The sequence below is a fragment of the Callorhinchus milii genome, unplaced genomic scaffold, assembly GCF_018977255.1.
Source record: "Callorhinchus milii isolate IMCB2004 unplaced genomic scaffold, IMCB_Cmil_1.0 Scaffold11, whole genome shotgun sequence".
Classification (NCBI taxonomy): domain Eukaryota; kingdom Metazoa; phylum Chordata; class Chondrichthyes; order Chimaeriformes; family Callorhinchidae; genus Callorhinchus; species Callorhinchus milii.
The window spans coordinates 13680798-13969155 of record NW_024704752.1 but is presented as its reverse complement, the minus strand read 5'-3'; the positions used below and the strand labels follow the sequence as shown (position 1 = coordinate 13969155).

Here is a 288358-nt window from a genome sequence, read left to right as displayed (position 1 = left end):
GAACCTCTGACAGTAATATTGTTTCTTTAATTATGTGTGTGTTTGCTGTTATACGAATAATTCTCTGTTCCCGAGACTCATTACCATCTGAATCTCATTGTAAAACAGAGATGGTTTATAATCCATTGGTTACTCATTGGCAAAGCCCTACGATTTGCGTTTTATTATGCATGGATGAAGATCCTGTGATGACTTACATTGTTCAACAAGACTTTTTTTGCTTCTGCAGGGAACATTTCTCCAACCACTGGCAGGCTCCCAGCTCCTAATTATCACAATTCAAATTCATTAAATAAGCCAGGGAAAATTAATTTCTACTTTAACACACCAGTGTTAAAAATAAATCAGTACGTTCTAAGTGAGGTATAGATTCTTATTGTAACCTGGTTGCTTGCATTGGGCCCTCACTCCCATATTGAACTACTTCCACTAACTCACAGTTTGGTTAGTGCCATTCTTCTTCGTGGCTAATACTTTGAGCTAACTCTAAAAAATGAGCTTGATTGGTAGCGCTCTTGTGCTTGGATCAGGAGGTGATGGGTTCACGTCTTGAGCTCATAGTCCAGGCTGATACTCTGGATAGCGCAATACTCAGGCAATGCTACATTGATGGAGGTGCTGTCGTCTTTGGATGAGATGTTAAACTAAGATGTCTGCCTGTTCAGGTGAACGTTAAATAGTTTTTTTATACCATGGAACTGTATCCCTACATGAAAAGTTGGCTTTATGAGAGAAAGGATTTTGGAAAAGAAATGTAAACACTGATGATTTTCTTTTGCTTGCCCTATAAATATATGAATTTAATTAAGATCACAGTGAAATAAGTAGTACATTTCTTGTCATTTAGGATGAAATGATATTGTTAAAATTATTAGTTCACAGACTCTACTTTAACATTGGAATGGGATTTCTGCACCTTGAGATTTGAAAATAAACAGATTGAAATGATTTCATTAAAGTTCCATAAAGAAGGTCGCACAACGGCATAAAAATGATGTGCAAATGCATCACGTTTTATATTCACAGCATTCCTGCTACCAGCCCCTATGGGGAACCATTTGTGTTCTCTCAATTCAAAAGGTTCTGAAATGCTTTATACTTCACAAATAAAATGTACAGGGAAATAACAGTCTGAATCGCACATAGCTTTAACCGGTGGTAAATCAGCATCTCCATAACTGTTTCATCAAAAATGGAAGGACTTTTGACACCACATGCAAAATATATTTTAAAGATTTGGAAGTTTCTTTAAGGTATAAAAATGAAGCTTTTCTTCTTCCCACCCCCCCATCCTTTGAATTCCTTATTACTGCTCTGTTGGCTTATCTCCCGGGAATACTCTGAGATAATGCAAAGGTGCTTCAGTGCTAATGACTGTGACAAATCCTCAAACGGCTTGCTCTGTGAAATGTGTCAGATTACAGCTGTGTGGGGCTTGTCAAAGCAAATATAGGTCGTCAGTCAATAGTTTACAAATACAATTAAAACACTCAGTCGTTTATAAAATTGTGAATCATAAATACAGGTAGTAAGTTGTTGGCCTGCTTTGCGATGGGCACAGCATAAAGTCAACGTTATCAAGACTGCTGCAATTGCTGCAGAGCACAATAACCTATGAAAAAACTGGGCTTTGAGATGCTACAATCCTAAAAGGCGCTTTATCAAATGCAAAGATTATTTTTACAATTGAGAATTGTAAAACACATTGTGTCGATATATCTTAAGAATTGATCCTAATCCATTTAGCGTTCAAAGTTGCCATCATTCATTCATGATCTTTATATAACTATTGGAACACAAGTGTTTAGAACTAAACCTCTCTCTTCGTTAGCAGATATTCATTCTCAGATTTTGCTTCTAGTCGACTCTTCGAATGAGCTTTGGATATATTCATCCATCATTCATCCATATATTCATCCACTATTCAGTTCACGAAATCACAACTTTCTTGTCCAAATTACAAATCAGGGCAGATTCAATTTAATAGGACTTTCAACATAACTATATATTCAGAACTAATGTCGTAATTAGCAGATAGAGAGAGTACTCGAAAGGCAAAAAATACATTGAGATATGTGAAAGGCTCATGCCTGTAAAAAGTAGTAGGATGTGAAACTTCATCCAGTAGACATCAATCATCCTGCTCTTTAGGGAGAGCCCCAAATCAGACTAGGATTGCAGTGCTCATTTCTCTTGCAGCTCAGTGTCACAAACCACATTTACACCACAGTGACAAATTCAATTTGGAGCTTATTATCTAAATTGGGTTTGCTAAACAAGTACTCACAATTTAGACTGGGGCTGGGGAGCCTGTTATAGCTCATCGATTGTTGCTGCAGACCTGGCAGGAGCATCACTTTTGTCTTTCTTATACCTACGTGACATCAATCTACAAAACAATAGCTGGACCAGAGAACAATACTCCACAAACATCTTGTTCTGTGGCTCTACATTCCTGCAATATACAAAGCAGATTCAAGTTCTAGGGAATGAGACATCACCTAATAAAATAATAAGACTCACTCTCTCTTCCCCCTTCTCTATCTTCCTCTATCTATCTGTCTATCTAACCAAAAACATTCCTCCCTGATCAGCTGAAGAAAATTGTTAGCTGCAGGATCAGGATCACTGATAATGATCCTGCTCAAATCATTGAAGGTAGTGAATATATTTCTGCGGAGCTAATCTTCAGGCTGTTAGGCAAAGTTAAGCAATGTTTTCCTTGGGAGCTGAGATACCCGTCATGCAAATGTAAATTTAAAATTACATTTTAAATGATTCATGAGATTTCAGGATATACTTTGTGGTGTTGGAGGATATTTAACAATTAGCACCCAAGCAGAACAGTGACATTGGTAAAGATAACATAAGAAAGATTGTGGTCCATTTGGGGAACTCATTAAAATAATGAATTGGTCAACGATTCACTGGAGGGCATCACACTACTATTGATGACCTGTAATTCCTGAAGTACTTATAGGAAGTGATCCCAGTGTAAAAGGTTGTTTCTCTGAGGATTGTTATGAGTACTCCAAGCTCCATCAAGTTTATTATCCAGCCAAGTCTCTAATAATGAAATATATGATTTGAATGGAATTGGGTAGAGATTGTTGTACAGTGCTGTACTCATAAGAAAAATGAATGATAAAATAATATTGCAAAACATAATTTTGCATTGGGTAACAATTACAGATATCCTTAGTCATCTTATAGTTTCTGTTTTTACGTGCAGTGCAGTTGGCAATTAATGAAAAAGTGAGAATTGGCAAATAATGAAAAACATGAATTCCCAACATTTGCAAGAATTCCCAAGATCCCATCTTGTTTCGGAATAGCAATTTGCTGTGGTGAGAATCAATGATCCTGTTAACCAGTACTCAAACAGCCGAATGATATTTTCCTGAACCACCGTTGTAGGAAATGAGCCCACATGCTGTATCCATCACTGTTTGTGTCAGCAATACCCTAACAACTACTATTCAGTAAATTGGTAAATTTAACAAAATACAGCAAGTCGCTGTTAGTGGAGACCTAGAGCAACACTTAGTTGTCAGACAACTTCACTCTCTTGCTGTTCTCGGCTTATTTTATTCCACTTCAAGGCTGGTTCTGTGCAAGCCTCGGAAATAAATGGACTTGTACGTAATATGTAAGGCTGTTGCTTTGCATAAGTGAAGCGATCACTGCCTCAAGCATCAGTATCAGGCTTTGGAGACCAGAACAACCCCGAATATGACTGTAGGAGCACAAACCGCCACCAAATGTCAAATTCATTCATTTGCAGCAGCCAAAAATTGTGTCAGTTTAAGCTGGATTCCAGCTCAGAATTGGAGCAAAATCCAATTCACATCTACATGTGTGGTGCTGATAATGTGTTTGCTTTGAAGAGATAACTTCAAAGGCTCGACTATGCAAACTCACTGCTTGTCAGCCTCCCCAACTCCTCCCTCCACAGGCTGCAGATCATCCAGAACACTGCAGCCCATGTCCTCTCCCGGACTAGGCTCCGCGACCCTATCACCCCATCCTTGCCCAATTCCACTGGCTTCCCATCACACAGAGGATACAGTTCAAGATCCTGGTCCTCACCTTCAAAGCCCTCCACAGTGTTGCTCCTCCCTAACTCTGCGACCTTCTAACCCCCTACCACCCTGTTCACTTCCTCCGCGAAGCGGGCTCCAGCCTGCTCGACGTCCCCTGCATTGCTCGCCCACTATCGGTGGGCAGGCCTTCCGCCACTCTGCACCCACCCTCTCTGGAACTCCATCCCATAGTCCCTCCGTCTCGCCCCTTCCCTCGCCACCTTCAAGACCCACCTCAAGACCCTCCTCTTGGACCGTGCTTTCGATCTCCCTGCTTCCCCCCCATCCTCCCCCTTCCCCATCCCAACCCTCAACTCGGGTCCGTAACTCTGTCTGTTCAGCGCCTTGGGATGCTCCTGAGGTAAAAGTCACTACACAAATGTAATTTTGTTGTTGTTGCTCTGAACAGATAACTCGTCCACTTTCATCAAGCATTTAGTCAGCGAGCCTCACTCGGTTAATTCGCATACAGGAAACCTGTATCATGGTGAAATTTTGCTGTGACAAAATATAGATTAAAAAAAGCGCTGGTTAATTGTTCAAAATTAAATCTGCAGTCTTGTACTTAGATCAAGATCTGTATCCCTGAAATGTAACTCCTCAACTTCATAATGCTTTCTTTGCTTGCTGTGTCAAACTTCTGTTGGACTTCTGTCACATTTCTGTGAGGAATCAGTAGAGGGGAACACAGGTGTCCTGATCCCCAAAGCAATTCCCCCCAGAATAAAATTGTTCATTCGGTTCATGGCTGTTTGTGGGACATTGTTGTGCGCAATTGGACTGCAGAGTTTGCCTCAAAAAATACACAAGCACTTTGCAAGAAATCCTGTGAAGAGCATTGAGACACCCTTCTGACGTGAAAGGTGCTATACCAAATACAAGGATTATTATTGTGCTTCAGCTTTCTTCAAGTGGGAATTTTGCCAATCTCCACATATTGCAGGCTTTGAAGCAGGAGTGAACTCCAGCTGCCCTAAGCCGGCTGTCAGAGCAGAACATATTCTATGCCCCATCGGTGTTTGTAGATCAAATATTGACATCTCTAATGGGTCGAATATAAAAAATATATATTTTGTTTTTTATTATAGTGCTAATATGAACACTCTGTGCCATTTAAACTGCTCTGCCACATCACGTTATGAACTGCAACTCAACTAGAAGCAATGCCTTGACCTTGACCCCTGGATTGATGGTGAGGTCATAAACAAACTTGCATCCAAAGAGGCTGAAATAACAGAAAACTCCACAAACGATGGGAATACATGGAAGTAGATATTGGTTTGTCGGTTAACTGTCAATGTCAGCTCCTGCCTTTCTACTTAAATGATGAAGAATTTATAGTAACAACAACTTGCATTTATACAGGGTGAATCAAAAGTTCTTACTCATATCATACACAGGTCTGAGACGTTCAAACTGCATGCCATGTAGCCATTTACACATATTAACTCGGTGACAAGGAACTCGTGGATTTGTGGGTGTGAATCCACATTTTAACGATCTGAGACATCGCACTTAGATACACCAAATTCAGCAAGCTGCCAGAATATTTTTGCTTCCAAAGACTGAGTCCAAGAAAATTGTCAACACAATATTGTAAAGGGGAGATTTGCACTACAACACGGGAAGATCAAACTGTAACAAGGTGTAAGGTAAATACAATGCAATCTTGCACCACATTCTTCACATGTAAATCAGTATAGTCCCATCCCAGCTAAAACTGGATAGCTGGCCTTTGGTAATAAATTATATGTGGAAAGGCATTTCAATTTTGCTATATTCAGCCTCTTCCATTAAACTAAATTCAGGGGTTACATTGCAATCGAGTGGTGGGAGGAAGAGGGAGGGAAATCATGCTGTCAATCAAAGTAACAGTCGAGTTACACAACACGTATGAACTTAATACAATACACATTTTATTTCACGGATGAAAGACAAAGTAAAGAGTCTACTGAAGCCATATCCAACAATTGGATGAGGATGCCATCAGAATACAAAGCAATTCCACAATTCAGAAAGCAAAAATCTGAATGCATTTTTAGCCCAAATCAAAAGGTCTCAAGATGTAAAACAAAATTATCAGATGGAGAATATACACTAGGCTTTTAATATCCCTGCCATTTTAGTTCAGACCTGCAAAGAAATTTCCCTACCATGCTCTCCTGTGAGACACGGGGACCATATTATTTTGCAGTTAATGAATAATAATATTCAATCCAGACCATTCAATCAATGACATTGTCACCAGTCCTTTTGAAGGAATAGTGAATGGTTGCCGGATAAGCTTGTTACTACTTCTCACAAACATGCAAATGAAAGTAGATTTGCTATGGTGGACAAGATTCAATTGAGGCTTGTGAACAATCAAAAGCTGATTGGAATATTACCCAAACTGCTGGAAACGCCATAATGAGGTCAAACAGAATCTGACACTGGAAAACAGGAGACTGCAGCAAGCCGTGTAGAAACTTAATGTGGCAGAAACGCATAAATAATGAAGAAAATTAAAAATAGAGTAAGGGAAGTAAGCTGTGTCATGGTATCCCATTTGCCAGCCTGACCAGAGGAAGTGCTGTAATCAAAAGCCTGAGGCTGCAGCAGGCAATTTTAACTACATTCCTATTTCATTGATGCAGTCTCCAAAAGCACTGAACACAAGGGTTGCGTCTGAGCTGAGGGACCGAACCTGCTTAGGTTATGGAGACACATTTACCCTGTTTGATTAGTCTTTAAAGTGAAAGTTAATGTGTTAGAAACGCCAAATAATTTTATATTCTACAAGGTATACAGTTAATGAAATAGGCCAATTCTCCCAGATTTCCAGAATCACCCTCCAGACTTCATATTACAAATCTACAGATCAGAGGTTAGTTTTCAGTTGATATTTAATGTACATCATCAGTGAATATTCCCATAATTTTGTAGAGTTTGAATTTCTTCTAAAGTCAATCAGAAACTAACTTTGCCCAGCACCAGACAAAATCCTCACATTTTCTTCCCATTTATAACAAATGTTTCACAACTTCAAGTTTATAAAGAACAATAAATACTGATACAAGTCAATTCCTGCATTATAACACTTTTATCTTCTTTCCAGCTAAGAAAATAACTTGTTGCATTGTATTTGTCTGCAGGAATGCCCTTTAAGCATGAAACTTGGCAGAATTTGCCATGAACACCCATCTTAATGGGATTTCTAAGGTCAGGGTTCATTAGACTGCACCACACACACTAATCTCCTGTAATTTTCAACCTTGGCGGTGTCCTGGTTTATCCACCTTGGCCTTCACCCAAGCTTTTCAGGGGAAAAAAATTGTTCCTTAATTCAGGAATGGAGAGCAGAGGGATTTGTAAAAATGGAAATTAAACTCTGAAGCTAAGAGAAATAGAAAATAAGGAAATTAATGTCAAAACATGTAAAGAAAACAAACAGAAACAGCAGGAAGCAGAAATAAGAGTGGAGCTTAGAGAAGCAATGTCAGGAGAAAGCAATACCTTATAAATCTTGGAATAATTGTCTCTGCATGTTGATGAATGAAAACACACTTATGAAAATATTATCAATGTTTCTGTACTTTACCTTTACCTTTGTATATTCACTCCTATTTACTTACTCAAAGATATGCAGAGAATGTGTGCACGCGAAAAGGTTAATCATGATCCGATAGCCTGTTGGGGAGGTTACATGTGTCATCAATTAAAAAAAAGCATCCTACATAAACTAGTTCTGCTCCCTGAGTTAGAGACGATAAGATCAATCACAAGGCTTCTTTGAAGGGCTTATGCTTTAGTTGGGACTGAATTTTTTTGCCCCAAAATTTTAAAACTGAATTTATTGAGGTCCAAAGAAGCAGGTAGTTGTTAGTTGAAGGAATCCAGACTGAAATCACAAGAAAGGTTCAGATGAAGAAGGCCCTACGTCCCATTTGATCTCATCTTTTTGCAGAATACCCACCTAGTAACAGTGCCAAACTTTTTTTTATAAACAAATACAGTATCCCGACCTCAGCCACCTTTTTGCTTGGTGTTTAGGCCTTGTGTGTGTAGTTTTAATCCAAGCTTCCTGTCAGCGTAAATAAGTCCAGAAGTATTCCCCTTAAATTATTAATCTTCGTGCTACTCTGGTTTTCAGAATACCAAATTTTTAGGTATACACAGGATTTTCTGATAGACATGTCTAAACATTGTGATTGTTATTCCTTAACCACACAACAATCACTTCAAGATGTTTCTGAGCAGCCATGGGTAAAACGATGGCACAACCACTGCACAGCAACACCGATTCTTTCTTTTAGTCCAATCACTATTTTAGTTTTAATTCAATGCTCAGCATCTACCACCGCTGATCAAATATACCTCAGTAGGCGAGGGCCTGAAAACTCTACAATAATGTTGACTCAAATGACAGGCAAAAAAGTAAACTTTAGTTATGTTCACTTTCACTTCGTGGGGTTTTGAGGGCGTGAGTTGGGTTGGACAGAACGAAAATGATGCACTGAATTATCGACGATTTGTGCCATGCTCTTGAAAGCGGTCGTGAACATTCCTTCATGTCATGCGATTACAAAGACTCCGCAATGCAAATGAGTCATAGCATCTCGGTGTTCGTCCGACTGAGGTTGCCCGTTTCGGCCCCCATTAAGCGTAAATAAATGAACCAAAGAATACAACGCCAGGAGACAGGCAATAGTGGGATTTGGACGTAGAATGCATGGAAAATTAACTGTGACGGGGGCGTTGGGATTACTTTGGCTTTTGCACGGCCAACAAATTACATTTTACAGTGAACACAATTACATAGCTGGTGGTTCCTTAATAATGTATGAAAGGCTGTCTGCATCACTGCCACCAGACCAGCCAGGCAGCCATCTGCTCCCATTCAGACTTGATTCATCAGCTCCTTCTTTTGCCCCTAGATACAGATCCCAGAACTGTTGTTGACTTTTGATAGAACAAAGTCGCTCATTTATCTCTGTCCTTTTGGGCTCCCCTGGAATCGCATCAAGGTTTGTGGATTCAATTGTAACCTGTATTTTTATTATTATTACAAATGATGCTTCTTGCTGCCTTTGAAATCTATCTTCCTCTGGGAACTGCTCAACCACCCACCAATATTAGATATAGATCTCGGTTGCATGTCTGAGAAGTAGAAGAATGGAACTGCTGGATTATGTATTATGTTTGCAATGATTTTTTTGAACCTGCGGGCTTTTTCTAAATTCCATTTGCTCACAAATAACATTAGTATAATGATAACTCCTCGCCCTCCAGAAGAAACACCTTACAGTCTATTTACATGTGTTTTTCTTTCCTGAGTAATTACTCAGACCCTTGCGCACAAATATTCCATTCTGTGGATTAGAGCTAAATGGCAGTAAAGCCGATAGCGGGTTGATCACAGCACAAAATTGCCTGTATTTACCTGGAGCCCTCAATGCATGATTTAACTGCAATGTTTCAGCTACAGTGACTTATGTGCTAATTACCCTCATTGAAAACAAAGCAGTTATTCCAATGCCACAAGTGCATGGTTGCAGTCAACCATAGTTATTTGCCACTCAGGTAGAGCTTTTGATTATAAGATGTATGTTACTCAGGGTTTGACGCATTCATTAACCACATTGGAGCATTCAGCAGGTCTCGGGAAAAAGTTCATTTCAACCATGTGATTTGTACTTACAGCATTTATAATACTGATGGTTCATTGTACATGAACCAGAATAAAAGGAACCAAACAGTTGTTTTAGCTGTGATGATTAGCAAAATAAATGTCTTATAAAGCCAGATTTTGTTTTTATCTTGAATTTGGATAGAGTCCATGAGATTATTCATTGTTCATTAAGATTCAAGGAACACAATAAGACCAGTCAAACAGAGATGCATGTCATTGTGACAGAAACATCAACAACATTATTCCAAGTGCCTGCTCCATCTGTGCATCATTTAAACCACATCTGCAACACATAGAACTTAACTATTTAAGGATTGATAGCATTTGTGTGTCAAATGTTTGAAAACAACTATTTACTAAAGAGTATCAATAAAAAAACGACTTAATGTCTATTTGATTCAACTTTCTGGGTTCTTAATATAGTAAGAAGGAACAAGAGAAGGCAGTATGTGGGAGTCAAAATCTAATTCTATAATATTTCTACACATTGGCAGAACTTCTTCAAAATGAATATCTATTGTGGTACAAAGGAGCATAATGGTTAAATCTTTTGACATTGTTAAAGGCCACAACATTGGAGCTTTCATAGCGGTGACAGGTGTTATCTCTATTGTATCTATTCACTATTCCACAGAAGCTGATATTGGCAATGCAATTACAGTATACACAATTTCCATCCAATTTTAAAAGTACATATACAAACTTCAAAACCAAAGTTAATTAAATATTAATTCAATTAAAAAGTTTCTGATTCAGGCTTTTGTTGTGCAAGCAACAGTTAAAATCATTTTGGAATTGGAAAACTATCTTTCAGAAATGCTAATTTTATTTCTACTAAATTATGTAACCTAGCGATAGCAAGACTTGTGTATTTATTAGTAAATTCTACACCCCTGCTTTTAGATATTTTTTCCAATTTGCTTATACTTTGATATACATCAATATTTCCACGATATGCAAAGTCAAATATATCATCATTGAGTGATACCATTTAAATAGCCAGAGACACATATTCCCAGTTGTGTGAGTCTTCTAGAGACAGCTCATTTATGGTCTTATTGCTTATCAGCCTTTCAGCAGCATAAACCTACACAGGTCAAAATTTGTAGCAAAGTCGACTCTTACACAGCGGAGTCTATTACTCTCCATGTGCAAACCATGTTTAAATACATATGCGGTGTACACCACGTGTAAACCATGTGTACAGAAGGAATTATGGTTAACCTTGAAGCAAGCTTGATCCATGTAAACGTTTCTCTCTCCCCCACCCCCAACACAGACACACACATACACTGGTTAGAATTACCAGATTCTGAAGAAGCACAAGAGCTTAACTTAATTTTGAAAGCAAAATCCATTGGAACACCCCTGCTGCAATAAGAAGAGAAAACTATCAGAGGAACGAGTTCTGATCTGAAATGTGATTAACTATGGATATTAGGAGAAGACCGACCGCATGACTTTTAATTGGGCTTCATACCATGCAATTCTCCTGCAGAGACATTGCAATATTCCATTTGACTAAACATCTCATCTCCAGTAGTTGGATGTGGTGAACAGGGAAGGATGGGGTGAAAAATGTGATGGGTGACATGATAATTATCATTGGTGCCTGAAATTTTCTGAAACTAATGACTGTCCACGGGAGAATGAAACTAATTTTCACACTTGGTACAAGGAAAATGCTTATAATGTAGCTCGGAAAGCTTGGCTCGGTGTGATTAATTTACTATCCAGTGTGTGCTTTTAGTGTGTGCATTATGACAACCAAATACAAATGAAATCTGCAAAGAATATGCCAGAGAGCACAGTGATATCCAAGGAATTATCTCTGAAGGTAAGGGATAACTAATTATCTACTTTAAATTTCACTTGCAGGTGAAACCATAATCTCTATCCTCAATGAATGTTCGCTCTCTATAAATAATTCAGTATTCTGATTAAACTCTGAAACTCCGAAAATAAATCTGTAAGACCAGGATTATACGCTTCCCGTAAAACAAAGGACATTAGGGTTCCCAAGGTAACACAGAACAATGAACAGAGCTCAGCTCATTAATTACATTACATTTAAGATTAATTTGAGTACAGTTCCTATATTGGAACTTATGTAAAGGCAGATCCCAGTCCCATTTCTCATGGTGACCAAGAACGGACCCAAATTAAGCCAATCTTGGTGGGGGAGAGAGGGTTTGACCTACCTGCAAATCTAGAACTACCCCTATTTCAGTAGTAATTAACTAATAGTTCATTTCATCATAGACAACATGGTGACGTTATTTTGGAAACAAAAATAATACGGCGTATTTTGCATCTGATCTGAGTATCACAAAATACTTGAAGTTGACATTAAATGTAAAAGTGAGAGAAGGATTTTATCGCCAGCACCAGCTTCCGTCATCTAATCAAGATCAAAATGAACTTAATATTTAAATGAAAAATGTCAATTGAATGACCTTCTGCAAACAAATTCTCCAAATCTATATAAATGCATTTCAACTAAAACAAAATAGCAAAATCAGTATCAGAGATTGACAGACATTCTATGTTTGTTGTTGTTTAGAATTCAGCTCAATATTGAGAAATTCAGTGAAGTCATAATTGTTCAGTGGAAGAGTTTAGTAGGAGGAAAACCTGTCCTACTTTATCTGGTCCAATCCTTCCAGATGAAGGTTTATTTAATAGATCAGGCAATCTTCAATTCTTATACTTATAACCGATCATCACCTGCCTCTCTCTTACTAAATCCTGCCATCAACAAAAGGTGAACATAGGCCAACATTTTGATGAAATTAAGAGGGCACTTCACAGTGTGTTTCCTGTTATCTCTAATTGTACATGAAGGCTTCGGTTTCATTTGCAATCAGAAGCATTTTTAGCATGATTTTGTCCACACAGAAACAGGACGTGCTTACATTAAAATCTGCACCTAACAAAGGTACTTAAATCGAGAAAACATGCATATCTGAGAATCAAACAAAAAAAGATTAAAAGACGTGTTTTCTTTTAGACACTTAAGACTGCTGAGTAAATTTGCTTTTCTTACATGGGATCTAATATATTACTGCAATCCCCATTTGTTTAAGTAAGGTTTGTGCTACAGTCATATGAATAATCAATACATCGATGTGGGCTGTGTATTTTGTTGAGTGGTAAAAATGAACATAAAGCCAGTTTGTTGATTTCTTCCAAGTTGTTTTAACAGTCAGCAGAGTGCCAGCAATTGCACTATACCTGAGGTGAAAATACTGTTGGTGTCAGTTTTAATGGCATCCAAGCACCCAATGAAGATTTAATCATGTAACATTTGTGTTGTTAAATACCATTTGGATCCTATTGACTGTGGTAAGTGTGACAAAGTCTGCAAATCCAACTGTGGAACAAGTTGTGTGTTTTTTNAATCAATGGAACAAGGCCATTTGAGAGAATGCTGAAACCTCAGTAGAACAAATAAAGGACATTATTGCCAATGAAATTTGTTTTGCAACAAAAATGTAAAATCAACTGTTATTCATTTGCCGCGAGTTGAAAGATAAAGTTAATATTTACGCATCATTTTTCTGTTATGCATTTTCCTTGCAATCATTTTGGTTTTTAACATGAACAATATAGGGTTTGATATTCCTTTACTGGTTAATATCGAAAAATTTAAAGGACATTAAACCTTATATTATGATATTTCACACACATTTAAATAACTTGACAAGGTTCCTTGATAAAGTCCCTGGTTGTATTGGTAAGTTGAATATCTTTTGCCTAGGTTTAATTCTTGAAATTGAAGATGTTTCTATCAGAGGTGAGGTACAATATAATTTATTTACAGTTCAGAACCAAGTGGTCTCTAAATAATGGGCTGATTTTCCCTTTAGTGCAATCATTCAAACTGACATGGCAAAAGCCACAGTTTTGATTGTTTCTCTTCTACTTCAGGTTGTGGATTGTCTGTGTCTGGGGAGCACCAGTGCTAAATGCAGGGTTTTTTTTNCTCTCCCATCTCACCCCATCAAAATGGAACAATTCAAAGCAGTACTACTGGCGCTGATAGACAATAAGTTAAGCAATTCAAACGAGTAAATATATTTATGTGCTGAATTTTAAATGGATCAAAAAAATCTGTCAATTAGCACAAACTTGCCAGGGACAGTAATCGCAGGATAAATTCCTTAGACAATATTTTGTTACATTCTGCCAGTTTGTTGCATGCACTTGAATAAGTCAAGTGATAGGTGCATTTACGAGTAACAGGAACAAATGTTACAGCTATTTTATCATTGTTTTCAGGTTGTGTGGATTAGAGGTTGTATATATATTATCGATCCACAAACGACAGGGAATTAAATAATTTCCTTGATCCATTCATGGGGAACACTGGTAGTTGCATTACGTATTACACCATAAATCATACACCAGCTGATTACTCTGGTTCCTACAATAACTTACTTTGATTTCATTATTCTTCCACAGGAATATCGAAATGGACCAAAGTCTTCAAGCATAACTGATGACTGATATTGTGACTTGAAGCCTGGCTGGTGAGAACTTTTAAATCCATAATCTTCTGCCAATAAAATATAGTCAGATACATTAATCACTGCACCCACAGTGTAACTGGAAGAAGCTTAAGCATGTTGAGGAAAATACAATACAACAAGAGCGCCTTTCATGTCGGGAGGATGGCCCAAAGCGCTGAACAGTCAGGGATTAGGACGTGAGCTGGGGGTGGGGGTTGGAATCAGGGAGTGTGGAGGGCAGAGAGGGTAGGAAGGTGGCCGAAGGCACGGTCAAAGAGGAGAGTCTTGAGGCGGGTGGGCCTTGAAGGAGGCAAGGGAGGGAGTGAGGCAAAGGGAGCATGAAACATGGGTCCAGAGGGTAGGGGCGGAGAGGCTGAAGGCCCGATGGTGGGCCGGAGGGAGAAGGTCAGGTGAGCTGAAGGACCTTCTTCATCTGAACTAATCTGGTGAATATCATATGGGGACATGATGGTCTTCAGCAGAGATCCAATCAAAAAGTATTTTAATTAAAAATATGTTCCACTGTCTCAACATCCTGATATTTGCTTTGCTCACCTTCAGTGAGTACTATCTTACATGCAGGGTATTGAAGCTCTCTGTCGATTCCTGGGAAGGAGGGATAAATCTATTGTTAGACTGCATGATACATCAATTGTATTTTTGCACACACAGCTGATGTCTTAAATCCACTGTCAGCAACTGTCTACTTCTTTATTTGTGCAGTCAACTCTGTCTGACATGTGGCAACTACTTAAGAATGAAGGGCATTGCAAGGAAAACAATAGCTTGCACATACATATTTTAAACAAATAGCTCTGAACTGCTGCGTGGTTTTGTATGAGCTCTTTTATGTACGTATTGTCCTGAAACCAACTTGTGAGGATATGCATTTCCACTCATTTTTTATATAATTTATCCTATAAAAAACGAAAGATACTGGCCACAAATTCTTAAGGACACGTCATGCTCTGGCAGCGTGCCATGCATTCCCCTTAGAGCCGACATGAATTAATAATGATATGAACAATTCCTTTCTTTCCACACAGCCAGTGAACTGAAGCCGTTTCTTAAAAGACAAGGTTGTCGCTGTTACCATTGGAACACTTCACAGGCAATTGCTGTCGAGGTTATCGGCAACTTAGAAACAAGCAAAGCAGATAAGCTGAGGTCAAACAGATACTGTAATTCAATGGTAAATTAATTAGAAATGCATTCATTTTACCTCCTATTGCATGCTCAACACCGTGACATGAATTTAGTTACAATAAGAATCCTTGCATTTGATATAGCGCTTTTCACGTCTTCTAGACGTCTCAAAGCACTTCACAGAATAGACTGTAAAGTGAATTGACTGTATATTTGTGGGCGAAATGCAGCAGCCAATTGCGCACGGCAGTGTCCCACAAACATTCGTGGATTGAAAATAACCAATTTATTATTGTTTTTTTTTTGAGGGATTATTAACAGGCTTGTGGAGTAAGGAAACTTGCCCAAGATTTCCCCCCAGTCTGGAATTGAACCCAGGCATCTCACTTGCAAGGCGAGTGCTCTATCTACTGAGCTACAGGACGCCACGTGTATGAAAGGACATGCAACATTCTCTTTACCCAAAATATTTGCTATTCCCATGATGGCCTGGGCAAGCCTAATTTTCTTTCACAAAGTTTGGCATAGATCATTCAAAACCTGATGAAAGTGTGCAATCAGGACGCTGTCCGGTGTGAAGGGCCCTATATAAATGCCAGTTTTTGTTGATAAAATCATACAGGCAATACAGGTCTTCCTTCCTTCCAGAGCACATTCCTTCCAGAGCACATTGTCAATGTTGCTTTACTCAGCTAAATAACATGAAGATATTTTTAGTCAATAAGGTGTGTATGTGTGTGGGAGGGCTGGGGGGGGAAGAGGACATGGTTTGACCAACTTGAGTTGCTGAATTCCTGATATTAGCTTTGCTGCTACAGGGAGTCACCAAGCAGGAGTCAGGCACCGATCTAATACTTTCCTGAACTAGGTAAGCAGACTGTGTCCCTCCAGGGAGATTGTGTGCATTCCATTCCAGACACAGGGAAATTTCCAAGCATTGGTGGCATACACACGCGGAACTCTCAGTCTGCTTTGGGTACCTATAAGCATGGTGATGGGTTTCTGCATGTGCCAGACTCCTGACTGAACAAAAAAAATCAGGCACCAATTTACCGATTGTAAAATATCTTTAGGCGCATCAAGCACAGGTTGCTGAATGAAGAGCCGAACTGGGAGAAAGTCAGTTGCTCAGCATTCTAGATACAGAATGTATGTCCTGGCAGCAACAGGGAATGAGGAAAGTAATAGGAAAATGTAATCTTCCTTTTAAACTGAAATTCACAATCTGTGCCTTTTTTTCCCCCGCAAAGTATGCATTCAATTTCAGGTGAGACTCACAAGTGAAGGGACAGAAAATAGAACAGCTTCCTGGATGAGAGAGTCTTCAACTCGTTGTCATAAAGCAACCAATCAACCTGAACTGATTACCTGTTGTGACCAAACTTGAACTCGGTCCTTTTTTCCATTTCCACCATTCTGTCAGCAACATTGACTCAGCCCAGAGGATTCCCTGCTGAAGTGATTTTAATAACACACAAAGCATTTTATTTTAATTTCCCAGTTTCCTTGGATTGTATCAATGGCAAAGAATATTGTCTCCTGAATTCTTTCAATTGATTGTTCCCCTCCCACCACCCCCCCACACACACCACCCCGATTGTTTCGTACTGATCCTTCAGTTCCTCAGATATCACAACAGAAATCTATTAACTGGCTGCCATTCACCCATCATGTCCTTCTTCATTAAGATCAGCATATTGAGACCATTGACTGATTGATTTTGCATTTATGCTGCAATTGGCAAATAGATCACTGAATGCTTCTTCTGATTTTAGTGCGCTGCTTAACGTGGATTTGTCTTTCTTTTGCCAGACCATCTTCGGTCGCCATCAGCATCACCTATTGATTTAGTCTGGATGAGACCATATGATGCCCAGCCATCAAACACTCAAAGAAGCACATTTTTATCTAATCAGTACATCTTTCACAATATTTTACAAAATTTAGCAATGATAACTTGGGCACATGGACAGGAGTACATTTAACTCCTTGTTTGTCAGTAGGAAAGCACGCTGTTGATATAGCTGCAGAACACAAATAATCTAATCTGTGATATTTCTTAAGAAAGTTGCTAAAGAAGGAACCCAAGTTGTGGAAATGGAGATTCCTTCCGGGAACCATAAGTAAATCACATCGACCCACAGGAACTCCGCTCCAACAGGATTTATTTCTGGAGCTGAGCACTGCAGATCAATGGGATATTTACTTAATGGGATTCTTCAATATGGAATTGAGTTAAGAATTAACCTGTGTTAGATTGCATTGCACTGGTAATATTTTATACTTGTGCATCACTAGGTCAATGCTTTCTCATATATAATATATATGGATGCTGCAGCTATGGTCAGGCTTTCCCACTTACTGGGTTCACAGTAACTATGCATAAGAGTTGATATTGAGACATACACAAGCAACACAGTTCAGGGAGCAAGAGAATTGACAGCTTTTACCCAATATCTACTGTAGATTAGGCTAGTAATATAACACCATCCAGGGCATTGACTGAATAAGAGCAGCTGGAAATGAAAACCGTAGGAGATTGTTGTCAGTTCATATCACCTTAATGTAAACTGAAGGCATTCTCTAGCGCTGTAAGTATATTCAACATGAACTTTGTTACGTAACCCTCTTGCCTCATCAAAAAGCTTCAGCTAATGTGAATAGTTTTTTTTCCCTGAGTGATTAAAACAACTCCTGGGGATGTAAATTATCTTGAGATGACGGGGAAAAAAACTCTAATTCTCTCAAATCTTACATTCCATACAGAGCAGCAGAAAGTAAGTTTAGGTTTTAGATCTAAAACCAGTGATATGTATAGCCTGGTGCAGAAAAAGCAATCGCAGGAATCATTTTTGAAAAGTGTCTTGTTGCTCAGATAAAGTGGTGGTGAATAGTAATGAATAATTGATGCTGAATATCTATTATGGAGATGTTATATGCTGCTCATGGAATCTGAAGCACAGAATCTGTAAATAGACTGACATCCCAGTCGGAAATGTATTTTCTTGTCAGTCTATCAGAAGAGCAGTCCTTTAAATCTGGGAAAACAGTAAACAGGAATTTTTGACTGGTGCTCATTTTGCTTTCATTGATCTTAGAATAAGCTGTAATGTTTTCATAGCTACGATAACTTGGTTATCACTTATTCATTAATACCTCACTCAAGTTGCTGGAAGAGACAATTGAAAGGTGGTAAAGTGGTGCTTTCGACTCTTGCAATGTGATGTTTTTGTCACCACGAAGAATAGTATTAATTGTCTCATCAAATCATACACAGATGTTTCAACTGTTTCAACTATTTAATTCTGTAAGGCCTTTAACATATGTAATCTTCATCTATCATTTATATTAAATTAAGTCAACCGTAATAGAAACCGTGTACATTTATCAGGGAAAGAGATAAAGGCTTCTGTGTCACAGGTATTCTCTTAATTCTTTGCTCATAGCCACCAAGCTATCTTTGTTTGGCCAGTTTAAATCAGAATATGACTTATTTAATCATTGGAGTAGAGATCTGGTTGGTTCTTCCAGAGCCTCCTGAATAAAACCCGGGATCCTACTTTGTGTTAACATTTGACTCCATCACCCAACTTCAGCTTCTAGCCAATTCTTAATTGAATACCAGCTCTATGCATGACACCTCTCCTGCAGTATTCTGTTCAGCCATTCAATAAGTCAGTTCCCTGAAGAGCCTGAGCTTGCTCTACAGTTGTCTCTACTTTGGCATAGGCATGCGCCTACTGTGCTTTGCAGCACAAGCTTGACCTCCATTGTGCTTGTTGTTTTCATGTCATGTTAACAAGATCTTCCTGTAGATGAATCTTCCTGGCTTGCCAACATGATGCAGATGAGCTTCCCAGGAGACATTCATGAACTCTCTCTGTACTTTGAACCAAACTATCCTTTAATGACTTGCACATATAAAGGCGAGTGCGTTTCCTAGCCTAACGTTAAAGCATTGGCCAAAGCTCTATATTACCACACATTGTTCTGTGTGACAGCACAACTCCAGTCTGTGCTTTTCTTCTTACTTTATGTCTTATTATATTCAGTGAGGCATGATTGTGTGCAGCTATGCTGGAGTCCAATTATTTGAAAGACCTGAATTTCTCCAGATTAGTCTGTGCTAAATTGGTTTGGACAAAGTGTTACATAAGCATGGATTTTGTCTGATCTCCGTGCAGAAGATCTGGCTGACTTGATGTACTTCAGTCAATAGGTCCTAACATTCTTCCTCTATTGCAAACACAATTTCATCGGTAAATCTCAAGTTTGTCAGCAGCCGACTATTGATGTTAATCCCACTTAGGTACTTGCCGTTGCTTTGCACATAATGCATTTTAGGAACAAATTGAAAAGATTGTCTGATAGGAGACAACCCTGCCACACACCAACTGATGTTCTGAACCAATCTGTTAGTGCACCATTGATCTTCACTGCACTCTCTGCTCAATTATTGATAGTCTGGATGATGTTGATAAGCTTCACTGGAGCATTAAACAGTGCTGAAAGATATTAAAGAGACTTTTCTCCCAGAGTTAGTCAAATGCTTTTTATGTCAATGAGAAAACATGATATTCTTTGTTATGAATTTGTCAGCTATCAACCATAACGGGAACATCTTTTCAACAGTGCTTACAAACTGATATAAAATCATCCAGTTCTCCTACTTGGGAATCCATTCGTAGGTTAAGTTGATTGCAAATCTAATAGAGTTCCCTCCTTACTTAAATTCTTGATCATTGTCCTGCATTCCTCTTGTTTCACAGGGACAACAGATGTAACAATCTTAGTCCATGCTGCAAGAAAACATTTGACTAATATTATGCATCATGTTACTAGGTGTTTCAGCTTGTATATCTTATGAACTCACCACTGAGATAATCTGCACCTAGCATTTTATAGAATTTGAGCTTGACAATTGCTGGTTTCATTTCATCTTTAATTATGTCTGGTTATGTGGTAGCAGTCTGGTTGTATCCATAAATCATTAAGAGCAGATTTTCACCTCCAATTCATGGTTACACAACTCCTTACGATATTCTTGGCTGACAGTGAGCAAGTATGCCTTAAGTGGCAAGTTGCTTGCCGTTCTTGCCCTTTACAGTTGCCATTCACTTGGGTGGCTCCGTGTGTCATATAGGTTGCTGGAGTTGCATTACAAAGATTCAAACGTATTGATGCCTGTTGTATCTTTGCGTTACTTGATTCTGGGATTGATCCATCAGTTTCTTGTGGGCACAGTGTTAATTAAGGCTGTATCTTTTGGAGGCCCTTGCAACTTTTCTGTTTCTTTTGAACCCAAATATAAAAAAGATCGAGGTGAGTATGAGTATAAAGGCCATTACGTTAATTTTGAATATTACTTTGTGCCTTTATCACCCTATTTAGTAGATTATTTCAAAGATTTGTCATTCAAGACTTTTTTTTAGTATCTGTTCTAAACATTTTTTGGTCCTACTTTCTGCATCAATGCCATGTTGCTACTATTCAACCTGTAGCACAACACCATACCATCTTACAATATATGGTCTGATCTGACCTGATCAATGCGGGGGACAGTGTACAATGTATATGATTGGACTGCCTAACTCTACAATTTGCAAGTGTCATTGGTTTCGTCATTGAGGTTCTTTAACATCCCCAGCAACTTGGTCAGTTGTGAAGTCTGGGTTCAAATACTAGTTGATAACAATGATAATATTCCTTGCATTTGATACAATGTCTTGTCACATCATTGAGAAGTCTCAAAGCGTTTCACAGAATTTACTGTAAAATGAATTCAGTGTACATTTTGTGGGTGAAATGAAAATGATGATGCACTCAGCCCTCCACACACAGAACCCAGACACTAGGCCAGTTATGTAAGGCTCAAAACCTGATCTGCTCTCATACTGTCACATGACAAACATACAATACTTTACTTAGGAGAGCTCAATGCTTTCACTTGGTGCAGAAAGTCAATAAAGACTTCACTTCTGGGCACAGTCATCTTGCCAGCTGCAAAACACTGTTCAACAAGAATTGCTAAATGCAACATATTTTGTTTATCCAAAAATTCTCCAGTGTTCTTTGTTGTTGATTAATTATTATATTTGCTCCAAACATGGAAAATGGGTACTATATCTTAAAAGCTATGAAACAAATTCATGGCTAAAATGGTTAATATGGAGTGCATAGACAGGTCCAGTCTCACTCAGTTATAGCAGAAAGCAACATCCTGCTTTAAAATATACAGGATCCGAATATTTGACAATTAAGTGGTCATTTCTGGGCCCTGTTTGTCACTGGGATAAAACTCTGGCTATCATCAGTTGATGGAGCTTAATGTTATTGCCACACAATTTAATAGCATTATTTCCAGCTGAAACTAGTAGTTGCAGGTCAAAAGGTTGGGCATGAAAGCAAGGTGGCTGGTACCAGATCTGCCTAGATATTTGTACAATACACCCATGGAGCCAACAATCAATTGTAACATGTTGTTTAACATCTATATTTTCTCAGTGGGAAAGAGGGAGGGCAGGGTGATGGAAGTCACCGGAGATATAATTGGAACAATTAGTTTTTCAGGTTGCAGACAGGCTGTCTCTCTCCGACTCCCATCTCTCTATTTCTTCCAGACTATTGAATGTTCAGTGGAAAAAAATGTAATCTTCAGTAATGGAAGGGATAGCACTGTAATTACACACTGAATTGATCTGTTTTCTTCAACAACATCTTCAAATGACGCAAGCATGGACACCGACCGGGATAATGGAATAATCGGAAGGATTTCAAAATATAAAGTAATATTAGCTATAACACTGGATTAAAACAAAAGCTTCAGATGTGAACTGGCATCTGGATTCAGTCAAGGAAAGAAAAGGCAATGCATAATTTTTCTCTCACCACCTTTCAAGGAAAATACCAGCACCGAGTTGTTGTTGATTTCACTAACAGTGCATTGGGTTTACATCAGTACCCAGAGTGATTCTGGTCAGTTTACGCCAGTCAATCTAATCCAATCTCAGAGGCATGAAGGACAAATGAAAGTGCAGTGATCTGTAGAACAAATCGTTGTTTTTTGGAACCTGAAAAAACACAGATTAGGACAGACTGGAATGTCAGATACTGTTGTGATTCCTATAAAATAAAGCTCAAGGACATGAGGTGTGGAATACACCATTATAATAACAAGGGTGTGGAAATGAACAGAGCCCCTTCACTCTGTAAAAGTAATCGAGCATTGATTCACTTCAGCACAAATTATTCTTATTCGTTTCTAAGACGCACTCTATAATTCAGGTCTAGAATTCAACCACATATGGCTGTCAAGAGAATGGATGGTGTGGGCAAACTTGGAGTTAAATTCTGCCCAGACTAATGGGATGAAAATGGTAGCTGTAAGAGTTGGCACACGAGTTTTGCAACTTTTATTCCAGCTCCTGTGAGCACAAACCCACAATATAAAACTGTCCACTAATTAAGATTGATTTGCTAACCTCAATGCATGATTTCTAGTGTGGGAAATAGAAACGTCACACGATGAATTCTTCATCAGCAGGACTGTACCTGAACTTAAAAGTGCCTCATTCTGGTTTAACTATGATTATGATTAACACAGAGATGGGGGTCTCTCATGCGCAAAGCTGTACAGCGCTCTAGTCAACTCGCATGGTGAGGACTATGTACAATTCTAGCAGTCACAAAACAAAAGTTACCCAAACTCTAAACTTCTTATGCAACACTAACATCAAAGAAAATAATTTCATTAAAGACATACAATAATTGGATTACTTTCCCTTGGCAATCTCCTCCAACCTTCTTCTGCTTGAGTTAATCCTCTAAATAATAATAATAATCCTTGCATTTGATATAGCGCTTTTCACGTCTTCTAGACATCTCAAAGCGCTTCACAGAATATGCTGTAAAGTGAATTGACCGTATACTTGTGGGCGAAATGCGGCAGCCAATTACACACAGAAGTGTCCCACAAACAGTCGTGGATTTAAATTGCCAATTTATTATTTTATTTTCTTGTTTTTTGGAGGGATTATTATTAGGCGTGTGGAGTAAGGAAACTTGCCCAAGGTTTTGTCCTGTCTGGAATTGAACCCAGGTGTCTCGTTTGCAAGGCGAGTGCTCTAACCACTAAGCTACAGGACTCCAAAATACATTTAAACACTCCCTCCTGTGGAGTTTCATACTTTCTTGAACAGATGACTATGGATTTTTCAGATCAGCCTCTCAAGATTGTGTTATAAAATACATTTGTACAGTTGAACTGCAACAAACAAGAAAGCACAAAATGCGGCAATTGTACAATTTTACAATCAAATCCAATAAATGTCACTGACTGGAGATAGACAAGTGTACCCAATCTCCATGAAAAATTGTTCATAGTTAAAGTGCATAAGTTGAAATGGCACTGACCTGAACACCCACTAAAACAAAGCATTTTAATGCAGGTTTCACTGTCTTTCTGCTAAACTGACTGAACAGAGATGGCCTCCAGAATTACATGACCTGTAATCGCAACATGACTAATGACTACCTACAAAAATCCCATTAGTATAATAGATTTATAGGGAACTAAAATGCCCACACCATGGTGTTTTCAATGTTAGGAACATGTGGCAAAGCAATTGAAAACGAACTAAATGCTGGGCTTGTGTAGCCCAGAACACTAGAGTCCAAGTCTCTGGAGGTTATGCAGAGGGTCTGCAATACAAAACAGTACCAAGATCAGTTCTGGTCACTGGATAACAGCATTGGAGAGTGCCGTGAAATGCAACAAGGCTGATTCGTGGAATTAAAGGGGTTCAGCTGCAAGGAGGGACTAAAGAATCAAGTTAGGCAATATTCTCCACTTGTGGATAAATTATTAACTTTTGGCAGCAAGTGTATAGTATTCTCCAGTTATTGATAAATTTGATGTTGTTTGCCATTGTGAATTTCTAACAGGAAACTGCATTTTAATCTCTTAAATATTCTTGCTGTTCAGCTTTGCCAATAACTTTTTTTNGCACGACAGATGGACTTACAAGATCCAGCTGGAAGCAACTGAAACATGGACAGATGCCTTAGAGGATTTTTTCTACTGGGGTGCAAAAGGGCAAGTCAAAGATATCTCGTAGCTACTGCTTGCTTGAATAACCTGAGATAATCTAAGATCAGCAAGTGATGATTAACTTGAAATTTGAAGGAATAGAGAAAGACAGCGGAACAATTGTCCAATTAGTTAAAATTGTCACGTTAGCATTTCAAGGAGATAGCAACATTTTTGATTACATTTCCCCGCTTGGTAATGAAACCAGCGTAAACAATATATCGACACCATTGGTTCATCATCACATTTCTGGCCATTCGGCAACACTAAACCCAAAGGCATGTGTAAATTCAGTTTAGGGAGATTAAGCTACTTGGGGTTTTAATGGCACAAGTCAAGAAGCAGTAGTATTGACTCAGACAATGGAAGTGCAAACACCCCAAAATGCAGCATTATAACAGCACAAATACCTGTCCCATGTAAGTGCTTTTAGGTGAGTAGACCCGCAATCCAGGACTTGTTTTCAATTAACTTTTGAAAGAGCAAATTGACAATCTGAAGTTTCAAACTAACACTGAAGGCCAGTCAGTTCTCCAGCTGGAACCAAAAGAAATCATTTATAACTTTCTGAGCGAGTACAAACCAGTGCAAAGCACAGAAGTGGAGACTGTAAATATATAGGAACAGATTGCAATCAGCACGCCATCTTCATCTTGTGCTAGATAGCTCACTCCATTTCAACAGTTACCTTGAAATTGGTATTTAACATACTCCTGCAGGAACAGCTGTTTGAATTGCTCACTATATGTGATTTATCTTTCCGGAGTTGCATAATATTTGCACCCCATGAAAGATTAACATAACACATCCCTTTGGTAAAAAGTCAGTAATTTATTATAAATTAGCTTGGCTGACTCTTATTTGCTCACAGCAATCAGTGGCACACTTATGTAAACCATTCAATTCAATCATTTTTTTTGACTCGAGCCTTTTCTCTGCAAAACTAAGCAACAATTTCCAGCATGAAGCTGCACACAAGCTACACAGTTGAATTACAAGGCAGCTGGGTCATAACATGCAGACTCTAATCCCCCTACATTCAGCTATTACTGAAACTATTAAATTCAAATTATGCACAGGGCTATTGATCACTCTGCTGAATGATGCAGTATTACCATTTTCTGCTCATAAGAATTCCTCTCGAGTAGAATCTTACCTTCAACTTTACTCTCTCACACTCAGAACTCATGTGAAACACGACCTACATTACATTTTAGCTCAATTTAAACAGGTGATGTAGATCTAGAATCAGTAAATTAAACCTCATCATTACAAGCCAGAGAGACTGACAAATTAGTTTCTTTTTATTCTTTCAAGAATTATGATGATCTAAAGACTTACGAGAAAGACACAAACATCAGGAAAATTGCTACAATGACATGATTGTAATAACAATTAATAATCAAAAAAGTTCTATTGTAACTCAAAGTACATCACAGATAAAACCAGTGACAAAAATGTACAGTAGATCAATCATCATCTCGAATTTCAGGAAATAAAAACTTTAATTGAAAACATTTATTAGATACTGTATAAATATTTATTGGGTCCTGTTTGGCGAATTGGTATATTACAGTTCTAGGCGTCTGCTTGGTGATTTCACAATCATAATTGAGCCATCCAAAAGAACTTCCTTTACTGGGAACAATGAGTGAAAGCCATCGATTAAGCGAAACAAGGGCAATTGGTTCCTGATGCCCAACTGTTGTTGTTATTGTCTCCATTAGTGTTCCTCAACAACACAAAAGATAATTCCTCTCCAGCCCTAGATATAACCATGAAGCTGATACCAAAAGATGCTGGATGCTCATTTGAATTACCCCATGAATATTTATTCGGGAATAAAACAAGGACAACCGTTGCAACTAATTTAATGAGTGGTTTCCAAACCTCAAAGCGCACAAATAATACGTATTTGGAGTAAAAATTCCATTCAGCTTTACGCTCATCCCCTTCTGTGATGTAGGCCTTTAATTGGATATATCCCAATATAGTTGCACACAGCACTGGATAGAATTTTTGGCCAAATGCTGGAATCAGAATGCAGTGAAACTAGTTACTGTTATTCAGTTTCACTTTCTATCATTGTCCCTCATTAACTTTTCTTGCTATTGCTTTGGCTAGATGTCAATAAAATATCATTACATTGATCTGAGGCATAAAATCATTTCAAACGTTCTACTACATTTATCGAACCATTTTCAGAAAATTGTATTAGACACAGATACATAGTGGGGAACACAGAAGATGTGTCAGGGCAAGTAATAGTGCATGAATAAACTCTGAGTTAACATGGCTGAATGGATAACCAGCGTCATTGGCAGCTTCTTGGGTGGGTGGGGGGGAAGAGGGGAGAGAGATATTTCATACATCTAATTCCCGGCCTTGCTGTACCTTTGCTTCTTTCTTTCCCATTCTTATTGCAACATCCAAGAACCAGGGACACAAATTATATTCCATGATTCCATGATCTGACTTGTGTGAAATACTTGTGAATATAATTTGTCAGCATAGATGTAAATTATATCCCATTCTTTCAAAAACAGTTTAAAACAAAGCTCCATGCTGTAATCACACTTGAAATAAGATTCCAAAGCAAATACAATAATGTTTTTTTTAATGAAAACCATGTTGTTGAAATGGCTCCAGATCAGACCCAGGAAAGGCATTTTCCACATAGCGTTTTGTTTCCATTTATGAAATACTTCAAGTAATAAATGGCATATCCTTAATGTAGGTAAAATGGGATATATGGGTTGTCATAGAAGCAGAGAAGACATGAATGGAGCTATATTAACCCACATTGTTAAATAACTAAAGATTATTGATGATATACATTCTCCAGGATTGTGGTGAGAGAGGAATGCCCAACATTTACATTCGATTTCTTAATGGATCTGGCATCCACAGTCGACAATTTATAAAGGGAATGCTTCCCACAGCCGAGATAGGAATCCAGATCATAAGGAAGTGAACCTCTATCCTGCCACAACCCAAGTGAGGTCCATTAATAATAATAATCCTTGCATTTGATATAGCGCTTTTCACATCTTCTAGACGTCTCAAAGCGCTTCACAGAATATACTGTAAAGTGAATTGACAGTGTATTTGTGTGGTGCTCTAATGAAATGTGCCCATACACTGGTACGTGTGACAAGTAACAATTAGGCTGGAAGTATTGTTTGCACTGATGCAGCTGTGTACATATCCCCACATTAAGAAAGTGTTTCCATTCTATAAACATACAGGTGGTCTGAGATCAAGATAATCATCTTGAATACCTGACAACTTCCCTAGCAGCTGATTTTCTGGGGTTATTCTGAACTAAGAGTAACTTAACCAAAAAAAGCACGTTTGGTAAGACATTCATTTACAGTTCATTGTATCTGGGATCTGTCCCTGTTGTTTTTAAATGAACAGCAATATTTATTTATTCCACAGTAACAAAAGGTTGCTGTCAGAAATCAAATCTCCATGGTGCCATTACCAAATCTTGAACTTGTGCAATATTGAATCTCACACAGCTCACACGCTGTCCAACACTGCACATCTAGCACAATCATTTCGAAACATTTCACAAAATTTTCCACAAAATAAAGTAGAAAACTTTATCAGGTGCAGCAAGTCACAAAATAATTCTAAGGGAGATCTTGCCTGTTGTGGGCTCTGCTGAATGACAACACTTGATGATTTACTGTTGATGTGTCAAAAGAGCAACAAAGACAGATGGATAGTGGAGTCAGATGACCAGTAGGGTTATAAAGGAACAAAATCATCTAGTCATCTGGGACGCTCTAATGCAATCATCCATAATCACTTGTCATAATGGTCAATGGGCTTGACTGTCACACGCAGTGGATTGTGATGGATAAGGAGCCTTGCTGTACGAATGGAAAATCTTATTTTTGGCTGTATTTCTTGAGGGGACAAGTACAAGCCATTAGCAAATGTCAGCTGAAAAACCTCAGAGACCGGCCACAGTGGAGAGGTGAAAAGAGAGGGCAAGGGGCAAAAGGGTTCCGATACTTTTAGACATAATCCTAAGAGGGTTTGAATTTCAGAATGTGACTTAAAATGCTGACGTGTTTGTCTTTCAAATTTCAATCAACTTTAAAAAAGACAATGAATTTTAACAAGGAATTTAGATTTTCCCAGTTACAGAATACATGGAATATTTTTAATTCAGGCACTATTTTTGATATTGGTGCACGCAATTATGACCACCATCAATTCTGGTAGCTTGAGGTGCCTGACTGGAATCACCCAGGCCACGTGGATGTCCCATTAATGCAGATATAGATGCACAACATCCTTTGTCCCAACGGTTACTCCCCACTACATTAACTCTCAATGTTTGCAGCAGCTAAAGGGGAAAAAAAGAGCTTTATTCCCGTTGTTAATTTCATCCATGCCCCATGTGCCACTAAACGTACCCACGTTTCTTTCATATACCAAGTAGGAATGGTTTACTGTAACAAGAAATGGCTCAGCTGATTGACTGCATGAATTACATGCATTTTGAGGAATATTACTATTGACGTGTGTGCCAATTATCTCGGTTGTAGCCAAGGCTCATTTGTCTTCATACATTCAGGCAGATTATGTGGGAAGGAGAGCTGATTGGTTGTAGGGATGTCTGTGTGATTGCATCAGTGTTTTCAATACTTAATGTCATTGTCTGTTTGACAGAAGAAGGAACCCATCGTCAGACTCCAATGCCGCTCCTTGAATCCTAGCAGAGAAAAAAGCACACCAACTGTTGAAATAATTACAGCACACTCATCTAAGATCACCGACATCCATTTCTATTCCACAGCTTAGATGTTACAGCGAGTGAGCCACAATGCAGCTTGAAGGCAGTTTCTCAACACTTTGGTGCTGTGCATTTTGTACAAGGTGAAACTATAGGGGATTACTGAATGCTAGACAGAGGGTAAATATGACCAGCATATTTTGGAGGCAAATGATGTGGGAAACACAGAAACTGGAATAAGCCATTTGGTTACACCGTGGCAGTTCTTGCGGATACAGAAAAGAAAATGGTTGGTGAGGTACAGTGGTTCATGCACATTTCACTGCATGAACCACAGTGATTCAGAAACCTGTTCTACAAATGGAATACAAATGAAGGACACATCAAGTCTCAGGATGGGACTGCTTCTGGATTGAAAAGCCTGCCTCACTCATGTGTGGAAACTTTGGGTAATTCCACTCCCACCCCCTGCCGCACACTCACAAGTCTTTATATCTTGTAAAAATGTAATGTTGCTGTATGAATTAGGACATTTCACAGCTAACTCCTGAGAATAATGATCAGGAGGCAGCTCCAGAATTTGAATCTAAAAACTTGTCAAAAAATGCTGCGAGAAGGAAAATTGGTGTCAGAAAATCAAATTACATTTTACTTTGCATTGCAAACTGAACCTCAAAATGTCTCATCATTTCGATTGACCTTTTGATGAACATTTATCAACATTTGTAAAAACCCCAGCTTGGTTGTTTATATTTTAAGAATGTCATTTAAACATGACTGAAAACATAGCTGACATTCAAACTTTAGAGAGATTTTCAGGTTGTGATAAAATCTAAAAGATAAATTTGTGTGCAGTATATACTTGATTTAAAAAAGTTGATTATAAGTCCAGGAATAATGAACAAACCCATGAGTAACTCTTAGTATTACTGGTTCTGGAAATACTGTACTTTGTACCAATATTCCATTTGAGTAGATGTGAGAAAAACATCACTTAAAGTGCATTTCTCTTAAAATGTGATAACCATTGATGATGAGGAAAGGGTTAAGTTTCGTATTTCTGAATTTCATCAATAGGCTAGGTATGCTGTGCACGTAAATCTGCAATTATAAAAGTGAAGGAGTTGCAAGTACCTCTGTACTATTTACCCAGTTGAGGTACTTCTGTTCAAACATTTAAGGTGACAGCTGACAGTGGATGACAATTGGTCAATAACCTTGCAAATAAGCAAGGACATTTGGCCAGATTCATTTCCAGTAAGGTAATAACACATGTAATGAAAGAAGCAGATCTTTCAATCCTTTACACTACATTGCTGTCCTACAGCATAAAGCACAACCACTTTCCTGAACACCAGTGTTGCAACGCATGCTTCCCAACAGCAATTTCATGACAAAACTAGCACTTACTCCCCCTATGGGTCAGCGTGTAAGAAAATTGCCTGGTGTGGTACTGATCCAGACAGTTCAGGCTCAATTTCTGTTTTGTGCTCAGATCAGTGCCTCTGATCTCAGTTGGTGCAGAGGTGGAAGCATTATAATTGGTTTCCAAACCCATGGATAAGTCGAGGAAAAAAAAATCTGCAGGTTCCTACTGATGGATTAGTGACGTCCTGTTGGAAAGTGTGGAGATTAGGATCAGGCTCGGGCTGACCTTCATGATACCTTGATAACATTCAATTTCTAAAATTTGCTCATTCAGAATTGTAACTTGGATGACACTCTTAATGTCTGTGGATGCACACCGGGCAAGAAAACACCGGCAACACTTTTAGGAACTTAGGATAGCAGGGTTTCTTCCTACCTTCACTGATTGACACCCCTCCACCCCCTTGGATTGTGTGCATGTTTCCCATTTCTAATTTCAATTTGCAAGCTTTACACTGATCTTCATTACATTCAAGACAAGATATTTGAATACATTTTCGAGCGCTTTCAAAAAGGCTGCTGAGTCAGTCTGCTTCCCCAGATAGCTGCTCATATCAGTCTAATTTAGTTCCAATGATGACAAAAGATATTAAAAAAACAGTGATGGATGGACCTGGTGGTACAACAGAGGAGTTGCACGTTCAGGAACAATGTACATTCGCTTCTGATATAGGCAAAGGGTTGACCTAATTGCTGAAACACCTTCTGCAGTACGTATTCTGACCATAGCCACTTTCTTTATTGTAACACTACTGCAGCTGCATTCTGAAGGAACTTGACCTGTTTTCATTGCAGTGTTGGATTAGATTTTGGAAGCGTAAAGAGTATGCTTCAAACGTTCTCTTTGTGCATGGTTGTGATTATACATAAACTGCAAATAATAATGAGCCGGGTTTCAGAAGGACACTCGCATTTAATGAAGGGAGGGAATAGTTTACCCAGACTAATTGTGTAGTACTCAGCAAGTATTTCCTCCTCCATTCTGCTTTCAGGTGTCTCAAGGGCACAGTAAGGGCATCAGGTTCAAATCGCAAAGTAAACACAGCCATTTCAAGGTACAGACAGACTGAAAATATTTTTAAAAATTGCACCAATGTGAGGCACTAAATTTTTACCATTAAAGTAGATTTAAAATTTTACATTACACAACATGGATGCAGTGAGCCAATATTACTATACTGTTGCTAACACAGGTCTCATGGAAATGTGCTTTAATCTTTATTTTCCAATGGCTTTCTTAGTAAAGCTATTGCTCTTCATAATAGCAAGCCATGAAGAAAAGAAGATCTTTGTTAAAATACATGGTGTCTGTTGGAACAATCATTCAGGTGCAGCAAATGGCCTCAGTGTCCCTTAAGTTCAAGAGAAGGAAAATTATCCACAACTCCCACTCGTTTTTGCTAATCAATGACGTTTAATGAAAGGTGCACATGTGCATGCTGGGCGAGAAAAGGGTAGGGTTTGACTGTAATGTCCACCATGGTAGAATAGCCTGTCAACACATGTTGTCTAGGTACAAGTGAAGAATGGACACTTGACAAAGTTATATAGGGCAGTCGGTGCCTGTGGAACTAAGAGTTAAGATCATCCTGCAACCACGCCATGCAGAAGTAATCTGAAGGCTTCACACTAGTCTGGTATTCAGTGGTATAATTGCACATATTTTACTATGACATATACACATATGGAACTCAGAGGGTCTGTGGTTTTGCAGGTTGAGAATTAACTAAATGTGTTCAATTATGTTCAGGTTTTAGCAAATTCTCACTGTACAATCCCAAGTAAATAGACACTGACAGGGGATACTGTGAAATGAAAATGAACCCACTGTGCAACAAGGATGAGCAGATATGAAGAAACATCTTCATTTCAAAGAAAATCCACAACACTTTCTGTGCCAGGTATCATCTTCTGTGCTAAGTTTTCTTTCATACATTCCCCTCCTAAAAACTAATCAATTGGCACGAATCCTGCCTGAAAAATAAATTTCAAGGTAAACACATTGATCTTCCTGTGCTTCACCCCGCAAATGCCAGTTAACTTAATTTCCTCAGTTCATTTTGGACTGCGCATCCAACTTAAATCATTTTAAATTAAGGTTTTGTTTTGCAAACATGCCAGAAACAGCAGCAAATATATCAGGACTGAATAATTGCTGCGTTATTTATGACCAGAGAAGATAGTTGAGCAGTCAGCAATAGATTATGGAAATGCTTCTTTGCGTTCAAAACAAATTCTAAAATAAATTAATAAAAATCCAAAAGCCAGACACTCCTCCTGCACAAGGTTTAAAATTGATCCATTTAGTAGCAAACACTGTGAAATATTTCTAATTTTTATTGCTTTGAAAGTTTGAACCCCTGGTTTCTTTCAAAAGCCCTCTTTTTCAATACTGGGGGAACTCAGTGCAATAACATGATTCTTCATTTAATATGACTTATGCAAAGTATGAGTTATGTCAAACTTTCATAGAATATCAACTGTTGAACAGGACTTGGGCAGATCTATGACTTAGGTGATTATACGATTTATACAGATCAGACTTATGCAAGTTTTACTGTATATTTTAAAAAGGTCTCACTAGAGAGTCCTAGCATCAGCAATGTGACCAACAAATTTACTGCAGGTTTTATGTTTTCCTGTCCAAGTTCATTTTGTTTGACAACGTTCATATAATTTGCAAATTGCTGTTTATTGCCAGGCAGAAGCATGATGGAATTCATAAAAGTCAAACCATAAACTCTGGGATTATAGATCAAAACAGATTTATGTTGCTAAATTAATAATTATTTTTGAGATGATGAGAGAGAGGAAGATTTTTCCACGTGGGAAAAATGTATTTAATGCATGAAATTCATATTTGGAGAAGGGTGATTTTAAAAGAGTAAAAAAAAGGATTAAAAATTGCAATGAGCCTGGATTTCACTTTCAAAGCCTTCCATGGTCTTGCTCCTTCCTACCTCTGTGACATATTAAAACATTAGGAGCCGGACCGGTCCCTTCACTAGCGGGAACTGGCCTGTTCCATGTCCCCCGCCCTGTCCACTCCACAATCAACAGTTGGGCCTTCAGCCTTTCTGCCCTCTGGAACTCTATCTGGGAGCCCTTCCACCTTGTGCCCTCCTTTGCCTCCTACAAGGCCCACTTCAAGACCTTCCTCATTACTGTTCCTTCGGTCATCTTCCCACCTCCACTCCCCTTGCCCTCCAACCCTCTTGACTTCAAGTACTAACTCGAGTGCAAACCCTCCACTGTCCAGCACCTTGAGACATCCTCCTGATGTGAAAGGCGCAATATAAATGCAATTTCTTGTTGTTCTTCAATTTAATGTAAGGGGCAAGTTGTGTTTGTATATAGTTGTAATTATCGGTGTGGCTCTGGCAGTGATTTGCAAGTTATAGTAGAGTTGTGAAAAAAAACACCTCAGGCCACAAAACTAAAGCAATGATGAAACCAGTCACTCCAAATACAGTTTAGTTTAGGTATAACCTAACGAGACTAAACAAAACTATTCCATTGAGATTTTTCAAAAATCACACAGGTTTACTTCCACGCTAATTCAATTGTCCAAGTTTGTACAAATGTAACTTTTTCAAGCAAAACTGAATTACTACAAATCCAACAAATAGATTAAGAAAAATGGGATGGATTTGCTCTGTTTCTGAAGTTGTTGAAGGGCAAATGTAATCTGACTGACACCTCTTAATTGAAGGGACTTCTGACCCCTGGCATTTTTCAGCAACACATTTTATTCTTCAACACTCTTAATACTAAATGAAATGTACATCATAAAGTGTTATTCCGAAAGCACCATGGTATAGTATAGCAGGGTCTGGTTTTTAAATAATTAAAGTTATTGGGAATCCAAAGAGGGCACACAATTCCTTTGAGGAACTGTTCGTATTTCTACTGATAGGTTTGGTGCCGACATAGGTGTCGATTGAGGCCTGTTAACCCCTCGATAGAATTTCTACAGTGATAACCATTACTAAATCACATTACTACATCACTAAATCAGTCAGAACCTCATCTTCCCAGCAGAGTGCAAGGTTTCCTCTTTCATTTTCAAAGCTTTGTTGTACTATTTACTGTCTGTTCATTGGAGTCCACAGAAATTAGTGCAAAGAAGGAACCCATCTGACCCAAGCCAGCTTCTTCCCTGGAGTTATATACTGTAGTTATCTAGTTCATTTAAACTGTGTTATGATCATAGATTTCATGGCTATTTGGACAAAATATTTAAAAACATACCAATTATGAAGGGAAATTGTTCTAATTTATTTTTGTTAAATATTCATCTAATTGAGACTTATGAGCTTCATTAACTCCCAGATGGCATTTCTACAGTGGAGTCCACATTGTCAGCATGGAAAGCTTTGGTTACATCTCAATAAAAGATGCACATGTCCTGCCTGTTCTGGATCTTTAATGTATTCCAGTTTCAAAGTCAATGCCTAAAGCAATCTAAATTGCATGAACTCAGCTACTGGGGAAGATGTCCAGTTGTAAACCAAACATTCCTTAGTTTGAATTGGATTCAATTCCAAAGTAGTTCCATTTAATTTAATGTTTTAGAACAGTTAAATCCTGCCATTACCTCTTCTTGATTGGTGACGATGTTTATGACAAGCAAAGAGAGTCACCGCAACATGAAGCCATAGAATTAAAGACAGTTCTGCACAGTATGATTGAAATTAAACACACTGTTAATACTATTCACCTGTAGGATAGGATCTGCATGTCACAAACATTTCTTTGAGTTTTGTTTGGGGATTGAAAAGGAGCTCAGTTGTTAAATTTGAAGAGAATTTTTATTCACTTTCAAAAAATTTCCCCTTCCCTATTGAATTTGTTTGATGTTTATTTCCTCCTATCGTGATACCTTGCCCAGTGTCTTGCCCAAATGATTATTACACATGAGTGAATCTTAACAGTGAGAATGATTGCAAGTTACAGTATTCACTGAACAATGATTAGAAGCATGAGCCTTTGCTATACTGAACAAAAGCATTCAGCCCAATCCTCCCCCGATTTGATTTTTCCTAATAAATTGCTCCAGAATTCCAATTTTAAAAAAAAATCAGTCCCAGGAGCATAAACAGTGCAACATTTACAATATTCGGTCACGTGGCTTTCCGAATTTAAATCGAATTGTGTCACATGTCCATTGGGAACTCCAGGAAATTGGATACTCACAATTCAATTGATACCAAGAATGGCTGGGAGAGATAAACATTGATATTATCTCACATTAATCTGGCCTTGATTCAAATCCAGTTCCCAGAAGTGTGATTGTTAGATAGTAATGCTTTGATGTTTCAAGTCTGGGAATAGACCTTTGATACATTTCTAATCAGGAAAATTCAAAACTGTTTTTCCCTGATCCAAACATGAATCCAATTAAATATGGAGTCATACACAGTACTCCTGCTTCACTTCTTTCAAATGTGTTGCTGTTATTTGCATTCAGATTTCAACAACTAACTTGCATTTATATAGCGTCCTTCATGCAGGGCAGTGTTTTGTAGATCTTGAATCTTCTTGTTCAATGATCTATATGCAGTTCTACAAAATAAGGTTAATGTTGTTATGTCAAATACTATTATAACTCCAGAACAATGGAATTTAAGGCTGTGCTGGAAAGTGGCCCAACTCTTCAAAAAGGGTAGCAAAGAGGGCAAAGTTGAGGAGAAATTTTATTTCCCCAATTAGCTTTGGGCTTTTTTCTTTGCTGTTTTTTTCTTTGCGGGGAGGGGGAGACTGGGTAACTGACAGCAAAAGAGAGGAGTTAAATATTGGCTGAGAGATGGAATGGGGAAAGTTAACCCTGGAATGGACTGAATGGGTCCCCTAGCCTTTTTCCTTTCTATGTATGTATTTATCAATACCCCAAAGAACGAAACATAAAGCAAATCAAGTTTCAACAGAGGCAACTAACTTTATATTCAAAAGGCGTTGAATGAGATGACCATGGAAATTACATGAAATAAAAGACAAGGTAATACATGGCTGAACACCTCTCAGGACTTCATGAACACAGGTGCAATCTGTTATTAACTCGCCCTGGATGTTCTGGACCATTTACTTTGGGATGTGAGGCACCGTAGACAACTATAATTGAAAATGGGAATGTAGTGGACTGAAACATGACGCATATGATGAGGGAAGGTTTCCCAAATTTCTAACGGAAAAGAACAAAACTCGCATGAAAATTATTTTGTGGTAACTTTTTTTTGTGGAGTTTTACTGCAGCCGATTTTCTTAAGATGGACTGTATTGAAGATCCTGATACCAATTCAAATTGTATAAAATTGTAATTGTGTAAGAACACTAGGAAAGAGCAGGGAAAGTACAACACCACCAGCAAGATTACATTCATATCGCGCCTTTCATGTTGGGAGGACATTCCAATGGTGGGGCTGGTGGGTCGGGGGAATGTGGAGCAGGCCGGAGCCGGCTGAGCGGAGGGAACGGGCGGGTTGGTAGGGGGTTAGGAGGTCGCAGAGGTAGGGTGGGGCGAGGCCATGGAGGGCTTCGTAGGTGAGGACCAGGATCTTGAACCAGATCCTCTGAAGGATAAAGAGCCAATTGAGTTGGGCGAGAATGGGGGAGATGGGGTCACGGAGTTTGGTGGGGGAGAGGACACAGGCTGCAGAGTTCAGGATTATCTGCAGCCTGTGGAAAGAGGAGATGGGAAGGCCGACAAGCAGGGCGTTTGCATAACTAAGTAGTTAGTTCCAGAGGACAAGCTAGTACAAATTTGGACTTTAATGGGCTAAATTTCCTCCTATTTTGTAGTAATCAACTCACTTTTTTCTCAATATACAAAAAAAGGTTATTTGAACGTTTTGTCAAATCAGGAGCAAGTCAGAGAGCAGCAAGATCTCATCAACAATTGCAAGAGGTATGGTAGAGGGTAAAAATGGGGGGGAGAAATTCAATGCTTTTTATTAGAATATAGATTTCTTTTAGTTAAATAAAAACTGCAAAGAAATTACACGTGGCTACAGGCCAGTCCTTGTGGATATGTTACCAGTTACTACTAACCACAAAGTTTATAGCTGAACAAAGAAATTGCTTAACTCTTCAGTGTCACGGTAACACAAGTGGGAAAGAATGTCTCTGAAAGCAGCAAATGCAACTTGATCTGCTTCCCTTTTCTAACCATTTAATATATCCAGAGACGTTAACATTCTAGGAATTTTGTAAGACATTGATGCATCCGCCGGGCACCTGGGGAACCAAACCCAAATATAATGAGAAAAAAAAAGCTTCAGGAAGGGAAAATATTGAGATGAAAACTTTGTCCGAATTTGTAATTATAGGTAGATTTTAAAAAAGAAAATCAAAATTGCATTTACTGTATAAATCAAACATTCTATGATTATTCTATTCATACCTTTATATTTATATATATTTCCTGTACCTTCTAGTTATGGAGTAGCAATGTGCATCTTTCATAGACTGGACACTGAATGGCCATGAAAGTCAAATTGAAGTATTCAGTATTCTGTTCCTTGCCTTAACCCCTGGACTGGATGGATTGCCTGCAGCTTTTAGTATTACATACATGTTATCAAATGCATGAGCAATTTTTAAATGAAAATATCATTTCAGCAGAGATAGCTTTGCTGCCTCATTAAGGATGACTAATTAATTGCAGGAAGTGTTATTGTCAGATAGGGCCTCAAAGAATAAATCGAATCTGTGATGCAGAACATCAAAAGAGAAGTGGGTTACTTTTAAAGGTGAATTGTCTAAAATGTCACTGCCTCCTCCACACACTCATATTGAATACATTTACACATTCATATTTGTACACACTGCTTTTCTGTGCATATACCTGCATGTATTATGTATCAAATCAGTCACAAATACAATCCATCACACACTCGGCAGCAAATTGACAGGCATATTATACTTTCAAAGTCTTTCATATGTCCATCAACATGCTTTTTGCTTCTCCTAATCCCTGCCATCAATCTGCAACAAGTTTCCAATGACCTTTTCACTATAGTACAAGGACAGTTCAGATCTGCACTTCAGCACATTCGTTTTATCAGTAATTTCCAGCATAAAATTGATTGCTCCCGGCACCTGAAACCCACGATCCCCTGAATCACCGGGATTAGTGTCTGAGGCCATTTGTCAATGCCTGAGCATTGCTCCAAATCACAGTGACATTTTTCACGCTTAAAACAAACAGTTCATCTGTCACCCTGGCTGCGCAGATATCTCAGTTGAAGGTCTGGAAAAATGACAATTTGAGGAAATTCATCATTGTCTTCACAGCTGAGGATAAAAAGAATGTGTGCACAGCAGGACTGCTTAGCAACTGCTTGCCAATAGACCTCAGAATCAACACAACACAAGGTGCTGCAAACACCATGGGCAAGATATTCTTCTTGCTGCTAAATGCCGCTATTTGGCAACTCCCAGTCTACTTACCAGCAAGAGAATTTTACAATTTACAGCCAACACTGGATTTAGTGGCAATGCATTTCGGTCCACAGTATATATTTTTGGCGCAAGTGGTGCAGCTCAGAAGACACTGTTGAATCTGCCCTTAGGCTTGACATACTCATGTTTTGTTCCTTGGTGTATGCCAAGGGCCACTGGAATAAAAGTATTGTGGTTTCTGCTGACTCGTTTGAAACCTTTTGTGAGCAGTGGGACCTCATTTTTGTAATTTGACTCATTTTCTGTTGTTCAGTATTTCAGGCTGTCTGTTCAATACATTTTAATAATTGTGCTTGTAGATCATCATGGTCAAATTAGATGTCATGTGAGCCTAGCAATTAGCAAAATATTATCCTTCGAGTATTTACAGAAAGGTTAGACTCGGAACAAAGCAAATAGTGCTCAACTGTGAAAAAAAACTACAGCAAAACACAAAGAGGCACATGGATGCCAACTAATGTTTTTCTTTCCACTCTCAATTTCCCTAACTATTTGTAGTTATATATAGTATTTATGTACAGGTTTATATGTTTGTGTGCATATGCATAGAACATAGCTGTACAGATTTCATTTGCCATTACATTATAAGTCTACCCTAAGGGATTTATCATACAGCATCTTCTGTTCTATTAGTCATATTATTGTACTTCATGCCTTCACATATTTAGAAACTGGTATACTGCTGTTAGCCCTTAGTTTCTGGTTGGTAAAGCTCATCAGTCAGTGTACAACGAGTTGCTTGCAATTGAAGCCTCTGCAATCAATTTTCTATTTGGTTATTGCACATCAACTTTTAGTGACAACAGCAGCTCTTTCTAGTTCATTACAAGGGACATAAAAGCACCCATGCTACACATCTCTTTTCTATTTTCCATGTTGAATTCATAGATAAGACCTGTTTTAGCTGTATGTTTGACAAGAGAGGCAGAAAACTGATGAACTGACAAAATGTTATCCTTCTGTGACCCTAAGGGTAGATAGATAGTGAATGTTTTCCATACATTTTCTTTTTTGTGTGTCTTGTCTCTACATTATCAGTAGGTTGTAGCCAGAGGGTGATCCATGAATCTCAATTACTATGTGTACTCCTTTTTTGGATAAAAGATGCTACAGGTTTGAAAGGTAATGGATTTGGGGATGTTGGTTTTTGTTTTTGAGCTGGTGACAAGGAGCTGCTAAAAGATTGTGCCGACTGTTACGTCACATTCGGTAAAAAGTTTTACTCAGTGCCAGTACTTACTAATAACATAGTCACGACTTGGCAGCAAATACTTTTGAAGCACTTTAAGATGACTTTGACATTATCGACGCAATATCAAATGCAAGGATTATTATCCATCACATGGTGTAAGGAATGCATTACTATTACTACAACTTCACTCCCACCGGATATACACAGAACAAAAAAAACAAAGCAAAGAAAACATAATATTTTGAAAACAAAATAATAAAGAAATACAGTGGTTACACATGATTGAGACTGGCATGCCTCATCAAACTAAAAGTGCCATCTCCACAATGTATTGACTCAAATGGGCTGCTGTAATGAAAATTGTTAGTTTGGAGATGCTTGGCTACATCCCTTTTCAGGGTATACATACGCTATCTATTCTGGTTTTTGGACCCTGTAACGTACCCATTTTAAATCAATACAAGCTGTGAATGCAACAATCGCACAAAGCCTCAGTTGTTCATATTTTTCCCTGAAAATGAATAGCTTTCCTCATTTCTCACTTCTATCTGTATGCATGTCATCTGTTTCTGGTAATAGACGAACCAGAAAGAGCAAAATGAAACACGATAAAGTATCAACATCTCCCGAATCTCTTTCCCATCAATGAATATGGATGTTTTTCAGTCCCAGTCTGCTCCCCATCAAGTATCAAATATAAACTTACTGCTGAGATTATCACCCACCGACCAATAGTCCAGTTGCATTCACTCACAAAGTGAGTTTCTATCCCTGCATGTAAATGTATTCTCTGATCCATTCACAGACTTGAAAGTGCCAAATGTCATTCTACCTCATCCTTAGAACAAATTCCACTAAGTCTTTTTTTTGTTCTGAAGATAATTAACAACTGGAAGTTGTTACGAAGAAAGCTGGTTGAGACCCATGTATTGGGAAAGGATTAGATCAAATTGATTTAAACCTTCCATCATCAGCAGCAACCTAACATCTTTTGTAATATCATTAATAAACAAGGAGTGTAAGTCTGGGCAGGAATCCAATTTCACCTGACTACGTTTGATCAAGTGAAGTCGGAAATGTCAGAATCGAAACCTCACAGACCCTTTCAGAATTTTCTTTAATCAAAGAAAAAATCTAAAAGTCATCAATCCTTTTATGAGAATTCAGAAAAGAATTTGAAGCATGTGCGGAATAAGGTGGTGGCATTACATTTTTCTTCAATCAAGCTCCAAGTCCTCAGCATCAAGCTATGATATGATTATGTGTCATTACTACTGCTGAACTACAACTGAACAGAAACACTTCAAATGGAAACTTAACGACGTGAGTCAAGGTATAAGAGGAATTTCGAGTGATGGTGACAAGCACATTAAAAGGTATGGATAAAGAATATTAAAAAAAATCATAATTGCTACAGGATCAGAGGATATGAGGCATCATATGATATCTACGACCACTGAAAATACTAGATTACCTTATCCGCGTTGCTTGGCACGTCCTAAAGCAGTGTTTTAGGTTCACTTTTTCAAACCCATTTAATTTTCTATTCACCTCTAGAATGTCCCCTCTGAGACATTGTCGCTCAAGACTGAAGAACCCAAGCTTGTCTAATCGTTGCAGGTCTAAAGATTCCAACTGATATATATCATCAGAGGTGTAATACAGATAAACAGCTGCAATTATGCCAGCTAGCCAAGAGTGGCAGGTGATTCTGGCAAAATAAATTGAAGTTTGGAGTAGCATCTGGAATCAGGCACTTTTTTTAATAGATTATTAATATTGAGTGCAAAATTAGAACAGTCCTGTCAGTCAGTAAACGGGCAGTGTCACTGCCAATATTTTATGCCAATCCTATCAATTGCATACAGCTAGAAAGCCTGTTGAACTCCAGTCACAGTTACCGAAAGCCATTTGTGTCAGCAATGAAACTGTCAGGCAGTGGTGAGACAAATGCCATTTGCACAATGCTTTTTGATTTGGTTACCAAGGTTTCTTGTGGAATTTTTAAAAAGGCATTTAGTTTCCAAAGATAATCTTTGACCACAATTCAACATTCTCAATGCGGGCTCTTCCACACGGCAATCGGGTTTTGAGACTCTTTGTGCTGTTAGCTCCCTTTGTGCAACAAAATTCTAAATCAGCAACAATTTTCATTGCTTCACAGTCTAAACAATGAGTTCAGTTAATTAAATGCATTGAGTGGAGAATGTGTTTTTTCAAAAAAAAATCAGCTTTGAAAAAATTGGAGCATTTCGTAGGCAGTGGGTTCACCACGAGAAGAGCGTAGAAAGTCATCCAATCACTACAGCCGTGATCTTGCAGTGCGACCCTACATAACAACTGCAATAAACTCTGTGTGTAATTAGGAAGACAGAGGAATGCACAAAATATGACATGGATTTGATGTGTTTGTTTCTGTGGTGCAACCAGCAAAATACTACATTGATATTTCAATCTAGGTTATGAAAGTAAGTCTGTAGGATTTGAATCAATCATAATCTGACCTGAAAGCAAGAGTGCTACAAACTGACACAACGCTCACGTAAAATCCAGAGCTGGTAGTTCAACCTGGACTGGTATCTCTGACAAACTGATGAGTCTTTTCATATTTAGAGACAGCATCTGTATATATTTCTCCTGTTGTTTGCCTCATCTACCGCACGCATCCACAATGTTTTGGGCAGTGTCTCAAATCAGAAGTAATGGAAGACCATCTGGCCCATGGAGCTCACTGTGCTATTTTGTTATATGGATAAAACCTCACTCTTCCTTCAGGGTACAATATCAATGAAAGTGGTTTGGAAACGGACCACTGAGTGTTTGCTGAGTGTTTTCAGGTGGACTTACTTTCATAACCTCAACCAAAATATCAATGTAGTATTTTGCTGGTTGCACCACAGAAACAAACACATCAAATCCATGTCATATTCTGTGCATTTCTCTCTATTCCTAATTACACATAGGCTGTATTGCTTTTAAGTGTGCGTTTACTTCTGGTTATAAAGCAAACAAGTGTATCAGGCGAGTGAGTGAAAATAGAATCAGCAGCAAATGGTGGACAGTAAACTGTTGCCAAAAGTGCACTTCCCTAATTGCAGAGGATGTGTGCCTAACTAGACGAGCTTGTTAGTTGGCGGTGGGTGCTTTGCTCTCCCCCTGGTTTGATAGCACAATCTCTTTGCTGAAGACAAACATTGATATTGCCTCTCCATGACCTTGGAGAATGCTGTGAGCAATTATACAGAAACCTCAGAAACCTGCTTTATATTTTCTGCAGGACTCATCTCTATTCATTTCAGCTGTTCAAAGTCCTCCTGACGTGAACGGTGCTAAATCAATCTAATTCACATGGCATTATGTGGGTTTAATAGGATTAGTTACAGTACGTTTGTGGTTGTGTTTTTTTCTGACAATAATGAGCACAAAATAATCCTAAATATATATTGATATAGACCCTTATTGCGCAGTTGAGATGTCTCTGAAGTGCTTTGTAGGATTTACTATCAAGTGCAGTGACTCTGCAGTTTGTAGGTGATTAGATAATCAGGGTGTGCGCGGCTGGGGAACAAATGCACAATCCGTACCAGGCAAATAGGCACAAAATACAGTATACGTGAAACTCTTAGTAGTTTAAGCGCTCTAGGACACTATCCTGCACGAGGAATGCTATGTAAATACAAGTTGCTGTAGTTTAGTTTGGAGACGCTGGTCTTTACAAGCAAGAATTGGATTTAATAACTTAAAGATAAATTTGATAATGTTGGAATCATTTGGATTCATTTATGTTTCCAGGGAAATGCTATTCACAGCAACCAAGCATGCAACACTTTAACAGCTGCAGCACCAGAAGGTCGCATTTTTTGGATGCGTTTGGGATGCTGTAAAAGACGGAATGCAACAATTTTGAATTTCCTTTGGTTTTCTAAAGAGGCTATATTTCTCAGGCAGGTAATCCTTATTCAGAGAAGCAAAGTAAAAGAAGCCAAGCTGTTTGACAAACATCTTAAATGGGGAGGGGAAACATGAATTTGAAAAATAATGTGTGATACAGGAAGAAAAGAAAACATATACATTTTTTTTTAAAAAGTAGAAAAAAAGTTTGATCATCCAGATTAAATATTGAATGAAGTGTAAATCAGATAAACAACAACAACAACAAAATGACATTTGTATGGCGCCTTTCACGTCGGGAGGACGTTCCAAGGTGCTGAAACCATCCCGCTGTATGTTTACTCATCTCGTATTGAAGATTAATTATAATTGAGTATATCTTTTAAACTTAAACAAAAAAGTTGGCAGACTTTCTTCTAACAGAATGTGTTTATCGGTCAGGAAATTAATTATTGAAGGTGCTATGGAAGTCCAATTTAACCAAATGTGCTGTTAATTGATTTTAATTTAATCTAAAATCAGAGTATTGCCAAGTTTTAAAGTTAAAATATTAATCCATAGTTCATCTTCCATTGAAACATCTAAGAGATGTTCCTTTGTCACCCACCAACAAAGCAAATGCCTGACAAGCTGTACTGAAGATTTCTCATCACAGGTTCTTTTGACACCAATTGGAAAAAGAAAGGAACTTTCAATGGAACACAAGAGCTTTAACGTCACTGCATTGCCAGCTTTAAAGCTATTTTATAACAGTTACCTACATGGTAGATCACCATCATTTGGTATGCTAAGGTCAGGTGGACGTTGATCCACGCAGTCCTCAAGCAAGAGTGTCACTTGCCCTCTTCAAAGTCAAAGACACAAACATTGCCCATTCCCACAATTGCTCACAAACTTTGCAAACACGTAAACAGGATCCACATTTGCAGTGACACAATACTTGTACAAACTATTCTTGCCCACCTGGAAGTTGATCTACAACAACAGTAACAAATTACACTTGTATAGCACCTTTCACGTCAGGAGGAGGTTACAAAAAAATAACCTCTAGTGTAATATTGATGTGATAATCTGCTGATGGTTTATTTGGAGTCTCAACACACATTTCCTTTATTTTCCCCTCCATCTTACAATATCATTTTATGTTGCCTCCAATGCCTGGTCCCACCCTATAGCAAGAAAAAACACAGTTGATCTGATACAGCATTAAAACCCTTGAGTGCCCTGGAACTCTTTCAAATGCAAAGAAATATGTCAAACTGATAAGGATGAAAAACAACTAACACAATCTACACAGTGAAAGAACTCAAAGGGATATGGTGTGGAAACCTTGTAAACCTACACTGAAATAAAAGGAGACATTCAAACAGAGAGTTGCCAGAGCACTATTAATAATCTCCCGTTCGTTTACATTTAAATCAGGGTGAGATTGAAAAATCAAACAATCCCTTCCCCTCCCCCCATTTTTTCCAAACATAACTGTTCACTCAGTTCACCTCTGACTTTATTGGGAAAAACATTTATCTTTTTGATCCAATCTATTTCCTCTCGTCATTGACTTGACAGCTAATATTGAACGACAACTAAGCAATCAAAACATACCTTGAGGGATTAAATAGTTTTGATCAGGAAACTTAAAAGCACCTGAAACAAGATCACAGAAGAGCAAAAAAAAACTAGTATCCATTTAGAAATCGTTTCAGTTTCTCATTTAATTACCTTGTACAAAGTCTGTCAGCAAAGCAAATTACAGACAATTCTCTGTTTTGTGGATAAAGGGTTTGAAGGAGCTGTACTTCTTAATTGGAATTTTTGCCATTAGAGTCATAATAATTCTACAATCTGCCGTTTAAAAATATGCAACCATCAAAACTTTATTCAAAAATTAACATCTGCACACCAGAATTTTTCCACGCAAGCACTGGATTAACTAACTAATTAACTAATTAGCCACAATAACAACTTGTATTTATATTGTATCCTTCACGCGGGATCGTGTGTCGGAATGCTGACTGTACTTTACTCCCCAAAATGAGCCAACACTATATGTTATACAAAAATCAGCAACATATTTTTNATTGTCACACATCAGGATGTCTGGAGTCATCTAATCAGAACGGCACATATTGATCCAGATAGTGTTTTGCGATTGATTGGCTCATATTTGACCACGAACAACTCTGTTTTGTTGTACGTCATGAGGCTTTAACATCTGTGACAGACGAGCCAGGATTATCAAGTGTTCATTCCTTAAAGCAACAGAGCTGTGGAGTCTGGCTGTCCATGTAGTTGCCAGGTACGTAAGATCACACGATAGATACGATCCCGTCATTTCTGCAATATGATTGCAACATTTATTGCCACTTGATATAAGCTTATTCAGTACTGAGGTTTCTAGCTTAATGTGGAAAATAAATTGCCATGTTGGGACAGAAACAAATCACTTCCGAAAAATAATCCTTGCATTTGATGTAGCGCCAAATAATCAAGACATTAAATAGTTATATATATATTCAAACTGACTGCATCTAGTTAACCATTCAAGCAACATTAACACCACCCAAGTCCAATTTTTTTTATAATAACCATTCAAGGGGTAGTTGATGGATGGAACTTTTATTTTAATAACCCAGAATCCTGCCTGGTATTAGAATGAGCCTATGTAGCCAATAACAAAACTGCGGTTTTAGATTAAATTTTTCCCAATTACTAATACTATTTTGAAATATTATTTTTAGCCCTCTATCACCAGATCAACCTCTTTATCTACTGCCAGATACAAATGAAATTCTGGAGGCTCTTATTTTTTCCTGACACACTGCAGGGTGGTCATTTACACCCAGAGCGAGCACTTGGCTCCTTAATCATAGGCAAAGCCTATTTCTATGAAATCCCCTAATTAAAAAAAAACTGCATTGACATTTCTAATTTCCCATGAGTTTTAGCCAGGGGCACCAAACTGCAACAATGACACAAGCTGTTAATAATCCCCGAAGCTCTCAATGGTTGTTCCTTTAATACCATGTCGATAAAATGACAGAAACCCTAGTTTGTATGACATTTTAGGAATCAGTGTGCGACTAAGCAGTGCAGAACATATAGGTCTGAAATCTACATCCTGCTGAATTCTGTTTTCTCACATGAGGCTGAGATATGAGAAAGGGTCCTGCCCCTGATCACGATCTGGTGCTGTCCGAGATAGAATTGAACTTGGCTGTCGTTGGCACATCAAACAGCCTGCCGGGACTCAATGTCCATGCTCACATTTGAAGAGCGGTCACTTGGATGAAGCGTTGAATTGCTGTGGCCCCCCTTGGAGAACATGGCGTGAAAAAGGAGAAAGTACAATTTATCACATACCCTATTAGGGCTAAGCAGCCACGTTTGAGAGTGAGAAGTGGGAGAACAAAACATTTCTCGGCGACTTGCCCTTATTCGTATCACGGTATTTCCAGACAGTGTCAGTATGTGTTGATAAATGTGCTATTGAATCTTGGACCAAAGAAAGAGAAAGGGGGAAAAAAATAGATAATCCTCAATTAAATCTCATTTTGTAAAGAAAGAACTTAATCACAGTCAATTGTTCACCGATAAACTGCTTTGAATTGTGGTTTTAGTGTCAGATAGAGTGGCCCTGCATCTTGACTGGGTACATTGTAATCCCCAATGCACTGACTGTGCAAGTAGGCACAAAGGCACAAGTTTGTGGTCATGTTCAGTCTCTGCATGCTACTGGAACAGATGCTTCCCAACAGAGAGAAGGAAGAAGTGGCATTGATAGAAGCTTGGCAGAGTGTTGCCTGCCACCTTTTCAGCCTGGGTACACTGTATGATGAGGGAGAACTAAATAATAATATGGAAGAAAAGCTATTTATTCGATTCTCCCAACAAAAAACGTGAGTGTCGCTGTTTATTTTGATGAAGCCAGAATCGGAATAAATAATAAAATGATGAGATGGCTGACAAAGAAGCACATTTAGAATCTGAGAAGGTTCCATGGCCCTTCAAGCTCAGTAAACAGGAACACACATTAATGCATCCTGTGGTGAAATACTTTCACAGCCAGTTCCATTAGAATGCAAATCTAAACCTGTCCTGAAAATTTATTACAGAGTACCAGGGATTCGTGTGGATCCATCCATTTTTTATAAGGTAAGAATAACTGCTAGTCAGTGATAGTTATTGAGACCGTCAACAGCCAAAGGCTGGTGGATTAATTAACAACATCTCAAGGAAGGTAGAACAAAACCCCTGGGAAATTTAAATGGACAAGGCAGTCCTTACTCTGTCATACTTCTCGGACTTCTAAAGTCCTTTGACTTCAAAGATAAAAAAAATATAGTATTTTGCTTGGTCGTGTACGTTTTTATGTCTAGCTTGGGTAGGCAGTACAATTCGAAGGAGAAGATAGTAAAATATATTGATTTTTGTTTTACTCCCAAGGTTGGTGGTTTTACAGCTGTCATTCACATCACTTGTTAATCGTTACCCTGACTCAATCAATCTCTCAACTTTGAGGGGAGATAATTGAAGCAATTCACTCTGTGGAATCGAGGCTTGCGAGGAGACAGAAGAGGCGCTAGGTAGACTCATGTAAGAGCACAAACATCTGCAGAGCTGACAAGGAGGGCAACATTTTAGTACGATTCAATTGTGCATTTTAAATGTGATAAATGGGCAAGCCATTTTTCATTTGTCAGAGGGCTCGATTAGGTCCTCTGTGAGCTGTAATGAATTCCACTGTTTAGCTACCATAAATACTTGCTAGATCAATTTTTAATAAGATTTCACACTTTCATTAAGTTTTTCCAGACCTTTTTTAAAAAATCTTTATAATACCCTGACGGAGTTTTTATCTCGACACCACTGGAAATGAAGATTAGTTCTACCAGCTATTCATTCGTCCACAACCTGTTTAATTGTCATTAAAATTAAGGGTATACACCATAAAACAGCCAAAGCAATGCTCCAGATCCAGGTATGTGGATATATGGGATACATTGTTCGTATAAAAAAGTATGACAATACAAAAGAGAATGTAATGAGGAAAAGCCATTCCATTCACCATCCTGGCAAAATTTATTGTATTAGGGAGTCGACAGTCCCACCTCATCCTCTGGGATATCTTAAGTACACATATTTCCCAAAGGAAATGCAGTAAAATAATCTAGAAGTTTCATCCATCTTTACTTCTCTGCTGTTCAATCTTTGCCTCCTTCTCTCCACAGGTAACATTTCTCCCCAGCCTTATCAACACTGGCATTATTGTGTTCCATTAAATATTTTTTCCTATCGATAGATTTTTTTCTATAAAGTACACAAGGCCATTATATCTGTACTGGTGCTAGCCTCTCTACTAAAAAAATATCTACTTGAATTCCATTCCTCTGCTCTTTTTTCATAACCCTTACGATTATATTTCTACAAGCATTTATTTCTTTTCAATGCTGTGATGGACTCAAGTTCGACAGTCATTTATGTTAAAGAATTCCACATTCTTTACAGGAACAAAATCCACAAACTGCCCTATAAACCTTTTCAATTAAGATGTCCAATTAACAACTTACTATTCTGTCAACCATCAAAACAATCTCCCAAGTGGACCTATCTCAGCAGTAATAAACACCACCACATATTACGTGCCCCCTCCCCCCACCCCATTACCTATTATTAAGTGCTTTGCAGAGGTCCTCCCGATATGAAAGGCTCGGCATAAATGTAAATTGTTGTTGTTCAAAACTGGCTGAGCTTGACGTTGAGGTGGGGATCGGGGGAAGGTGGCCATGGGCATTGGTCAAAAAGGATGATCTTCAGGTGCATTCCCTAGATGGGTACTCGGGGAGCAAGGTGGAGGGATTGAGCCATGATTTCGGGACAACAACAATTTGCACTTGTATAGTGCCCTACACCAGCGTAGTGTCTCAGAATGTTTACATAGTGGCTGAAGGCATGGGTGCCGTTGTGGAGCAGAGGAGACGAGGGGCCTGCTGGAGACCGAGCCAGCTGAGCAACAGAGGCGGGTAGAGGAGTGGGGTGTAAGCGGATAATACGACTGAAATCACTGCTATGAGTAGGGAAATGTTGAAACCAAAGGCATTCTGCTAACTTGTTTCCTTTTTTTAAAAAAAATGGGATTCAGAAAATCTCAATTGCAAAATGTGCTGCATATGGAATGAAAATCTCTTTTTCTGTGTGGCATTGAGGCTAAGTCATTTTGACACGACAAGGCTCTTCTTCCAAATGCCACTTTTGGTAGAATTAGAAAAATAAGAACTTGATATGATTAGTTTGGGCTATTATTTCTGTCACACAGACTCAGTAATGCTGTGATATTCTACCTTAGCACTTAAGTGCAACTTAGTGCCAGCTGGGAGAATCCTAGAAGACAAAGATTTAAATGCTTACATGGAGGATAGGCTCATGCAACAGTAATAATCGTTTTAAAGCAAGATCTTTCACTTGTCCAACACTCTTCATTATACCAAAATCATACAGATTTAGTTTTAAAACCCAATGCATTGGGGAAAATAATAATAATCCTTGCAATTGCTACACCACCTTATCGCATCATTGAATCATCTCAAAGTACTTTAGAAGTTTACTGTAATGTTCAGTGGCTGCATTTGGAGGCAACTGTGGCAGCCAATTTGCCACAGGAATGTCGCACAAACTGAGGTGACTAACAAATTTATCGGAGCAATAGTTGATATAAGTCCTCTAGACACGGACTTCAGTCTGCAAGTGAGATTATGATCAGAGGGGAACCTACAATGATTCACTTAAAATAGAACCCAAAAGATTTACAAAATCAGGTCTTTGAGATTTTATTGTTAAATGCACGATAGAAATAACAAATCATCACTGATTGCAATTGGCAAAAAGGACTCCAGCCTTGTGAGGATAATCCAGTGTTAATGAAGGTGCCTCTTCATAGAATCATAGAATTATACAGCGCAGGAGGCAGCCATTCGGCCCATCATGTCAGTGCCAGCTTTTTGAAAAGAGCTATCCAATTCAATCCCAATCCCCCACTCTCTCCCCATAGCCTTGCCAACTTGTCCTCCCCAAATAATTATCTCTTCTGACTCACTCCCAGCTCCTTTTGTTTCCATTTCTAAATTTTCACCTCCTGCAGTTCGTCTTTGAACCGTCAACTTATTGAAGTCAGAAGGCTGACTCGGGTGGAACCACATTCTGCTTTAAAGTTCCAGTTCGATGATATGCTGTGTAATGAGGTTTCAAGGTTGCAAAATTCTGTGTCTTCTTGAGCACTGATGTATACAAAGGACAAAGAAGTGATAAACTTCCATTTTCAATCTGATGACAAGTGACAGTTCTATAAAGGCATCTTTGCATGCATGTGCTCTAAATTATCAGCCTAAATGAGCCACAGATGGATGAGTCTGAATTTTATTTCCCTCCTTCCCCAGTGCGAGAAAGATTGGATTGCTTGCCAAATGTGAAGCCTATGTACCAAGTGCCCTTTAACTGTTGGTTTAAAAGCGCTCGAACTAACCAACCTAATCAAGACCTACCCCTTTGACTGTATTTGGTCATCCTCACCCCTTTCAGCTCCAACCCCCAACTCTGGTGTCAAGGCACTTAGGGACAGGACTAAGCGAAGCAGGGATCAAGGAATGATAAAAGCCCCTCAGGCTAAGCGACTAGGGTCATCCTCCTAACGTTACAGGCAGATATAAATATAGATTTGTATTGTATCATAACTATGGTTATGAAGAGGGCAGCAATTTCTGATATTGAATGCGGAAAAACAACTTGAAAATCAAACTCAGGAAGTTACAGAACCCTATGCCAAACCCATTTGAATGGGATGATTTCAGATCAAACGGTTTCAATTTTTGCATGTTCAGACTCAAAAATACATTCTGGGTTCAACTTCTTACAAAAGTATTCCAAAAATACATGTGTTTTTCCCACAAAACATATAGTTAATTCACTTTACAGTATAATATGTGAAGCATTTTGAGATGTCTCAACGATGCGATAAGGCGATCTATCAAATGCAAGGATTATTATTATTGTTAATGCATTGAAAACTAAGCCAAGGATAAAACATTGGCAGAAAACATATGCAACAGTGGAGTCCGGTAGCTCAGTGGTTAGAGCATTCGCTTTGCAAGTGAGAGACCCGAGTTCAATTCCAGGCAGAGGGCGAAACCTTGGGCAAGTTTCCTTACTCCACACAGAGCCTAATAATAATCCCTCCAAAACCAAAAAGAATAATAAATTGTTCATTTTCAATCTACGACTGTTTGTGGGACATTGCTGTGCGCAATTGGCTGCCGCGTTCGCCCACAAATATACAGTCAATTCACTTTACAGTATATTCTGTGAAGCGCTTTGGGACGTCTAGAAGACGTGAAAAGCGCTATATCAAATGCAAGGATTATTATTATTATTATTAACAGTAAAATGTTAATAACCGAATAGTTTTCTTTGCATCTTTGTCATAGCCTGAGAGGCTTATATCATTCCTTGATCCCTGCTTTGTGTAGTCCTAAAGAGACGATAAGGCCCAACAAAACAATATTGTTGCTCAGTTGAATACATCTGCAAATTTGTAAACTTGGGAAAATTAATTTATTAGAATAACCGCCTCACCATAAGAACAGGATTTAGATGTTACGATTTCAAGAAAGATGTTCAGAGATGGAATAAATTTCATGTAACAAAAGGATGAGACAAATCTACGTCTTACACATACACAATATGTAACTAATTCATTGAACTGCACAGAGTGCAATGAATCTGAAAGAACCTATTCTAATATCATCATATTTTGCTGGCAGGTGGTAAGAGATTTTGCTCTGACTTGTATTAGGGAAGGAGATTATTAATTCCCTGCTGGGTGTCCATCAGGATTTCTCTTAGAGATTGTTCATCTTGCAGTCTTTGGCTGAATTAGTTTTACTTACTGCGGTACAGAACTATCTGCTTGGATGAATAAAGACAATTGCTGATCTCCATCTCTTTACATAGGATAACAGTTTTCTGAGCTGCAAGATGGCAATACGTGATATGTACCTTGAAAGGATGAGAAACCACAAGAGTAAAACTTAAGGAGTGCATTAAGCTCCCCTTAATTCTAGATTTTGTTCATAACTTGTACCAAGATATTCTCGCGAGGTGAAAGGTGCTATATAAGTGGAAATTGTATTGTACCACTCTGGCCAATAAGTTAGTTGCTGTAATATATCATCAATGTTATAATTTTTCTGAATTTTGTGCTCATCAAGACTCTGGGAAATGAAATACTTTCCCACTTTCATTGTCAGAAATGCCATGCTTTGGATGAGACATTAAACCAAGGTCCCTTCTGCCTGTTCAGGTGGACATAGAAGATCTCATTAACATTATTTATGTTTTTCTTGGTGCCTTGGCCAGCAATCTTTCAGATAAATTGATCATTCACTTCAGAATTGTTTATTGACTGCTACATTCACCTACAAATACCTACGGTCACTACACTTTTTTAAAGCCATTACCTGTGAAGTGGTCTGAGGTGTTGAAATTCTATAGGCACCATATCAAATGCATTATTATTATGATTACTATTATTATTTAGTTTCCACAAGTCACCACGACCATGGATCGAATGCTGTTACCTGTTTTCCTAACAAAAAAAAGCTTTGGTAACATACACCCAACCTGGATTTGTGATCTCAGCTACAGAACCTAGACATTTTTCTGTGAAGCGCTTTGGGACGTCCTCCCGACGTGAAAAGCGCTATATCAAATGCAAGGATTATTATTATTATTATTATTTATTTCCTCAATACGTTTGGGCAGGAGATGTTAGAGAAGTGAAGCATTAATTTAACAAAGTTCTCTACACTCCCATCAGAACCATCTACAGTAATTTGTAGGAGAGAAACAAAATCCACAGTCCCAAAATATCGGGAACATTCCATCCTTCATATAGAACAGATTTCTTTTTTAAAAAGATAAAAAACACACAGTATTTCAGCAAATAATTTGTTCTTCAAATTTACATTGCAAGACTTTTTGCTGTAGCTTGTAAATTCTATGGGTTTGTGTCATAGGTGATCTTCTGTTATGAAGGATGCTTTTGTAAGGTTTTGCAATGAGATAGACATCCACAAAAAATGCCTTATAACAAAGATACCTTTATAATGAGCTTTTTTGCTGTATTGAAGCAAAATAACAAAAAACGCAAAGCATCAGCAATAGGTTTAACAGGATTGGAATGAGCTCTGCTCTGTGAGAAAGTGGATGACTATTAGGCACACATCCAGATACTAATGGAAAACAGTTGTGAGACCTTGGTGCCACGGGACAAAATCTCAGCAGAGGTGACATTCCTTCCTGCCTTCAATAAAAGTGACGAGTTTGTCAGTTCTCAATCTACGAGAAGATGCATCTTTCTTCCCTGAGGGAGACATGGCGCTTGTGAAATTAACAGGCAAAATTCGGCAGATTTGTAAAGAGCGGCATTAACTGGTGACTGCTTACTCTGACCCACATCAGGATGCTGGAAGCTGCCAATTCTTATTTTCCCTGATTTCTATATTTGAATACAAGGTGAAGCAATGGAGGCTATGAAACAGCCACACATGCAATACTTCTTTACAGTTCACTGCAAGGAACAATTGGATACCTCGCTAGCAGTCAGCTCAAAAATAGCTATTACAATTTTGCTCATTACACACATTGCTGGTTTTGCAATCTTATGAGGCAAAACATCACGGTTAAACACCAAATTTACTGAAGGAAGTTGTGTGAATAGGATATTACATGGACAAATACCCCAAACTGAGGTAGAAACAAAATGCAGGAGAATCTATTTCCCATTTATCTGTTCCCTTTTGTGCATTCTACAACTGTCCATCATTCTAATTTGGTAGCTAAAGATCATGCTTAGTTTAGGGCAGAGCATTACTTAGTGGATCACATTACAGTAGAGAAATATGCGATGGCCACACTGACAGATTAGACACAAATGCTGAAAGTTCTGTAAGCAGTAGCTTAGCTTTCAATTTTTCTGACTCACAGCTCATCTATGTATGTGTATGGTAATCTTGAAGTAATAATAATAATAATCATCCTTGCATTTAATATAGGGCCTAGAAGCGCTCTGAGATGCCGTCCAGCGTGGAGGGCGCTATATAAATCCAAGTTGTTGTTGTTATCACGACTTTGAGATGTTTCAAAGCACTTCACAGAATATACTGTAAAGTGAACTGACTATGAGCCAAACACGGCAGTCAATTGTGTACAGCAATGTTCCACAAACAGTCAAGGATTGAGTGACCACATCTTCTATTTGCATAATCAGATCTTGAATAAATTGTACAAAACCTGAAGAATAATTTTAAAAATTGTCAGTGCTGCAACAGTGTTGTGTAATGAATTCATTGCTGCTTATCCATAGACTGCTGATCAAATAATAAATAACTGATCAAACCAGAAGCAAAGTTTCACACTGCTTAAACCCCCACTGTGGAACCCTGGATGGCATCCTTATTTATAATGGTGTCCTTTACAAGTAGAAGTTCATAGAGTCAACATCATCTCTGAAACAATGCTGCTGGAAGGAAGTGTGCATGAGACCATATTATTAGCTCAATCTCTGCAAGTATCTTGTGTTCTCAGTAACCATTAGGGTTAATACTGTGAGACGTCTGTTCCCTCTGGCTATACTTTGCCGTTTTACCACCCAATAGACTCCCACTCACTTTTTCTAAAATAAAATGCAACTTAGATCATGCTAATGTTGAATATGTTTTGACTTCTTACAGAAGTGTCTTGCTTTCTAATTGTCTTAAATTTGAATGCCGCTTCCCTTAAATTTAATACAAGTAGGTGATTGTTGTGGCTGGTTTCAGATAGAGTGATACATAGACAGATGAATGAATAGGCTGAGTGAGAACTCTTTTGATCTCGTTATATTACACAAATTAGATTGTTTTTCAGAAACAACTCAAAGGATGATTCCATTCTTGACTTGTGCGCCACTTTTGTAAGTTATCAAAATTTAAAGCATGTGAAGTCTTTATTTCTATTAAATGTATTAAGTTTGTTAAGTACACCTCCCATTTCCATATATTATATATTAGGAGTTTGCTGGGTCTAGAAAGTTACATTTCATTAAAGTCATTATTACACTATTCTTAGCTTAGAAATTCTAAACACAAAATATAGTTTTCATTTCCTCCTCTGTTAAGAAATTTCCTTTCCACTCTTATTGTCATACTTTTAAATGACATTTTACTAACTCCTTCATACCATAGATTTTTGCCCACAGCAGCAACAGTTTTATATAAATCTTTGCTTACAAGATCTTTTTTATTCCTTTGTACTCTAATTTCCTCACAAAACACTGTGCTGAATGAACCCTGAATGAATTCAAGGACAATGTATGAAACAAAAGGCTAAAGATGCTCTGGAAAAAGCATATTGATGATTCAGAAGACTGCACAAATTTAAGCAGCGTCCACCAATCACTGCTATTTAAATTAATGGAATGCAATTAACTAAGTAAAATTCATTCCCCCACAATTCAATGTTTAATAATGTGCAACTTGATAATTCTGAACATGACTGCCTTTATTTTTACAAACAATGCGCACTTAGGTTTATATTTTGGTAACTGCTGAATTCGAACCATTTCCCTATCATTAAGTGTTCTCAATAATGCCTGAAGATTTTTAAAAAAAGACAAAGTGAGAAGCAGCTCCAAGAACAGAATGAACCAGGATGCTGGATTCTCCAAATATGCTCAAGTTTCACCAGTGCCTCTGCAGTCTCTGCCAACCTGATCTACTGATGTACGTGTATGTGAAATAAAAACTGTATCTACGAGTCCTCTGCCATGATACTGACCGTATCATGGAATGATGTCCATGGCAGATGATTGAATATCTTCCCATATGGACAAAGGGAATTAATAGCCGCAATCCTAGCTATACTCTGATTTCAGATTCTGATTTGTATACTTGAAAAAGCCTGGACCTATGATCAAATTCTGAGAATAGCCTTTGTCTGAGACCATAGGGATTGACAGCAGCATCAAACCTAATGAAGATCATGAGTCTCTATCAAGACAAGACATAGGTTTCCCAATTTTCCATAATTCTGTCCCCGAGGTGCTCATCGAAAGATAATATATTTCCAAAGAAAATAAAATTGAGCAAGTATGACAAAAAGAAAACTATGTTGATAACTACTGTATATACTTGATAACTATATCATCAAGCCAACCCAACCAATGTTCTCATTCAGTTGCTTTGCTCACCACTCACTAATCCCAACAAACAGATCCGAGGCTTTATCAGTTACAAAGATATAAACTGAAGTTTTAGAGATCACCTTTTCCTCAGTGCCAAATTCCTAAGGCAGCGATTCCATTACTGGTGTGACGGGCTGCATAAGCATCGTCCCAGTGCAGTCCTTAGGACTGAATTAATTTGAAGGTCGTGAACAAATTGCCTGAGAGAAAGGCTAAAGCATGTTTATTAATTGTAGAAACAAAGCTCAATTGTCTCCAGTGAATAAGTTCCTCAATTACTCGGTACCCGGCCACCTTCCAAACACCATTATGCATTGCCTCCCCTTCTAATGGGATTTGGGGGTTCCGTCAAGTAGAAGTAACAGGCTTGACATTGAGGTACGCTAACCATTAGTGAGTGATGAAGACTGAGATATTTAATTTGAGCGTGAAGTTTTAAAATAAATTGCCATGTGGAAAATAGATTCTTCCATTGGTATGGGACAATGTGAATGTGATTGAACAGGAACATGGCGGCTGTTTTCTCTTCGAGTGAACAGCCAGCAGAAGTTACTATCCTCGTGTCCTTAACCTCGTTCCCAACCACTTGCATGCATTGATTCACCTGAGGTTGGCTATGAACTATAAAACTCAGTTTTATATAATGGGCTACCCTGGGACTTGAACTTGTGACCTGTGAATTGTGTTGCGAGCCCATTTACCGCTGCTTCACTGAGTGGCCCAAAGAAATTATTTATTACTCACAATAATATAAATAAATGGGACTCTGACAGTAAGTGCAGACATTTTGTTTTTTGTAGGACGCAGTGAACTATTGATCATCCAAAAGCTTCCAGTCTGACTGCGGCATGAATCTTTAATCAGTGCCTCTCTGGGCTTCAGACGAGGGAGTGAGAGCAAGCTGTTTGCAAGAAGGGTGTAACATCGCCTGAATAAGTGCAAATCACTAATCCATCAGGAGTGTTGTGTGCCACTTACTCTGCATAATTGATCAAAATTTCCTCCGACAGACAGCACTGCAATTTCTCTTTTCTCCTCGGCAAACACAGCAGTCCTGAGCAGGTAGGATGCACACATTGTGCATTATCCAGCAGTCACCCTGAGAACAATTGTGTTTATCCCTTCAAGTACAAATGGACAAAACTACTATCAACACTTAAATAATTTTTTAAAAAACTTGGTCTGACACCAGTGGCACATTCTGCAGTTATTTACAGAGCAAACCACATATTTAAAAACTTATTACTATAGTTATTCCAATCTAAGACTTTTTTTCCATTAAAAGGTGCTCCCAAAATCAGAGTGTGCCTCAGTATCAAAGGCACCTTAGAATTGCAGTCAAGTTCTCCCATGTAGGAATCATTCATTTTGAAAAATATAAACCGATATTGCTTTAGCACCAGTTTGCTTGCCGTCACGCGAGCCTAACAGAAAACATATTAACAGTGTCATTCATTTTGGTCAACTGGGTGTCTGTCTGACATGTACGAAAAACTATCACTGTGCTTAAGAGTAGCCAAACCAAACAGAGTTCCATGTATCCCACCTATAAATGGAAATTTCAGAGCTATTTACTGGAATACAATACGTACTCTCTCCCTGGCGGGACACATAAGTAAATCTGCCGCATAGTTTCAATAGTCCAGGTACAACAGCAACTGGAATGACATTTATAAACTGCTGGAACTTCATTCACATGATCAGAATTTGACTCAAATCCCCTCATGCCAGTAATTATATTTCAATTCCATTTCAAGTTTTCCAACTTTTAGCTTAGGAGACAAAGAGAGCATGAGGATTTTGTTCTTCCTACGTGCAAAGCGATATGAATACATAAATGTGTAAATTGTTGTCGTCTCAACTGAAGTAATGAGCAGGTGACTAATGGCTGGATATTGCGGTTTGAGCAGAGGCTGTATCCTGCATTTGAAGAGTTACTGCGATGTTACTGAACATCTTTCAGGTTTTGAAATGGTTTGAAATAATCTGGGGATTGGGCTCCGTCCAATTCTTCACTTTGTGCAAGTGGCTGTTTCTGTGAGTTTCCGAGATCTACCAATGATCAGAGGAGAGATGCAATAAAGGGCTGCCTTTGACATTCAGTGTGGGATTGGCAAGGAGGGTCTTCAATTGACAGGAGGTGTTTGGGGGTTTCTCTTGAAATTTCTGATGTAGAATGTTTTTCTAATAATAATAATAATAATAATCCTTGCATTTGATATAGCGCTTTTCACGTCAGGAGGACTAATGCTAATGAGCCTAAATCCTCACAGAATAGACTTTGGTTCTGTAATTTATACATTGTGAACCTACATTTGTCAATGAAAGAGGAAGGAATTTGAAAACTGGGGGCAACCACAACCAAATTTATATATATTCAATATTCAACCCATCAAGCAGTTCAAGGCAATTTTTTTGTTATTAGATTTCAGTCCACATCCAAGTGACTTATACTAACAGATCCAGGGGCACCAGGCGAGTCAGTTGTTTAAACATTATCATTTTATTTTGTAGAAGGGGTCAAAACCATGAATAATGGGGTCTGAGAAACTGAGAATCCATTCTGCTGCATTGTTCCGTGAATTACGGCTATAAATAGTCACAGAAAGCACAGAATCCACTGTATTGGTAAACAGTAACACAGAGACTACAATTTGTTATTCCCATCTTAGCATACTGGTCAACCTCCTGATTTCACCGGTGCTCTTCTTCAATCAGAAATAATTCAAGTGTCATTCCTGGTGATGGAGTGGAGCTCATTGCTGCTCTCTGGTGAGCAGTTAACTTCACTGCAGCTTCCTGTCAGCTTCAAAGGCGCCTGTAATGCCTCGATTTTGGCTGAACTGCTTATTTTAGCTCCAACAACACAACCCATCACTTCAGACCAATTCTCATCAGAATGAAAAGTTCAGCTTGTGCAGCTGTTATTGCTGTGACAGTCTTAAGCCTCCTGCAACTCAACCATCATTACTGCCCATCACTGTAGAACTGTCAAATTATTTTAGATTTATATATTTGGTTCTTCTTTGCCATTTTTGCCAGGCACTTATGCTTTAGGGCCATTGATTATTAAAGTATTTATTGCAAGCAACAAACGACCGAGTCTTCAAGCCATGTTCTTACCCGGTATTAGATTTAGTAAAAGGTTGGTCACCCCACATGCCTGGGATGCCCAGTATGCCCATGCTTCCAGTCCCAGGAGTGGCACTAAGTCTAAGTAGAGTGCTTCTGAAGAGACAAAAACATCATTTTATCAGCTCTAACAGGACTGTGCAGCATAGCAGCATTCTAAATTCAGGCTTCAGAAATACAGTGCACTCACAGCAGGTAAAAGATACACAGCATCTCTGTGAATAACTTCCCCGTTTTCAACTCCAGACATTACAATCAATCACATAACCTCACCAAGTCAGGTATTTTAAATAAATCTACCTTCTGTCTGCTTGAAAGAACCCAGAAAAGAAAAGGGAACAGTTCAGCACATTAACCGAATGTGGAAAAGTAAAGGGACATTGCCTTCATGGAGAAAGTGTTTGACGAACCTTTTTTTTACTTCAAATCAACACATGAACACGATGATATCAGTCAAGTTGAAATATACCACTGTGCCACTTGCATAACTTCAGCATCCTCAAAATAACTCTTCTCGCTCCCGAAAGAAAGGATTTGCAGACAATTCTCATGACGATGGTGCCCTTTAAGCTGGTTTATTAAATTCCAACTATTTTCTTCCTATATGGTTTTGCAAAATGCAATAGTTAAGATGCTTCCAATTCTCAGTTCTTAGATTTTGCTTTTACACAAAGGACTCATTTCATCAACCTTGAAGGGTAAAGATACTGGGAGGACCAGTGGGATTCAAACTCATAACCTTCTGAGTTAGCTAAAATCTGACAGTTTTAGCTAACCCAGGCTTGCTCTATGTCTCTCTCCCACTGTATCTAACCATTGGCAGGCGAGCTTTCAGCTGCTCAGGAAGCTTCTCCTAGATCCGACCTTCTCTTCTGTCAAAGTGGATCAAAAAAACCTCTCTCTCTGACACCTCCCTGTTATCCACATGCATCCACATGCACCAGTACTCGGGCAGAGAAATTTGCAGGGTAGAAGGGAGGGGGGAAAGGGTGAGGAGGTGTCTATGATTAAACTTTAACAGTTTAGAAGTAGGTATAAAAGGCTATTTTCTGTACGAAGACAGTAATCTAATGCATGAGATGGGACTTCACAGTTAACTGAGCTACAGGACTGGAAAGTGTAGACATCCATAATTGGACCTGTAATCTGGCCAACACACTCATCAAAAGCAAACTGATTATGTAACGTCAGCAGCTTGTGAAAAAAGGTTGAGGGTCAAAACTTGTTCCCATTGCTTCCTTTCAAGCACCTTTTAGGTATGTACAGCATAGCATACACGTGTGTCAAAGCAGCAGCAATCATTTGAATACTTCAGAGCCATAATGGAAAACCACAGCGGTTCCACACAATGGAACCAGCCTGCTGATGCTGAATAGTTGATCAAGTATCATTGCCCTTTCAACTCAGTCTCAGTTTTAGCTGTAATGGACTCCCTTAAAAGTACTTTAGGAGAAAAAGTAAATAAAATTAGCATAGAAATGCCCTAGTACATTTTCGAAGGTCTCTTGAAAATTTGTTTTGCTTTTGCTTGTCCCAATAGAAGTATGAAATTAATTAACCTGTGGGCTTTACGGACATGAGCACAATGGGCAAAGGGAAAACGTTAACAAAAAGCGCTGATGAATATTTTGAGCTTTTGCCCCCCCCCCCCCAAAATATGATAGAAAGCAGCTTTAATAATTCATGACAAAAAGCGTTTTGCAATCAAGGTAATGATCTCTTCCAATATAGTCATTATCTGGGTTAATTAATTGCTCAACCACATTGGTTCCAACAGCCCAAAATGAAGAGAGATTAATATTCATCCAGCAAATCTATCAAACCAAATGAATGAGATCAAATGGCATTTAATGAAACAGAGCTGCTCTGGAGCTTTTTAAAATAACTAATGAAGAATGTTATTTATTGAAATACAGATGAGGCTGCTGAAGTGTGTCCGAACGCAATGGTATTAGCAGCCGGATCTCACCAGGGAATAAACTCATTATGTGTGAGATAAGGATGATGCAGTGTTATTGTATTTTAATATTTTTGTAGTACCCATTATTTCCATAGCTACTTAGCAACACAAATAAAAAAAGACAGATTTTTTAATCTGACAATCAAGGCTTTTGACAAGAAAGCATTTTGTGCAAAAAATCTCCAACCCACTTCTCATTTTGATTGCTTTTCTCATTAGCTTCTATCCGCTTGGCTACTTCTTTTTTTTTAAAAGTCAGAAGTATAATATTTCAAGAATTGCTATTTTAGTCCAGATAGGGCAGAGATGCACAGATGACGCCCAAAAAGCTTTTTTTTAAAAAAAACAGGATTGATATTTTCTGCTGTTTCTTAGCCGGTAAAGCCAATGCCGACAGTGAAATTGATCCGTACAGACCAAGAAGGTCTACTGTCCAACTTGTTGAATGATTATTGATAATCATGCAACTGGAGAATTACACAGAAAGATACTGCACAGAAACAGGCCATTCAGCCCAACTAGTCATTAATAATGATCCTTGCATTTGATATAGTGGCTTATCATATCTTCTAGAGATTTCACAGAGCTCCACAGGATACACTGTAAAGCCTCCACCCTTCCTATTCTCCTTTATTCTCTTCTTCTTCATGTATGCATTGATTTCCCTCTGATGCAGTGATGCTTTTTCCTTCAACCACAGCTTTCAGCGATGTGTTCCACACCCTCACCAAACTTCCTACTAAACTCGCTACAGATCTACTACTAGCTGTCTTATATTTATGCCTCCTTTGTTTTGGAATTATCAACAATTGGAAACAGTCTATCAATGTCTACATTATCACATTCTTCAATAATCTTAAACACCTCTATCAGGTTCTCTCTCAATCATCTCTTCACTAGAGAGAAACGCTCCAACCTGTCCAATCTTTCTTGATAGATGTATCCACTCGTCCTTTGTAACATCCTTGTAAATCTACCCTGTGCTCTCTCCATTGTGATTTCTGCAATAATAGTGACCAGAACTGCACACAGCTCTTCAAATGCATTGTAACCAAGATTTTATACAAAGTTAACATCAAGCAACTGAGCATTTATATGCACCTGGTTCACATACTTAGTGAAAGATGGTTGCTCTTCTGAGTTTAAGACACATTGTTGAGGCAGAGTAGTGGTAGTTTCACTCTACATTAAACCTCACTATGCCTAACCTGAGGACGGATGATGTCGATGATGGGTATTTGAAATAGGGAACATTTCCGTTTCCCAGCACGAACATATCACTTTGAAAAGCAACAAAATAAAACCCTCAAGATACAAAATTCCTGTGTTTTTTCAAATCTTCAAAAGTTGCCATCTTGTTAAAATTAACAAATCAAACAGTTAAAAAACGTGCCATTAGAATTGCCTCATTTATTCAACAGTTCCAGTTATATTTTGAGAAGTAATGTCTGGGCAACAGGAGAATCAGCAGTGGGTAAGTTTTTTGTTCTGGAGCCAGGTTAGATTTCTCAAGCCTGACGGATTTTCTCTTTCGTGATGGATTAAGTATTAAATAGATTACTTAGTAATCCTGTTGCATGCAAATAGTTAAATTGCTTAAATTTTGGGGGGAAGGGGAAAAATAATGCGTACATTTTAGTGAGGGCATTCTTAAAATCAATTTCCATCTGGCCCATCTTCCATTTTGCACAGTAAAGGTCTTTCAAGGTTAGAATCATCGATTGCAATTATCGAGAGCCAGTCACCTCTGACACTGGTGCACCAATCGTATTCCAAGTGCTGAAGTCATCCATTTATTGGGTGGATCTACACTGCTTTACACTACAGCAGGATGTTCCAGACACTTCCAGCACTTCAATATGAAAGTCGCGGTTTGAGATGGGAAAATGACACATTTTAAACTTGTTTTTAAACACGTTTACTTATATTTCAATGGAATCAAATCTTATGCCCTGCAAATGATATCATCATCAACATCATTCTGCTAAGTGAAGGACATTTAACCTGCAACTGAATCCTATTATCAGCATATGGCCTTTGCATCCAGTTCAGATGCACTAGTTTCCAAATAAACATTGTTTAGCAAGGAGAGCAATTGACTGTGCAGTAATTATGCAAGCAGCATGTTTTATTAAGTGCCAAACTTTCATAAATTATTACAATTAAATGCAGAATCCCACAAGACTGTGCAGCATTGCAACATATGGTGGAAACTGGCAGAAAATGATCAGAAAAATATTTAACTCTTTGGTAATATTTCATTGTGCGATTTATTTTAGCTTTGAGAACATTAATAATACAGAACCTTGGATCCCTGCATTGCAAAAATAAATATGTTTACTTTAATTACTGGAATGATCCCTGATGGTTATCTTGAACATTGCAGATCATTAATATTGGTATTTGACAATAGGGAACTTTTTGCCGAGTGCACTGAGACACAGTGAACATCTCTCCAGCAATACAGCCCAGAGAAACATCAACTACTGGGGTCAAAATTCCAGTAACTAAATTGCACTTAAGTAAAGGATCTGGACAGGGGTTTCATATAATGTTTAGTGCCAAAATGTTAATGCCAGCCTTTGATAGAGCTGGGTGGTCCAACTTTTTTGGCTGCTGAGGGCCAGATGCACTATTTGAGAAATGTCTGCAGGCCACATAAGCAATATTTTTGTGTTTCCCTTCCAGAAACACAGCATAACATTTACGGGTTATGGAGGGAATGGATGCGTCAGATGAAATGGAGGGTGTGGGATGAAACCGGCATTGGAGTGCTGAACATTGATCCAGCTTCCAAAAAATATTTAAATAAAGCAAATACCCATGAAAATATCCATCAATGCACTGTGAGACAAACAATTTCTTTATAATAATCCTTGCATTTGATATAGCGCTTTTCACGTCTTCTGTATATTTGTGGGCGAACGCGGCAGCCAATTGCACACAGCAATGTCCCACAAACAGTCGTAGATTGAAAATGACTAATTTATTATTGTTTTTGGTTTTGGAGGGAATATTATTAGGCTTTGTGTGGAGTAAGGAAACTTGCCCAAGGTTTCGCCCTCTGCCTGGAATTGAACTCAGGTCTCTCACCTGCAAAGTGAGTGCTCTAACCACTGAGCTACAGGACTTTACAATATTTTGATTAAGAAATCTGTTGTATTACAATTTATTAGAAATGTGATAATTGCACATTTATTAAGAAATCTCACCAATGGAAGCCAATACCTGTGTTTTGCTTTTCCTTTGTTGAATTGATCAATGATGTGCTATAATACACATCGTAATTCTCCCTTTTCCTGCGGGAAAGATAATAGGTGGAGGATATAGACATATAATGAGGCTTGGCTGAGTGCAGACTTCTTAAAAATGCCAGGCTGTCTATTTATTAAGAGCCTAAACCAAAGTGATCATTTGAAATGTTATTAAAAAGTGTAAATTTCCAACTCCTGACAGCATTCTGACAACTGATATCTCATCCTGTCACTTTTTATTTGAAGCCCAGAACTGTGCATATTTATGGCCCATATAGACAGCAACTCATTCTTAATTTACTTTATTAAAATAGATTCAACAGTGGTTTTTTACCTTTCAAATATAACCTTGCTTCAGAAAGCGAGACAATTTAAATAAGGGATTGTCTGAATAAAAAAATATATAATTGTTAAAAAAATGTTAATACGTCATTTACCTGTAGAGGTACAAGCATAACATGCCATTATTAGGAGAGCTTTTTTGTTAAATCCCAAAAGTTCTATTTCATAGCACGTATCCTCCAATTATCCTAAGAATAATAAAGACACAGAGCTCTAGGTTTGTAGTCCAGAAAACAAAGGCTCCCAATGATTGTTTCAAATAAGAGGCATTCACTTCAAAAGCATTGCCGTTTGTTCAGGTGATGTATTGTCTCATGTACATGGAAGAGGCATTCCTCAAAACTGTTAAAACATCACTGATGTATATACTCATTTTCAACTGTATTTAGTGACTAAAAACATATCAGAAATTGACTGGGGGTCAAATACAGCCAACCCCTCGTCAATCTGCAGTGTTTTTACAGTTCAGCAGTAGGTTTCAGCTTTAAATGTTCCTCTCCCTTCAAAATGGTGGGAGTTGGAAAAAGGAAGCTTTAACAAGTAGAATATGTAGCAATAGTAACATTAAAGGTAAAATTTGAAAACACATACACACAAAAAATAGGGAATAAGTGGAGAGAACAGTAACAATTCAAGCAAGCATAGGTAAAGATAAAAACTTCTGTTTTTCAATTAAAATTCTGTCTTGTGTTTATTTACTGTGGTGACATGGGGTTAACATTTTGTAGGGATAAAGCTATCCTTATGCTTGAGCTTTATTACTGGAAACATCTCTCTCTCTCTCTCCAGGTATACATATATGTATATATATTTTACGCCACATTAAATTAACTAAATCTTTTAGAGAAACTGTCTACCCACAGAGCCTGGAATATCTGCCATCAGTTTAAGGGTTAAACAAAAATAATCTTTGCTGTACACAGTTTGTCAAAATGCTGTGTCTTCGAGTCAGACATTCAATCTTTTTATATTGGTTTGTCCTTTCAAGTCTATCAACCTCAATAGTTTCCATAAGCTAACTTTTCCTTCAGTCACCTCTGACTGTTCTCAGTCATGTATTCCAGCAGCTGTCCTCTACTGTTTTCCTTCTACACTGTTTAAATAAATCTTACGACTAACTACTTTGAGTGTTGAGTTCAACTTGCCCAGGGACTGATCTCTGTCCTGCTGTTATAGTTCAGCTTCCAAGGGCCCTGGAGCCTGAAAATCAGCATTATAGCCAGTTACAGATTACCTGCCATTGAGGTTTCCATGGGGTGGATTAGCATGGATCAGGTTTTGCTCATATTAATATAGTTTGATTTAATCTATTAAATAAATTACTTAAAAAAAGTAAAAAGCCAGGAAATATACTGCAATATGTATTGCTCTCTTCCTTGCATATGAGAGGGTGCAACTCTGGGAGTGTAGTCTTACCATATAGTGTTATTATACTGAAGAAATATAGTGTGAAAAAAANTTTGATTATTACTTTTAATAACTAATTAAATTGGATATATTGCACTGTATTGAAACAGCTGCCAAGGCCTTGGGGCTTTAATTTGTAGTTCTAATGAGCAAGGATCCCTCAAGACCTCTGTTTCTGATTGTTATAAGGAAATTAAAAGGTGAATTGGAATGGCACAGCAAGTTTCCAAAGTCTTCAATGTCACTTGGAAGAATAGATTTGTAAAATTGGAAAGGAAGCTAATTTTTTAAAAAATCGTACACAGGCAGAAGGTTGGACTTTGAAGTTTGTGAGAAGAAAAAAGATCACGGCTTCTGAAACTGTGTTATTATCATCAAGTTCTTAAGACACTGTGAGCAACTGGACACACCTATGATTAGATTCTTCAATAAAGGTCGATCGCATGACCAGCTCTTTAGCAAAGTTAAGAAGAAACATATGACTTTGGTAACCAGCATATGTACCAAAATGTGTGTGCACAACACCCAAAAAACGCTTCAGGCAAGATTGGAAGTAATGTGAAACATGAAATATAAACCTGGCTTCTCACTTCAGATTATTAAAAAGATGGAGTAAAATGCAGCACTCTTGTTTCAAATGAAATATTTACAATAAACATCAAAATCTGGTTCAAAAGGAGTGTCTTTTATTTGGCTTTGAAATCTCTGTCATGTTAGCATGTGATTTATATCACAGATTGACAAAACAGGAATTGTCACTCATAGCATTCCACATTGAAACCAATTGGGTTGTCACTCAGATTTAATGGACACCCTTAAACACAGCGATAGTCAGTATTTAAAACTGCAATTGTGGTTGTGTTTATAGATTTTAATGTAGATGAATGGAAGGTAATGCATATTGGAACAGGAAACAGGAAATGTGTACTCGATGAAGAGCTGTCCATTAACAGAGGTGGAAAAGGCAAAGGATTTGGGCTGCGCTGGCTCATTGATCACTCACTGAATGTTTCCCGTCAATGTGAAGCTGTTATCAACAAAGCTAATCAAATCATCCCAAGAAGTCAGAATAAGTTATTCAGAACATGGATAGATTACTGCTGATGAATATTGGAACAAAACTGGAATTATTCCTTAAGGTATTCTTCCACAACCATCTCTCAGCACTCATCACTCCCCGCCCCACTCCCCCAGTAATCTCTTCTGTGTCCATTAACCTTTGTATTTTTTTAAAAATGTATATATATAATTTTGTGAAATCGGATGTTAGTCCATTCGGCGGATTCCTTTCAGGGGCTAGTAATCCCTATCCCACCTCCATATCAATTCTCCTGGTATTCAAAATCTGATTTTGTCTTTGAGCCATTCAGGTAATATTATCGCTTTATTAAAATCTCCACTAAACATTCAAAAAAGCTGCTACTGACTAAAATCAGCACTAACAGGAAACAGCTCCTCACAGGGTAATTGCTTGGAAGGATAGGTAGGTACCTGTAGGTGACCAAAGTCATTTCTAAAGCATGCACAAACACACACACCACACATTCGGTTTGATAGACATTTGCCCACAGGACACCATCATGAGCTCCAGAAATTGTTCATTATTTGACTTATGGTTTGATGCAAGAACAAAAGGATCATTTTGCTGCCCATCTATTCCTCAGCGTTAGAAATAAGTGATGTGGCTGCTTTTGGTCCAATTGGCAGTTGAATTTTGGTTCAGCTTTTGGTGAGCGTTAATAATAAACTTTGCATTTGATATTGTGCTTTCACATTGTCGAGGCATCTCAAAGTGCTTCACAAGATATACTGTAGATTGGAGTGACTGTATTTTATGAGCGAAACATGGCAGCAATTTGTGCACGATAATGTCCGATAAACAACCATGGAGTGAGTGACCTACTCTTTATCTAGGGGATCGTTTGTCAGAATACCGGGAGAAACTCCATTCTGTTTTCGAATAGTGCCATGGGATTCTTTAACGCCAACCTGAACAGACAGACTTGCTTAACGTTTCATCCGGAGGGGAAGATGCCCCCATAATTGGTTTGTCCTCAGAATGCAAACACGCAGCACCTTTATTTCTGAAGCTGTGGAGCAGACAAGCTACTTGGGTATCCTCCGTACAATGTCATCACAGGACACCGAAAGAGAAAATTCTAGGGCCACATTTATTGCTAAACTTTTATTGCAGCAATGTTGTCTGCAGAGGCTATTGATGTGGTTTTGTCTTGCCGACGTTTATAGACCTTCCCTAAACAATGGCATAGATACATAGCCATGAAATAAAGTTATGATTTACGACTTGGACAGCGATAGATAGCTAGATACCGAGGAAATAAGGGCAGTAAAAGATATGCGGAAAAGTAAGGGAAATGAGATTGAAAGATCTAACAAACTGTTGTTTTCATGTTGACAGAGGCCACATATTGCTTGTGGAATAACCTTTAGAATTTTAAAGATGTGGCTCTGACATAGAGTGAACTGTGAGAGTGAAGCTACTGCAGTTTATAAGGTCAACACATCTACAACACAGCCTTGTGCACACACACAATGATTATTGTAGATTATATAGTTCTCTAGGGGAATTCAAAAGCTTTGTCGCACTTGGTATGGGGTGGGGATAATGACAATGTGGAACATGAAAATGTCAAATGATCAGGAAATGCACTGGACAGGTACCATTTCATAAGCAAATCTGAAATGGGGAATGATTTGCCAAAGATTTATTCCACACATACAGAATAAACAAAAAACACTTTTGCAACATGGCACAATTGCTTCACACAGGGGTGTTAAATGCCATTCTAGAAATAGTCAGTCAGCAATAAACTCATTCAACTGATAACCATTTGCTTAAAAAGAAAGCATCGTCTTTTTTGAATACATTACAGCATCAAACGGAAAAGATGAGATCAGAACAAACAAATAGCATCTAAAGAAATCATTAATTTATCTGACAACCATTTCTTTTATTCAAACTACTTTAACACATCTGCTGCGAAACGTTAAATCCATTTATTTCTCAAACCCCTGCTGGTTATATTTTATTTTCGTTGAGGGAGAAGGTGTCTGCTTTCGTGATTCCAGTCCATGTACCTGTCCACTTGCACTTGCATTTCTTTAATCGCTTTCCTTTTCACTTCCTTGAAGGCTATCATCGCTAAGCCTAGAAAAGAAGCATGTCATGCCTCTAAAATTTTCAATTCAAAAGACTGGTGCCGTTTGTAATAAAAAAGAACACATAAAATCAATTTCCAGACAGATCAGTGACTCTGAAGACACTGTTGGCTGCGTTCCCCTATCTGCTGTTAGTGCAGTACATCTGCTTTTTGACTTGATTGAAATCTAGAGGGGCCACGTAAGGATGTGGAACATATAAGTCGGCAAAAATAGTTCATACTGAAAACGCTTGTTCTGCAAATGTCTGTTCCAATCCTAACTGGGGATGCTACAGTACACCCTGGAAACTGATGTGAAACACAGATAATCAATAAGGATGGCAATGTTGTTTATTTCACAATTCAAGAACTATTTTAAAGTGAAAGATACAAACCTCCACCAGACTCTCACATAACTGCTCTGTCTTTTCTTCTCCCCGCTCCAATGTCATATAACTATTAAAAAAACAGCAGAGATTGCACCAAGTCGAGAACCTCCTGTGAGATAAGGAAACTTGGATAAACTCGTGGAGTCCTGTAGCTCAGTGGTTAGAGCATTCGCTTTGCAAGCAAGAGACCCGAGTTCAATTCCAGGCAGAGGGCGAAACCTTGGGCAAGTTTCCTTACTCCACACAGAGCCTAATAATAATCCCTCCAAAACAAAAAACTAATAAATTGGTCATTTTCAATCCACGACTGTTTGTGGGACATTGCTGTGCGCAATTGGCTGCCGCGTTCGCCCACAAATATACAGTCAATTCATTTTACAGTGTGATCTGTGAAGCGCTTTGGGACGTCCTCCCGACGTCAAAAGCGCTATATCAAATGCAAGGATTATTATTATTATTATCATTATTATTATAATAGACTCCACTTATGTAAACCCCAGAGAATGGCTGTTGGTGCCCAGTACCACCTTTGCCAAGCAAAATGATGTTCATACACTGTGCATCAAATCTTGTGTTGGATCCATAAGATAAACAAAAATCTCTCAGATGTTGGTTCTGTCGTACAGTTGGTGTGCATCTGAACCAAACAGAGGGAAGTGTACAATGCCCATTCATTTGCTCCCAGTATTTAGAATCTGCTGACTTTAACGCACATCTCACTGAATTATTTATGCATCTAGCGGATTCTCCTGCACTGTACCTATTTCACAAACTCCCTTAATTCCATAAATGACCATCAATGTCAAATTTCATTAGCAATGTAAGCATTGAGAGACAGATAAACAAGGCAACCATCCTAACTACAAATCCACCTCCCCCTTCTCATTACAAAACCCTGACTGTCACAGACTGATCATGCTCCCCGACTACCTTTTATTTATAAATCCACTGCAGCAGCCAAATGCCAATCTTACACTGTGAGGCTATGTTGTCAGAATTGAAATAGACATGTTGATGAGAATCACATGTCCCTGCAGAAATGAAATGCAAAATTATCTTTCCGGTAGCAATCGCCACACATTGGACTCATGGCCTCGAAATCACTGGGGAAAATTGGAACGATTGAGCACTCACCAGGCTGTACATACAAAAGAAAAGTAAAATAGCCTCCTCACTGTCAATACCAGAAGCCTGCAAGAGAGATCAAGAGACAAGGCGACTTTGGTACATTATCATTGCTTTGATATTATCTATGTCGAGACAGCGAACTGTCAATGCATAGCCATAGCACTAATTGTCAAACTGAACCAAAATCTGGATTTATCTCAGTTGCCCTATTTGGATTCTTTAGAACTTATCCATAGTAACTTTCAGACTGTCACAAAGTCCATTCACTTTGTCAACAGTGGAAAAATATCCAATTCAGGTGAGTCATAAGCTGCGTTTAAATCTCGCTAGCTTTATCCTCCATTATTTTGGGAAAATCAAGTGGTATCTTTCAAAAGATATGTGATGTTGTAAGTGTATTTATGACCCACAGCCATTGCTTGACTGAGCAAGTTAAATAAAAAAGAAGCATGGTTGGAAAAGAACTGACTTCGGTTGAAGGATTTTAAGAACTATTCCATTTTGTAGTGCCTGTCCTTTTGGCAATATCTTCCTAGACTTTCTTTATGGCTTGTTCTTTGTGGCAAAGTGTCTGCGCTGAGTATTGTTCCTATTTTCGCTGAATTTGCCAACAAAACGTTCACTAAACTTGACAGTAATTACTGTGAAGAGCTATAAAACATTTCATAGTGATTAGGTATTATTGAAAACACAATGTCCGTTCTTCCTTTCTATTAATGCAGCACAAATTACGTCATCATGTGTCAAAATCAATGTAACGTATCTAGCAGGAAGCATTACTGTGGTGACACGGTCACTTTAAGATACATACATAAAATGAGCATTAAACAAACCAAAACCAGTGATCTGGACAAATTAAAATCTTAGTTCCTATTTACTCAGAGCCATCAAGTCAAACACATTGAACAATTTACCAGTTTAAAAGAACAGTCCTGTTAATTTATGTGCTACGTTACTTTTAAGGCTTTTGTTTTGTCACACAGTAGCCATGATTAATGCTATTTATTCAACCTGGTGTAAATATATTGTCAGCATTTTCAATGTATTCAGATTTCATTTGCCTTTACCTCTAGACATAAGTGCTAAAGTAACATTTGCCATCATAATCAATACCTAAAAAGGGTAGAAGTTTGTTTTCCCCAAGGAATGGAATTAGCCTTATGCCAGCCACAGTACATAGTAACCGCACAACCTTTTCCCAGCAGAGTGATCAAGTAATTGGATTTAGTCAAGTATTAAAAAGTGTAGGAGGGAAATCGTTATAGGAATGTTGTATGTTTTGTTAATGGATGGATTTTTGCATTCAATGTGACTGGTTTTGACGAGCAATGATTTTTTACTAAACAACTATTTAATGCAGTGCTGACAAGGCTATACTTATGTTGCTTTCCTGGAATTTGCTGCTCAGTATCTGTCGAGTTGGAACTTTCTAATCCGACATTTACAGGTGAAAGGGTAAATGAGTAAATGTTTTCTGCGCTGGATACTTTATGGGGAGGGCTGATCTGTGTTACTGAGCAAAGTCCTTTACAAAATGAGTGTTCCATCAATGCGACCAATATTTTCTTCTCAACATCTTTGTCCCTATTTCTGTTGACACAAGGCTGTGTATTACCAGAATGCCGACAACTGTACACCAAAACCCTATGAAAAGAGCATTCCACTGAAACTAAATACATAATTTTCAAATGCAATCTGCAGCATAATTCAACTGCATCTGTTTTCAACACCAGGCATTAATTTCCCAATCTCCAGTTGACTGAAAGGTGCAAGTATTATTCCTGGCCAGTGGACAGTAATGTTTTTTTCTAGTTCTGTTCATTCCTATTGTAAGTCAGTACAAAATGTGTTTTCCTTTATCAAATTTGGCAATTCAGCAGAATATCCAACACTTTATTGAAACAAATGAAAGTTGAGGTTCTAGCTCGTAAATCTCCCAAATGTCTGAGCAGCTTCAAGCAGTGTAGTATCCATCAATTTAAATTTAGTATAACTTGCATAACCGGAGAAGTCCAAGCCAATGTGCGTTGGGGATGGGGCTTAGTGGCTGAAAGTGCAGAAGTGCAGTTGAAAACATAGGTCTCAAGGTGGGTTTGAACATTGGGAGAGAGGGTACCAGGCAGAGGAACACCGGGATGGAGTAGAGCAGGATCAGAATGACAGGAAGCTCACTTGATTGATGATGGGGTGGATTGGGTGGGGAAAGAGATCTTGAAAGTAGGGTTGTTCGAGACTGCAGAGCAGAGTGGGGCGAGATTGTGGAGGGATACGAAAGTGAGGATTTTCAATTCGATCCACTTTATGATGGGGAGCAAGTGGAGCTGAGAACCAAAAAGGTGATAATAATCTCTCCACAGCAATCAGCAAATGTACAATCCTCACCATACACCATGTTCGACTGTGGACTTTTAATGAGAAAATTAATTAGTGATGAGAGGAATGTTCCATATAGCCAAATTAATCTGACAACTGTTTTAATGACAGCCGAGCTTTAACACCGGGTGTTTTCATGATTTCACAAGCAGTAACTCTCAGTATCCAAACTGTTCCCACACAGCAGCTTTCATTCCAGCTAGGCACCATACTTATACAGGTGCTGTAATGATTTTTTTCCCTTTCACATTTCAGCTGTTTCACACACAGCAGCTAAAGTCAATGAGCAAGCTGTCTGTGGGACTGCAGAAACACACAGTTGGCAGCAGTGATCACTTGCTAAATGGGAAGGACCCAGGAGTCTAGTCCAGATTTGTGTTCATCCTCATGCCTCTGAATAGCTCAGGTTCTTTGAATTAGGGTGAAATTGGTCAAAGGAAATTTAGAGATTGCACCCATTACAAATAGAATATTGAATTGAACTAAGATAAACCCTATGTCTGAAAACATATGGATGAGATGTAATCTTAAAGATACAGAGTCTGATCTTTTGCTTTCTGTATAGAATATTCCTATTTGACTAAATTCTAATCTGAGTTGGTCTGTACTGAAATCATATAATTCTGGTAAATTTAAAACTTTAGATTGAAAATATCATTATACACAGGAGTTTAGTATTTTCTCTTTGGGGTTTGTAATCAGAGCATCGATGATTCCAAATCGCAAACTGAATTTGTCCAAACTCTGACCACTGCCATCTACTCCACCTTGATCTTCATCAAATCTATTTCAGCCACTTTGGACATATGTCCAGTGGTCGGTCGGTCGGTCGCACACACACACACAGACATCATTACTACCCTGGAATTAACTTAATTAGCATCACTGACAGGGTCCTTTAATTCCAACCGGCTGTTAATTTGGACAAGCGTCAAGTTCACAGTTGTTATGGGAACAGATCTATAGAACCCTTGCCAGCAAACCAGCCCTGCCTTCATCTCTTCTCCACCCTGGGTGACACCACTTCTGCGTAGGTCACATTTCCCGTCCTGGAGCTCTGTGTCCAATTGTTTCCTCAGAGCCCAGCCAGAGAAGCTTCTGCATTAACAGAGTTTCCCACCATCCACAAATGGCATAATACAAAGAATTATGCAAATCTGCAGGAGGGGAAGAATTCCAAATGGGGATAATTGCACATGCAGAACAGCTTACAGACAGGATTTGTGTCCCCCAAATTACTGATAATGGACACAAATAATAGCGAGACCAAGCTTTCAAAGAAACTGTCAAAGACTGTTATGAGCAAACAGAGGGGACTGCTAATTTAGGACATTGAACAAGTTCAATAGTATAGCCAGTTAGCTCAGCAAGCTGCAATTTGCTGCATTTAATAAAATAATTATAACTGATTGATATTAGTGTAATCAACTGGTTTTTTTTTGAAAACGCAGCAGAGGCTTGATACTAACAGATTAGCTACTGAACCAGCAAGTTCCCAGAAAAGCTGTGTTCAAACTCGTCCATGCAGAAAGATTTATACACAGTTGATGCACTTGCTGTGGGGTGAGCTGTGCTGCCGAGCTGGTGCAATAGACTAATCCATCCATCATTCTGCTCTCTTGTCAGACATCCCATCCAGAGAGCAGTATGCTCCATGGGAAATAAACAGGCCTTTTGAAAGGAGTTGCAAAACACCCGGTTTACACAAGATTCAGTCAACAACGCCATTGCTCTGGCAGTGCTGCTCAGATAGTAGCAGCTCCACAGCACACAAAGTCGTGATGAACCCGAATTGCGACAGTCACTTTCCGCATCACAAAACAAATTTGATGTGAAGAAACAGAAACTCTCATTTCTACACCATACTGTACACTCACTGTGAGAGTCCTGACATTAGGTGCTGTTTGTGAACCACACATAGGAACTGAGAAAATTCTAGGTGGCCTTAAGTTTATAATTTACCAATGAAAGGTTGGTTATTTATGCGATTATTAAATCCTATTTAGAAAGCAGTTTTAGGACAACTGGAGCCAGGAACAGGAAATGGTTTACATTTATTAGGGCTTTTCGCATCGAGAGGACGTCTCAAAACGCTTTACACAATCGATTCTCAAACAGAAGACATGAAGTCCAGCACAGCAAAACACAGAAAGAGGGGCTGTGGTAGCACTGATTGATTTGGGTTCAGTGTTGTAATGTCTGTGCGGGTATCCTTACAATAATAGCTTTCTTTGTTCCACACAGCGACCAATATTCCTCATTTATATTTCAGCCAATTACACATTTCAGCCAATCCTGAAACCTTTTTTGACGTGGTTTTGAGAGTTACAATGTTCCTGAAACCAGATTTATCCTGCACTTTTAGTATCAATTCAGTGTGTAAATTGCATCAAAATCGACTCTTAAAAGTGCACGTAAATAGAATAGCACAACAAATCATTAGGGCTTAACAGAGATCAGCTTGATCTGAATGAAAATGGAATAGCTGTGAAGAACAGAGAGACAGTAAAATAATTCTGAGAGCCACCTCCCACGTCAGCAGTATAGTGCCATCTGACAGGCTGATTAATATTCACCAAATGTTACTCGGAATCGCAGACAGTGCATGAGAGACTGGTGTCTGGCTGGGGTGGTGGGGGAATAAAATCAGAACTTTCCAGTTCCCACCCCTCTGATGCATTTTTAATCCAACAATGGTGTTCTTGCAAACCAAACAATGTTTCTGGTTCAAGCTGAGGTTCTCAAGTGCAAAGCAAGGTCATAGCGGGCCTCTGGAGTCTGAAGTGGTGGAGCTTTAATTGGAGCAGCCGTTTCTATAATTCAACTGCAGTTATGTTCTCAACTGCACCTTCGAGGCAGCAACGTGCACTGCAAAGCCAGTGTTTTATTTCCATAAATATCCCTGAAAAGCTTGGACAGCTTCTAGTTAAATACTAGAAAAGACTCCTTAGAACAAAAAGAAATCCTGGATTCATTTTAAAATTCAATACCATGCTCGCTCCTGACATAGAGAAACTCAAAATGTGCTCACACTGAATGGAGTATTCATTTTTAATCAGGTTCCTCTGGAGAACCTTCAAAAGAATGGCTCAGGAGTTCAATAACTCAGAGACTTTCATTAAAGGTGATTATAGTGCAGTTTCCTAACAAAATCCTCATCTTCTATTTCGGATTTCATTTAGAATATCATTTCACTTGATGAATCTGCTGAATTCTTTATGCAGCATTAGCTAGTTTGCAGTCCCACGCAGTGTGCTTCCTGGAGGGGGAAAAGAGGAGAGAAAGAGAGAGAGAGAGACACAGACAGAATTGGCCTGTCCACCTGCTGTCGAGAATGAAACAATGCACATGGACAGCGAACACGTGAAAAACATTAAATGAGGAGGAGCAGCCTTAACAACAATAACAACTTGCACTTATATAGCACCCTCCACCCAGGGTAGCATCTCAGAGCGCTTAACAATGATGGAGCCTGACTCCGAGCCGGGGGAAGTGGCCGTAAGCATGGTCGAAGAGGAAGATCTTCAGGCAGGAGTTGAAAAGGGGGAGAGAGGGGGCAAGGTGAAGGGATTGAGGGAGAGTGTTCCAGAGTTTCGAGGCGAAGTGGCTGAAAGCATGACATCCGTTGGTGGGGAAGGCTTTTAATATTATGAGCTCTTGAGGAGAGTAAGAAGTGAGAAGAAATCATTACACACACACACACACACACAATGGTCGATTCGTAAGAGAGACTCCAAACAAATGCAAATGAAGTTCCACCGGTTATTGGCAAGCATTGTAGCCTCACAGCCCAGTGGTATTGATGCAATTCATTGAAAATCCAGTATAAATCGATTACACTGACAATGGACACTGCCATATTCAGGTTTCATAGCAGTGGCCCTCGTTTCATTTCCATATTGCTATTGAATGCTCCAGTTTTTAAGTATATACAACCCTTACATAAGATGAGCTGTAATGTTAAATAAAACAAAATGTTTGCTGTTGCATCGATTAATTCCTTCAAAGAAAGGACGTGCTACACATCTACTTAAGAACAGTGATTACATTTTTTTGGACACACTGATTTCTGAGTGTTTGTTAATTCCGCTTTGCCCACAGCACCAAGATAGTCCTCTTCAATCTGCGACCAGGCTCCCTGTGGTTCTCATCGTCTCCTTCAATCAGCACTAATGACTGTTCTACCATTCTTGCTCACCTCTCCTCTCTCAACCAACTCCATAGTTCTGAGTTTTCCTGGTTCCAATGCTATTTGACCACCACCGCCACCTCAATTTTGTTTCCTCCAATATTTTCTCTCACCCCCACACAGACACTCCATGTGATCGGTGCTATATAAATGCAAGTTGCTGTTGAACATTCAGCAATTTTGCTTGATTACCTTTCGCAAAGTGGGGGGCATACACAGGACATTGCAGCTAGAGAAAGTAAGTGGGATGATTTCCATGGCCGGGTATTATCAAAAACGTAATCAGGCATTATATCAAATGCAAGAATTATTATTATTATAGGGTCAGATTAAGTGGCTGGAACAGGTTTAAAGAGCCAAGATTTTGTTTCATACTTTGTATTTTCACGTACACGTATAAATCCTCATCTGATATTACATGTGAATAAACTGCACTTTCCGGTGAGTTCATTTTTTTTAATGCAGGAAAACGACCACCAGCATCACGTACCAGCTGTCAATTATACACGAGGATCGCAATCCAACTGCCTCACCATGTAAACCTCATCAACTCCTCCTTGCCAGTTCCCTCATTAAAACAAAAAAGACGCTCAAAGTAAATCAGAATTCTTTCTAATGATATGATTTTTAGCAGGAGTCTGTCCTCATAATGACACTCTGCTAATTAGAACACTTACAGGATGCACAAACATGCAAACAATATATTTCAATTGCACCACATTTGCATCTTTGAGCCAGAATTATTTCTTAGTCTAACAGATACTCCCTCAAGAATAATTCCAGAACATATAAAACCGATGTTATGCTGGAAATCAAATAAACGCTGGTTCTACTCACCAAGACTAATTGCAACTCATGATGGTTTTACAGGGAGACTTCATTTGCCTGAAATAAACAAACGTGACACAAACTTTCATGAAGTTTTCAAGTGGAGTTGGCAAAAACATTTTGTTTTTATTTTGATGCTGAGACCTAGCCACACTGCTCAGGACATAATGTAATGCATGTAGCAGATGTACCAAGAAAAACTTCAATTTGTATCGCCAGGGAAAACAACATTCAGTTTCTTTATGTTTCAGCAATATAATTCAAAGAGTATAATCAATTTTCTTTTTCGATAACTCTTTGCAAAAGGAAATTGCAAGGAACTCTTTCTAATATGGATATATATATATAAAATATATACATGCACATTTGTTTTTTGTAACTCAGTTTCTGTTGAAATTTTGAAGCTTATTTATTAAGTTACAAGTGCTTATGACATTGAACAGACAAAATGAATCCAACAGTGAGTGGGAACAAAGAAAATGCAATACCCAGTGTGATTTAGCAGTGAGATAATTTTAACAGTGTATACCAATTCATCTTCTTCACACTGTCTGGCTTGGAAATGTCTCAGAAAATATTCATTTCATGAGAAGGTCTCAGGGCTAAGTACAATTAATTTTAACATTATTTGATGTATTTGAAAGGAATACCAATTGGGGAAACATCTTTAAATAGCTCAGCTCCTTGTTGAATATGGATATCTTCTCAGTTTCTTTTTCTTCTTTGGGTTTTCAAAGTTTGCCAAAGAATGTGGTGCATTTTGTAAGCAATAGGAGGACCAGGACTGAAAGTGGATCATTATTGGTCTGTTTGAACTATGCTGCACTTTCAGCCACTTTGCCCAGAAACTCTGGAACTCCTTGCCTCAATCCCTCAGTCTTGCTCCTTCTTTGCCTGTCTGCAGATCATATCATAAGGCCTTCCTTTTTGGATTGTACAGTGTTAAACCTGCAAGTCCGTTCTGGCTAACAGTTGTACGTCGCGGCCTTCAACTGGGAATGGTCTTCCACAAATATTACAGAAAGTGAAAAGGCCTGTGCAGTGCAACCAACAGATATTGAAGATAAGAGACATTGCAATTTAGATTCTGGTATTAAGTAATCATAGAAATAGACAGGTTAGTGTTTCCAATTCATCCACGCTCACCTTCTGCAAACTTACAAAATGAATTCCCCTGTTATTACATTGACCACAGACTGTAACGTTGGATCAAGACAGAAGACTTTCCATTTTTCAAGGTAGATTGCTACAGGAAAGCAATCACAGTTTAAAGGTTACACTCAGTGGCCTACACCAGAATCCAGTGATGCAACTGCTTTCTAATCTGTTTGGGAGGAAATGTGTGGATGGAATACAGAGGTTGACTTAAAGGTTATCTTGAGACAAATGCACACCTCACCAAGAGTTACCACAATTTTTTTTAAAAAAATAAACATCTTATTCAGAGCCCCAAGTAAAAGGCATCGAATTCCTATTATATGCCACAAGATAAAAATTCCAACAACCGGACTCCAAGCGGAAATTTCTGCCAGAAACCAGTTCTGCACTGTAGCCTTTTGAATAAAACGAGCACTTGATTCTGACTCCAATACTGACACCATCATGAAGATGAATGTTTAACTTCTGCCTTAAAAAGGACACCAAACTTTCATTCTAAATCCACCAAAATCCAAGGTGCACTTAGGAAACCTAAGCATCAGCAAACTCTTGAACTTACATTAACGGTAGTTTGAGAAGTCAATGGAGGTGAAATACTGAGCAATAAACAGGAGCACGATGCTTAGACACAAATCCCATATACCTAACAAACGGGCATCATCATCCCGAAATTGACCGTGTTTCTTGTTCTTTTAATCTGAGATTTCTTCCTTCATGGGCTGAAACTCCAGTTAGATTTATATGTGGTGTCTTTAGCGATGTGCGATTATGCAATTTTCTTCCGTATCTGAAACCCCTCCATGAACACAAACCCCCAATTCAGCCGACAAATCTGACATGCAATCTGACATGAAAAAGAGTATGAAAGATGTTTAATCACCTAATGTGGTCCAAGGTCAAGACCGACAATATGTACTCTGCTCTCCATAAAACTTCTCCAACTTCCCTGGTTCATTCTACCTTTGTCCTGTTCCAAGGTACTAACTTGATTGCAGCAAACCTACTGCTACCTGCATGAGATGGGGTAACGCAATATAATTACAATTGGGTTTGAACCTGGGACCCTTCTGAGATGTATGCACAGTGATCCAGTGGATAAATTCATTGAGCTATCAGGGAGCCATTCAGAATTTTTTCTCAAAATTCTGGGCTCCAGTCTTGCTCAACATACAATTTCAATCAGTCTTGAACAACTACAAATTGCAAACATTACAGCCAATTTATTCCTTTTAACACTGGCTGCAATCAGTGGCAGAGTGAACCATGTAAAGTACCTTTAAATTCTATAAGAGTCTGTGCTTTTAACGGATTTCTGATTGAAGGCAAAGAGCTAGAGGTGCATTAACCCTTCACTGCACAGAGAGTAAACAAACTTATCATGGATTTAAAGACCACATTCATGGATTGTGAACTGATTCAGTTGTACAGCATCACGCAAGACAACAACCTTCAGCTCCAGAACTAGAGCATTGGAATTCCCATTCCGATGAACAAGGTTTAAATCAGCTTCAATTAACATTACAACTCGATTATTCAGTATTTCTTATGGTACTTGGTTAGCTTGTTAGATAGAGTGTCACATGGTAATTTAACATAGTGCTTTTTGATGAACTAATTAAAAACTAAAACAACCCAATGCTAAGAAACAGCATGTTCTCTTGTTTAGATTGATCAAAGGATAAGCGCTTAACTTGAAATGGATTCTCTCTAAGTTCCATAGAAGAACTTTTCAGACATTTCTAAATAAATAGGAGATATTAAAAAAAATCTGAAGGACAGTTTAAAAGTACTTATCTATTGGGTTTCCTTCACCTCTAAAAGTTATGCCACATAATCTATAATCTGCTTATTCAGTACATATGCTGCATCAAACAAGAATTAATATTTATTATTACAATAAATGACATTATAATGCACTAAACTATCCAGCCTCATCAGCATTTATTTTTTATTTTATATAAAGAAATTTGAAGACATTAAAAGATCCAAATATCAAATCCTATCACTTCCCACTCACAGGGCTGCAACATGACATGAAATTCAGACCATATTCCTGCAGGATAGAACTGTGGGAGGTCTGCCCTTTAGGTTGAAATTGTTAATGGAATATTGATTCATATGAATATTAGCACTTGCTCAGTACAATAGGACCCAGTGGTTATAGTTTGAGATATTCATGATTCAATGGGACAAACATCTGCCACTTTACCTGAAATCACTAGGTACTATTCCACCTCTATGAATAGGTCTGCACCTTCAGTGAAAGCAGTACATTAAAATATACTGCACTTTCACATTTCCAAAGAATTTGACATTTGTTGAGAGAATTTGTTGCTGTTTTGAGTGAAGTCCAGGGATTACCACACATGACGCTGAACAAAGAGGCATTATAAATCATTCTCTTATAAAAGAGAAAATGGTCCCTTCCCAGCTCATTGATTTAAATCATCCCTCCCATTGCTGCCAATTTTTTTTAGAAAAAGAAAAGAACATTTTTTAACCTGTAGCCACTTAAATAGTCTTAGGGGTTGCTTAGTAACAGCAATGACATTGACACTACAGGTTTATATCTTTGATATAAATGTGGATTCATCCATAAGACGTAGAGACTTCACTTGTGGACTTGTTCCAGCAATCACAATAGAAAACAGACACATATGAATTGGTAAATTGTGGTGTGACAAAAACATTTTATACACCTTTAATGCAATAGCATGAATTCCATCTTTTACAATTAATGTGGTCATGTCACAGTCATTATATTTGATATTCAATGATAATCCTTTCATTTGATATTGTATCTTATGTTGTCGAAACATCTCAGAGCACTTCACAAGATTTTTTTCCTATGAAGTGCAATAACTGTGCAGCCAATTTGCACAGAGCAAAGTCTTACAAACAACCAAGACGTGAATGTTCAATGATGCCAAAATCCATATCAGCCATGAATTGAAACCACATATCAGTTTGGATGAAGAAGGCCCTTTGGTCCATTTAGTCTCAGCTTCCAGAATACCAACACCGACTACCTTCCCACCACAGCTTGTGGCTAAATGTTCTTGCCCTTTCAAGGTCAGATTACTACAATTGGCCTCTACGCCCCTGAACTGAAAAAAATATCTGCCAGGGTTTCCACTTCTGGCCTCTTATCGAATGACTCTGAAAAGTGTTTGTATGTGTATGGCAGCTGAGAACTCAAGCTCATCTGTGTTGCTCTCATGGTTGAATAGCTCAGTGCTTCACATAAAGAATAGCCACTCGTTACCGGAGGTTGCCAGCTCTTGTCGAAATGTATCCCAGCAAGAGTGAGGGCGTTCTAGTAGGGAGGAAAGGTGAGAAACTGGCAAAACAATTTGGAATAGTTGAATTCAGAGTAGTACAGTGATTAATAGGTTTTATGTCTTGAAGGTGAAGTGTAAATGGTAGCTTCCTAATATTGTATTTCCAAATAGAAACTATATTTACATTTTGAAACCTACAAATTGCAAGACAGCAAAATGAACTTGATAGGCATCGTTAATGGGGCGGGGGAGAATGCATAAAATGTGTACAGGTAACAAAGTGCACATTAAACTGACAGCCCATTGACAAAGAGAGATCAAACTCAAACTCAAGTTTATTTTGTGTGAAGATTTAAGCAAATTAATTCAGGTAACATGAAGCCATTATGACCTATGGTCTTCTGACAAGGCCTCAAAATACCCGGTATTTATTTTTAAATACCTCGCCTGAGATAAAGGAGTTGTTGTTTCTATCTTCATAACTCCTGGCCTACGATGGTTTACAGCCAACATAAGATGACAAGCAATAAAATTCAGTTCTACACTGACTGGTCAAAATGCCACAATGTTTTATTGCGACACTGAAAAAATTGGGGGCAGATGCAACAACATTGACTTCAGGGGTCAACCGATGAATTTCTCATTTTAAAATTCCCTAAATTTCCTGAAATCAAATGAACAGCTTGACAAACAGGTGGCAAACAAAACATTTCAAGAGAAGAGGAATTAATTGACTCAGCATATGTTTCTTCCAAAGCCTATATTTGTCTAGCTGAATAATTTCCTGATTGGAACTAAATTACAATAATTCAATACATTGGGGTTTCTTTTCTACAACCCTCTTCAGATTTGGGATGCTGATCCATCACTACTGTTGAACATGTCCATTTTATGAGAAACAAAGCTACATGCTTAGAGCTTACTAAAGGAAACCTTTAATCCATTCAGATTGTCCCAGAAACACAGGCTTGAAAGACACTGCATAATAAAGAATCATATAGGGATAGAAGGGCAGACAAGATAGAGAGAGAGAATATCTGGCATACAAGTAGCAGTTACTATTATTTCCTTGAACCTTTTGTAGCAGTCTCTTTGGGATGTCTGTGTTGAAAGCTCGCAGTATTAACCGTTTCCCCGCTGACATTCTTGAAAATGGCCTAGTTTCCAAGACAGAAACCAACTCAAATGCCATTGGCAGTATCAAGAAATGTATAATATGCTTAAATGCAATAGTATGAATTCCATCTTTTACAATTAATGTGGTCATGTCACACAGTTATCATATTTGATATTCAATGATAATCCTTTCATTTGGTATGGTTTTGATAAATAATACAAAATGATACATTAGAATGACCGAAGAGCAACTGATGAGGTGTTTATAAAGTTGATGATAGAATAATTGACTGTTGAAATCTGTCTGTGTTCAGGATGTTTCAATAGTTAGAGGAAGAGTTAACTTTTCTTTTGGGCTAATAATCGGATAAATGTCATATCTTTTCCATGGTTCCAATTCACATTCTTTTAATCAAGAAAAAAGGTCCTCCCAATTTTTGACATTTATTGTGAACACTGAATGATAATTTATACAGAAATATTTATAACATAATATAATACATAATAAAGCACCTTATCATGTCTTTGAGACGTCTCAAAGCGCTTCACAGAATATACTGTAAAGTGAATTGACTGTATATTTTGTGGGCAAAACACAGCAGCCAATTGCACACAGCAGCATCCTACAAACAGTCGTGGATTGAAGTGAACAATTTTTTACTTTTTATTTTAAGTGCAGTATTACCCCGGGAAAAGCAATCTTCCAATCAAATAATAACTGGGTTCCTACTTACTGCTCGATATTTACAGTAGTATGTGTGCTGCTCATTTATATGTTGCACATAATAGTGCTGTCTTAACTTTTCTGTCAGTCAACACAGAACCATTCACCAACACCAATACGTTTATATTATCTGTGTCAGGAATCAGAATGCAAAGAGTTTAGCTCATAACACGTCAGATTTCTACACACAACTCATGAGTAACACTGATTGAAGTCACGATACGTCACACAATAATGTACCAAACCCAACAAAAACAGCAGTGGCTCATTCATGCTGTCAGTTGATGCTGCACAATTTTCCATCTTTTGCACATCACTTCCAGAAAGCCCAAACCAATGAGGAATTAATGCCCGGACTGCTGAAAAATTCTACAAAGGGCTGAAGAAATCCCATTATAAAGACATAACAAATCAATTGCTATTTTGAAAACAATCTGCACAATTTACGCCCTTGTGAGCATTGAAAGGCAGTTCAACCATGGGGTGGTGTACAATTAAGCCTGATACTGTCTTCACCTAGCTTTCGCCCACTTCCAGCATGATAGCGGTTGGATAGCAATCAGAAACAGATGTTGTGTCAGATTCCCCTTCCGTTTTCTTAACCTAAAGCCACAAGGTCAATTCTAAAACTTCTTGTACTTCCACAACAGAGATCAATTAATTCAGGACAGACTGGACATCAAACTGAGGGCTATCCCAGACTGAATGACTCAGTTTTGCTCACCAAGCATTTGGGAAAACAGATTTCGATGAATATTTATGAAGTCAATTTACAAATAGTTGAAATGGGAATTTTTGCAGCATCTCAGAGGATAATATATTTGTGCAATCCAATCTGATAAATAGCAGGTCAGGAGCTTCCTGAATGCAGCACAAGAACTTTAAAGGATCCTATTTTGAGACTACTTTACCCTAGAGGAGCACGCAGCAATGAAATGAAAGACTCCTGGAACAATAGCTTCAGCTCATTGCAATCCGGCAATACAAGAGATAGTAAAGTATTAATTATTAAACCTTAGATATTCAATCTCATATCGTCCTGGGCAATGGCACAAAATGCACATCAACATACATTAAATTTTGTGTCATGTGAGATATTACCCTTTAACGTACACTGTACCTTCTTTGCATCACGAGGCATACTTTGATGGTTTATCACAACAACATGATATCCAATGCTTTTTTTTAAGGTTAGGAGTAAAAAAAGAATGGTGAATAAATGGATTTCAAAAAAAAGATTTGCTCCCTTTGAGATGTTACTTCGAGGAGCTAAACCAAAAAGCTTAAAGGAAGCACTATTGGTTCAAAGCCACCAATGAGGATTTTGAGTTCATGTAATTCACACAATATTTCAGCGGCACCAAAATAATTCAGGTTGGAAATGTTTCTGTGGCTCATGTGTAAAGGAAAGCAATCACCATGTTGATCAGGGAAGGTATCGAGGGCTATTGGCACATGTGAAGAGAGAGACAAATGAAAGCTGCGTGGAATATGATGGTTCCTGAGCTCCCAAGCCCTTGGGAAGGTCATCCCAAGAAACACAACTGATATACAATACGGAATCCAGGGCGAGGCAAGATTCAGAATCTAAACTCACTACATTCTGGGCCAAATAGGCCTGAATCACCTTTTTAATCAATAATAGAAATAAACCTTTTTAATAAGTGCTGATTAGTGCACTAATTCTAATGTATTCTCCATCAAATGTGTATATTTAAGGCATACTATCCTGTTGCAACATGATATAAAGCTGGACTATCTGTACTGGAGGTATGGCTTTAGTAAATTATGGGTAAGCTTTGTGTTATGTCAGGCAAATCAATATTTTTTTCATATTACAACAGACTTATGACATTATACATGAATTCTAATTGTCAGTGAGTAACGGTTTTCTGTCAACCTGTGGTTTGTTGGATAGACAAACAAAATAGATATTGAATCTCTAGCCCTGCACTCCAAAATCAAACCAGCATGACGGAGCAGGTTAGATTTTTCTTCAGATCCAAATCCAATTAAATCCATCAGCCAAATGTTTTCTTGTTCATTGCAATGTGATGCTTACACGTGCAAACAATATTGTAGGAACAAAAGAGGTCATTAGGTCAAACAAGCTGGTCTCTTTTTTGAATCCCAACTCCATCATATCTCTCAATCTCTTCTCTCTCCAGAAATAAATCTCATTGTGTCTAAAATTAAATGTTGTGGTCTGTTTGAATGTTCTTCTCAAGTAACTTATTCTGTAAACCTATTATCCTTCAACAAAACTATTCTCCTTACTCGCATGTTCACCGACAAACACTGCACTTCACAGTAAAAAAAAATTCTGTGAAGCGCCTTTAGATGTTTTGACAACATTATATCAAATGCAAATATTATTATTATTAAAATAACTTGCTCATTTTTTAATTTGTGGACAGTTATATGAATCAAATTAGTAAATTCAATGGATCAGATTTCAGAATTCTGACAATAAATTTAAACCAACTTTACGTTGCACCCGTTTCAAACAGTGTAAGTCCAATTTCCCTAAGCTTTTCTCATAACTGAAATTCCTTAAATTTGTAATCCTTACCTCTGAACCATCTCAAAGGCAATAATATCTGTGCTATGATTGACTGGCCCTAGAACTTGGCATAGTATTCCCGAAAGAGTCTGACTAGTGGATTATGCAATAATATCACCTTTTGATTTATATTCCCTCCCTCTGCTAATGGACCCAATAACTCATTTGCATTTTTAATATAGCCAAGAACTATACAGACTATTTCCTAGTTTTACCAACCAATGTTTCCTTTGTGATCAGCATGCTGCAAAGCTGAACCTACTCTCCCTTTTGAATCCTTGCAAATGACAGTTTTTTGCGCTAAGATGCAAATGAAAGCAAGCTAAAAGTAGCCACTGATCCCCATCAGAAGCGTATTGTCTTGATGAAAAGATTATGCAAACATCAGTCCCTGTTGGTAGCCTGGACATCAAAGAGTAACCACATGTTCCGTTAAATTGTACCTCATTTTTGCCACACATTGACTGACTGCGTGCAGTAAAGGAAACTCGCACGATTTGAGAATAATATTGATTGAATCAAACATCCGTGCTGACACCATTTTAATGAGGGAGGCTTTGAGGGAAGGTCGGTGTCATGCCATTGGAGAATTCAGCCATAAATGATCGACATACATTGCAGTGGACAACCATCTCTCACTATAAAATGCAGTCCTGCTTGATTTCAAAGGTTTTGGTTCCATTGCATGAAGTTGTACAACATTCTACTGTGTAGAGTGCCAGGTTATAATTCCGGCATGTGCAGGAAGGGGTTAAACAACATCACAATAAATAAGAGGAGTTGAGGTTGAGTCTCCCAGTCAGTGCTGGCTTCTGTTATCACATTCCTCCGCAGCACAGATCCCAAAGGACAAGGCTGAAGCATCTTCACATTCCCTTCTGTCATAATCAATTACGGATAGGCCTCTGGAATGACAGCAAAGACGGTACCTGTCAGCCAGCAGTGTGCTGCCCTTAATAACCTTTCAGTGGAAGGGGCTTTTTTCACTTTCAGATTCCTGTCACACTCTAATGGGATGGGGAATGCTGTCCTGAAAATATATATATCCTTCTCTGCTAACTGTGCAAATAGTGATATGGCAAGTTTGACACAAACAAGTACCTTAAGCGTTTCTTCCAATTACACCGTCAAAGACCATTGCCCCCTTCAACTGGTTCAAGGATTTGTTCTATTCATTTCAATCTTTTGAGATTTGGAATCGCATCAAAGCAAATTCGTTTTCATTTTCTGTGTGTGTACATGTGGGTGTGTCTCTCTCTAACTCTTCCATTTCATTTCATCAGGAAATAGATATTACTTAATGTTGATGTTATAATAAAATCAAAGACATTGGTTTGAAATATGAATAATAGAAAAATTGGTTCGAAATGACAGAGAGTAGTGAAAAAATGTCTGAACGTGGGCTGTAACCAATGAGCATCCTGACTGCTCTGAATATTTCTTTAACCTGCCACTCTCATTATCCCATTTAAACAATGTTGTGATATGTTATAAATACAATACTAAGTAAAGGTTAACCAGCTGAAACCTCAACACTTGCCACTGTGAGCTCTGTCAGGCAAGCTTGTTCAGTTGGGCTGTGGCTGGCAGAGGTAACAGGAGCTGAATGAGAAAAATCCACATGCTCAGTAACTGGTCTGCCTCTCCAAGCAATGCCAATGAGCTATCACAAGAGAGATGCAAACCCATAGAGAGAAAGCCATGACAACATACAGATGGGGGAGGGGGAAAAGAGAAGAAATGGAGGAATGGAAGTAGGAATAGCGTTTAAGCAGTCATTAATTCAACTACAGCAAACCTAATTGCTCTTTTAAATGTCACAAAACAAACGGGCAGCTGGAAGTGCATTTGGACTACTTACTGCACACACATCCACTTGGCCACTCAGAAAGAAGGCGATTAATATTTTACTAGCGTGTGCATTATTCACAGAATCTCACTTAGCACAGTAAAACATTAAGTCACCAAGGACACCAAAAATATGCCAGCCTTAAATTTTAAGATTTTGTTTCTTCAGGTCATAAAAAGAATGAAAAGACACAGTATGCTTAAACTTGATTATATTGTATTTCCAATCCTGTGGTTGTAATTTGGGCCCCTTGTAATCTAGACATCTGCAGTGTTTCTTAAATACAATACCACAATTCTCACCAAAATGGACATGGCTTATTCCTACATTAATTGCTTCTCTGACTCTCACCAAATACCAATAGAAAATTCACAAATATGTCGCTGCTTTGAAAATAACACTTGCTGGAAATCTCCCTTAGTGTATTTTTGGGTAAAGGCAGTGCATGGTGAAACACAAAGGATCCAGCCTCTAATTCCAGATCAGTGTGGACTGATAGAACTAATCTCAGCCAAGACAGCAATTGGAGCATTGCAATTGAGCTCAGTGCACCTGAGTTAGGAAAGGAAAAATAAATTAATCAGGGTTTCCACTCTTGATCACCATCACATGACACCCCCCCTACAACCTTGCTGGGAGATCTCAACTCAGATGTCAGAACAAAATGATCAATTTAGTCCCAATTCATGCTGTCATCCATGGATTAAGACTGTCTAAATGAATCAATGACCCTTGCAGTCTGCAGAGACACAGAACATGTTTAACCCAATGCTAGAGTTACAATTTAAATATTAAAACCGGAAGTACAAAAAAGGGAAGTTTAACAAACAAGCCCTTGCACTCTTCTCCTAAGTGTTAATTACCAAAGTAATTTGAGAACCTATTCATTTTAACAACATGAAGGTGAGAGAAGAGAAGCATCACTCTCACAACCAAGAGTTCTGTCAGATTCCAATCCAACAGTGTGAATCCTTTTACCAGGGTGTAAATTAATTTGGCAGCCTTTTGTGTGTACTCACAACAATGGCTGCAGGAAGCTGCCACCTGCAGTTTGCTTCATTACCAATGTGTTGCTTTCAGTAATCCCATTCAATTCGTAATTGATAATAATACAGATTGACAGAGCTAAACAACCCAGATCCAGACACCTGCGTTTGTTAAACATCAGCAAAGCATCATTTACCAAATCTGACATTTTCCTAAATCTGTAGAAGATTTCAAAATATCTAATACCGTCAGTCCAATTATTCCTAATGACTAAATTGCATATTCATTTACAATGATGCATCACCCCTGGACGAACAGCTGTGACTGACATATTCCTGCATAATGCATGTGCTCTGTTTACTGGGACTGTTAACAAATAAAATTACGGTTTACTGAGAGCAATCACCGATACAGATGGTCCTTTCCTGCCGGCAACTTGCATGATGAAATGACCATAGTCAAGGTTACAATCAATCATAAAGAACCACTTAAGCTGTTGAATGCAAATGCATATTCCACCAGAAAAGGCAGACAAAATATGTTAAAGATGTAATACTCATTTATACATGGAAAGAAGCCTTAAAATAGGACAGGGGAAACCAAATCACTTCATCAACTGTTGTATTTCTCAATAAGAGGTTTTGCATTTTTCATAAGGTCGGCCTATCTACATTGGTGATCAACAGCAGTCTAATTCCTTGCTTACTTCTCTGATATTCAGTGAGGAAATTGATCAATACAAGTTCACTTCAGACAATTATGCAGATGATGCAATACAATGCAGAAAAGAGAGATAGACAAAACATAAAAGGTTAAGATAAAGGAGTAGCTCAGAACCAAGTAGGATTGTTCATTCTTCAACACCTGATAAATTCATGTGAGAAAACATCAGCGGGTTAATGGGTTGACAATGTATCATAACACAGCAGCAATTTTTAAGGAAACAGAATTTTTGAAGTTATGGTTCTACACACAGCCAAACATTTCTTGTTCAACACACAAAAGTCTTGAGTTCTGCAAGACTCACAGAAGCCCTTCTGAAGTTCTAATAATGAAACGAGAGAGGTCGGCGGGAAAGAAAATTCGAAGCAATTCAATCCTCTTATGAAAGGTAATTTAAATCTGTAGTCCTCAAAGGATTCGAAATTTCAGAAGAATTATTTTTCCCAGCAAAATAATGAATGTGGCCTAAATCCCAAGCAGATCATGACATTGACCCCCTTTCCCATGCCCCAGAATTATTGGTTAATCTGAAGGTGACAATGGAGGACATATATAGTTACAACCACACTGCTTCATGTGCTGCTGTGAGCATTTGTCAATTACATGTAGAATACAACTGGAGATATTTGTTGTGCCAGAGTAAGGTTAGGTTAATTACCTTTAGAATTTGGAGACAAAGATCTTTGCTGAGTTTGTTGCTTTCCACCAGAGATCAAATTGATTAGGTAGAGTCAATCATAGGACAAACTTTCCTACTCAAGTGTTAGCAACAATGATAAACAATTCCTCAAATTCATTCAAGGAATATAACCAAATTGTTAATACTTTGTCCCCAGTGATGGCGAACCGTAAAAAGGTGGGGTAGTGGGGAGAGAAAGGTGACCAAAGGCACAGTCAAAGAGGAAATGAAATCTTATTAGAACAATAAGCACAGGAATTGCAAAATGTTGATGTTCACAGCATAATTAAATTCTTGTGCCTTACTCTAAGGCTAAGGGTGTGTACAGTTGTGAAAACTGTTTAGGAATCCAAAGATACATTTGCTCAACATCATCCAATATGGCAAGAGACATTTTACTCCCTACAGTAACTATTTGTCTAAACTTTACAAACAGTGTAAGCTTCATAGGAAAAGATCCAATTCAATGTATGTCTTGCTTATATCTGTAACCTGTGCAATAATTGTCATTACAGCGTGGAAATTGTGGTACATTATAACAGGAAACTGCAGTTACTGATGATTGACTACTTGTCGTCAAAAGCCCTCCACCAAGGTGACGTTAATCAACAAATTCTGGTTTACAGAGCAATTTGCAGACGGGAAATTAGGTACTGCAACCTCCTTAGAGGAGGTTGATTTTTGTTTATACTTGACAACAAATATGTTCACATTGCACATGCACAAGTGAAAAATGACCCATAATTTAACGGCTTAACATTTCTCTGTTAAAACAGAAGTCCTTTGCAAGTGTCCACCTATGTGTATGTGTCCACTCTGTTGAAGAAACAGCTGTCATGTAGTCAAATTAAACGGTGATTAATAAATCCTAAGAACAGAACAATTGTTTCCTGTGTGGTCCAATGCTTCATGCAGTGGCAGAATTTCTTTTAATAAACTTCACTCACGTAATGATTATTGGACAGCAGACTGGTGAGTAACCACGGATAGGCTGGCTGGAACACAAATAATGTGACGTTTTCTGCAGAGAAGATTCGTGAGGAATACTGAATGCTTGGCAACAAATCGCAGCATAGGTTCAATGTGTTGAATGGCCTCTTTCCATGTATTAATTTCTACGATTGTACAATTCAATGCCAAACATGCAAAATAAATGGAAGCACAACAACAACAACATGCACTTATACAGTGCCTTCCACGCAGGGTAGCGTCTCAGAGCGCTTAACAATAGCAGAGGCTGACTCCAAGCTGGGGGGAGGGGATGTGGCCATAAGCACGGTCAAAGAGGAAGGGTTTCAGACGGGAATTGAAAAAGGGGAGGGGGCATGGCGAAGGGATTGACGGAGAGTGTTCCAGAGTTTCAGAGCATGATGGCTAATAGCGCGACCTCTGATGGTAAAGTGGAGGGTGCGAGGGACGAGCAGGAGGCCGGAGCCAGTCGAGCGGAGGCGCCGAGTGGTGGATTGGGGAGTGAGGAGGTCGGAGAGGTGCCAGGGAGTGAAGGAATTTGAACACGAGAGTGAGGATCTTGAAGTCAATCTGTTCGGTGATGGGGAGCCAGTGGAGCCCGGGCCAGAACTGGTGTGATGTGGGTACGGAGTTTGGTCAGGGTCAGTATGTGGGTGCAGAGTTTTGAATGGTGGAGCTGGGGAGACCGGCGAGGATTACGTTGGAGTAATCCAAGCGGGAGATGATAAAAGCATGCACGAGGGCTTCGGCTGCATTTGGGGTAAGGTACGGTTGGAGACGGGCAATGTGGCGGAGGTGGAAGAAGCCAGTCTTAGTCAGGCATTGAGAGTCATGCTTCATGGTTACAGGAGTAGTGTTACTTGCTGACCCTGCATTATATACACAGTGGGTATGAACTCCACCCTTGCTGTGTTTGAAGCTCCTGACAGATCTATGGCCACCTTAGAAAAATTGAATGGATCAGGCTGAACAAGCCAACAATATTAGAATAATCCAAATCTGGCAGCCAATTGCACACAGCAGTGTCCCACAAACAGTCGTGGATATCTCCAAACAGGAATTCCTATCAGTTTTATAATCCTGAATACTTTAAACAGAGTATCACTGAAATATACAGAGCTCCCCCCATTCCTTTGGATTTTAGCATCCTTTAAATAAACAAGATGTAAGATGTTTTACTGTGGTGTCCAAACTTCACTGTAGCCCCCAAAGAGGAGATTGAGAAGGGCTGTGGGCTGTACCATTTTAACAGAAGCTGAAGTTCTGCCAAGGTGGAGTTCTGATTAGAGCCATCACATCACAGATTGCATTAAGGAAAATCTATGTCTTCCTGTTTGAAATGCTGTTGCAATAAATCAGTCCACAAACGAGGAATATCACTAATCTTTCAGTATAGATTACTTCAAGTCAACAATCCAGACCATTGGTGATGAGCGTCAGTCACATTCTAATAAATCTGTGCAAGGGCAAAATACAGCCTTCTCAAGAGCCCACACATTAATTCCAATATAACCGCTGTCATTCGCAATTAACTTTCCAATCCACCAAATTCTCGCTTGCCACCACACTTACAGCAAGTGGGAGATTAAAAAAATAAAGCCTCACAATTGATTCTCATCTTGCGAGTTGTGTTGATTTCAAATCAGTGGATGCATTTCCTTTCATTATGAATAATCAAATTTTTCCTTTGAAATTTATCTTATAGCATTTATTTTAAAGAACCATTGCACATTTGCATTTACGCCAAACTGAGCCAAGGAATTGGTCTGTGGCTCTAGCAGAATCAGTATCATCAGTTCTGAGCTCTTAATTACATTTTAAATAGTCAAAGAAATCATTTGCTTCTTATTAAAATCCTTGCATTTGATATAGTGCCTTATCATGGCATTGAGACGTCTCAAAATGCCTCACAGGATATACTGTAAAATGGATTTTGTGGGCCAAACCCGGCAGCCAGTTTGTGCACAGCAATGTCCTGCAAACAGCCATGGAGTGAGTGACCAATTCTATTTGGTGGATTGTTGGAACCGAGACAAACTCCCTTCCCTCTTCGAAAAACAAAAGAAGTAGTTTATAACTACCATGCTTTCAATACTGTCTTTTCACCTCTGCAAGCTTACCATCAAACCCAGACACTGAAAAGGAATGAATTGTTCCCTTTTGATCATGTGATTGAGTGGCACGCTAATTTGGAGAAGTCATCCTCCATTGGGACTCATGTTAAAATCCAGAGGCTTAAAGGTACAACAGGCTTTTCCCACTCTCTCCGAGCAGAGTGCAGACAATTTGCATGCCAAGTTCAAAAAGAGTGTTGGACACTGCTGAAACAAGTAAACGTTTAAGACGCAGAGCAGAGGATCAATCACTATAGCTATCCACATGGAGTGCAGGAATTAAGGTCACAATACAGATAAATTGGCCTCTTCCAGTGGGGAACTTCCCTGCTTACACAATTACACAAAGCAATCTGAGGCAAATAATTATTATGGTAAAAGAGGTTATAAACAATTGCAGGATAATAGTTCCTCGATGTGCGATTGAGAGAGATAGAACAAAATAGTTGAAGCCCATGCTGCCAGCATAGTCTGTGCCCCCATCCCCACACCAAATGTCAGTCCTTTTCTCCTTTCTCAGATAAAAGGTTACAAACACAAATTGACCACCATCTTGATATCTCCATCACTGTATTTTATTTCAAGTAGATAAAATAATCACAATTCAAAAATGCCACCTGTTATTTCTATAGCATTTTCAATGATTGAAAGACAGTAAAAGCTTTGGTATAGTTATTTCTGTGATCCTGTTGAAGTCAGTGGTGTTGTTATGATGTAGCACGCTAATCACCCTGAATATAACATTCTCTCCTTACAAACTTTACACCTCAAATATTGATGAGAGCTGGAAATCATAGATTTGCTGTACAACATCTAGGAATAGCATTTGGAATAGTGGAGTTTATGCTAAATAAAAGCACAAGCTTTATTGACTTTGTGAAAGACTAGTTTATGAAAGTATATTTTTCCCAAATCCATGGCGTTATGTGCTGCCTTCAGCATATTTTCACATTGAATAAAAAAAGTGAAAGGTGATCGTGGCAGCCTCCAGTCGAATATAATATCCTTAGAGTTTCTTTTTCATCACTAATTGAGACACTGTGGCTCATAGTAACACATCATGTTACATCAGTTAGAACCTTAGCTAAAATGACAAAAGGATCTCGTCAGTAGATAGTTTTCCTTGACTCAGAGCAGGCCAACACCTGACAAAATAACTGACATTTAAAGTGGATCTTTGACACAAATGGCATCAGCAAACTGCTTGTTTACCAAAGAAAAAAAAATACATGAAGTTATTGAGCCATCAATACTTTATTCAAACATTCTTCTTTTGTAGAGTCTTAATTGCAATTGCAACACATACTTCTTGGTACATTTTGCTTAAAAACTGCCAAGTTTCAGACAAAGTCAAAAGCTTGTCACAAATATTTCAGCAGTACACAGCTACTTGGCTTCTCTACCTTTCAAATTTAATGGGGCTTTGTCAGGTATACAGAGGCACTTGACAGAAAGTGGGATGCACTGTGTATAATGGAATACCCGTTAGTAATATGAAAGTAATGTCAAAGGAAAAGGCCATTGATGACCATCAAGTTATGCTGATTGTTTCAGTCCAAATTCAGAACTCACTTGAACTGCAGTGGTCCACCATTGCAATGCTGCTTGGGTGGAAATTTGTCAACAGAAGACAATTGGCTTACCAGTTCATTAGAATTTAGTTTTACTAATTATAATGGAGATTGGATACTGCCCCAACTGTTCCACTAATAGAAGGATCAGCCACTAAAGGGGAGGGAACACAGTGAAATGAAGTCCATGATTGACTAGTCACAAATCTTTGCTCCGTGAACTATAATTCGATTGTTTAATAATAGAATAATAGTAATATCACATTGTCAAGATGTCTCAAAATACTTCACAGGATATACTGTAAAGTGCAGTGACTGTGTATTTGTGAGCGAAACATAGCAGCAAGTTTGTGCACAGCAATGTCCCACAGACAGTCATGGAATGAGTGACCAATTTTATTTGGAGAGTTTGTTGGCTAGGACGCCGAAAGAAACTCACTTTTCTTTTCAAATAGTGCCATGGGATCTTTAGCGTCGACCTGAACAGGCAGATGGGACCTTGGTTTAACATCTCATCCGAAGAACGGCACCTCCAACAATGCAATGCAACCACAACACTGCATTGGGGTGTCGGCTTAGACTATGTGATTCCAAATCCCGACATGGGGCTTGAACCTATAACCTTCTGACTCAGAGGTGAGAGCACGACCACTGCAACAGGTTGACGCACGGACACAAAGACAATAAAATGACTTGCGGGGCACATTTCCAGGTACTATATTCAGCAACATTTACTGTAAAGTGTACTTTATAGGTGAAATTATTGTAACATTATAACATACATTGCTTACACATTTGAAATCATCCCTGTGATTGCATCCTCCTCAAGAACAATGAATCAATCTCAAGGGTTCCTGCATTACAACAATTTCATACTCAGAAGACTGTATACTTAAGAGATTTGATGAGGCAATTATCTCAATAGCAGGGATCGACAAAACCTTTCAAATGTGCTTTGTAATGCTTGTGCTCATTTCACAAACATTTACTATGGGTAGCTTATTTTTGCACATTTCAGCCCATTAATGCTTGCATTATTGGTGTTCTAGTCAATATTGGGTACATATTAGCACTCTGATTAAGTATAGAAAATACCTGTTTGTAACAATTATGCCAAATACTAGATAAGTGGCACAATAACCATATTTTTGTTGGTATTAAACAGGCAGTAACATTACTGCAGGCATTACAAATCTATCCTATATTTATCTTCATCCCTTCTGTTTCTAATTTGTTGCATTTCTTCCAACATTAACAACAGAAAGCCAAAATTTAGTCAATAGCCATCTGTTTGCCTGGAAAATCTTACTTGCTCTGAAAAGAAGTGCAATTAAATCATAAGCTTTCACAAACTCCAAAAGCTTATTATTAAGGCAGCACAAGTCAGCAAAACAAAACATTGAAGGAATGCAAATTCTTTACTCACGGTTTCTCTGACAGTTGTGTGCTAATGACTACTATCTTTCTACTGGCAAAAAAAGGCCATTCTTTTTCTAATCTGTCAGGCATGTTGTTATAATTAGGAACTGGAGTCCATTAGGCACGTCAATGTAAAATGGTAATTGTAATATAGTGCCTTATTAAACAAATGATTGCATCTTTTACTGCATTGTTGAAATAAAAAAATACAATTAGTAAAAGCTCTGTTCAAATAAACCATTTGTGTTTACCTACATTTATGCAGCCTTGAAAAATCACATGCTCTCCTTTTCTAGTTCAATGTTGCTTATGTACCTCGGTCACAAGGAACAGTGACTGGGTCAAAATTGTAGCTTGACTTGAGAGCTGGTGTAACACTAAATGAACATTGATGTTGACATCGAAAAAGGTTAAAATAATTGCTTTAATTAAAATATTCTGAGATAATTCAGCAAAGCAAAGTTCAGAGCAGCTCATCCGTAGTCAGAATGGTATTCATGAAGAAGGATTTTATTTTGAACCACAAAATATTCACTTGCTGGGTGAAGGGATGACCCCATTTATCAAACAGATTTCTCATTTAAAATCCTGTGGGATCTATCTAACTGACGTGAGAGTCCCAATAATGCAGTGGGCATAAAGACCTATGTGGTTGTCCCAAAGGATTTGTAGTAGACACCCCCAGTTAAATGACTTAATTTTTTTCCTCCCAGGAAATGGCTCATGGCTATGCCAGATTATGAACAATGAATGTCGAGCCAATTCCCAATTATTTCAAAACAATTTGAAGGCAGACAAATGAAACTGCAGATATTTGGGAAACATAGTAAACTCCTGATAACTCATCACTCCAAGGGAAAGGTGCTCAGCGACTAGTTATCCATGCACCATAATCTCCCTGCTATAACCCAGCCATCTAATAGACCAGAGGCCTCTGCAGTGCATTTGAGCATCGCTCCCAACCTCTGCCGAGCACCCGCACCAGTCATAGCATAGGGCAAGAGGCCTCTGCGATGAAAGGTGTCGCCTTATGGGATGAGTTATGTGACGTTAAGTCCTTACAAGAAATTCTAGAATGTGACTAGTTGCGTATTAAGCAGAATTGCAAGTAAAGTGGAGTCCCTTATACACTTTTGTTTGGGAAGCATCTGGGATATGGACAGCCTGGCTACTTAAGTGGGGGTGACAAGTTAAGCCTTGTAATCAGGAGTTTAAGCGCTCCGGGATGCTACCCCGGGTGAAGGACGCTATCTAAATGCACGTTGTTGTTTTCAGTCTTGGCAATCAGAGGGTTAAGTTGAAGAGGGAGAACGGAAAAGTATTTCAGCTATAAAAATAGGAAGCAAGAAAAGTTGTTTTAATAGATGAAAGATAATGGACCTCACTGTGTCCATTTTGTAAGTGTGTAAACATGAAACACAAATTAAATTGTCCGAGACTGTGCATTGCATTGGGGAATGGATTGTGGTTCGTGGCATGGAGATCAAAAAACATGAAGGAAAACAAATTTCTAAAAAGCAAACAATTCAGGGCAAGAAGGGAGTAAAGGAAAGCTAACTGGAGATAAAGAGAATTTTATTTTCATAACAAAAGGATGTTTTAAATAGTTCTTAATTGGGTTGGACGATTTACCCCCTGTCAGGCATTGAGACACGTTTGCACCCATCATTGTATTGTGCACAAGACAACATTCTACAAATGATCCTACATTGTTCAACAAACACATTTTTGAAATGGCTATTTCAAGAACTGGTTCGATCCTTTGTTCTTGAATTACCTGCATATTATCCATTCCCCCAAACTAGGACATAGGAGAGACAGATGGGTCTGATCTCCAGGGGCAGAAGAGATGTGCTTTGAAGAGTGACTAGATAAACTAGGACACTTCAGACTCAAAAATCCCCCAGATAAAATTGGTAATTCACTTCATGCCTGTTTGTGGGACATTGCTGTGTGTAAATTGTCTACCGTGTTAATTTACACAACACACAGGCACTACATTTTACATTACACACTACGTGCATCAAAGTACATTTTAATGTACACTCACCCGATATGAAAGGTGTTTATCAGGTGCTAAGATTATTTTTACATTATGATTTTAACATAATTACTTGACATTTCCTTTGGCGATATCTCATTTTTCAGAAGTACTACAGAAATCCCCAGATTCTAGACCAGTCATAGCAGATTTTGGTTAAAAGCTCAGAAAGCAAATTCTCTTTAGGGCAACATTCTGGATGGTACTGTGGAGTTTTGCTATAACGAAAGAGTATTTCAACAGTATTTCTCTCGCACAGCTGGATGTGTAAAATATTTTTAGATTTGTTCCATTTTCCTATAAAATAACACTATAATATTGCTGTATATTGTTGCATTCTTGCACTTATTACACTGGTTTGGGAATCTGGCTCATAATGTGTGCTGTTAAAAAAAGACAATTTAAAATTTCACATCTCATCACAGATACAAACATTTACATTAAACAAAGTAAGATCTGAAGACACTGTTCCAAGAGAGAAAGATTTGCACATCATTCCAGATACAGACGGTTAAAAATTAATGAGTTTCACACTCAATTCCCAGTGTTATGTAATTCTGTATTTGCTCAACCCGCTTTGTTTGCCTGGAACCTGAAATCTGCAAAAAAAATCTATTGCATATCAATGAAGTAAATAAAATTGCCAATTAACAGGAACAAAATTAAGTTGACTTCTCAAAACATGTTTGGAATATACTCACATCAGATATGCATAGCCTGAAATTGATGGTACAACTGATGCATGCATCACAATGCATATCACTTCATTGACCTCAACAAAAAGCTTTTATTAGTTGTACGTACTCCAACTCAATGAATATTGCACTGAATTGCACAAGCAACAGGCAGTTGGCAAATCCTGAGTACAATATACTGAATTGCTTCAGGACAAATTGTACTGTATGAGAAAATAAAACACGTTTTCAGGTCGTAACTTTCGTGTTATGATTGGTTTCATTTTACTGGTTTCATTTTATCGGGTAATAATTCAAAGTAACAAACCGAGAAATGTCCTCGATAAAACATATTTTGTGACGTGACTTCGACAGCTTGTGAAATAGCTGATAGTAAAGTTTGGAAGCGACACTGAATGTCAACTGGAAAATACATCCATCATTCCCTTCCTGTATTTTGTGGCCTCATATTTTCAGGTTTTCTGCTCTGCCCTCGTCTCTATCTTCCTACTCTGTCCAGATTTTCAGTGCTGGAGACAAAGCTGTTGTTGAATGGTGCCTGTTTTTCTACAGGTTTTTCTCTACAGGCCTTTCTCTCCCCTTGTGGCATTAACCAAAATGCTACAGCTCAAAAGAGCTGGAAACGTCAAGCTTTAAAAATATTCATCAAACATATATTCTTGTAAAATCTTTCAACAACATAGATCAGTATGGAATTGGATAGTCCTGTCCTATCGCTGCTCCTGTTTCACAAGTGTCAAAACAAAATCACTAGCATGGGAAAGCAGCAAATCAGCACAGATTTAAAAAAAATTAGTCACTGGAACAAACTGTGAAGAGCAAAAATGCACACCTCGAAAATGCGATGCTAAAAATATTACATTTATAAATGCTTAAAATCTTATTTCAGAAGTATATTCCCAGTAAGAAACTCATGCTGAGCTCCCCTCCTGACTTCATGGATAAAGGACTTTAATGAAACTGCACCGGAGAGATTATAAGCTACATTTATTTCCAAAGAGAATTTGTTGTCCTGAAAAATTGTCAGAAACTGTTCTAAACATATAGTATTGCATTGCATGGCTTATGAGAATGAAATTTACACAGATAATTAAACAAGCTGCCAGTTCAATAGGAAGCCCAAATGTTTCCCAAGTCATTCCAATTCATCCTTATATTTGGACTGCTGGTCCAAGTCACTGAAATTCAATTCTGCACCAAAGTTGTAGAAAGTTTTGAAGACCCTGAAGACAGAGTCTCAGCTGACAAATGCAGTGCTTGAATGCCATGTTCACCTACAGATACATAGTTAGTAATCTTTACAGAAAGTGTTTTGAGATAGTGATGCAAGAATCTGCTGTATCAAATGCAAGGATTATTACAACATGCCAACTGAATTTCCCAATACAATTCACACTAAATACCATCATAATTGGGTTTTGAATGCAAAAGATCCAGCATGATTCAGAAAGGATTCCTAAATATTGATTCCTGCAGGTAGCTGGATGCATTTCATCCCAACCCATGGGAATGGGCTGAATGGCCTCTTTCTGTGCTGTAATTTCTATCAATCTACACGCTTCAACAAAATGTTGGATTTCACATTCTCTGAGAAATCCATTATAATGCAGTAATTACTGCTTAAAATTTATTCTCACCTTCAGACGTGTTCATGAAAATATAAAATGTTGTTTGACAAATCAATAATTGGCAGATTGAAGTCTTTATATTATTTTCCATCCTTTTAATACTGTATAAACAATGACAGCCAGAAATACAACTATGCCCACTTCTGATTTGATTGGTCAGGAAACAAGAGATTTCACTGCTTTCACTCATTCACTGCTATTTAAGATTTGCTGTGTTTCTAACAGTGCAACAGAAAAAAAAGGAAACATGAACAATATACTGTCAATATCAGTCTTGCACAATGGGCCCCATGGTAGTATTTGGAGGGAAGTCATTTGTGAGTTCAGAGTTTTAGTGTGTTGCTGTTTCTTGTTTAGAGGGAAGGAGAGAAGAGAAAGACAAAACCAATATGGGGAGGGAGTAAAATTGTGCCTTTAATATGGAATTAAAATAGATTACACCAAAGGATGTTCCTCTGAGGCAAAACATCAATACATATTAAGTCATGTGGAAAGAGACTGAATGAACTGTAGATGATAGATGCTGTGCCTGACTAAAACATGTTTGAAACTATTGCTTGTTTTCAGAACTATTGTTTGTTTCTTTTGGTGACAAATCGCTGTCGAAATTGAGGTGATTTGTCACCAAACATGTAGCATAAACATAGCATCAGTCTGATTACAAGTAGAAAATATTAATATCTCCAGCAATGGCCCTCAGTTGTCTAGATTAGAAATAAAAGCTAATCATTTATAGAAGTTTAAAATTGTGTAGCTTTATGCAGATCTATGGTCATCTGTATCCCTTAGGCACATAAAGCTTGCTTCTCCTTTTCCTCTGCGAACTGATGGGGTTTCATCAATGTTTTACTCAATAAATATTATCACTTAATGAGCTGATGATTACTTTCGCACCAAATCTGGACCTCAACAGCCTTCCCTGGAGCCCAGATTAGAATGCTGAACACCACTATCAGGTGTCATCTTATCAACCATTCCTTTAACACTGCTTCTGAAGCAAATGAAGTATGAATCACTGGGGTTGTGGGCACATTTGGGAAGCAGCTTTTAGACGAATGGCATACTGATAAGATGATCAAACAGGAACACCTGCCCTATGAGTATTGTATTTTGAATCTGAATACGCTTACAGTTGCTCAATAATACATTTGGATGTCTTTCACCCTCACCTTGCCTTGAAGATTGCTTGTTTCATCCAATACTATTGAGCAGGATCTGGAAGGAACTCTTAACAATCTTTTTTGCTTACAAATGATTTCCATGAACCCTAGGGGCCTGATGCTTTCTGTTAATACAGTTTCCTCACACAAATTACATCCTATTTAGTTGTCACATAATTAACTCTGTAAATCCTGCTTTGTAAAATAGGATTTCAGATGGAATTCTCATTTTGCTTACAAGTGTGATATCTTTAGTAAACATTTGGAAGGCGCTATATCAAGGATTTATTATTGTTATTAAATGTACACGAGAGAACCTGCTTTCTCCCATCAGTTTTCTCCCTTGCTCTCAGTTTCAGTGGGCTACTCAACAGAACCATCATAAACTAAGCTCAATAACCTTCTCCATTCCTCACAAACTTCACAGCTCCCCACAGCTTTTTGAAGTGAAGCACGTTTTGTGCCAGTATTGATTTAGGCCACTGGACACTGGACTGAAAGTGCACAAACTCGATTAACTTATGGGTACCAAAGGGTGATACTCAGACATAGACAAAAACTGTAATCATCAGCTGTATGAATGTTAGGTGTATCAGAAGTGAAAGGAACCATTTGTGTCCCCAACAATCCAACATATTTCAGTCAATACCAATCATAAATTGTTAATAAAACCTGAACAAGCTTGGAGTATTCCAAGGAGATATTGTTTTAATAGCTCCTGGGCATTCTTTGTACATGACTGGGTTGCTAGTCTGAGAAATAAATCTGATATTTATTATTTTCTTTACCCCATTCAACATCTTATATAACTCTATAAATCCCCCTCTGAGATGTGTCTATTCACAAAACAATGCAGTAAAGTAAGATGCATGATAGCCTTACAAGTATATGGTGTAGCATGACAAAAATAATGCTCAGCCTTGCTCACTAGTATTCTGGGCAACTATCCTCCAAATTAATTGACTGTTCACCAGTGGCAGTTTGGGAGACCTTCCTGGTGCAACTAGTAGCCACACTTGACTGAAAAAAACAGATCTTTAAAAATATACTTCATAAAGATGAAAGTTTTTCCTTTACCTTGTGGTGCACTTTGCTGTCCCACATATTCCAATACACCAACGTCACTTTGTAGAATTGCTGGAAATCTAAAAACGTTGTGATTATTTTCCTTCTCCCCCCTTCCCAAGAAAAAAAATCCTAAACTTCTAATGACTCAGAAACTGCATTTTGTTCTTTCAGCAGGATTATTTCTCTTTTGCTAAGTAAGAATTAGTGGCAAATGGAAAAGGAGAAAGTAAAATAACAAATATGTCTGAAAGGACTTTTTTCTTCGCCAGAGCATAAACACAGAAACTATTTAAGTCAACCTTACACTGAAATAAACTCTGGAAATGGTCAGATGGGTTCCAGGTGCACCCCTTCAATGGGCTCTGATGAAAGGTCAAGGTATCAGCTGTGCTGATTGGATTGGCTGGATGTGCTTCAGATGTCCAACATTTAGTTTTATTTTAGATTTCAGTTTAAAAAGAATGTTTATTACAGTACATGCCGAATTGCTAGTTTTTAATTTCTTTAAAAATCACGCTTTAAAACCAAACTGGAGAACAAAAATTCATCAGGTTCACTAAGATGGGTTCATCACACTCAGGCCCAGAGTGAAACACTTTTTATTTCTTTAGTCACAGATGCACAAGTTAACTACAATGTTTTTTTGCTGTCACTTTTAAGATTCACTTCTGTGCCTTTGTATTGCGTATTGAGTTAACGTCTTGCTATGTGCACAGAGATCCAATAATTTTCATTTTACGTTCTCCCACATGATGCTGCAAACAAATCTATATTAACTTTAGAATTTCTGTGATCGTGCCTCACTCAGTTCATTGAGGATGGTGGAGACTAGATTTATGTACTGGGGAGTTTTTGGCAGAGATGGATAAACACTGGGCTCCCAGCTGCTGCAATGTGTGTCAGTGTTGTTCCAACGACTCATTTGAAAATATATTGATTGTAAACACCAGACTCACATGATGGCTAACAATCAAATTTCATTTGCAAACAAATGCCACAATGGCAAACTAATATGAACCTTGCATGTAAGGTGCAAAAATGGCACTTGATTCTTGTATTTTCACCTCTCCTAAATACTATTTCATACTCACAGTACCTGTAAATAAGCACTATCAAATAGTGGCCCAAAGAACTGAATTGATACAGCTCGCAGAGAGAAAGAGGCAGAATAATAATAATAATAATCCTTGCATTTGATATAGCGCTTTTCACGTCGGGAGGACGTCCCAAAGCGCTTCACAGAATATACTGTAAAGTGAATTGACTGTATATTTGTGGGCGAACGCGGCAGCCAATTGCGCACAGCGGTGTCCCACAAACAGTCGTAGATTGAAAACGACCAATTTATTATTTTTTTTTGGTTTTGGAGGGATTATTATTAGGCGTGTGGAGTAAGGCAACTTGCCCAGGGTTTCGCCCTCTGCCTGGAATTGAACTCCAGAAATAGAAACAGAGAGAGAAATTTGATCCCATAGAGTTGGGCTGGATATGAACCCATGTCCAAAGATGATAAAACAAGTGATAACCTGCTGTGCTACGCAATGATTTTTTTTTGTCAGAACATACATAATGTGAATTTTAGATTGTCTTATTTTTGCACTGCTTGGTGCAGTACTAAAAATAGGATAAGTCCAATTTCAAGTCTATGTTAAATTAGCTGATTTCAGGCAAGACAACAGGAGTGATATTACAATTGCACTTGACACCCCTCAGCTAGGGAGGGAGAAAATAAAAGAACTAGTGTTCTTATTCCTAAACATTATTCAGTGACACCTATTATGTGAGCGAGGGAGTCGGCAGGGGGTCAGGTTGGGTGAAGATAAGATTATATTACTACATAGTTCATCCTTAACCTTAAAGAATAGTTTGATCATTAATTAATTTCAGATAAACAAATATGCTAAAAAATGTAGTTAGAACAGAAATGTAATACAAATAAGGCACGTTCCATCTATGAAACACAGATTAATTTTTAATTAATTAACTATTTCCCCCATGAAATACACAGTCAATTCATTTTACAATATATTCTGTGAAGTATTTTGAGACATCTCAACAATGTGATAAGGTGTTATATCAAATGCAAGGATTATTATTATTAAACATTAACAATTGCAGGATATTTCAACTCTTCCAATAACCCCCCATTGTGTGAATGTATTTTTATAGTGATAAAATTGTGTCTGCAGCACACTGAGGAACATCTCAGGTAATATTGCAGTGATAAAAAGTCTTAATTATTCCAGCAAACTGCCATCAGCTAATCAGCAGCTCAGAACTCACAGATGTCTGCATTCTGATTGAAACACTCAGGTGTACAAGAACTGGAAGGTCATTTTCCAATAAAAGTTCAGTGGACAAAAACATCCTCCATGAACTTTTGGGTTTCTCAGCAGTCAAGCAGGGTTGAACTATTCTATCCATAAATGAGAACAAGGTTAATTAATATTGGTAATTCTGAATTGCACAGATGTAACATTTGCACTGATTTGCTCTGCATGAATTAGATGTGGTTACTAAGCTGAGTATACAATTGTGCAGTATTGCATGCTCGTAGACTGGGATGGAGATGGATAACATCAAGATCTGTATTGACTTGGGTCTCTCAGTGCTGAAGATAGTACTTTATTTTGTCTGCCATTGTATACTCTGTTTATACTTGCCCTCATTGATTCAATCACTACTTGTCTATCACACATGGAGTTAATATCTCTGAAAAGATGAAATCATCAAATAATAATAATAATAATCCGTGCATTTGATATAGCGCTTTTCACGTGGGAGGACGTCCCAAAGCGCTTCACAGAACATACTGTAAAGTGAATTGACTGTATATTTGTGGGCGAACACGGCAGCCAATTGCACACAGCAATGTCCCACAAACAGTCATAGATTGAAAATGACCAATTTATTATTGTTTTTGGTTTTTTGGAGGGATTATTATTAGGCTCTGTGTGGAGTAAGGAAACTTGCCCAAGGTTTCGCCCTCTGCCTGGAATTGAACTCAGGTTTCTCGCTTGCAAAGCGAGTGCTCTAACCACTGAGCTACAGGACTCCACAATAGTATCAGTTTGGGCAAAATTCATCAAATCACAGCTAAAGATGAGCAATCGAAAGGGAAAACGTTTTCACGAGGGACACTTTCAAGTGTGTAAGTTGTTACACAAGACAAATATCCATGTTCTAAAAAAAATTGTACAGTATAGAATTCTGGAAACAACTATGGCGTTGTGATGGGAGGACGGTGGGATGAGTATTCTGGAGGGATGAGATCACATGAACTGAATGGACTTCTTCAACCAAACTAACCTTGTGTGATTTTGTGATGCCCAACAGCTTTCCCAGGAACATGCCAACAGCTTTCCCAGGAACATGCCAATTGTAACTTCTGGAACCTGGCTTTTTTAGAGCATTTGCTGAAACATCACCTGAAAGCTAAGGACATTGTTTATGCGAAAGCTGGTTATTATTCAACCTCAAGAAGCAAGATGATGACATTTGAACTGGACAATGTTTTTTGTTACCTTCCCCATGCCTGAGAGCATTCCAATTTACTTTAATTAGGAACACCGATGTACTTGTATACCTCCAGTTAGATGAAGACAGGATATTTTCATACTGTGATTTAGCAGACAAGATAGCTTATCTTAAGCATTTCCATCTACCAGTGTATTTCTGCCTTTAAGTTGGTGTTGAAGCACTTTTCACTGAAACCAGCTATGGGCCAGTAACCCATAGATATGATCTGTTTGATCTAAACATAAATGAAGTAAGAAAGTTTCAACGGCAGATGAGATATCAGTCCAAAGTAGCAATATCCTGTTTGAGATTGTGCAGACTAGATTCATCATGCAGCCAAACTTGTGTTTCATATTTTCATTTCAACATAGCAAGCAAAACAATTCTTGAATGCAGACCAAGTGACCAAATATATCAATTGCTTTGCTTCGTCAGAAATTCTCGGATAATTAGCTATTTATCTAGTGTTCAAATCCAAATAAAAATGGTCTCCAGTTGGAGAGCATGCCAATTAAGATGAAGGCTTTAGTGACTGAAAAAGTATGTGCAATATAGATTTAGTAGTTTTTTTCTTTCCCTACCAAACCATTGAAGTTGTCAATCAGTAGAATTACTAAGAGTAAGTGAGTACAGTTGGTCAATAGTATCTGACAGGTAGATGAAAATGAGCAGATCATTCTATTGTGCTGAAAATAACCTAAGCAGAAACTTGCAACTTATTTTTCCGTACAAATAAAGCCTTGCATCCATACAAAGGCCATAGTTATTTGTTAGTACAATCGGCACATACTATTTGTAACTTCTGCTTTGAGGTATTGTGGAAGAGCCCTATCAGAATCATATCTATAATAATTCTTCGGTTCCCTCTTAAAAAAAAATCAAAGTTTATTTTGTTGTTAAGATTGTTGGGTAATTTATTGGTACTCCTTTTGCGGTATAATTGCTACACCAAGCATAGTACCTATCAGTACCTGTCTATTGGAACATTCAGAGATATTTCCATCAAATTCAAGTCAAACAATAGAAATGTACCAAAGAGAGTGGAATGCGTCTGAAGGAAAGAAATATAGTTCGATGTGTCGGCTCTTTGAATCGTTGTGTAGTGCTGACACCTTGAGACAGACTTTGTAGTTACAGCTGGTTAAGATTTGTGTATATATTTATAAGAAGACAGTGTGAACATTTCTCTTGCATTTGGGACACCAACTATGTTTTGCTTATATTTACTATAGAACTAGGTCGTTAATAAAATCATTAGTCAAAACTTGAATCAAAGTTCTGGTTACCAATTTGCTGTGTAGATTTAACAGTCAGAATGAAAAACAACTTAATTGATAATGGGAGAAGTGAGCTCAGAGTTGAGAGCACAATCAACTGAACCAGACTTACACCCAATGCCCTATCATTTTTACACAAATTTAGAAAATTAGCCCATTTATAGGATTCCTTCGTGAAGCTCTGTATATATTCCACTTCTATTAAACTGGGGTGACCAAAGCTGAACAGGACTTGGAAAACCTAGAAAGAGACTAATAGTAATAGAAATAACCCATTATAGAAATAATAGAATAAGAATTCAGGAATCTCCACAAAGATTCACTTCTCAAAGAGACTAAAACATTATATCATCACATATCTCCAATTTCCCTGTGCACTTCGATCAGAAAATACAGAAAACCTAATTTGATAAATGGTTAAGGAGAAATCAACACAACAAATATTTGCAGTTATTAATCTGGCAAGTGTCTACTTTTTTTCCCTATGGCAGCATTCAAAATTACATTTCCACACACAGTGTGAGGCAACTACAACTATGAAAAGAAATCCATTCAAAGAGGAGAAAATGAAATGAGTTTTGAAAAATGGCTTCATCATAGATTTTTTATGAAAATTGTATCAAATCAGTGATCTCGAATTTGAAAATTTGATATGTGCTACATTTGCATTGTTTAAAATCTAATTAAGAACATCTGCATTCAATTCAGTCTGCATGATTGTACATGTGAGGGGCTCCAATGGCTCTCTCCTCAACTATTGCAGCAGTCAGGCCACCATGGGATTTCATCATTGCTGAGCCAAAAAAACACTTGTAAGCCATTAGAAGTACAATGTGTTCTGTATTCTAGACCAGACTCTAAAATTATTTGTGGGAGTGCAAGCAGTGGGCCCGAGGACTGTAAACCTGGTGACATCGTATTTGATATCATTCCGATGTCAAGCTACAGAAAACTGAAATCTCCGAAACTGAAAACAAAAGAGTCCATTTAAAGCCCCGATTTGTGGAGAACAGGAAGGACTTCATTTTATTACTTAGATCTAAAAACACGTTTCAAAAGTTGCTTCAGTGCTCTGGAAATTAAATCAGATGACTTTATTATTATTTAGAATTGTAGGGTGAAATTGAGGCATTTTGCAAAGTCAGATACACAAACTGAGATCATGGATAAATTTGGAACCAATAGTCCCCAGTGACAGGCTGCAGTGTAAGGAAAGGCCAATTTTCATTTTGAGTTTCTCAGAACCTAATTCCTTTTAGCAAAACTATTTTCAGTAAAGAGTTATCAGATAAATGAGATGGATCATATGTCCAGACAGCCGAATGCTTCACTGAGTGGAACAAAAAAGAAATCAGGTTACAGCTCATAATATACTGTAGAAATCATACTTGGGTAGATTTTTATCATGAAGGTATTCAGCATGTAAGGAATGAGTTCACTCCTGATCTATGAGAAAATTATACTTGCAGACTCTGATATAGTATTAGGAATCACCAGTCATCATCCAAAAAGTGATTTTTCACATTCTGGTAATATATTGCTCAGTTATGCACTTTCACGGATCGTAAGATTGTAGGAAAAGTAATTCTTAAACTGAATTACATTTGGAGGTAACCTTGATTGGTTTGGACCAGATAAGACTGCCATTCATAGAGTAACCTCTAATGACACAGTGGATGGAGTTATGAGTCTGAAAGATCCAGAACCTTGGAGAACCATGGCAATGTTTGCAATTTATCATTAACTGGAGTGAAAAACCTCAGATTCACAGCCAACAAAATGTTTTCCATTTGCTCGATCATTTAAGATCATTGTCTGTGTTGCTGTTTGTTCAGGACGGAGTTACACGTAATAGTGATGTTTATTGTCTCCATGAATTTGAATTGAGCTTCAACAAGAATGAAAAAAAACAGCTGTAATGCAGTGCCCCACCTTATGCTCCCTTATCAGAAACTAACCAAACTACCACATATCAAAAAGGGAGAAGATTGAAAGGATAAAAACTATATAAGGTATAAAATTATTGTTTTAGAATCAAATATATTATAGTTATAGAATCTGTAAGATAGAAAAAAAAGTATGATCATACAGCATAAAATATTAAGTTTCCATCAGAGTTTGTCACCTCAATTTATATAATCAATGCAAAGAAGGAAGGTCAAATTAAGATGCGTAACCTATGCTATTACAGAGGCAAACTGACAGAACATTCATGACATCCATTTTATTGTAAGTTGGTCTCGCAAACTCTGCCTGTTTCTTAAAACTAAAATCTGGTCGGTGGATTAATGAAGTGCCGTTGGGTTTGAATTGCAAGGCGATGAAAATATTTGTCGCATTACACTATATTCACAGTTCTTTCCGTTTTTCATTAAAAAGTAATTATGGAAAGTGTGGATTGCACTTTTGGTGCTAATGATATGCTGTAGTTTGGTTAGTTTCTGATAAACATCCTGTATTCTCAGGGGTGCTTAGGTGTGTGAATTTATGAAGTGTGAAAATGCTACTGTTTCACTGGGTGTAAATATTATCTGGCATGCGTTTGGTACAACACATCTCCCACTTAGTCACACTCTGGCCCATTTGTTCAAGGTGCTGCAGGATTAACACAATGTTACTCAGGATCAGAAGAATGGACATCATTTTGTCAAAAAGAAGCGATTTCACCTCTTGAAAAATTACTCTTACCCATTGATCATTGGAAATAATGTCAGGTAGATTATAACAGTAATAATCCTTGCATTTGATACAGAGCCTTATCACGTCTTCAAGGTGTTTCATGGAATATACTGTAAAGTGAATTGACTGTATACTTTGTGGGCGAAATGTGCCACTGTTGAAGCAAAAGATTTTTTTAAAAAAAAACACCTGTGCTATCACTATATTGAATGCCTTAGATACGTTTTTCCAATTATTAATCCATGGTTTCTGTTTCAAGACAGGAGCATCTGAATGATGGTTCTAAGAGACATTTGAAAAATAAGTCCACCACAATACCTCTTTGATAAAATGTCTATAGCAACATGTGTTTTGTTTTTGCATGCTCAGATTGATACATCCAGCTGAGTTAAATTGTGGCTTTTCAGTACAAATTCCAATATTATTATGAATTATAGTTATCCCGTTATCCATTAAGATTCGGTAATTTTGACAGGAAAATTAAATGCCACCTGTATAATGATATCTTTATAGTATGGAATTACTTCCAGTTGGAAACCATAAGTCACCATAGCTCCAAAGAAGTATGAAAACCACATGTGCTGAGTATATTACCAATCCACATCAAACAGTACAGTGGAACATAGAGTTTAACCCGCTTCAGCCTACAGCTTCTGAGAAAGTTAATCAAAAAATATTTCAGAAGGAGACGGTGCAAAACTCTTGCTATTATTTCAAGAAGTCTACGTTAAAAAGAGGTCAAACAACTTTTCTGACACCAAAATGAGAAATAATGGAAAAGTAATGCCAATTTTTTTACAGTCTGTAACCTACGTAGTAGTTATTTACATCAGTAAACTGTAGGAAGCTCCCTCCCACACTACAACTGTTCAGTTTACACATTTTACATAAGGAGCAGCTTTATGCCCACGCTGCCAGAAACACTCCTGTACACATTACCACTGTGTAAAAATAAAATAGTGTAAAAATAGTAATCAGAACAATTCCTTGATAAGTTAGAAAACAGCTACGCTCCAGCATTGCAACAATGTGAGGAACTAGAGAAGATTTGATTGAGAACATTAACTATTAACTATACATTAGTGAAAAAAAACACAGAATTCATGTTGTCTGAGGGGAAATGGGTGCAAAGTACAAAGTACCTGTTTTATGCAGGTGTTAATACACACATGAATATCGAGAGTCTGAGATACGTGCTGGAAATGGCAAGATGGAATGGATAGCATCATGGTGTTCAAATTCACATTTTGCTGTAACTTTAATCATATATTGTTGCACAGGAACCTCCTCTGCTCCCCACATCAGTGAACAGTAATACCCTGCTGTCCTTTCACCAAACAAATCTGGTAGTTTAAGAGGAAATGCATCCAACCTTTCATTAACATCAAAATCTGAAAATCATTTTCTCGTATCAATTTTCAAGAAGTTATATAATAAATAATAATAATCTTTTCAGATCGAGAGGACTTCTCAAAATGTTTCACAGGAAGCGAATCACTGTGCAATGACTATGTATTCTTAGGCAAACGCCTATATATTTTATCATATGTATATTTAGAAAATAAGAAATTCCTTAATGACTCAGAATGAGGTGGCATAGATTTAAAATTAATACTCAAATGACAAACTATAGATCCAAAAGGAAGCACAGGTAACATTGCTATAAATTCACAGACAACTTAGTAGATTTGCTGTAGATGGTGAAAGGTACAAACCGATTTAAAATATGTTGGAACCCTCCATTGAATCGCTACCCACTTGACTGCACAATCAATTGGGTTTAGGTTTTAATGATAATGAGCATTGGATTTATTCATTAAAGGCTCATCTTTGTTTCAAATAAGGCATGGTTGGAAGGTCAGCTATATATTTAAACTATCATAGAAGTAGAGTTAATGATATTCAGGGTGAAATCAATTTGGTTTTAATAAGATATTGACCCACATAGACATTACAGTATTTCCATTATTATCAATGGGATTTATCTGAACAGTTTTGCTGTGATTTATTCAGAAAGACAGAGACCCCATCAATAAGAGGTGACTTTGACTTTCATCCAGGATAATAGTTTGAGCTGAGAAAAACGATTTGAATTTGAATTAAGAAGGTAGACTGCAATTTGAATTGAAATGGAAAGGAGAGATCGGAATTCTGGTAGAAAATAAGGACGGGAACAAAGCCTAAATTACCATTCAAGTGGAGGAAATGAATGACAGTTTCTGTTCGGTTCATTTCAAACCCAATTCCTTTTCTCAAACAGAACTGAAATACATCTCATTGAGGAAACGAATGCCAAAATAATTTTCAAATGAATGTTTATTCCACCTTGATTCTTTCACAGTATCAAATAATAATATTAAAAATTGGATTTTGGATATATTATATATATTATATATAGTGGACTTCCACTTCTCAGGAAAAAATGCAGGTTCACAAGCTGATGTTACACTTTGCTCCATATAAAACAAGCAGTTGGTGACATCTTGTGGCAATGTTTTTCTGCTACATCAACTATAGTTAAAATACCTTGTTCTTTTTCGGTCCAGACAAATATAATATAAATGTCACTATTATCATTCCATTATTATTTTATTTATACACAATGGTGTAAATATCTAAATTTAATACAAAGCTAATGTGGCCTATTATCTGATTCATTGTTGTCCCTGTTTTTATGCATAGATCAGTATTTGTATATGTTGCAGGAAAAGACATTTTTGGAAGTGGCAGCCAAGACCTTGGTCCATGTTTTTGTCACCTCCTGCCTCAATTATTCCAATGCTCTCATCTGTCTCCCCATCTCCACGATCCACAAAATCCAACTAATTCAGAACTCAGCCACGTATGTACTCCGTAACCCCTTCACACCAGTCCTTGCTGGGCTCCATTGGCTCTCTATCACAGAACAGATCGACTTCAAGGTCCTCACTCGTCTATGAATCCCTTCATGCCCTGGCACCCGCCAATCTCTCCAATCTACGTACTCCCCACTCCACCACCCGCCTCTGCTAATCGAGCTCCAACCTTCTGCTTGTCCCTCGTCCCTTCACTCCACCATCGGTGGCTGTACTTTCAGCCACTATGCCTCGAAGCTTTGGAACTCTCTCCCTCAATCACTTTGCCTTGCCTCCTCCTTCCCCATTTTCAGATCACGCCTGAAGATCTTCCTGTTTGACCATGCTTAAGGTCACTTCCTCCCTCCCCCAACCGCCCCCCAGGTTGGGGTCAAGCTCTGCCGCAGTTAAGCACCTCAAGACAATGCCCCACATGAAGGGCTCTGTATAAACACAAGTTGTTGTTGTTATCATAGAATCGTACAGCACAAAAAGAGGCCATTCGGCCCATCGAGTTTGTGCCGGCTCTTTGAATAGAGCGATTAATGTCAATCCCACTCCCCAGCCCTTTCCCTATAACCCTGCAAACCCGTCCTCCTCAAATATGACCACCCTTTCAGGCTTGTTATTATAACAACAACTAGCTTGACAGGTGCGTCTCTCATTTTCTCGTATCTAAGCAACAAAATGGGAAGCACATTCAACAAGAACAGAACACTGAGTTGCAAGAACAATTTTGTTGGATTCTTACTCTGCTGTGTGTGCTGACAGTCTTAGAGCAGGTTAGAAAATAGATTAAACTGGATTGTGCTGGTTTACTGATTTTATCAACAAAATAACTGTTCACGTGGGACCTCATCAATCTACATATACTGGACTGTTTTCTCCAGTGGCAACCAATACAGTCCTGTGAAAGTTTACCTTTGGATTTCCAGAGTATGGCTGAACAAGAGCAATACGTCTTGCCTTTAAAGTTAAACGTAGGTGGCAGAATTTTTGAAACTTTTCCAGACACTCTGGAGAGAGTTCCTAGTTCCAAACTGAGCCGGCTTCTCACTGGCTCAGTGCCCTCCATACAGCAAATAGGATCCAGGGAGTATTTCATTGATAGGGACGGGTCTTTATTTGGTTACATTTTAGAGTTCCTCAGGACCTCTGAGCTCCTGTTGCCGAGCGATTTCTGCGACTACAACCTGCTCGTGAAGGAAGTGGAGTTCTATGAATTGGATTCAGTATTGTACGTATTAGAGAAACTCCAGAAGAAAAGCATGGCAGAGATTTTAGAGATGCGCTGCATTCGAAAAGAAACAACAGCCTTTTTCCGGATCTTTGGCTCTTCATTGGAAACAGTTGATGAGTTGTCCAGTAGAATATCAATCTACATGGAGAGAAAGATGGGACCGTGGGCTTCTGTCCAAAACATGTCTCCAACTCCTCCCAGGAATCTGTCATTTCATGATCTGATCTTCCAGTGTGGTGCTAACCCCGATGAGAATGGAGGACACGTAAATGTGTAAGTACAATATTGAATTCATCAAGTCATTTAACTACCGTTCAATACCAATACAAATCTAATGGGCTGTCAGGGGTGCACTAAAGAATGCAGCTACTTCTCTGCAAGCACAGGAAAAATCAGTGGATGAGTTATCCAGCCTTGCGTCACACCATTGACAGAATTCACAGAAATCAAGGAGCAAGTCTTAATCTTAACTCAACCTTCTCATAAGGATAGGCAGGAATCAATTTAATGGGGAAACCTAAGGAGACTGGGAAAAATGCATTATAATAGGAGTAAAAAAAAATCAATGTCTTAAAAACTGAACTACGATTGTAAAACATATAAAACCTGAAAGGGCACTTGCCTGGGCTCAAAATACGAGTAAATCATACCTTAATCTTTCTCTTATACCTCACAATCATAGCATTGCACAAGGCAAGAACAAATAATTCATAGGTTCATGTTTTGAATTAAGCTCCAGAATGTTGGCTTCACCTTGCCAGGTCTGCCCACTCGAGTCATTCCAGAAATGATCTTCATTTTGTCCCTCTAATTATAATGGATCTGAAATGAAAACAGGATAAAATCTGTTGTTTATTAATTTTCTAGCATGCTTAATGTGTGAATAATTAATAGTTTATTGCTATTATAGACAATCTGATAATTGGGAATCACAAGTACCTCAAAATCCGAGCTTCATGAAAACTTCTATTGTGCAGTATCAACAGCATTTGTACAAGGCTTGTGAAGTCATACAGACTATGATTCAGACACACTTTGGCTGTGAGGATGAAACCTTTTGTCGCAGATAGTCATAAGAAAGCAATTTCTTTGTTAATATCAACGGCAGTGACATTAACATTGCAAATATATCCCAGTTTTTGTGCATTCTATTCTCAGATATGTTCAGATAGCGCCAGAGCAAAAGAAAATCCTTTCAGACTTTAATGTCCTGGGAATTCTCCTCAATTGCTTGATATTGGATGGATTTCAACTCCAGAGTTCAAGAACAGTCAATTATCAAGAGGACACGGTTGAATGTTATACTTTCAAACGCAACATGAACTGAACCATATTGAGAAGAATTGGAGACTGACTCCGTTGTTATCCGCTGCAAGTCACACAATTCTTTATATTAATAATAATAATCCTTGCATTTGATATAGCGCTTTTCACGTCAGGAGGACGTCCCAAAGCGCTTCACAGAACACACTGTAAAGTGAATTGACTGTATATTTGTGGGCGAACGCGGCAGCCAATTGCGCACAGCAATGTCCCACAAACAGTCATAGATTGAAAATGACCAATTTAATTATTGTTTTTAGTTTTGGAGGGATTATTATTAGGCTCTGTGTGGAGTAAGGAAACTTGCCCAAGGTTTCGCCCTGCCTGGAATTGCAGGCTCAGTGCACGCATAACTAAAAACTATCACTTATCAACTATTTAGGAACACTGCTGAGGAGACAAAGACTATTCTTTGCTTGTGCTTTAATGGCTGAAAAAAGTGATGATCTGATCAGTGCAGTACACAAATACCACAACATGATGCACAAATAGTTAGCATAAAAGCCCACATTGTCCACCAGAGGGCTCGCTGAATCAGGATTATGCATCTTCATTTAGTTGGAGAGACTGAAGCAAACAGTTAGCATTACACAATGGGGCAGCTATTAGAGTCACTTACTTTAACCAAATTATATACACAGTCCAGTGATAGGTATTCATCTAAATGTTAGTGCAAAAAACTCCTGCAAAAATACATGGTGTTGCCCTAGTTTATCTCGATCTTCTGGCCAACAATTGCCCCGATGAAACTGATCATTCATTTCATGGCTGTTTGTGGCAAATTACTGTGCACAAAATCTGGCTACAGCATTTAACTACAAGATACAGTCACTACAGCTGACAGTAAAATCACATGAAGCACTTTAAGATTCTCTACTTTTGTACTTTTATTAATAATAATAATCCTTCCATTTTATATAGCACCATTCATGTTGGGAAGGGTGGTCTATCAAACGCAAGATTTATTATTATTAAATAGTACAAAAGTAGAGAATCAACGTTAAAGGCAGACCACATTTGGAATACTGTGAGCAATTCTGGTTGCCATACTGGTATTTGAGAGTGGAGTGTGAATTTACTAATTGTTACACCACCTTGTAGCCTGACAACAAACGGTAAAGGAAAAGTGGGAATAGGTCATTAACCAGATCGTCAGATTGGAGCTGATACAAGACCTAGAGTCAAAAGAGATTTCATTCTCGAGAAATTAATCCAATTTTTCAAAATGGCTTCATTGCATTTATCTAATTGCTGCATTTATTTTGGAGTAGGTATTTTTGCATTAATTCTGTTAATATAAATGCAAATGCAAAGTTAACAGTAAGGGTAAAGGTGTGTTGGGCACTACTAGAACCATTTCAGTTGACAGAACCTGGGGATCAATTCTGTAACTAAAGCATTCTGAAGTGTCATTAAAAATGCACTTTTGCAAATATTCAGTAGTTGAACTTCAACAATCCAAATCAATGAAACCACCCAATATATAAGCAAAATATGGATTGAAGTTTTACCTACTGGTTCTCCAACCAGTGAAACTCATTTACTGAAGAGTTGCTGGAATGTATACAGGCCTGGGGAAGGCTCTTTAACAATAAAAAATCTACGTACCTTATTTGTTAAGAGGCATCATTGGTGTCTTTGTTCCAGTAACCTAGCCTCCACGGTTGTTAGGCCACCCAGGACAAACAAGTCGTAGGAGCAGCCCAAGATATTCTCGAAGCCACAGCAATTGCCAACACACCAGTATGCAAGGTGGCAATGTGTTTAAAGAGAGCACAATTGTGTTTAATTAACACAAATATCAGTTTCCTCCCCACGTATATATGAGACGCTTCGTCTCATATATACGTGGGGAGGAAACTGATATTTGTATTAATTGGTTTAAACTCTTCAAACAGTGCTATTAAATGGGTCAGTTTATCACTGTATCTTCTTGAGTTTGTGATAATCAAAAATACTTATATGTGAATGTATATTGCACTCTAGAACAAAAGCATAGATTTATGCCTATAGAACAACCAAATATCTGCACCATACCCTGTTGGTAAATAAAAGGTTACCGTAACTAATTTGTGTGTTTATGAGTTGTTCTGAGCCCAAGTACATATCATCTGTCATCAATGATACATCTTGTTGACAGTGCTACTACACATCAGAGCATCACAATGGTCATCCAAAAGGAAATACCTGTGTACGTAAACATACAGAAGTTTCTCATTCAATACATTTAGTTATTTCTTCAAATTAACGGTGTCCATCACCAAAAAAAATTGGCCACTCGATCCACGACTCTTTGTGGGACAATGCTGTGTGCAATTGGCTGCCGCATTTCGCCCACACAACAGTCAATCCACTTTTACAATATAATCCGTGAAGCACTTTGAGACATCTCCAAGACCTAAGACGCTATATCAATTGCAAGTATTATTATAATATTCAAGGTTTTATTATTTCTTACCCAACTTTTTTTTTAAAAAAGCACACTTGTAATAAGCAGATTGAAAAAGTCCTCACATTTTATTCCCTCTTTCATAAATTAAAAATATCTTCTGCCTCCAAAAGCAGCAATAACAACAACATTACAGCATTCTACCTGCTTGGCAGTTAGTGGTATCCATATGTTAAATTCAAAATATCTTAATTTAACAGTACACGCCTGCAGACACAGACATAAACATCAAAATGGAAAACAAAAAAGGAAATATGCAAAAGGCACATTATTACATGTGAAATCTTCCTCTGCTAAATGCACATCTTTTATCAAGTTTTATTTTTTGAAGATCCTTTGGACATCAATCTCTGGTGCAGTAAAACTCAGCAAATGTGTATGAATGGCTTTCTTTTCTTAAAAATAAGATACTGATCTATCTTTTGAAATTTGTCACATAAACATCCTTTACAAGTGAATAAAACTATCATTAAAATTATACTTTAGCAGAGGGTGGCTGGAGCAACCAATAATCAGGAATTAGTCATGTAGCCCCTTTTTCATTAATCAATATACTTAATGCAAATCAACCTGTAGCGTTTGAGGAATCTATAAGTGATCATCATTTGAAGACCTTGTAAATAAAGCGCCTTTTTATGGGTTTCCTACATGACGCTAAGTAATTGGAAACAATCTTTTACTGGGTTTTTGCTGCCTCTTGTTTCTGTTGTAGGTATATCAAGTTCTTCTTTCTTTGCTGGTCCCTTAATTTGCTTTAACAATCTTTAAAACTTCCTTGATGCCTGCACTCATTAACAACCTGGCCACATCTGTGCTGGTGCAATGACTTTTTACAATGTTTATAATTGATGGGAGTACTGAAATTTAATGTAAAATTTGCAATCTGAGCTTTGGGAGTCAACTACAGAATTAAAAATGATGAATTAGGTTTTATTGAGTTTACCGTCTCATTCGCTAAAAAAAATACTTCAAATAGTGGTATGGGATATAGTATTAGTGTATTTGCTGTTCTGATATAGTAAAATCAATTAAAACCAAAACAAATTGATCTCTTACCACTGCATTTTAATAAATATAACTACAGGGATATACTTTAGAGGCCTGTTTATTATAATTTGTACAAGGCAATTATGTCACTGATATACTCAGCAACTGCCTTTGAAAACAGAAACTGCATTTTATAAATGAAATCCATTCTTTTATTACAATTACATTTGGATCCACTGATTTTAGTTCTGGGAAAGCTGGTCTATTATAAATAGCTCATCCTGAAACAATAATACCAAATGTAATCAAAATCAAAAATGTAGAATATAGAACAGATGATAATCAACAACAAAAAATTGCATCTATGTAGCACCTTTCACAAGTCCCGGACATTCAAGGGTTTGCACCTGAGCTAGGGTTCGAATCAAGACAGGCGGGAGCCAAGGGGGAAGGCACTGGGGTGAATAAATACTGTATTACTTTGGGCGGTGGTGGGGGGGGGGGAAGGTTATCACACCTTAGCTCACTGTAGATTTAAGAAATTCATCTCAATAGTAGAAAGAAAGTAGAAAGAAAACAGTTTGATTATTTTAAATGAAATAGAGCTACAACCTTGTATCGTTTTATTAAGAATGGAACACTCAGCTGTATTGTGTTGTTTGTATAAATACCAGTATAAACAATATTTAGCAAGGTATTATTCAGGGAAAAAATTCAGTTTGACTGTGCAGTTTTCCCAAAACTCTTAAAACAGAAACCATGGATATCTGTGCAACTTCGTTCATCGGCAAGCTTTTTAAAAGGTTCATTCAATTTTGTTTTTGCTTTTCGAAAACAGTCTGAGCTACTTTTTTTTTAAAAAAAGCTAAACATTTTGATGAAGATACAGCGATTTAAGATAAAGAATGCCATGTGTTTCAAATATGTTAGAGATTCATCTTGTTGTGTAATAATACATGGAAAGGATTTTTAAAAAAGCAAATGTTAATATTTTTGCTTAGAAAATCATTACAGAATGAAATAAAATGGGCCAATTTGCGACAATTGACAAATCCATTGCTTGAGAATTAAAATTTACTGGAAGATAGCTCTAGTTATGACTGATTAGCTTGGTTTATATATTTTCAAATTTATTTTGGTAGATTCCAAATCCAATCATAAACAGAAATCCTGTTACACAACGGTTTGACAAAACTTCATAGTGAAGTGCTTCATAATGATAGTTTATTAAAACACATTTTACACTGAACATGGCAGAAACTCCCTCCAACACACACATACACACATATTACTGCACAGTAGTCTGACAGTACCAGTTCTCACACCAACAAATCACTCCACTCCTCTCGCAACAAGACTACCTATTTAAAGGTATTTTTTGTACTGTCCCTCACATCCACAACTGGATTAAAACTGCCCCAAATAATTTCCCTTGGGACCTTAATTAATTAATGAACGGTACAAAACTAAATGTATACAAGTTCTCAAAGATTCACGATTTAAGGTCCTTACACTCAGTCTGAAATGCACTCGTCTTTTTCATTTCCCTTTTTTAGATGTAGAACATAACCACTGCATACAAAACTGAGCGTCACCTAATAGATATTTTTCATGACAAAGATATCCACGCAACTTTGAAAATTGAAGGCTGCATCTTGTTGTACATAAATCAATGGCAAGTGTGCATTTTACTTTCCCCAGCACCTTGGGACATCCTTACAGAATTTAACGAAAGGGTCCATGAGTCTTCCTTACCGTTGGTAAAACTGAACTATAAGTAGAGAATGCAATACCAAAATGTTGAAGCATTGCTCAGTGACAATTTTATGATAAATGTTTCAGTACAAATCTGCCACAATCTCAGTGTCACCATCATTTGCAGATTGTAATCAGCTATGATACCAGAAACAACTCAACTTCAAAATACCTCAGATATCAGTGACAATAAATTTAAGAAGCCCCAGTTTACACTGCAGCATCTAATGGGGATAGAACTAGTAGAGCCTGACAGCATTAATTCAAGATTTGTGAACACATTAAGGAAAGAGTTTTGCATAAAGAACATTTATATTGTTGCAAATCTTTTTCCTGGTTTAAATTAGAACATGACGGTATAACATGTGCCAACAGGCGAGTCCTTAAACCTGTTTTGGTGCATCCTGGGCATTTATGACGAGGACCTGAATGAACAGTAATCTGGATTTATACTACTAAGAGGTCTCCAATGCACGGCGACATGTATCCTGAGGTGATGCTTTGTAGGACTAGGAATAAGATGTGATAGAGGCGGAACAATCAAATTACCATTACCACAGTGCTCCACAGGTTTCATTCGCAGATATTCCTGACTATGTACAAAGGATACAATGTGATCTGCCATCCTCACATCAACTCAAGACAAACAATCAGATTGGAGTAACTCATTCATTAGCCAAACTAACCCAATGTACATATATTACTAGAGGGAAAGATCTCTACTGTTAGACAGCATTGAAGGTCGCACCGATCACAGTTTTAGATTGCAGTCTCAATTCACATCTTAAAATGTGATTTGTAAAAATATATAGCTCATTTGAACAATAATGGAAACTAAATGCCACAAAAATTATGCACATTTTGAAGCAGTATTTCTCTTATGATGTAATGTCTGGAATAATCACACACACCTTTGAAATAGCAAAATACCAGCTGAACCATCTGAATATTCACCTGAAAAACATGACTTATAGGACAAAATAAATCGTCTCAATGAGAACATTAACAATAAACATTGCTTCACTGTGGCCAGCCCTTCAGTAAACTCAAAAGACTCAAAATGTTAATGAACGACAGAATTCATGTAGATTCTTCAGCCTTGCTGAAGGAGAAGAATACGGCAACATGTTGTGTATTGACAATATAATCAAGACCACTTGAATTAAGAAGTCTGCCTAAGTCAATACAGTGAACAGCTTTGGATTTTTTAAATCGCAAATTCAAGCCACACGGCTGATTTTCGTTGCATTTAACCCCACTGACAAACATAGAAACTGGTTTATTTTGCATGATTATTTTCCATCCCTGAGGTGAATAGCTACAGATTTCTCCAATGATCTTTGTTCCCCTCCCCAATATTTTCCACAGAACTCAACTCCAATTATAGTACACCTTATACATATATATAAAAAAAATCTAACAGCACATTCCTATTCCAGTCTCTCGGCTCTTTGTCACATTGAGAAGGTTTCATCTGGGAAATAAAAGAGCAACTCTTTAAACAGAGTTAAACTGGCTTGATGTCCATAGCTCAAAGCTCAGAATGCGGAACATGATCTGTGAAATAAAAGATACAATATAGATTAGAGCTCAGTTTTCAAAGACCAAAAGTTCAAGTGAAATACAAGCAATAAGGTTTTACATATCCATCCTTTACTATCCGGCTCTTTTCCAAAGAAAATGCTGCCACCTAGACCTCTTTTGGAGAGTTAAGTACTTCTGCCTGAACCACGGTTACAGCCGTCTGAATTGTTCCCTCCAGAATCTACCTATGAACTTTACCAGAGCTTATGTGCACACAGTTATCAAAGAAGAGTGCACAGGTTGGAGCTTTTCTCTCCAGAGTTTAGACGATTCAGAGGGGATCCTCGTAGAGATGTTAAGATTGTGAAAGCATTTCATAAAATAGATGTTGATGGTCTGTTTATACTGGATGAGTCCAAAATGAAGGGCATAAATATAAGATGGCTAGTCATAGATCTAATTTCTTTCAATGTGGCAAAATGTAATGATATATTTGTCCCCTTTACACCCTTACCTTCTATGGATGTAACATTTTCTGTACCAACATGAGCAAATGCATTTAATTTCCCTTCTTGGAATTGCTTCTGAAACTGTTTTATCTCCTGGTCATAGTCCTGCCATTCAGGAACAATACGTACAGCTGCCTCCAATTTGGGTTCTTTGGTCATTGGATTATTACACTAGAAAATCAAAGAAGAGATCAATCATTAAGATTTTAGCCAACTACAGAACACAATGCATACAGAATTAATGCAGTCTTTATCATGCCAGTGATTTTTGTGTTTCTTAAAGTAACTTTCCCTTTGCCCTTTGCAGATGATCACAAATTGCAGTGTTGTTAGGATATTGTGAATTTGCATATTTAATAACAGATGCACAACACTATATAGTTTTAAAGCACATAATCTAGGTTGATAGATCCATTTTGGTACCCCACTTCATGCCAAATTCACATTTACCTTACTATATCTTGGATCCCTCTATGTCACTTAGTATATATATACACACACAAACAAACACACACACACAGACACATATATATAAACACACTCATGTACTAACCAGATCTATAGTTTTAGCTTTTTTCTTTGAAGATTCATCGCACCATGTCTCACACCAGAGCCACTCCTGGGGAAGTGATTTAATGGGGACCTGATGGATCATGTTGTTCGGCAAATCCTGTTGACAAAAGATGCATCGTTATTACAAGAAATCCCTAATTTACTATGGACATCTAGGTCTTCAAAATTAATATGTCCCATTTGTGGTTGGTCTAACTTCACCTTGTATTAAATGTGTTTTAAATGCTTTGAGACATCCTTAATTGTAAATTGTGTTATAAGAGAGCAAGCAATTTGCTACATGCCTCAAGTGAACATTAAAGATTCCATAACACAAATAAAAAAAAGAACTTTCTCTTGATATCCTGACCAAAAATCTTCCAGATTAGTTGGTCATTCATCTGATGGATATTTGTGGAAGCCTAAAATATTTGCCTAAAATAGAGTTCACTACCCTTGATAGTAATTACTTGCAACTTACTTTGAGAAGTTTCAATGTGTTAAAGTATTAACAGAATGCACGAGACAAGGGGAGGGGAGGGGATGTTAAGTGTCTACACACCTAAACTTTTGCTACAATATAAAGAACATGAATATAAAAACAGCTCACAGAGAATCTTTCCATGCAAATGATAAAACAGGTAATCCCAGGACTTATTTTTCATGAGCAAAGTGACTACAGGATATTGATCACCCGAGAGCATTATTTCAACAGGGCAGCTGCTGCAGCTGATCAAGAAATCGCTTCCTTGCTTCCCTGGTATCCACAGAGACATCAGGCCATTTGGCAACACTGAAGTCTGCATCTCTAGATACTGTTGCCTTTCTAAAGATTTACAAGGTGCTGTTCACATTTCAGTGACGGCAATGCCATTCCTGGGTGCCTGTCTTTTCAGATTCTTTGCAGTTGCACTCTTTACAATCCAACAATATCTCATGAATATCACAGCACAGCAATTGTATATGTATAAAAATACTACTGAAAGGTAGATAACCTACAAACCAGTTCACATACTGAAAATAAATTATCTGGATAGATGTTACCAGAAGTGCACCGCAGATTCCAGAATTAATGGAGGAACTACACTAATATCTTCGATCTACAACATAATGAAATACACACACACACACACAGACCTGATCGAGATTGGATAGGCTGTTGGGGTCCTGACTGAGACCCTGATATTGTCCTCGTAGTCGATCACCAGCAGCAATCTTTCTGAACTTCTTTAAATCCACTACATATAAGGCACTAAAGGGAGAGGGCGATAAAGGTAGTGTTTCTTATTACATCATGGAAATGTTAAAATAACAAAAAAGATCTTATTTCAATATCCAATTACAAAGTGCCCCATAGTGACTGTACATTATTTACACATATGGCAGGCCCCCTTGATTGACCCTTTCCTCCAATCATCACAAACAATAATCGAAACAAAATACAGTGTAATCAGGAAATGGTTCAGAAACATAGGTGTAGTGCCACTTTGTGCCTGATAGTGACACTGCTGAATGCAGTGATCTTTGTAGAGGCTGTAATGTTGGGCACAGGCACACAGTGGCACTGTAGCCATTTGCAAACTGAATATCAATATAAAATCTAATCTAATTTTTGCTAAAACTAACATTACGGAGCTCATTGTGCATGGGATTAAGTGGAGAGGAAAATAGCGGCAGTGTTCAAAATCTACTGTAAACTCACATGATTTAACTTTCTAACAAGAGGACTCTTAAAACCAGACAACTGAAAACTTCTGTCTTTAATTCAAACTTCAGATGGCGATAAAAAAGGAATCAAGTCATTTTGGAAAACAACTGGAATAAGCAGCCTTAGTCCTCATTCAATGCAAAATTCCTTTCGGCACTGTTTCTGTAATGCTACCAACACAGAGTATTGGCTGGGTAAACAAAAACAAATACATCTATACAATCCCCAGAATCGTACCTGATGTGGTACTTCCTTCCCTGCAGGTGATTTGCCCAATAGCCAGATTTCCAGAAGCGATATCCATCCATCTCCCTGCGACTTTCACAGAAAGGGGTGTAGCCATACGGGGCTCCATCGAGGTCCAAATCTCGGAGCTCCTTCAGGTCAGTGCGCACTATCTGTAAACGCAGAAGAAATAAATCCGTCGCTTCCAAAACCACACATTTATAAACATCTCATCTATCAACACGCATTGCAATTAAGAAGCTTGTACAAAATGAAGATCAACTTTAGTGAATACATTCACTACATTCAATTTGCAGCTCTTTAATCTTTAAAAGAGTTAAATGCATTTATTGGAGATGAACAGCAATAAGAAAAAAATAAGTACATATTTGAATTTCTTAACTTGTCCTTTCAATATCCTCTCACTGTTTAACACTATCCTAAGTTCCCATTTACGATCCAGAGAAACATTCATTTGCATTCGATATTCAATAATTTTTTCCATCGCCCTTATATAGACCAGTGAAGTGCCACCTGAGTCTGTATTGAGAGCGGTTTTCAGTTAAGGAGTGAAGGGAAGCTATTTGTGGTCTCAGCCATGCTGAACTTGGAAAAATGAAAAACAAAACACAGCGAAGGTACATGCTCCTGATCACTGTAAAGCACGTGTGTATTCGTTCAGTGAAGGACCGGGAGAAAGAAAATGCAGAACTAGTATTCTGCAACCATACACCTTCACTATACCTGATCAGCATCCACAAACAGTATCTTGTCAATTGCCAGGGGGAAGAGCACATCGAGGAAAAGAATCTTGTAACCCCAGATGATTCGCTGTTTATCAGTCTGTTGGTGGAGCCATCGGGGCCACTTGTACTGCACCAGCTCATATTGGAAGCCATATTGCTTTGCCATGTATGGGATAAACTCCTGCCAGAAGCCAGAAATATAAAACAACGTAGAGCTTACAGAGTGCTTAAATACATAAAATTCTGATATTAACATTTGTACAGGATATTCAAAGCATTCAACTGTAGTGACGTAACTCCAATTATTCCTTTGCATTAGGTGTACTGTAATGATTGTTTTGTAGTGAAACTTATAGGAATTTAAATTTGCATGAGAGAAAGATCAATTGATACTTAAATAAGCTCATTATTTAAATATTTCTCAATTCAAGGAAGACAATAAAGCTTCTGAGTATATTTTGTGATTCTTGCATTGCTAAAGCGCAGTCAGAACACAGAAGTTTCCAAATATCTGCCTGCAATATTTGACAAGTCTACTGTTAAAATACCTTGAATGTAGGTGAAAGGTAGTTTTTAAGGAACCAGAACTTCACTGGTGTTTTGGTTTGCTTCAGTACAGATAGCATCATTATTCTGTAGGAAACAGGAAAGAAACAGTAATTGAAAATTCCCACAAAAACACAGGCTGTTAAATATAGAACTCAATTACATGACAAAGCATGAACAATTAATCAGAAAATAATGTATTTGAAAATTTGAAAAGAATTTCATTGACATCCAACCTTCTAACAGTGATTATAGTGAGTTCTACAACACATAAGATTTGAAACAGAATTCTTGAATTAAGAAATTAATTAAGAAATTAAGAAATCCCAAATGAAATCGGCACATCTTAGATAGCAGTAGTGGATAAATAGATTTCAGAATTGGTTTTTCAAACACTGTCATCCCTCCAGTACACTATAATAATAATCCTTGCATTTGATATAGCGCTTTTTACCTCTTCTCGACGTCTCAAAGCGCTTCACAGAATATACTGTAAAGTGAATTGACTGTAAATTTGTGGGTGAAACGCGGCAGCCAATTGCGCACAGCAACGTCCCACAAACAGTCGTGGATTGAAAATGACCAATTTATTATTGTTTTTGTTTTTGTAGGGATTATTATTAGGCTCTGTGTGGAGTAAGGAAACTTGCCCAAGGTTTTGCCCTGTCTGGAATTGAACCCAGGTGTCTCACTTTTATTTAAAAAGAGGATGCCGATGCAAAAACTTCCATATGATCCTGGAAATAAATAACTTTATTTGCCACAATAAACATACAATTACATTTTTTTTCATGCAGAAGTGGGTCTATGGATATCTGGATTAAGTTGACTCGGTGAATTACTCATCCATTTTGCACCAAGAGTCTTATTTGATTGCGACTGACTCTATTTTAAAAAAAATAACTTGGCTCCTTGAGTTAGCCTTGCAGGATTTCAGACGCCCAAACTTTCAAAACTTGTTTTGATTGATAAATTGCCAGAACAGTAGAATATATCAACAGCAAGAGGATTTTTTGTGCAAGCCTGAAGCAGATATGAAAACAATTTTTAAAGCATTCAACAAGGTTGATTGAAATGAAGAGGGCAGACCTGAATCTATTCCTGCAAATTCATATCCAAGGAATAGATGTTATTTCGGAGTTCTGAAATAAAACGTTTGGTAGGTAATAAGGGAAAATATATTGTTGCAACTGACCTCAAGAATCTCTCATACAAGTGACCTGAAGCAACTGAGAAAATATTGATGACATCTTCCTTATCTGGTTTGATTTCTTCAGGTTTTGGTCCTCCAGTAAATCCTCTGAAAATAAAGAAAACAGATGACATAATTATATGCACCTTTTGAGAAAACTGAAAGGTCTTGCCAATCCTGCAAAAGTCAAACAAGATATTCATTATGTGTCTGACGATCAAGATATTCATTCCCACAAGGTTCACCGATTATCTGGTGAAAGTCCTATGTATTTGAGAACTACTTCAAAGTTACTGCTGGGCTGCATCACCTCCTCATGCACAAGAATCTATGAAAAACATGACCAGTTGTCTTTCAGCTCACCCGACACATGGCTCAGGTCCATTTGCTAGGTAAATATTGATCAGTCTAATATCACTCTACTTCCTACCAACCGTTTCAAAGCTTCAATTCAGTCAACATTCACCCTTGGGACGTCCTTCCGACGTGAAAGGCGCTGTACAAATGTGATCTTGTTGTTGTTGTTGTTGCTAGGTCTGCCGGGTATTTCATTAACTTAATATTCTCACGTTCTCCACATTTGGGTGTCAAATAGATTGAGAGTAATATATGCACATTTAAGAGGTAAAAATATGGATGGAGATACCAGTTAGGACTGAATAAAGTCAGCCCTTGTCTTCTGATTAGGTATTTTTGCATACTGATTTGTATTCTCTTCAGCAATATTCAGTATTTTCATATCTATACCATATTTATGATGGCTGTATTGCTCATTGCAAGTTGTTACCTTTTAATGGATTCCCAGAAGCCTTCGTTTTCAGCATTGCCATCACTGAGTAATTCTTCCTGCACGTGGTCAGGTTTCTTTTGCACCTGCAAAACCAGAGCCATATATTTTATTGTATAGAAAAGTATACATTGATGAAATTTTAGACCAATTCTTTCAGCATCCATCAATGTATGGACAAATAATGCATATATTGCACTTCCAAGAAAGCTTTTTTTTTTAAAAAAATGAATTCAGGTTGTAAAGTGCATACGTGATTCTGAACTTAAACTACAGTCATTAAACTATATTAGTCATCAATTCTTCAGTTTTTCAGATGATAGCATTAAAACAGGTATTATCTACCAATTTAAAAAGAGGACATTTCTGCTGAGTTCCTGGTCAACAATTTTCCTGATTAGGCCAAATTGGCTGCTGCATTCACCTACAAATACAGGCACTATTCTAAATGGAATTATTATATTAAACGGTGCCCATTATCATCTGGGTTCAATTCCAGGCAGGCCGAAACCCTGGGCAAGTTTCTTTACTCCACACGCCTAATAACAATCCCTCCAAAACAAAACAATAATAAATTGGTCATTCTCAATCCACAACTATTTGTGGGACGCTGCTGTGCGCAATTGGCTGCCGCGTTTCACCCACAAATATACGGTCAATTCACTTTACAGTCTATTCTGTAAAGCACTTTGAGACGTCTAGAAGACGTGAAAAGCGCCATATCAAATGCAAGGATTATTATATCTATATATATTTAATTGCTTGCAATAAACACACCTTCATTTTAATAATTTTGCTTTTGAAGCTGTTCAGAACCACAATCACTTCTTCAGTCCCAGGTGGAGAGTCAGCTCCTTCATGGCTGAATAAAAGGGGGAAAATAGTCACAACAAAGCACAAAAATAAAAACATTTAGAATTATGCTAAATTTAAAAACTTAACATTTTAAATACAGAATTATAGAAATCTTCCCTTAACTATCAAATATAGTACATAAGCAGTGTAAGGAATCTTATGATTAAGTTGTATTACTTAGAGCCTGATACAAATAAACCTTAGTAAAATGCAAGTAAAGCTCATTGGTTAATTGCTATTTAGCCGTCCTCCCACAGCCACTTTCATCATATTAATATGAATATTGATAATTTAACATAATATAGGTCACAAACCTGTAAATCTTATAAATATCCTCCGATCTTCCCTTCCTTAGTCTAAGTGCCCAAGCACCAGGGTTAGCTTTTAGCTGAAAGTAGCCCTATTAAAAGAAACAGAAATCTGCATCAATGGAGTCATAATCGGCGAGCAAATTTAAATATGGCATAATATATAAGGACAAGAGCAAAGGTTTTATAAACTAGCAGACTTTGAAAAGGAACAATATAAAAGGGTACAGGAAAACTGTAGGAAATTATAATTAGTGTAGCTACAGGGAAGGAGTTAGCTTCTTGCATAAGTTGGTTGGGCCAAATGGCTTCCTTCGTAACACTGCATGTGCTACCAGGAAGGATGGAAGAGTCCAGATCACTTGACTCATTTATACAGCTGGATGCTCCATTGAAAATAGGGACAGATGGTATTCTGCAAGGATAAGATGAAATCGGCAGATGTTTATTTCATCCAAACCTCTTTATGATCTTGTAATTGTGTTTACAGGAACATTTCATCGTGTGAGAAATGGACTGGATCATTCATTCAAATATAAACGCTCAATGCAGCTTAAAAACAAATAAATTGTTGAAATTCTCAGAAACTGTGGCCCAATTGAAATGTTGATAGGCTGATGAGATAGCCTGAGGCTCACAGAGAATTTCAGACGATTCTAGATCTCGTCAATAAATGTATGTACTCCAATTAGCTGTTATTCAGGCTTGGCCGCTGAAAGAGAACTCACTGCCACATACCAGGTTTGCCATTACAATTGTGTCAACGACAGCCGGGTTTGCGGAAGTTCCCAGGACAAACTGGAGGCCTCGTGGAGGTTGCCCTGTTGTAACGTCGTAACAATGTCCCTCCAACAAAAGATATTCCAGTTCATATTCTGCTGCTACGCCACCATCAATCTGAAATTAGAGTTAGGATGAGAAGAAAATCATCATGGATCATAAACCATTGTATTGCTATTGAATCATATTAATACCTACATTTTGTAACATGTTTCTAAAAATATGCTAAAAGGATCAAACCCCTGATGTACGGAATATATTCAGGGAGCAGCTCCGGGATGCTACCCCACGTGAAGGGTGCTGTATAAATATAAAGTTGTTGTTGTTATTGAGTGTTGTTGAGTTGTTGTTGAGGATCGATTTCAAGCTCCTCATCCTCACCTACAAGGCCATTCACGGCCTTACTCCCTCCTACCTCTCCGATCTACTATCCCGCTTCCTACCTGCCCGTACCCTCCGTTCCTCTGGCTCCGGTTTGCTCCACATCCCCTGCCCAACCGCCCTACCATCGGTGGCCGGGCCTTCAGTCTCTCAGCCCCGCAGCTCTGGAACTCCATCCCCCAGTGCCTTCGCCGCCTCCTCCCTTTCCTCCTTCAAGGCCGGTCTCAAGACCTTTCTCTTTGACCGTGCCTTCAGCTCCCCTCTCGACTCTCTACCCCCTCCTCGCTCCCTCCCCTCCCCTCACCCTGACCATTTCCCCCTTGCTCGGGTCCTGACCCAACTGTCCAGCGCCTTGGGACGTCCTCCCGACGTGAAAGGCGCTCTATAAATGGAATCTTGTTGTTGTTGTTGAGTGTACTTGAATTCCATCCATGGGCAGCCTGTGCAATGAAACCTCTCTGAATTTATGAAAATACTGCAATATATTTATAGTGGCAAGATGATGCAGATTATTTTTAAATTCCAAATATCAGAGTCAATCTAATACAAAAGGCATTTTAAGTGGTTCTATCATTTTGTGACAAACATTCAGAATTCCATTTAGTCTCTTCCCTAGTTGTTACCCAACAGTCATAAATGATTGTTAGGTAACAAGGATAAGACCATCCCTCCACCAAAGGGGTTAGTATTGCTTCTGTGTATTGTGTTATTCAGCCACCATTCACATTCTACTTATTAAGCTTTTACACAAACATCTCAAACAACCCCACATGCAACTATTAATGAATAAAACCCACTTCTTCCAGGTAAATGTTGTCAAGATCATATGATGTACGAACAGACTCCACCATCCAGCTTTCAGGGGTGTTCAGAATAAGAGTGAAGAGTGGAGACTGAGGCATATCCAAAAATTTGGCCACTGGACCTGGAGCAAAACTTCCATCTGCCATGAATGCTATCTCAGGCTCCAGCACATACCGATAAAAGCTGTAAATTAAAGAGGGAAAGCTAATTTATATTTGTGTACACTGCAGCAATTCATATATTTTTCATATTTTCTGTAATGATGTCCAGCAACAGTTGGCCTTAGTGTGTGCTTGTGAATGTGAGTGTATGCGTTCGCACATGCGTTCGCACATGCGTTCGCACATGTATGTTCTCTTTCAGCAAGTATGCAATCCACAAAGTCCACAAATATTCCATCAGCAGCTCTTTGTTGCCTGGAACATGCTACTGTTCCTCACCTGCTGGTTAACCAGTCAAAATGAAAGTTAATAAAGGATATTTTGCTAACTACATTAGAGTTGAATAAAATCATTAAAGTATACAGCTGTTGTTCATATTTTATGGCAGTCTGTTGTTCATTTGTTATCTCCACATAATTGCACCCAGACTAAATTTTCAATAGGTGAAATTAGTATTAAGTATTCACATGACCCTTCTGAGATAAGTGATTTTTCTGGTACAGAAAGATATTTTACCTTTTCAGAGGCATTTCAGACAGTTTTGGCTGACAGTTCATGAACACTCGTAGATTCATGTTGACCAATTGATTTAAGACCTGGGAACATTGAAAACATGTTTAAGGATAGATAGCCAGTTGTATTAACGTGGGTAACCTTTGAAAATAATAAAATAGCAAAGTTAGACCATGTATATAACTGGTAAGTAAAAAGTCAATTTTGCGCTGATATTAGACTGTTTGTTATTCAACAATGTTATTTGTCTGCAAGATACATGATCGAATTAGTAAAGTAAATTAATATTTTTCTTTCATGTAAACCTTTTGTTTAAAAGATTGGCCCATTGTCTCTCCAGTTTTTGTGGCTAAGTAGCCAAACATCAAAACCTAGCCATGTCATCTGACCCAGTTCAGTCTACACTACTTCAGGACACTGTTCATGATGGATCAGCCAGCTGGGGCACTGGCAGAGCTTGCGAGGAGAGCTTGAATTCTTCCTCCTCGGTTTCAGGTACCCTGCATGTCAAAGTCCTAACAGCTAGGGTGGTCCTTGGTGGACAAGCAGCAGAAAGCTTACCATTCGCCTGGAATGGTCGATTGCTTGATTTCACTAAGCATCTCCAACAGTATCCAATACACACATTGGGGTCTCAAAAGACATAGCTTTTGCAACCTGCACCTATATACTCCACGATTAAATAAGCAAAATGCGTTCTTCTGGGGAAAGAGCCATCCATGCCAATCAAATGGAAACCAATGCATAAGTCAAATGTTTAGTAGTTTGCTTTGAAGCCCCATAAGTATGGGACGTCCTCCCGATGTGAAAGGCGCTACACAAATGTAATCTTGTTGTTGTATGAAGGTGGATTTTCGTATGAGTCAGATAACTGGCTGACCTTAAAAAAAAATCTGTGAAAGGCGACCAAAATGCCATTTCAATTCAACTACTCACCAATAGCAAAGGAGCAAGTTGCTGAGTGTCCCTGGTCACAGGGTCAGCTATGGCAACCACTTCAAAATACACCTGTTCTTCTTTCGGCCGTAATTTAACAACACTGAAAAATATCAAAGATATTGTAGTATGAACGTGACTAAATGTACCAAATGGCTTTTATAAAATGCTATTGATAACTATTTTGATTGTTTCGTATTGACAAGTTTCCTGCGTTGCTCACCTCAGTCTTTCTGCAAAGAACTGGAGATCAATCCTTGGCTCTCCTCTGGACTGTGCTGATAGAAGAGCATCCACTTTCATTACTAGATCACTGGCACTACAAGACAACATTTGTAATTGACAGTTATGAATAGCAATGGATGATGCAAATAGGAGACTTCTCCTAGAGTCAAGGATCCACAAATACAGAATCACTCCAAGAACCATCCAGCGATCATTATCATTAAACATCTAATTATAATATATATATTTTACACACTCATACAATTAGAAATAATTGATTTTTTTTGTTAATGAACAGTACTGTGAATAGAGGCAAACATTTGTAATTAATACATCACTGAAGAATTAAATCCACAATACCACTGCTGCAAGATTACAGGAAGTTAATATTAAAATGACTCACTGATCCTCTTCAATCACCAGCATTTGAATTTTGCTTTTGATTTTCTCTGCTGTCTCGGTGGCAATGCTCTCCAACAAATGGAAATCGTTTTGATTGAAAATTTCACTTTCTTCCAGTGGGCCCACAACCTACCGCAGATAAAATGTTAGAAATGCATCACCAATTTAGACATTAAACGAACCTTGGCCTTCAACACCTTTGAGGTACAAGTTCTTCTCTGGCACCGAATGACACGGAAACACATTCTAAACTCTTCTCGTAAGTGGTATTTAATGAGAATAAATAACAATTCAACTGCACTCAAACATCGATTGCCTGAAATAATATCCCAGATTTGCAAATAGGATTTGTGAATATCTTGATGATATCACTGTAAATTGAATAACGGAAACATCTATTTAAAGACGGACTGAATACCAAGCAATTTAAAGATTAACTAATGTAGTTAATCACTAAATAGAAATCAACTTCTTTTTCTGGCGTTTCCTTTCACAAACGCAGATGCCCATCTTTCACCACACTTCCTTTCAGGTTATTATTATCTTAAATATTGAATGCATAACAAATTGAATGGACTTTTAATGTAAAGTCTTTTGTATACATGGGAATTATGAACCACTGAAAGAAAGCAAGAAGTGAAGAACAGAGACCAGGGAACAAATGATAAGAAAGGGATCAGCCCATCTACTCAGAAAAAAAGCTCACATCCACAAGTTGGTTGCTGCAAGTACTGTAGTCTGCCGTTGTATTGGCTACTGTTAATGCTGAGCTATTCCCACAGTTTTTTTGTTATTCTATTTGTTCTGAAAGCAGGAGGGTGATTTCCTATTTATCAGTATTTTAATCAATCTTGGCAGATGAGCATGTCCAATTGTTCCCTGGTTATTATAATAATAATGGCTGGGAAACTTATTGACCTTGGCAGGATCCTGTATAATGGTTATAAAGTTCAAACCACCATCACATTTACCAATCAGCATTCGCTCATAAAAATTAGTACATTTTACCAGAGAATCAACCCAATTTACTGATTTAGTTTGAAAATACTTACACGCCCATTGCTGATGACAGCCCTCTGCCCTTTCTTCAATTTCAGAACATCCGTGCAGAAGGATCCGTGTGACAGAATTACACTGAGATCAGGAGAATTAAACATCGCCTTAAAGGCTTCATTGTCCATACCCTATGTGAAAAAAGGAACATTTGTGTAGATATGGTCTTCCTTCCTCAAAGATTACTTACAGTAATAATCATCTTTTATTTTCTTCAATGGATTGTAATTTGGCTTCTGACTTGGCTTCCTTCTACTTTTTTCTTTCCTGCCTCCTCCAATGCTATAGACCATTTGTTACCAGGGAATTATGCAGTTAATTGTCTTGCAGGCAGCCAGAAGTGCAGAACTGTTACAACATTATGTTTATTTCATTTTGAGTTGTCTCACTGCATGGGGACTCTTTGAATTTGCATACCAACGTGCCATGGGATGCTGCAGGCAGCAAAACATACAAATGCTTCCTATTGGTGGCATCTGCTGCTACTTTTCTGGTTGCGTGGGGAGAGCCAGGATCTCAGTTTTCACATCACTATCAAGTAGATACTTATCCAAGACAACAGAGTAGAGCTGCAATCAGAACTGAAATTAATTTCAGAAATCAACTTTGGCTTCCATTAACTGTAAATAGGAGTTCTTCCAGCCTTTCCTACAGATCACACACAAATATACGGTCAATTCACTTTACAGTCTATTCTGTGAAGCGCTTTGAGACGTCGATAAGACGTGAAAAGTGCTATATCAAATGCAATTATTATTATTATTATATAGATCACACACAATCCACTCACACTGTAAATAAAGAAAATCCCCCGTTTCCAAAAATAAAACTATGAATTACACAGCAATTTCTCATTAATACTCTGGAACTGAAAAGGAGCATGAAAAATACAGCCAACAGGGATGCCATCATTTTCCACTTAGGTTTATGAAGCAAATGTTCGGCTTTTAAGCAAATGAAGATACATGATTAAACGTATACATTGTGCATCAGTGATACTCATCACTTACTCCAACCGCAAATTCCATGATGTCTGCCCCCTCAGACAGTGCTTTTGCTGTCTCTTCTTTAGCCATCTTGGTAATGAAGTTTTTTGCATTGTTAATGTTCTGTGTTTTCAGTGTGGCCCAGATGGCTCTTGCATTAACAGAATTCTCTTCAGTGGGTTCTTTGCTTGGATTGTTTATCAGTCCAACCCTCAGATTATTGCTGGATTTCTGCAGAATAAGGCACAAGGGTTTACATCATTATGGATGGCTTTATTTACAAGACATAAATAAAAGTTGAATTCCAATAGTGCCAGTCATTTTTTTTAAAAAAGAAGATTCTCTCTCCATAGTCTTCTTATAAGCACTCCGAGACCCTACTCAACAACAAATTACATTTGTATAGCGTCTTTCACGTCAGGAGGATGTCCCATAGCATTGCGTGAAGGGCACTACATAAATGCATGTTGTTGTTGTCATGCTTTTTTTTAGTTGGGAGAGTGGGATTAATAGAACATAGAAATCACCATGTAGAATGTCACTACGTGTGGAATAATAAGAGATGGTAATGGGTGAAACACAATTTCCCCTCAAGGTTCTCTGATGGTTACAGCTGGTCCATGAGCACGTACACAAAACTAAAGGAGTAGATAATGTATAAGATACATGACACTGATCTCATCACTACAACCTGCTTGCTAATCAGAAAAATGACTAGTATCATAGCAGAATAAGCTGATCATACAGGTAAAGATATTGCTGAAGAACATTCCTGTGTACACAAATACAGAATAGGAGAATGCAATATGAAAGGTGTATTGTTTAGTTTACAGTGCTTTATTTTGAGAAAATTCAAGATTATATTATTCTCTTACCAGATGTTTGAGAGATTCATATAATAATTGTCTCCCTGAGGGTTCATCAAAGTCTCCAACAATCCAGAATGTAACTGGACGAATATAGTTGTTATCTATCCAAAAGGAAAAAAAATATCAAACAGTATCCATTTAACTTTTTTAACTTTCAGATTTCTTTTATTTTTAAAGTCTCATTTAAAGAAACGTAATCCCAAGACTAATCCTCCGTTCCCAACAGACATTAATGATGTCCTCTGCATTGACCAGCTGGAGGAGCAATAAAAAAAAATCAATGCAAGACAGAAGTTGATATGGAATAACTGAATGGCACTATAAAAAGGTTTACAGCTGCTGGCTATGGTCAGGTAGAAAAAAATCTGGTCTACTGTATTAGAAAACTACCAGAATCAGTTAACCAGAGACAAAAAAGACTGAATACTGAGACATCGAGTCGTAAAGGTCACTGGTAAATTTTGGTAATGGTTTGTTTAAATGTAAAATATTAGAATTTTTTTAAAAAATCCCAATTATTTCTGGCAGATCAATTAGTGTTAAGTAAATTCAACTGCTGGCACGACACACACTCTCCAGGGACCAAAAACATACTCAATTCAAGTTTCTTTTTGTGAATCAATTGCTAACACAGCTTTGTATTTACAGATTCAAGTCACAGGCAGTAATTCTGACAACTGGACTCCTATAAAGGCTAGAAAGCCACCTCTTTTTTAACTAGTTAAACTGAAAAGAAAAACATTTATCATGTTAAGCCAGGAGTAGATATTTGCCACTGAAGAAAGAATTCCAGCATGGCAAAACAGATGACCAGTTAGCTTTCCAACATGAGAAATATAGCAGTCTGTTTAATACATCTGTAGCAGGGTCTACCAGGTCACTGAGAATGGTGTAAGAGTCAGAGAACACAGGGTTGCAACCATGACTTTCATCTCACACATTCCCATGTTCAGCTGGATACTTGGTAAGGGCATGTCGCTACAGAAAGGATGGAAAACCAGAAAGGAGAGAAAACTAAAAACTAATATTAACATAAGGCTCTCTCTATCACACATTGGTTACTTAGAGGAATGCTTTTTGAGACTTGAATACAGATGACAAACAAAAGATCCATGTTTACGAATGGGGTTTCTCAAGAGGGATTATTTATGCAGTAAAAGTTCCCTGAATGATGTTTCATGAATCTTTCATGATGTTGTTCATCCCAACTTAATTTATCATTACCTGTATTTCTATTCATCATCATCATCCCCATGCATGGGAATTGTAAAATTGCACACATGTGCACTTTACTAAGCTTCTTCTTTGACCCACAGCTTGACACTCGGGACAAAAAAATTATCTTAAATCCAGAACAATCTGATAATATTAAACAAGTCCCTTACAACTTGTTCCATTCAAGACTAGGATAAAATCTCATTCAATCAAAATGATCATTAGCAAGTTTGAACAAATGAAACACACAAAATAAGTGAAGATAGCAACCTCAAACCATCAAGACATGCTGATGAACATAGAGCATCAGAGCATTGGCACATTCTACCAAGCAGAATGCAATTTCGGATTATAGTGTCCCTGGTCTCAGCTATGCTATCCTGCAGAACAAATGGGTGCAAAGACACTTCCTTACAACATGGGAGTAGGTTTGAGAACTCTGAACAAAGATCACTGTAGCCCACCTTCCAGCTTCAAAGTTTCACAGAGAACTGGGAGCAGATCTTCTGTTTTGCTCATCACCAATATAAAAATAATTAGTTTCTTATAAGGAAAGCTTGAACATGCACAGTTGTACTAACATACACCACCAAAGGTCTTCCGTATCTGATTGGTACAATTTTGGCCTGGAATGCAGGACGTACCATAAAAATAACTTGTAAAGTTGTGACATAGTGGTGGAATTGGATACTTTCGAACACAACTGCTAAAATCTTGCACCAGATATTTATCAACTGTATTTTTGAACTTCAAGTCTGTGGTATATGGAGTTTAGAGTAGAATGGCCTTTTCTTCTACCACCAATTGTCATTCCAGCCATATTTCACTCGCTCAGCAATTTCAAATGAAGTGGGTGGGCTTCAACACATTGGGTTAACAGAGACCTGAACAAATATGAAGTTTGATTTTTGTATGGAAATCTAATAAAGCAATTAAGTGGAAATTATGAAAAATATAATCATGCAGACCATTGATGAGATTATTAGGGGAAAGTAAAGAATGCTCACACCAACAAACAAGAGGAGAAAGTTACCATAGATCTCTCTCGAAGACATTCCTGCACAAAAGCATAAAGAATAAAGAATAAAAAACACAGAAAAGCAAAAGGATAGTCAAATTTGGATTATAGAAACAGTGTCAAACTACAGCCATATTTATTTTAGTAATAGATATAGACTGCTTCCTCAGCTGCTAGTGCTTATGGCACCACGGTACCCATTTAATCAAACATTAAATCAGCCAAAGAAGAAAATGTTCCCAATAGAAATTCTAAAACTGCAGGGAAAACACAATATCCAATATTGTTAAAACCATTTTTAGCCACTTCTAAATATTTTGATTTAACAACTTGGAAACTTTAGGCAAGCTTTCAAAGCTCATCTCACTTATAGCTCGAACTCAGACATTTTCTCCAACTATTGAACTTCCTCACAGACATAAACATGCATTTTTTTGTAACTGATCAGATTGCTGACTTGTAAAACACACATTTTAGATTTAATTCCAATTAAAGCAAATATGGTGAGAAATTCCATCTGTGTCTATATTTACTCTATTTATGTTGCATTTTAAAATGTGCAAAACTTGGCAAATTCAAAAATACAGCAATTCAATAAATAATTTTGAAGTTGATTTTGTGTAAGTTACTTTAAGAACAACTAAAAACTGACTGTAAAGTCACCCTAAAAGTATAATATTACACCAAAACGTCACTTTCAGTTACTAAATAACAGTCACTGTATTACAGTCACAGTAAATCCTGTAAAGCTGAGCAAATGAATCGAGTCCTTGAGGCTTTTGCTACCAAAATGATAAGAGACAGATATTCCAATTCAAAGACTCATAGAATAAAAATGCACTTAATGTTTGCAATAACAATATCCTGGTAACACTGTTTGTAATTCTGCAGTATGCAATAAAAATAAATATATTTAAAACCAATTTGCTAGAGCTCATACTCTTGTTATATCTAGAAAAACAAATCTTTGCTTCTAAAGATGCTTAAATGAAAATTGAAGCTGGTCATTAACCTAAGATCCAACCTAAAATGATTTTATTATTATATTCAGGAAGCTAGATGGTACTCAGAAGCTATTTCTCTCCATATTCCAGGGACAACAAAGCTGAATACAATATCCTTGTCTGTGCCAAGATCTGTTAACTAAGCATAGATCGAGAATTAATCCAGTTATTTTCTTTGGCACATGTTGGTTTAAACTGCACAATGGTGCTTCGCTTACTTGCCCATCAGGGGGAATGTGAACCTGTTTGTTTTAACATTGAAAGATGTACATATAATGAAACCAATTCTCTTTTCTCAATCATATCAACATCAATTGCTAAACATAGCAATCGTTCATCATCTTTAATATGAAGGTAGCTACAATTGAGCATACGACAACCACCACAGTTATTCTTTTTACTACCTCCACTCATGAAGGTGCTGACTCTTGCTATGGTACAGATCCACAGGCACCAGCTGTTCTCTGATGCCTCATTCAAGTTAGCAATCTTTATGCATAGGCTTCAACAGTGAGGTCACCTTTTCGACTACTGGAGATAACATTATTAAGTGCACTCTCCAAAACTTTCATAATTGACCAGGGCAAATTATAAACTGTGAATATATAATAAATGTCACTGCATAGGAAAAAAAAGCAGAACAAGCAGAAAATGTAATACTCTTCACACTGTACCTCTTTTTGTCAAGTAAGAGATGCTGTTCGCTACGGCTGCTGCCTTTTCGTCAGATTTCAGAAAAGCAAATTGAGAATAATCATCCACACCATAGACAACTGTAACAAAACACATTAGTTCAAACTTGTAATTCATATTGTAAAGATGCACTGAAATCGCTCTTGCCCTTTATTTTTGCTATAGAATCCAACACACACTGTAAACTGTTGTTTGCTGCCTTTACGAGGATTAAGTAATCAACAGGTAATGGAATGCATTTAGCTCCTTGATATGTGGCGTGTAATTGTCTTTCGGGTTTCAATAACAAACTTCTGATAAACAAAAACATCCAGTGAAACCTAAAGAAAGATAAATCACTAATGATAGGACTATCAATTAATTCTATACAAGTGCTCAATTAATACTCTAGTAAAGACATGCATTACGACTGCAGAAAGTGACTGGGTTGACTGGGTTCTGTAGTTTACTTTAGGCTGAACTCAGTGCAGCAAGTCACCAGCGTTTTTACCTTTGGATGATAAATCCAGGAACTGTCTCTCAGAGTTGAGAATTCTGGAATTGATTCTTGGAACAATTGTTGGCTGACTCATTATAAAATCAATAACGTCTTGGTCATTGTTCAATTCACCCTGTAATGGTAACATATTGTGCAATTACAACTGAAAGCAAAACCTAAATACACTATTACAATTCAGTGACGAGAATGAGCCAATGGAGGGCGAAAAAACAAGAGTGTAGACATATTTTATTCATCTGGAAGCGGAATTCAGCAATTACAAGTAATGTTGGCTGGTTTAACAGAATTTGGAATTCAAGTTCAAAACATTTTCAATTTTTGGTCTAACAATATCAGTTTCAAATTAGTTTCTTGAGGGAAAAAGTCAATAACACCACAGTTGATGTGTGTCTCTCATATGCAACAATGTAAGAAAAAAATAAGCAAAACTAAAATCAGAAAATGCTTCACATTCTGTTCACATTCAAAACATTAACCCGTCGTTCTCTTTTAGATACCAACAAAAGATACTACCTAATTTTCACGTTTGCTATTTTTATTTCACGTTTAACATTTTCCAATTTTCTCTTTTTATAAAGAAAAAGCAAGAAATTACCTAATAAATAATCTTTGCATTTGATAAGAGCAATTGGTTTGTAAGTTGGTGTTACTAAGTCAAAACAGAGGTTTATTGTTGGGCAACTTGAGCCACACTTAGCAGCCCTAGTGGCAATTTGATCAGAATAACTATTGTTTTACTGTGTTCCCTTTTGCAATATATCTCAGCAGACCAATCATCCAGGATTCAATTGCTCTGAACTGTATTCTAGCTAAATCGTGTTGTACATTACTCACCATATAAACAACTTTTTGGAAATAGCCTGTATTGTCCAAAATTTTATGCATTGTTACAGTTTCCAGCTCATCAGGATCCAGCTGTTCCTTTTGGTATGGCATGCCATTATACAATGCCACAGGCAGAGGGCCCAAGCCTGTTTGTTTATAGTAAGCTTTTCCTTCCTACAGAATGATAAATGAAGAATAAATACTCATGGACGCAAAGTTCTCAAGGGAAAATACAGCACAGTGCAGTCCACGGCATGACAAATCACATGGTGAGTTATCAAAACCCTTTTGAGAAGATATTTACTCAGGACTTATTCATTTACATTTTCCGTGCTTTACATTATTATAAATCCCTTATTATTTTTGAATAGACATTGAATTTAATTGATAAACCTGACCACATTTTATAATACAAAAAACAGGACTCAAATCTTTAAAAAAAAGCATACTAATTTGAACAAATTCACTCTAATTTTTTTTTAAAAAACTGAATGGCACCTCAAGAGATTATACAAATTCAAAGATTATAATTAGCTGGTTTTGTTCATAATTTATCTGCAATAATTATTAACAACAGAGGACCTAGAGGTACAATCTTGATCTTAATATTTTTGTTATTGTCATATCAAGAAGAAAAATACAAAACATACGCTTAAAAAAGATCCATTGCAATTTAATTTCATGATTATTTGGTTTGCAAGTGTGATTTTACTGTGTTAAAAACTTGAGAATTGGATCCGTGCAGCAATCAAACCTCAGGAACAACCAATGAACAAAATTCAAACAATGAACCAACTATCCCACCCAGCATGGATCCTTCAAATCAACCCACGGGTGCAGCACAAACTTAAACTGGAAATCCCACTGATGTTGGTTCTCACCTTCCTGTTTGTGTCATACACTGAATCTGCTCCCAGAACACTGGTCACCTCTATATAAGGGTATGCCTTCTCCAAGGTACCAATAACATGCTCAATCTTTAGTCTTTCGCCTTGTTTCACCTTGTTGTATATCTGAAAGAGAAACAATAACATTTTGCACGATAAGAACAATTACAATGGAATTTCCACCAGTTGAATGAATTCAGTAACTCCGTTTTGTGAAAACCAATTGGGAATAAAATAAAGATGGTCATTGACTACCTAATTCATCCTGTTGAAATGGTATTAAATGGTAAAATGCAGGGGGTTAGTTGTTAGTTCAACTACAAATCTCTGGCAAACCCTTGTAACTAAAGGCCCCTTCACTGCTCCATTTGCCATGGAGAAAAGCCCAGATTCTTAACTTTCCCGCAAACTTTATGTTAAACCAGATTCGACTTCTGTGAACCTCACCGAAATGATTGTCTGGAATGCCTTTGTATTGTCCACTTCATCTGAAATGAAGTTAAATGTCCTGAGAAGTGCAACCCCAGCATCTTTTAGACCATTAGCCTCTTCAGAGTCATCAACAACAAAGACCAAGCCAATCCTGCAATGAGAAATAAAGTGCACAAAATCACCGAGGTCTTATCTGGGGATTATCTGATTCGGTCACCTGATACTTCAAAATTGTGGCTTTGTCATCATAAAACTGAATTAAAATGGTTACGGTTTGTTGCCCTTTACAAGGAATAAGTAATGGGGTGCCTTTAGCTCATTAATATGTGCCATGTAATTGTATTTATTTCATCAAATCACAGAATTTCATTGGCTTTTCTAGATCATTATTAATGAAGACATGAACATACACCAGTGACATTAGTCACTTGGATACCCTCCAAACAGGTTCACTTTGCACCATTGATGTGTGAAACTGTTTATCACTTGAAGCATACTTCAATTCTAGTCTGTTTCAGTTAAAACTTATTTGGAATTTTTCGCCTTCAATTAAGCTATCTTCTCTTCTAACAGTATATGCAGAAAATGAATACATAACTAGGGTTAACAGATATGATATACAGTAGGAAGACTTAGTGGTTTGTTGCAGAAAATTGCTGCTCTTTTCAAGTACATTTTTGAAAAAGTACAAAGAATTAATTTTTTTCAAACTTAATTGTACGCAATCTTGAAACCAAATAATGACCTTTTTGTGAAATAGATTTTAAAATATTATACATATATAAAAAAAATCAACATTAGTACCCAAATCTAGATAGCCACTAAACCAAGGTCATTTGGAACATCTATGTACATACCTGAGTGGAATATTGTTAGAATAAAACATTTCAGCTACTTTAAACAGTTCTGGGGTGCTGTCATCAGTTGGGTCAACAATGAGCACCTAAAATTAAACAAAACCAGAACTACTGTGATCATTTGCAGTTTTTCTCAACAACATAGAAGCACATTTCACATCTTAAACTTGTTGAGTAACACCACAAAGGTATAGTAGAGACAATGGTATGTTTCCATCACATTACTCTGAGCAACAAAGAAAGCATGCTGAAAATTAACAAGGAACATTTTTGCTGGTAGGAAAATATTTGAGACATTGCAAATGTTTCCAGTAAAAAGCTCTTTTTTCACACCTCTCTTACTACTGCTATAAATACATTTGATTATTTCTTTGTTTCACAAGTGCTGAAGATCTTCCAATCCCTCACCCAAGTGGCCACCATGAAGCCTTCAGCCTGCATGACAAGTGGAATTAAATCTTTTTCTTATTTTTTTACTTACAAAATTGTGGAAATTCTTCCGAATCTGCCTAATAACTCCAGGAAAGGTGGGTCGCAGAAGTTCTTTTACATTGGACGGCCACGAGTTATATTTACTATCAATCTCCAGATTGTTGATCCACTGTTTTGAGAAATAAAAATATTTTTAAGTATCATTATACAGGGAATCCCATTCACTACGGAAGTGGCTACACTGTGAAAAACATCCACAATACATTTATTTTAATGAAACCTGAATACCACAGAAATTCTACGGCTAACCAAAATGCTGGGATTGGATTGAACTGAGAGCACTGGTACATTTGAGACCAGATTGGGCTGGAAAATTATTATATCTGGGAAAGAGTCAGTCTGGAAATATTAATATTGCTGGAACAGGTCAACCTGGAATGTTATATTTGTTTTATACAAAACTTAGAAGAATGAGCTACTACATTGCACCTTTCAATATCATATTGAGGATATGATGAAATATTAGAAATACATTCCCAAAATTTAAGACAAAAATTTATCTTTGAACATTGAATCTAGCTTTAAATTCAAGACTATAGGCCAGATAGAGCAGGGGGCGATACAGACAGTACTTTCTTTCTAAACAAAATTTTAAATAAAACAATCCTGATAAACTATTACGGAAGCGTGATAAAGAACTTGAAAAAGGAGCTGATGCGGTAACAAACAATGAACAGTCAGGGGCCTAGAGTGCACATACTTACATAAACAGCTGGGTTTCGAATGTCCACACCATAGTCATTGTCTCCTGGGTGTACATTCAATTTCAGCAGCTCATGAAGGTCTTCCCCTTGAATCCCCAAATCGTGTAGCCCTTCCATAATATGGGCCTCATTGCGTAACAGGTCCAGAACACTACATGCACACACAAAATATAGGAATAATTTTGACAAGATTTTTTTTAAATTTAATAATTTGCCAAAGCTATTTATTTTCATGGTGGACTGAAACAGACATATTATCCATACCTAAAGAGATCTTGTACCTCCATATCTATGTTGAGACCATTGATGAAGAGTGCAGAGTCACCTGGGTGGAGTCCGAGAGTTTCTTTGAAATACTGAATGTGAAAGCGAGAAAAAGGGTAGTTTTACAATCAGGAATGTTTCTGTTTCAATCGCAAAACTACTGGTCAATCCATTCATTGTGCCCCAGGATCTTTTACATGCACCTGAACAGGCAGACGGGAAAGAAAGAAAAATGCCGACTTACTCGCTGGTTCTCTTCAACTTCATTTCTCATATCAGAGTTCACAACAGTTCTTGTTATAGATCTTCATATTAAAACAGAAAAAAACACACATAAATATTGAACAAGCAGCAGTTGCAAACTACAGTGTTCAGCCTCTGGATCAAACACAGTATCCCACACTGCAAAGCTTTAGATGCTTTTATATTTGTACCAGGTTTTGTAGGCACCAAGGCTCTTTTCTGTCATTGAAAAATAGGTCATGGATCTTTTTAGCTCATAAACTGCAAACACCTAAGATATTAATGAAACAGTTGCCTGCAAGACTTTTGACCAATATGATATGCAAAATTACGTGTGTGTTATCTGGATTGGTGACCATCCATTGTTTATTAAAGAAAGGAACAAACACTTCAATGTACAAGAATGACCAGTTACTAATGCCTATCTCATGAATTCCAGATTTCACAGTTGACTTTTCTTTTCATCCTACATTGGTTTAAATTAAAAACTACAGAAATTAAACGTTAAGTGTGCTTTTAAAATATCATACAGTTCAGAAAATAACACTATTCAATTTACACGTGGTATTGGGTAGAAGATGACAGCCTGCCTACAAACCATTATGTTACCTGGCTTTGGTGGGAAAGTTCTGGCTCAGGTCACGCATAACCATTAGCGCATCAGCTGAAGGTGCAGCCAAGATTCGAGCAGCAGTTTGGAAGCTTAGGTCTGCCATGAAATTAAATACAAAGTATATGATTTCAACAAATTCACTGAAATGAGCAGAAATAACTCAACACAAAGAATGCAATGCTTTCATCGCATCCTCCAAACCAAAGGGCGTGCGACTCTGAACAAACAGACATATACATAAGCATGATGACTACTTGTTATAAAGCTGCAAATTAGCATTCAATAAACATGCAGTCATTATTTAATAATACATCAAAATTTTCTTCAGTGCACTGTTGTATATTATTTAATATCCTATCTGTAATACGTCTAGTAAATATCTAAAAATAATGAAAGGTCCAAATAGAAACCCATCTAACTGTGATGGCAGAACGTGAGTTTTGCTCGCAGGTATATATGACATTTTTCTATTTGGGGGGTTGTTGAAAGTAGTCAAATGTCAACACTACCAGAAAACGCATGCAGACGTGGAACCTGATATAAGGCAGAGACTAGAGAAACTCAATTATGATCCTGTAGATCAGACAAAGCAAGTCTTGCCTGGGCTACCAAATCCAATGTGAAATTGTGAAACATGGAAATTTCAGAAATAGATTGTTTGAATGGAATGCGCACTCTCTCCCTGAAGGGCCCATCCTGCTTCCTTAATTCCGGAAAGTATTAGAACAGGTTGGCAAGAGCCGAGGCTTGAGGACCTCAGAGTGTGCGTACGATAATGCTGGAATCTAACTGGTTAAAACTGCGTAACTTGCCACTGTTAGCACTGTCTGACAATATATTTTAGTCAAGGTAAACCATACAAAAATTAACAGACAGAAATTAAGCAATCAAATTCTGCCGACCACTGCAATAAAAAAACACAAAAATCCAAAATAGACAGATAAATTGATTTCATTATTGTTTGGAATCTACTACTCCAAAAAACTCACTTTTCTCACACTACCCCAAAGGGGTTTGAACTACAACTTTGTTTCACATGGTGATAAGACCATCCGTTTTATAACAGCATGAAATTGGGTGCCATCTCCTGCAACCTACCTTGCAGCTGCCAAACTTTTAGAGGTGACATCTCATTTGTGCTTTCAATCAGGTGTTTTCTCAGTTCTTTAAGTTCTTCCTGAAGCTTAGGGTAGAGAGTTCTGTCAAAATGGAAAACAAGTCCACAGTTCAGACAAATTTCAGCTAGAAGACAGTATTTTTCACATTTGTCATCCACATGCTACTGAATGAAGCTGCAACTTCAGTATAAAACTGATCAGGTTAAAAACGAACACTGATAATCTACAGTGTTTGCACCAATCTGCCAGAACATTTTAAACTCAGTTTCTCAGTTCATTCTGTTATCACAAGGATATCTGTGTGGAAACTAGATCGCAGTTTACATACGAGCAGTATCACCTCAGAGGGACAGTTATTAATAATCTATTTTGAATGAGTAGGCGCTTACTTCAGTTTCCCAAAGAGGAATCCCTGGACTTCATCAACAGGATCATTTTCATTTATAGCAGTTGCATTCATTTCAGAGCCTGTAAGACAATAGTGAGGAGTTTGACTGGATCACAATTTAGAATTTCAGATTCCTAAACAATTCAGATTGATAAAGTCCCTCCCCTACATTATCAGCAACCCCAAATCCATAAATATATTAAACTTTCAAAGTGCAGAACAAACCTAGGGAGAGACTGGTAGTCTCCACACCTAAAGCTACTTGCAAAGCTACTGTTCAACAAGAATCTATTTGGTCTTATATATGCAACACGTTGGCTGGAAGGTGGGAGAAGAATACTGCTGGGTTGGATACTGTATTGCATATTATTCATATTTGCACACTTCATGTAAAGATCATTGGGTAACAAGAATGTCATCCTGCAAATATTTTACCATCAATGCTTGGAATTGCTGAGAACAATTCTAGCATCCCATTCCATTCCATCCCTCTTTCTCTCCTTCCCCTCTCCCCTACTAACTTAACAAAAACGTCAAATCTAATCTGACCATAATTACACACAAAGGGCTCAGAAATTACACTATGAACAAACAAAAAGTAATTGTGTACATGTTATTATTTTAATAAATTTTGAAAATGTTTAGAATAGGCTAATTTATCACCTGTTACTTGGGTGTCATCCTTGGCCTTGTATTCAGTGCTTTTCATGACAAGCTCCACAGCATAACCGGAAAGGAAGACCCTTTCCTGACTTGGAGTCTGTAACAAACATAAACAAAGTAAAACAGGTTAAATAATCCTTGCATTTGATATATCACTTTTCACGTCTTCTCAACATCTCAAAGCGCTTCACAAGATATACTCTAAAGTGAATTGACTGTACATTTGCGGGCGGCCAATTGCGCACAGCAGTGTCCCACAAACAGTCATGAATTGAGTGACCAAATTATTATTTTATTTCTTATTTTCTTGAGGGATTATTATCAGGCATGTGGAGTAAGTAAACTTGCCCAAGGTTTCGCCCTGCCGGGAATCAAACCCATGTCTTTCGCTTGCGAGGCAAGTGCTCTAACCACTGAGCTACAGGATTCAAAGGAAGGAAACATGTTAGATTCAAGATCCTCATTCTCACCTCGAATTCAAGATCCTCATCCTCACCTCGAATTCAAGATCCTCATCCTCACCTACAAGGCCATTCACGGCCTTGCTCCCTCCTACCTCTCCGACCTACTATCCCCCTACTTACCTGCCCGTACCCTGTTCCTCTGGCTCTGGTCTGCTCTACATCCCCCGCCCCAACCGCCCTACCATCGGTGGCCGGGCCTTCAGCCTCTCAGCCCCTAGGGTCTGGAACTCCATCCCCCAGTGCCTCCGCCGCTTCCTCCCTTTCCTCCTTCAAGGCCGGTCTCAAGACCTTTCTCTTTGACCGTGCCTTCAGCTCCCCTCTCGACTCTCTACCCCCTCCTCGCTCCCTCCACTCACCCTGACCATTTCCACCCCAATACTCAGGTCCTGACCCAACTGTCCAGCGCCTTGGGACGTCCTCCCGACGTGAAAGGCGCTCTATAAATGGAATCTTGTTGCTGTTGTAGATTCCGCTAATGTATCAAACCATTAACAAATCCTTTAAATAGAGGAAGTTAATCGTAAAAAGAACAAAACACCATCTGTTATGGATGGGAAGCACGCCATAAAAGATCAATAAACCTCAAAGAAAAACACAATGAAGGTTTGGAAACAAAGAGATAAATAAGTGCACTCTCCAAAGTTAGATGTAAGTTACTAAAAAAGAGTTGACAAATGAAAATGTTCAAATATGACACAAGAGAACCTTACAACAGTGATTGACTTAACAAGGGATTGATATGGTATATATTGGCAAGAAAGAATCCATATTCAAAGATCAGCAAAGTAGTAACAGACCGCACATTTGACTCTTAATTAATTTTACTTACAGCAACATAATGCCTGAGAACATAGTTGATAGTTCCCATCATTGATTTGGAACGAAGAAGTCCATGGAATTTGGAAAACTCCTTGGTACCAATCTCACCGTACAGAATCACCACAGGAAGTTCAGGTTTTAAGGGGAACTCAATGTGATCCCCTTTAAATATGTACGGCTTGGATCTATCAGCAAAAAATAGAAATCAGAATTATAAACTGCTTTTGAATAATCAAGCCAACCCAAGCTGAATTGGGTCCAATTTTGTTCGGACAGATATTAACACATACTCAATATGGTAATTACTTAAATATTCTACATCCAAACCATAATAATTGTGCACTCGCCTTCCAATGTACATACAAATGTAAGTTCCAATTTACCATAAAATATTTCTCACAATTAAAAATAAATACAAACAGTTGTCAAACATTCAACAACAATTAGGTAATTTTACATTAACAAATATTGGAGACCAATGAATAAATCGTTCAGAGTTTCTACTAAAACTGATAACTCTCTCACTTGTCATCTCATCTCTCACTTGCCGTCTCTTTCACTCAATGATCTTTAATTCACAGGTCTGATATTTCGCAAACCTATTTTGTGTTACCTTTCCAAAGATCCTTTCAGAAGCATCTCCAAATTGTCAGGACTGCAGGTTTTCTCCCCATGCACATTTACGAAAGCGACACAATTCTTTGGAGGAGGTTCTTCTGCTGCAATCTTTTAAGGGTAGAGATTATTAGTAATTCATTATCTACAAAAATAACCAGTTTCCAGCTTCTTTTGAGAAAATACATTAATATGTACTCACCTGCTGAAACATCTGAACAGTGGCAGAATAAGCCCGCAAAGATAAGGCAAACTTCATCAAATTGACTTGAACATGAGATAGAAATGTAGCAGCTTGCCTTTGTATAAATTGGTAGTGCAACAAATCTGTCCCTGTCAAAATAATTTCACAATGTTACAGCAACGTTTAGATTAAACATTTTCAATTCTAATCATTCCAATGGAAAGACTGCTTTATTATTTTCTACTGGAATAGTGAATAATTGAAATCATTGATAACTCAGAATTCCTCTGTAAATTCTACCCCTATGATTCTCAATTCCCCACTATTTGAAGATTAAGATAATGACTACTCCAATGCATGTGCAGATAAAATAAGTGAAGAATGTAGTAAGTAACTAATCTAGTTTCAAAGATATGCTCCATAGTGAAGTCACCTTTACCTGCATGATTCTCCTCATAGAATTCTTGACTGGAATCCACAAATTCCCAGAATTTGGCCTTGCTCTGTTCAGCCAAAAATTCGCTGTTGTAAAATGCACAAACAGTGAGATTGTTTTAAAGATTGTTTTCACTTTGCTAAATTGCTTCAGCTACAATAAAATACAATAATTTTGAACTAATTACTACAACAAAGAAATTATATAGAAGTAACGAAAAATAGCATGTAGTGTTAGGGAAACTTTTATCAGTTATCGTAACTCACATTGAATTGCATAAAGTGAAGCATGTATTCAGTCAGTGGTAGATAAAAATAATAATATTTGTACCTTGCTTCTAATAACAAAGGTGTAGATGGCCATTTGGTGGTAAGTGATGTTGTCACTGCTTTTGAATCTGCAGTTACAGTTGACAAGCATATGCTCCCAAGAGTTACAGCTACAAGAACCCACATTGCGTGATTCTTAACTGTAAGAAAAACATGACATTAAAAAATTACACTACACATATCTGCAAGTTTCTTTTCTCACTCTTCGTAAATAATACTGTAAGGTTTACAGCCTGAATGAAAACAGACCAAGATTTAAGGACACAGAAGTTAGCATGCTCCAACACTGATCCAAGATTATTATATTATTATAAGTACCAATTTGCACTTTTGTTTGCTGCATCTAAGCCACCTTTAAGTGGCACTGCAGTAGATCTTGAAAGGAATGCCAGTCTTGAGGTTTGCAGCGTGCCAGAGCAAGATAACAGTATTCAGCAATAAAAACAGAATTGCTGGAAATCAACAACGCACTTACAACATCAGGACAAGAAACATGTGACCAATTATCAGAACTGAAATGGTGGGCTGGGCTAGTGAACCATGTCATAGGAGAATGGAAAGTCGACAACAAAAAGCTATCAAAGTGATTGATAACATGCTCTTCATTGTTAGTATCAGAAAGTCAGAGGCACACATGTAGGCAATTACACTACATTGATTTCAATTGTGAAATGCCCATGTCTCACAGTATTGATTTAATACAGCAGTTGACAGAAAGGTGTACTTTTTGCACTGTTACTTTGATATGCACTGATTATTCTTGCAACAAACGCAGCAGCTAATTAGCACAGCAAATTCCCATAAACAGCAACATAAGTTGCATGGTAAGTGACTCTATTTCACAGATGTTTATGTATTTCAGTTTTGTGACCATCTATTTAAATTCCAAGACATTTATGTCACCTGTGTTATTGCCCAGATGCTAACTTCACCTGTTAAAACTCCCATGTGTTTGTAACATGTGCAACATCTTACAAACACGTGTATATATGTCATTGTTCCGGAATTAGGTAAGCAGGATGCGTCCCTCCAGGGAGAGAGTACGCATTCCCATGTGTAGGTGGGATGCATGGAAATCTCAGCTTGGTTTGGATACTCTTAAGCATGATGATGGGTTTCCGCACAGGTCAAGACATCCGGCTGGCAGAAAAAAAAAACACCTGTGCACCTGTCACCCGTGCAAACGGCTTGGCGTACATGTCACCTGTGCAAATGGCTTGGCGTACATGTCACCCGTGCAAACGGCTTGGCATACATGTCACCTGTGCAAACGGCTTGGCGTACATGTCACCCGTGCAAACGGCTTGGCGTACATGTCACCTGTGCAAACGGCTTGGCGTACGTCACCCGTGCAAACGGCTTGGCGTACCGTCGCTCTCGCCTCTCTACCCCCTCCTCCCTCCCTCCCCTCCCCTCGCCCTGACCATTTCCCCCACTGCTCGGGTCCTGACCCAACTGTCCAGCGCCTTGGGACATCCTCCCGACGTGAAAGGCGCTCTGTAAATGAAATCTTGTTGTTGTTGTTGTTATTGTCACCCGTGCAAACGGCTCGGGTACGTGTCACAGGTGCCAACGGCTCGGGTACGTGTCACAGGTGCCAACGGCTCGGGTACGTGTCACAGGTGCCAACGGCTCGGGTACGTGTCACAGGTGCCAACGGCTCGGGTACGTGTCACAGGTGCCAACGGCTCGGGTACGTGTCACCTGCGCCACCCAAACCCCGGGGTGCGGGAACTTTCGCTCCTTCCTCCAATCACAGAGCTCAGCGTGTCGCCTCGCCCTCCGCAACCTAACCTGAACCCAGCCTCAGGTCCCGCCCCGCCCCCTCCCCGCTGATTGGAGGAGGCGAACGATTGACAGCGCGGCCGGCGAGTCAGAGAGCCGCGCCCACCCCACCGCCGCCGCCCTCCAGACCCTCATCAAGTTTGGTTGAGTTCCGTTTTAATTTCGGTTTTGAAGCGAAACAAAATCGAAAACTTGAGAGAGAGAGAGAGAGAGAGTTTCTGACAACAGCAGCGGAGCGGGAGGGGGGGAGGGAGGGCCACCCCCGAGCCACCACCACCACCGACACCATCAGCGACACCATCCGAGCCGACTGGGGTGGGATCACGAAGGTGAAGCGAAGTCATTGGGGGGAACCGTTTGAAACGAGAAGCGTTTGAAATAAAAAGTGACTCGAATCCGGGATCCGGAGTTTTCTCATTATTATTATTATTATTAATTATTATTATTATTATTCCTCTCTCTCTCTCTTTCCCTCTCTCTCTCTCTCTCTTTTTCTCTCTCTCCCCCCCCCCCCTCCCTCCTTTTTTTTCCCTCTCTTGCAGCCGCGCGACGGTAAAGTGCGGGCGTTAACGTGTCTATTCACGTCCACGTTTTGAAACGGGGTGGGGGGAGGGGGGGGGACACGGCTCCGAGGAGAGAACCAGAGGCGGCGCCGCCTCCGCCGCCGCGACCACTTACCGGAGCCGGTACCCGCCGAGCAGAGCGCCGCCATCTTGGTCCTGGGGACTTCCACAGCAACCGCCTCAAGACCCCGCCCCCACGCGCGGGCGGGCGGGCGGCGGCCACCTTCGCCCTTTTTTTTATGTATTATATATAAGAAAAAAAACCGGACTCACAGACATCTAAAGCGCTCACATGATTCGATGGCAAAATCGGTTTTCTCTTAGTGTTTCGTTTTTGGGGGGGGGGGGTTTAAAAAAAAATAAAACTTTCAGGAACTCGGGTGGACTCCTGTCGGGGGAGCAGGACCCCAACCGCCGCCGTCAGTGCGGCTCAGGCTTCAGGAGGAGGAGGAGCAGCAGCAGCAGCGCCCTCTGCCGGTCTGTGGTGGCGCTGCACACAGCAGATGGCTCTCCCGATTGAAATGCCGCGCAATGATACCAATCCTTTGCATTTGACGGTGATGGAATATGACAGTAATAACCCGAAAGAAAAAAATTGGGGCACTCGATCCCCTACTCCTTTGCGGGGCGCCGCTGCGCGCCGTTGGCCGCCGGCCGCGGGTTCGCCCGCAAAGTGGGCGCTCCGTCCGGTTCCGTTTGGCGGCGCGTCCCGCGGAGGCGCTCTGAGACGCCCCGAAGAACGTGACGAGGCGCCGCATCGAACGCGAGGATCGCTGGTTATCAACAGGTCCCCGAGAAGCCCCGCGAGGGGTTCGCAGGATTTTTAACTTTCTTTCTCAAGGGCCGTATTTGTGCGGTCGGTTGGGGCGCACCGCAAAGTCCTACAAACAACCGTCAACAACAACAACAACAACAACAAGATTCCATTTACAGAGCGCCTTTCACGTCGGGAGGACGTCCCAAGGCGCTGCACAGTTGGGTCATGACCCGAGCATTGGGGGGGAGATGGTCAGGGGGAGGGGAGGGAAGGGAGGGAGCGAGGAGGGGGTAGAGAGTCGAGAGCGGAGCTGAAGGTACGGTCAAAGAGAAAGGTGTTGAGACCGGCCTTGAAGGAGGAAAGGGAGGAGGCGGCGAAGGCACTGGGGGATGGAGTTCCAGAGCCTCGGGGCTGAGAGGCTGAAGGCCCGACCACCGATGGTAGGGCGGTTGGGGCGGGGGACGTGGAGCTGAAGAACGGGGCTGGGGGGAAAAAATCAGCCGGTTCCCCCTTCCTCCTCACTATCTAACCATCCCAGCTGCGAGAGACGTGTATTAGTACGTCGCCGAGCCGATGTGAAAGTTGACGTGTCCCTGCCGAAACTTTTCAGTCGTCGTCTCCCCGAGCGGGTACCAGTGTCGTCACGCACGAAAACCAACTCGACTTCTGAAGGGTGGCGGTTGGGACGCCTGGCGAGGCACGGTTCTCTGTCGGTGCCGGCCGTCACCCAGTCCCGCTGTGCGTTCGCGACGAACGGCCGCAAATGTGGAGGGGAGAGTTGAGCGTTCAGTCGAAAATTTGACGTGCGGTTGGGATCGCAAAAGTCGGGGTGAATCGCATAGCATCTCCATCAACAACAACAACAACAACAAGATTCCATTTATAAAGCGCCTTTCACGTCAGGAGGACGTCCCAAGGCGCTGCACAGTTGGGTCATGACCCGAGCAGGGGGCAAATGGTCAGAGGGAGGGGAGGGAGCGAGGAGGGGGGAAATGGTGAGGGGAGGGATGGGAGGGAGCGAGAAGGGGGAAGAGAGTCGAGAGGGGAGCTGAAGGCTCGGTCAAAGAGAAAGGTTTTGAGACCGGCCTTGAAGGAGGAGAGGGAGGAAGCGGCGAAGGCACTGGGGGATAGAGTTCCAGAGCCTCGGGGCTGAGAGGCTGAAGGCCCGACCACCAATCATCACCATCACCAAAACCGACCATTCAGCCCACCTCCTGTGTACTCCATGCAAGCCGTCATTCGTCCTAATTCCCCTCGCTGGCCCCTCTACTCCTCTACTCATTTTTATTAGGACGAATGACGGCTCTCGCCCCAGCCCCGTTAAAACATGATTTGAGGTTCCAACTCAGCTCTGTCATAAATTTTCGGGAAATCCCCTCGACAACTCGCAAATCAGGCAAGGTTCCAGATCCTGATTTTACCCAGCGATCCGTTATTTATGGCCATCGGAAGAGCACATCATTCGGTTGGGATGTTCCACCACGATTGAATAATACGCACAATGTCAAGACTCACACACGCAAATACCTGGCAAGGAACTATATTTCAGTAAACGATTTCTGGTGAGGAGGAGGAGGAGGGGAGAAAGTTAGAAGGTGGAAAAATCATAATTCACTAACATTAATTGATTTAATAAGTTGACTTTTTAAAGGTTATGTTATCTGCAGACAGAAGCATTTCATAGTATTTGAGCATTCACAAAAGAGTCAGAAGTATTTAAAGATCTTTTAAGAGAGCTTGGAAGACAAGCCATTTCTGTTTTTACACACACACACACACACATATACAGCCATCCCTGTCGGACCACAAACAAACATACAATAGCTTCACAATCAGAGAACCATGATGTCGGTAGAAAATCATTTTTATTTTTTTCCCCCAAATTTGTCACTGCCGCAAAATGAGTATATGTCTAAACTACTAGCAAATAAATAATTGTAAGAGCAGATTCTAATAGGAAAATATCTAAAATTGTTCAGTGAGATGCTGGGGTGATGTTGAATAATGAAAAAAATATTTTATTGTTTTAGATAAAACATTATTTAACTCATGCAACATTGTATTTATAACTTAAAGCTTACAGATGTCAAACTAATGTCAACATAGTGCACAAAATTAGCTACTAAAATTCCAAATCGGCAAATTCTTTTTAACACATTGTCATTTATGAGCAAACAATTTGTTTTAAGCAGCTAGTGTGTTTTGTTTTTAATATTCTGTGCGGTGACTGCTAAGTAGAATCTCACTCCCTTTAAGAAATCCCTGACTATGAATTACAGTTACAGATTTTATTTAAAAATATTCTCGAAACACAGCATCTTTAGCTTGCCTTTCTGGCATATTTTAAGACAGAAACATTAGAAAGAACCCAGACAGAGTACATTATTATTCACTTCGACTTAGCAAAGTTGCAAATCAAAATGTAAATTTGTTCCTTTATTATTAAACAGTTTTAGAAATAACATAAATGACAATCATTGCTCCCAAGTATATGAATGTGCAATTCTCTGATGAGCTAAGTAATGGATTATAGTACCAACATTATAGTTATGGTGGAACCGTACTGGGCTGGAGAAGCAAGAGTATGAAAAAGATTCTTAAGAGGTTATTTACTCAATATCGCATGCCTGCTTTGCAATAGACATTCATTGTACCAATGGGAACTAAACTCACTATTAATTTTTAATGTTGCTGAGTGTCTGTCCGGGGTGGAAACCAATGCAGTGTGTCAACTTAGTGCCTTACCCTTAACAACCTGCCTGGGGATTGAAGTCCCACAGATTATTTGAAAACGATTTAAAGCATATGCTATGGAAACGGTATCAGCAAAAGGGAAGCTGCTACTTTTGCAGTTGCTCTGATGGCTGAACAGCATACAGTAAGATTCATTCACACTTAACATAAAAACCATTTTGGCTTATTATGCTATAATGAGAAGATTTCTAACAACAACAATTTGCATTTATATAGCGCCCCTCACGCAGAGTTGGGTTTTCAGGCTGCTCACATATAAAACAATGAATTCATCACGAGTAACGGAAGTAAAATCTCACGAGAATTCTCATATAACTCCTTTGAAGGGGGTTGGGGCGTATGTAAGAATAGGAATGGACCTCTGTCTATCCCAGTTGCTTTAATTATTCTTGTTATTTGTTTTGTTATGGCAAATGGATGTACAAGTCATTCACTGCATCTGACATCACGACACTGCACTGCTTGTAACTCGCTGCAGGAGACTACCACAATGCATCTGGTTGGCATTGGCTCCCAATCTAACACCCAGAGCTGACACTAATCCTCAAAATGCTTCGCAATAGCAGGAACCATGGGCGTGGTCAATGTGGGTGCCTGCGTCCATCTGCACATGGGTTGGTGTTCCAACCATGTTAAAAGTGTGAGCTTCCATTGTGCAGTGTAGATCATATTTGTACAAAGTATATATGTGCACCCCAAACACGGTGCTGCTCTGGATTGTTCCCTTTTCAATTGTCTCATTGCATTTCCTGAAGGTGTTGAGTTGTGCCGTGGTACACATTTTCAGTGGTGGTTATTCTTCATAGTGATTACACAGTGAATGAGCCAGTCTATTAAATTATGATTATCAATGCCAAGACCAATCTTGCCCTCCATCACCTGACATACACCCGCATTCACTTTCCTGGAATCCCCAAATAGTGAATCGTTGCAGAAATTCTCCTAACTAAGGGTGATTTTGCTTAATTGTTGAACCCCAACTGCAGCCCCAAGCACAGATCAAGCATGGGACCCTCTGATGTGATCTAAACATGAATGGAAGATGCAGCATCCCAACTGTGTGACCTGTTAAACCTGGTAATTTAGACACTTCAAAGATATTTCCCCTGGGATTAGCAATCAATTATCTATGAAACCCATCCATCAGTGAAACCCAGCTCGTAATTCATTGATGATATGACTTTACTACATTGCAAACTGTACTGCAATCCATGAACATGCTTCCAGATCTCTTATGCCTACTTTAGAAAGTACATTGTTGAGCTATGTACCAGGATACTTTAGTCTGTCACTGGGAACTGAAACATTTACTTTTTTTTGATGAAAATACTTATCAATCGTAGATGAGCATATTGAACAAAGCCATCTATTGGGAAGTGTGAAATTCTTTCTAATCTAACAACTTTCAAGAACTAATCATTATTGTAGTATCCCTGCTGGTTCCACTCCAAGGGATACAAAACAGTTTTAAGTTGAAACGTGAATTGGCCTTGGACGCCACGCCAGTGTTGCATTTGGTTAAAGATTTGCCTGCAATGTATACTGGCATGTGATTTAGGAAATGTAATGTGTGTTTAGATAGAAGTAACATGACATTTACACTCATAACTCAAACAATTTTGATGAATTTTGGTTCTAACCCAGACTCTATTTGAAAGATATCCTAACCGTGAGTTAATGGCCGGGAGAGAGTAAAAGAGAGTAAAAGTGAAAGAGACAGAAAAAATGCGAGACACACACACAGAAAGAAAGAAATGCATTCACTCTAAACCCACAGTCTTAATAAAACTTGTTGGGAGTTCAGAAAGCTGTAATAAAGAATCACCAGCTACATTATAGAGCTGGTGTCATCCATTATCATCCATTACCCAACAACAACAAAAACAAGATTACATTTGTATAGCGCCTTTCACGTCGGGAGGACGTCCCAAGGCACTGGACACTTCATCAACCACATGTTCGTCAACTACCTTTAAATGCAATCTTCTCAATAAATAAAAGTGATTCCTTCTCATTGTGATTTCACAGCATCGCTGGGCTCTGTGAAAGGCAGCAGTGTAAACGGTGCCTTTATTAATACTTGACTGAACTCCCTGGCAACATTTCTAACCAAACAAGTAGAGGGATGTGGGGAGAAAGGGAAATATAAAAGAGCAGATATGGCAAAGTTAATAAAGTTCCTATTTCACACTGTGATCTTTATGATATAAATCTTTCACTGCACATTCTCCATGTGGTGGCCACTCATACTCAAGTGTCAAGTTGGGCTGCCTGGATCGGTCCCTCACTGGGTTTACCACATTCGAAAACTCACCATTGCAATACGTCTACAATGCTTAATGTGTAGAATTACCACCAAAATTATCACCCATTTTGTTTCTGTATAATGTGGTGCAGAACAGCAGGATTGAGGTTGTCAGGAAATACAGGCCGAGTATAAGTAACTTTTATATTTTTATAAAACAACTGTTCACACAGGAATTGCCACTTAAGAATCCATGCTGCACAACAAGAAATGCAGAGCAATAAACAGATTATCACTCCAGTGGGTCTCCTCGTCTCCTCAACTTGCTCTCATCTATGAGCGAGACTCCCGGCAGCTCAATCGTGTCTTCAGCATTCATTAATTAGGGGTCATTCATGTCCAATGCACAATGGATCATCATTGGTGCCATATCCTTGATTTCCCCCACCACCCCCCACCCCACAAGGGACCACAAACCCTCTATTTTAAACACGATCCTAGCAGTGCTTTAAACTGAGTAGTTCGCTTCCACCTTTACGACGTGACTTTTTTTTCCATATAAAATCAGTTCTAAAAAATATACCACAACATACGCAGTAAGTTGCGGCGTTTCTTTAACCCTTTCCTGCAGTTTTTTCCCCCAAAACATTTTATTCCCAGCTGCACACGCTCAAAGACAAGGCAGGGTTTTTCACAGGATGAGATCGCAAATCAACAGTTCCAAAACACCTCAATTCGCCCATAAGCAAATTTAAAGGGGCAGTGTCATCATTGCAGGAATGGGAACAAAGCAGGACACATGATCAGTGCAATTGACCAGAGTGGCATAAATGGATAAGACATTTATAAATGTATTTAGTATTTCTTTTAGAGTGACTGAGCTCAAAACTGGTTAAATATTTCGCTGCCCTCCCAATTTCCACTGAATCATTCTGGAGTACGAAGTTCTTGTGCTGATCATCCTGTCATACGTGAACAGAGGCAGACAGAATGTCAGGATGCTATTTAACTGAGGGGTCATCACAGCAAAACTCGAGTTCCCCAAATGTCCTCAAACATACATACACAAACCTGCTTTCCACCAGGCTTCAGCCCATAACATTGGAAAACATGGCTGATTCATTTTTCCATTCCAAGCTCTGAGGCATAGAGGCCAATTGTAGTATCTGCAGCAGAGTTTGAGTGTAAACTACAGGACTACGGGGAAAGGGCAGGTAAATGGGACGGAAAGGATTGCTTTTTAAAAGGGTCAACACGGACACTGGGCTGAAAGGCTGTAAATTCTATGTTTTCTAGGGCCTTTCATGTGACGACAGTAATGGCTTACTTATACAAGAATCATATTTAAAATCAAATTATGGGAGACCCACAAACTTTGTTTTAACCCTTAAAAAAAAGTATTTCTTGGATACACAAGTGCTAACAGCCACGTCTGTCTGTCATAACAGTTCCTGTGATTCTGCTTGAGAATATCTCTCAATGTTGATGCCACTCCTTTAATTATCTACCTTTTTTAAAAAAAAAACTCAAGAGGCATCACTGGGTCCCCAACTCATATAAACTGGAGACACTCTATATATGGCTCTGCAGCTTTTTTTCTCTGTTTTATAAAAAAAATTAAAACATTTTGGCTCCCAAATCGTTACAGCATTTGTTGGGAGTGAGCGCTCCCAGGCAAAATGATTAACTTTGAGGGTTGAATAAACACAATATGTTTGATCTAATGGAATAAATCCTGAGCAGCCCCGAGTACTGTTATAAATTTATGAAAACCTTTCAACGTGAACAACAACAGAACAAAAAAAACTAGTAAATTAAGATTTCAAAAGCAACAGCATTTATATCCAGATGACACCAGATTTCACATGTTTTGCATTCATAATGGATGCCAGTTCAGAAGATAATTCCCTTGGAGACTCACTGAACTGAAATTATGTGAGAGGAGGTTGTCACTTTTTAAAAGTGAGCAGCAACCCAATTAATTACTCGTCTGAATAGAGCAAATGACGTTATCACAAAATGCCGGATATTTTACAATTCCCACATTTGAATATGAAGGGTCCACAAAAATTCAGACACAGAGAGAGAAAACACTTTGCATTGAAATGCTGTCTTATTTACACGTTTCTGTGTTTATACGGTGGTGGAGGGGAGGGTTTGGTGGGGGGATGCAGAGGTGAAGCAGGGAGCTCTGATTCATGGCAAATAAGTTCACTCCCTTCTTTCCAATCTGGTGTCTTTACCAACATTACTGGGAATATTCCATTATGGTTAATGATTAATGTGGAAAATCATTAATTCATGGGGTGGCACTGCGGGGTGGAGAGGCAAGAATATAACATATTCCAATCCTGTACATTGATACAATTAAAAACTGATTTCAGAATTAAAATGGGTTAAGAAAAGATCCTGCCTTACTCCCGCAACCAAAATCATAGTGAAATAAAAAGGGGGAACCTTAATTTTCTGTGACATGTCAGGAATCTCACAATAGATGATTAATGATAATTGCTGATGTGCACAGCCAAGACATTTTGCACTATGAACCGGCAAGCCAGTTTCTGAGAACTCAAGAACGCTGATAGAGCTTTTGAAAGGAGGAAAATTTCATTGTGGATTAGAGAGAATTTACAAGGAATGGGGAAATCTATTGTAGGCTTCGTACTTTCTCCTCAGCCTTCATTCAGATGATCTAAAAGCGGAAATGTTGACGCATAAGAATAATTATAATAATAGACCAGATTTCAAGACAGTCACCACTACAAGATTCATAATTGACCTATTTTTGGTCTATGGATGTGAATAACTTGAATAATTTTACTACTGGGCGACACAGTCTCAGCCAGCTTGGGGCGAAGATTAAAAAAAAAGTGACATTGAGGATGCTGCAAAGTCTATAATTGGCGCTCCTCCCAGTTGATGGAGGTACACAGAATACATTGTAACAGCACAGAAAACATAGGGAGAAGGGATTAGACCGTTTTCTCTTATAGAAAGTTCACTGGTGTCAACGTTAGTCGCAAGGGATGTTCCGATGATGGATAATTAAGGGATAAGCCAACAATCAGCACAGATGAAATGAATGTGCACAGCTACGACTCAACGTTGAAAATCTTGTGGACTGCAGCAACACAACCGGCAAAGATTAGACTGGGCTGGGAAGGCATTTTACTTAGGGCCACTGGCTGTACAAAATTTCAACCCTGAATTTAATCTTTTCAAATCAGAAAAACATCAAGAATCAATACAGTGCAGACTGTGTTGAGATCTAAATAGCATCAGTCACTGAACTGACACAAATGCAACCAGCTTCTTGCTTAAGGAACCTGCACGGGCACTGAATGAGGTTTAAAAGCTTCGCTGTCTATTGCCAATAGCTCCAGACACACTATGTGTACCGTGTCACAATGTAGTGCCTCCTGGTCACACGTTTGACCGGTTTCAGCAACTTGGCTTTGTTTCTGTATGTTCTATTTCTGGATCTTTATATTCAATTGTGCACTCGGGTGGTCTACAGAGAGACCCCTTAACGCTCTGATGCAAACAACTCTGTTTTACAGACTGATTTTAAAATTACAGACATAAAAATTTCCTCTTCACCTCCAAGATCCAGTACAATCTGGAAGACCAAACAGCTCAGTCATCATTGTGTTAAGAATTCGAAATAATCTGTAGTCCCAAGGCTACCATTTCTCAATATGGCTCAAGTAGTCTTCTGTGGGCATTCGGCCCTGCTCTTCGATTTCCTCTTTGGGCATCTCCTCGCTAACCCTTCCCAGCTGTTCCTCCCGATTGCGTATCCGCTGCTCCATCCTTTCCAGCTGCCTCTTGTACTGGAACCGCTGTTGGAAAAGATCCTTTGCATAGTCATAGAGCTGCATGTCCAGATCGTTGAGCTCCTCGATGCGTTCGATCGTCTCGTTGCTGGTCTCCACGCCCGCTGCGCGAGTGCTGTTGAATTGCACAAAGGGCTTAATGAACTGTAGGTGAAAAGTCTGCTCAAACAAGTACTGCGTTTTCCTTTGGAATTCAGTCAAACCAAAAAACGCCATGTCCTTGAGATTCTTCTTGGCGCTTTCTAGGAGGACCTGGGCCCTCTTCTTCTCAGTGATGAAGGACATGTTGTAGCAGCCCACCAAGCTGAGATCTGCAAGCATCCTCACCTGCCGATTGTTGGCCAGATTGTACGGGCAGTCCATAAATTGCTGGAGAGTGCAACCTGACCAGTCAATCCCGTCATAGCAAGTTGGTAGTTCCTCTAGTGTCGGTGTCCTCCCATCGCACATGTGTAGTGAAGTCTTCCACGTGGCTCCTCGTTGGACGTGCCTCCACTCACTGAGATAGCGCGACACAGGATCCCGCAACATTGTGATGTAATAGAACTTCCTACAAAAGAAAAAGTGACAACTTGTTGAGCAAAAGGATAATTTTCAGTTCTATTACTAACACGTCACAAAGATGCAAGCAACAACATTTCTTCTTCATCCAAAAGATGGTCTTTAATGTTCTTTGGAGATTACTATGTTATGGGATCAATTTCAGCACTGGACAAGAATACATCCTTTCTGATGGTATCTTCTATTCAATTTATCTAGCAAAATTTAGCTGACACTGCTAAGCAAATGCAGTGGAACCTCGTTGTAACAAATGGTTCTCTAGCTCTGAACAGAAGCTCGATTCTAGTCTCTTAAGAGCAACTCAAGGTCCAAAAAATGTCCTCAGATTCATGCATTTGTAGTAATTGGATGCACATACTTACTAAGCCATTTACGTTTTAAAGCGGTGATACATAATGCTGTTGTCAAACCACAAATTTGGTGCCAAACATGTTCTGGTACTGGTGTAAATTTAATGTCAAGTAAGCTAAGCCACACATATTATTGGCTACTTTCCTCTAAGATCGCACCTGCACATATGCAGCTCTGAATTTGAAGGAAATTGGATGTGGGAGGCAGTGTTATTTTATATATCCTCACCAGCACCTGGAGGAGTGTGTAGTATATTAGTATAATGGCAACATCAGTCCTGGAGGATACAGTTTACACACAATTACCCCTCTTCTCACTGCCTTCTCTTTCTTGCCATCAGAAAACAGTTTGTCATTTTCTCCTCTCAATATTCTCTTCCAAGCCCTAAAGTCATCGAGCATTATATTACTGTAGTTATATTCCTGTAGTGACAAGAACATTTTTCCAAACAAGATAGATTCCGCGCTGCAATAAATGTGGACAAGCATATATTTATCTGATCCAGCCAGAGAACTCCCCTGACCATTTATTCTCCCTGTCGAAGAGGCCTGTTCCTATAATAATAATTGTTAACAAATGTATTTTGCATTAGCAGGATTCAGTGACCCCCAGGACAGTCTCCCTACAGTCGTTTCCTTACTTCTGAAGTCCACGGCCCATTTTTGGGTACAACAACAAAAACATTGCAATTTACATTTATACAGCAAGTTCCACATTGTGAGGATGCCTCAAACTGCTTCACAAGGCTGACTGGATATCCAAGCTTGGGGGTGGTGGGGGGGTGGGAGGAAGAGTTTTTGATCAAAGCCAATTTTTATTTTACCTATTAACCCATTATCAATGCCATTTTCATATCCATAATGGGAGCAGTTTGTGAGGATAAGGAGTCTCTATTGTACTACTGTAAATTCTGGCTTGGTGATTGGTGTAGGGGATTCTTCACGGTCCTCAGCTACACAAACAACCCATTAATTTAACAAGGAAAATATGACTCCTGTTCCTAAAACGATATCACACACAGGGTGGCAAGCTGAAAGGCTGCAGGCCAGCGTTTGTTTTGAAGGAAAACACAGCTAAAAATTAGGCTGATTGGTGCTTCCCCCAGAATAAATTATAATCAAAGTCTAAGTGATTACATAAATAATTTACGATTCATTATCCATTGAGAGAATTATATGAATCCAGTTTACCTCATTACCACATAATAAAGATCAAGGGCTGCTTTACGGGGCAGATGTAATCTCCCCTTTCGCCCACAAAACATACAGTCAATTCACTTTACAGTATATTCTGTGAAGCGCGTTGAGACATCTCGAAGATGTGATGAGGCGCTATATCGAATGCAAGGATTATTATTATTATTTTCATAGCAAACGAGTCTGAATGTTGTCTTTAAAATGCAATGTTGCTTACAAATTGAAAATTAAACAAATTCAGTACGATGTTGATGTGATGACTTTGTTTACCTGAGACTAACAGCCAGAGGGATAAAGTGTTCTTTTTGTCATTTATGTTTGTTTGTTCTTTAAGCTTCAGCTGTAATACTGAGAAAGAACAGCTTAGCCAGCGACCAACACGCTCTCATTTCACTAAGGGAGCTTCTTTTGAAGGTCACTGGTGATCATGTACTCAGTAAAGCTCACAAAGTGAGTGATCAGGAACCGAAACAATTTGTGGTTTCACTCTCCGTAACTCTGCCACATTGAAGCCAACTGTAGCCTCAGATGAATTCAGTAAACTCAGGAAGGGGACCTTCCGGGAATTTTTATGACTTTTACATAAGGGCACAAAAAAGTGCAGCGATTTTGTCAACAAGAGCCATTGGGGAACTGTAGAAGGGGCAACCCTGCAATGCAGTATTGGGCCTGCCCGCAACAAACTGGATGAGGAGATCCTTCTGTTGGATTCTGCTCATTTCCACTTCACAAAATGTCGTGCAGGGGTCTATCAAATGCCGATTGCTGATACCAGCAATCTTTCCATTACGTGCTTAGAATGGGAAATTATTCACTGCTTTCTGCTCGTTGCACACAAAAGAGTCAGAGCAGATTGCTGCAGTAACAGAAATACTAGATTTGGGCTATTCGATAAAGCTTAACATTTAGATTTGTGCCACTGACTGGCTTCATTACCTGCCGAGTGCACTGCGTGTGCAAGGGAGGAACGATGGTAATTCAGTCAGCAGAAGGACTTTTCGTGCTGAGATTTTCCACTTATATATATCCTGGTGGGAATGCTAAACCATTATGGGTCAAGGCTTTTGGGCGTGTCAGCATTCTAATAATTACCAGAAGGTGCTAATGATTCTGTGACAATGACTGGTGGGGGGTGGGCAGCGACTGTAACCGTGACACTTAGGAGGACAAGACTGGACTATCAATGAACGATCAGGCTGCTATATAGTCTTTCACCATCAGCAGGTTTTCCTGCAGGAGGTTTTCTATTCCTTGGGGAAAGGTGGGTGGAGGTGAAGAGTCAAGCTTTGCATTTTGTTTTGATGGGCTGCAAAGTAACAGTAACTAGAAACTCAACCTAGCAAAAAAAAATCAATAGGACTGGAGGCCAAGGTTAATGAAGTTGATGCCACTGACAATGGTCTGTTGTACCTTCGTGTTGCAAGGGATGTGGAGAGATGGTGTACATTTAGAGCACAGATACAAGGAAATACAGTTCAGCGGTGGGACATTTATAAATATAGTGGCTGATCATTCACCCAGCTGGATTGAAAACTGTTTTGACAATAGAAAGCTGAGAGTGATGATGAATATAAATTGACTGTATGTGGGGGACAGCAACCAGCAATTCCCACAGGATGTGCGTAAGGTTCACTTTTGTTCACGCCAGTCACAAATGATACAGAACAGAACTCTTTCATGCAATATTTACAACATTTGCTGACGACACTAAGAAGTAATGTGGCCAAGCCACAAAGACAGCGAGACTGACAACGTTCAAAGGGATCTGAACCAATGCTGTGTTTATCCAGGAATGGAATTTAATGCTGATGAATGTGTTGTGGTCAAACCAACTGATAGTGGACTGGAAACTCATTGTGACTGGGAGAATCAACAAGCTCCAAGCTTATAAAGAGACCACAAATTCAGAGGAGAGCAAACCTTATCAGATTTTTTTTCAAAACTATTAAAGCTATTCAATATTAAATTGTAGCAGATTAAGGAAATGCCATTGTAAGGAAATATACAGTGTACAGTCAGATGCAGTGGATGTTAAAGATTCTCTGGCACGATTTGAAATGCCAATGGAGTTTTTCCCAGTGTCCTGGCCAACAATCCCGCAAAATAAAATAAGGCATTCATTTCTTGGCTGTTTGTGGGACACTGCTGTGTCCAAATGGGCTGCCATATTTGGTGACAAATACACATTTAGAGTAAATTATATGAAGCAATTGAGACGTCCTTCTAACATGAAAGACGCTATACGAAATGCATGGATTATTTATCATTATTATTATTTTGCCAACTCCCAAGACAGCACTGGCAAAATATTGAAAAGCTGCTTCCAAAATAAAATTTAAAAAAATTAACTGACAAGTGACAACACTAATAATAATAATCCTTGAATTTGATATAGCGCTTTTCACGTCTTCTAGGCGTCTCAAAGCGCTTCACAGAATATACTGTAAAGTGAGTTGACTGTATATTTGTGGGCGAAACGCGGCAGCCAATTGTGCACAGCAGTGTCCCACAAACAGTCGTGGATTGAAGTTACCAAATTATTATTGTTTTTTTTCTTGAGGCATTATTATCAGGTGTGTGGAGTATGGAAACTTGCCCAAGGTTTCGCCCTGCCGGGAATCGAACCCAGGTCTCTTGCTTGTGAGGCGAGTGCTCTAACCACTGAGCTACAGGATACGACTACAACAATTAGCAGGGAGCAACACACTATTCCCAAGTGGGAATTCTCAAACAAAAAACATTCGAGCCAATAGTTGTGAATGGAAATAGAAACGCAGAAACATTTCCTTAATCAACGGCACCTATCAGTTCAAATTTACAAGACTGAAAACTGCGTGTGTATTTAGTGGTTGCAGTTCAATGCCTCCCTGCAGGTTCTCCTCAGGCTCTTCCTCTAACCCAGGCTGCATTCATTATTAAAGGTGGACGATTTGGCAGAGAGTAAACATCTCTTAGCCTTTTCCTCCTCTCTTTCTTTCCTTCAGGCACCAACTTAAGCTAGGATATGGTTACACAGGCACTGGCATCCCTCCAATAGCTAGCCCACGTGATATTCTTCATGCAGGAGCCGAGATGATGACTACAGACAGGGTATTCAATCATGCAGAGCATTACAGCTGAAGCTGAGTCTGACTCAATGTCCAGACGCTGCACTTTGCTGGAGAAGGTCAGTGGATAGCAATCAGGGGCATGGACCTGAGCTAATTCTTCCCTTCTCCAGCCAAGGATTTCAAGGCCAATTTTAGCATCCCCAGCCCTTCACTGGCAAAGATCAGCAGACTTCGGTTTAGGCAAGAAATCAAATCTGCGACCTTGTAAGATATAAGCTACTGTACCTGCGGAGGATAAAGCAAGACAATCCCAACCTCAAATCGTAGTGTGTGCAATGGAAACTTGGAATTAGACTCGAAAAATACTCATCACTTGAAATAATCATTGAATTGAATACTGCAATCTAAATATCAAAGGCATACGACTGGACTAAGAAGGGAATGTTCTTCACCGCTGAGATCAATTGTTACTGATACAATACAGTAAAAATGCTTCAGTTTACAGAACAAAAATAGCTCACCACTACTGTGCATCATCTCAGAGTCCCTTTTCATAGCAAAAGCAATGTTTCTCTTTTGAAAGAGTCTTTTGCCAAGTGACAGATGTCAGTTCATTCACCTGGTTGTGCAATGCAACACTGCTGAAGAGCGGATCAATTCTGTTTAACCCTTTCTTTATTTTTCATCGCTAATCTTTGAAAGAGAGGCCTTGTCAAACCTAACCCATCAACTTACATCCACTGAAAGCAGGATGTTTTAATACGAGGTAGAAGATTTTTCATTCTCGAGACAAGCACTGTGAGATGTTCACAGGATCATGTTCAAAGCACCAAATAATTGAAGTCGTGACATTAGGGATAAGCACCAACTGGTGACTTGTCCAATAAGACACTTGAAATGTTATCTCCAAAGATAGGACGGACCAAAAATTAATGTTAAAATAATTACAATGAAACTTCAAGGTTGATGCTAAACATACCATAAAGGTTATCAGTGAAAGGACTATAATGACACACTCCACATGGTTGCCTTTGTAAGACTTTTGCAAAATATGCAAATGATGTTTGTAAAAAGCAGTGTGTAAGTGTGTGGGTATCTCACTCAGTTTCAAAGAGTTACGAACATTACAAATTGTACGATTGTATGGGATTCTACAGCGACAAAAATGGGGGTTAATGTACTGTCAATGAAACCGTGCTGTAAATATGAACAACTATAGAAAAGGAATGGCTCATTTATGACATTTGTGTGGAAACTGGATTGAGGTGAAAACAAGGTTAGGAAAACAGTGAATGCAGAGATAACCACTAGATGGCGATGCATCCACACCACAGATTACAGTCGAAACTGCAATCATATGCGTTCGTTCAGGTCTGATGAGGAGCCATCGTCTTGCCAGAGAGGACGCACGACAACTCGGAGAATGTCGCAAAGTGTAGCAGAAGCATTCTTCAAACAGCCCGAATGTGGCCAAAACGGTTCGAGCCACCAGCGCTTCAGAAATGGTGCAAAAACCTAAATCGGCACAATCTTCGTGGGCAAGCGTTTGAAAGCAAGAGAGAGATGTTTGGTAATCAAACCGCACATTGACGTAAATCACACCAAGACTACAACAGCGTCACTGCCACACAACATAATCTTGACGCGAATGCCACAGAGGTCTGTTGCTCCTTAATCTAACGTGTTTTTTTTCATGATAGACAAAGGTCTGTAAATTGAATTTTACAGTTATCAAACCATCACAAAACTGAACAATGTGTGTATGTTTTTTTACGGGTGGGGTGTGGAGGGTAAGTATGCAAACATGCAAATCACTCCCGCAGGATTTCTGATTATTGACTGTTTCAGAGATTTATGCAGCGTCACAAGAATAAAAGGTTGGTTTTGAATGGCTTTAAAAACGGGAATGGCTTTAAAAATGTAGCAACGTTTACCACATTTATACCTAGTGGGAGTGAAAGAAATGTGAAAATCAGAAGACTGTTGGAAGTCTTTCCCGAGTCATCTGGAGGCAACATTTGTTGTCAAACGTGGAAATCAGTGCCCGCCCTTCTACTCTGACCTTCCAGTAATTAGGCTCAAGGAAGAAAAGCGCTTCTCCCACTCAGGCTCGTCCGCCTCTGGCTTCCACTCTGAAGCCAGTCATATTCCATTCCCCAGCAATTCCTCACCTTGATGAGTGCAAAACGTTCAACCTTAAAAAGATATTTATGCGGTTCTTGCTCTTCCACAGTAATTATCTCTTGGAAATGAGACAGTAATAACTTCCACTCTTTAACACGCACCTCACCTTTAAGAGCTAGTTCACAGAAGCAGTGGTGATCCTGATTAACCTTCATCGCATAGAAGGCAGAATCATTTATATGACTGCTTGCTGCCCAGGACCTGGAATACATTGAAGGCTCATTGGCTCCGTGCCCTAGTTTGGAGATGGCCGGCCAGGCTGAATTACCTTATATTATCAGTATTGCAATCTTGCTCCTTGGCAACATTGTGGGTTGTAAATAGAGGACTGAGTAATTTATTTATAACTTTGCTAAAGGAATATACTCTGTTGTTTTAATGTTCTAATACATCATCGTGGGTCATGTTCAGCATAAGCTTTCCCTTCAGGCTTCCCACAGTGGCAATCTCCCTCCAGGCAAAATAAATAAAAGAACAAAATCGCAAGGTTCAGCACGACATTTCTTTTCTACACCGTGTTTTCTCTTAGCTATTAAATTCATAGTCCCTTTATTAACATCAAATATTACCCTGATACTGACCAGGAGAATTATTCTGTGAATATCTAAGGCTCACGAACAATTGGGGAAAAACGAAGTAGTTTAAGCCGTAGCCTACAATTACGTAACTCTGCGCAAATTTTTCATTACTTGGAAAAATATTTGTTAGCGTGGAAGGGGAAGGACATGAAGAAGGTTTATATCCTGGTACTTTCTTACATGTCAAATTGCTGCCTGAATGTCTCTAAGGATATGCCATCCCTACTTAACCGATCTTTGAGTGAGCTGTGTTTGTAGGACACGCATGGGTGCTTTTTATCTTGCTAGTTTTCCAGGCGAAGTCCCAATTTTACTGCTTCAGTGGATGAAGGGGGAGGGTAGTGAGGGGAGGCGACACCTGATCATATGCCAAATTTCTTCAATTGCCCAAAATGTGGCTAGCCTACTGAACAATGCTGAATAATGTGTTAATGCAGTGTTATCCCAATATGAATTCCACAATACTCTTTAAATATTGTTATTGTAAGTGGACATTACGACAAGTTATGGTATAACCCAACACAATTGGCTCTGCGTCCCATTTTTAGACGGTGGAAGAGAATATAAGGACGTGCATTTTTTTCCCTAGCTGGGAAGTATAGGATTTTAAGTCTTTTACCTGCCAATCTGTTGTTAGTGCATTTGTCGATGAGTGTGACTCTTGTCCATTAATTGTGGAGGTTTATTTCCTTTCAGAACAAGCTTGCCAAACTGTAGCAATTTTCATCAAAACATTCAACAGAGCAGCGATTCTTTGTTATTCAGAAAAAAAAACATAAAATGTGCAATGCAAACAGTGAAAATAGTATGTGGAGTTTTTGCAGCAGACCAAAAAGAAAACAATTTAAGTCTAAAAATGTGGCCCCTGTCTCCTGCTCTTTCCACAAATCCACAAGAGCCTTGGCTCTTGCCAACCTGCGCCTAATCTGTCTGGAATTAGGTAAGCAGGATGCATCCCTCCAGAGAGAGAGTGTGTATGCCATTCCAATAAATATCTCTGGAAATTCCATGTGTAGGTGGAATGCATGGACCTCTGGCTTGGATACTGTTAAGCGTGATGGTGGGTAATTCGCATGTGTCAGACACCTGACTGAACAGAAAAAAAATCCACAAATTCTTTTCCATCCCCTCCTCTTTCTCAGAATTAATAATAATGAATAGCAGGATGGTCACTTTTTGGACAACAATCACAGAATTCTCCCCTCCCTCATCTTCCCCATTTCATACTCATTTCTTCACTCCAATCGTGAAAGTGGATTGATTTGGAGCCCAGTGTCTGGCATCGGCGTATTTCAGCAGGGGGTGGTGGACAACAGATTATATCCCACTCAATAATGGGTTTTGAAAAAAATGTTCTGTTTTTTTTGCCCTATTTTGCCTCTCTGCAGTTCAAAGGAGCACTAGGGTGTTGGTTTCCACAGAACCGCACCTCGCACGAATTGGAGCCTTCAGGATAGGAAAAAAGAAAATTGGGCAGATAGACTAATGGCAACTTTTAACATAGTCTCGCCAGTCGAATGATGCTTCCAGCCAGCAGCTCAGCTCATAAAAAATTGAAGGTTATAAAATTTGTGTGCAACTTGCCCAGATTTACTAGTTCTTTGACTCATGCAGGCTGCGTGGGTACAAAATAAGTGCATTATTACCAGACTTATTTTTGCCAGTGGCTATATTCAATGGCAAATCCACTGTCACTCAGGAGAAAATCACAAACTTTCCAACACAAATTACTTCCAATGAACTACTGCAGCTTTAAGATAAAATTGGAAGCGACAGGAATATGTTCATGTGAAGCACAAAATATCTCAAAACTATCTCACAGCTTCAGATCACTCTCACGATCATTTTACTCCCTCCCCACTCCCCCAAAGGGTATTTGGTGGTTTACAGAAGAAGGTCTAGATTGAAAAATTCGCCAGGTTGCAGATATGAGTTTTCGTGACAGAGGAATGAATAGCAGGAACTCTCCACACTGTGTGATAGCTGCTGTCAGTCTTATGTTTGAAACATAAAAGAAATGGGCAAGATTCATTCTATGTTGTTAATTGACATCACAAAATCGGTGCTTCCTTGAAAGCTCAATGAGAAAGCGCATTGCCCAGTTTCAAAATTTGCTCTGCACTGACTGTTTCCAGCCAGTCAGAAGCATAACAATTATCCTCAATGTTCCTCGCAGAGTAAGAAATCATCATTTATATATGGTTTTATTCTGTACAGCCTCTGCTGCTTTGTATTATCGAAACATCAGCATCGAGATGAGATATAGCAACAAAAGATTGCAAGGCAACTACTTAAGTTTATCCAGAGCAGATGTAGTCAATTATTAGGGAATAACACAATCGTTAAATGTTATAAGAGAAGAAAATTAAAATCCAGCCCTCATGGACAGAATATAATCTTATTGGCACAGGGGATGGTCAATGTGAGTCTCAAAATTACCTATTTTTTATAGCATCTTATTTTCCTGTTTGGACTCAAGTCAAAGCTGGAATCAAACAGTCGCCACGATATTGTGTTGTGGATAGGAACCTGCCTCCAACAGTCAAAACAACTAAGTTACAGAGGTACCCACAACTTCACGTTCAACTGTGAAGCGGCCACGATTGAAACAGAATGAGCAAACACTGGCAAGGAGCTATACCAGGGACTGATTACACAATTATACTGAGGAGCTATTCCAAGTCTACTAGAGCTGTGGAATACATCCTGGTGTTATATTGGGCACGGATTCCATAGCAGCAAGATCACCTGGTTGATGGGTCAAGACAAGAATGTATTTGAGTGGGAGACTGTCCTGTGTTTTGATTTAAACACAGTACACAGAGAAGAATGAATGTGTAAGATAGTTATATTTAGAACTTAGGAGAAACAGCAAAAGAAAGGACTGAGAAATGATAACAATAGCTGAACCAATGTGAAAACATAACAGGGAAAGACAAGGGAGGTTGGGACAGAAGTGAAGGGTCAGATATAAAATGACAGACATTTTCTTGTACACAGAGTGTGAATGACTAAGACCCTGCGAGATTTGGAAAGCCCATGTCCAACAGAGGTGGGGTGGGGGAGGAACAGACACAGTGGCAATACCTCTAGAGGCAGCCAGCGCTAACATTCTGCGCTCACACAGAAGAACTTGAGATCAATTGTGCCACAAACAATTATAAAGACAAGCGTGAAAGAGGGAGTGCATCCAAAATCTCCTCTAATCTCCTCGACTGCCATTCCCGAAAACCTGCAGCGTTAAAGATTTAAAGAAAAAACATTAAAAAGTCATTTTCCTCTTTTATAATGAAATAAAACAGAGCAGCAGAAAGATTCCATTGTTTAATGGGAGCTGTTGCAGATGAATTATGGTTCCCCTTTTATCCTCATCCTTGAATTAGTTCTCCTTTTCATGTCGGACTCTTTCAGGTAATGAATTTCCTTTGCAACCGGCAGCATATTTCAGAGAATGATGGTCTGTTCCTTTCGGAAGCAACATTTATCCTCAAGGTTTGATGATCACGGGTAGAAACAAATCAAATGATTGACCACTGCTGAGCGCTCTGGAGATGGGGGTCTGACTTGTGAAGTTCAATGACGGCAGAATGATAATTGTGGAACATGAAATAGCAGAAAATGTGTGACTGGGACAAATCCAATTTTTCTGCGCTCACGACTTGAGGATTAAACATTCTTCCTCAGGAAGCTCGTAACGTGATTGATACGGGTGTAATTTGCCGCTCATTCTGGGGTCTCCTGGGGAAGACCAGATGGCAAGGTAGGTTTGGGCATTTGATCAAAACTGGTGTTGCAGCTACATTGACCACAACAAAACCTGTAAGCGTGTTAGCAGATAGAAGTAACCCAGTGGTTCCAAGTGAATATGCCTTTCCCCTCCCCTCTAAGCGAGTTCTCTCTCCACCCTCCCACAAGCACCCCTTCTCTTCTCAGCCAGGTCCAAATTCACGCAGGTGTATAGGTTTGAAGAGCTAGTCCACAGAGTCATTCTTTCTTCATCAGATGCTGATGGCCCTGCCGAGCATTCCTACAATTTTCTGACCCTATTTCCAAGATTCTACATTAATTTTTATTTAATCCCAGTAAAGTCTTCATAAGGTAAAACTCCAAACACATGTAACATCTAATCCAAAGTGGGGAGCTCAAACAAAGCAAAGCACTAACCATCAGCCGCTATTCTTAAAATTAATGCAACTCAGGGAAATGGAGCAGAAATAGAAGTGGTTTGGGACATTCCAGACCACTTCCTTTCACATCAATTACCCCAAATCCAATGGACAGCCACCTCTAGTTTCAATAATTTCACCACCCATTAACTGCTTGAGTTAAAATTGTAGACCAAGCATGTTTATTAAATGTAAATTTTAAGCCAAGCATAGAAGAAACCCAAAACAAAAACAGAGAGCTGGGAAAACTCAGCAGGTCAGGCAGCATCTATGGAGAAAGGAAAGTTTCTCCATAGAAATAGGTCTCCTGACCTGCTGAGTTTTCCCAGCTCTCTCTGTTTTTGTTTCAGATTTCCAGCATCTGCAGTATTTTGTGTTGGATAGAAGAAACCCAAATGGTCTCGTTCTTTATAATCTGTAGAGTAATTATACTCGTCCATTGGCAAAAACTGACTTTCAAACTTTACTAAGTTAGAGGACATGGAATCTGTGTATAAAGTACAAGTTTTGTATTCAATGTGTAGATTGAATTGATGAGCAAATGATTAAATGGATCGTGGTTCAAAGATGTGCAAATTGGTTCCTTCTATATGCACTTTGTACAAATTCAGATCCAATCATAAAGCTTCTGAGCAAAACTAATTCTGCATCCAAATATACCTGTGAAAGCAAAAGGTTTCCAGACACTGGCTCATGCTTTTAGTCTGGTGAGGAGACAGCTTTTTATGCATTCAATGATCTACTGCCTTTGATAAGACTGCATTATATTATACTGGGTAGAACAGATGTCTGGGATGCATTATGACTGTAACACACTGCATGGTTCAAGTTGCATCATGAACTATAAGAGGTTGAAGCATTTAAGAGCCTCGGGCAGACTCAGACCATTTTCTTTATGATGATACTTTTCCAAATATTTGGTTAAAAGACTTTTAAGAATTTCTGAGTGTTATTCCTGTGTTACGTGATAATTGCTATTTCTGCTTTTCTGGCTGCACCGTGTTTAGTTGTGAAAAGGAAACAATCGTTTCCAATGGCACGTGCAACTATCCTTCAGAGTAAGTCAACAGCTACTTTTTCTATCGGGCATCAAGAATTAAGTTGATCTCAGTTAGATCTCAGATATAAGAAGAGGAAACTGCAGCCAGAGTTTCCACTTCAGACTCCTACTATGTGACCCACTGATGGAAGCCACATGTCCATGATCAGTGAGTGAGGAACCTGGGTGAAGGCAGGGATCCAGCTCTGCTGTAACAGCTCCATTGTCAAATACAGTTTGCTAGCTCACATATGGAGAATGGTCACGGGGAAAATGTATCAGGAGATGTCTGTTGCCGGGGTGGGGGCAGGGGGGAGAAGGGGAGGCTGGGGAATGAGAGGATTAGATTGGAAATGGGGGCAATGAGAAGCAGCATTTTAGTGATATTATTAATCCACTCAATTTGACACAGAATGAATGTTTTCCAATCGGTAAAATGGACACGCAAATAATTCCATTTATTGTGTGTTGATGTGGAAAATCAATACAGGTATTAATCTCAAATGCTGTATTATGCTACAGGAACAAACAAACCAATCGCAGTTCCCATTAAGCTAACATTCCAGAGAAAGAAAAAACAATTTTGCGCTAAGTGCCTCACTCACTTAACAGAAGCAGATAGTGTTTGCAATATGAAAAGGAACAAACTGATATTTCCTATTTTTCCCTATGTGAAACATTTCTCTGGAGTAAAATGGTGACTACCATAATCACAAGATAAATAGACTGTTTTTTTTTAAAAAAAGCAATGCTAAACAGCAAGTGAGGCCATTGCATACAAGACTGAGAGAAGATCTCATTTTGTGACAAGGATGTGCAGTAAGCAGTTGGGGGGGGGGGGGGGGGGGTGGGGGGGGGGGGTTGGGGGGGAGGTGGGCAGAGATGCCATTAGTTTACAAGGTTGAGTCCATGCATGACCGAAGTTTGACCCAGGGCCCTTCAAGGAGTCAAATTCACAATCACTATGGTGCAACTCAAATATTTTTCATCCCCCGCCCGACAAAACCACTAAATAATTCAGTTTCATCATTTCAGACAAAATTTACACTCTGAGTGAACTCAAACATTCGCTCTCCACCCCTCCCACCCCCAACCACAGCCTGACAATTACCTTCCTTTAGAGACCAATTATGTTTGGTATGATAAACCCTTCATTTCAGCACTTGGATGTGCCACTGCTTTTGATGCAACATGCATTGTTTAAGGTTCCATGATAAACAAAAAAACAGCACACGAAAGGTTCAACTCTGCAGAACATTGCAGGCATAGGTCTTGTTAATGGTTTTGCCCAAAGGAGGTGGTCTATTGAGACATTGCCACATTTATTATTGATCACTCGAACTCACTTCCCTATTTCAGTGCAGAAAGGCTATATACAACCACAGAGTTCTGGCTCCTTGACAACCTCGTATCATTCAACTTACTGGGGTCAACATCAGGACAAAACACTCAAGTGGTAGTTCAACCGCCGTCTAAACTGCACGGTTAAAAGAAATGCACTCTCTCTCACGTGCTAGTTTATACATCAGATTCTCTCTCCTCAAAGGATTTCCTTTGTTAACGGTTTCGTAGAAACGCAGTTCATTCCTTTCACAGGATTCATTTGTAAATACAAATCCAGACCTCGAACAGTTAACCAGAGTGTACAAAGCAAATCAAACAACTAAACTCATCACAATTGAAATCCAGTTTTGTGCAATAATTTGGCATAAACTGTAACTAGATCTGCCTATGAGAAAAAAAAGCAGAAAAAGAGACCCACACTGCTGGAAAGTGCCTCTGTGTGGTCCTTGGAGTGTTCATGTTGCCCTCACTTGCTGGTGGTACAATTGGCTTCAGTGACACTCAAGTTTAGGTGAAGCTTTGTCAGAAATCAGCCAGTGTTGTTATTATTCAAACTGCCAGCATTTAGCTAGCACCTATTGGACCACACCAAGAATTATTGTCAGAAGAACAGAACAGAAACCTAGGGTGGGAAAAAAACATTCCTCTTGCACCATTATCACACTGAAACTGATAACAGTAATCCTTGCATTTGACAGAGCGCTTTATCACATCAACAAAATGTCTCAAACAATTTACTATAAACTGTAGTGATGGTGTATTTGTAAGTGAGTGTCACAACCAGTTTGTGTACATTAATGTCTTATGAGCAGCCCTAGTGAATCACCATTGTTTTAATATCTTAGCCAGGACACTAGGAGAAAATTCCTTTCTCAGTTCAAATAGCATTATGGCATTTTTTCTTAACATCCACCTGAACAGGCAGACGGGGCCTCAGTTTAATGTCTTATACAAAGGACGGCACCTCAGACAATGCAGCCAGTGCTCCCTCAACACTGCAACAGAGGGAAGCTTAGTCTGTGAGCTTAGAGTCCTTGAAGGTGGTTGCGCTGTTATCAGCTCCAGACACATTGGAGGAGAGTAAACAAACAATTGGGTGAAGCAGGCAATTAGGACAAATACAAGATCAATATGCCAGAGAAGCAGACATGCAGACTCCAGAGTCAATTCCAAGATAACTTTGCAGCTTAAGCGGGCCCAATGGGAAACTGGGTTTGACCTGAAAAGGAATGGTTTAGGTGCTAGTGCCTTGTAAATCAGTGAGCAGTGTAAGCCGGCATCCATTAACAGGTGTTAAGTTCTCAAAGTTGATCCTTGAATGATTCTGACATGGTGAAGCTGTGTGCGGGTCAGTCTACTCCAGCTGCTTTAAAGTGACAAGTACAGCAGTTCTCAATTTCTATCGGTACCTAAGGGAGGAGTTGAAAGGCAGATGCACGGTATGAGTTACCAGATGTAAGATCCACTCGCTGTTCGGTATCTGTCTTCCATTAAATTCGCACATGGTTCTCACCGTAATGCAAGAAATTGTAGCAGGATTGCAGTCATAAATAAAATAATACAGCTTAAATAAAAACTGACACCGTGTAAAGAAAATATCTCAGTTTGCACTCCTTTCAAGCAAAAACTTAAATTGTTTTGTTTTTCCTTTTGATCTTATTCAAGTTGCGGGGGGAGAGGGGGAGAGGAAGAGAAATAGAGAACTCGTTAGATTAACTTTATGATTCTCTTCCCCACCCACAGGGCTGTTGAGTTGAATTATAGAATTCATCTAACCACATGGGACACAAACTAGGAATCAAATATGTGTCTTTCAGTGTGTGTGTGCCAAATTGGTGCACTGGCAGTGGATTTACCAACTGATCCACCTAAGAGTTTGCAAAGTCTTACTTATGTGAGCACAAAAAGAAATATAGTTTTGAAATTGCATTTCTTACCTATTTGATCCAGTCAAGAGTCGGGGATACAGGATAAATGAGCAGGGAGCAAGGCCAGGCATCGCAGGACAAGCAGCGTGGGAAGAAAGAAAAATTTTAATTAGTTGTCGTTCTTCTTGATAAAAATAGAAAAAAAGTGGACAAAAAGCATGATCCGCTCAAGTTATTACTCATGTTCGTCAAGAATAAACTGAATATCGTACCCCCCCCCCCCACACCGCCCCCATTAAAACAGTTTACACTGCAGTAAGCAATTCAATTTCTGCACCAACATTGCTCAGTCAGTAACAGTCGCACATATATAATCACAGTGCGAAATGAGATTCCAACACAAAAGTTTGGACTGTTGGGCTCTATTACCCAAAGATTGCATTGGGAATCGGAGTGAATAAGTCAGTAGAGGAGGGAGGGAGAAAGAAAGAGGGTCACTCGTCAAGTCTGACTCTTGTCAGTGAGTGTCGGCAGGCTATTTGACTTCAGGCTGGGGGGGGGGGGAGGGGGACGCTTGGCACAATCAAGGCTGATCCTGTTAATGTCCACTCAAACGTGTGAGTGCTGAATATTAAATGGCTCATTTTCCCTTTTATTTCAGAGGCACTAAATCCTTGTACCTGATTTGCAATTGCAAAGCACATATTGCTGTCCAATGTCTGATCAAGTAACAACATTCGAACCTGGACTCCAGTATGTAGCTTGATGCAATGCTAGCCAGTGTCTTTGGTCACTAAACCATCAGGGAGCTGTATATATACTTGGCACAGTTCATGTGAATCGCACATTCAATTGCCGATTGAATTGTCCCTCTATCATCAATGATAACCTCAAAGTGGTGCAGATAATGTTATGCTTTTTAATCAAGCTTTCCCCTCATCTGTCACTGCCTAGTTAAATTGTGGGTAAGCATTAAAGAGGATTTTGATTGCAATTTTTGATAAAGATTCCCCAGACAATGAAAGATTCAGAGACTGAATGAAACCAGTCATTATCCAGCATCAGAGCTTCTGCCAACAAGTTTTCCAGATCAAAAGAGGAATTGGAGATAAAAAAATTAACCCACCCCTGATAAACAACAAAAACAAAATTACATTTATAGAGCGCCTTTCACATCAGGAGGACATCCCAAAGTGCTGGACAGTTAGGGGTCAGGAGCCGAGCATGGGGGAGGGGTGAGGGAAAGCAGAGAGGTGGGAGGGCGACTGAAGGCACGATCGAAGAGGAGGGTCTTGAGACCGGCCTTGAAGGAGGCAAGGAAGGAAGTGAGACAAAGCGACCGTGGGATGGAGTTCCAGAGTGTGGGGGCAGAGAGGCTGAAAGCCCGGCCACCGATGGTAGGGCGGGTCAGGCGGGAGACATGGAGCAGGCTGGAGCCCGCTGAACGGAGGGAGAGGGCAGGTTGATAGAGAGTCAGTGGGTCAGAGAGGTAGGAGGGAGAAAGTGAGGACGAGGATCTTGAATTCGATCCTCTGGGGGATGGGGAGCCAGTGGAATTGGGCGAGGGTGGGAGTGATGGGATCACGGAGCCTGGTGCACGAGAGTACACGAGCTGCAGAGTTTTGGATGATCTGCAGCTTGTGAAGGGAAGAGTTGGGAAGGCCGATGATGAGGGAGTTTCTATAATCGAGCCTGGATGTGACGAATGTGTGGGTGAGGGTTTCAGCAGCCTGAGGGGTGAGGCAGTGGCGGAATCTGGCAATGTTGTGGAGGTGGTGGTTGGCAGTGCCAGTCATGGCACGGATGTGGGGGAGAAAGGACAGTTCAGGGTCAAACAAGACACCCAGGTTCCTGACTGGCCATGGAGGCTGATGCTGCCAGCGCCCGAGGTGCGAAGGCGCTAGCGCGAGCCAATCCAGAGGGCCTCGGTCTTGCTGATGTTCAGTTGGAGAAAGTTGTCCCTCGTCCAGGACTTGATATCGGACAGGCAGTCGGTCAGGACACCAGTAGTCCTGGAGTTGAGGGTGGAGGCAGAGAGATAGAGTTGGGTGTGATCCGCATACATGTGGAAATGTACCCCATGTCTGCGGATGATGTCACCAAGGAGGAGCATGTAGAGGGTGAAGAGGAGGGGATCGAGAGCAGAGCCCTGAGGAACACCGCACGAGACAGTGCGGGGGCTGGAGGAGAAGCCGTTTGCAGAAACGAAGTGGATCAAAATGAGGAACAGAATAGCCTGCTGCATCCAACGCAGTCATAAGCAAGGTCACTCCAAAACTTTCTGCAAAAACACTGTGGGGATTGTGACTCTTTAAAGGCATTTTGGTTTAGTAGTAACCTCACAATATAACATTCACTTGGTAAAGCATGTACAGTACAATGAAATGTGTCCCTTTATGTTACTTGGAGATCTGACAAATGATCTCGCTCAAACAATTTCTGTTAAGGTTCCGTTTCATACAGAGATCAGATCATCGTGTTAGCTAGCCACTGTGCAGGTTACAACAAAACAACATTTGTATAGCGCCATTCACATGGGGAGGATGTCCCAAGGCACTGCTAAAACCTAGGGTACAAGCACAATCAATGTATTTGAAGCAAAATGCACTGCCAATCAAGTGGCTACACCTTTTTACTATCCTCGGCTACTTTTATTTAGCTTCAGCTATTTAGCTCCTCTCTAGTCCTTGAAGTCAGGATCACGAGAAGGAGTGACGAGTGATGTCATGGCAAAACATTTGTGCTGTCATCGTTGCTTTCATGATTGCAGCACATGTTACGTGATGATACCCCTCTCGGCTAGCCCCCATAGCTGCCTAACGTGGCTTACGTGCCAGTGACAGCCAGCACTGAATGGAGCTGTAAAGTGACGCAGCGGAAGGTAGGTCCTTTCAATGATTTTCCCCATCTACAGTAATGTACACAAGCAAACCTGACATTACGTGCACAAGCTGAAAGCAAACCAGGCTTCATTCTCATTCTGTTCTGGGGAGTTGTAGCCTGCAAGACTACTCAATAATACAGGGACAATAATTAAGTGAAGGTGAATAGTAAAGCACTTGACAAAATGACAAGGAGGTGCTAATAGCTTTATTACCAATCATCAATCACCTCAGAGCAGAAACTAACTGAAAATGAATGTCAACAGCAATCATTCTGAAAGCAAGTAGCTTCTCAACAACAAGTTGCACTTACATAGTGCCTTTCAAATAGGGAGAACATCTCAATGTGATTCACCAAGACTGAATGGGAGCCTGGACTGAAGGTGCAGGTAAGTCTCCAGACAGGTTTTGAAAGCAGAGAGGGAGGGATGAGGTGGAAAGATTTTGGAAAAGAATTCCAGAGGACTGGTCAAAGTGGCTGAATATTCGTGCGTCAATGATGGGCTGAAGCGGGCCGGGGCTAAAGGACTTATTTATCAGTATAACTTACACACAGGATTTATTGTACCCCCGTCAATTTTCAAAAAAATATATTCATAAATAGTATGCTTAGCTTTCCTAATGCCTCAATGGATAAACGTAGGGCAACCCTGTTATAATACAATTAAACACACCAGGTGGTTTACAGAGTATGATACAATCACCTCAAAGCATTTGTTGCTTGTAGCAAACTCTCAAAGTACTTTTTGCCCAATACCCATTTTTTTTTAAATCAGAAGAAACCTCGTTCTCTGTGTGGTTTCCATTCATGGCAGGCAGCCATAAAACAAGCAGAATTTTATTTTTGGATACCACACTACTGCCACTTTAAAATGTTGGCACCTCACGAACCAAATACCACAGAACGGTGGAATCCCTTCAGCTCATCAATCTAACACCTTAAAACCTCTCAGAAGCCAGCACTCTCTTCTGACAGATGCTTCCTATTTGTGAAGCTGTTTATATTGATTGGCCTGACTTTTTAAAAAACAATTCAAGTCTTTATCGAATTCTAGTAATATCTGCATTTGGTAGATTGCCTTATTGGAAATGTATCAAAACACTGACACTTGACATTGAGAGAAAGAGCAGAAAGAGTGTGCATCCTTATAGCACGTTATATAAAACACTGAAATTTCGCATAATGCTTTCCAGGTAATTACTCTCAAGGTTGGCGAGTGTATTTGTAGGCAAACGCCACCATCATTTATTTGCACCAAAGGGTTCCTCAATGAACCATGCGGTGAATGAGTAATTCATCTGGAGGATTGTAGGTCAGAACACTTTGGAACTTCCTCTTCTTCCAAATAACAATAGGATCTTCAAGGTCTACTTGAACCACTGATAGTCAGCACCAGTAACAATCGAGTAGCAACCCCTCACTAAAGCAGTGTAATACCAGCCTAGATGATCAACTCCAATCGTGGTGTGGGACCCAAACTCACAAACATCTAAGATGAAGTAAAGAGTGCTGCCAATGAAGCAAACTGACTTCCAAATAAATCTGGAACATCTCAGATGGAAAAGGTTATGGATTGCATGAAAGAGGAGACTATAATAAGAGGGAGAATCGAGCCCCTCTCCCTGCTGAAGATTTCTAATCAGAACTCACTGTCCTCATTCCTAGGTCCATTAATTCATTTGTATGTTATGTACCGAGGTGGACTTCTGATAGGCAGCACTTAAAGAGGTATATTATTTCCATGATCCAGTGCATCAGAATAGCACAATTAGATTCTCATTACAAAACCACACATACAACAACAAAATTATGTATAAAAGTGAAGGGGATAGATCAATTTCATGTTACTGTACCAAGTCTGCTCTTTACCTCTAGTGAAACTGTGTTTTCCCCCTTTCAACCATTGCACTTTCATTGACAGTTTTACAGCAAGACAAAGACTGTCATTAGCAGTTCCACCGCACAGCAGTGTAGGGTTGAGTGGCTATCTGGGTCTGAGGCAAACCCAATAAACTTTTCCTCTTACAGAATGTAGTGAGCTTGTTAGTTTCCATTTCATTTCCATTCAGATTGTATATTTCCTCTACAAAATATATAATCAATTCACATGACAATATACTCTGTGAAGCGTTTTGAGACGTCTCAACAGCGTGATAAGGCACTAGATCAAATGCAAGGATTATTATTATTATTCCATTTAAAGTAACCCAATATTTGAATCCTAATAAGAACTGCAACAAATTTACAGTCAAAGCCAGTGACATTTTAACACTGTACAACAGCTTGCACCTCAGAGCCAACAGAAGAATTAATGTGTGTGATTGATAGGTTGCTGGAGGGAGCGTCCACAGGAACAAACAGTTCACGCTCAACACTAACTCTAAAGAAGGGATCAAGTCCTAACACTGTGTGGACTACAGCAGCAGTAAGTAAATGTTTTCCTTCCTTCTGCCTCCCCAAGTAAATCCACAAAGTTAAAATATGACCTGTCAGAGAGCCTTTGCATATTTAGGATTATGCCAATTAGAACTTCTTTAAAAACAAATCCAATCCATTTAATTATTTTTCTGCTATAGATTCTTGTGGAACCATAACGTAGGGGTGGGAAAAGTGAATCAAATGTTTCAGGAGGAGAGAGAAAAAAAATGTGAAAGGGGAGAGATTTTTGCTGTGTAAAGAGCTGCAGAAACTCAAATATCTGTAAAAATAGCACCTAGTGCCTATGAAACTGGGGGATGTGGGATAAAAAAAGCAGTCAATGCCTTCGAGGAAAGGGAAGGAAGAATCCTTCTAAACTGGCAGCACATCAGAAAGATCGAGATAGTTTCAAAGCCTAATTTCATCAGGCAGCATGGGAAAGGTAATGAATGAACTATCTGTTCAAAAGATAGTCTATCCGGTGTGAAATAAAATTGCCTGGAGCTACCTGCCCAGTGCTGGTGAGCTATTCCTTTCATTTTATGGTTTTCGACACAATCATAAGTATGCGTTTCAATGAATGCTGGGAGACTGCATCTTGCTTTATACCATTAACCATTATTTCACAGTAAAGAACATGCAAAGTAATAATTTTCTGGGCAGTAAATTCAGCATCCTATTACATTTCATGGCTTTGCAGCTATTGTACCCAAAGAAATCCAGCTCTTTTCAGCAACTGCCAGAGAAAATCTCTTCTCTGCAGTCTAACTACAGGTGGGAATTAATCTATGTAGGAGCATGAGAGGCCATTCACTGCCTGGGGCTTGGAGAGAACTGCTCCATCTTGTATGGGTACAATGACATTTGCCGTAATTTTCACTGAGGCAAGTCAGAGTTATCAGGAATTCTTCTTATTCACAGTCAACTCTTGTTTTTTTTTCTTTAAATTTTCCCCAAAAAATGATAGGAGGAAGGAGATTCGACACAAACATTAATAAAACAATTTGAATGGTCTCCTAACAAAAAAAATAACAAAAAAGATAATTCACATTGGTTAAAAATGAGCTTTCTGAATTTGTGTCTGTATCTGGTTAACATAATAAAAATCAAGTCATCTCTGCCCGGTTTTAAACCTAGCTTAGTAAGTCTCAGATTGATTCCCAGACAGGATTGCAATAACAAAGCTACATCTGGCCTGAGCAAGAGAAAATATAAAGAACCTGCATTTTTGCCAAAATTTCTCAAAGCATTTCTCAAAATTACTGTCCTTGCCTTGGTTATTCTTGTAGACAAATCCAGCCACCATTTGCATCAGTGAAGTATACGAATACATCTAGGAATTTCTATAAAATCCTACATTGCTATTTGAATCCTTTAATCTGAAGGCTTGAAATAGAGTCATAGATCATTAACATCCATCGGAAAAACAGTTACAATTTTATATAAAAGGCAGCATCTCTGACAATGTAATGCTCCACCAGTACTGAGCTGACATTTTAACATTGGGTTTGAACCTACAAACTTTTAATGTAGTAAAGTATATAAAGAGTCTAAGAGAAGGATCAATGTCCACAGGTCTTTCTGTCCTATAATTAAGATGGATTTTTCGGGACTTTCCAATTCATCAGGGTCATCATCAAGCAAACATCACAGATTGCAGATAAAAATGTCCTGACAAAATCCAGTTTAAGCAACTTTAAGCGTAGCCGAACCAATGCAGTATTAGGCAGGATTCCTCATACTGACTGTTAGCCAGTGACTCATCCTGGAAAGTCAGTGTCTGTGGATGTGATTCAACAAGAACCAAGAAACCGTAACAAAATATTTAAATACCTTTGGATTAAAATAGTAAGGATTCCCTGAAGAGTCATTGTTTGGGCAAAAATAATTTCCACTGTTATCAGCTAAATAACATCAGTGACATGACAAAGATTATCTGTTATCGGTTGACATCGCAGTCACAGTCTTAACACCATCATCCATTGAGCACAAGCCCGTGAAATTACCCTGTTTTCATGTTGCTTTGAATCTTCCTCCGCCTTCCCTTCATCAATAGCCTTCAAGGCATCAGGATGTGTACTATCTGCATTGTTCACAGTCCCCACCCTGTCAGTCCTCCCTATCAACTGCATTAGAAAACAATAAGATCTGCATTTGCTAATGTGCCTCATCACATCAAAATATCTCAAGAGTGTTTCACACCATGAATAACATTTAAGTATTGGCAAATGGTGCACAATGAGAGGAATGACCAAATTCCTTTTTTTTGAAGAGTAAGGGATACAGGTCAATATCAAGTCCCAGGTTTCAGCCCAATTATTTCCTGCAGTTGTAGCTTACAAACTACAGAACAGATCTTCAGTACATAATGAGGTATCATTCGTGGCGTTGACCTTTGCTCTGAACTCCACTTCCCAAAGTCTGGGGTCTATAAATTACTGCTGTGTCCTCGACAGACGTAATCTGTTAAACTTCAAACTTTTATGCATCTTTGTGTGTCCAGGCATTGTATACTTTCAATAAGTTTGCAGCTGACTTTTCAGCTACAGATTTGTGTAAGCGTGGTTTTCTGGGCTGACCTACTTTCACCTTTAACCCTTAAAAGATGCAGCAGTGAAAGCTGAATGAGGTCCTAATAAGATATAATGAGAACTCTGTATCTGCTGGCTCTGCTATCTTTAGTTCTATTTGCCACACAGTGCAATATCATCAAAGAATACAATTTGAAATTCACTCCGAGAACAATAAAGCGAAGGCTGCTTCTGTGTGCTTCCACAGGTCCCTTTAGTACATGTACCAATGAAATGATACTGCAGATTATTTCTGCAGCTGTTCCACAACAGACAAGTGTGTAATTTGAAAGTAGCCAGAGCTAGGTAGCGCTCATTACTCTAATAACTTTCGAGATGCCTTAGTGACAGATATACAACGGCTTAGCTTTTTCGGGTAACTTGAGAGGAAAGCACCAGAAACAACAACATTGCAACATGTTGCCGGAAAATGTCAGGGCTTTTCCCTCTGTTGACCACATTTCAAAAGATAATTTAAAAAAGCGCGAGAATGTGTCTCCGTTCCACAAGATCTGCGCCCACTCACAGCCAGCAATCTTTCTGTTTGCAAAAAGCCACTGTAATCTTAAATGCAGGGCTAGAAAGTCCATTAGTTCTAGACTCAGAGTCTGGGCTGACAGAATGAGACACCGCGACGTGAAATCAATTTCCCGAAGCACTAGTTTGCTGCCACAAGAGTGCTCTGTATTGTTATGCACTTAGGGTGGCAAATATCAGCATGCGGGACAGAGGACATATACCTCACGGTCATAAAACTGACCTGAATGTTGCTGAGAGAGTCACCAGTGTGCTACAACAAGCAAAGCAGCAATTTCCCTTGTCTTACTTCATGCTTGCAATTTCCTGTATTCATTTAACAAATCACTTGATGTGGGGAAGCGAGCTCGACAGGCTAACAGAGTGCAAGTCCAAAACATGGTCCTGTTCATCAGGGCAACAACTAGCTGCCTAGACATGCCTGCTGCCTCCAGAGGCAAGATACCAATGACTCGTGATATACAGTCGTCAGCATCTCTAGAAGCGACTGTACCGTTACATTTTATCCATTCGACATAAAGATCATCAGTTTTGTACACTGAGATGAGGAAATGACTTGCATTGCAAGCCTCCCCCTCAGTTAATGTGTGAAAAAGGAATAATCGCACTGATGCCAGGAAGTGTTGATCTCTTCAAAAGATTTTCAGAATAAATAAATCCATTGGACATATGGAAAAAAAACATGTCCATATGCACAAATGTCAATCTAGTAAAGTGTAATGCGAGTCTAATGTGCATATTGCACTGAAGGAGTTTACGCAAGCCTGCATTCAGCAGCATCGCAAATACTTTGCCCCCATCTCTGGTTTTGACAGTACCAGAGGTAGCCCTAATGCAGGGCTGACAACAACTCCCTTTTCCATAACCAAGGAATCTGGAGGTCAATTACAGCTCCACTTACACTCTGCTCGCTGAAATCAACTAACTCAGTGCAAATTAGGAATTTTACCCTATGGTTCAGCTTCACTCCAGATCATGGCTTTACCAACTGAGCCCTGAAGCGAGCTTGAGTTTTGGTTTGAATATACCAGAGGGAAGATGATGAGGAATCCTCGAGCGGATGAGGAAGTATGAGGGCAAGAACCCAAGTTAAAATGTTCCAGGTTGGTCAGCAGAGGGCTGTGACAGTGGGAACAGCATCCATTTAGGGCAGAATACTTGGGACCTCCACTGTCAGCCAATTCCAGCAACAACAACTTACATTTACATAGTGCCCCTCATGCAGGGTAACATCCTCAGAGCCACTGGAAGAATCTACACCTCGGAGTTGCTCCACTAGCTCTCAAACACAATACTGCAATAAGGGAAACCAACCACATGCAGATAGATTAGTTTCAAGCTAAGCAGAGAGAATACATTAATACCTCCAATTGGGTCACCCTCCTTACTCACTCAACCCAGAGGGGTCGAGAAGGCAAACCTGGTTTGCACACATACATCTTCAGGCTACAAGATGGGCTTAATTAGTGTCTACCTAGATTTCGACCCTCCTCCTAGTTTTAAAATCAAAACTGTTAAAAGAGAGCTACACACTCAGTGGAAACATTGACATCCTGCTGTCTGCACAAAAAAAACCCAGAAGTGTCTCACCTCTTTAAGATGGGCAATGCATTCTGCTTCCCTGCAGATTGGATACAGTGTGAGCGCATTTATTTCCAGTCTCAAGCATTTGCATTGAAGCGGATTTCACAGTGTGGAATTTCATCAGTTCTGACAGTAACACTGAACAAACAGTGCATTGATCTGTGAAAATCTAAGTGAGGCTGTAATCAGGAGGCAATAAGGGCAATTACAATGTGTGCACTCCGAACCAGTTGACTTCCATATTCTGATTTCTCTTCCCCCCTTCCCCCCACTCCTTTAATTCCCTTTGTGAGTTCCTATCAGACAAAAGAAAATACACAATGAACACGTCCTTCTGAGGATTTTCAAAACCATTCCCCAATCACTGCATCATAATCCTCTCTGAAAGGCGTTACTGTGTTATCTTACTTCCGACAGTAACTTATCATTCCCGTCAGCTACATAGAAACCTAATCCATTTTCCCTTTTAGAGGGTTGACTTGGTGCCCTGAGGCTCACTTCATCATTGTTTAATATTCCTTTGTGCTTCCACTCTGGAGTTTCAGAACCCGACCGCTGCTTTATGCACCAACTCACAGATAGCCATCTGACACAGAGCCAACAGCTCTGACGTGGAGGCAACTGATCCTGAATCAGCCTTTTGGAATCGTCCCTGCGGATAACTGAAACACGGTTTGTTCATTAGTTTTACTGCTTATTTTCTATCTCTTTAAACACATCAAATATAGTGACACCAACTTGCTGGTGATGCACCTTTGCTTTTTTAAAATTAATTTTTACTCTCTTTGAGGGTTCAGTGGATAAAGGCACAATGTGGTACGGTAACAACAACAACATATTGCATTTGCAAAGCATCTTTCACATCGGGAGAATGTGGTACAGTACTCAAATAAACGTACCAGGATGATCTCAGCTTCGATCTCCATTGTAAAATATCAAATTATCTCCCATTGGTTTGTACATTTGCACATTGTTACCTCAATCAAAGGTCCGATAACATGGCTAACAGCTCTTGTAACCACTAGTCTAAGCCCTTTCTGTTTTTTGTTGTGTATTTTCTTTTGTCTGATAGGAACTTACAAAGAGAATTGAAAGAGGGAGGGGAAGAGAGAAATCAGAATATGGATGTCCACTGGTTCAAAGTGCACACATTATATTTAACAATAATCCTTACATTTGATATCGCACTTTTCACATTTTCTAGATGTCTCAAAGCACTTCACAGCATATACTGTAAAGTGAATTGACTGTATTATTATAATCCTTGCATTTGACTGTATATTTTGTGGGCGAAACAAGGCAGCCAATTGAAGTGACCAATTTATTATAATTTTTTTTCTTGAGGAATTATTATCAGGTATGTGGAGTAAGGAAACTTGCCCAAGGTTTCACCCTGCTGGGAATCGAACCCAGGTCTCTCGCTTGCCAGGTGAGTGCTCCAGCCACTGAGCTACAGGACTCCTCTATACATCTATTTATCCTTATTGCCTCCAGTTTGCAGCAGTACGGAGATTTTCACAGATCACAGAACTATTGTGTTTAATGTAAACTGCACATCTGCAGACTATAAGGCTACCTTTCTGAGATTATTTTTAACAGAAATGCACTTTACTGACTTCTCACTGACACCTTGACATGATATGTTAAAACTTGTTTTTTGGTGGGGGTGCGGGGGGGCAATTATTCCAACATTCATAACAGGATCATGGTGAGTTTATATCCAAGACATCAAGGTTACTCACTTTCTCAGACCTATTGGGCTGTTCATGCTTACACTAGGTAAATGTCTATCTGTGAGGACTCATTGATGACGATTTAACTAAAGAGACTATAATTCAAACAGTCAGCCTTCAAACTCGTTCAGTCAAACACTTTGATTTAACTGTGAAAAAAGACTTGTTCGATGCATTCAGACGCACACCTCATCAAACAAGGTCTGTGATTCAAGGAGTCAAAGGATTCCTGGTCCAAATACAACACAGAACTACAAAATCTCTACTCAAGCACAATCCTTGGGCGATTATCTGCTTTTTAATGCTCTGCACAAGAACCTGGCTGCCACCCTCTGTTGAGTCTCGCAATAATCTAGAAGCCTAGTAAAATTATCGTCTCGTTCTGTGTTTTTTTTACTACTTACGTAATGAATTTGTTGAGCTTTTCTCTGTTCCCCTCCTAAAGCCACTGACTCAAGTGGTTCTGGGAGTGCTATTCACCCTCTGGTACTTCAACCAAGTGGCTATTCTTCATTTGCAAGTCTAGACAATGAATAGCAACAGGCTGTTCAGTTGTGGGGAGCATTATAGCCGTATCAGGCATCCACATGTGGGCACTTTACAGTGGGAGGGGAGAGGAAGGAGACACGTGTACTGGATAACATACAAGAATAGAATCTCTTTAATGATTCTTCCCTTCCTATGTCAGGGGTATTTGAGACCTTTAGCAGCACTCTAATTGGGTAGATCAGCTAATTCAGCACAGACCGACCGGGATTTGAACCCAAAACCCTTCTCTACTGGTCAGTTTCACTCTCAGTTGCTGCTTTGCTTTCAGAGTTATCATGCAGTGTGTGTGTATGTGTCACTTAAACACTACTGAAAACCACGTTCCCTCAAAACATTCAGATTTGTTAACCAGTAAAGCACTGCCCAATTTAGTCCATTTTAAAGTCGCTGCCATTTCCTTAAACTTGTTTTTACGATGTGCACTGGAACCGATTAAAAGCTTGTTTGATGCTGGCAGTAGCTGTACTGTTAAGTCAGTAAAGGATCATTGGATTGGCTGGGATCTAAAAACCACAGGATTCTGGGCTTCTCTTTCAAGCAGTTCAAAATGCTTTTTTTTAATCAATAATCCAAGCTCACTTAAATATATCATGAACTGCAGTCTGGATGTAAACCTGATCTATCACTATTTAAGCACAATTCAACAGGAATGCAATATGTAAATACACAATTGCATGGACGTATCGATGCAAATACATCTGCTGGCCTTGGGATCCTCAGCCCTCCACCCAATAGAGCTTTGGAAATACTATACAGAAGTTTTCCAGTACATATTGCTTACTCTGAAGATTGTAACGCTTTAATCAGACGATAGGAAATGGGATTGTATCTTCTTTCTACCTCCTGTGGACCGACCACCACTAATGTCTGCAGTCGTACCTTCACCAAGATCAGTCTAAAGTTAATTCCAAATCTGTAGGGTGAAATCAAATGGAGGTCAAAGTCACAGTTAAAAGTGTTATAATCCAACTTTCTTCACAGTGTATATCTATGGCACAATGGTGGGATTCCAATATCACAAACAACTATCCAGTCCATTAAAATGAGAACTTAAGCTGCCTAACAAAATTAATATCACTTGTGAAGCACCTAAATATAGATCATGGATGTTTGTGCCACAATATGCTTGGCATTCCTTAGTTGTCTGGCAGACAGGGCCATGGATCATTACCATATAATGTTGAGATTGTAGATGAGAGATTCTACGTAGAAATAATTGAACTAATGTTACGGGTTTGTTGGAATGAATGGAGAACTTTTTTTCCCTGCAAATGCATCTATTCCTCAAGTCTTTTTAATTCTTCTCCCCCACCCGTTTCTACTGAGGCACAGTTCTACAGATGCTGGTTGCCTTCCAATACCACATCCCAAGTGGCCAATGTTCATAATATTAACAATAATCCTTGCATTTGATATGGAGCCTTATCACTTCTTCAAAACTTCTCAAAGCGCTTCACAGAATACACTGTAAAGGGAATTGACTGTGCGTTTTGTAGGTGAAACTCGTTCATGTGCAGTAATGCCTCTGTCGCTGTCTACACTGGCCAAGAACATGCCCAACACTGAAGCTTGTCCATCCCTGTAGTATTGTAAGGAAGTTCAATTCTCACACCAACCAATATTTGTTGATTCAAACCCAAGTCGCAGAGATGCAAAAAGTCAGTCAGCCTCACAGACGTCAATGTATTCAGAGCAGGACCACGTGTACTGATCCAGCATCACAACTAGTCAGTCCCCAAAGATTTGCACAAAACTCTTCTTTCATTGTTCAAACAAAGAGAAACCTATTTGTTTTCTTCCCCCCATTTTAATTACATTTCAAGTTGTTGAAATTGAATCAGTTTTTAACACTGAGAGATTTGACAAATGGCTGTTTACCAAACTAATTAAACAGCCTCTTAAATCCTGGAACAAACATCCACAAACTCTATTCTGGGACAAAATGAGAATATTTAACAAACTAATAGCAAACTCAACAGTCGGCTTGTTGTTAGGGGCAATTGAAGCAATCTTACACTGCTAGCGACCCGCGATGTGTTTACTTTGCAGTAAAACAGATTTCCTGGTTTACTCCCATTTGTAAACTAGTCATTCGAAAAGATTTGCAGCGTCTGAGAGACAAAAAGATCCAATGTTTTTGAGACAGCTATTTGCCCACAAGCTGTGTGCACACGCACTGTGAATAGTACTGCAATTTCAGACTCTGCAAGTCGGCTTTGTTTTGAAAAGTACACTACCAGCAATCATGACAACGTGCTATTCTAACGCACAATCAAAGCTCATTTGTAACAAACTTCCCTTTTAGCAGGTGGTAAGGTGCTTTCCCATAGATAAGGGATAAGGCCTGCAAGATTCCACATAAAGTGAGCTCTCAATCTAAGCCATCAGGGGCGCAATGATCGAAGGAGAGGGAACGCACAAGGCAGATAAGCACAGACAATTCTCTCAGCTGGTAGGTTGATTTTGCAGGCACAGCGCTAGCTGTTTATGCAGACAAGAGTAATTTGACCAAACCAAATAAAGGTTTACTGCTCCTTTAAGGGCTAGCTTAACTTATTGAAATAAAGAGAAAAAATTGTCACGAGTAAGGATAATTCTTCAATGCTGACCACCATAGAATCAGATAATAGGATGTCAGGAATAAAATATGTTCCAAGGCACTGTTTCAATTCCGACTTGATGGCTTCCAAAGACCGTATAACATAGCTCCTGGTTTTCAGGTCATTAAACTCAATATACTTCAAAATGAGAACTGGACTGCGTAAAAAAAATAGCCTCCAGGCGTACTCCACTGCTCTGCCAGTTCAGCACTTGAAATTGTACCGACAGGCATGGTTCTACTGCAATTGAATGGAGAATGTATTGATGATGCAGCCAGGCTTTCCAATGGGGGGGTTGTCCTACCCAACATCGACACATGCACACTGGTGTATTAGTAGAATTGTCATTGCACGGTGAACAGAGGTAGGAACAAACCTTATTTTAACCCTCCATGACCAGAGACTAATATGGAGGACCTCCAATAAAATTCAACTCAGCACGCCATGAAGGGCTTTGAGACGTCTAGAAGACGTGAAAAGCTCTATATCAAGTGCAAGGATTATTATTATTCAGCAAACATGTACTAATACTGTTCTGCAATACTCATAACTTGTATCTTCAAAATCAGTCCTGTCAATGATACCACCGCACCTTTTATTTCCTTGCACGGGTTGAAATCTACAAGTGAATTGCTGAGTGTTCCTCATAGTTCCAGTGGGCAGAGCATGAAAATTTCACCCACCCATTGTTCCACTTCGCTGAAATCCTATTGACACTGCTGGCTAAGAAAAAAAATCTGGTTCAGTTAAGTGCCTGCAGGAAAGTCTGAAAAAAATTTCCAAAAGTTTTATTTGAATTTTGAATCATTTTAAGATCTGGGCAGATGGCAAACACATTATTCCAACCAGATATAAGATGACAGCATAGGAGATTAAGGGCTTTAAATATCTTGAAAACAAACAAATTTGCAGACTTATAGTATCGAAAAGAATGGATTAAATAAATAATCATGTGAAACCATTTCTTATGTCTGTCGGTCTTTTTCCAAGAATTGAAAACTATAGATTTTTGGAACCCAATCTGTGGTTGCATAAATGTTGAGGTTAAACCTTCATCTTAGCAAGTGTAGACTTGAATTTTCTGAGTAATGGCATTATCTTTCTAACTCAACACACACACACACACACCATCCAGTTACTGGATATATCAAAAGTTAAAGGCTCTATGTTTTTCATTAGGACCGATATGTATGTGATCAACTCAGAATCAAACTCAGCTACTAAAATTCTCATAGTCCGTGAGAGCCAGGCAGAGTTGAAACAGTCAGTGCTGTTGTAAAACACATTGGACAAACATTAGCATTTGAAAATTGTGTATCCTTTAGACTCTAAAACTTTCTTCAACTGAGGGTCAGAACAAAAGAGGGAGGTCATGACTTGAAAGAGTTTTTTTTTGGAAACCGTCATATATCACGTCTTTGTCCAGTTGAAGCTGTGCAGATTTTTCTTCTGATCAAGGACACAGCAGTTGGTTGAAGGGGTGGTGCACAGACTGTTCTATGAATCTTTCCTGTCACTTTGGCTCTGAAGTTCTGCTCATAATTTATTGCTGTGTAAAGTTGACCAATTCACACTGTAAAAGCAGACAAAAATGACTTGGAGGTTATGTCGAATGGGACGATGTAGAGAGAAACTGGGTTGTTTACGATTCTTGGTTAAATGAACTGCCAACACAGCTGGGTAACACTTACCAGAAAAACAGAAATAATTTTATCCTATGCCAGAATGGGAGGTAATCGATCAATTACTTCAACCTCTCATTCCTTATATATTTCGTTTTTTTAAAAAAATTGTACAACTTTCTTCCCCCAGCACAAACTCAGAGGTACAAACTCACGTAGTGTACAAAAGCAAGGCCGCTAGTTACCCTGCAGTGCAGTAACTCACTCATATGACTATTTCCCACGAATGAGACAAGACTTGCAAACTTGATAAAATAGCAATGGGGATGAATACTCAACACTGGAGCAAAAACATCTAAATATGTATATTGTGACTCCAACACGGAATCCTATGACTCTGGGCTGAGGCTTAGTAGCCTGTCACCAGGATGCTACTCTACATGAAGGGCGCTATATAAATCCAAGTTGTTGTTGTTGTTGTTGTCGTCTCGGGTGGAGCAGTGGGGTAATTCCACTGCTGTTTTTCCAAGTTATTTTTCAAACCTAGTGAACGTGTCAGTTTGTGGGGCATGGGAGGGGGGAGGAAGAGGAGGAAGAGGGGAAAAAGTGATGAGACTCGTAGGGAGCCTGTTATGGTCCTCACCTGATGTTTGCAATTCCAGCAGAGATCATTGAATAGAGATTAGGAGGAACCCCAACTTTTAGTTTTAACATCCTGGGATGGGAGAACTCAGTGGAGCAGGGATTTCATTGCATCAAATAAATGGGATTCTCTTAAATGCTGCAGTCAATGCCTTTGTTCTCAGTACTTACATTCAACTGTAATGTTGAACCGATGAACCATGTAGTGTTGTTAATACCACTACTAACTAGAATGACATTTTCACTGCAGCTTCATCCTGGTAGTTGCAGGTCCGTGTGAAACGCTTGAGTGGAGAGCAGATCAAGTAAGCATCGGGAATGTGAGGTCAGAGCTTGGCAATGTGGGAAGGGCACCATTGACCTCCAGGAAGCGGTGCGCATTCCATACTTGTTGGTGGGTCAAGGAGGTAGCATTTTTCCAACTCTTCTGCAATTGTTCAGGTCAAAGTTCAAACTCGGTGGGATGAAAACAAGTGTTCCAAATGGACTTCCTCTTCAGGGGAAATAAAGAAACATGCCTGTTTATGTTCTCTCAAGGCAATGTCATTGTAGCTTGTCAGGCTTGCCTCCTTTGATAACTTGGTGGATAGCAATCAGGAGCAGGATTCCTGGCTGATTTCCTTTACCTCACCCAGAAGAATCAAAGTGAATTTTAGCTCAATCTCCACCCGTGCCTGTCTGAGGTCAGCAAAGATCAGGTCTTTGGTTATATTTCTACATCAGCCGCAGTGCCTTTAATTACATGGCCACAATGGCCTTGAATAATAGCACAATAGCAAGAAATATAATCACAAATAAGTATTTTATAACCTTTTGAAAAAATATTCTTTGTTCTATACAGCACAGAATAAAGGCAATACAAGGAAATGAATACCTATAAAATGCAATGTCACCTTTTTAAGGGCTGAAATTAAGTGATTGTACCGCCCAGATTTCAGATAAATGAATGGGGGTGATTATCCTGTAATTCTACAAGCTAATAGTAAGCTTACAGTAGAACTTGTCCCTTATTGAAGACAAACTGCCTCACACCATTGACTGCAGTGACTTTGACAATGTTCAGTACACTTGGCAGCAGCAATGTAGCTCGCAATGTTTCATTTTACGCAAAAGTTTTGCAGACTCTTTCTACCCTTCAGAACAAAGTAATAGAGACAATAACCCATCAAAGAAGAAACTTGGATTCATACCAAACAGGTTTTCTGCACAAGTTGGCATTTTTGCACACGAAAAAATCCCCAAAAGATAAGTGCATGTGTATTTTGTACATTCAGTAAGATTTAAGAAGTGTTTTTTTTAATGCACCAGGTATCATCACCCACTTGGTTTCCTTATCGGCTCTGGTGTCAGCGCTGTTCATCACAAATCCAGTGAAACATTTGAGTCTGCCTTTGACGTGAACCACTTACCCCAAAGAAACAAGGAGACCAATACAGCGAGGTTATGTCATGACACTCATCACCTTGTACTATGGTTTTATTGGATTTGTAAATTTGCTGCTGCATCTAACCTTTAAAATTACAGTTCATACAGAAACTGTTCTTAAGCAGCCCAAAGCTACAGTTATGTCGGGAATTATTACACTCCCACCTCACCACCCCCCACCTTTACCTTCCAGATAGTGGCAGCGACATGGAAAGCTCTGTGCATGTATTAACTCACGTATAAATGTTAAAGTGTCATGCACGCGCATAGGCTCAAAGTTGCAATTCCAATTTTTCTCTCTCTCTCTCTGCACTTTCTCCAATCTCCAGTGAGGAATAGGCTGACCAGTAATGCCAAAACCACAAGCCTGGCCTGTTTGATCTGGCTTGAAAGCTGATGCTTGCTCACAAATAGTCAGACCTCAGTGCTGCATTGTTTCCATGGTATAAAGAAAAAGAAACTCAGCAAATTTTGTTTTCTTCAATCCACGACTGTTTGTGGGACGCTGCTGTGCGCAATTGACTGCCATGTTTCGCCCACAAAATATACAGTCAATTCCCTTACAGTATATTCTGTGGAGAGCTTTGAGAAGTCTTGAAGACGTGATACGGCGCTATATCAGATGCAAGGATTATTATTATTAACAGCAGACTCACTAAGGCCAGGTCAGTATGAAACATTCCCCCACCCGCCCGCCCATTTAAGGAGGCTTGCCCTTGAGAATTCTTACTTCATTCATTCCTGCACTAATAATTTGACTTGTTAGTGTTTCCGATTTTAAATTGTCAAGAAAACTAACAACAATTTACATTCACTTTGAGTCTTTGATTTTGGGAGAATGTCTCAAAGTGCTTGAGATTGAGCAACGAAAATAAAGCATACTCCACACCGTGTTACATCAGCAAACTAAGGAATCTCTCGCCCTAGATCATGGGGGAGACTTTGCCTCCACACACAAAATGCACATATTCAATAAGCCACAAGCACAATCTTCAGCTTAATATACACTAAGAGCACAAGAGTGAAAGTAAGGTCAGCCAAGCAACTTTCACATTGCCTTGCGAAAGTCGAGCCAAAAAACTGATTGGCTTTGAGTAACAGAAAGGAAATAGCGGGACACCAAATTATCCAAATTGTGCCAGAAAACACAAACGACATATGCGTTATGATTGGGCTGGTTTCATCGTCACAAGTCCATTTTCTGGACTTTTCAGCATTCATTTCACCCATACAGCTTGGGTTATATCTGAACCTGAGCCCTAGGGGTAAAAGGGCAATGTGCTAATTCACTGTTGCGCCCAGTTCCCCATTGAAATGAGAGAATTATCCATTTTCTGAACAGCGGTTCAGGTTGCAAAGAAAACAATTTGTACATTCTGTGGTATAAAATATAGAAAGGAAAATGGAATAACCAGTTTGCTAGCTTTGAATATCACCCAGAATAGAACTGGCACAACTATTCTCAACACTGCTCAACAGAGAGCTGAAGGGTTCTCAGAAATGGTTCACTGGTGCTGCAGATAATGGTTTTGTACTGTCTCAGCTGAACCTCTAATCTCCTACTACATGGCACGCAGCCAACAAGGAGTTTGAGAAGTAAATTGCAGCTCTTGCACCAGAGCTCAAACTGGGATTTCTGTAATCTTTAAGATATCCTTGCAGTATCTCTATACTCTTGAGTGATTTTGTTTGGGATTTGAATCTCTTTCCCATCCCCCTTTCATTTTAACGGTTTCTGCATGGGGATATATAAAAGTAGTTGGATTGCAACGTCCTTGGCTGTTCTTCGATGATTAAGAAGGGATTACTGATCTTATTGGGAAAAGATGATGAAGTGGAGCTGCACTAAGAGCTCTCCAATCCTTCAGTGCCTCTATCAGCTCAGTGTGTCCCTCGGTTACGCTCTGAGTAGTGAGCAGTGAAGCTGGGTTTCAAATCGGCACACTTTACATTGAAAATACTCGGGAGTAGACAGTGGATGTTGCTGGTCGCTGCTGGGATTTGAAGTGCACCTATCTTTCACTTTCAGATGCTGATCACCATGCTGTACCATACATTTCGAGCAAATTCTATCAACGCATTATCATAGGTAGGAAAGTTTTAAAGCGCTAATAGGGTTTCATGCTCATCAGTGCAATGGATTATGTTGCTGCTCGGGTCTGTCCGGGTGGGGACGACCACCACAGGAACCAAACACGAGGCCTGGAGGTACAGTGAGACTTTGCCGACAAAATCCTCGTTTTTCAGCATCAAGCACTTGCGTATCAGGTAGAGCACAAGTTACATGAAAACAATGTTGGGTTCACTCCCAATTGGGTGTGTTTTTGCTCCACTGTGCGTGGAAAAAAAAAACTTTGGGCAATTGCCTAATTATTATCTAAAGCTGCAAACTCTCTCCCACCCTCCCAAAGACCTTTTCTTACAGTTTCAGAAGCACTAACCGAAATTGGCCACTCTGTTACCCATAGAAGGCAACACATAATATTGGGTTACTTTGGGACTAGTATTAGGTTGACTTTGAGCTACAAACTTATTCTAATTTCTGGCAAATCCTAGATGCAGACGTAACCTTCGCTGACCTTAAGGGTAAATCCGATCTCGTGTTGAGAACCAGATGAGACAATTTCCCAATGCAATTCACCACCATGTGACACCATTAGATGCAGCGTACAGCATTAGGTTGTTCTATTCTCGCACTCATACACCGACTTGACACGCATAGTGGCTAAACCAAAAGCCAAATTAGACGAACCTATACCAAATTCACACTGCTACCAGTCCAAAATTCCTATCATAGAAGGGCCTTAACCCCATCTGTACAAGATGGATTAGATTAGATTCAAAATTCTTTTTGCCGCTTTTTTTTCCCTGACTGCAATCTCTCTGTATATCTGTTTTGAGATTTGCATTTCACATTGTTTCCAGCGTGTATTTATATTTCCTGTTCAAATATACAATGCTGTGTCTGTGAAGTGATTAACACAAGGGCGCCACTTGTCTGCTGGTATCCTGCAGGTATTTATTTTGTTATTGAAGAACGACAAAAACATTGCCACCCACTTAATGAAGTATTTCCAACAAGTCCAGAGAGAGAGAGCTGGGGTGTAACCCAATCACACAGGTCAAGAAGCTTGTAGAGACAGATTGAGCTTCGTTCTTCCAGACTGTAAGGGCATCAGAACCTTGCGATTATGTTACAAAAAGAATAGCAGATGGCTGGGAGCAAACTACTTGGCTGGAACACCCTCGGAGGGCTCAAATGAAATCATGAGAGAAAAGCTTTGTCTTTTGTTTTCTCTACAAATATTCTCCCTCCCACCACAGGCGTTGGGACTCCTTTTCCTCACTTTCCAAGTGATAGGGGTTCGTGGAGACTGGGCATCCTCCAAACACTGGGCATCCTTCAGTATCTCCACTAATTAATGTTTGAATGTCAGCATGCTATTTGACCACAGGTCTTAAAATTCCACTTCTAGTTCCAAAGTAAGTCAATATCTCTCAACAATTAAAAAGTCCAGTCAGAAAGGTCATTCTGTGTACCTCACTGCTCAGTATATGGGCCCACTGAACCAAATTTTGACGGGTGTAAAAAAGATTCACAAAAAACAAATCTCTCTCATGGACAGGTCTTTTATGACTATAAAAGAAAGATCGCAACACACGATCTTCTACATAAACTCACAATCAAAACAAAATTGCAATTTCTACAGATTTTTGTGCATCACCTTGTTTTCCTAACCATCCCTTGGTAGTGTTCAGAGGTAACAGCACCTCAGCCTTTTGCGTTCAGAGGTGTGACTGGCCAGAATTGCATTCTATGATGTAAGGAATACACTGAGCCCAGTTAACACCAGGCATGGCACAGTAATGTTTAGATCTTTCGTCCTGAATAAACAGTTGTTGCCCTGACATTCCACGTGAAAACAGATACTGCTGGAAACTTACAGTCGGATTCTGGATTGGGAAGTGAATGGAATCAGAGAACAACACTGTATAATCACTTCAGTTTGAACCGACCACCTACGCGGGCTGAATGTGAATAAGAGAACTTTATCGCCATCCCACAACAACAACGTGCCAGGGTTTGAATGTAAATCGAGACAATATGTTGTTTGCATGACTAAAACCATGTTCAAGATGGCTTTGCAGTTAAATTCTATCAGAAAGAAAAGCTTCCTCTCAGAAGAACATGTTACAAAAAGGAGTGTGTTCCAGTGACAATCCCAGAGCAAACGAGCTTCTGGGATTATCTGTCACAAGTTATTTTAGCAGTAATATTCCTGGATGCTACAGTAGATGAGTGTGTGTGTTTTAGCGGGGGGGGGGGGGGGGGGGGACTTAAAGGGGATGGGTATATTTAGCGAGATTGATAGTAAATCTGCGATGAGAGCTCGTCTGCTGGTTGTGGGAGATAAATAAAACCTGTCAGGGAAGAGTGTAACATTCAATTGTCTGATCAAACCGCGCTCTCTTGCTGGGAGGACACAAAGCCACCACGTACATTTATGGCATAAAAAAGTAAAGAGAATAGTTCCCACATTTTACGTCCAGTAATGAAACATGATTGACACTCATTGCGCATCTTATTCAATTGGAATGTATCGATGGTTTTTAGGCTTGGGACACTGAATCAGAAAGGGAACCGCGGGGCAAGGAATTTTCCTGAAAACTACAATAAAAGCACAGTCTGAGTCGAGCGGCTTTTGTAGGAAGAAGCGTGTCCAGCCATCAATTTAATCGGAGCTCCTCAAACTTTGAAGGGACTTAACTCCAGCGTGAACTTGGCCATTGGTGTTTACAGCTGCTACAATGAGCACAGAAAACCTGAAACGATACTGTTAACATATTCACCACATCTGATTGTAAACCCAAAACGAAACCAGAACATCTCCAACATTACATGAGGGTGCTGTATATTATCAGGTTTATTTCCTGGTTAGATCTTGTGCATAAATATAACTGGTGTATAAGTATGGCATTCACCCACAAACACACAGCAACTCCACTTCACAGTAAATCCTGAGAAGAACTTTGGGACATCCTCCCGACATGGAAGGCGTTATATCAAATGCAAGGATTATTAACTAAGTGTAAAATTGATGCCTTGTCTGATCGGCAGAGTTTCTCTGGTGGAAGTGTCTTTGACGGAGTAAAATTGCTTTCAGCCGTCCCACCGGCAAGTGAGCCAGAGCACTTGTGGCACGATGCCAACTCAATGCTCTTGTGTGGCTGCCTGCTGCTGCAGAGGGAGTGTTTCTATGGGACAAACTCTGAGCTTTGTGCAGACATCCCCATATAAGATTGCAAAGGCAGTCTAATGAAGATTGGAGCCAAACGGCATTTTCACAAACTTCACGGAAAGACTTTTAAAGTTGTCCTGACCATCTCTGTGTCTCTCAAAGTGTCATGCCTCAGAGAATACAGCTACATAATCTTCTTTGGACTTTTTTTTCTTTTGGGATGCAACAGGCTTACTTTACTAGTAGACTGTCCTTTGTGTCTGGGAAGAGAAAGACCCAGTACAAACCTGCCAAACACGATGGGGAGGCAGTGCCTTCATTCTTCAATAAAGAGTAGGATTTAATTTTTTCCCAGGCCAATTATCCTTCAACTTTCTAGGGCCAAGGAGCGATTGTATTTAAAAACTCGGTCAGGGGAGGGCTTTTTTTTAAGAAAAAGGTAATGTCTCAGCTGCCACACCCACCAGATCACTCCCATTGTGTTGGCAGAGATGTCAGAATTCAGCACTCTGGGATGCACAATGCCTGAAGAGTCTTTTCATCTGCCAATGGGTCATACAAAGCTTAATTGACTTGGCTCATTCTTAGTTGGGTTCATCTTTTGTTCACCAAGAGAAAAAGGAACGGGAGAAAATAAAGAGAAACTCCATGGCAATGCCATACAATCCAGTCATGCCCTGAAAGGAGAATTCAATGACATCCTTCCCTACTCGCTCCTTAAACTCTACAGAGTTGTGGGAGAAATATAGCAAAGTCTGTATAATCGTTAAAGGCAACGGTGGATGTAAAAACAGCGTCTTTTTGCTAAACAAGAGACTCTGAGTTTAGCAGCCACTTTAAGTACAGACGAAAACAAACTAATTGAAACTCATTAAATGTGTTAAATAAAGAGGAAATGTTGCCTCAACAGTGGGTAAACACACCACCTAAAAAGGTGGCATTTGTTGAAATCCCTCGAAAATGAGGGGTGTTGTGGGGATCAATCTGGCTTGGATACTCTTAAGCATGGCAACGAGTTTCTGCAAGCATCAGACATCTGACTGCCCAAAGATAACACTGGTACAAATGAATATGAAAACCTTCAGATTAAAATTGCCAACCTGCTATGAAAATATTATCTTTCTTCTTCATCATAACTTGTTCATTCCAGTCATTATTCCTTCTGATTCTCAGCTATTTTCAAGATCAACCCCAGCTCACAACTAAGACGGACTGGAACAAGGAGTTTATCCTCAATTCGACAGTCCACAGCTTCAGGAATTCAGTCTACGAGGACCACCTGCTATTCCCTCTGAATAAAAATGAGCTAGTATTGTGCAGCGCAAATACTGTAGGGAAAAATCCTTCGGAATTCTCCACATTTTTCTGAATTTACTTTGTGATGTTCCACGATTGGGATTTGTTTCTATGGCAAATCGGTTTATCAATTTTAGTGACAAATGTACAACATTCTTGCAGTCAGGTCAATTCTTATTTGAGACTATTCCTGCGGGATTTGATGTGAACAGATCTTCCTTGGTTTACCCAGGATTGAAAAATGAAACTGGTGCAGGACCTATACTCTGCCGTGTGACGCACCCAGTTCACAGAGTGCAGCAGAGCAATTTCAATACGTCCTGCAGGCAATTTGAGACTGTCAATGAGCATCTTATTTTAAATCCGAATTTGAATCTGAATCCGAATTTCCCTTTACGGTCACAAAGCTTAAATTTGCCATAGCAAAGCCAGCCGATGGCAAAGCCCAAACTAATTTTGCTCCGTCAAAGCCATTCCCACCCGAGAAATTCAGATCAGACGAGGCATCAATACCTGTGAGTTTAGAGTTCAGGATCTGAGACAATCCTTTAGTTTCTGCTCCTGCTATGATGCTTTCAGACCCGAATGTGGAAGGAAGCGTATACGAGAGCTAATCTTGTGCAAAAGGAGTGATGGGATGTGCATCAGTCTCACAACAACCTCAGCAGTGACTCTGTACACTGACCGATTTTCTTAATTACATTATTTAAGAAGTATTGATTGCAGGTTAGCTCAAGAAAACACATTGTGGAATTATCATCATGGAACGATTTCCCTGAAGCGTTCCAAGTCATGAAGAATCAGAGTGCTCCACTTTGTAGGATCAGAAAACCCTTCAATGGTTCACAGTCGATGCTGTGAATGGAGCCGTTTCAAGTCGAGTGATTTCCTTCCTTCAATAAACTGGAGCTCACTGCTTTCTGCATCTCATCAAACTGCCAGAGAAGTTCATATCAGTTTGCTCCAATAAAGCGATAGATCTGACACCAAAGAATGCTGTTTCAGAAAACATTCGAATGAAAACATGCGACTCGCTTTAAATTCACACTCAATTATGTTATAGAACTCATTGCACAAATGCATGAATTCTGGTTTCAATAACATAAAATATTCTTAATTCAGCTATTATATCCCACTTCATCTAGTTAGTACAGCCTAAAAATACACAGTCAATTCATTTTACAGTATATACTGTGAAGCGCTTTGAGAGGCTCGAAGACGTGATAAGGTGCTACATCAAATGCATGGATTATTATTATTATTACTACAGGGTATTGAAATCACATTGCCCATCAATAGGACTGGTATCTATCGCTACATCCAAAACTGGATAGGATCAGGAAAGAGGTTATGCATAATAATTAAGCTTGCAGATTTGCTTTCCTCAAGAAATGAATGAATTGGGAAGCTCAATAAACCAGTTTTAGTGCCTCTGGGTCATCAGATACGGAACCAAATGGAAAAATGGATTTTGATTATTGCAAAAAATTTATCATGATAACGGAAAGTTCCACACGGAACATTTCAACAAATCAAACTGTTTGGTCCAAAATCAGATGGCTGGCAATCCTACAATACAATAACGGAATAAGAAGTGAATGGATTACTTTGGCTTCATTCTGCACACAATGGAAAACAGGTTAAGGGATACAGGCATTTGCTTAGCCTTCAATGATCCATTGGGATCTCACAAACCTCCTTTCTCTTTGACCGAGCCTTCAGCTCCCCTCTCGACTCTCTTCCCCCTCCTCGCTCCCTCCCTTCCCTCCCCTCACCCTGACCATTTCCCCCCTCCTTGCTCCCTCCCTTCCCTCCCCTCACCCTGACCATTTCCCCCCTGCTCAGGTCATGACCCAACTGTGCAGCGCCTTGGGACGTCCTCCTGACGTGAAAGGCGCTTTATAAATGGAATCTTGTTGTTGTTGTAGCTTTCCTGTTCATCATTTTCTGCCGCGAAACTCATTAACTCCATAATGAGACATTTGTTGATAAAGAGATCTGGCTAACTCATCAATTGAGAATGATGTGTCAGAGAATTATGTAAATCTTATACTGTATAACTGATTTGAGTCATTTAACATCAACTTCTTTCAGTTGCTATGTGGGGCCTTGTATTGGTGAATGGTTAACAGTAGTCAACGGTCAGTCAGTCTGGAAGGGGTTACAAAGAATTAAAGCTTTTTTTCTGATGGTGATGACTACGGGGAATCAAAGTGATGGGTGAGTTAATGGCAAAATAAAATGCCATTTTATTCAAACATTGCTTCTGCAGTTCCCTATTTTCCAATGTAAAGCTAAACCTAGAAGCTGTAATGCTTCTCCTAGTTTGCAGCCGGGCTTTTAAGAGTGTCTTCTCAAGCCTGGGTAATTCACCCGACAAAGGAAGTGTTTCTCTATAGTGTATTGTGAGGGTCTCTTACAGGTTAGGTAACAAGTGAATGACTTGAAGTTTCATGCAACAATCCACATCGGGTTCTCATGGAATCAAGAGTTTGATGAAACACACAGCACGTTTCTGCCAAACTAAAGTAGCAAAGGTCTCTGATAAAAGCTTGCTAAGTAGCTTTGAAGGTTTCCCATAAACCTGTATGACCCAGTCACAGTTTCAGTGATTGCAATATGAGAGGAACTTTGAAGAGTGTCCTCTCAAAGCATTTCCACAGACTACATCCAGATGATATGGCAACATAATAAAACATGAGACAATGGCATAAACAAGGGCTCCTACTGCTATATAACATTTGCAACATCAAAGTGTATTGAAAAAGAAGCAGTCTTGAGGTTCAAAAGCAGCTCATCACATTTTGAAGGAAGTGACAGTGAGAGACTATGTTACCTGTATTTCACGACCATTTCAGTCCAGCTGCCACCTTTAAAATTAGTCAGAGAAACTCTGTTGGCACAACATAATGGCATATTGAATCATACAGTCACAGGTTCAAATCAACCTTCCTGGTCAGTTGGCTCAGTTAAGACAATTGCCTTCAACAATCCTGGTTTGTGAAGGGAAAATAGAATTCTGTTTGCCTCTTTTATTGTTGTTGCATACTGTTTGGATATGAATGTTGAATCAGCTAACACCCATAAGCAAGGGTCAATTTAGTTTTCACACAAGGCCATATCTTAGACCAGCAAATTCAGCACGAACTGGGATTCGAAAGAGGAATTTGCAGTGCATAAGCTGCAGCTCTATCCACAACACCATCGGGGCTGCTGTTTAATGGTGCTTCATTGTAATTGATCAAAAGACTCTGGGTTCGCAAAATCTCTCGCTGTAAAACTTCCCTTTTAAAAAAGCTTCTTTAAGGTCAAAACATCTCTCAAAAACAAGAGGAGTTTGAAAAAAAAACTGTTTCAGTCACCAAGAGATTATGAGCTCTACATTATTCATGATCCATATCATGTAAGCTGACTTGATATGAACAATATGCTGTTGAAATTTCATACCACTAACACAGCACAATTCAAATCTGGCTGCAAGTCACATTCAACATCAAAGTAGCAACAGCAAAGCACACATAAAATTCTAGCACAAATAGAATCCCAATGGTTGTTTAAATCCAGGAAGTCATCCATATGGTCCTGGACAGGAACACATCCAACCACAATAATAAATTTTCCTCCATGCATTTTTTATGTAAGGTCGTCACTCGGTCTACATTCCCAACAAATCTTGTTTTTCTGTAATTTGTGGCCAGCGTTTTCAAGATCAATCCATGCTAATTGTTTAGAAGAATGTTAACAAAGCAATCTTAAGAAGCACCAAAGGTCAACATATCTGCTTGGAAGCAGCCATCCTTTCCAGTTGTCATATAGTCAATGACCTTAAATTCATTGGCAAGTTTCACCAGCATCCTCTCTACAGTTTAAACCAACAAAGGGCACAGCAGAAAAAAATGCGAAGAGATAGGAAGTGGACGAGTTACAACAGAGCACGAAAATAGGGCATTCGCCTCAATCCGTTTTTATATTCCCCACAGGATCCCACCTCCTATTCCCCTTTTCTTTACCCTTCCATTCACCATGGAGGAAGGAAACGCTGGGGAAAAGATATTTAAGTAAACACTATTTTAAAACTAAAGATGGATCACAGGAAATCTAATTGTTCTAATTGGGTGTGCCTAGGAAGGCAGACTCTGAAAGCCCACTGCACCATGCGTAACACATTAGCTGCAAGACCAACAGTGGTTCCATTCAACTGTGGAGTTAAGAGTTCTGACATCTCTTCCAGTGGGAAGGAAAGACAGAAGATGCCACCACAACATTTTATTTTCATCTTTAACTTAGAGTGAACAGTAGCCAAGAGGAGTGTATGTGAGAGAAGAACAGCAAAAAACGAGGATACAATCCCTTCACATCAGCTGTGATATCAGATTCCCAACATTTCACGAACAAGTAAAGCAGCAGTTCTGATATGGGCTTCTAATACGCCACAATAACTTGCACTAAACTTGGTCCGCAATGTCTTACAGTTGCTTCACAGAAGTAATAATTTGATAATTGCAAGTAATTACATTGGGGGCAATTCAATATGTTGCTAGATTTTGAGATGGAATCATTCATTTTGGCAATTTAGCCTCAGTCTGTCAAGTGGTCCCCTCAGCCATGAGTGTTAATTGATGTTCATAAGTGTGGGCAATGGCTCTTGAGCACCTGTTCCAACATCCAGATTCTGTCAACACCCAGGTACGATGAAAGTGGATGTGGTACAGATGCCTAGAATCGTGAGCGTTGGGGATTTGCTAAAAATGTTACAGTATGTACTCACGTTTTGCTTTGCTCCCTACATTTTTCCTAAACCTCCACCCACCCCCTCCCCACCCCTTTACCTTTTCCCAAAAAGGACAACACAGAAAGGGGATGCTGGTTTACAAATGAGAGCTGGAATATTTTTCCCTCTTAACCCAGATTTGCTGAGGTTAGCTGTCATGTTCCCCACCATCGCTCTTGGCTGATATCGGCGAACTCAGCAGAAGTCAGAATTATAGTTGGCGCCTGTTAAACTGCACTGTGGAATGAGTCAGTGTCTTTAGGGACAAAAGAGAAAAAACATTGGAGAAAAAGGAAAATACAACACTGAAAGCCAATGGGAGACATTTGCTTTTCCTCCTCCACAATTGTTTAAACAAAACCGTTCGAACAAAAAGTTCAGATTTCCCAGCAGGTGCATTAAAAGGCCCCAGGACTGGTTGTAACACACCAGATACTCAAAAAACTGAAGAAAATAATAATAATAATAATAATCCTTGCATTTGATATAGCACTTTTCACATCGGGAGGACGTCCAAAGCGCTTCACAAAACACACTGTAAAGTGAATTGACTGTATATATTTGTGGGCGAACGTGGCAGCCAATTGCGCACAGCAATGTCCCACAAACAGTCGTAGATTGAAAATCACCAATTTATTATTGTTTTTTGTTTTGGAGGGATTTTTATTAGGCTCTGTGTGGAGTAAGGAAACTTGCCCAAGGTTTCGCCTTCTGCCTGGAATTGAACTCAGGTCTCTCATTTGCAAAGCGAATGCTCTAACCACTGAGCTACAGGACTCCAGATAAGAAAAGGCCCATAATTGTTCTGGGGGTAGATTGTGAAGCACACCAATTGCAACACCAACAATAAAGCAGATATATTGTATGTAATCATGATTACTGAAGGATCTTGGAGAGGAAAAAAAACACAACAAAGACTTTTGAAAGGTTAAGAGATTTATGCAAGGTTAAGTACACACTCCTCCCTGAACTCAACCCAACACCAAAGTTTTTTCTTAATTGAAAGACTTACAAAAGAGTTGAGTTTTTTGCAATGGAACAAATCATACAGACTCCCTAAAAGAAGCATACCTTACAAACTGTTTTACGTGAATTAATATTCACGTCAATTAATAATTGTAGATTGTCATGGTATTAGCCATGATGGTTATATAAACCTCAACGCAGTGCAGTTTCACTCAATCATTCACAGTAGTGCCTGAGAGCCCTGCCCACAGAGAAAGCCCAGAATGTTAAAAGTCTGACCTGTATTTAGAAAGACAATTTTAAATACTGACATATTCAGCTTATTGGTACCCAGATATTACAGCAAACACACAATTGAGAATTTTCTGTTGCGCAATATGTTTCTAGTGTCAAACTCTTAATTTATTAATAATCATAATCCCTACATTTGTTATAGCATCTTCCATGTTGGGAGGACATCTCAGAGGATATACTGTAAAGAGTAATAACTGTGCTTTGTGGGCGATAAAATTGTAGAGCACGGAAAGCCAAAATGAACGACTTCCAGATCATCAGGTCTCTGCCTATATAATGATAATTATTATTATTATTATTCCTGTGTGCTGTGTATTCATAGTGCCCAGGAAATGGTATCAGCAATGATCAAACAACCTAGAGGTCGTTAATTTGTATTGCAGGAGCCAGCGAGTGCATGAGAAGCAAATGGTTCTGCACCCCATTTCACGTTATAAATACACAGTGCAATACAAAGTGCATTATAACAGCACTACACTCTATTACTGGATGCTCTTGCCGCTGACTACTTTTTTTTAATTACACACACACACACACACACGCTGAGATGTTTGCCTTCCTGCAATGGAAAGCTCCCTGAATAGATGACATGATGGCACAATAGTGAATGTCGTGCAACAGGCTGTCCTAGCAGCGATACGGGTTCATCCCTAACAGATAAGAAGAGGTGATACTGTGAAAATCAATTAAGTGTTCCCAAACACAGGAAAAAATATTTCAAACATTTCATCACTATTTCAATCAAAACAAAATTTAATCCAAAGGCACGGTCCAGTAGCTTTCATAAAGGTAAGCTGGTTTCAGGCAAGATAGTATCTGAATGACTTGGAACAAATATTGTATTGTGGGTCACTCACTTCAATTTTTGCAGCATATTTCCATTAATTTGAACGATGTTTGTTTAAAAACAGTTGCTAAGTGGTGAATCTGTAACCAAATCATGTGGTTTAACATTGAGCTGGCCAGCAAAGTACTTGGTTTGGTACTGAATTAGCCATCTCGACCAGGGTAAAGGTGCTATGGAAAGGCTCGGTGTGTAGGAACAGAGAGGGGAATTAGAAAATTTTCCAAGGTTCTCTATCCTTACCCTTGATCAGTTTTGTCATGACTCTTACAGGTCGATCAAACAGCTGTTAGCAAATCTCTTGCCTCCCCTCAATCTCTTTAATCTTATCCATTTGCAGTTGTACCACATATTTCGGGTCAATTACAACAGATGCAGACAATCAGCCATTGCCCTGACTACTGTATATAAAATAAAAGGAATACAAAATAATGGCAACATTTAATATAGTAAACAGAACACATTCATAAATCTCTCATTACTGCAAAGCGCAGGGAGTTTCAGCTACATTATTCCCCCTGCTACAGAAAATCTGGAGCAACTCCAAGTCCACCACCACAGCGATGGCATTTGTGGAGAAATGTACAGGGTGACCAAAAAGTGTTATTTTTCAGGTACCCTATTATCCAAAAAAAATCATAATTTCTTTAAGACTTATTGTAATGGTATCACGACTTTTTGATCACCCTGTATATTATGATCTCTATAAATTCACACAATGCAATTTTGAGGACAGAGCTATTGGGTGAGCATTGCTTTATTAATTCTAAATGCACCATTAGTTTTATTATTCATTGAACAATAAACGTGTCCTTGCCTCAGTTTTTTCGGGCTTTTATTTTCTTTTGCAGAACTCAATGGTCTCTACAAGCAGCACAAATCGAAAACTATGCTAATCATATCTGGCTGTTTGCAGGAAGGAAAGGGTCTGCTGTCTCTAGACATGACAGGCTCAGAAAGCCCTTGAGATACACTGAAGTCTTTAACATCAGCAAATTTACTCGTAACATTTGAACTGTTTTTTTCTGCGGTGAATAATAATACCTTCATGGCTATCATTCTAAATCTGAAGCTCCAGCATTCTGAATCCAAGTGCCACGTTTTCCCTTGTAGTTCAAGTTAAGTTTAAGACTTTGATCTGTACAATACAGCACAGGGCCATAAACACTAGGAAGGTCTCAGACTAGTCTGTAATGAGTTACCACAACTCACCAGACAAGATATACAGTCAATTCATTTTACAGTATATTCTGTGAAGCGCTTTGAGACGTCTAGAAGACGTGAAAAGTGCTATATCAAATGCAAGGATTATTATTATAAAATGAGACGGGTAGGCTGGGGCAAGACCTTGACAAAATTTGAAGACCAGGGCAACAACTGCCTTTGAGCTATAATAATAATAATCCTTGCATTTGATATAGCGCTTTTCACGTCGGGAGGACGTCCCAAAGCGCTTCACAGAACACACTGTAACGTGAATTGACTGTATTTTTGTTGAAGCATGGCGAGGATGGAGTTCATGAGAGAGAACTCAGACAACTCACTGGTATGTTTTGAAGTATAGTACTTGTCCAGCTGGAGACCAGACTAATCCCATTGTTAATCATTAATAATATCTTGCATGAGTAGGGACTTGCCAGACTTCACCAGCAGTTTCAATCTATTTTTATTTGAACCAGATCTGAAGTAGCCAGAGATATCACAGGGCAACAGATTTGTCTATTAATTGCAGAGGCCATCAGAGAATCTATGACTATCAATGAAATTAACACCAGGTGGCATATGTGTGTGTGTATGTGGGGTGGTGTTAGGAAGAGATTGATACTCAATGCGAGCAAAGCCAGCTTAGTGAGCAATAATATTCCCACAACAAGGGCCTTTTTTTCAAAAAAAAAGAAAAAGCAACCAACAGGAACTAAAATGCCATTCTCAAGTGTAGCTTGAAAGCTGACTTTGCCGACAATGAGCATTACTGAGATCAGCTGCATTCCTCAAAGTGAGAGGCTCCTGTAAAAAGGCAATCGGAGGGCACTTAGCTGAAGGGACTAAGCAGAAAATTGGCTGCATTAAAATCCAAGGCAATCACATTTTCATTCCATTGGTGTGCACAGTGGATCCTAATAGGTTGTCTTTGCACTGCAAGTCAGTGATTCAAGGTTACATGAATTACTGCAAATGAAACACAGACAATGATGGTTCCTCTGGGTAGTACATTTCCAGTGCTTCCACCAAACTGAATTCTGCTAAAGTGTCGCACCCTGCAAGTTAAACTAACTTTCTCTTTCAGATACTCTATGACTTGATGTGTACCTCCAGGGTTTTCTAGGTTTTTTTAAAAAAAACTTCAGATTCCCAACATCTGCGTTTTATCTCTTTTAAAAAAACTTTCCCAGCTATTTCAGTGAACGATCAAGTGTCACTTGCTGACACAAATTCACCAAGTACTTATTAATGATTTCAGTTCCCTGCCATTATCATGATTTCTGCTCTCCTTTCTGAATGGGTTTAACAGTGATGACTTCCCACCTCCCACCTACCCCCCACCCCCAGTCACCTGTGTGAAGTGCTTTGAGATGTCCTCCTGATTTGAAAGACGCTATATGAATGTAAACTGTGGTTATTTGCCAAGTTATTCTCCCCCCCAGTTGAGGCGAGTAAAAGTGCATTCAATTTGCCATCTGTAGCATCATGAAGTCATGTGAATTGATCCCAATGATGTCTTCAGAGGATAATTGTGCTTTGGAAATTTATGTACAATTAAAAAAAATAAGCCTAACAAATGCGTTTTCATGAAGACAATTCCCCTTTTAATACAGCTCTCACGCGACTGGACTCATTAACTCCTCAAAGCCAGTTCCCCGATGAGATCACCAGCAATTAGTGATTAAGTGAAATAAAAGCATTGCAAAACGCAGGCTCTGGCTGGTAAACAAAAAGCACCTCAAAGGGGAACTGTCTGCGCTACAAACATTTTGACGAACTCACCAGATGACTCATTGGTAAAGACACTGACTGATTTTCCCTTTCTGAGATGAAAGGTCCTGAGGCCAACTGTAACACTCCCTGCTGTCCTGGTGAGATAGGCTCACTCGCATAGCCTAATGATCGAAGCTGGTAACTTCACCATTGGTGACACTGAGAGAGCATCTTTCTTTAATATGAGTTTGACTTTTTTTGTCAACAGTTTTGCTGATGCCAAGACACCTTTTCTCTCCCTCCGGGAAGATAAAGTGACTTTTTATTTTAGGGTTGGTTAAATTCAATCCTTTCTGTCAGGTTCGGTGGCCCAGAGACCGAGGTGCAAGCACTTGCTGGGAAAAAAAACAACTCAACGAAGATGAAAAGCAGCTGCGTTTTCCTTCATACGGTAACAAACAATGAAAGAGTGAAACATCTGTGAACAGCTGCATTCCTGAGGTAATGGTTACAGGTTTACTTGGATGAACACACAGCAATGATTCCGCTCTGAAATGAATTTTCATGTACCCATCTTGTCCAGGCTAGTTTCTACCACAAATATCCTTTCCGACAAGTATTTTGAAGGCCGGGTCAGGAACAAGTTGTTTCCACTTCCCCAAACTCCCTTCGTTTCACTTCCTTTCCTGAAGATATTGGACTCCCTTTCTCATTCTACTGGAGTAAGATTAGAGAAGTGAAAGCTGCCAAGCAACTTGTTTCAAAGGGCCAATGTTTTGAAAAATAAACAAGCAAAGACTTTAACTATATGGTTCCCCACCACACGTAGAAAGTGTCTATCATACAGCGCACATACAGAAGAGCTTTAGGTGTTGCCGCAGTCCTGCCAGTCTTGTCAGACACAATCCAGAAGTGGCCCTGCAGATAAGGAGGATTAATACTGTATATTCTTCAATAGAGGTTAAAACCTTAAGCTGCACCACCTGCCTCTTTATTATCTGCATTAACTCGTTGTTAATTAAAACACATTTCTCTGATAATTCCGCTACAAGATATTTTAATACTCAGTGGGATTGTTGTTTCATTTCCTGTAGCGCTGCACGGACCCAGGTATCAGTCAGCCAACTCGATTTGCGCTGTCTGTCAGATTTGTTTGATGAAACCTTGTGGGTGGTTCACTCCCCGGTGAGGTGGGTTATGACAAGAAGGTACATGCCTGAATTTTAAATTAGTGCATTGCGCTCTGCAGGTTCCCCAGAGCAAAGGATGATATTTGTGGGTTACACCTCATCTTGACTGAAACTCAAACAACCCATCAAAATCGATCCTTCAAAATATTATTTTCTTCATTTAATTAGAAACTTTGGGGAGAAAAAAAATGCTTCGTAGAAGATTGCACTGTACAAAAACTTTAACCGTAGGGATCATAGCTCATATCTTTCCCAATGCACTTGGGGTCTAATGTACAACACACTTTTTTTGAGATCCGGAAAAGACATGACTTGATTTTTCCATGGGTTTAAACAATGTGCACATAATGAGCTTTGTTGACTGAGCTGAGAAGCCTGTCCATCCTCAGCTTGAAGACCTTTACTTTTACTCTTCTTTTGAAGGTAATGCTGGTTTACAGTTCCACGTGCATAAACCCAAATACTCATTCTTCAAGCGCACATTTCAACAATGAATGCCGTCAGAATCCTAAAACCTCTGGTCCCATCGTAGACACACATTCGAACAAGTCCTACAGATTCACTGGAATAGCAATGGAGGAGGAGCACTGTCAAGAGACAGGAACCTGAAAACAAAATTACCCATCAATCAAAACACACGTCTACTCTGCCTCCCCCTGAAACCAACATACATCACAAGATCACGTGAGAGGTTTGGGTGAAGAACCTTTGATTCATTTGATCACACCTTCCAGAATAGCAAACGTTTCTGTTTTCTCATTAAAGCTACTGGTTGACTGTCATCAACTTTCTTAACCAATTCCAGACATTGACTGAGCTCTATATAAAGGAATATTCCCTCAATATTTGAGCTAAACTTGTCCTTCACGGCTCTAAACCTGCCTCCCCTTGTCCTGCCACCTTGATGTAGGTTAAAGCCACATCCACTACCTTCACAACTGCATCACAGCAGTGCTCACTGAAGCAGCTCTAGATAAATGGCCATATCATTGGTGCAGTCACTCACTGTCTCGCATGGTTGACTTCAATAACTCCTTAAAGCAAGAAAAAATTCAAGCATCGATTCCTGCTCTCGACTGCTATCCAGCGACAACTGTTGGAATATTCACAGACAGCCAAAACTGGGTTCTGCTGAGATGGCTCCCATGGAGAAATAGCCTTCTAACACTCACTGTCTAGTACCATGCATAAAGAATAATGACTTGGGTTAAGAACCAGAGGGAGGCTCGTATCAGAGTTTAGGTAGCTTAGCAAAGAGTTGATACCTTGAGGAGAGGACGGTAAGGAAGAAATGTCAACAACAATTTGCACTTATATAGTACCTTACATTTAGGATAATGTTTCAAAGTGCTTTACAGAGGTGGAATAGATACCCGAGAAGTATAAGTGTATAAGGAGTTGACCAAAGAAGTTGACCAAAATTCTGTTATCTGGAGTGATTTCACTTTAATCTTAAATGGAAGATACCAACTCCTTTCCCCTAAACAAGAATAAAATGCCACCTCTCCAAAAAAATTCAGTCACAATTCTGAAAACTTTTCGCTTGAACCCTGAAGGATTTCAGTCTCATTTCCAAAACAAATCACAAGGATCATGACATTCACATTTCTTCAGGTTTGTTCACAGACCCCCTTCATTTACAGAATAATCTGCAGTGGACCACTGCTACCAATAAACATTCAACATTTCAAAAGTAACAAGAAGCATTAAAGGTGAAGTACAAGAGTCTAGAGATTTCAAGCCAGTTTCAACATGGCAAGATCCCACACACCTTCTGTTCTGCACCGATTACAGAAATCAGATACAATCCACGGTCCAAACTTGGCATGCGTTACTCCACCACTGCCTACAGCGGAACACAATTACACTCTATCTAACCTTCACTTCTTTGAAAAAAAGCATTCTGCAAGTTGCAACGAGTTGTGTACTATGTATATTGTATATCCCCCAAAGGTAGCATGAAAGTGGAACATAGGAAAGCAATGAGTCAATTTTGACAGTCTTAGTTTTTAATGAAGAAATACAAGACCACACTCATACTGAATACTGTAGGAGGTCAAACTCACATGTCAGAACTTTGAACTCAGAAGACTAGGCTGACATACTGTGCTGTATTGTTCGAGGTGCTCCCCTTCAGATGAGACTTTAAACCAAGGTGCACAAATTGGTTGCCATGTTCACCTATAAATGCATAGTAACTACACCTTACAGTATTGTAAAGTGCTTTGAGACGTCATGACAACATAAAGAATACTATATCAAATGCAAATGCTATGATTAATGCATGCTGTGCGTGCACAAGTGTGTGGACACATAACCAAACGAAAATACTCAACACAAGTGCATTGTTAACTCCATCCTGTTTTCAGAACCTGTGCAATGGAAAGTGAATGACCCACACAATCATTTGTCACTCAATAATTGGAAATATTGTTATTCCAAAATTAAAGTAGCTTTCTCAAAGTGAAAAGCCAATACTTTTGTGCTTCCTCGAGGTTCCATGTAGTTCAGGCATTCCTCTGTGCACAATGTGAGTATGGAATTTAGATGTGCTTGGACACGCAATGCTTTCCACTGCTGCCTGCCAAGAATCAGCGAGTTTGAGCAGAACTTGGGATTTACTCAAAATAACGGAAAGGAAATTTTGCAAAGCAACTTATAACAAAACTGCAACAGGGTTGCAAAAACACCACCTGGCTGAGCACAAAGCCATATCATGCATCATAATCAAAGACTTTTGACAATCCACTCACTCCCAGTTTCATCTCCAACTTCATTTACCTCCCCTTCTAAGATCCTACTCCTACACACCTCCATATTATAAGTTTACCCAGCTTGACTTTCCACCCCAACACAACCTCTAATAGTGCAACGCTTCACCAGCGCTGCACTGGAGTGGAAGCCTAAACTACGAGCTCAAAGTTCTAGCATGGGGCTCAAACCCACAACCTTTAGTGTCAGAGGCAAGAGTGCTACCAACTGAGCCAGGACCACTGAACAGAAGGTAACAGGACATGTTATGCTTTGCAGCTCCTTTACACACAATCATGTACTTAAGAAGATATATTAACATAAAAGGCTTGAAAGCCTGCTTACAATAGATTTTTGCCAAAGGGTGCTGAGAAAACTTCATAAGGTAACTGCACAATGGCAGAACAATGCACACAATCACCTCAATCACTATGATTAATGTGGAATGCTGGATTTCAGTTTAGTTTTCCATGTCTTAAGTTTCAAAAGGTAATTCTCCACTCCTCCTATGAAGACTCTTAGGAAAGTGCATCACACCGTATAATCTGAGCAAAGCCAATATAGTGTCATCAGTGTGTGTCATCTGCTGCTATATTTATATGACAGATTATGTTAAAATAGAAGCTGGTCCGTATTACCTGGAGCTTCCAATGCTACGGAAGACATACCATTCACACCACAAGGCCACAAAAACGGTATTTTTATATAGTTATGTTCAAGATTTTATTATCTTGGCGTCTAGGCTTCCTTTGACAACTGGGGAATGAATGTCTATTCAGGTCGACTGTTGGAAATCCCTTACTGTTGGCCAATTGGGTACCAAATAAATCAACCTCCAACACTTTACAGTGTCAGTGTTTATACTGCTGGCACTGGTTCTCCTTCCTTTGAAACTGCCAAGAATGAATCTCTTTAGGCTTGTCTCAATGTCTCCAGAGACAGCAATACGACCCCATCTCCCTTACAGCACAGTGACAATGAATAAGATCCACCATGAACAGCAGCACTAATCCCCACATGACAACAAGAATTCAATTAACACAGGGCCCTTTGTACTTGGGTCCTTCTGTTGACTGGTGGGCTCAGACTTGGCTAGGATCGGAAAGGACTCAATTTGAAAACTCAACATCATTGCTAAAGGCAAAATAAAAACAGGTGCTGTGCAACAATGGGACTAGTACGTACAATAGCAGCTAGGTAAGAATAACAAGACTTTCACATCCACGTAGTGCGGGAAACCCTGTGTTCCACAAATTTGATTATACAGCATAAAATGGTGCATATGAAATCAATGACCAATGCCACTCATCTTCAAGCTTAAAGGCCACCAACACAATGTACATCCCAGCGACCATGGATTTTAAGATTAGTCGCAATATTTCAACCAGAGGAGGGGCAGTACCCTGGAGATTCTAGATCAGAATCCTTCGATCCACCAATCAACAGAAAGACTTAAAAGTATTCGTCAACTTTTCGTTCTAAATGTGGACTCTCACGACCTTGGGTGGTACGTTTTCAGAAGCCGTATTGCAGGCAAAGACAAGAGGAGCATTCCATCAGACAGGCTTAAGATGAACCTTTGGTCCAAGAGGTGAAAAGAGTCAGTCCTCTCTTAACCCCTGAACCAGGCCTTCACAGAATGTTAATCTTATATGGAATGCGGTACAATATACATCACCCAGCTTGTTGTTTAACCACAGGGATAAAGTCAGAAAGGAATTTTCAAAGACGTTGCAGATCTGGTGCATTCCAATGTCAGGATCAACGTTCTTAATGTACTTAAAGCTGAGAGACTGAGGTCACCTGTACGTCATAAACTGGAAAAGCCGGGGGTCTCCAAGATCCACTAAAGTGGTTCATAAAGATCCTGGAAATCGTGTACGAAAAAGTAACATCCCACACACCAACACTCTCAATCATCTAATGTGACAATGGTATACAGAGGAGCAGTATTTTGATGCCGTGCCAATGAGAAGTAGGAGGCAGATTCCTTATGTGATTCTGCACAATTTCCTTTCGGACAGGTGGAATGGTGGCGAGGGAGAGAGAGAGAGAGAGAGAGAGAGAGAGGAATGGAAGACATAAAAAGAAGGCCACAGAGGGAGAAGAAAAATATTTTAAAAATTAATAAAATCACAGTATAAAAGGTGAAGGAGTTTCTGGAGGATAATCTGCCAAGACTTGGTTTTGACCGAGTTCCAAAATAAAACACACAAAATACTTTGTGCCTTTCCACAGTTTAAATCTGAGAGACAAAGGAAAAGCTGGAGGGTTGAAGTTGGCTGATGCTTCATGTTCCTGCAGTCTAGGCCTCCTTTCTCCAACTCACCCATGCAGATACAAACATCCTGGTTCAATAGATTCATTTGATTTTTTTCCCCAAACAACAATCTCGCACACATTAAAAACTATCAAATTACCTCTTATTTTACCGACCGGCCAAAGGAAAGGTTGCTTTGTGTGCCTGGCTGTAATTGCTTCAGCAGTGGGTTTAAAGAGGAGTGAGTCAAAGCTCAGAGGTGCGTGTGACATTCATGTTACACCCTCAGAATATGTTTCTTAAAAAAAATGAGCATCTCCCCTTCCTATAAGCAGACATCTTCATTTAGTCTCCATTTAACTGCCCTAAGCTTGCGTGATCCCAAACTCCACCACTCAATTTCCCACTCGTGCTCTCTGTTACCTCTATTCCCTCATCCTGCCCAACCCATCCCTTTGGCTCCATTCCCCCTTAGTCCCACCTTGGCACAGGCGCAGACCAACATTTCATCAAGGGCTGCTGGATAGCTATCAAGAACAATGACCTTGAAGTAAGGCTGTGGGTTAAACTGTAGTCAAAACACTGAGCTAACCTTGTTTACAAGTCATTGTTTAAAACTACCGAGTAACAGCTTGTTGTATGATAGATGATTCACGCTGGGTCCTTAGTTTTGAGTCAGAGTTTGGCTTAAAATGAATAAACATGCTCTGGGTTTGCTCAGGGTGCTCAGAATGCTCAGTGAATTTATTCAGTGACTGATAGTAGTAAGAGGGCATCAACTCCCCGTTCTGCCACTCATGCCATCTGCTAGATTGTCTGGGGAAGGGAAGTGGGTAGTCGAGGGGTGTAGCAGATATAACAGTAGGTTTTGTACCTTGATCAATCTACTGACTGAGAAATAGGTCTCACCAACGATTTGAGCAAGAGCCCAAAATAGTCTATCCGAAGGCCATCCGAGCAGTGACCTGATAGGATGGAAATGAGACCTCCATCTTTCTAGGAGCCCAATTAAATGGGGAGCAGAGCAAAAGCTGTATGTAAAACCTAATAAGCATTGCTTATTGGTAGATGATTCCTGAAAAGAGAACAAAAAAAAGTTTCATCCTTTAAGTAGAAAGTCAGAGAAATGCTTTCTTTTGCAAGGAGGACAATTTGTGTTGAAAGGTTAAAAGACACAGGCAGGATATGGTGAGTGTAAGCAAGGCTTCTCCAAGAGTCCCTGGCTCCCAGCCCTACTGAATAGTCATCTCATCACAGACCCCTCGACTGATCAGACTCCAGTGACACAGGTAGAACATTCATTAAAGCTTCAGAAATCTATTTCATCTCGGGTACAAGGAGAAGATCAGTCATTTTATAGCCTGAAGCAACAGATTTTGCTCTGGAGAAAACTAATGAAATTGGTTAGTTAATTATATACTTTGAAGGCTTTCTCTTGTGGCCTACCACATTTTCTTTTTGTTGTTGGGCTCAATTCCTCTGGGAGCTCACATCGCAGCTTTATTTGACATCCTCTGCCACCCGATTTTAAACATTATTGAAAATCCCATTGAAATGGGCTCAGCGTGCGCACAACAAGCTCGGTGCAAATGCCACACCACGCAGTAACATTTGTAATTAAAGGGCCATCACCAGCTCTCTTGATAGTCTGCAGAGAATAGCATCATCTGGACTTCTGCTCCAATTTTCTGATGAATAAGCTGATGTCTGATAAGCAGCAATAAAGAGGCCACAATTGGCCTCGATGACCCTGGGCTAGGGAGGGAGGGGGAAATAAAAGATCCAGGTGAGTCCTATTCTCCCCCTGCTTAATCATTGATTTTTTGCTGGAAAATGCCTACAGACAAGAATAGGATCAAGCTTGCCTATGACGTTAACTTTCATGTCCTAAGTGTTTAGGCCATAGTAGATCGACTTGATCAAGATATCAGAGGGCAGCTATTGCACACAGAACCAGTATGGGTTATTGCTCTCAGGTGAGGAGAGAAAGGGGGAAAATTGGGAGAATAAGTCACAGATAATCTTCCTTAAGAAGCAATTCCCAACGAACGCTTTTCCTTTTTCCCCATACCAAGAGAAAAAAAATGACATCTAACAAGGAACACTTCCAATCCACCACCACTTTTTTTTACATTTTTGCACAATATATAATAAATATACAGTAGGTTCACTTTGCACCATGAACTTATGAAATCAACATGCTGGCATCCAATTATTGAATATAACTTTAAAAGGAGCAAGGAGACAATTCCACATTGCAAGTTTAAAATGATATTTTGAAAATACTAACAATTTTAATCTTACAACAAAAACATTGCTGCCCTTACCAAGGATTACACATTGTCTCTAAAAGTTCAACAATTCAGATAGTCTGACAGCAGCAATTTTTGCCACAACCTTCACACATTACAACCCATTGGATTTTTATGATGAGCAAAAAGCACTCACATGTCGCCCCGTGGATTCAAAGGGCTTTTGTTCAGACCTGCAGTCACCCTGGAAGCCCATCAGAGGGAATTTCAGCTCCCCAATACAGCTGTCAGAATCACTCAAGTTTCGACAGTACACTATTCAGATGAAAAATAAATTTTTGGCTGATCCTGAATTTAACTGATCGAGCCATCAATGCCAGCTTCACAGCATGGGTCTGGGCCAGATAGGACTCCTGCTGACTGAGAAAAAGACCAAGGGCTTAAAACTGTGCTCATAGCACATTAACACCCTACACAGAGCGTTCGAGGGGAATAATGAACTACTGATGGACCCCGATAGATACCCGGTTCTGAAGAGCACAGAACAATAACAATTTCAATTAAAATGTGAGGAGCGGTGGGGGGGCGGGGAAGAGAAATGAAAGTAACCTAACTGTGACTATGCTCACAACATGCTCGTCATAGCATAATACAAGGCCATCTATCGCTTTCAGGCATTTCAGTACTGCAAGAATCATCTGAATCTCCCTTTCGCCTCTTCTACGACTACAAATTCAATAACATTTGCCAAAAAAAACACTTTAAATAGCTTATTGTCTGCCAAAAACCACGTGTTCAAAAATATGTTTCACCCTGGGCAAATAAATGACTGCCTTCTTTTCTGAATCTCTTCAACAGCTGGCCTTAGGCCCTCCATTCCGAATGAAGCGCTGCTTTGATATTGTAATTCTCTCTAAAATATTTTTGGCTTAGACTTGAATCAAAATACACATAAATAACATATTTTTAAAAATATATATGTATATCTATTGATGTTTCACCCTGAAATTTGAAAGGACTTAGAAGATCAAGAAAAGTGCGTGACTTGTAATGTGATAATGGGACTCCATTAGAATAGAGTTATTCATACTGACCACCAACAAGACAAGTAGGGCGTGATGCACTTTGGTTTGAAAAGTAACTTTCTCTCCATATCACGGCCACTAATCTGATCTTTCTAGCTTGCCAATGTCACTACATTGGTTCAGCGAGTGCTCATCTTTTACACTAGAATACATCAGAACATACAGCACAGAAACAGGCCATTTGGCCCAACTGGTCTACGCCGGTGTTTATGCTCCACATGAGCTTCCTCCTGCCCTTCCTCAACTAAGCCTTCAAGCATAACCGTCTATTCCTTTCTCCCTCATGTACCTATCTAGCTTTCCCTTAAATACATCTATTCTATTTGCCGCAACAACTCCTTGTGGTAGCGTGTTCCACATTCCCACCGCTCTCTGTGTGAAGAAATTTCTTCTAACTTTCCTATTTGATCTATTTGTGACTATTTTACATTGATGGCCCCTGGTTTTGGTCTCCCCCACAAGAGGAAACATCTTCCCTATGTCTACCCTATCAAAATCTTTCATCATTTTAAAGACCTCTATCAGGTCACCTCTTACCCTCTTCTTTTCAAGAGAAAAGAGTCCAAGCATGTTCAGCCTTTCCTGATAAGTATAACTTCTCAGTTCTGGGATCATCCTCGTGAATCTCCTTTGCACCCTCCCAGTGCCTCTACATCCCTTCTACATTGTGGAGACCAGAACTGCACACAGTCTAACCAAGGTTCTATAGAAGTTTACCATAACTTCCCTGCTTTTCATTTCTATCCCTCTAGAAATGAACCCTAATGCCTGGTTTGCTTTCTTTATGGCCTTATTAACCTGCATTGCTACTTTTAGCGAATTGTGAATGTATTGTGTAGGTCCCTTTGCTCCTCTACCCCATTTAGGCTTTTATTTTTCAGGATGTATGTGTCTTCCTTACTCCTTCTACCAAAACGAACTACTTCACATTTTTCTACATTGAAATGCATTTGCCATTTAAATGCCCACTCAGCAAGGTTATTAATGTCTTTGTTGCAGTCCTCCTCTGTATTATCTACTCCCCCCAATTTGGTGTCATCCGCAAATTTTGAAATTGTACTGCTGATTCCCGAATCCAAATCATTTTTACAAAGATAAATTAATCCAAGAGAGCTTCAAAGTGTGCTTCACACCTACAATACCACATTACATTTCATTAGCGCCTTTCACGTCGGGAAAAAAGACATGACACAAATTGGACATCTCTTCACATCGTAGACACTGCTGGGGGAAGAACATGTGGCCAGAGATAATGTGCCATTAATGTGCTGGACATTAGTCCAATCAAGTATATTTTGAATGACATTTCGATGCCCGCAGGTAACAGATGCCACACATTGAGCTTTACTGTTGTCACTCACCGCTGCCAATTTACACAGCTAAAGACCGCAAATGGAACTGTGACTTGTTTTTGCCTTTAGCGTTGAAGATCTGTTTAACACTGACACCAAGGTTTTTCCAGTCTATGGCAGACTTTTCTTTAGTTAGCAATAATGAACCATTTCTCCTTTTTCAAATGTATAAGAATTTATGAGGCTATTTCCTTGCAGCACCGACGTGGCCCATTTTTGGAATCTTAAAGTCAATGCGTTGGCATCCCCACATTGTTGAGAAAGCTGCTCACATCTATTCAACAAGTAAAAGGCATCGAGGTGCATTATGAAAGCTGTGTGAACAATTAATTTGCTTCATTGCATAATGAAGAGCACTGTGATTCACTCTGCTATATTTACCCAATTCACATAGAATCAAAGAATGTTTCAACATTAAAGGGAGACTGTTCGGCCCGTATTGCCTGGTGCGGGAGAAAACGTGGGCTGCAGAGTTCTAGACGATCTGGCGCTTGTGGGGGGGTACAGCTGATGAAGCCTAACTGAAAGAAAATTTTTGAAAGCAATGGACAATGCTTGGTGCTGTATTCTGAGTTGGGGGGTGGGGGGGTGTGGTGGTAACACTTGAAATATGAAAATCGATGGCAAAAAGCAAGGGAAGGATAGAGGTCATGAGGAGATTTGGGATATTCTGGTGGATGCTCTTAATATGGACACAAGATATTTTCAGATGCACAGACTGAATTTTAACTTCCACTTCTGTGGCTACATCAGTAACACATGAATTCAAGATTACTTTAAAACAGAAACTTGCACAAGGAGAGTTTCATAATAAAATACCTAAAGGATCAATATAGATTCAATCTCTCTTCACCCTTTACCAATAACAAGCTTCAGCTCCAGCTAAATTAGTTACGCTCGCATACCCAGACAGGCACGCACACGCACAGACACACACAGAGATACAGACAGACACGCACAGACAGACACACACACACACACACACACGTCAGACAGAGACAAACAACTCCATAATCAGCAGTGCTTCTTCCTCTCATCTTTTCCTTGAGTCACTTATTGACCCAGGCAAAAACTGACAGAAGTCACTGTGAAGCCTGGCTGATAGAATGGGGTTTCAGACTGGCCTGGAACTCAGCTCGCGACACATCAACAAAGTTAATCCACTGGTAAACAGGAACATATTCTTCCAAAAAAAATTGAAGTTCAGCAAGTTCTCTGAGCAATGAATGAAATTCTGTATTTCGAACAAGAGTGCGATGCCAGAACTTTAGAGTAAAATATACATCTCACTCTCTCACATTGGTGTCACCAAGTGACTGGAACATTGACAAACTGTTTGCTCAGGTTAACCAGCCGATAGCCCTCCCCCACCCATGAAATAATCAATTCACAAGTTACCCTCCCCAAGGGTGGAAATACAAAATACACAAAACAAGGTTTGCATTCAGGGCACAGCCGAAAGCAACTGAGTAAAGCTTTCATCAGGGTGGTTTCTAAAAGAATCAGTGATGTTAAAAAGAAGCACTTTAACTGATCTTGGGAGGAGAGATAGTGGAAGAGGGAGGGAAAGATTTCAGTAAATAACATTTGGGGAGATTATACTTAGCCACTAACTTGCACTTAAATAGCACCTTTCACGAAGAATAATATCTGGACTGCAGAAATCACAGACTTCTGTAGCATTTGAGAACAAGAATGTTGAAGTAGCAGGCTACGTTTTACGGACAGTGCTTTCCTCGGCACCTCCTTCTGGGTCTAAAGCGTAATGTGGAAAAGCCAGATGGAGCTGAAGTAAAGCTTACCTGTATCCAAATGGTGACAAGCCAAGCAATGTTCAGGAAGAGCAGAAGACCGCCAAAGGGATCGAGAAGAGAAAAGAGAAAAAGAAAACATGTCAGAATATATATATACAGACAGTCCTCACTACAATAACTCCTAATATACAACAAGCTGTTTAAAGGAATGGTTCTACATCGGAGAGTACATTTAGCTGCTCCAGATGTCATATTTCAACCCCATCTCACAGAGCTGTGGTCACACCGCAGCAACTTCTACAGTGAAGATTTTTCACACGTTTCGGTTTCACTAGAAAAATCATCCCAATAATCATCCTTCCCATTGCTGAGGTTGTTTCGCTTACACAAGCTCCCCCCGCCCCCTCTGCTAGCCCACACAAGTGGCCACACTTCACGTGGGAGTCACCAGACGGGGTCATTGGATTGTTACAAGAGTGGAAACTCCCTGCCTGAATTCCCCAATCTTGGCCCAGTGGCATTGAGCCTAGAAGGAGCCCTCTACGTCTGACTCGGTTGACCATTTTTAACAATAATAATCCAATCACAATTAGCAACAGCCTCGTGACAATGTGTACATTCGAATGACATGTAGTGTCATTTAACAATCTCATCCTAGTTTTTCCAGACTCATCTTGTGAATTATGAAAGTGCTGGCGGAGCAGAATTAAACAAAATTGATTTTTTTTCTAATAAAAAAAGGACAATTTTAGACACAAGGACTTCACCAAACAATTTCAATCATCAGCACAAAATAACGAGGAATTCTGCTTTCGGAGCAGACTTTACTGATGGTCACAACAACTGTTCAATCAGACTAAACACCTAATAGAAAGTAAAAGGTTTTAAAACTCCCCATATGGAAGGCCATTTTAATCATCTCATCGGCTTTATGGAAATCCTCAGACCCGGTGTGGATGACATGGTGACATGGATGGGTTTGGAAATGTCACTCTCCGTGCCTCATTAAGGTACTTCAGCAAGGTGGTATTAAGCAGCTTTAATAGATTCAAATTCTTAACATTGGTCGCCCATTATCTTCCCATTCCTGTTAGTGCCTCAGGCGAGCTGACTCGAGGTGAATCTGAATGTCTCCTGCGCTCGCTCACTCTGAAGGCCACTGGCAGCATTCGAGCTTGTTACTTAAATCACAGCTAATTGAATTAGATCCCACCACTCTGATTGTTGCAATTAATTTGTATTCCATGAACACACTCCCAAAAGAGAAGGTTTCAAAACAGCTCCAAACACACACACATACAAAATCACACACTGGATACGTTCTACATCCTTCAATATTCAATTATATTTTTAATTTTCTCCTTTTTCCCTCTCACTTTGGTTATGAAATTAGCAAAACGCAGCGACCAGAGGTGTAACTGACAACGGGACGGGCTGAAAGAACAAAACTGAAGAGAATTTTCAGTCCTTCATCAGTATTTGATGACCTATTCATTCTGTGTTTCAACACAGAATATATAAGCGGACGGAGTTTCAACTATTGTAACACTATACCCTTATGACATACTCCAAAGCAATTAATGATTTCCCCTGGAAAATAGCCGCTGAAAGACATTGTAATCTCACTACAAACATTGTTAACAAAAATTCCAGGCTTATAATCAGACCATGGGGTTACAATATTAAAAGGAATCCGAAAAAGGATTACAAAAATTGTACCAAATCAATTACAACAGGGTTAATCAGGTATATTAATGGACAGCAACAGTTAGTATTAACCGTGTTATTTAATGTCCTATTTGCAGGTCACGTTACATTAAACGGAAAAACAAAATCATCACCTATTAGACAGGGCATTGCAGATTAGGACCTGTTAGAAGTTGTACAGTATGTTAAATCACATCAAAGCTCATTCCTAATGCAGTGTACATTTAAAAGCCAGTGTAGGATTTCACATCAGAGAAAATATCAGCATCTACGACATAACCATAAAACAAAATTCATTCATACAGCAGTAATAGGATATTACTCAGTGTCCATTACTGTATGGGGGGGAAATCTGAGCCATAGATCTCAGTGAAAAAAGTAAAATAATGCAAAACCCAGTTTAAATGAAAAATCCTTTGATCCACATTATCTGGATCTGTGTGATCAATCCACCACACATATAGTGGATTTAGACACGACTTATCTGCACCATTTGATCTCATTGAAACCCACCTCCTTTATATAGCTGTCAAGCAATCCCGTAAAGAGCTTTTGTCCATACCTACATTAAAACCTGCAGTCCATTTCGAACAGAGACACTGTGTTAAAAGGGCAGTAAAAAAACAGCTTGCACAGAACTGTACACTGCGGAGGAAATTAAGTCACAATTTGTTCAGCTTATAAAGGCAACCACGCTTGGCTTGCATGGAATGTCTAAACTTATTCGATAAGCTTTGATCTCCAAAAAATGTTTTAAGGAGAAAATATGATCTGAAAGGACAACGTTTTTATCCACAGTGTGTGGCAGGCTTTCATCCACTGGCAGGAAGCACAGATGTGATTGTGAAGCTTGCATCAATGCATTTCAAAATCATTGCAGTGTCTCTCATGCCTGAAATCAACGAGAGAAAAATGACATGATCGTTCTCTCCAACAAAGATTTTAAAAAATGCCACATTATTCATCTGTACACCTGTGGCCTGCAAGCCACTCAACAACACAGCTTAAAGAGGGACCCACATCATCAGAACACATCTTTATTTTCAAATAAAACCCAAAATAGTCAGATGAACCCAATTTATCTATGGTATGTTACCCCACCCCACCCCTTTCCACTTCAGCTGTGTTTTGTGAATATTTTCTGTTCAGGCAAGGACTGCAAATGACATCACTGGGTGAACAGGGAGTTAATAGAGTTACTGAGCCAGACAATGCTTGCTCATTGATGGTGCAGCTCTCTCCACCATTGACCCAGATTGATGCGATGCAGCCCCTTCTACTGTATCAGTTTAGCTCGACTTGAAGCCAGACTCGGCGCTCACCCTCGGCACCCAGTTGTTGAAGGCAAGCCGACAAGAAGAGAGAGGGGAAACTAATATAAATCAGTATTCTTTTTAATAATTTATTTTTAAAGATTTGCATTTGACATAGCGCCTTATCACGTCTTCGAGACGTCTCAAAGGGACCCATTAACTTAATTCTGTTAGAAAGGTGCAAAGATTGATTGGCACAAATTAATGCAAGCGCTCCAAGACACTACCCCGCATGAAGGGCACTATATAAATGCAAATTGTCGTCGGTTGTTGTTGATGAAGCTCGTCGAGGCATATTACTGATTCCTCTGCAACACAGAGCTCTCCTCTCTGAAGATAAAAAGGTTTTCATGAAGAGAAGAGAAAATAACTGTGAGAGAGTTGGGCAGGGGGGGCAAGGGGATTGAAAATTAAGGAAGAAAAGAAACTGGAAGAAACCAATTCGAAGCAGATTGAAAGATGTTCTCTTGGACAACACACAACTGTTATGTGGAGAACTGAAATCTGCACAATAGAGAGCTTTTCACTCATCGCCCCATCGCAAGATCTAATAGTTTATGGGTCATTCCTCCTAACTGAAGAAAACAAGGTGGCATAGAACAAACTGTGGTGGTGGGGGGGAAATGGAGAAGCAATCGGCAAATAAAAGTTACTGCAGCATAGTATTCAGAGAGAGGAGAGTGTTTCAGTATTATTATGTCTGCGGGTAGATAGTTACCCACAAGCATCCTCTAAGACTGCACAACAATAGAAACTCTGGAAACCATTGTTCAGTCATCAAATAGAATGGCAATTTGTGTATTTGCTTCAGAAGGAAGAAAGGTGACAGGCGGATGCTGTCTCCGATAATGTATGTGCATATTCTGGGAATGTAGCACGCAGCTCAACCAGAAAAGAAAATAATTTCATTTTACAGGTTTACTTCTGGCTCAAATTCTTGCTCGACATGAGCAGAGAAGATGTGGAAAAGAAAAAAATCTACGTTGATCGCCTGAGGGTGTGGGACCTTTCTCCCATTCGTTCCATCTGTGTCAGTCACCTGCAATCTAAAGGCAACAGAGCACTAAAGAGAGCCCCTGAAGCTTGGTGCAGAGTCCTGCTGCCATTGCCAGCCGCCAACACAATTTGACACACTTCAAACCAACATGGCCTATTTTGCATGATGTAGAATGATGTCATTGCAACAAACCTGGGATGTTGAGAATCGCCAAGTCTGGCTCGCTGACAATACATTAATGTCATCGTAGAATCTTACAGCACAGAAGGAGGCCATTCTTCCCATCGTGCCTGTGCCAGTTCTTTGAAAGACTTACCGACTAGTCCCACTCCCCCACTCTTACCCATTGGCCCTGCAAATGTTTCCTTTTTATGTACCCATCCAATTCGCTTTTGAAAGCTCTCTATCGGATCTGCTTCCACTACTCTTTCAGGCAGTACATTCCAGACAGTAAACACTCGCTGAGTAAAACATTTTTTAAAAATAAATCACTGGCAAAATTTCTTTGCCGGCTTATTGGAAATCACCTTCAACTCCTCAGGCTCCTGATTGTAATGTACACACACATGGCTTCCCTTTGCCAGATACGCAGTGTACAGCAATTCATATCCAGATTGCCGCCCTCACGAGAGATGCCATCAGTGTCAAACCAAATGTGAATATTGTTCAAGGGATTTCACAGGTTTCTAGTTGCAAAGTTGGGCTTTAGTCGTTGACAAATATATATCACAGCCACAAGGCACCACCACAGAACAGCACACTAGGAAAACCGACAGACGGTCTTGTCTCATTTGCTCTTTTGTTTGAGCAAATTATACAGGGATTACAGTGTCTATCAGCAGTACATGCATCTTAGCATCTAATTGTGTTGTCAAGCAGTTTCCTCTGCACCAAGTGCTTCATTACCAAACTCATAAAAAGCTCCTATTGTTTCTTTAGGATCCAGACCAAGAGAGCACAGACTTTTAAATAGGTTTTAGTCTTACTTGGTTGTTATTTAAAAAGAACTAAAACATCTTTTCAAATGCATAGCAGGCAATGAAGGTCAGGCTGTGATTACAAAGCAGTAATTTAGCAGGAGACCCTTCGGTGTGATGACGTGGACAATGAAAGGGCTCCTCAATGGCTCACTTAGTAAAAGCACAGCACTGAGTGGTTGTGAAGATCTGGGCTGAGTTAACGGAAAAGAAGCACCTATGTTCCAATTTCAATCCAGTGATTTTCAGTTGGAAAATATTTGTGTCTAAAATACTGTTGGGATTGAAGACATCATCCAACAAGGTTATGCTGCCGGATGTGATCAACAAGTTTGCTGACACTTAATGTCTAAGTTCATCCAAGAAGAACAGTCACTTGGGCAAATCCTGCGAAGCAATTCGAGACGTCCTCCCAATGTGAAAGTTGCTTATATCAAATGGAAGGATTACAATTAGATTTCAGATTGCTGTTTTTAAATATTGTTTTTAGTTGTAATCATATATTTGGGGGGGTGGGGAGAACCAAAAATGTAATTCGTGAGAAAATGGGTCTCGCCAATACAGGGTGCGAGAGATAGCACAATTCACATCCTTCGTGCTCCAGATAATGTACAATGTGTGGAACAATGATCCTGCCAGTGTATCAGGAAGGAACATACTGCAGTTTGTTAGAAAACATCAGTTCTCAGCCAGATTCCATGCCTTTCACGCATGTGGGAATGTTGTGTGGGTGTCAAGATTATCAGTAGCCACACACACATACAGCGAAAGATCTGAGTGGGTACCAGCAGGAGAATATTCGTGGAAACTTAAAGTTTCATAATCTAAACAGGCTTTGGCTGATAAACAGAACTTGCCCACACAACTGAAAGCAGCAAAAGGAATTTTATCCAGACTGAATCAACCAGTCAGAGAGAAGCCCAGTGACAAATGTGTAAAGACTGCACAGCTGTATTCCAGAGAAAGCCAGCTCTGACTCACTGCCTTATTCCCATTTAAACTGGGAAACAAACCAGTGATCGAGATCTCCGTGTCAAGCACACAGCTCAGAAACTCTCCAGATTTGTGGCTGATCTCACAGACATACTGAAATGTGGGGCCGCCCAGCTCCAGGAAATTTATTCTCAACAATTCTGCCCCCTGCTTCCCAGCTATAGGTGTTTGCCTGCTTTATCCTCTGCAGCTCAAGTTTCAGGTATTAGCCCAAATGGCCATTACTCACCCACGAGTCTTGACAACATGTGTCAACAGGCTATTGAAGTGTGAAAGGCAATGCAGGCACATTCTATTGATGCCAGAATATTGCACTTGTACAAACAGTGATGAGTGAGATATTTGTTGGGTGATAAATAAGTTCTGAGCAAGTTTCAATTTAATATCAGTTTTCCTTTTTTTCTCTCCCATCTCTCTTCTCCTTGAGCTTCTTTCCTTCCACTGCATTGTATGTGTTCCAGTCGACCTATAATACCTCTCGGAAATGCCTGGCTCACTTGGGAAGATTCTCGCCTCTGAGGCAGAAGGTTTTGGATTCAAGATCCTATGGCACTATTTGAAAAGAGAAGCAAGATTTTTTCCTGGTGTCTGACCAACAATCCGCCTGATAAAAACTGGTGACTGCACTTTGCAGTAAATCCTGTGAGGCACTTCTGAGAACACATTGACCATGTGATAAGGCGCTCTAAACAAGGTATGGGCTATTTTTGTTAAATGGCTCTATCCATGCACAAGTTCCATCTGTGAGTGTCGATATCTACTCAATATCTATTTAATCGTAAGTGAAGAACATCCACACAGTCAACTCCAAGAAAGACGATGGATAATGCTTGCAATGGAAGCCATGGCTGATTTTTCTCTCCCTAACCAATGGTCATCACAGACCAGGCAGGATTGAACCTTGGACCTACGCACTCCAGAATTCCACTGAGCTACTGGGGAATCTCCAGGCTAGGTTTTAAACAGGGTTATGCCTTACTGAAAGTGTTTCTCAAAGGACAGAGAACAGAGTATGTAATCTTTGCATTACTGAATCATATCCTAGTATCTGAGCACTGTCCATTTTCCGTCCAATCGTCTCTGTTCAAGGCTCTGGGCCACAGAGCTTCTCATTACACTTTATTTTAAAAATCAGTAATGCATATCTGTGTCTGGCAAAGCTCAGTCTGAACCTCCTGCCTGGAGGCATGTGGTCACAGGTTTAGTGTTAAACGGAATTGACCAAAGTTGTCAATATTAAGTCTGCTGAGATCAATAATGTTCTAAGTGATCATTTCCTGATAAACTGATAGAACAGACGTATGTCATCCTCTTTTACTGATCGTCACTGCTCCGTGTGCTTCCTAGCAGCGGCACATCTCAGATTACAGATGACAGATGGTGTCTCAATTTTCAGAAGGCCAAGGTTGCTGGGTCTGACATCACATAAACCTTCAAACCCAAATCAACCAATATGTGTGCTGGCTGGCTGGATTCTAAGTCAAACCAACTTAAAGCCACACTGGGGTTGAGTGGGTCTGTGGCAGAATGACATAGCCTTGCAGGCCTGACAGAATATTTACTAGTAAATTAATTCCGGATAAAATATAACTTGACATGGAAAAATCATCTGGACAGTCGAGAGTTATTTGAGGGGGGCAGTCGAGAGTTATTGGGGGAGGGCGGGCAGGAATAGAAAGTGTGAATTGATCCCTCCTCTTAAATTCCTTTCGGTCTTGTATCTTCCCAGCTCTTTTCTCTCACTTATGCCAAAAACAAACAGTGTTCTCATCTGACAAGGGCAGACTTCAGACCCTCCCAAAACACACATTTGCTGTGTTGTATAGGGCTTGAGCAAACACAGATTACACAGTCAACCTACTTACTGCTTGCCCAGGCTAATTACAGTACAAACTCCACAAACAACAGTCTTACCCATGCCATTGGAGCTGGAAACTGCCCTGTCAAGTACACCGAGCTTTGCTTCTGCCAGGAAATTGGTGTCAAAATATACTTCATTCCCTCAGTACACTGATTTTTTTTTGATCAAGTTGATTGCGTCCATTTGATGGTTTGGATATTGTCGAAGGCAGACTTCAGAGGGGAAACTGTGGCTCATTTGTAGAGTGTTTCATTAATTTTCACCCTCCCCACCCTCCAATCATCTATCCAATGCCATCAAATGCAGTAGCAGATCATTGTGCTTTCAGTTCAGAACATTAAAGCTGGTTGTATTCTGCTGTGCAGATAATCCTAAAATAACAACATTTCTTGCATTTGATGCATTTCACGGCGGGAAGTTCAGAGGATATACTGTAAAGTGCAGTGACTGTGTACATAACAATAATAATAATCCTTGCATTTCATATAGCGCCCTATCACATCAGTGAGAAGTCCAAAGAGCTTCACAAAAGTGAATTGACTGTATATCTTTTGTGGGCAAAACAGGGCTACGGATAAATGTAAAAATAAATTCCATATTGAAATTGCAGCAAAATTAACGTATTTATAAGAAAATGACAAATCCCTAAATGTAGTCAACAGAGACGAATAGTAATTGGACGACAACCTCATTTTGCTACAATGAGCAGAATAATTTGTCATTTTAGGTGAAGATAAATCACTTTAAATTCCCAAAAATCTGCCATTAGAGATAAACAGATTGGCATCTGCCAACACCACAGAGATAGCCGTATCCTCACTTGTTCCATCGTGCATCATAATTTTTCCCCAACAGGAGGCCTAACTCATTGATATGAACTTCAACATTGCTCAAGACAATCAAAGGTCTCACACACATATCAGATTTCATCAGTTCATGTTAGCAACACTGTAACATACAGTAAACAGATTATTTCACATTAGTTCAATAAAAGGTGGTGATCCGTTTCGCGTACCTCTATTATAAATGTTCCCAACTCATCGAGCATTCTTTAGTACACTCAAACCCAACTTTGGGAGTTAAGTCACTGAAGGTACACAGAATTTCCGTTCCAAACTCACCACTGACAGTTAAGCACATTCAGTTGTTTTCTTGATCAGACACACACTATCGTCCTCCGAAGTAAAGAAGGGTCATTTTAACAAGAAACAATAGCCCTTTACCAGCAAAGGTGAATTGAGAATTCATATTGAAGAAGGGATAAGAGAGAGGTAAGTCAACACATAGGGATTGTTTTATATATTGCCGCTGCTATGTCTGGAACAGTAGTAAGTCTGTGTACATGACTGACTTCCAGACTCACTAAACTTGGCACAAGATTACCTGAATGGAGCACAATCTGCATTCCACATACTCCCGAAGTTATGACCTCAAGTGGAAGTCTGTGTGGTCACGGACACCAAGCTATAACTTATAGTATAAACGTGCAGCACACTCATATGGCTGTTCGTATTAGGTCTGAGGTCTTTTAACTCCCCAGACTGAGACTAAACCAGAAGTGTAACTTCTGTTTTCTTAAAATAAATACTGAAATCCCACTCGGAGTCAATAATGCCACAAATTTATACTCAGCCGGCTTCAGCAATAGAGGCAAATCTGAAGTATAGACAAGTCATTCAGCCTCAGCTTTGTGAGACATCGAACATTAATCGTGAAACAAAGCATGTACTGACATATTACATGGATTGACAGTAAAAACACATAAATATTGTCTCAGGAAGCTGATCATCTGGTAAGTCAGAAAAAACTTAAAATATATATTTGTGCAGGAAGTGGTCCCATTGGAATGATTTGGATTGTTTAATCAAGCTCAATATTCCATTAATCATGGATTTATTTTCTTGTCTTGCCAACTTTTTCGTCTCCAGTCCTGAAGATGGCGATTCCTTTTCCCTCCCACTGTGATTCAGTTCCACAGGAACCATCGCACACCTCGCTCAAGCGACCACTATTCATGTTTGAACTCGCCCCCTGACAGTGTGTCTACTGGCTCTTCGCCGATGGGGGGAGGGAGAGAGAAAGAATCACAGGCAAGTCCAATCCTGGTCTTCCTCAATGTCTACATATCCACAGCATCAGTGACTGGATAGTAAGCTCAAATCCTCGCCCAATTTTGGACCCCTGTCTAACTGAGATCTGTTAACTCTCCACACACAGGGGAAATCAAAAACATGCAACCTTCTTGGTCTATGGATCTTTGCTACCCACTGAACATTCACTAAGCCACTAGAGGATGGTGGTTGTGTGGGGGTAGGGGTGGGGGGTAGCTTATTAAATTGGATTTCAGTGCATCTTACACTCGAGTGATATCAGCAGACCCTGTCTTACCTTTGGTGACATGTTACACAATGGCCCAAGGCCAGGGTTACGGCATTTTAAAATCGAGATATTTTGCATGATTTGATTGTAAGAACTGTGGAAGAACTGCTGGTGTGCAACAAATTGCTGTTAATCACATTACAGCTGATCCCCTGGTCGTCCGAACTCAACTCTCTCGGAGCCGCTGTCTATCTCTGCTGGCTGAGCTCACGGTGGGGGAGTGTGGCAGGCAGATGTGACAACACGACAGAAGAGCAATTTTCTGTGGTGGGGGTGGGGGGTGGGGTTAGAGGGGGTGAAAAAAGATTGAAAGGAGAAGAACAGAACAAGTTGCATCAATGGAAAGGAATCTTGGCACAGTAAGCCCAGCACTGAGGGTGTGGTGCTCACAAATCCATTGGAGCCCACTCATGTCGAGTAAACATTTTCCTTAACAGCTTTTCTGACACAGAGATTAAAATGAGGTACGTGATGCCACGTTTTTCCAAAGTAATCAGATTTAATGGCAGAATCCGCCACCTCCCAGCGCGGGTGAAATGGCAGAAGAAAGGGAAGATTACCGGACGATGGGGTAAACAAGACAGGTTTAACACATGTGCAGTGGTCCTTTTATATCAAACTGTAAAGCTCTTCCTACAGCTGGGGTGAGGGCAACAGCAACTTGCACTTACAATTGAGCCCTCCACACAGGGTAGCGTCTTACAGCGCTTAAAATATCATCACGATAGTGCTATAAAGCATTGTAACGAGGGTAAAGGCAGAGAAGTGAGCTACAGCATTCTGCCACACTTCTGTACGCCAGTCAGCTGTCACTCGCAGGGCAGGCCTTACACTTTCCAATGTGTCAATATATTGAACGAGTTATCCTCTGTGACCTGCTGTTTAACCAGAGGAGATAAACAAATCCTAGAAATTAAAAATAAATCCACCTCCAATCTACCGGCAACCAGGTTATCAGCGAGGGGAAACGAGGGAAGACTAAACAGGATTCATAGGATTACGTCTGAAAGAAGAAACAGGATTGAGAGTAGGAGAGGTAACCCTGCACGCAACATGCCAGCTGGTCAGACCATTCATTTTGATGCCTGATAAAAGGCAGTAAGTAAATTGGTGACTTGACTTAAATTGATTCACACAGGGAGAAGAACCAGAGGAGCATTGGATCTTACCAAATAAATGGTGTGTCACTAAAAATATCAGACAAACTCCCTCTAATACAATCGGCTGAGTTAAAGTAATGAAAAATCAGAAGCTTCTTACACTTAAACCAAGCCTATTTCGTGTAGCAAGGCCCGTACAATGATCCTGACTCGACAGATCGTGAAATAAAAGGGCTTGGTGAAGACTGATAACACCTGTCACAAATGCTTTCCTGCAGAATGATGAAGATTTCCCCCCTGTCCTTGCTCACCTGCCACTAGAAGAGACAGCAATGTGATCAGGAATAGTCTTAACTGTTTCAACCAAAATAAAATCAATTGGCATTGACAAGAGCTCTGCGGATAGCTCTGACAGAGGGCCAGATGCTGGACACCTGCCAAACCAACACTGCATTTTGTAAATACAGTACATAGCAACAGTCAACAAGGGATACGATGGGATTACACCCAAAATCTAACAAGCTTGAAAGGAGTAAGTGAAGTCTACAAAATCTCTGGCTGTGTTAACCTTTCTCAGTGCAGGAAAGAAAGCATAACTTGGGACACAGAAACGTGGCAGGAATGCAGAGAAAGGTTATAGGCATTCTGCCAAACTGACCACCAAAACAGACAATGCTAGGACTAGGCTGTTGTTGACGATGTGATAAGGCGCTATATCAAATGCAACAATTATTGTTGTCAATTAACTGTGCCTCGCACTGCATGTGGCACAACACAGAATATTAGGATATAGATCTGTGCCCACAGATTCCTTTAACATCGGGACCCAAGCCATGCCACTGATGCACTTTAAAGTCCATTTAAAGAGGACAATGCTCAGCTTTCCTCCAATCGCTCCTGTACCAGCTGAGCTGTAAAGTCTTGGAAGATGCCAGGTTTAATCCACGGACTGTGTTAAATTAGCTGATCTCAGCCGGAATGGCAATAGCAATGCTACAAATGACTTCAGTGTCCCTGGGCTGTAGAGGAAAAAATCAGATGGTTCCCAATCATAACTAGCCACACCCAGACCCCCAGGACAGTGGGTGAATATCGGGTTCGGATATGAGGTTCTCCCATGGGAGGGGTTTAAGAAAGATTCTTACTTCAGAGCATTTTATAAAAACACGTACAATGCGGGGGGTGGGGGGGCTGGAACACTAATTATAATAATCCTTGCAAATGAATGTATAAAAGGCAAAATAAACACAATTCTTTAAGAGAAAGATTGATCACGGCTCTATACTAGACGGTAGCTTCAGTGGCTCACTGATTTTGGCTTCTCAAGCCTAGTTTCCTACCAATCATAAAAAGTCAGAGTCAAAGGGCGCACAGCGGGATTGTTAACTTAGGGAGGATGGGGATTGATCATGGGAGGGAGGGAGTGCGTCCACCTGCCCTAAATTCCTTAAACTGACCTCTGCTCTGAAAACAAATGACTTCCTCACCCGGAGCCCTAGCTAAATGTAAAAGAATGTCCAACTGCTCATCATCTCAGGTTCACCTGAAAGTCAGAAATAACATTTGCAACATCTCTACCCAGCCACTTTAAGCTTTTCCATAATTACAGCAAAAAGGAATAGCAATCTGTCTTCTCTGTCTTCCACCATTAATTTAAATGTGCTGCTAACTTCTTTCACTGTAGTGTTCCCACTAATGGTGGCGACACGTTGAGTCACGCAACAGGGAATTTCACTGGACATTTTTGATCGATGTGCTAAACATGCAAATGATGGCGGTTTGAATCATTCAGAAGTTTTAAAGATGTCCTTTTTTTAAAAAAATATCTAAATTTTAAATTCGGCAGAATTTGTGCTACTTCTTAAAAAGGATTCCTTAATAATAAATCCTGTTAGAATTCCCAATGACATACGGGAATTCTGCTCTGGACATAGATAATGTGGAGAGTAGTCCCTGCCTATTAGAACAACATAATTGCAGTTAATGAAAGAAATCCCCATTTGCTCAATTCAAAATTGTTATTAAAGAATCCAGTTAAGAAATGCCACTTAGGAAATGTTGCATGTTGGAGTCCAGTGTTTCTCTTGAATAATATATCTAAGATATATTCATAACTTAATTATACGCATTATATACAGTTAATGATAAATGAATATAAATATATTAATAAAGTGGGGTAACACATAATGCCTTGGTTGAAGGCATCATGCTTTTCCTCGCTAATGTTACAGAAATACATCAAACACATACATGTACAACACAGATCGAGTGTTAAAGGCTGCACTTTGAATGAAAGGATCAGAAGGCATCAAACCAAAATAAGTCTCTTCTCAACCCTCAGGCTGTCTTATTACAGCATTTGACTCTGTGCCATGAGTCTATTTCTTTTATATGTATTAAATCTGAGCTGCTTGTTCAGAGCTTATCAACAGTGGAAATGGTGCAGTTCTGGATGGGGTTATAGATTCCTGCTACATTTTGATGCAATGTTAATTGGGAAAAGTTTCAAAATAAAAAATGTCCTGGCACCCAAAAAAAGCAAGGAGGAACAGTCCGATGCACAACATAAATGTTTACAGGCTCTATCATCCTCAATGCCTAATCTTGTTTTGCAGCATTCTCCCGGGAGGTTATAAGGATAGAGAACTATAAATGCTCAATTTGTACTGCCAGAAGCGAATTCAAAACTATCAGGAGTGGGAAGCGACATTTGCTGGAGGTGCTGGTGAATTCCATGCAAAAGAGTTGATATGCACGAGTGCTACAAAGGTGTTGTTAATTTCTCTCTTGGTTTTCCACTAATGGTGACGATGTGTCGAGTTACATCACGGTGAATTTCACTGGATATTCTTGATTAATATGCGTTAAACAAGTAAAGCATGGCGATTTGAATTAAAAGGTTCCTGATCTTTTATTTTAAAATAAAGTATAAATATTAAATCAACAGAATTTGTGCTCCTTCTTAAAATGCTTAAAATAAATTGAGATAGAATTCCTGACGACACATGGGAATTGTGCTCTGGATGTACTTAAAGGTGTATGTGGTTCCTGCCTGTTCCAGTAACACAATTCCAGTTAGCTCACCTCAGTGCCAAATCAAGTCAGGTTGGGGCTCTTTATAACACTGACAGGCTAAAGATAGTCCAATAAATCACCAGAGAATGTCTAAAGGCCTTTCCGTCAGAGGTGACCAAATTCATTAACTCCATCTATACTTTTATTGCAATGGTGCTGATGATGGCTCAATTAATCCCAAATTCAATTACCAATCGGTGTGGAGTTTGCTGATTTTAGCTGGGGAAGAGCACTACAATTTACATCAGTAGTCCTTGATGAGGGAGCGTGCGTGTGTGTGTGAGTGAGTGAGTGGAGGGGGGAAGAAAGTAGAAAGAAAATTAGTGATGGGTCCTGTTTCTGGTCACTATCAGATGACAATACAATTTACACATATGTAGTGCCTTTACATCGGGAGGATGTCTCAAAGCATTTCAATGATAGATTGGAACCAGTACACCCGTAGTTCAGTTCTGAACGTTTACTTTTTATTCTTGCACAGAAAAAAACACTCAGCCCTGATTGAAACCTGTGCAATGGCCATCTGACTTAAAAATATAAAACATTCAAATTAGAGAAAGAAGCCAGTGCACATAGGATGTGTAATAGGAGACTCTTGTAGTACAAGTGCTCCCTGATTTAGCTAGAAGTGGCAATTTGTTAGCATGTGAAGAGGCCTATTTCCAGCAGGCACTTTGCATCTCTAACCGCAGCTTGGAAAAGGCTGGATCAGATGGGGGAGGGAGGTAAAAACAAGTCGGCCTGGACTGGGATTTGTCCCATCATCTGAGCTGAAATATATTGTGTGAGTGAGTCGGTAGATCATAATGAAAGAGAGAGACAAGAGGAAGAAGGTTGAAAGATGCCAGAGGAGATAGATACAGAAAAGAGTAAAAGAGAGAGATAGATCACAAGCAGATCTGAGCCCCTTTCAGATATATTTACCCACATAGTCCTCTATTCATGGATAGGCTTCTACCCACGAACTCCCACCTCCCGTCTTCACATATCCAAATACTGATTATCACCAGTCAAAATATATATGATCCTCTGCACTATATATATCAGTAAGTACCATGTAATCTATAACCAAGGAAAGCCAAAGAATGTCCTAATGTTATATTATTAGAAATATTATTACTCAATTTGTAGAGATTTAGTTATATAAACGCAAGATTAGACAGTACTGCAAAACATGGATCATTAAATGCAGAGCAGTTTTAAAATGAAATTTAATTTTATAAAGCAGTCGGGAAATGAGCCACAGGTTCTATCACTGGTCTGGTTGATTTAGCCGATCAAACAACAGACGGCTCGACAGCAGATTAAGAAAATCCAATAGCCATGGTCACGTCTGTGTTAACATAAAATAGTCTCGTAGCTCTCCCTCTTCACCGTCTAAAAAGAGGCTATTGATACATTATTGGCATCTTATAATGGACAGTAAACTCTGACCCATTCAGCTGTAAAATAGGAACCAATCTCCACCCCCCCGCCCCCGACACAACTCTCAGGATTTCATATGCAATATAATCCAGGTACATAATCCCTCAAATAGCTGAACTAACACTTCTGGGAATGTATTTCATTAGGATCAGCAGTTATGCAAAGAACTCCCCAATTACCTCATATCAAAATGTGGGTTGGGTCACTGAAATGCCATCCAAAGCACTTTCTGTAGGTAAACAACTCTTAATTCCAACCACTCCATTTTATCCTACTTTTGTCTACGACTACACAGTCACTGCTTTTGAGGTTAAAAAAACGGAGAAACACGAAAATATTATTGATATGATAAAATGCAATATTAAATTGGATTATTAATTATTACTATCAACTGCATTGAGGAGTGTTTTCTGAGATGGCATTTCGGCCTTTCCAAGCAGCAAAGGTAGTGTCATTGAATGCAGAGATCAGCTACTGTACAGTACATTCAAGTTAATTGAAATTTCCATGTTTTTTGAAAATGGACAGTCAGCAAAAAAAATTAATCTGTGGGACAATAGCGGAAAGCACATTTATGATGGGTGGAGAATTTTACTTGTAGAGATTTGTATGGATTTCACAAAAATGAGGGGATATTAATAATCCATTCTCAAACTTATTTAAGACTGTCAATGGAGAATGTTAAATGGAATCTGAGACCCAGCCATAAATTACTTTCCTCCCTCCCCACACAGATTTCCTGTAATAATCCTGATTATCAACCCCCACTAAATAGCTGGGAATAGTTTATATGGAGAACAATCAGAGACGATTTTCCAGTCTCATCTCCCTGAGTATTTTCTTAAGAGATTTGTCAATCCTCCCACCTTCAAACAAGACCAAACCAAAGTTACAGGGAAAGAGAAACATATCCCTCCCCACTCACATCACCACCAGGTTGTCAACGGAACATACGTAAACACCAGACTACCCAAAGAAAACCCGTAACCATGATTAAAAAAAAAACGAATTATTTGGGAAAGAAGGTAAAAGAAGAAAAGCTAACCCGATGGCACCTAACCTTCAATAAGTGCTCTGCCACTGAGATGGGAGTCTTGCTTGAATGGCTTATGATGCAGATTTGTCACGAAAACGTGAAGGAATGTGGAATTGTCATCCATGGAAATCTCAAGAGGGTTCACAGCAGATTAGGAAGCAAGTGCAAATTCTGAATTTGTGAATGAAAAAGATTTCTGACGCTGTTTTCACTTTACAGGCTACTTGAGAACTCATTCAAAAAGAATCGATTCCCAAGCAGCCTGAGGGAGCTGGTGCTTAAAACCAAAATCTGTACTACCTTGTAGGATGGGATTTGCGGCAGTGGCATCAATGATGAGTCTAATTTGTGGGATTTCTAAACTGAATTCCTTAATGAAAAAATCCCAGTGCAAATGGCGACATCCCACCAACCGAGTGGACAGGAACTCCACTCCAACTTGATATACTTTCAAAGCGGAGATCCCGTTAGCTGGCAGGAATTCCACCAGGAATCCCAATTCAAAACGGCTCAATTTAGACCATGAGCTTGATACAGGAACATTCTGGTGGAGGGTATCTTGAATTGAGTAGAATTCCTAATGTGCTTCCTTCTCATACAGGCTACTCCACAGCAGGAATCCTGCTTTCCATTTAAAAAAAGAGGAAAAAGTAGACGCAAAGCCCTCACAGGGATGTGGTGTGGAATTTACCAGGTTTCACAAATGTCTAAATCAGCACTCAGTTTACAACAGCCCTAAGATGCATCTCCAAATCAGCACAGACACCGAAATACACCGGCCAGTTTCTGTCACATTTGAGGGTCTGATCCAACTTCCAACATGTAGTACAATCAGGGAAATCAACTCAACTTGAGCACCACCAATGTCATATCATTCAAGCTTTTGACCCTTGTGCAGGCTGATTTCAACCAGGCCAAGATAGGCACATTGCAAATGGGATCAGCTCTTCAGAGATAAGGAGGGGAAAACACATTATGCCTGTTCCCAATTGCTATCCATTTATTGTTGCTGGAAAGTACATGTGCGTCATCGTGAAGTCATGACCAAGTTGGGTTTTTACCATGGTCAAACAACCTGCCAGCAGTAAGTTTATATTCACACACTCGGGCAAAGTATTTGAAGGCAGCCAGAAAATGTAGAGAGGTAAACAGGCGAGTCCTTTCAGAAGAGGAGAGAAAATTGGAAGTTATTTTACACTTCCTTGACTTCCTTTCTTAGAGTTCCCACAATCCCATACGCAAGTGGGAAACCAGACATCTATTATGAGACCAGCCACCAGGTGGATCTCACCTTTGTACTCTATCTCCTTCACTGTGAGGTGGAAGGTATACAATACCATTCTGAACGCAGCACCATTGATATGCCAACACGTTGCACCACCTAAAAACCCACCTTCACATCCCTCTTTAGGTTAATCATCAACAAACGGATTACCATCAGCACAGACCATGGTCAACAATTCCAGTAAAGAGCACATTTACTTGGACACAGGATGAATCCATTCGGATTTTTTTCAATAAAATAAACTGAAATCCCACTATTCAAACAGTCCTGTCCGAGTAGATATGTACATTTGCGGTTGAGAACAGAAGCAATAAACATTGAATCGCTCAGGACAGGAAGTATGTATAGTATAGTGTTAGTGCAATACCAGCGGGGAGAGAGACACATTCAACCGAAGACAGGTCAAATGGTTTTGTGCAAGGATGATATTTGATGAAAGAGAGATCATTTTAGTCTCCTTTGACTCCCGCAGCAAATGCTTTTACGCATTTCTCCAGTGCAACAGAGGAATCTCAACAGAGACATGACTATCATACCTCGCAAGGACACACAAGGTCATAAAACCAGCAGGGAATCCTGAAATTCTACATCAGGTTATCAAACCATCTGCTCATCAGCCTTTGCAGGAATGATAGAAAGTTTCTGTTGACATACAACCAAGAGGTAGTTTGAACCACAACTGGGTCATCAATGTATTTAACTTGTGGGTCACCTTTGAAGTTTGAACTTGACTCTTTTTATTTGGCAGACATCTGGTACAATGGATCTGTTTGCCTTGGAGCATTGTTGCAGAACAACACACTGATAAACCTTTGCCCTCCAACCATCCCCGTCTGGAGCGAAAGGGACTTCCTTTTGAATCAGTATTCATCTTAGGAAACTGAGAGGATGTGAGTGTTTCCTCCCAGAGAAATCAGTCTTGACCCTGACCCCCACCCCAGAGTTTACGAGAAAAACAGCTGTTAATGGACTGTTTGGATAAAGTACTCCATTATTCTCAGTCTATTCCTGCTCAACTCAGAAAACAGCTGGTTAAAGGTTTTTCCCATCTTCCTTCATCTCTACCATCCACATTCATACATACTCAAGAGACATCCCACCAAATGCTGATTTTTTTGTATTGAGAATGTATTCTGATTATTTGATTTCTCTCTCTCTCCCCAATATCGGGTTATTTTCCCTCCATCCTAAGGGAGAATGTATTTGGTCAGTCAACTTGCAGAAATTTCAATCCCTGACCCACCACTCTGGAGATTTCTTTAAACTCTGCAGGAAACGTGTCCCATTCCTTCTGTTCTTCTTGATAACTCATTCAACATACCCACAAGGAGAAGCTAGGAAGTATACTTCATCCATCACTGAGCTCAGAGTCCAACAGTTACTGTCAAACTATCTGGTCAGATTAGCTTTAGATCTGTAAAATGAAATGATTTTTCATTCTGCTATCTGTTGCAATATACCGGCACCCACATGTGATCCTCACCCCACAGACCTGGAAGGAACAAGTGGGTACATAACTCTCACAGCTCCAGAGGTAAAGGGTGAGGCAATGATATATCATGCAAATAATGAATTGTTTTCGAGCAATTATTTCTTCATTAATTGAAATTAAAGGTTTAGCAGTAGTGAAGTCTTTACAAATCAATCCGATAAGAAGCTACTTTTTAATCATCTTCTTCCACATCTATAACGCACGGTTATACCTCAACCACCCCTTTAAAATCTGTGCACTGAAACGTGTCTTTCATTGATCAGCATCCAGGTCTCAAGTGGAATTTCCCCGTTTCCAGGCTCGGTGAGGAAAAGGGGTTACTGTGTGTAGTGACTTTCCTAAATATTAAGTGCAACTTGTGTTGTCGCTCTCTCTCTCTTGTCTTTTAACAGTTATTTAACAGCTTGTCATAACAGGTAGTCCAGTGGATCCCAGAACATTGTCCTTTCTCACCGGTTAGAAATAGTGCACATCCGAAAGAACCTCCACGGAATTCCGCATCCTGGTATAGCCGCTGGAAATGATCCATTTGTGTTTGATCCAAACAACTGGAGCCGCCTTAAACACCAGCGTCATTGTAATTACGTACACACATCACAGCTGGAAACGGATTTCAAACAGGATGCAGCTTATTTTTCCGATGCCTGGGATGTATTTCTCACAGTACGTTCAACAGTTTGGATTCCAAATGCACTATTAAGGTCATTTCACATAGTACTTCCCAAACTGCAGGTTCCCAGATCTCTGCCCCATATTTCCTGTTCCTGACTGAGCTGAACATTTATAAACAGCTGAAAATGTCTCATATTTGAAAAACGCATGTAAAATAATTATGTTGGGAAGGAGGCAAAGGAGAAGAAACTGTAGTTGGAAAAAAGAAAAACTGAACAAAAAGTTTCAAAGATCAGTTGTGATCTGCAATATATGTATATCATGCAACACTCATACAAGGAAAAGATAACAATTTTGTATTGAGTAATAGTAATGCAATAATACATTTGATATAGGACCTTGCACATCAGAACGATGTCTCAAAGTGCTTCATAGGATACACTACTAACTGTATCACATCTGCATAAAGGATGCACTACTATTTTCCTAGGGTCATGGTGATCTGTTCTTAAAATTACCACTGATTTAAATGGTAGGCAGCTTCAGAGATGGAGCCTCATTCAGCATTCAAGCTTAAAATGTGTTTTCTCAGCATCAGTTTGTCTGCATGGCCCTTGCAGTTTCCAAATAGTGATCACATTGGATATTGAGGTAGAATCCAGACAGAAAGGGACTTTGGCGCTAAATATGATAGTTGACAGGTGTGAAGCTATTCAAGCCCATAGGCAGGACACAAACAAGCCAACCAGTTTTCCTTGATCTCCTCAATCAGTTCCCTCAGCCTGAACCCGATGTGTGTTTTTTTTTAAAAAATGGACAAAACAGTCTACTTTTGAGAAAGGGGGTAAAGTATCTTCAATATAATTGTTTGTGTATGTACAGAATACACATCTGACATCCAATATTAAAGTCATTTGCCACATTATTTCTAAAACTGCAGGATCAAAGCTCTGCTCAGACTTGCTATTCCTAACTGAGCTAAATAGATTTTAATCATTTAGAATCTCTTTATGTTTATATAAACAAAATCACAGAACTACAACTACTGTGTTTACAGCACATTGCTCACTGGATGCTAGATTGATTGAGTTAATGTTCCACACCTTCAGCCAAAACAAATGGACAGGATGTGCATATAGTGGTGATAAACAAAATACTTGCTCCAGAATTCAAATGTTGCTTATAACTTGTTTTCATAGGTTACAGGTCTATATTTAGTGCCTTTTTAGGTCGTCAGCTTTTTTGGGGGGGGACTGTCAGCTCTTGCTGCATTTCTAAAGTTGGTGTGTAAGCATTTTGTTTCATTGCTTAAAAAGGGTACATCGGATCTCCTGAAACTGTTCTGAGTTGTTTTTCGGGAGCTCATTTACTCAATGAACATGCCCGAAAGAATTATTGGAGAATAGCTGCCGAACACAGAGTTCTGAGCCAGAAAATCAATCAAGCAGTTCTAATAATGTCAAACCACAAGTGTGAAAGCACGAGTAGTTTATTAACATGAGTGGAACCCCACAGACTGATTCGCTGTCAGTAAATGTATTACCAGCGATTTATTATTATACATAAGCAATTTAATTTTCAGATTTGCTATTAAGAAAAACTATATTTTTCAATATTACCTCCAATTTTGAAAATCGTTTCTTACGCATTTCATCACCAAACCTATCAAACCGCCTGGTTGACTGAAAACCCATCTTTTGTTTGAGCCTCTGGAGATATTTTAAGAACAGGCCCTGAAATTGCCGCAAGGACAATTGCTAGTAGTTTCTTGGCTGCGTGTTCTTTTGCCTTCACTCAAGGAAACCAGCAAAACAAAAGGAAAACAAATTATTGATGTAACCCAAATAAAATCAACATGATTTTCTCCCTGGGTCACATATGAGCCAGCAGCTAAGAGACCGCAGTTGGGTTTCCCATTCTTCAGGCCTTTGCCAATGGCAAGATCTGACCATGGAGAAGAATCTGAGAGTGATCCAGGTCTTTCCATTTCTCTTCTGCAAGGGAGCGGCTGGAGATCTAGAACTCATCAGAATCTGTATTCTACCAAACCCCTGCAGTCGCATGTATATTTTGCAAGCTCAGCAGATTACCAGAAATATACCAATTGTATATTGGTATATTTAAAAAACTGCCGCCATCACAAAGCTTTAATCCAAGTGTTGGACCCGTTCATTATTCAGCGTAACAATATAAAAAGGAAGCATTTCCACAACTATTTGAGCCATTTAATTATGCTACAAATTGGATTCGGTAATCAAATGATTCAAGGCTGGTAGACCACAGTTATGGTGACTCGGAATCTGTTAATAATTCCACAGGCAGTGGTAAGAGTATAGAATTTATTGCACAAGATGAAACATAAGGTTTAACAGTCCGCAATCAAATTAGACCACATATAACACAATAACAGTACAACACTATAATAATAATCCTTGCATTTGATATAGCGCTTTTCACGTCGGGAGGACGTCCCAAAGCGCTTCACAGAACACACTGTAAAGTGAATTGACTGTATATTTGTGGGCGAACGCAGCAGCCAATTGCGCACAGCAATGTCCCACAAACAGTCGTAGATTGAAAATGACCAATTTATTATTGTTTTGGAGGGATTATTATTAGACGTGTGGAGTAAGGAAACTTGCCTAAGGTTTCGCTCTGCCTGGAATTGAACTCAGGTCTCTCGCTTGCAAAGCGAGTGCTCTAACCACTGAGCTACAGGACTCCACAACACTGAGGAGTTCAGCCTCTGGAATCGCCCCTCAGATAGAGCTGGTCTTCACAGTACCATGCAGCACTTAGTACTGACGATACAGGAATGATAACACATATCCAGGCACTGTTTCGTGCTCCACACTAAACAGTAGACTAGGATCACACCTTGACATACACTGGAGGGATCACAGAACTATCACAGAGAATGGCTGCTGGAAACCCGACAGAAACAATCAGCTCTTAACCCAGCACCTAACTCGTACTGTCTCACCTGACTTCTGTGTTTCAAACGGACCAACGACATGTTACCCACTACTCCTCCTCTTTCACTTGAATGGTCACTTCCTTATTGGAGCTAAATTCCCTCATCCCTGTACATACACATAGATACAGTAAATCAATATCGATTCCACTGGGAAGTGTGATGACCCTCTACACAACTCCAACTATTTCATAGTTACATCTTTCTTTTATGTGTTTCTAACTCCAACTTCCCTGGTCACAGAGATAGCCCTCACCCTTCGCAGGCTGCTTTGCACAGAGAGAGATAAGGACAATTTCTGGGTAGCCTTCCACAGCCTGCTGGTTTCTCAGCCTTGAGATAGGCAGGTGTCTGAGGCTGTCGCCTTTTCTTTCTGTGGTCCATTGTTCTTACATCAATGCTCAAGGACCCGACTGCTCATTATCTCAGAGGAGTGAACATCTTCCCAGGAAAATATGAAATGTAATCAGGAGCTGACCTCAACCCATCCAGCAAAGCTACTTTTAACCATTTAAATATTAAACCTTCTGGAACATTCGGTGGCTGTTTGAAATACGCCAATGTATCCCGAGGTGACAGTCAACATATTTCAACAAATCACTCTCGCTCAGAGAAGTTCTTACCCTGCATCAGATGGCAGTTCATTCGTAAAGCTATTCGATAACTCAGGGCTGCAGCCAGCTTGCTCTTTGTATAACTGCAGCTGTAAGTGCCCAAAATCCTACCTTTTCAAACACGACAATTATAAAATCGATAAGTGCTTACAGATATTTGAATTGGCAATCATTTACATTTACAAATAAGGTTAATTCTGCTTTTACTCCAAAAAGCCTTGTGTTGCGTAAATTTGATGCAGAATCATTAAGCTAATTTAAGCATTATACTGCATATGTCAATTACAGGTAGGCGCAGTTCACAAATTAGGTTAATTAGAAAATATTGTAGTTCTTTTAGCTGAGGGGAAACTTAAGTCTTCATGAAAGTTACAGAGAATACTACTTTGTCCCCAGTGGAAGAACTATTAATAAATTAGAAAAATGTGGCCTAATTTACATAGGTAAACTATACTAATTAGCACATAGCAATGAGGGGCACCAAAATTATTTATGGGATTTACCACTTCTGTCCCCACAATGTCAGATTTTCAGCTCAACAGAATCTGAATAAGGAAATCAGAATCACACAATAATTTATTCTCCTGACCAAGGTCATTCCGATAACATATTGGCTGTACAGCACTTTAAAACTCAACAATTTGAAAAATCCATTATGTAAGTGGTTTAATTGACTCAGATCTGAACACCGAGAAAAATGACAAGGATTTGTAACAGTTACACGGCTTTATATACAGTGAGACATTCCCACCATATTTAACTCTTTATAACTTTGAAATTTGACCGCTATGGAACTGTTTGGTCAGCCAGGTATCTGACACGTGCAGACGGGTTTCCGCATGTGTTAGACACCCGGCTGACCTGTAAATGTTATACAGTTTTCAAATGTCCAAGGTTATTACGAGTTAAGTAGGCTGCAAATTTGACCTGACCAAAGACTTTCCAGAGGAGCTAGATGTCTGGAATAGGCAGAAGGGGCATCATAATTGAGTCAGATCCTGTCTTCACTCAATGTCTCCACACTTTTTCAGCAATGGTTACTGGAAAGGAATTTCAATTGCAATCTTTGCAGAGGCAATTTATTTTGGTACAGGTTGTTGATTTGAATCACACAAGGTAGGATAGGGTGAGCAGCAATTAGGGACACAAAGTCACTCAATCACTATAGCTGCTGACAATTCAGAAAAAGCCAATCCCTGTGGCTGGAGTAGACTCTCTCAAAGCTTCATGCCTCATTACGGTGAGACTGACGGACACTGGTGGCATTTGCATCAGGAGTGAGTAAAGCCATTGACACTTTTATGTGATGGAACAGAAGAGAGTGTGAGGCACCTTAGAAAGCAGATAATTAATTGTAACTGATGAACGAGTGCTCCTCTTTTCAATAAATTGATCAAAAGGGAGATTGATCATTTGAGATATACTGATGGCTGGTCCTAGGGGACTCATGGACACTATTTTTGTACAAAAATAGCCCCCATCAAAAACATGGCTCACTACACAGCCCAGGGTCAGTGAGATGTGCAGGCGTATCAGCAACTCCTAGGGGAGGGATAATCTTATCATTTCCAACAATGATCTTGAGCTTCTCTGCACACAGATTACGTTTCTTAAATTCATCCCAGCATTTGGGTGGCTCAGACCTAAACCAGCGTGCTAACCTTCAACACGACTCCAGCATCAATGGCTCCACAAGAACAGCAAACAGGACATAGTACAAATGTGCGACCTTCAAATTATTAGCCACCGGCCATAAAGTTTTTTTTTAAAAAATTCCACCCTGTTGTTTTTTTCACACTGAAATCAATGGCAATTACTGGGGAAATGTCAGCAAGACCTGCAATGGCCTTGCGCGAAACTGGGCTCCGATTATCAGCATTCCCTGGGTGGCTGAAATATTTTTGTTTACAGTGATACAGCCACAGTGTCAGAACCAAAATCAACATGACCCAATTACTCTGAAAGTTTAAAAAAATCTATTTTTAAAATAACCCTCAATATTTGACAAACCAACAGCTGGAGCCGCTGAGCTGAGGCACGGAGACAGGGAGAGGCAGCAAGACTTCCTGTAGAGTTGACATAAACACAACCAACATTATTGCTGCTGGGTCAACTCCTTTTCTTTAAATTGAGTAAAAACAGTGCAGCCCTAGCTCCCGGGTCCTGGCACAGTGCCCAGCTGCACTAAGGCAATTTTTTTTGCAACACAATTTTATCCTCTTAAAAAGTGGAGTGACTTCAGGCCATTGCTACTTAATAAACACACAGACTCGTTACACATTGAGAATCTATTCCCAGACCATAAAATTTGTTTGCATTGGATTATAGCTTTTAGGTCGAATACAATAAACCAAGCATAACAGCCACGTCTAGAATAATAATCTTTGCATTTGAGATATGTTGTCGCGACGTCTCAAAGCACTTCACAAGAAGAGCTGTAAAGTGATGCAGTAGCACTGAAGCAACTTTCAAGGAAGATGGCTCAGTATTCTAAGCCGGTACACGTGTAGTGTTTCTTATCCTGATCAATACAAACCCCAGGCTCCGCTTAACTAGGAAAACGAAAAGCTGCCCAACCATTATAACCTGAACATTGAAAAGACTTGTCCTGTGTGAGTTGGAAAGAGCTCAAAGCGTATCTAAAGGGTTTGAAATCTGCCAACTTTTTTTATATATAGTTACAATAATTGCATAGCTCGTTAATTTAGTTCTCCAACAATTCAAGCTCTCAGGGATTTCCTATGCAATATTGTTCATTTCATTTGACTAAGCATTCGGCACTAATTTCACAGCAATGGAATGAATCTTGCACAAGCCAGTTTATCCCCTCTGGTATTCAGTGCAATCAATACAATCGGCCACAAGATACTTCAAGGTCTGCAGTCGAGGGCCTGAACTCGAGGCATCTGATTTCCCAGGGCATGCTCTTCAAGTCTTGTGTCAATACCATCTTTGCTAAAGGGCCATTGGATCACTCGGAGGCTATCGATCTCTTTGCAATCTTCAATTAGTTAGCGTCCCTTCCAGTCAAGGCAGACTCCATCAAAAGAAATTTACAGCTCAGAATCCTTTAAGCTCTAAACATGACAAAACACACACATACAACAAAATTAAATGTACAATAGGAAAAGCGAAGGATTGATCCGAGCCAAGGTTATATTTGCGGAAGTCTTATTCCATCGCTAGGTTGCACTCGAAATAATGGCAGTTTCACAAGACAAGACAGTGGATCTTCACAAAGACTACGGTGCTAAATTCTATTTCTAAAACTAATTACAGTATCTATTCTTTTTGATTGTGCAACTTTTTTTGCGTTTTGCCCACAAATATACAGTCAATTCACTTTACAGTATATTCTGTGATGCGCTTTGAGACGTCTAGAAGACATGAAAAGTGCTATATCAAATGCATATTATTATTATTTCAGACCACACACGACTGTAGCTTGGTTATTGAACAATGCTGCAGAAAAAAACAGCAAGTGCACAAAGTGCTCCTCCAACTCAAACAACCTTTACTTTATAGATAGATAAGTAATATAATGATAATCTTTACATTTGAAATAGCGCCTAACGCGTTGAAACAAATCAATATGCTTCACAGGTAAGTGTTGTCAAGTCAAAGCAACTGGATTTGCGCAACCTGCTGTGCACAAATTGGCTGCGGTTTACAGCAGGGCAATAAATGACCAATTTATTCAGAGTATTTCTGTTGGCCAGAGCACAGAGAGAAACTCCTATTGTTTTGGAATAGTACCATGGGATCAATTCCCCTATGTGTTGCCAAAAAGAAAATTGTCAGATCTTCCAGAATATCACACAGACTCACTGCCACACACACACACACACACACCACCAGCACTGGCCACCTGAATTCTAATCCTTTGAAAGCTACAATTGTAAATTTTGCATAAAAAGCGCAATAAAACTTAAATATTTTGCAAATTGCCCCAACTCAGCTGAATGGAGTTGCTTCAGTAGAGCGTAATAGAACAGCAGACATTAAAATATGCAACACTTCAATAATTGGTGGATGGCTCTTGGTGTCAGCTCTGAGTTCAATGGAGATTAGCGAGTGTATCAGGGGGAGTCACGGGAAGAAGTATGAAGGAATGGACGAAAAACTTTAAGCAATTGATCAATGGAGAAAGAGTTAGAGAGCATGGGTGGGGGCAGAGGAAGAAAGAGGAGTAAGGACAAGGGTAACTTGTTCCAATAATAGGAAACGGAGTTGTGGAAAAGGACATCTCAATTCAAGAAATGATAAAGCAAGGTTGAAGGCACACAACAAAAAGAATGAACAAGGCAGTTGGAGTCAGCACGGCCTTAGACATGACTGGAATTGCAAGCTACTGCTGAGAAGTCCATCCAGCAAGACGTGAAATTAAAAGGGATGAAATTGCCCTTAAATTGAACACTAACGTTGTACAACGGTTGAAAGATTTTTATTTAAAAAAATGCATTGAATGCGTTTAAGATAATAGCGTCCTAGCAGGGAACAAAGGGAGAAGGCTTGAATTGAATCATTTGGGTGGGATCATCAACCAGGACGACCACCCACCAGCCTTGAACCAAAGCCCTTGATCAAGTTACAGCCTTACAATCACAAACTGTTCCTCCAATATAGAAACCAGATAAACATGTTTTGCCTCATGGCCACGGTGTAGAAGTTCATCATCTGAAGCAGGAACTGGCTTCCAATTATTGGAGAATAAATTACCTCGTGTAAGACACAGGATTGTGACGATCACTTGAGTAAGTCCAGGAATGTGACACAGAAGTGAAGCGGACGGTCCTCGACACTTCAAGCACAGCACAGGTACACATGCGTGATGAGCCAGCAATGCTCCAATGCCATCACAAAAGAAGAATGGTTCACCAATATGTTCTGAAGCCTGAGGTGACTTACATCCTTAAAACTCATCCCTGATAGCTTTACTCTATGCAGTTGCAGGTTTGGGGCTAGTTCATTTCTCATCACTATTTCTTTTAAAAAATCTTTGGCAACAAGCATTGCAACTGGACTGCAAGATCCCAACTCGATCATTAATCGAAGAATGCGACTTGACTGACGTGATATTGAGTTTCCATTCATTGGGTGTACAGTGCCCTCTTTTACAGTAGATGTCCGGGAGTAAATAATAATAATCCTTGCATTTGATATCGCGCTGTTCACGTCTTCTAGACGTCTCAAAGCTCTTCACAGAATATAGTGTAAAGTGAATTGACTGTATATTTGTGGGCGAAATGCAGCAGCCAATTGCGCACAGCAGTGTCCCACAAACAGTCATGGATTGAAGTGACCAATTATGGGCAATAAGATCAAGTTCAGGCCCATTGTAGGTCAGGAAACCAAAACTCTCGTTGTTGATAACCATAAGCTGCCTCTTGAGTTTCAATTGCAGATTTAAAATTGCAATCGATGCTGCTTAGTTTACAGTTTCAAATATCTCTAGCTTTGATGTCGGCTCATTTCAGAGGTGTAAAATATGAACAAAAGGATTAGTGAAATGCTTAAGAGCTCAGTGATACAGCCAGAATCAAGAATTTAAGCAGAAACGATAGATATTATATTGCGAGGACTTAAAAAAAAACTATTTTTTCATTAAATTGCAGTGAATAAATGCAGAACTCAGTGCGAACTCAAACCACACAAAGTGTAAAGGTCCCGGGCGTATCCTTAATTTTTGATGGGTTAGCTAATCTCAGTTGGGGTGATAATAAAGACAATATGATCGACTTTAATATCCCTAGGTTAGCAAAGAGAAAACCCAGTCACCTTGTGCGCCTTCTCATCATCACTTTCTAGTGAACTCTAGTGCACATCTGTAGACATTGGGTGAGGACAGCATGGTCAAAGAAGTCGTCCTGGGTGAAAATGTGGAGGTGAGAACAAAAGGCTTTTTTAAAAAAAGACAATTTTCACGAACATGCTTTGGAGAAGGCTCCTGTGCCGTGTGACTAGGTCATCGCTTTCACAATCAAGAACATTTACACCAGATCAGACGCAGCAACCCAAAAAATGTCACCCCCAGTTCTCCCAGGCAAGGAGTTTAGATTAAATTTTGCCTGCGTGCTAACAGGATCTCTGAAGTTCCTCCTTTCCTTGTAGGCCTTACAAAAATTAGTGCAGCAAAGGGAATAGAGAGACATCCCAGAGCATTAGCCCTGGGGATTATTACAAACCTTTGATGATAACATTTGAACTCCTCTCAATAACTTAAGACTATTGCAGGGAATCGTGTAAAAATGAGACAGTGAATTGACGTGCTGTTTCATTCTCATATGACCAATTCAAGTCAAACATCCTTGATGTTCCCAATATGTTCAGACTTAATAGCAATTGAAATATATTTTTGAAAATCTGATCTGTATATTCCTCCCCACATGCCAGGAATCGACAGTTACCAAAGCTGCCAGTATATCACAAGGCTACTGCACACTGCAAAGAAATTCATCACTAAAGACAGGCTTGCATTAACCAGCACAGGCACATCATATCACACTGCAGAGCTTTGAATGCAGCTTAAATTGAATTCAAGCAGACAAAATTGCTCAAACCGCTGTAATTAAAACTCTAGAAAGTTTTATTGAAGCTGAAAAATGTTCCAGGTCTGTAAAACCACAAGTTGTTCCAAATCTCATGAAAGCATCTTTTCAAAAAAAGCAAGTTAGCCAAGATGATATCCTGACATGACATGGACTACTGCCTTTTTTTTAAAAGAGCTATGTATTTTCTATCCATGTATTTTAGCTAGTTTTCTATTCCACTCTCCTGAGGTGGGAACTTTTCCTCGGGTCCTGTAGTTTGGTACCGTCAACCTCCAGTACCTCGCTTAAGCGGCCATTATTTGCACATGTCAGTTTATACAGAGAGTCCAAGATTCCTTCCCAGTCCGTGCCAAATGAGCTGATTTCAGTGGAAACTGCAAATTCCTCACTTCAATCCATCAAAATGATTTGGATTCTTAACATGCTGCCTAGATTTCAGTCCAAACCCAGTGGAATCCATTCCATTCCCATCCTTTAGTCAGACAGCTGAACTTACTCTTCCCAAATCAGCTGAACCCAGCTCTATCCACTGTTAGTCCAAGTCTAGTAACTGGCCATAATATCAAGGGAGAGAGAGCAGAAGGGTGTGTCATGCTGTGTAAAGAGGGGAAAGAAAAGGAGATACATAGGGGAGATTTAGAGAATTGATTATAATTGTTGACAATGTCTCCAGTCTTATATCATACACAGCTGTATTCTTATTCTCCAACTACAGTACTATGTATCTATGTGTGTGCATATATATATATATTTATTGTGGAGTCCTGTAACTCAGTGGTTAGAGCACTCGGCTTGCAAGCAAGACACCTGGTTCAATTCCAGGCAGGGTGAAACCTTGGGCAAGTTTCCTTACTCCACACGCCTCATAATAATCCCTCCAAAAAACAAAACAATAATTAATTGGTCATTTTTAATCCACGACTGTCTGTGGGACACTGCTGTGCGCAATCGGCTGCCGCGTATTCTGTGAAGCGCTTTGAGATGTTGAGAAGATGTGAAAAGCGTTATATCAAATGCAAGGATTAATATACATATTAATATACATACACACACACTTTTATACATACTCCTTGTACTATCTGCTAATGAACTCTGGTGACAAACAGTTGTTAGCACTCTTTGAGGATGGTGAATCATGAACTCCTAGTCCAGCCCCACACAGCAGAGTGTTATACTGTCAAAGATCCTTTGGATCAGATGTTAAAGTGGGGTCCTGCCTAACTGCCCTCATGTAAATGTTAACGATCCCACAACACCACAGGCCCAAGAAAAGAGAAGGGAGTTTGTCTTGGCTAACAATCCTCCAGATTAATTGGCCATTTATCTAATGCAGTTTGTGGGAATTGCTTTGCACAAAATGGTTGCTTCATTTGCTTACCACACAAATAGTCACTGCATTATGATGATTAACGCTAAAGTGTTTTGACAGGTTTATAAGAGTGCCTATAAAATGCAGGTTCTTTCATTAGGATTCAGGAACAGAGATAAAACTTGTACCATTTGGAAGGAGAAGAACAACACTTCTAGGGAGCTTCGCAAATTAATCTTGAAACTCATACAGAACCGGAGCCAGGGAATAATTTCAAGTGCTGAGTGTTTTTATTAGTCACAGGGAACAGATTTTACTTGTTTTGCCAACATAATTAACTCCAGTACTTTTTTTTACACACACACCACATAATGAAAAATGTATCTTGGGAACCATTTCCCCATTCTGGCTTTTGTTAACTGGAAACTGCCACCAGGCCACACCCACACCCACCTCCACCCTCACATACCACAACTCCAAAAAATTCACATTACTGCTCCCAAGTCTACAAAGTAAAACTTAAAATCTTCGATTGTGTTTCCATCTCTCTGGACAAGTGCTACAACATTCACCCCCAATGATAGATCCTAGTTACACCAACTGTTCACACCCACTTGATTTACATTAGAAGATTCCCGTCCATGCCAAACTCAGACTGACATTCTGAAGGAACTACATTTTCCCCAATTATCTCCCTGCTCTGCTGAAGATGGTCCTATCTCCCAGTCACTGGGGGGGAGGGAGGGGGGGGACACCATCTGGTGCCTTGTGGATATTGGATAGTGATGAGACAGGAATAATGAAAAAAATCCTTCCATAACCCATGGTAATGAGGCCAACTGTACTGCTCCTAATGCAGCCTTGGCTGAGATCAGCTAACTTAACACAGACTGGAGCAAATCAAGCATGGAGTCTTCCCAGTCTCTTTAACACAACTACTAATTGAATACAATCACAAGCCATATTATTCGTTGAAAAAGTATAGGGTTTTATAGATTTCTTGGCTTGTCTCACTGTATATGTTGAAACCCAGCTCTTGCAATGAAGCATGGTTAAGAAGACCATCAATAAGAAACACATGGAACAGCAGGTCTATGAATCACCACAGTGTGAATGGGAAGTGACCAGAAATGTCCCAGAGACGTTGCTTTTGTGGGTAACACTAATTCTACACCTTCACAATAGCAAAACATTCCACAACGCAAGTGGTAAAACTTACAGTATTCTCCTGATAATAGATATTAAAAAAAGTATTACACGCTAGAAGTTCTCCTTGAAAAAAACGTGGTACAGCATTAAACTAATCCAAATCATGATGTTTCATTTGTGCAGATCCATCTCTTAAGAATATTGAACAAGATATGTAATTAAAGCTTGTTTCCACCCCCCCAGCATTAGTTGTGAGAGTGAGCTGGATTACACTGCCACTGCTCAAAAGACCCACAAAGGACTTCTTGCAATTATTCTGTACTTTTATTATGGTTTAACTTGTTCATATGGATGCAATTCACTTCGACTTAGGGCAAATCGAAAGCTAATAAAAGTTTGGAAATGCTGCTGCTGGGTTTCCTGTTGGCCCCAGTGTGCAAAGGCACTGCCCCAGTGCAGCAGTGGATCAAACAGACCAGAAGGTTGCAGGTTTGTCACTCGGAACAGTCATTGAGGCACTACAATTTCCCCCTAAGCAAGAGGAATATCAGTCAGGCCTCCAATCCTCAGAGCAAGGCTCTTGTGGGGTATAAACTAGCATGGGCTAGTTGACTGAATGGCCTGTTTCCATTCTGCAACACTCTAGGAAATTCTATCTAGAGCTGGTAAGTGAATACAGCATCAGTGGTTAATGCTGCACATGCAGTACACACTGGCAGGTATCATACAAGGTTAAGAGAAGTTGGCCAGTGTATTAGAGGGCATCTGTGGAACCATATTCCAGTAAAAAGGAGTCAATAGACTTCAGAGGAGAGAGAAATAAAGTAGAAACATTTCTGCTACCCAAATTATCCTAACTATTTTTTATTTGAAACATCAGTGGTGTCACAGTGGATGAGATGGGTAACATTCAGTTAAATGCCTCTCAATCAACCACAGTCAGTTCTCAATTTCAGTCACGAAAGAGGGAATAGCATAACTGGAGCAACCATTTAGATACAGTTTTGACAGACGTGTGGGAGGTTGTACACCCCCAAACCCATGAAGAAGCACAAATAGTGATATGAGCAAGTGGCAGTAAGATTTAAGGTCACATCTCTGACTATGGTTGACGTGAATTTGTTTTGATGGCAGCCCCAAGTCAGAGTGAACTAAATTCCATTTCTCTACCACAAAGCATCCTCATCAAGTATGCCACAGAATGTTGAGCTACTATAAAGGCAAGGACCAGTTAAGTAAAGTATATTGCAGTTGCTTTTTTTCCCAATTTGAACATTTGTCTGCGGAGTCATTTGAAGATGCATTGCAAACCTTGTAAACTTGATGAGGGTATCACATGACCCAGACATCATTCTCATCTGTAAATGCACCACAGTTTTATGGGCTATTAACCACAATCATTAAGTAAAGACGTTTCTAAAACTCTCAAGTGCTTTGACAAAATTCCTTACACGAGTTATAACCATGGCTTGGCATGAAGACCACTTCTTAAAGGAACTTTGTGATGGAGGTTGCCCATGAAGGTTATCTCAAAATAAAAACCGTGCTACAAGTCAACAGTTGGTCACCAAGTATATTAATTCAGCCATTAGGATCAGTATCAACAAATGGAAAGTAGCTAAATAAATGAAATTGTAATAATACAAAAACTGGACACGGTGAAATGGAGGTGTTTGACCAAAGACAAATCAGTCCTAACATTTGGTGACGCATTTGTCTACAGAGCCTAGGAGATACACTAACAAAATAATTCAAAGACAGCCTATTTTGTCTTAGTGGCTTTCATTTAACCTTGAGTGGCTTTAATTTGGGGAAAATATGCAGATAGTGGCTCACGTGATCTCGTTGTATCAAACGTCCATGACAGTAAGACTGCAGCAGTCGCACTGCAACAAAGTGCAATGATTCCTTGCAAATCACAGCAGAACAGAGCTTAGAACAACTAGCAGGCAGTATGTGGCATGTCTGACGATGATGGAGCATGGTGACACAAAGAGTCAGAGCCGAGACTAAAGTCTGCATGGGAGGAGAACCCTGGCAGAATCTATTCAAGGAAGCAATTCTGTTGTCAGATAACCTGATAATGACAATGCAGCATTATTGAGATATCAGGATTGATTTAGCAAACGTTGATGATGAATAGCAAGTAAAATTCTGGATAGCATCTATATTTCCTGCAATAGAATACAATACAAATTGACATTTATATAGCACCTTTCATAACAGGAAAGCTTCCCATGGCACTGGATGGTCTAAAGGTTTGCACCCGAGCTGGGAGCCGAGGGAGAAGAAGGCCACAAGTGTGGTTAAAGAGGAAGGTCTTGAGGCAAACCCTCAAGGAGCCAAGGGAACACAAGGGAGTAATTAGTCATATAGTGCATTTATGAGTGTTTAAAGGGGACATTTATATATAAAAATAAATACTTTGGATATAAGGAAGGTGTTCTCTCTCAGGGGGTTTATTATTTTTTCTAAATTATTCAGAATTTCAATGGTGCACACAAGACTTCCATGTCTTCTTTTCAAGTAAATAAGCAAATCGAGATGACCTTAGAAGTTTTGAACCTATCTGACTACATCAAAACATTTTCAGATCAGAGGCCAAGTATTTATTAAATCATATCAATATTATTTCTAAGCATTGGAAGTGTAAGAGACTGACATTGACTGGTACACAATCCATAACCCTGAAATGTGAATGTTTTATCCTTGATCCTCAAGGATTAAACTGTAACATATTATTTACTCTTGTAACCATAGGTACAACAAAAGTTGTAAAAGTAGCAAACGGATTTGAAATAAAAATCTAAGTATTTAAGGAACAAAGGAAAAGTAGCAAGGATGCACTGTATATACAGCGTACAATATTGTCAGCTAAACAATTCGATCACGGTTGTGTGGTACACAGGCACAAATACTTTACTACGTGACCTTTATGGATGTTCTATTCCGTTAAGTATTGTAAACTAACTACAGCTATTTGTAGCTGCAGAACACACTAAAAACTCCAGGAGATTATAAGTTCATCTGCACAAATGGCCTGTATCTAACATTTCAAGAGATTTGCTTCAAAGTGAATTTGATCTTTGAAAGGCCACGGGGTGAGCCGGCAGTGGAATGCATTGCGTGGCCTGCTTCATTCCGTCACAACATTTTCTAAAAGGCCCTAAATGCAAGTTCTGACCTCAGGGGGATTTCAAAACCAGCATCGACATAGAAATATAAAAATGTTAACAGTTGAATTTCAAATGGAAGCCCTCAAGTAACCACTGTAACAGCAGCGACATTGCAAATTACAGCTCATGTCTACAGGGTCCCGACATGTCCAGTGAGAATCTTTAACAGGTCAATTAACTGTAACGTTTCGCTTCAATTTGCATTATTTCACATTTACGGGCTGGCAGAATTTGCCTCGGGAGGGAAAATTATGACAAAGCAGCGAGGAACAGTTTAAAATCTGATTGGGACTGTTTAAATTTGTTCAGAAGTACTGTATCCCAGGCGCTCCGGGACACTACCCAACATGAAGGGCGCTATATAAATCCAACTTGTTGTATCCCAATTTTTACTCAACATGGCCGATTTTCCTGTGAAAGATGCTAGGAAAGAACCAAAAGGAGACAATCTTCTTTCCTCTTTCGCTGCCCGTTTAACTCCCCAGAGACGATTAGAAAGTTATCTGTGAGCTTGTTCTTCTATAGTGCGCGATTTAACATCTCATCCTAAAAACAGCACCTTTGACAATGCAATGTACCTCCCAACACTTTGTTGGAGACTACAGGAGCTCAATGTGCTGATGTGGGGTCTGAATCCAAAGTGAGAATACTAACCACTGAGCCAGTGTGACACAATCAGTCAGCAGCTTCAAGGAAGAACATTGGGACGGGAAAGAAGTAGGACAAAGGAAACCTTGAAAATAACAGTGAGCATAAATGGAATACATGACAGTATTGTGAAAACTAACCTGTGCACAGTCAACATAACTCACTCACTGTCTGATGGCATTCAGTGATTTTCTGGCAGTCTGCCACTCTCCATTGTACATCTTTTTACAACCACTTTCTTTTGACATAAATCACCAACAGCACAAGAGATGCAAAAATCTTTGAGGAGAGGGATAGGACAAATCTGAAAAGCTCCAATATGAACGGACATGAAAAATGTCTGGGAAAAATAAGGTGAATCGGGTGGTGAGGGGGTGGCAGAAACCTCACCCAATACAGAAAGCACCAATCACATTAACACAAGAACCTAAACTTTAACCATTAAAGTCCCAAAAACGAAACCATTATTCCAAATTAAAAGATTGGCGATAATTAAATCAACATTGTACTCCCCAGCCTGTAGTCAAACAAGAGCAAGTGGGGCGGGCCTATTTGTGTTCTGTTTTTCAAACCTCTAATGGTGACATTATGTAAAATGGCTTTTAATGGGTTTGAAGTGTTAAGGGGTGTAAACTGGAACCAGCAGGTTATCTGTATCACACAGTCAGCAAGGCAACGGGCCTTGCAAAAACTGCAACACAGCCTGATCTTGAATATGTGACAGGAAGTGGGTTTCAGTTGAAATGTACCCCACATATTGTACAACTCACTGTTGCTTCAATGATAAAGTCCACTCGAACCACATAACTGTGAAGAGTTGGAATTACCCCAGAATGTTAAGAACCAACAGTAAATCCAGTTTTCATCTGGAAATACTGGCAGGTTTCCCAGGTCCTTTATAGCCAGAAAAATTACAAATCTGGAGCAGGGAAGGGAAAGATAAATGCCTCTAGATCAAGGTTAAACACGTAAGTAGTAAAGATTGTTAAATCAGGAAGATCTGCACAGTAGGGGAAAGGAGTTCTGACAGAGTTATTGGCAAATAGAACACTTCTTAAACTACACGATACGCAGGTACAAGTTCATCCAGAATGCTTTCCGGAAAACAGATTGATGGGTTCATGTGACAAATATATTTGAAATTTTAAAAAAAAGCGAGTTTAATTCAGAGTTCAGAGAACAAAACTATTCTGCTTGAGTCAGAACATTCACCAACGTGCCGATGTGAATTACAAACCTCACCTAAATAAATGATTCAGGAAGCGCCCTACTTCTTATCTGGATAACTCTTTAAATCATCCAACAGAAAAGATCAGAACCAGCTGTGAGCAAGAGCTTGTTTTATAGAAGAGTGGATTTTTTGACATGAAGCAGAATAGTTCAAATGCTGCTTAAGTTAATAGTTTCTTCCCTCTTAGTAGCCACCTTTGCTTGTGCCTCTTCCAGGTGAGGGAGAGAGAAAAAAAATTAATCGCAGACCTTACCCCGTGTAGCTCTTGAACTGGCCACCAGAAGGTGCATAGAACACAGCTCAGAGAGTGTACTGTTCTGCCTTCTGACGAGTATCAAACCTCCCACTGATGTTTTCCAGTGGATTGACTATTGGACGAGTCCAGTAGATTTGAATGGGAAAAGCCATCATTTAATTGGTCAGGTTTACCACAACTGATCATTAGGGCAGGGAATATCTGGGAATAGATAAGCGTTTAAGTGAAATATCAGTGGAGAAAGACACAGGAATACCAACATATCACAACAGGGACACAAAAGGCTGATGTTTAACAAAAAAAGCCCAGATCGGGGGCATTTTACTTTTTCCATGTAGTCACCTTTCTCCTCTTTTAAATGTCTGAGCCAGTCCAAACGTTATCCCATGTGAAGACTGCTATAAAAATGCACATTATTGTTGTTTTCTCTTCCATTGCAACCGAGAGCTGAGTCCAATCTTATCCTTACCCCATGTCAGAGTCCTGTAGCTCAGTGGTTAGAGCACTCGGCTTGCAAGCGAGACACCTGGGTTCAACTCCAGGCAGGGTGAAACCTTGGGCAAGTTTCCTTACTCCACACAGAGCCTAATAATAATCCCTCCAAAACAAAACAATAATAAATTGGTCATTTTCAATCCACGACTGTTTGTGGGACACTGCTGTGCGCAATTGGCTGCCTCATTTCGCCCACAAATATACAGTCAATTCACATTACAGTCTATTCTGTGAAGCGCTTTGAGATATTGAGAAGACGTGAAAAGCGCTATATCAAATGCAAGAATTATTATTATAATTACTATGTCAATGGACCAGCAAAAGCAAGGAGGGGAAATGACTGAACAACCGATAACAATCAGGACGATTAACTGATGTTTCCATCCGAATATTTCCTGGAACGAAATTCATATCACTGGCAGTACAATGGAAACAAGTGCTTGCGTACAAAAAACAGTGGCATCCATTTCATACATATATTGGTGGCTGGTGCCCCCAGGGCTAACGAGAGGCATCAAGTCCCTGCTCCAAATAAGACCCGTAAATAATTAAAACACAATCAAGACTGTGTCAACAACGGATCACTTTTTAACAAGTGCTTATTAATTGGATGTCTTATCAATCCATTGATCATCCTTTGCTCCAGTATCTGAAGCCTGACTGGTGTTGCTTCATTGTTAAAGCTCAGCAATTCGAGTCACCAGATCAACAACAAACAACAATTAATTTCAGCTCGTCCTCATCAACCTATTGTGCATCCTACATTAATGGTGCTCAGGAAAGCAAATGATCTGCTTGCCTTGCAATTATGCCATTACCTATAAATCTGTCAGAGAGAGAGCGTACAGTGCACACTGCTGTTACATCAAGGCAAAGCTGGGGAAAGTTGAGAGTGGGACTTGATTTAGGTTTACCCACATTAACTTTCATGGGGTGAAAATCTCACTTAAGCTTTGAATGTGTGAAAGAAATCCAGGTCATGAGCAACATACTCCTTCAGTAAAGAAATGGAATGAGTCAGAATAGTTGGCAAGAGTTGTAAATCCTCAGCAGAGAATCTCATAAACGAGACGTAGACGGAAGAAGAGTATAGAAAGATGGACAGATTCTACGACTGACAAGGTGATTCAATCTTCAAATCACTAAAGCCAGCTCTCCCTATAAGATAGTTTGGTAAAAATAACACTCACTGGTGTAAGTAGCCACACGGACCAGTGTTGAACACTTGTGTTCAAATCCCTTCACTCTCTGACACATTCCTACCTCTCCGACCTCCTCACTTCCCAATCCACCACCCGGCACCTCCACTCGACATGCACCAGCGTCCTGCTCGTCCCTCACAGCCTTCATCCCACCATTGGAGGTTGCGCTTTCAGCCATTACCCTCGAAATTCTGGAACACTCTCGCTCAATCTCTCCGCCTTGCCCCTCTCTCCCCTTTTTCAAGCCCCCGCCTGAAAAACCTCTTCTAACGTGCTTACAGCCACCTCCCCACTCCACCCCACCCGGAGTCAGGCTCTGCCACTGTTAAGCGCTTTGAGATGCTACCCTGCTTGGAGGGTAATATATATGTGCAAGTTGTTGTTGTTGCTTGATCTGGTCTGTGCTAAGTTGGCTGATCTTCCCTTACGAATTTCATACTGTGATCTTATATCATGAACTTGATGATAATGTCAAACATACCTGTATGTTTGGAATCCAGCTCACCTGTATCTTTTAGGACAATCGTACTTTACTTTTTCACCTGTGTAAACATTCCCAGACTCCGCAGTCTCTCCTCAAAGCTTAGACAATGATATATAACAATGAGGTCACCAATCCCCAAACCTACTCCATTGCCAGCATTTTACCTCAGTAGTATGCACAATAAAACTGTACCCAATACTGCCGGTTCTTTCATATAAACCCATAATTACTACCAGTGATACTCTGACTGAATGATAACCGCAAATAGATAGGCTTATAAAGTTGCATGAGGCATTATAGACGTTGACAGCCAGTCAAGGTATATATATATATATAAAAAAATGCCAGTAGGAAAATTGGTTTGAACACATTTTCCGTCTCAATAAAATCTAATAAAACAGCAAACTTGGAAGCCTATTCAGATTTCTAAAACACGTTCAGATTTTTAAAGTACACTTGGCTTCTTGTTAAACCAAAACAACTGATGTGGTAAACCTGCCAATAAAACACAGACCTATGAGTTCACTGTTGGCTCATCAGATTGTATCCCCAATTTACTGGTTCGTGATATTCAGCCCAATAGTCGCACAGGACAAAGATTAGCTTGCACAACTCAAATAAGTTAATGACTTACTCCACTAATGTCAATTCAGAGCCCTTGCACTATGGAATACAAGATAAAGAAACATATACTGTAGACTCTGCCAAAAGGAGGTTGTTTCTCAAACCAGAGGAAAGCCCATCAAAATTTATCTAAGGTTATTGCTCAAGGATAGGAGGCAGATAAGATTAAAAAACTGTCACCACATTTCCCCCTTCCATAAAAACAGAAAATAAAACTGATTAGGGCCATAAAGAAAAATAAACCATATTACATTACTTGACTGCACAGTTTTGTATTATTGGAATTTTCCATTCAAAATTGGGCAAATATCCTATGAAAATACATTTCTTGCAATGACAGTCAGAATTCAGAATGCGCCTCAGTGTATTTCACATACGACAGTGGAAAATTGCCTGTTCTTGTGAATGTGACTGAAAGGCGGAAACATTCAGAGAAGCTGAGAATTTAAATTAACCCCCGAGTTAAACAGAGGCGTGTGCGGAGTAAGTAAACTAACCCAACGTTTCGTCCTGCCCGGGAATCGAACCCAGGGCCTCTCGCTTGCGAGGCGAGTGCTCTAACCACTATGCTACAGGACTCCACGGTGTATTCATGGGTATAACACAGATCAGAGGCCTGCAAATATGGGAATTCCATTCCCCCATCGAGCCACTTCTGTGGTCTAAACAGGCAGTCATTTTGGTGAGAATTAGTAGTTTTGTGTTGTGGGCTGGGGACTACAGGCACTGGACTGAGACCAGACTTACGCACAGTTAAAGACATACGTAAAACCAATCCGCAGAGGGGACTAGTATCAATTCCAATTAGTTTACCACCCATTTTTTCTTTCTTTCCCAGAGGTTTTTAAACTTGAAACAGTGTATTCAAGGTTAATATTCCTGAAAATGTAAAAACTATTTAAAAAGAAACACAGACAAGACTTGATTAAAAACGTTAGTTGCCAAGAAATTTCAAACTCCCATCATGAGTTCTATTTTCTGCAGATAAAAATAGCCAATTGACGTACCTTGATGTCACAGCCTATTCAAAAGCACCTATTCAGCAAAATAGCAAAAAATAAAAGGGAACCAATTACTGTAAAAAGAAAAGCATATTTTACACTCAAGAGATTGGACTGCAAAAATGCGTCGCTATTTCGATGAGAACACTGACAGCGGAAAGACAGCATGGAGCATTTACAAAGCAAGTGGTAGCGTTCCACACATGCCATGGGAATCCTGTATTAAATGAATTTGCCTGAGTGAGTAACTTTCAATTTGGGATATTAGAATCACATGCCACATATATAATTGGGAAAATCTTGCTGCATCCTGAGATGTTCTTGCTCCCCGATGAACTCCATTTCTTCCTCTCCTCTGCACACCCTGCTCTGTGTTCCGAGACAAAGAGGACATCAGCCCGGCTTCCTACCCAGCAACCTCCCACTCAAACATGAGCAATGAGGAATGGCAGGTAAGCACAGGACCCCTTCCACCACACAGTCCTTGTTTGCTGAATCAGACAAATACCGGGGAAGCAATATCAAAGGGTGTAGGAAAGAGCAGGGGAATGGAATTAGAGCATGTTGGATCAATGGGGGAACGGCAGGATAACACAATGGATGAAAGGTCTCCTCTGTGCAGTGCAGCTTCTGCGATTCTACTACAGGAATCACTGTTTATCGAACATGGATCAGGAAAGAAAATCAGAGAAAATGAGGTTGGGGGAAATAAGTCTAAGCTGAATGAGAACAGAAACAACAGCAAGTACCCTAATACCATGAATTTGTGGTACATAATCAGAAAATGACTCCATCCTCTTAAGTCCTACAAAAAAATAGAACACGCAAATGAGATAATATTGATCCCTACAACTAATCTCCCTGCAAACTGACCGTAAGCACATTTGGATAATACAATGCAATAAGAACCTGGTAATATTCCCTCATTCCTAAAAATACAGAATCTTTACAAAGAATTCAACCAGAATCAATACTCGTTCTCACTCATCCACATCAATGTCACATTCTTTTTTCGCACAACAAACAGAAATAAAAAGACATTTCCTTTCCCCGAAGTGTAATTGTGCATTCTGCCGGTAGGATAGACACGGGCTGCTGTATGTGAGAAAATTACACTGTTCCATGAAGCGGCAGACAAGGGAATGCACCAGCAAGAGAATCAAACAGAGCACCATCTGAGCTATCTGGCTGCTGCAGATGATGTTCTTCCCACAAAACTGTGGGTGGGTTGGAGGTAAGCGATAATGGGAGATCTGGGCACACCTTCTGCGTCAGCAGGAGAGACTGCCCACCAGTTAGGTCTCCTGCTTGCACACTTAGTCTACGAGGGCAACAGTGCATGGCGGTCAGAAAAAGAAGAAGGTAATGATGCACAATAAAAGATCAAGAAAAATATCCTGTCAGTCCCTCACAGTAAACTGGGCTTAGACAAAACACGTCGATCAGAATGCAACCCAATCCATCTGTCAACCTGAGGCAGGGAACCGCTTCCCTTTGCATAACCACTAAGCTTTTTCACCTGTGTGGAAATGCTTATCTGTGCAGCCAGGCTAATTTTGTTGGTTCTTTAGCAATTAGATAAGTGTGACAGACATCTGTGATTGAATCATCTGCTCAGTTGCAGTCTGTAAAAGGCAATCACATCAAAGAAAGTCTGCATAAGAACAGGCACATTTTTAAAAAAAATAAAGGCATCAACGCTCCATATTCAGATAACATTATGCATACAATTTTACTTCTCATACACAGTATGTGGAAATAAGACTACCCAGTGAAGCAAGGTGTGTTTGCAAATTCAAGGAGAAAATTACAGTAGAATTTAGTGGAGAAATCAATTGAATTATAGGAGAGACAGACTAGGTCTAAGATTATTTCATTTACCTTTGAGATCAACCAAACGGTCTTTTCCACTCCTGTATAATCCTGTGCTCTTACATACCAAGAGAGTGAGAAATATTTTTATGAAAGCTTTAGTTTGGGGGTGAGGGGGGTAAGAGCTGGTATCCCAGTGAGTCCATTCACCTCTGGAAGTTTAAATTCAGTCTAAGCTAGCAGGGAAAAAAGGTTTCTTCTGCAAAAGAAGTTTCAAGCAGTGTCAAATAATTGTTTTGTAGTCTTAGGTCCACATTATAAGTCTGCCCATAACTCAGCAGCAATCCACATTGGCGGTCAAGCACATATGGATTCCTTGTGTGGGAACTGGAAAAGGCACGCTATTGCGATAGTAAATGTTCATCCGGGATTGAACTAAGTCACGTAAAATAGTTTGTGTACAGTAGTTGTGGTTTTTATCCTGCGTTCGGTCCATATCAGCCCTGATACTGGGATTTTCAAAAGTAGCTGTACTGAGTTTTCCACCTCAATGAGCACTAAATTCACCCCAACCCAGTAAATATATCAGTGAATGTGCCTAAAACATTAATTTATCAATAATCGACAATGTCATGTTTTGAGATCTGTGTCCTTGCACCTTTACTGACATAACACCTCACAGTCATAACCCGAGACCAAATTGTCCAGTGTGTTGCCGTGGTCTTCCAGTTGCTTCACATTAAATTATTAGTATGCATTTCTGCTCTCCAGTCCTTCCATTAAATTGGCCACATGGAAAACATTTAAAAACTTTTACCCTGAGCTGAGAGATTTCCGATAAACTCGCTTTGTGTGGAGAACCAAGCACTTGATTTACTGCAGCTGAATCGCTGCATTTTGATTTTCATTACGATCTGTCTGCACAATCATATCACCATCTTCACGACGTATACATTTATTTTAGCCGCGTTGCCAGGCAACAGGGGCAGCAGCAGGAGGCAGCGGGTAAATCATTTCGTAAGGTCAGATGGAGACGAATTATGGGGAGCATGTCAAGTTTGCGTCAGTTTTTGGAAGGACAGTCCCCGTACCTACGCTTGTCACGTTCAGTGTGAACAGAATGCCGCACTCTTGAATGCCGATTCTTACACTTCACGATTTTCTTTCCTGAAGCCCCTGAACACAGGAGCCGAGCGTAATGGGGTCTCCGCTGGGCCACTTGCTATTAAGTAACTCAACACTTACCAGGGACTGAGCCTGGTTCACTATCACTACAGGTGGTGCGCTTACTCACTGCATCCAGCCAATACGGAGCCCGAATCTCAAGCCTTTCGCTAGAGATTCCCTCTCAGCAATTGCGGAAATGATAAACCAAATGTATTTCCGCTCTTACACTGAATTGTTGCTTCTTGTAAAAGGACCGGTAACGCATGGTCAAACACTTGTTTTTAAAGGAATGCCTTCCACTTTAATTCTGATCGGCAATCATAATATGAAAGAATTACGTATAAAACCGCACTCAAGTACACTGATTGTCAAAGGCCAGGATTGCACTCACTTCAGAGTGGTGTTTATTTGCTAAGTTTTGAGTAAGACATTTTGAAGTGTGTAAATTTTCCAGTCTTTCCACTGCAAATCCTGAGCTGCTAATGGTTCCATGGCACTTCAGCCAGAGTAAACAGCCCCCTCGAAGCTTCTCAGATGCCTCCTCATGGGTCCCATTTGGACACGCAGCAACTCTACTGAAAGCATAGGATGGTCAAACTCATTTCAGGGCTCTGTCTATACCACTCTGAATTAGACAATATGGAAGACAGAATTCAGCAAAGCGCAATGATGGGACATGAGACACCTTCACACAACGTCCAGCTGAACTGCTGAATTACCCAACCAAACAATGGATTTTGTTCCTCAAAGCATCAATCCACAGAGACCAATTTCAGCTCTGTAAGACTGGGGTGAAGAATTGTTAGTTATAGGTTTGGCGATGATAGTGGGAACAATCTGCAGTAACTGGTCACCTCCGAGAGGGTTATGCCTTACTTGGACGGAGACCACAGCATGGGGATAAGTGAGAGACCCTCAAGGTAAAGGTCTTGGGGTAACAAACTTTCAAATAAAGTTACAAAAAGAAAAAAAAAAACAAATTGCTTTTTCTCGTCCTTCAAGGATTTCTGCAAGTGAATTTTAAGAGGCAAATTCAGGGCTACAAATATTGGTACAAAAGATGAAGTACAGATATTGTTATTTATTAGACCCAGTATTTGGTTTACATGGTCTATTAGATTTGCCTTCGTAGAATGCATTGGATTAATCACACACCTAAAAGAACTTTAGCAATTTAGCAAATTCCCAAAGGGTAGCGTAGGCAAATGTTTATTACACCTTGCTTACCAAAGGCAAGATATAAACGCAATGAAAAAGGTGCAGGTTTGACTCACAAAGACTTTACCAGGTATGAAGATAAACTTGAGATTAACTGGTCATTCACATTGAAACACTTTGAAATTATAAGGAGCGAGAAACCAGCCCTTGTTTTTGGTTCTATGTCAGATGAACCTTGAGCTTGAACTCTCGCTTTATATAATATGTAAAGAATTTACATTAATCGGTAGAAATGGCAAGAATCACTGATTTTCACTGACTCCGAGGAGCTGTGAAGCCAGGCAGGTAATGGTGTGGTCAGTTGAGTCATGAAAAAAATAAACCTCAGTTTAGCCATTGAGAATTATCATCACATGACTGGAAAACTGGCATAATGAAGTCATTATTCCCAGATGAACAGAAATTACAATATAAATAAATGATTATCTTGGGATTGAAGAGAATATTTATAAATCAAAACATTATTTCTGGTTTATGAGGGCATCGCAAACACAGATGATCTCTTTAGTAGGTGCTCAGCTGAAAGAAACTCATTAAGCGCAATATTTTTCACAGCACATACAAGTAGCTGCTTATTCACACCCAATTATTACTGTATGCAAAATATAGAGAATGGTAAATAACCCACTGGGTTACGCTAAAATTTGGATTAACATCACATGACTGGCTACTGAGCTGTTCCTGGTTCACTCATTGAGATGGTTTAATTTTCTTCTCCACACTCTCACTGTAAACATTCCACCATGCGACGATGCAAATAATTGTCTTGCAAATTTAAGTCTATTTACAGATCTGATAACATTCAAATAAATGTTTAAAATCCTAGGCAAGAGTTAAGGTTGATGCTTGAATGCATGTGCGCATATGGGTTTTCAACTATGCTGTGGATCATTCTGACACAATGTGAAGCCATGTGCCGTGAGCATCACCACCAATGCAGCTAAACCCCAATGCCTCAATGCATTATTGGTCACATTGGTCAAAAGAGCATTCTAACACCTGAGCCATCACCTTATGCATGATTTATGAGCCAGCATCTTGCTATTAGGTAGTTTCGTCACTCATTTGCAATCCCACTAACCACGATTGAGGCTACCTCACAGAAACACAAAGAGAGATCTCTATGAAAATTTACCACAAGGAAGGAAAATGTTGTATATCCCTGAGGCTTGGACACTTCTGCTTTAGGCAGTTAGAAAAATTAGATCACTATTTTGCAATACAGCTCTACTGTATTGACCAGTTGCTGATATACTGGTTGCGTTTCCATTTTTTTTTTCTTCTCACCATCTTTCCCTATCATCTCCTGAAATGTAGACTCTTTCTTGAGGTATGGTTTCAGCAAGTCAGCTCTTTATTTCTAATAATCTTATATTACCAGCCTCAACAATAATAGCTTTGTCCATGTCTATATTCAGGTTAAATTAATTTCTCCAATCATTACTGACTGACCTACTGCCCATTCCTTTTCTCCTTCTCAGAAATCGATCCCGATTGGTATTACAACTTAATTTATGTTTCTGGAGAAGGGAGAGAATAAGTGGCTGCATTATTTAGTTAAAAATAAATCTGCTGCCAATTCCAGATGGATTTTTTTGGAGAAAACAAGCCAATAACTCAATCATGCTCAGGTTGATTTCAAGGCAGGCCCATTTGTAAGCTGATTATTGTACTTCACTTAAATGCTGTCATCATAAATTTACAGAGCTTGGTTTCCTCTTTTGCATTAAACATCCATTTTCCTCTCAATAACTCTTTGAAATCCAGACTTGCCCAGGACTTGTGTGCTGGTTCGATATCTGGAGAGCTTCTTTTGACTACTGGACAGGATAAAAGAAAATGTTTGTCATATGATACTTCCCTTACTTCTGGCTTTCAACCTCTCACTTCCATCACAATCCTTTCTATCGCTCTCCGCTTTAAATACAGCACCACTGTAATCACTGCTCCTCCAACTGTTCCTCTCAAGCTTCAAGCATGTTCACCCACACAATCTTCCTCACCCCTTTGTTGCAATCCAAACTAATCAATCTCCTGTACATCATACTGTAAATCATTCTTTTCAGAGATGTTTTTTTGAGACCTCCGAACCATCTCAGTCTTTCCTCAATCATATAAATCTACAGGTATTTAAAAGCTCAGGCCTGAAGTCTCTTCTTGACTTTTAATTTCTCTAATTTCCATACTGATCTGTTGTCTTTCAGTTAGATTTGAAACTTGTAATTACTGCAGTGCAAACTGTACACATATACCTAGGCTTTCTTTGGGATCTAAAATATATTTTTACAAACAAACTCTAAAACTAATCGTTGAAACTTTCCAAGCCTTTATTTAACTGCCTTGCACTGTCGAGGTTTGGTGTAAGCCTGTGTTTGTTATACTTACTTACTGACTGTGCTTCTTTCCCCAGTAAATAGCCACAATTTAAAACTGCTCCAAATCAGTCTCCTCTGGATTTAGACATTTGGTTGGTTCAATTCTGGCTCAGTACATTATAGTTTAAAGTCCAACATTTAGACTCTAAGCCCACAATTAAGATTGTCTGAGGGTGACAGCCTTCAGATGATCTGTTAAAATAAAGTGTCTGTCTGCCTGATCAGGTGGATTTTAAAGATGATACTTTTCAGAAGAGAAGGGAGTCTCTGTAAAGTGTACTGAACGTGTACTAGTTGCAGTAAACCATGTGTATTTGCAGATGAATTTTCAACTGAAGGTTAAAAGCAATTCCGAAGAATTTTAAAACACCCCCAAATGAAAAACAAATAAGCCGCGTGATAGCACAGTTTCTAGGCCTTAACATTTGCCTAGAATGGACGTGACAGCCAGTTAATAGCATGGTTTTGAGGTTTACATCCTGTAGATGATGGGAGTGACGCTGGAGACGAGAGTCAGCTTTCTTGTGTCTCAGATAAAGCTTCTGTACTGTAGAAAGATTCAACACATTCACGACAAAAGGTACTGAACGGTCAAAACAAACTGCGGTTAAATGTACATAACATCAAAAAAAACTCAAGAAGAAGCACCATGCACCCATTGATAGATTTGATGATCGGGGGAAGATCCAGCTACACACAGGGTTACCAAACATTCGGAGCGAAGCTCTCAAACCCATTGAGTGTACACTACTGAAATGCAGCAACAAGCCGAGCCCATTGTAATGATACCAATATGTCAAACAAACAATGAGCACCGTGGAATAGCTGTCCTCCTCTGTGAACATCTTAAAGCAAAGCAAGGGAGGATGCGTGACAGAAGATTGTGAATTATTAGCAATGAGGGAAGAATAAATAAAAGTTATTTAATTTTCCAGACATGCAAATCTCCAAAGGGGTATCAATGTCTGGATGGTTCACTTGTCTTTAGGCAAGAGCAATTCTTGGCAATCTACTACTGACATGTACCAGATGAGGGGGGGGGGGGGAGGGAAGGCACTGACATAGTAATAATTGTAATAGGCGCTTCACATTGTTGACTTAAATGTTCCAATTTGCACAACTGTTTTTTTTAATCTGATCGATGCAACTGTTGATGCACTGTGATTGCACCATCACTGCACCCTCCTGAGTTAAGTCAGTAAACTGTCTCACAAACACAAAGCAGATCTGGTGTCAAGGCCCCAGTCAACAACAACAACAAGCATTTTCCTTTAAAAACAGGTGTGCTCTTCAATCCCATTGTGAGAGCCTGAATTGTACGAACAGAGTCCACGGAAGTTCATAAACATACATAGAGATCATACATACAAACCCACACTCAGCAAGTTGGATAATCTCATCTCCCAAGTTCAGCTGCACTGAGCTGGTAACCAGCAAAACAGGACCTTCAAATCGTTGCCTTTTGGGGAGAATGTGAGGATTCTGAAACACTTTAGGGCAATTTGCACACAAAATATAGACTCGAGCACATGGATTAGGGTTGAATTCGGTGCATTCATTTGTCACAGCAGTAAAGTGTACACCCTCCATTTTAATGAACAATTTGCCCAACCTGCCTCTTAAGTGATAACGAGCTGCTTTAATGGGATGTTACCTCTCTCTCTCTCTCTCTCTCTCTGTGTGTGTTCTTCTTCATTGACTCAAAACCAGAGCTGCTTCCTTAACCCGACCAGAAAGGTCTCCCTAATAAGGTTGCATTAAATCCCAGGGGGGGGGAAGTAACATCAGAAGAAAAGTGCTTCTCTATATTCCAGTGTGTGTAACACAGTGTGCAGTGCAATTATGTCTTTCAACACAAAATAGAGCAGAGAGAGATAGTGAGTGAGATATATACGCACACACCCATACACACACACACACACATATATATATATATATGGTTAAGGGTTAAAGGCAATGCATGGGTTTTAAAAACGTGTGTGTCATTTGGAGTCAGGGTGTGTGTGTGTGTGTGATGGGGTGCTGTGTGTGTGTGTGTGATGGGGTGCTGTGTGTGTGTGTGTGATGGGGTGCTGTGTGTGTGTGTGTGTGATGGGGTGCTGTGTGTGTGTGTGTGTGATGGGGTCTGTGTGTGTGTGTGTGATGGGGTGCTGTGTGTGTGTGTGTGATGGGGTGCTGTGTGTGTGTGTGTGATGGGGTGCTGTGTGTGTGTGTGTGATGGGGTGCTGTGTGTGTGTGTGTGATGGGGTGCTGTGTGTGTGTGTGTGGGGGTGTGTGTGTGTGTGTGTGTGATGGGGTCTGTGTGTGTGTGTGTGATGGGGTCTGTGTGTGTGTGTGTGTGTGATGGGGTCTGTGTGTGTGTGTGATGGGGTCTGTGTGTGTGTGTGTGATGGGGTCTGTGTGTGTGTGTGTGTGTGATGGGGTGCTGTGTGTGTGTATGATGGGGTGCTGTGTGTGTGTGTGTGTGTGTGATGGGGTGCTGTGTGTGTGTGTGTGTGTGACGGTGTGTGTGTGTGTGTGACGGTGTGTGTGTGTGTGTGTGTGTTAAGATGTGTGTGTGTGATGGGGTGTCGGTTTGGGAGTAGTGGTGAGTGGTGAGTGAGTGAGCGAGTGAGTGAGTGAGGTGGCATTGCAACGACAACAACAACAACAACAACAACGACGACCACCACCACCACCACCACCAACAACAACAACAAGAACCCGAGTCCGAGTCAGTCAGAGTCCGAGTCAGTGTGAGTCAGTGTGTGTCAGTGGGCAGCAGCAGGTCCTGACCTGAGAGTCCTGCTGCGGGTCTCCCTCCTGTTGAGGACCCCGGGCACGCAGTTGGTCAGCTCGGTCCAGTCGGCGTGTAAGCCGCAGCTCCAGCCGGTGGAGAACCGGGAGAAGAGCCAAGTCTCCCGGCGGTTGGGTCGGTAGCAGGTACACTTCTTCTGCCCGGCCCGGCACTCGCACGGCACCTCCAGCTTGACGTTCTGGACCAGGTGCCGCCCGAAGGTGGTGCCGCCGGTCTTCTGGATGTGCAGGAAGACGATCACGTCGTCGCCTTTGATGTCGAAAGCCACCGTCCGCTCCAGGTCGGCGGCCGAGAAGTAGTACTTCTTCACGTAGTGCGGGTCGGCGGTCGGGAAGATGTCCTCCGCCGCCTCGGGCTGGAGGGAAGCCCTGGGTCCCGAGGTCCTGCAGTTGGTGCCCGGGCACACGTACTGGAACACGATGATCATGAAGACCGCGGAGCCGGCGATCACCAGAATGAATTTGTTGGTCCTCTCAACCATGTTCCTTACGGCGAGCTTCATGCGTTACCATCTCACTCCGAGGGGGGTGGTGGGGGGTGGGGGTGGGGGGGCAGTGGGGCTATGGGGAGGGGGTTAGGGGGGGGAGGGGGGTGGGGGTTAGGGGGAGGGGGTTGTTGGGGGTTTTTTTTCCCCCCCAAGTCGCTGCTGATCAGTCCCCCGTAGTGTTGTCGGTGCAGTGAGTGGAGAGAGTTGGCTGTAGTGTTGCTCTCTCTTTCTGTCCCCCTCTTCCTTCCTTCCTTCCTTCCTTTCTTTCTTTCGTTCTCTCTCTCTCACTCTCTCACTCACTCTCTCCCTCCTCTCTCTCCCTCTCACTCACTCACTCACTCACTCCCTCTCACTCACTCTCTCTCTCTCTCCTCTCCCTCTCACTCACTCACTCACTCACTCCCTCCTCCCCCCCCCCCACCCTTTAACACCCCCTTTTCCTTTCCTTTCTCTCTTTCGTTTTCCCCTCTTCCTCTTTAGGCGAAGGGGAATGTAGTGTGAAGACAGTCAGTCAGTCAGTCAGCCCCCCCCCCCCCCTCTCCCTCTCCCTCTCTCCCTCCTCCCGGTGTGACCGGGGCTGTGATGTGCGGCTCACACCGACTGTGGTTGGGAGTGAAACTGTCCAACACCAACACCAGACTGTTGCTGCTGCTGCTGTTGTTGTTGTTGTTGTTGTGTGGACTCAGTGCTGGTTGTCCTCTCCCACTGTGGCCACACAGCCTCATGAGCTCTCCTTGTGTGTGTCTCTGAGTCCTCCTCCTCCTGCACAAGCCCCGACCATCACCAGCACCACCACCATCCTCCTCCTCTCCCTCCCTCTCTCTTTCTTTCTTTCTTTCTCTCCTTCCTTCTCTCTCTCTCTGCAATCTGAGCCCAGCATGCACAGCGACTACACAACATATATCTCTCTCTCTCTCTCTCTCTCCCCTCTCTCTCACACACACACACACACAGCTCCAACCTGATAGGGAAAGAGAGAGATTATATTATATTTTTTTTAAAAAAAGGGGGGAGGTGGGAGGGCTGGAAAGTACGATCAGTTGGGTTGCAGGACACGCCCGCATCAGGGGTTTGCTGGAACTGCACTCAGATCCAATTGCTTTGGGGGGTGGGTGATGGGGGGGGGGAGGGGGTCTATTCTCTACCCTCCCTGGCAATGCTATACTTTTTTTTGGGGGTGCTGGAAGGTGGGGGGGGGGTTTAAGTTTGGCCGTTTTGCCGGACGTTGCTGCGTGCGAATGGGCCGCTGCCTCCGCCCGCAAGACAGCAGAGCCCGCTCGGCGCTTTCTTTTTTTTTCCCGCGCCCACGGATGTGTGCGGTCGATTCGCTTTGACGGGATGTTCTGCGAAGCGCTTGTGAGACGTCCGGAAGACACGTGAAAAGCGCGCTATCAAATGCGAGGATTATTATTGTTGTTGTTGTTGTTGTTGTTTGTCCCAACGCCCCCCTCGCGCAGGTTAGGGTCCCAGAGCGTTCCCGTAAAATTCAGTCGCTACACCAGGCAGCGCAGCAAAATCCTGTGAAGTACTTTGAGATGTCCTCCCGACATGGAAAAACACTATGTCGAATAAGGATTTGATGAAGGGTTATTTATTATTTGAATTGTTGCCAGTTCTGGAGTCTCAATCAAATATATCTCAAAGGCTTTGAAGCAGTTAGATTGTGTCCAAGTTGTGCTTTTTATTTGTAAACTTGGGTGGTAAGTTTGTATGTGTCTATTTTTTTTATGTTCAAAAAAGCAAGCAAAATCCAATGAAACCATTTCATTGCAGAAAACACTCAATAGAAGAGTAATTGGAGGAGAGTGAGAAAGAGGGCGTTGGGTAGGCATTTAACAATAATTTGATTTCATGAACTCATGATTTTATGGAACATCAGAGCATCAACCGTGGCCGGAGACCCTTTTAAAAAATAATAATTCTCCTCTCGGTTTCTCCCCCACTTCTGAGCAGGGAAAACATTCATTGTTTCACAAGCACAAGTCAGTGGACAGTATATCATCTGATTGGTTGTTCCGCCTGAGAAAACCTAGACAGTAAGCATAGAGGGATGCAGTAAACATTATAGCCAAGTTTTTACTCTGTGTCCATACGTTTCCCCTTTCCTGTTTGACATTGGATAGTGATTAGTTGCAAAAGCCCTGATTGATGCTCAACCTCCCGAACTTTGGGGCTTTCAGGTCAAATGTGTTCAAATGCTGCTCTGGTGAAGACCAAACACAGCCTGGGAATCAGACTTGGAACCATTCCTTTCCATACAGCTATCAACATGAGAGTCTGAATTCATCTTTTTATTCACATTAGCATATCAGCTTTGCTTTTTTTAATGTCTCCTCAAACAGTCAATGGGAGACCAGTAACATGTATGGATTTATATGAGCCATTTTCACTTATGATTTGAGTTTAATTAAAACATCAATCCTGAATAAAGTGTTTTTTAAGCTTGATTTTGACTTTTTGTTGAAAAACATTAAAATATTGAAAGGCAATATGCACGATGTGTTTTAGTGCTCATCGACTGCACTGCAAATGTAATTGTGAATGTTTTCGAACAAAAAAAACCTGGTAGCTTGAATGTTCTGACAATGTCAGTGGTACTACATCACTGCTTTTCTTTCATTCATGGGAATGACCTCCATAAATCAGACACACAAGGTGTCAGACAGAGTCAGTGCTGAAATATCCTGCGTACATGTAGAATGTACATCAGTGATACCGAGAATACATATCAAAGGCCACTGGGTCCACTCCGTATGTGTGTGTGTGTGTGATGTCATAAAACTCCTCAGCTGAATTACTGCGTTGTAACTCACTGCTTGTCATGCTTTCATTTTTAAAATGGTTTTTCCTTCTACCTTCTGAGGCTATGCTTGTCTCGCAAACCATTTATAGCTGAGAGATTACGCAGGTAATTTTCTCTCTGAGTTTGAAATGAACCAACCCACAAGGATGTGCACGGAAACCTCCTGGGTTGACTGGATGTCTGATGTTTCCAAGCTCTCTCAACGGCAGCGCTCAATTGCTGCTCTGCTCCTCAGTGCACAGCCTGTGTGAGACTGAGAACAAAGAATACAAGGAATCACTCAGAGGAGTAGAAACTGGTACACCATTTATCCAGGAATTGGAGAAATACTTCTATTTGGATACCTGATTGCGTAAGTTGTATTGCATTATTTCCACACCAAAACTATACACAGCATTTATTAAACTGTATGAAAAGAAATGCAATGTCAGACTGCAATAAAACCTACTTGAGGGAGAAAGAAATGGAGGGGTTGGGAAGGGGATAAGGAGTAGGGAATAGGACCGGTGGAGGCTCAAGAGGAGTATAAACATCCCATGGACTCGATAGGCCAAACAGCCCGCTTCTGTGCTGCAGATTGTATGTAATCTTTTATAAAAGCATTTACACTTTTGTGAAAGAACTTGGCTCCTCATTCTACTTTCAGGTAAGAATACACACAAAGCATACTGAGATGTCCAGGCTTTTCAGATATTCTGACCTATTCGGTCAGTTCAGATGCATTGAATTTCCCAGTGTGCCCAGGGAATGTGCCATTGACTCAACTCATGTACTTTGTTTTAAGGAGAACGGGAGCTCACTTAGAAAACTGTTCATTCTTACGCAGAGAACAACCACCAGTGCAGTAATATCACATACAACAGAATACGTACTGAGGTTGCCGTGTTTTTGATTATATTCATCACCGTTTTGACCTTTTGAAAAGTCACGTCCCAACATCATGTTCAGAAATACTTCAGCTTTAATGTATGAACCATTATTTTAATATCAAGTACGCAAAAGGATGATCGGTTTGGCTGTGTTTGGAGTTATATACCTTTCATTGCTTTATTACCAAATTGTTGCAACTTTTGCTAATATGTAGCTAGCTTTTTTTAAAAAAAATAAACAAACAGTGGCTTGTGTGAAGTCACTGCAACTGGTCCCAGTGTTCGCAGAAGCTGAATGTTGACCAGTGTTGCCAGGTCTTGACTGGAATCTAGTTATCCCTGCTGTAAGTGCAAATAGGTGATTGTCGGGAGACTTCAGGATCAGGCTTTGCTTTGATGCTCTCCATAGTTCCACACCTCACTAGCACTCACTTTCCAGGCTCACAAATCAGGATAATCACGAGGTTACAATGGAATTGTACCCCAATGTGATTGACCAGGAGAGAGTAGACAAGTAAGAAGAGAAGATCAGTGGTAAAACTGCAGGAGGAGAAAAAGAAACACAATATGAAGTTAAAAGGCCATTTTTGCCTGTAAAAAATAGCTTACTGAATAGTTAATTGGGTGTGTAAACGGAAGAGTGTAAGTCACAACTCCAAGATAAGAATGATCAAGAAAGAAAATGCATCGCAAAGATACCCACTGGAGTAGTTCCAGCCTTTGCACATCTATTTCTGACAGCCATTTCTTAGGATTTCCCACCGCAGGCAGCAATGACCTGTCCAAGGAACTCAGGCTCCAGGGAAGTTCCACAATACGGTGGCAACACCCCTTAAGATGGTAACACTCATTAAAATGCATTGTTAATTATTACCCAGTTGCTGTTTGTTATACTAATTTAAGCGCACAATTAAAATGCCAATCTGTAAGGGCTTTGCTTGAACAAAGCAGTGCTGATCTCTAAGCTGAGCACCAGCACAGCCCGCAAACATCCAGTGAGATAGTCCTTCAATCTTATTGTGTGATTTATTTAGGAATATGTTTATCTTCTGATGAAATTGACACATGTTTGACAGGAAGTAACTCTTTTGTGACACCAAATGATAAAGGTTTCTCATACTGTTTACTTTGTATCACTCATAGCCCACTAATGCCTGCTGATTTCATGGTGACTTAAACAAAGATCTCTTTAATTGGTTCTTATTCAAAACTAAGTGTGCAGTAATGTTAAACTTGGCTGAAATAGCATCTTCATGGTACGGTGTGATTTTATACCAATGCACTGATATGGGAAAATGTGTCTTCCAGATTGCCATTTCTCAACCCAAGAGTTCCAGAGCTCAGTAATGCAGAGAGAAACATTTTTGGTTATTATTTTTCCCCTTCCAGTCTTCCTTCTTCTCCTGAAGGCAAAGACTTATTCAAGCATACAGTTTCTCAGGCATCAGAAACTCTGGTAACCCTCATCATAATAACCAGACTTGCACTTGATACAGCATCTGGTCGTGTCATCAAAGTGTCTCAAAGCGTTTCACGTGATTTACTGTTGAGACAGATGCAATTTAAGGTCTCACTTGAAAGATGGCACTTCCAACAATGCAGCACTCCCCCAACAATGCATTGGTGTGTCAGCCAAGTCTATAAAAAACAAAATCTAATGTAGAGTTTGATGCCACAGCCTTCTGACTCTGAGGCGATAATGCTATCAACTGAGCTAGTTTGAAACCGTCTGTGAACCAGGGTATTCAAACAATGTGCGCCAAAAACCTAACTACATTTTAAATGCACACTTTCCAGCAGAAATCAATGGATAAAAGCGGGAACCCTAACTAAATTTTTCCAGAGAGTAAAAAACAGAAAGCAGGACTGCTTAGATTTGTGCTGGGCAGGCCACCTCTTCATGTCTGGATCAACATGGCATTAATAGAAACCTGGGAGCTGGTAGCTTTTTGCATAAACCAGAAAGACATTTTTTGTGTCCGTTGTTAAGTATTGAGCATGAAGACAACATATCACTTTCACAGGATTAGTGCAAGTAAATGTAATCCTTTGAGGAGTGTAGCAGTGCAACACAGTGATAATATGTAACAAGGTTAATATGTTTGCAGTTCACTGAAAGAATACTGTGAATTAAGAGACCACATTTCTGTTCATTGCTGGTATTCTGCTTACAATTCTGTAATGCAGATTGCGGGAAGTCAACCAACAGATCTGATAGGATGGACAAAATGTATCCAGCAAAGTGAAAAAAAACATTGCTCAACTATCAACATAGCTTTTGCGTTCACTAATCAAAATACACAAGTATCAAAATGTTTTAAGGATTTACACAAATATTATTCAATTAATGTTTCAAATTGACTTCCCTTACAAGGTATAGGTATTTCATTGACCCGCACAGACCGAGAAATCTGTGCTGGATTAATTGATTTCAGACAGGTTGACAGTTTGGGCACCACTGTTGGCCTCAGTAATCCTGCCTCAGTGAAGGTAGAAAATCACCCAAGATTCCTGATTTTGATCAATATCCTGTATCAAGTTACACACAAAAAGTGCATGTCTTGTGGATGTAGGGTAAGAACAGGATTAGACTTGGCTGTGATGTTATCAACAGTGGTAAAGCTTGTCATCACTCTCTGGTGGGCTAATATGTGAAGAATGAAACCCTTGGGTGAGGTAGCTCACGTGAAAGCAACCCAGCACGAGTTAGTGCCTTTATGGACGGAGGAGTAAAAAACTCAAGGTCGGGACGGCGGGGGGAAGGGG

General features: G+C 39.6%; 3 protein-coding genes and 1 non-coding gene across 4 annotated transcripts; 1 reads left to right on the top strand and 3 right to left on the bottom strand.

Moving 5' to 3' along the window:
• Positions 1–116647: 116647 nt before the first annotated feature.
• On the top strand, positions 116648–117369 carry LOC121849903 (potassium channel regulatory protein-like). Its single transcript, XM_042339250.1, has one exon. The coding sequence runs from the start codon at positions 116648–116650 to the stop codon at positions 117224–117226; it is 579 nt and encodes a 192-aa protein (XP_042195184.1). The 3' UTR covers positions 117227–117369.
• Positions 117370–120770: 3401 nt separating this feature from the next.
• On the bottom strand, positions 120771–156802 carry uggt1 (UDP-glucose glycoprotein glucosyltransferase 1). Its single transcript, XM_042339076.1, has 41 exons — positions 156751–156802; positions 154289–154427; positions 153962–154044; positions 153541–153671; positions 153337–153449; positions 152734–152908; positions 151441–151537; positions 150779–150857; positions 150370–150470; positions 149268–149367; positions 148660–148720; positions 148416–148507; positions 148152–148302; positions 147437–147556; positions 146956–147041; positions 146114–146249; positions 145661–145792; positions 144789–144953; positions 143946–144066; positions 143437–143535; positions 141774–141797; positions 139532–139626; positions 138681–138887; positions 137670–137801; positions 136619–136746; positions 136214–136309; positions 135991–136093; positions 135058–135137; positions 134374–134563; positions 133154–133312; positions 132422–132507; positions 132030–132114; positions 131253–131338; positions 130469–130573; positions 129276–129360; positions 128726–128908; positions 127994–128154; positions 127186–127300; positions 126050–126166; positions 125502–125667; positions 120771–125020 (listed from the first exon to the last, which is right to left on the bottom strand). The coding sequence occupies exons 1-41, from the start codon at positions 156782–156784 to the stop codon at positions 124995–124997; spliced, it is 4644 nt and encodes a 1547-aa protein (XP_042195010.1). The 5' UTR covers positions 156785–156802; the 3' UTR covers positions 120771–124994.
• A 2592-nt stretch (positions 156803–159394) lies between these two features.
• On the bottom strand, positions 159395–281948 carry LOC103174702 (heparan-sulfate 6-O-sulfotransferase 1). Its single transcript, XM_042338947.1, has 2 exons — positions 281412–281948; positions 159395–166777 (listed from the first exon to the last, which is right to left on the bottom strand). The coding sequence occupies exons 1-2, from the start codon at positions 281933–281935 to the stop codon at positions 166075–166077; spliced, it is 1227 nt and encodes a 408-aa protein (XP_042194881.1). The 5' UTR covers positions 281936–281948; the 3' UTR covers positions 159395–166074.
• Positions 193945–194016, bottom strand: trnaa-ggc. The gene has a single exon. It is a non-coding gene; the product is annotated as a tRNA-Ala (tRNA).
• Positions 281949–288358: the final 6410 nt, after the last annotated feature.

Coding starts and splice junctions, on each gene's coding strand:
- LOC121849903 (XM_042339250.1), top strand. CDS start 116,648: ATGGCTGAACAAGAGCAATACGTCTTGCCTTTAAAGTTAAACGTAGGT.
- uggt1 (XM_042339076.1), bottom strand. CDS start 156,784: ATGGCGGCGCTCTGCTCGGCGGGTACCGGCTCCG. Junction 150,858..151,440: donor GGATGACACCCAAGTAACAG/GTGATAAATTAG, acceptor ATTGTCTTACAG/GCTCTGAAATGAATGCAACT. Junction 144,954..145,660: donor TGTATGACACAAACAGGAAG/GTGAGAACCAAC, acceptor ATCATTCTGTAG/GAAGGAAAAGCTTACTATAA.
- LOC103174702 (XM_042338947.1), bottom strand. CDS start 281,935: ATGAAGCTCGCCGTAAGGAACATGGTTGAGAGGACCAACAAATTCATT. Junction 166,778..281,411: donor ACCCGCAGCAGGACTCTCAG/GTCAGGACCTGC, acceptor TTTCTTTTGTAG/GAAGTTCTATTACATCACAA.